Genomic DNA, 285,685 nt, shown 5'->3' on the forward strand with positions numbered 1-285,685 from the left:
TGACCTGCTCCATTTCCAACCTGGGCTGGTTCACCCCTCCTTAGGCAACCTGGTGGTCCCCCGCTCCCGGGAGGTCACCATATTGATGCCGAACTTAGTGCGGACACCCGATCGGCATAGCGCACTGCAGCCCAGAACTCCTGGACTCAAGTGATCCTCCTGCCTCAGCCTCCCGAGTAGCTAGGACTACAGGCGCGCGCCACCGTGCCCGGCAGCCAGGTTCTGAAGACCCAAAATCTCATGTTCTCCCTCATATGCGGACTTCGATCTAAAACAGATGCAGTAATACTACTGGACGCGGGTCACACGCTAAGGGGAGACCACTCACGGGAGGAATAGGGAAAGGGAAGGAAACCTAAAGCCCAGGTGTCTTTTCAGATCGTGTGAGTCTCTCGCCTTTCACCAAGCTGCTTTTTTCTTTTGTTTGTGGTGCTGAGCTTTGAACCCGGGTCTGTGCTTCCCAGGCAGGTGCTCTGCCACCTGAGGCATGCCCTACCACAATGCTTTCATCCGCTGTCTACTCAGCTCTCCACCCGCTTCTGTCTCCACAAGCCCATTCTTTCTAACGGGAGCTGGCGCCTCCTTGTTTGGAGGGACCTCATGCCATTCCTCGGACAGTGGACGACAGCCGTTCCCTCACCTCCATCTTGCCTGGCCACAGGTGTGCTTATGGACATGTGGCCACTCTCATCACCATGAGGTAGACTCAGTGAAGGCTGCCGGGTTCCCATCCCTAAACAGACCCGTTTCTGCCTGTGGGAGAACACCCTCTTCACGGCGTCCTGGCCAGCTGTTACCACTCTCGGTAGTTTTGCAAACGGCCCAGGTATAAAGTGATGTTTCATTGTTACTTAAATTAGTTTTCTCTGAGTTCGAGGAGGATGGTATAGCCTTTGATTTTAGAGAGGCCATTTAGTTCTACTTCTGTAGATTTCTTTGTTATCCTTTAAAAAATTAAGTTGTAGCCAGGCACCAGTGGCTCATGCCTGTAATCCCAGCTACTCAGGAGGCAGAGATCAACAGGATTGTTTGAAGACAGCCCAGGCAAATAGTTCATGAGACCCTATCTCAAAAAACCTATCACAGAAAAGGACTGGTGGAGTGGCTCAAACTGTAGGCCCTGAGTTCAAACCCCAATAATGCAAAAAAAAAAAAAAAATTAAGGGATAGTGTTCCCTGCCCTTCCCATAGCTGCCTCATCTGCAGAAGGAGAACTAGGGTGACATGGACCTCCCAGGAGGGTGGGGACTGGGAGAGTTGAGAAGCTGTGAGGCCTTAAAAAGAAGCAAGGATTTCTTCTACCCTTTCTTTTCCTTTTTGATTTAATTATTTTTTGTGCCTGGTCCTGGAGCTTGAACCCAGGCCCTCACACACATGGTAACCACATGCTCTATCACCAATCCACTTCATGCATTTTCTGTTGTCTGGAATTATTCAAGAAATTTATCTACTCACCTGATTTGTACCCAAGGCACAGAATGCTTGAATCAACTGGTCTTTTTGTTTTTGTTTTTTCTTCAGTTCATGGAAGACCAAATTTTATTGTCTTTTTCCCTGGGCGAGGTTTCACTGACTTATTCCAGTCAATACACTGTGTAGAGAGAGCTTATGACACCCACATCCTTGTCAGGATTAAATATTCAATATTTTTTATTTAAATTTTTCTCTTTTATAGACCTCCAAAATATTACACTTTTTTTTTTTTCCCCGTGGGACTGGGGTTTGAACTCAGGACTTCGTGCTTGCAAAGCAGGCACTTTACCTCTTGAGCCACACCTCCAGTCCATTTTGCTCTGGTTGTTTTGAAGATGGGGGTCCCACAAACTATTTGCCTAGGCTGGCCTTGAACTGAGATCCTCCTGATCTCAGCCTCCCAAGTGGTTGAGAGGCACTGGCACGCAGCTCACTGGGTTTTGTTTTTTAAGTTGATTATCAACTTGGACCCATAAGCGATAGCATATGCCAGGCCGCTGAGGCTGACAAGAGTCTTCCTTCCCTTTATTCAAACTCTGAGTTATTGTCCCGTGTGGGAGCAGATGTGTGCTTCTACAGGGAAGTCACCTACGAGTCCTGGAAGGCTATTCCAGGTAGCTCAGCTTCCTTACGAATTCAGGAACCACCAGGCCAATTCCTTCAAATCTGCTCAGGTTTTTAGTGGAGTCGCATTGAATTTGCAAGAGGTAAACTGACTTTTGATGGGGTGCACAGGCAATCCGGTGAGGAAAATATGACCTTGTACCAAACAGTGGCATAAGCTTTGTGTTTCCATAGGCATAGAGCCCTTCAAACCATACTTTGCATTATATATAAAATTAACTCAAAAAGGATCATAAGATTTACTTATATGCAAAACCTAAAACTCTTAAACTTCTAGAAGAAAACAAAGACCTTCCTGATCGTGGGGGAGGCAAGTGATTCTTCCATACAACCCAACAACCATGGCCCATGACACTAAAATGATTGCTCGAGGCAGAAGTGTGTGGTAGAGGAGGCGGTTCCCCTCATGGTGGCCAGGAAGCAGAGCGAGCGTGGATCGGGTCAGGACCCCAGCCTCCCCTCAAGGACACGCGCCCAGTGACCTCACTTCCTCCGGCTACCCCTGCCTCCCAATGGCTCCACCCCAGGCTGGGGACTTCAGGCACATGGGCCTTTGGGGAGCACTTGCCCCAAACCACAGCAACCCCAAACACGAACCCCGTCCCCATCAGCAGCTCTCCAGCCCCTGCAGTCATGGCTCTGTTGTCTGTCTGGATGGATTGCCTGCTCTGGACACCACGTTTAAACGTGGCCTCTGTGCAGCTTCTTTCACCCAGCACCGTGTTTATAAGAGGTCCGTACGGTGGTGGGCATCAGAACTTTATTCCTTTCCACGGCTGAGTACTGTGGTTGTGTGGGGACCACACCGTGTCTATCCATTTATCCGTCGATTAACGTTTGGGTTGTTTCTTCGTTTTGGCTACTGTCAATAATGCCGCCATGAGACTTTGTACACAATTTTATTGTTTGTGTGCTTTGAGACAGTCTTGCTGCATAGTCCAGGCCGGCCTCAAACTCAGACCCTCCTGCCTCAGCCTCCTGAGTATGGGGATTACAGGCATGTGCCACCATACCCAGCCCTATGCGGTGTTTTTTGAACATCTGTTTTTACTTTTCTTGTGCACGCCCGTAGGAGTGGAGCGTCCTGTCGGTCACGTGGTGACCGTCTAGCTCACCGAGGATTAGATGCTTCATTCCAGCCACACGAGGGCCTCACCTCCTCCACTGTTCACCAACACCCTTCAGACCTTCCCTTGTTCAGAATCAACCATTGTCCTTCTTCCAGCTGGCGGGGAGAGCAGGAGGCCGCGGGGAGATCATGTGCTCGTGCCCCAGGCTTGCCTGACCCAAAGTCAAGACCATAAAGACACCAGGCTCTGGGCCACACCGAGTGGCCGGCATCCTCTGGGCGTCTGTCCTGTGTCAATTCAACCAGAAAGACTTTTCCATCAGTCTTCTACCAAGAGTAGCTCTGACGTGTTCCCTAGGCCGAGAAGCAAAAGTCTGTTAAATAGAAATAAGGCCTCAGCAGGCGATCTTTTAAACACTTGAATTATTTATCAAATGGCACTATTTAAAGCAGTCTGAAAACGAAACCCTTGCTCACCGCGGCCTCTGGCCCCAGAAGTCCTTGCTGGCCTCAGTCTTGTCACCCAGTCCGTGTCCTGTCCTGGGAGCACCAGTGTCTGTGTGCTTCCCCTGCCTCTACCTCACCCCCTTCCTCCAAATCACCCTCCTTTTTTTTTTTTACTGGCTTAAAACAAATTCATTCTCTTATATTTCTAGAAGTCAAAACTCAGGGCGTTCCCAAGGCAGCTCCTTCTGGGGGCCACAGGGAGACCCATCCCTGTCTTTTCCGGCCCCCCAGGTGCCTCCTTCCCAGGCCGAGGCCAAGACTGAGGCCAAGGTCCTTCCTCCCCTGGCCCCTGCTTCCTTCCTCAAGGCTCTGCATCCACCTCCTGCCTCCATCCTGCCAGGCCCTGTGATTGTGAGACCTACCTGATAATCGGGGTCGTGTGCCACCTCAAGCCCCTTCATGCCACCTGGAAAATTCCTCCTGCCCGCGAGGGGAAGGATGGCAGGGGCTGAGTCAGGACTGGACCTCCGGGCCAATCTTCAGCCGGTGACAGCACAGCCAGGCTCCCACACGGACCTGCCTTGCACAGCTGTGCTATTATGACTCAGTGCCCTTGTCCTGGGGGAGCTCAGACCCCAGGCTTGGGGCCGCCTGGTTCCAGCTTTGATTCAGTCATCATCTGAGATGGATAGAGAGGTGAGAGAGAGAGAGAGAGAGAGAGAGAGACAGATGGACAGAGAGTGAGAGAGAGATGGGGCAGAGACTGCTAGTGCAGGGTACACACTGTCACAGATGCCTCTTGATGGGTCCTCCCCGCCCCCATCCCGTCATCACTTTGGTCACTGTCCATTTACGCACCTGGCCCTCACTTCCTAGGCACTCAGCACTCTCTGCTGAGCAGGGCCAGCTTGTCCTCAGCCATGCCAGCGAGCCGACCTCCACTTACCGCAGACACTTGCTGTCCGGCTGGACCTGTGTCCTGGGCAGGGCCACGATGCTCACCCCTTGTCCCCAGCAGGGTTGGCCCGCACTCCAGTGACAGCTCTCCATGGAGCCACGCGAGGGCACCCGCGCTCCACCGTCTGGGATCTGTTCCCCGCTGGTGACAGCAATCCCTGCAGCCTGCCAGCTCCCAGGGTCGTGGCCGGGCCTCCTTGTCAACGCTGCAATGCGGATCTGGAAGCAGTCAGGCAGGAAGGCACCTCCCGAGGAGCCTCGCTCACTTGGGCTAAGAGCTGCGGCCACCTGCGTGGCACCAAAATGGGTTCTTGTCTGTCATGTTTGGTCTTGCAGAAAGAAAAACAGTTGTCCTCTGCTCAGAAGTCCTCACGTGCTCCAAAGTGTGACAGCTCAGGGATGAAGGGCTGTGGCAGTCGTCTGAGTCATCACGAGAGGCTTGGTAGCAGAGGATGCACTTGCAGTGGGTGACCCTGGTGGAATTCTGCACAAAATGAGCTTCCAAAGTCCAGACGCCGCATACACAGTGGGAAAGACTGACAGAAAAAACAGTGCAGGGAGTGCAAATGTTGCATTTCCAGCTGGAGCTGAGGCTGTGCCTCCTGTGCTCAAGTGACTTAGATGCACTTCACATCCAGGCTGGTGGGGACACTAATTATTAAGAATGGAAAGCTGCATCCTGAAATAATTTAACACTCTAAGCCAAAATGAATGGAGCCCGTGGAGGGTCAGTCACAAAAACTGCAAAATAAAACTCAGTGGTACAAGCAGGACTTTGAGGCAGGTCTGGAGGCAGCCGTCCTTTCCTGGCAAGTGTGGGTCCGCCAGTCGCCTGGGCTCAGTTAATGCAGGTGGCTCTCATCTGAGCTGGAAAGATCCACCAGGCTCCCAGGCGGCTTTAAGGCTTCACAGCTTTGGCGAGTGCTGTCGTTTTAGGGTTTCTAAGATCTTAGAGGACATTTATGAGGTCTCAGCATTTGCAATGTGGGAGGGGTGGGATTTTAGAGCAGTCACCGGAGGCAAAGCCGTGTGCGTGTTGCTGGCGGACTTGCTCCCGCACGCTCTCCCCAGATATGGCACATCTGCCTCCTGAGCTTTGATGCACGTGAGTTGGTGAGCTCTTGTCACAGTGCAGGTAAGCCATGACTTGCCAAGAGTGTGCCCCTGGCCAGAGCTGACTGGTGCCAGTGCTGTGGTTAGCAGACCACACGTGGTGTGAAGGTGCAGCACAGGACGCGTCCAGAAGAGAGAGGCAGAGCGGCCTTGGTCCTGTTGGAGCTTAGTGTTGTAGTTTGGGAAACGGTCACACAGCTTGGGAATTCTGATGTTCAATGCTGAGACCACAGAGCACAGCGGAGGAGGCTGTGAGCCTCGGGTGGAGGCTCGGGGGGGGGGTGCACTCACAGGCGGAGGGAGGAGAACTCCAGGGAGAGGGGTCAAGTGTACACAGCCCCTTTGCAGGCCTGGGGAGAGCTGCAGATCGGGGTAAGGCTGGGGAAGGGCGAGCGTGGAAAGTTGCTGGCCACCACAGGGCGATGGTGCCGAGGCTGCCTCTGTTATGACAGAGCCCTGGTCAGGGGGGCAGTGCGGCTTAGTGGTACAGTGCTCCCTAGCACGCATGAGGCCCTGGGTCTGATCCCCAGCACAGCAAAAAGATGAAATAAAAACCCAAACCGAAGCATTTGTCTGAACAGATCACACCCACCTGCTGAGCCAGTCAGGGAAATGGAGGCCCACGTGGTCTTCACCAGGGGGCAGCAGAGCCGGGGTTGGAGGTTCTGCAGTGGAATTCTGGAATGGAGGCTCTGTCCTGCAGCTAGGTCCTAGACACCTATGGAGGCTGGAGACCCCGGCCTCACACTTGTCACTCCCGCACTCACCTTGTCGCCCCTCCAGGATGGCGAGTCTCCAGGGAAGTGCTGCGTCTGGAGCGCCCTGGGCTCAGCTGGAGCAGATGCAGCCCCTTGCGACAGACAGCGATCCCCTCCCGCCCCGCTGCAGGACCCCCAGCCGATGCACAGACAGCTCACCAGATGCTAAAGGTGATTAAGTCCTGAATTAGCCATGAGGCGGGGCGGCGGGGTGATTTGGGGGACAGGTGGCCAAATTTATTGAGTGTGCTGTGGATTCATCCACTCCCCGGACATTGGTGGCTGTGACCGGCTCTGCGATTCTCCCCACTTCCTGCACTCAGAGAAGAGAGCTGGTGGCAGAGGGACAAAAACACTCTCCAGTGAACCAGGAGACGCCAGTGGTCAGTTTTGGAATTGTAAAGGGAGCCATGAGAGTCGGGCCGAGGATCACTTTTTTCTCGTATTTGTTTAGGCAGAGGGTCAGCCAGTGTCCAGAGATGGCCCAGAAGTTCAGTAGGCCGACTGCCACATTAACATCTCTGCTATGTGGGCTCCTGGCACCTGAAAACAACTTTTTTTTTTTTTGGTGGGACTGGGACTTGAACTTAGGGCTTTGCACTTCCAAAGCAGGCACTCTACCACTTGAGCCCATACCGCCAGTCCGTTTTGCTGAGGTTATTTTGGGTCTTGTGAACGATCTGCCCAGGCTGGGCTCGAGCCTCTGTCTTCCCAATGTCTGCCTCTCAAGGATGACAGGTGTGAGCCACCATTGCCTGGCTTGAAAACAGTATTTTTCACACATCGAGTCACTCCACCAGCGATTTTTTGTAATTTTTTTTTTTTTTAAGATGGGGTCTCTGGAGCTATTTGCCTGAACTGGCTTCGAACTGTGATCCTCCTGATCTCTGCCTCCTGAGCTAGGGTTACAGGCGTGAGCCACAGGCACCCGGCAAAAAACAAATCTTGTATCGCCCTCTGCTGGAATTGGAGTGACCAACTGCCACGGACTTTAGCTCCCAGGAGTGGACCAGGTGCCACCAGAAATACCAGCCCTGTCAGCTATCCAAACCCTTTGACTAGGCCCTGCCGAGTGTTCTCTGGGGAATGGCCACTGAGGGTGTTTTGTGCCCTCTCAGTCCGTGGTCCACCTGTGGGAGGCTTGGGGTGGTGGGCAGGTGGCATTTGCCCTGGCTTCCTCTCTGTCCTGAGCACAGGTTCGACCATCTGGTGCCTGGTCAGGTGTAGTGGTCTCACCAAGCAGTGAGGTGTGGCCCATGGGGTGTGAGAAGAAGACGTAAAAATATTTCCCACACCTCACCAGTGTTGCCTTTTCCGTTCCTCTGGCTCCGTGCACGTTGGTAAAGCCACCCAGAGAGTCACATGTTGCAAATGGAGGGAAGGAACTTGGTCCCTAAGTCATCATGAGGGAGGCTGTGGCTCCCTGGGACCCCCTGGGGTCTAAGTGCAGCAGGAACAAGCATCTATGCTACATGGGCGGCAGTGTTTGGGGACTTCTGTGTCACACTGGTCGGGACTGCAGGAATAAGGAGGCCCATCCGACACGGGGAAGTCGTCCATACTGGCCCCTGGGCTCCGGCGTTGGCAGTATGTCCCAAGAGTTCTCCTAGGTCCCTCGTGACGTGAGTCTTCCAAGTGGCGGTCCGTCCCGCTTGGCGGGCGTCTCTGCCGGGAGTCACCCGGCCTCCCGTGGAGTCGGGTTTTATCACTTACGCTCCAGATATGAGGTCGCCCTTGGAGCCTGGCACAGCCCTCAGGACCCTTGCCTGCCAGAGAGTGTTGTGTGGCCAAAGGATGACCGGACTGGCGTGTTTGGACGGCTGTAAATTCGTGAGACATGTCCACGGAGCGCTTGCCACGGGTGTGGCTGCCTGGCCGCTGCGTCACATCTGGCTGGGGAGGTGGGGGTGGCCGGCTTGGCTGAGAACGCACAAAGTACGCGCAGACATTTTTCCCCACTGATATCAAGGGCATTACTCAGGAATCTGGATCACAGCGCTGGGACGACTGACTCTGGCTTTCTTAGGCAAAAAGGGAAGGTTTGAAAGGATGCTGGAGGTCCCAAATGGTGTGAGGCTGGAGCCTCAGGCTTCGTAAACAGAACAGGCTGGACAGCAGCGGGCCCCGCCATGGCCAGGCTGGGAGGACAGATGGCCCGTCGCTCACTGGGGCTTCACAAGGGTGGAAAGCACAGAGCCCAGTCAGAGGCTCACCCGAGGGGCCAAGGTCGGGGAAGGGAGGCTCTGCTTCCTGTCTGCTCCCAGAGTAGGCGCATATGGTAGCGGTGTCCTCTGAGGACACTGGGGCTGAGGCGGGTGCTCTTGGGCAATGGCTGTCCTTCCACAGGGAGTTTCAGGGGTCCAGGCTCTTCTAGCTAGGGATCCATGGAGGCTCAGAGTCTTTTTCCTCCAAGCAGGAAGGTAGGAGCCAGGCTCTTGAGTGTGTGGCACACGCCCCGGCTCAGAGTGGGAAGTGTGGGCAGGTGGGTGACACATGGCCTTTGTTCAGGTGCCCAGCCCTGACAACCGGGGATGCATAGGAAGCAGGAGGTGTTGTGTGTAGGAGCGGAGGGAGGGAGGCTGTCTACCTCTGGGCCAGGTGACAATTGCTCCAGGGCCAGCAGGAATGTGGTGGACTGTGGAAGTGTCTGCTGAGCAGTCTTTCTCAACAGGCATTTTGCAGAAGTGACCTCACAAAACCCCGACCCCACACCGTTCTTTCCATCTCACAAAGGGGAAAGCTCGGCTAGCAGGTGACAGGCTGAGGGGTTTTGGTTTTTTGTTTTCTCACCTATGCAGTAACAGAGCTAGGATTCACACCTGGGTCTTGGCTGTTCCCCCCTCCCTCCCTCCCTCCCTCCTTCCCTTCATCCCTCCCTCACTTCCTCCCTCCCTCCCTCCCTCCTTCCTTTCTCCGTGTGGAGGTGGAATCCAGGCCTCACCCTCAGTGGGCAAGGGTTCACCAGTGAGCCACACTGCACTCTGCAGAAGTCATCTACTCCAAAGCCCTGCCTCGCTGGATTCCAGACTCCAACTTAAGGACCCCTGGATTCCCAAATTCAACTAATCTACAATTTGGATCGGGAGAATCCACAGGGGGTCAAAGTGAGCTGCAGGGGTCCAGGCTGAGTTTCTTGGTGGAGAGCAATTATGGGGAACCCTGAATGGGAGGCGAAGCCAGAGAGGCAGGAGGAGGGAGGAGGGTGGGGAGCAAGCTGACTCTAGTGAGAGAAGTTGTTATCATCAAATATTTCCCTAATTGCAAAAAAATTAAGGGGCTGAGGGATGCCAAGAAAATAAAGTACAAGTGTCCTAGGCGTTGGCTTTTTTGGCAAAGCAAATTTGCCTGTAATCACTTTTAAAAAGATATAAAAGGAATTGCCTCCCAAAATGTGATGGCTTAAGCCTGCCTTTTATCTGTTTCTTCAAAAACATTGCATTTTGAAGGGAGCCATATTAACCAAAGACGGTGAATTTGTCTGGTAATGACTTTCTATTATAAATCTAAGCAACACTTAACACCACCAGGGAATGCAAAATTACCAGGAGAGCAGAACACAGAAATCATTTTCTCTGAGTTGGAAGTTCTGTTTGCCTAGTTGAAAACAAATGTCGCAAGGTTCACAGAACACCATTTTGTAGTCCTTAGTGAGATTTTTGGGGTGATGGCTGTAAAGCCCCCACATCCCCACTGATCAGAAGGTCTTATGAAAAGCACTGACTGACAAACACGGGTTCGGCCATTGTCACCTTTAATAACAGTTGTTTAATACTGAGCGGGCATCGGCGATGGAGCCGTCTCTCTTGCTGTTGGTATTTAAATATCTCTGATGGTCTTTGCTGTGCTGTGGTCTGAGTGTTTATGTCACCTCCAATGTCATGTTGAAATCCTTATCCCCAGGCCATGGTGGCAGGAGGTGGGGGTCTCATGATTGGCATGAGTGCTTTTATTATTTTTTAAAATTATTTTATTTCTGTTGTACTGGGGGTACATAGTGACATTTACAAAAGTTCTTACAATATATCATAATTGAATTCACCCCTCTATCATCCATTAGTGCTCTTACAAAAGAAGCCAGAGAGCTGCCTCAACCTCCCACCACCCCGTGAGGACACAGAAAGCAGGCATCATCTGTAAACAGGAAGCAGCCCTCGATGACACCAAGCGAACTGGCACCTTGACCTTGGACGTCCTCCAGGACTGTGGGCAGTGCATATCAGTCATTCCCACTTTTGTGGTATTTTGTGATTGCAGTCCAAATGGACTAAGATAACTTTTAACCCATTTGGTATTATTTTGTCAAATTCTTTTGTAAATTTTTCAGTATCTTTACAAGGATTGAAAACTGGTAACCCCTAGGCCCAATGTGGTCTGCATACTATTTTTAGAATATTCAGTTGTCAATGTTGCAAAATCAAGAGGTTTTACACAAAATTTGAAATCGCTAGCTTTTCCGCAAAACTCACAGACACAGGAAAAACTTGCAAAATGGAGTCCCCCAGTTCTCCCTGCAGGGACAATACAGTTCCCAGCCCCATCCAGGGATATGCAGTCCCAGAGTGGGTCAGGACCCTCTGTGCCCAGTTCTCTGCAGCAGGAAAGGTTAGTGCAGCACCTGCCCAGTCCCCAGCGACCTCAGAAAGAGGGCAGAAACCTCCAGGACCTCGACAACAGGCAGTCGTTCTGGGCGGGCGTGTGTTACGTGCACAGTGGGGAAACGCGGTGGTTTTCGTTTGCATTTTCCTTAGGACTAACGAGGTTGCTTTCTTGCTTCTTGGCCATTTGTTCTCTTCTTCTATGAGGTGCTTTTGTCCCGAAGTGGCTCCACGCCCTGAGTTTCCCAGTGGCTTCCTGTACCCCTGCAGGGACACAGAACAGCCTCTGTCCTTAGAAGTCTAACTGCAGCTCCCTGGCAACCCAGCCAGGAGCCAGAGGGTAAGAGGTCCTCATTGATCGCACCGGGGGCATCGTCAGCTCTTGCACACAGAGCACACAGAAAGACAAGATCAAGGGTTGTATCTGTTGGCTCAGAGTCTGGAGGGAGGGAAGAGGAGAAGATCCTCCCAGCACCAGGAGCAATCATTCGAGGGGGATAGGGACAGGTGGGGACAGTGTATAAAGGTGGCCCGGGTGTTATCCCACCCAGGTATGACGCCAGGTGTCAGATGCAGCTCTTCCTAGAACTCTGATCCATGAAGCAGACAGGGTATCCACCACCCCCTCTGCTGTTGTGTGGTCCTTCTTCGTGATCTGTACAGAGGACAGAGGCTTCAGGTCCTCTTCTAGTCACATACCTCACTTGTGGCCTCCTCTCTTGTTCATGCGGCTTCATTTTGCAAGCTCAGGAAGACTGTGACATCTCAGGGTCTAAAATCATCCCTGGCGTTGCCATGTCCTTGCCAGCACCAGTGTGGGACCACCACCATCCCGGAGCTCCTTGCTGCCTGATGACTGACTCCAAGTGCCAACTCAGCCAGACAAGGTCCGCCTCGTGGTTTTCAAACACAGGCTAGTTTCCTCCTGAAGGAGGTGGCTGGCGCTTCCCACAGGGCCGAGGATGCTCCTCCAGACACACAGCATCCACAGCGTCGAGGGACCTCCTGCCAAACACCGAGGGGAGTCGAGGCTGCTCAGGGCCTTCCTCCAGCTGCCATCTCCTAACAGGTCGGGAGTGGTCCCTGTCTTCTGTTCTGAGTGGTGGTGAGGTTCCCTGGCGGGCAGTTCGTGTCTCTCTGTGGCTTTCATTCAAATCCTTAAATGTTGAGTTTGGAAAGGCAAAAGATGAGGGAAGACTACGTAATAAAAAGCAGAACTGGAAGCTGCTTTCTTAGCATGAGAGGCCTTATGTGTGCCAAACCTTTATAAAAGGAGCCTAATTTCTCAAGCGTTGGGCGGACACATTTTTGTACAGATGTCAGCGTTGCACACGAGGCTAGAGCTCGCTGGCTCCTGGCCCTCTCTCCGCTCTCCAGGGGAGCACTCCCTTCTGAGTCTACGGCCTGAGCTTCCAGAACCTCCCAGAACCTTCACACGCAGGAATCGCTCGAGTGTGTGCTTTACACCAGTGGCGCCCCACTGTAGCAATGGTTCTCTAGCTCTGCTTCTCGTGCTGCGTGTCTGGGAGATCAACCCACGGCGGTGCCTGGAGGTCTTCTGGCATCGTTCGCCTCACGGCCTATGAGGCACCTGCTTCAGTGACACTCTGAAGGACTGGGGGGACTCCAGGAGCTGTGAACCCACAAAGTTCGACAGCTTGCTTCTACTACCTAGGAAGGAGCGTCTTGGGCCTCTCTGGGATCCCTAGGACCCCGGTGTCCTCTGCACCACTCTGCAGCAAGCCAGGCTCCTCTCTGGGGAAAGAATGTCAGCTTCCTCCCGCAGGGCCCCTTTCTTCTGCATATTCATTTGTTTGAGTCAATGAGTTACTATTCTCTGTCCCACTCCTGGAACACCAAAATGAAAACAGTCCCTTCTCCAGAAGGGATCGGATCAGAACGTGGTCCTGACGACATAATTGCAAAGATTCAGTGAGGGGGCTAAGCCCAGAGGTGACAATGTCTTTCTTCGATGAAGAAAGGATCTGAGAAAAAGGTGGAGCCCAGTGACAGGATGGTACCGGATTCCCTGGACTCAGCCGTGCCTCGTAGTCAGTTCCCACCGGCCTTTCCCTCCGTGGAACAACCTGTCTCCCTTTTGCTTTCATGACACAGGTCAGCCACAGCTAGGGCCACAGCTGGCAGGGCCCATCGCTTGGATCACATCTCTCTCTCTCTCTCTCTCTCTCTCTCTCTCTAGCATCAGCATCCTCTGCTGTTTTCCTGCGCTGCCTCTCTTTACTGTTTACTCCCAGCCTTGCAAGAGGCCAAAGTCCACAGTCTTAACTCACAGCTTGTCCGGCTGCATGGATGCCTCTCTGCGTGCTTGTTAGTAAACACCTGGCCTGGGTAACTCGGCAAAAGTAACCTTAGAGGTGATTTTTCTTCGTGCTGCCATACGTAACCTGTGTGGCCACACATTTTGCCATCGTTTTAACTCAAATGTACAGGAAAAGTGACACACAGAGAAATTCAGCTGCCTCCTCCTACGTTCGTCTTCTTGTCTGTGTTCGCCATCCCTGAGTTCTGCCAAAAGTTCACGACTACCTGTCCCGACCTCACCGTGTCTCCCCCGGTCACTGACTTGTCTCCTCGGTCCACAGGGATGGGAATTCTTTGTAAAGAGCCTCAGAGTTTACATCAGGCAGAGCGAATGTGAGGAGTTCTCTCTCTCTCTCTCTCTCTCTCTCTCTCTCTTTCTCTCTCTCTCTCTCTCGATGGGAGGAGTGCCGCTGGGTGTAATGTCACCAATTTCCACGCATCGTTGTCATGGCTGGTGAGAAGGAACGACTGTTGAGGCCGCACGCAGAGCTGGGACAAGAGGGTTTGTTCCACGGGTTAAAGAAAGAAGTCTTCTCTTAGAAGGACGAGGCCGGGAAGGCGTCCAAAGTCTGAATTGTCGCACAGGAAATAATTATCAAAGCTTAAAATAATCCTCTCGTGAACGCAAGCCCAAGGGCATCTCTGAGACGCTTGTGTGTGTATGTGTGCGTGGGTGCGTGTGCCTACCCATGTGTGCACACGTGTGTGTGCGTGCGTGGTGTGTGTGCACGTGTGTACACGTGTGTGCTGGGGAGGGATTGAGTTAAAGGCGAGCCCAGGCGCCGTGTGTGGCGTTCAAAAGTGAGTGTTTTCACACTATTAGGCCACGAGAGCAGGGAAGTGAAAAGCTTTACAAATGGGCATTTCTTTTTTGGGAAAGCGCTTTTCTTCCTTCTGGGATGTTTGGCGTGGGTTAGAGCTTGGGGTCAGGCTCTCTGGGTGTGGAACTTTACTCCCCACTCGCAAACTCCTCTGGGGACCTTTCTTTACCTTTCCGGGCTTCGGTTTCTGTAAAGAAGGCGTTCGTTAGGAAGAACACGCGCCTCATCAGGATTGCCGTGAGGGATGGAGGAATTGCCGCCTGCGAGCGCTCAGAACACGGTCCCCATGCGGTCACCGCTCTGTCAGCCTTGGCTACAAGGTGGAGGGTGACGCGGGCACCGTGGTCTCCAGTGAGATGAAGATGGTGCCCTTTTCTATCAAGACTCTGCACTGTCTGCTCATCCACCGGGTGGAAGACCCGGTCAAGCTCAGAGACAAAAAATCTAAATATTCTGGCGGTTAACAGTGTCACAAGGGCCACAGCTTCGGGTGCAGGGTGTCGTCTTCCACAGTGAACTGAAACTTCACCTCCCCAGGCGTCCTGAGGGTCATGGGGTTCTCAGATGCTCAGCTCAGCAGGCAAATGGCTCCAAGGTTATTTTCCTCCTGAAGGGAAAACACGATTGGTTACGGACACGGTGCCACAAGCAAGGTTATTTTTCTCACTTATCTACCCGCTGTCCCAATAGGTCTGAACGTGTGCCGCTGGGTGCCAAACCTGCCAGTTTGCTTTTCTGGCTTAGAATCACATGTACAAGGGAAGGAAAGAAATCGATTATTCCTGCTGTTGTAGGAGTAACCCAATAAAGGGACAGAGAACAGGACACGTGAAGGAAACCGTGCCTCCCGCCTATTAATATTAATAACTGCAATTGGCAAATTTAAGGCAACGTGGACGGTCTCCTGCTCAGGATTCAGGGCTCAGGAAATGTGATCACCCGTGATTGCATAAATAGTGTATTTTTCTCTACGACGCAGAATGACTTGGAATTGCTAAGTGCGAGGCAAACAGATGAGGTCAGCTCCCTGGTTCCAAAATTCTTCACATTCTCAGATACGTTCTGCAGTGTGGTTTATAGACATCCAAGAGTTAGGGCAGGGAAATGGACAGCCTTGACCGTGTAGGTGTCTAAATGGAGATTGTGTGAGTCTGGAATACGCAGAGAAAATCAAGCCATCCTCAGGGAAGGCTGTTTCCAAAGTGGACAGCGTGGAACCCCCACCAGCCCAGCATCCCGGGTTCAGCCTCGTTTTTGTTCCCTTTCCAGTGGGGCAGTGCCACTTGTTCCTTTATATTTCAGTACAATGTGACATAACCCGGCTCCTCTGGGATCGTTGAGTGAGTTGTATGACTTTCTGGGAAATGAGGCCAACCAAGAACGAAACCTAACAGCTGGGACTTTCATGAGACTCTCTCCTCCCAATATTGCTCCCGATTTTGGAACCAGACATGCACAGGAATCTCCCTGCGACGTTATCAGCTCAGCGCCAAAGAAGATGGTCTTTTTTTTCCTGTTTGAAAACCAAACAACCCGTGTTCTCCTTTGGGACAGAGCAAGCAGTAGGATGAGCCTGACGGGGTTTCTCCGACAGAAAGGGAGAGCATCTGGAAGCTGCTTTCCTTTCTCCTTCGTCTTATCCACCGGGCAGACGCACCTCCTGCGTTGACAACCACGTGACCTGGCCAAGGACGGGGAGGCTGACATTGGGTCTGATGGGAGGCATAGGAAGGAGACTTTCATCTGGACAGATCAGTGACCAGTGACTGCTGAGAAAGGACGAACAAGGGGAGGGAGCGCCCTCCTTGTTTTCTTAAAGCATCTTTGAAGGAACTGGCCATCCCCGGGTTGCCCTCTGCCCTGCCCCGTCCCAGCTCCACAGACACGTGGGGAGCCCGTGGACACTCAGCAAACACCACACTGAAAACAAACAAATATGGGGCTCCCCAGAATAGGATGCTTGGGGGACATCTGAGGGGAGCCCTCGCTCCCCTCAGATGAGTGGTAGTGGACACCCCCCAGACAGCCACCAAGAACTGGTTGTCCCCACCTCCCGTGAAAGCAAATGGTAAAGGCGTTCTCCCTGTGCTGCTGAGTGGTCCTCATGGGCTGTGTCTTCTCAGGAGCTGCAGGGGGACGGATCAGACCATGGAACCACTGGTACCCACCTCACAGGGTTGTCAGAAACCTTTGCTAAAACTTTGCACGCAAGACACACACAACACGTCTTAGTAGTGAGTGTTGGTGCGTCAGATCAGAACGGGGCCATTCTATCCAAAGTCTGGGAGGGTTCCAAGGTAAGGAGGAGCTGGGCCAGGACACCCCAGAAAGGAGCCCCGTGAACACAGGACCTGTGAGGGGCAGTAACACATGGTGGGCAGTAGCTAAAACACTCAGTTTGGGTGGAAAGCAGGAAAGAGAAGAGGACAAAATAGGGAAAAAACGGGGAGGGACAAGTGAGTAATCATTCTCTCTGTGCGAATAATTTCATGTCACCCAGGACTTAAAGCAGGGAAGGTGTTTTTGCAGCAATTTCTCTGCTTGGCCCAGGTTTTCTTGCTCTGTTTTCTTCTAGTTTCTTATGGTAGGAGCGTAGGTTACTGATCTGAAGCGTTTCCACTCTGCCGTGCTCGGCGTTCAGAGCTCTGCATTGCCCTCTAAGCCCTGCTTCTGCCGACCCCCACGAGACTGCTGTGTGTTTCATTGTCACCTTCACCCGGTTTGCGCTGTTGTCTAACTTCTCTCGAGAGCGACTTCGTTCGGTGGGAGTGTGTTTTCCATGGTCGAGGGATGGGAGATTTTCCCGCGATGGATTCTTAGCCCCATTTCTAAGTGTTGAGAGGGCAAACTGTGTTTGGCTCCACTTCTTTTACGTTGACGAAGCTTTGTTTTAAGGCCTAATTGGCTGACCCGGGTGACTGTTCCCTGCATCGGGGAAGAATGTGTAACCACTGGTGTCGGGTGGGGCATCCCAGGAACGCCGATTAGATCCAAATGGCCGACTGTGTGGCTCTCGTCTTCCAAATCCTCTGCCAATTCTCTCTCCTGGTTCTGTTGTTACTGAGCTAGTTAGGGTTCTTCAGAGACACAGAGACGGTAGGATCTCTGTCTGTCTGTCTGTCTGTCATCTATCTCTCCATCCACTATCTATCAATCATCTATCTATATCTATATCTATCTATCCATCCATCCATCATCTATCCATCTGTCTATCCATCCATGCATCTGTCTATCCATCCATCCATCTATATATCTATGTATCTGTGTCTATATAAATATCTATATCCATCTATCATCTATCTATATCTGTCTATCTATTATCTATCACCCATCTATTTATCTATCCATCCATCCATCCATCATCTATCTATATCTGTCTATCTATTTATCATCCATCCATCTTTACATCATCATCTCTGTATCCTCTATCCTCTCTCTTTCTCTCTTTCTCTCTCTCTCTCTTCCCCCACCCCTTCCTTCTCTCCCATCTCTCTCTTTCTCCACTGATGCAGAATGGCTGATGTGACCCTGGCACAGTACACCACCTGCAAGCTGGAGACCTGAGAAGGCAGGTGGTGACATTCAGCCTGAGCCTGAAGCTCAGCAGCACTGATGTTCAAGGGGAGAACAAGGTGGATGCCCCAGATCAGAGAGAGGGAGGGAGGGGGTGAAGAAGAAAAAGAGGGAGGGATGGAGAGAGGGAGGGAGAAAGAGAGAGGAGAGAGAGAGAGACAAAGAGAGGAGAGAGCACAAGCTGGAGAGAGCACAAGACCCCCCCCGCCCCCGCCCTGCCCTCAGGGACACAGAGGGGGGGGGTCTTTTGACTCAGTCACCAATTCAGACCGTTCATCTGTCGTGATTATTTCTTCCCAAACACCACTCTCCCCTCCTCTGGGACATGAGTGCCATCAACTGTAGACTGTTGTCCCCAGGTCTTTTTCATTCTCTCTGCTGTTCAGATGGCCTCTTTCCATCAGCTGACCCTCATGCACAGTGGTCGTTTTAAGTTGCAGTTGTCACTTTTCAGCTCTAGGACTTCTTCTTGGTTCTCGGTAGTGTTTCTTTTCTACTTTCCACACAAAGAGACTGGAGCCGTCACCCATGAGAACCTGGACCTCCTCCGTCTCCCGAGGCCTTCCCCTGTGTCCCTCCCCACTTGCCTCCCCTCCGGCATCTGTGGCATCTGCTTCATGTCCATTCTTGGCCAGGGATGGACGTTCTCTCTGGTTTAACTGAACTTGAACCTGAGTGATCAGGGCCGACTGGAGGCTGTGTGCACAGATGCACAAGCCCTTCAAGCAAGGTGACTGGGCAGGACGAGGACAATGTGCCGTGTCTTTAGAGCCACACTGCTGTAACAAAGCACCATGGACCAGGTGGCCACAATGGACATGTGCTTCCCACGGCTCAGGAGCCTGGGGTCCAAGGTCAGGTTTCTGCATGGGTGGGCTCTGGCAGGGACTTTGCTCTTCTGCATCCAGAAGTGGCCACCTTGGGCTGGTGGAGTGGCTCAAGCAGTAGAGCGCCTGCCTAGCAAGTGTGAGGCCCTGAGTTCAAACCCCAGAGCTGCCAAAAAAAATTTAACAAAAAGCAAATGTGGCCACCCCACTGTGTCCTCACCTAGGGGAAGGTCATCTCACTTGAGTCCCCTCTGATAGGGACACGAATATCCTTCATGACAAGTCCACCTTTAGGACTAGTTCTCCGCCACGCCTCATTTCCTAAAACCATCACCTTGGGGGCAGGACTGGGTTTCCATTTATGAATGGAGGGGACACACAAGCATCCGTGCACGGCCGTGAGTTGGTGACATTGGAATGGAGGTCACTTGGGTGGTAGGAGGCGGGTGGTTGTGCTGTTGTTAGGGGGTGACTTCACCCATTGGATGGGATGCTCTCAAGGGCTTTTCACCCTAAGTGATGTGACTGAGCGAGATAAGGTCTGCTGGCCGGCAGTGGGGGCAGGAGAGAAGCCGGGAAGCAGGTCAAGAGGCCATGCAGCCCTCCAGATGAACTATGAGGCGGGTTTGAGTGTGCATGTTGGTGGTGGGGATAGAAACAGGCAATTTATTAACTTTTAAAGGCTTAATTTGCAGATATATTTACAAAGGCTGCCCAGAGCAGCGTCACATAAGGCAAGCTCGTCAGAACCCTTGCTTTTTCTTACACAAGAAGCAACTGAGCTGGCAGCCCCAGCCCCAGAAGCCGTGGGTGACTTGTCTGGAGACACTGTTGCGTGGAAACCATTCCCACAACCCCACTGGAATCTTTGCCCTGTGATCAGCTGAGGGGAGGATGAACTAAAAGAAGGTGCAGGGAGGTCTGGGGCCTGGGAGAACCTGATTTATACCCAGCTTCTTTGCTGAAGATAAAATAACTAATTCCAACTGACTTAAGCAAGAAAGGACGTTTATTGGTTTATGTAACTGAAATGTCTAGGAAAATCCAGCTTCAGGCTGGATAGGGGCTCAAACACAATCATCAGACTTTCAGCCAGGTATGGAGGCACAGGTCTGTAATCCCAGCTCCTCGGGAGTAGGATGTATGTTGACTGGGGATTCAAGACAGCCTGGGGCAAAAGCACAAGACCCTATCTGAAAAAGAAACAAAAAGCCAAAGAGTTGGGGGAGTGGCTCAAGTGGTAGAGCATGTGCCTAGCAAGCTTAAGGTCTTGAGTTCAATTCCCAGTACCATCAAAGGAAAAAAATTTCACTCCCTTTCAGAGAGGGGCGGTAGCTGCATGGCTAAAGAGAATGAGATATGGGCTGAAGTGTCTGAGAAAATGTTTCCCAAAGGCAAGCCCCTTGGATCTTTGCTTTTTCTGAAAACTTCTGACCCTGCTGGAGCACGGAAAGGATGAGCCGAGGCGGGAAAAATCCCGCAGGCCCAAGGATGAAAACCACAGCTCCCCCCACCTACCGCCGGGAGTGCAGAGCTAGAAAGAGCATCCAAGAGAAACCCACGGACACACCAAGTCATAACTCTTCTTGGCCCCACTGGAGAGGCAGTTCAGGGAACACCCAGCCTGGAATGCAGGGAAAGTCAGACAGATGTCAGGAGAGAGGGTGGAGAGCAGTGGCTCCCAGGTGCGGGAGCATGGGAGGAGCGAGGCGCCAAGACTTCAGCAAATCTCACAATGATCTTCACAGGGCCTGCATGGACAGGCATGGGGAGACAGAGCCCGCAGCTGCACACAAGGCCTTTGCCCTTTCAGTGCCTTTCCCCAGGATGCTAGCAGGCGCTCAGAACGAAGACTGGGAACAGGCAGCAGACAGAGAGAGCACAGAGCCAGCCCATGGTGGGAGGTGAGAGGCCAGCACCACGGGCAGGGACAGAGCCCTTCCCAGAGCTGTCGCCCCAAGGGGCAAAGCTCCTCCCTGACTGGGGGAGGATGGCTAGCCCTGCAACTCTGGCCCCCGGTAAAAGCTCTGCTATGTAGGGAGAGGTGGCCCTCCAGCCCCAGGGCAGGGCTGGAAGATGTCTGCATCTGGACCCATTGGAACCCACTTCTGCTGGAGAGGGTCAGGGCCCCTGAGAGAACTCACCCAAGACACAGGGCCACCAGTGCCTGCACCTGAGCTCTTCTGCCCCCACTACCAGCCTGGTGGGAGCCAGCAGCCTGGGAGCATAGGAGGGGCCTGACATAGGACGTGCAGTGGGTCACGGAGAGGAACCCTGCTGGCCAGCCCCACCCATGCACAGGACACCCCAGAGAACGTGGGGCTCGTGTGCACTGAGGGTGACCGTGGCGACAGAGCCCAGACCCAGCAGGACACCCAGCTGGGTTGACTTAACGCACACGTGTGCACACACACACATGCATGCACACCATAACACCCACACCTCACTCACACACACACGTACTCCACACCTCACACACACAAGTGTACACACACATGAATACCCGATACGTCATACACACAAAAACACGTGAAGTCTCACAGCACACACATGCCTACCATGCACACATGGTATGTAGGGGTGCCTGCAAACAGGGGCACGGGGCGGGGGTGGGATGCTGATGGCACAGGGTTTCCTCGGGGGTGATGAGAAGCTTCTGTGGTTGTACGAGCCTGTGAGCATCATAGATGCTTCTCAATTTTATACTTTCCTGAAGTGAATTTTGGTCCAGGTACATGCATGTGTGTGCAAAGCTGTCGCGATGAAACCCGTCTGTACAAATGAAGTGTGGTAACTTTTCAAAAGGAGAGGGAAAAAGGGACTTTTATTGTATGTAAATTATGTCTCCAGGCATGTGAGGAGAAATAAAGACGGTTCAAAGAGAAACCGAAGAGTCCGCAGCAGCAGCAGCAGAGCTCGAAGTGCAAGACGTTCTCTTGAGGACGAACGAGGTGACACGAGGCAGGAAGAAGCTTGATCCCCACGGAAGAATGACGAGACCCACAAAACACCTCTTTATTATCATGTCAAGCTATAATGGCGATCGTAAATCCTAAATTGACCCAAAACAGCCGGAGTGAAGGAGAAGGAAGGGGGACAAAGACAGAGGGACTGAGAGAAAATGACCGAGAAGCAGGCAGATTTTTACTACCATTGTGTCAGTCACTGCAGGGCCGCGAATGAGAGATGGGGAGGGGTCCCTAGAGTGGATAAAAGACAGAGCCCTAGCCAGAGTCACTGTCCACAGAAATACTTTGAATACAAACACAGCCAGGTTAATAGTGGAAAAAAAGACACAATGCAAACACTAAACAGAAGAGACGGAGTGGCTGCACAGACAAAAGTGACCTCAGGACCTGGTGTGACATTGGGGCCAAGGAGGGTCATTTCATGAGGACAGAACGGCAAGTTTACTGACTGCACGTAACAATCCCACATGGGTCTGCATCTACGGAAGGAACCAGAGAACAGTGACAAACACGTGTGTGGTGGAGGTGAGTAGACAAATGCAGTCGTGGTTGCAGTCTCGTCCCTCAGGGGCAAACAGAGTCCACAGAGCAGTCAGAAGGACCCGGCTGAGCTGACCAACACCGCCGATCCACCCGACCGGGGACGTTACAGACGTCCCCACCCTACGGCAGACAAGTGCACATGAACGTCCCCAAGTACTCTGCACTCAGCCTCGCGAAAACCTCAGCCCAGGAAGCAGTGAGGTCGCGGGGAGCGAGGGAATGTAAGCTGGGAAGCTGGCTCAAAGGCGTGCTCAAGTGGTGGAGTGCCTGCTTTGTAAGTGCGAAGCCCTGAGTTCAAACTCCAGTCCCACCAAGAAATAAATGAACGAAAATACAGACCAGAGGGTCTGCCCCTGCCCTGCCCATTGGACTGTGGCCAGTCTCTAGCCTCAGACCTCCCCACTCCCCGCCGGTGCCCACTCTTCACCGGAAACCCAATTGCTGCGGTCCCTCAAACACGTGGCCGTGACCAGGACCTCACACAATCGCAAAGGACAGATCCAAGGTCAAACTTGCTTGAGCTCAAACGTGAACTCACCGGTGCTGGTCAGAGCAAAAGGGCTCAGCTGGCGTGGAGCGCCCTCTCACACCGCTCGCAAGGACACGGTACTGGACTTGCCATGGTGGCCCGTTATTTTCTGCCACTGGTGAGTCTTTTCTTTGTGGTGACACACAATGACTTCATTCACTGGGGGAGGCCCAGGTGTCCTGACTCCGAGGTCATCCTAATTGGTCTAGGACGACACTGGTTGGGTCGCAGGTTCACAGCTGGACCGATCACAGAGCCCAAAGTGTGGCAGGTCCTCTACAAGTCCCAGCAGTCCCAATTCAAGTTCGGGGGTTATGGAGGAGCCCTGTCCACAGGGAAAACCAACCAGGGGAGGGCAGGGTCTGGGTGTACGCGCCTCTGTGATCCACACCACAGCGCATCCCGAGCTTAGCTCCGTCCATAGCTTCCTTCTGGAACATTCTTCCTTCCCTTAACCATTAGGACAAAGAATCCCCTAACGCCTTCATGGCACTTCTGCAGTGACCCCATCCCCCAAACTTCCCCACTCCGTCTGTCCTGTTCGAGCCGTGCACCTCTTGGCACACTTCGTGGGAGCCACCAGCCTGCCTGTGACCGGGCGCACACTTGAGGATGGCTCGTGGCTGGAGGCAGGTGCAGCACTTGGGGCGAGGTGACTTAGCACTAGAACCCACTGTCATTCCACCTTGTTCCCATCCTTCCCGGGGTCCCGAGCTGCTGGGATGGAGGAAACGCTCGCTCCACGCCCGCAGGGTAAAATCCAGCCACGCCCATCCTCTCTTGCTCTCCTCTGCAGCATATCTGTAAAAATTTATTGAGTAGAGCTTAATTGCAACGTAAGGCTCATTTAAAATATTTAATTAGCAGCCACTCGATAGAAACCTGATGTGCTCTACCAGCGAGCACAATTTGGTTTCCTCATCCCTGAGGCTAAGTGCAAAAGCACTCATCCAAGAGCAATCCCTCTGAACGTTGAATGTTGAGCGTGGACTAAGAACCAAGCGAGTCCCAGAGCAAACTCCCAGCTCCCGGGGGCGTCCACCCCGGCAGGGAGAGATGGACACCCCCAGAAAAAAGGCTGGAGATAGGAAGTGACCAAAGACGTTTCAAGAACGTTGCAGAAAGAGCTGAAAGCCCCGTGTTATGGCGGCCCTGGAAGCCACCTGCGGGCGGCCACCGTGTGAGGCTCATACGGGATATTTGATTCCAGGTGTGTGAACCTCCCAAGTCTTTAGCAAAAATTATGTCACGCAGAGCGATCCAGACTGACACATAAGACCCCTACTGCGTGATCTTGCTTATATGTGGTGCGTGAGGAGGTCAATTTCATAGGGACAGAGAGGGGTGGGGACCAGTGGCCCCGGTGGGGAAGGGCAGACGGTGGAGAGGGACGAGGCCGGCTGGAGGAATAAGCTGTGCTCAATCCGTACACTGCGTGTTGTGTGTTAATAAGAGTACGCTCTTATTTCAAGTTGCTAAAAGAATAGATTTTTCACGTTCCCAATCACAAAAAGATACAGTGACTGACATATTCATTAACTTCGCTTAGTCTTTCTACAATGTATACGTAGATCAAACTATCACTCGGCACCACTCACAGTCCTGATTCAAATTCACGGGTTGGTTAGGGCGCCATTGTCCCCAGGCCATGAAAACACTCAATCTTTGCCAATTAAAAACTAATCAGCTTCAAAAAAAAAAAAATCTCCAAAGCTTTGGGCAGGTGTGGTGGTGCATGCCTATAATCCCAGCTACTCAGAAGGGGGTAGGTAGGAGGATCTTTGCCCAAAGCTGGCTCTGGGCAAAAACGTAAGACCCTGTTTGAAAACTAACGAAAGCAAAAAGGGCTGGGGGCTTGGCTCAAGTGGTAGAGCGCCTGCCTAGCAACTGGGAGGCCCTGAGTTCCACCCCCGCAGAAAAGCACCCCCCCAAGCCCCCAGAGTTGTGACTGTAACTCAGCACTGGGGAAATGCTGTTTTAAAGGGGAGGGGCTCTTTATCTCAGACCGAGTGAGCATGGAGAAGTGAGGCAGGCTCAGAAGTAGCACCTGCAGGCTGGGCCTGGGACTGTTCTCCAGGGTGAGTCCATGGCTAAGTGTGGACATCTGGGGGCGGGGTGGGGGGGGGCTGGTCCTTTACAGAGAGTTTTTGTTCCTGTCTCTCATTATCTGAGGATAATTTCACGATTGAAAGAATAGCCTTGCCCCTGCATCACCCCACCCCCTGCACACAAAAATAGCCAGGCATGCTGGCGTCTGCTTGTAATCCCAGCACTCAGGAGGCCAAGGCAGGACCATGGAGAGTTTGAGAGACCCTGTCTCAATCCCCTCACCCCAAAATAAAGACACATCTTGGCTTTTCCACTCTAGCAATGGGAAAATGTATCCAGCAATCCGGTTTTGAGTTCAGGCCCAGCTGAGAACCTCTGCAGGCTTCAAGCCCCTCCTTTCTCTCCCCTCCCGCGGGAGGCAGGAGCGGGGACTGGGTTACTGATGAACGTGAAGACGGAGGTTGTAAATTACTTTTTCCCTGGCAATTACGCCTAGGCACCAGGCTAAAGGTCATTATCTCGAGCAGCCTGGAGTCCGGAGTCCACGGCTTTCCTGGCGCTGGCAGGAGGGGGCGTTCGCAGGAACCATCTGGAGCCCGCAGCCAGGCAGGGAGGTTGGTGATCAGATCAGATAATCAGAGTTAAAGCCCTTCTCCCTCCCCCGGGAGCCTGGGAGTAATCTCTTACCCTCTTTAGGAAGCGTGGCCGACTCCGGACGCCGAATTCCCATGTTAAGTCAAGATGATGGAGAAGATACGGGCTCCCAGTGTTCGCTGGGTGTCATTTTCTATCTTGCCCAAGCCCTGAGGGAGGAGTTTTGCGTGTCCTCTCCTTTCCTGTTGCCCCCCTTGTCTCCACTCTGTAGATCAGGAATTCCAATCGGAGTGAGATTCGGACATTTGTCCAAAAGTGCAGCTTGGGAGAGCTTGGCGGTCCGGACAGCTACGTGCTGCGTGGTCACGTCACTGGACAGAGTCGGTGGCGATGGCGATCGTGGGGCACACAGGCATGTGTCTATGTGCAGTTGGGATCAGTTGGATAAAAACTCTCACCTTGGGTAAACTGAGGCATAGCTGGCTAAGGGGATTCTGACTTGGCCAAGGTGGAGTGGGGTGATCCTGCGGGACCCCTTGTTAGTCATCCTGGGTGTCAGTGACGTCAGCAAGGGCTGCAGAGAAAGTGGGGGTCAGCGTTTGCAGGGCACAGGGCACAGTGAGTGCTGAAGATCAGGAATTCCAAACGGAGTGAGATTCGGACAATTGTCCAGGCTGCTCCAGACAATGACCTTTGCTTAAGGTAGACACGGGTCTCTGCGGAGTTCATGGTTTGACCCGCACCTTCTGGTTATTAATATTTCTGGTGACTTTGAGGGGCCCGTGAGACGACATCTGTAAAATGCCTCCCCACACTCACACCTGCCACACCTCGGCCACACCCACACTCACACCCATCCACACCCACTCACGCACACACCCGGTACCCACGCTTCCACACACCTACATTCACACACACCCTGCTCCCCTCAGCGTCCCTTCCGTCTGTCCCTTCTGATCCCAGGCTGAAAGTGTTTGCCATTGTTCCTAACGGGCTGGTGTTAGGACCCAGGAAGGACAGAGCAGGGACAGGATATAAATAGAGAGAGGAGAAGAAAGTTTGAGGAGAGCTGACATCACTGCCTCCCCACCCAAAGCGCTGGGCTGGACGAGGTGTGAAACCCAGAGCAGCCCAGGAGCTCCAGGGAGCAAGCGAGCGAGCGGAGCCCCAGGCAGCTCTGCCATCAAGACAGGCGGGACCGACGTGTCCCCAACCTGGACGGAGGCACAAGCAGCTCCAGAAAGGAAAAGCAAGGCTGGAAGGTGGCCCCTCTCCAGGCAGCAGCAGCAGCAGCACAGCCTTTTGGACCGCTCGCTCACTTGCTCGCTCGCTCACTTTTGGCTTTGTGCATCTGGAGCCAGCCTGGCCTCGCCACGTGACTCTGCCTTCCCGAGCGCTTATCCATCGCGGAAGGCAAGAGGCCCCAGAGCTCGCCTAGGCACCGCGTCACAAACTTTACAGGAACAGACGCTTCAGTCCGGGAACCTGTGAAATGTCCCTGTCCTCAGGCAGTGGAAGGTAGAGGCCAGTGCTCCCGGCACTCTATGACCCTGTCCTGAACCCTGAGGACCATGAGGGAGCTGCCTTCCGTCAGCTGCTGGTGCCTCTGGCTGCTGTTATCTTTCTGCCCTTTCCAGGTAATGTCCCCAAGAGGCTGTGGCTGTCTCTGGGTGGACCTCTGCGGGGGGCGCTCCCCTGAGTCTCACGGTGTGATCCTTCCTTGCAGGTGTGCAGGGCCCAGCCCAGGTCACAAAACCACCCAGGTAAGAGACATGTCTCCTTGCTGTGCTGGCTGTTTTCTCTCGCTGCCTAGCTGGGCATCCGAGACACAGTTTATTAATGGCTAGGTTGTCAACAAGTGGTCCTTTTTTGGCTCCTCTGTACCCAGAAAATGCACTTTGCCCCCTAGTGACTCTGCTGGCCCCCATCCCTGTCCAGCTGGTGTCTCAGGCTGCCTCTTGCCCTGGGTCACATGAAACCTTGTGATTAAGGGCTGAACCCATCTATCTCTCTCTCCACTCATCCTGTGTCCTCAGTGCACGTAGAGCTGTGGTCCACGCGTGCTCTCTGGGGACTCCAGACCCAAGGGTCTGTCTGTTGCATTCCTAGCTGTCGTGGCACGGGCGCCATCGTCCCTCGGGGAAGCCTCACCACGGGAGACGCTGGTCTTTGGCGGTTATAATTCCCCATCTAGAAACTTGAGGGTGAGGTTTGCTTGGAAGGACGGGGCACAGCCAAGTGTGGGGCACAGCCATGGCAGGCGGGGCCAGACGGAAAGTGGTGGGAGGCTTGGGGGGGCGTAGGTTGCTCTGGGCCTGGGGCTCCTGGCTGCCTCTTGGCTGGAGGTCAGGGCCTGACATCTCTGAATTCTAACCCTTTGCCAGGAACCCTGGCCTGCTGGCTGGGGAGCGAGGCCTCTGACTCACAGTCAGGGAAGCGTGGGGTTCCCGCCCTCTGCTAGGGAACCTGACCTCAGGCCCACTGCCAGGTCTCTGAGGCCCTCCTTTGTGGAAGCCCTCAGCAGGGGGCCTGACTCAGATTTCTGGACGTGATGCCACACAATTTGGGGACATTTCAGTCCTCCTTACCACCTCTGCTCCCCCGCTTCAGTGTCCACTTCTCTTTTATCCACATCCTTAAGGCTCTCCTTAAAAATCCTCTGCACAAAATAATGCAGAGCAGGGCCTCCACCTGTCTCCTTGGCTTCCACCCAACTGCTGAAGGACGGAAGGGAAGGCTGAGGCCTATGGATAGGTGTGAAGGACAGGTGTGTGGGCAGGAGACTGCCATGGGGAGAAAGGCTGGTGACCCATGTGAGCCGGTGTCACTGGTTGGAGATAGCATCACATCCAGGAACCAGGGAGGCCAGCTTCCGCATCCAGGCTGTGTCCATGTGTGTCCACACGCATCCACACGCGTCCACCCGTGTCCACACGCGGCCATGCACCTGCTCATTTTCTGGACTTTAAACCTCAAAGAGAGATTCGAATTCACTCCTCTACCTGCGCAAGGGTGGAGCCCTTCCTCTCCTGACCACTGGTCACCTTGGAGGAGTAGATGACAGAAGCACTTCTGGGAAGAAGCCCAGAGCCCCGAGGCCCGAGGTCCCTAGGCGAGGACAGCCTTGAACTCAGCTCCAAGATCCCATTCCACACCCCGGCCACGAGGCTTTCTCTCTGGCCCTCACTCCTGTCTCTAGCAACCCCACTCTCTCCTTTCTCCTCCTGCACACCTCCCCACTTAGAATTTCATTGTACCTTTTCCTTCCTTCCATTTTAGAACAGTGAGGAGGCCTGACCTTCAGGGAACACCTCCGTGTGTCCCCACTCAGCACAACACCAGGCTTCCTTCTGTCTCCTACTCCGCCTTTCTCCCTCTCCTGCCTTCCTCACCTCCTCTTCTGTCTCCTTTCCTAGTCCCATTTCCCTCCCTCCATCCTTCTTCCTTCTCCTTCTCCCCATCTTCTTCCTTTCACCCTTTCTCCCCTACTTCCTTACTTCCTTGCTTCCTGATACCTCTCTCCCCACCTCCAGCCTCCATTGGTCTCTTCCTACATTTTAGTCTCTGTCTACTGCTGCCCACTGAAAGCCCGGCCCTGGTGGTCTGGTTTGTTGGATCTGGAGGCCTCTGCATTTCTACCCCTACCTCTATGGCCTGTGAGGCCTCCTGGGAACCATGGGGGAAAGCCCAGGCCCAGCTGTCTATCTAGAGCCCCCCAGATGGCCATGCGTGTGCCAAGGGCCTGTCCAGATAGGGAGAACCAGAGCAGGCCTGGAGGCCTGTCAGGAAGGGAGTGACCGACTGAAGCAGCTTACTAAGTATCCTCCAAAAAAGTGTGCCGGACGCTTTTGCCAGGGTCATACCGTAGAGTGCAACAGCTCTTCCGATCAGTGCACAAACTCACACTGTGGATGCCAAGCCTGTCCTTCAGAGATGGTGACTTGCTCACAGTCACAGAGCTCATAAGACTCGGCTGAGCCAGGGGACTCACAGCGGGAGGCAGTTGGGGCCCAGCACCTAAGGTAGTGATGGAGAAAGGGTAGTGGCCTAGGGCCAGGCAATTGCGGGAGCTCAGATGTCTCAGTGCATGCTGGGAACTCTGATCACCACAACCACACCCAAGTTCATTTTTAAGGAAAGGTTACGACTGAGCTTTTCCTGTGTGCTCATCCTGGCTCCTAGTCCCAAGCTGTCTGTGTAGCAAGTGCTCAGTAAAGGCGTGCGACCCCTCTTGGCACGGTAGGAAGGTTAGTCATTTGGAAAACCGAATCACACAGAGCCCACCTGTGCCATTTCCACTTCCAAGTACCCACTCTGGTTTGCCTGTCTACACCGCGGCTCAGGTCACCGGATGTCTGGAGGACCTTTATGGTAGAGCTAAGGTAGGCATTTAGTTTTGTATCTGGTTTACAAATGATCTCAAAGCAGCAGGAGATCACTCAGAACCTGGCCTTATCTGTGCTTATCCATGACTATCGGTTGTCATCTTATGGGCTGCTGTGGTTGACAAGAGCTCCAGAGCCGGCTTAGCCCATGCCCGGTTTATAGGAGAGTCAGGGACAGGAGAGGAGACCCAGAGAGGGTGCCAGGCCCGGCAGAGTCACCCCGCAGGCCCGAGCCCTCCCCTCACAGTCCGGGCGCTCGATTCGGCCTCTGTTGCCCAGGATGACTGTGGAAGCTTGCAGGCTGGTTAACTCAGACCCATAAATGGTATCAGTCAGGAGATTGCAGGCCACTTGACAAGTTTATAAACATGCCCTTTTATAGATAATGTTTGTAACAGCAACGGGAACTTGAGAAAAACAGCAGACCATGTCACACCTAGACCCTTCCAATCCCGGGTGGCTGTGAGATGCCAACTCATGCCGGTCCCAGGAGGCCCCAGGAGGCCCGGGCAGCTTGCGTCACCACCCTGCTCAGAGCCCAAAGTAGATAATTACAGTGATTATAATTCCATATATTGACAGAGAGGCCTTTGGTTTATAAAGGATTGTCCCAACCACCAGCTCACAGCAGAAACTTGGGTCTTCATCTTCCTAGCGCAGAAAGAAATGCGCCCACGACGACCTTTTAAAAAGTGTGTTTATGCCCTGTCAAACACGGGGAAATGAGGCGAGCAGAGACTTCTGGGGCGCTGGAGCGCCCGAGGTAATTGCATTCTGTGTTTAGCTTAGGTTCAATTATCTTCTGTGCGAGTCAGGCCTGCATTTCGTCACTCGTTCATCCATGCAGCTGTTATAACGACCGCCATTAAGAGCCGGGGAGGCTTCGAATGCAGGAATCTGACCCGACCTTCACACACAGGCACACGCACATGCACACACACCCAGGCCCTGTTTGACACAGGAGACACAGGACAAAGAAAAGACACAGTCCCGACCTTCACACGGCACAGTCTGACGCAGAACGCAGACAACTGACACATGCCGAGGACCCCCGGCGATGGTGACGGACAGGAGGCACAAACACAGGAGTTGGAAGAGACGTGATTTGGTGGTGACAAGGGCCAGGACCGGCCTGGCCTGTCTGTCGGTGGGAGGCCTGAGTTAGAACCAGGCACTGAGCGAACAGCATTCCAGTTAGTGGGAACAGCAAGTGAAGTCTGATAGGGAAAGGAGCTTTTTGCGTTGAAAGCAGAGAAAGATGGAGGCCAGCAGGGAGCCGGCAACCAGCAGAGACCAGTGGTGCCCTGCGTGGGATTCCAGCTGAGGATGGATCCCCTATGCAGACCCTCTGCACGAGCGCCGGATGGGCACAGGGCCAGTCAGAGGGAAGGGGGACAGGGACGCCTGGAGGAAATCAGAGAGGCGGAATTAACTGATGCCTTACGAACTGTTTTCAGTATTAATACTCATTTTCCTCTCCCCCCTCCCTGTCTCTCTCTTCGTCTTCCTTCCTGTCTTACACTCCAGACTGAATCAGTGAGGCACTAGATCTAAACGAAAATCGAATTCTGAATAAACTGATGTATAATCATGGTGGTCGAACTGGAAAAGCTCTCTTCCCTCTGTCCTTCCCCTCCCTCCCCTCTCCTCCTCTTCCTCGTTCTTCTCTCTCTTTTCCTTCTCTCCTTTCTCTCCCAACCTCCCTCCACTTTCCTTTCTTCTCTGCCCCTCTTCCCCCATTTTTTAAGTCCCCAAATGGCCACGTAACTGCCTGGCTTGCCGTCTTGTGTAAGTAGACATTCCGTCTTGTGACAGTCTTTCTGGTGGCCATACAAGTAACTCGATCACCTCCTGTCACCTTTGTGGTGGTAAACAGCCACAGACCATTTTTGTCACGAAAGAACGAGCTTCCTTGTTCTTATGAGACTTTTAGGACTGGGGGTTATTTTACCCGTTAGCGTACTCAGGGACCTCTGGGTTGAATCTGGCCCATCTCGTTAGAACCGCACAACTTTAATTAAAAAAACTTGGTCCATTAAAATCTGGGGAAAGTTCAAATCTAGACCATCTGGATTTCTAACGTCTTCAAAAGCAGGGGACCTGGCCATTCCTTCCTGTAGAGTGACAGTATGGTCTAGGACAGCTGCCGTCTGTAGTCAGTGCCCGCTGTCCACCCCGCCACCGCCCTGGGACTTGGTCACTTTTGCCCAGCGCCTGTCTGTCAGCTAGGCCATGTTGCCCGCTTGCAATGTCCTGTTCTCGGGACGGGCCTGGGCCTGAGGGTGCTGCGGGCTACAGCCCTCGTCCCTGACTGCCCGGCTGTGGGTTGGTGTGGTGGTCACGCAGACACTCAGCACTGTCTGAGGAGCAGCGGTGACAGCAGGGCCAGCGACCCCATCCTATCCCCTCTTTCCATGGTGAGCACAGGGGGCACTGGAGTTGGTGAGAGGGGACCTGGTGTCCAGGGGTTTGTGAGGCAGAGGATCCTGAAGACAGACGTCCCTTCTTTGTGTAACAAGTGTTATTTCCCGTTCCAATTTTTTTCCCAGATGAATTGAATCAATGAGGGTTTTGAAAACGAATAGCCTAGATTTTAGGGGGGGAGAAACCCAAACCTTGTAGGAGATGAAGAGGCCCTTCTGTCTCACGCCCTCGGCAGGGCAGAGTCCTGGTGGCGTGAGGTGGCGGTGACAGTCCCTTCTCTCATGCCTGTTAGTGAGCAGGCTGTGCTCTTGGCCAATCCCTAAGGGACAGATGCAAATTGAAAACGGGCCCAGTGAACGGACATGTGCAGATGTTTGGACGAGGTGGGGCGGTGCCTCAGCGTCCCTGTGACACTGTGGTGTGGACACTGCCGACGGTCACTGTGACTGTTGAGAGCGGAGCCTCGGTGTTTTCAAAGGAAGGCTCGGAGCTAACAAGATATAAACAGCTTCACACCTCCAGTTGCACAGTTTCCCACCTGGAGGGTTTATTTATTTATTTTTTTGGTGGGACTGGGCTTTGAACTCAGGGCTTTGTACTTGCTAACCAGGTGCTCTGCCACTTAAGCCACACCTCCAGTCCATTTTGCTCTGGTTACTTTAGAGATGGGGTCTCTTGAACTATTTGTCCAGGCTGGCCTTGAATCACCATCCTCCTAATCGCACGCTCGCAAGCAGCTAGGATTACAGGTGTGAGTCTCCGGAGTTTTCTTAGGACGGTATATATAGTACATCTCAAACCTTGGTCCTTCCCATTATGGCTTATACTCTCTCTTCAACAAAATTAGACAAAGGGCAAAATAGTTTCTGCTGGGTATTGAGGGGGTGGGGGGGAGAGGGAGGGGGCGGAGTGGGTGGTAAGGGAGGGGGTGGGGGCAGGGGGGAGAAATGACCCCAGCCTTGTATGCACAGATGAATAATAAAAGAAAAAAAAGAAAGAAATCAGGACATTTCTTCCAATACACGACATAAGCCATCATCCCCCCGTGTGATTTAATTTAACTTTTTTTCTCTACAGAAATTAAAAAGAATACTGCAGTGAAATTTAGAACTTGAGAAGGCTTTTTCGTTTAATTTTTTTAACACTTCAACTTTGATCCACCTAGAAATTGTTACAGCGTACAGAGCAGGGTAAAGATCTCTCTCTTTTTTCTCAAATAGCTAACTGGTTCTGATGCCGTTTGCCGAGTACAGTCTCGCCTGATTTAAAATCCTACCTTTTTTACCATAAGCTAAGTTTCCCCGTGTGCTCCCGAGCTCCCCAGTCTTTCCTTCCGCTGACTGTCGAACCCGTGTGGCACCAAACTCCTCTGCTGCGCTCTGTGACCGTCCTGACGTCTCCACTGCTCGCCCCCCACCCTGTCCTCCTCTGTCGCCTCTCCACATCTTCCTGGTTATTCCTCTTTATTTTTTTAAATGTAAGATCCATTATCTGATTTCCCCCTTTGCATAAAACAAAACAAAACAAAACAAAAAAACCCTGAGCACCCTAATAGCGAATTTCCAGATATCGGCAAGGTTAACGAAAGGTCGGTTGACGATCTCATAGAAGTGAGACTGCCTTTCCAAAAAAATAAGTCGTCCACGTGATCAAGTCTTCTTTAACAGTACTACTTTACTTTGTGCACTTCTTCTTCGTGAGACTCTCGTTCCACTCTTCCTCTTTGTTTCTGAACTGCTTTCTCTTCATTGGCTGCCTTTGTTTTGTTTTGGTTTTTTGCAATTTGGCACTCATTTATCGAGGACACAATGAGTGCGAGGTGCTGGGTTTACACAGCTGAATAACTCCCTGCCTCTGCCCTTACGGACCTCAGTGTCCAGTCCGGGGGCGTCACAGGCACAGCAATCCAAGACCTTCAGAGGGTGTTAAGGACCCTGAGGGAAGGCCACGCGGGATGAAATCAGTTCTGCGGGAGGTGGGGACACGGCTGCCCAAAGGCAGAGGTTCTGGTGCTCCACGGGACAGCCGGAGGACTGTTCTTCACAATAGCCTGTGATTTATCCTGCGTGGATCTGGGTGAGACTCCAAAGCCTCCAAGCCTGAGGGAGTGAGAGGGAGAAGGAAGCACTGGTTACCGTGGTTTGATCAGTGGATGCTGTGTGTTGAAATGTCACCCTGCATCCCGGTCGATATGTACAACCAACTCATGCTAATGAGACAAAAAGCAAACCAAAGAACAGACTAGAAATTCCCAATCAAAGAAAAAAAAAAAAAAAAAGCAGGCACTGGTAATCCTGCAATCCCAGCCACTCAGGAGGCAGAGATCAGGAGGATTAAGGTTCAAAGCCAGCCTGGGGAAATAGTTCCCAAGATCCTATCTTGAAAAACCCTTCACAAAAAAAAAAAAGGGTTGGTGGAGTAGCTCAAGGTGTAGGCCCTGAGTTCAAATCCCAGCACCTCAGATAAGTAAGTAATAAATAAATATTGAGAAAAAAATCCCAATCAAAGTTATATTGCATCTAGTTATCAGGAAGGACATTGTTTGGAGGTGATTTTTATTTCTTTCTATTAAATTTTATTTATTTACTTTTGCAATACTGGGGCTTAAACTCAGGACCTACACCTTGAGCCACTCCACCAGCCTTTTTTTTTTTTGTGATAGGTTTTTTTTTTTTTTTTTTGGAGATAGGGTCTCTCAAACTATTTTCCCAGGCTGGCTTTGAACCACAATCCTCCTGCTCTCCCCTTCCTGAGTAGCTGAGATTACAGGTATGAGCCACTGGCACCCAGCTAAATTTTATTTATTTTTTTACAATAAAATTAAATGGTCTTACTCAATTTTAAAAACATTTTATCAGTATATAACGGTTGTACTGGGGGTCCCATTGTGACATTTCCATGTATGCGTACCACGCACCCCGGTTTGCTTCATCCCTCCATTGTTCTCCCTCTTCCCCGCCCTTTCTTAAAATGGCTTGGACAGGCTTCAGCGTTCCATATTCTACATGTATGGAAAGTACCTCAGCCATATCTGCCCCCCTCACCCTCGTCATCTACCCTTCCCTGGCACGAGAGCCCTCCCTGTGACACGACCGGTTTTGCATTCCTGTAGTTGACGGTTTTTAGGAGTGAGAACTTGCCTCCTGGTTTTATTTTTAGCACTGTTATTGAGATCCAGGAAAGCTATAGGCCTTGTTCATAAATTTGTATAAGTCTCCTTGCTGAATTCTTTTCTCGTTTGCAGTAGGTTTTCACCTTGGCAATCAGGCAGATGGCATTTGGCAATAATGATCAAATCATCTCCATCTTAAATTTGTTGTTTTTTTTTTTTTTTTAACCACAAAAAGCATTAGGATTTGTTAATTTTCACTTCCTTAGGATCTAGCAGATGTTCAGGGCAGCGAGTCACAGTTAGTCCTCTGGACCATGAAGTCTGCTTCTGGGAAGTAATCCTGGAGGACGGATCCATGAGGAGATTGAAATGACAGCTAGCCTGGCGCCTGTGGCTCTCACCTGTAATCCTAGCTACTTGAGAGGTTGAGATCGGGAGGATCACAGTTCAAAGCCAGCCCCGGGCAAATAGTTCTCAAGATTCCGTCTCTAAAACAACCAGAGCAAAATGGACTGGAGGTGTGGTTCACGTCGTAGAGCACCTGCTTTGCAAGTGAGGAGCTCTGAGTTCAACCACCAGTTCCACCAAAGGAAAAGAAAAGGAATGACAGGTTCATGCCAGGGTTTCCTACCAAAGCTTGGTCGTTCACCAGTAAGAGAATGGCTTACTGTGCTGTGGACAGCCCTCTAGGGAGCACTGCCCAGCCTCCTTTGTGAAGTGGAAGGCAGGGAATTCGCTTATTCACATGGACCTGAGAATAGAAATAATATGTCTGTATCAAGAAATGTCTAGCAAAGTCTCACGGGACGTCTGAAGACGGGTCCTCGGTGTGCAGGAAGCACAGGTAGAGCGGGACAGGGACTGGAGCCTCCCAGCTAACGGCTACCTAGCTGACTGACGACTCCTGGTCCTTACAAACAGACAAAGGACACAATTACCTTACAGGTCATTGGGTCATTGTTAGTGTGGAATGGGAGATGTTTGTAAAGTGCCTTCAACAATGCCCGGCATAATATTGGGGGCATTTCCACCTCTTGTAAAGTTATTTTTGACCTTCTTTCTTTCTGCGGTTCAGTGGCATCAGACTTTGCCTCATGAGTGCACTGGGTAGCAGGATGCAGGCGGTCTGGCTTCCCTTCTCCCCCACACGAATGGACCCTTCCCGGCTTTCGGCCACCAAGCCTGGGCTTTGGTTTTTACCAGCTAAGAGGTGCCTACTGCTATCTTTTGTGTTTTGCACAGTTCAAATCCATTGATCTCTAATTTAAGCTTTTTCTAGCGAAGACTCTGTATTGAATTTTGTCAATGCCTTTCCAGCAGGACCCACTGTCACCTGTCACGTGACTCTTTCGCTCCTCTCTCCTGTCAGTTCCCAGCTCTTTGTCCTCAGAAACTTCCTTCCTAATGATGACTTAAGACTTTGATCCTTTCCCCCCAGGGTTCGAGGTCTTGGCTTCTGCTTCCCATTACTGGCCGTTGGAAAGCGTGGACGGGATCCATGAATTTCAGGAAACCACTGGAGGTAGACCTGGGTGGTGAGGATGCCCTCAGGCATGGGGCTGGCGCCTCTCGAGGGCCTGGGGGTGGGGAGGAATGGGGACCAGGATGAGGAAGACCGTGAATATTTTGGGGGGAGTTCCCCCTAGTGATTATTCGGTGTTTTGTCACAACGTTATACATTGTTTTGATCAAAGGGCGGAATTTATGACTCAAGATATGACTAAAATATGCATTTCCCCAAACCTTAATGCCGAACCTTCTGGGGTGGTTCCCCTGCCTGTGAGTCCAGTGCCTGTTTGCAGGCAGACAGAGCTGGCTTGCCATGACAGGCGCTCTTCGATCAACGCCGAGGGTCATGCCGATTGTGACCTACTCTCTGGTTGTGGGGTCACTGTGTCACATGGCAAAGGTGCCCCTTGTCTGCCAACTGCTTCTTCACTGCTCCCTCCCCACCTCTGACAGCTCTTGCTGTAAAGAGGAAATGCCACCAACCCTGAGGGAGAAGGTCAGGGTCTCCTTCACTTAACTCAGGCGATTGCTAGCAGGAGAGGCATAGGAGAGCCCTGAGCACACTTTTCAGTTCTAGTAAGAATTTACATATATATGAATATATATAGAATATGTGTCTGTATGAATATATATGAATATATATATTTGCAGTGCTAAGGATGGAACCCAGCCTTGTACGTGTGAGGCGACTGCTCTGCCACCGAGCCCCTCCAGCCCAAGCAATTCCTTTTTATTTTATTTATTTATTTTTGGTAGGACTGGGCTTCGCGCTTGCAAAGCAGACACTCTTTCCACTCGAGCCACACCTCCAGTCCATTTTGCTCTGGTTATTTTGGAGATGGGGGTCTTGTGAACTATTTGCCCTGGCTGGCCTCAAACCACGATCTTCCCGATCTCAGCCTCCCAAGTTGCTAGGATTACAGGTGTGAGCCACTGGTGCCTAGCTAGAATTTCTTCTTAAAATTTTGAATAATTTGGGGGCAGTCTTACATTTTCGTTTTTAATCACTTGTTGGTCTTGATGATGTCAAGTGGCTGACACACCTGGCAAGGGTGTCACTGTGCACAGAGCTGAGCACAAGCCCCAGTGGTTCCCATACTGGTTCCTGAGCAGTGCATTTTAACACCACCAGGCCTCCTCTTGATGGCCATGCTCTCCCCACCAGCACGCTGGCGTTTCTCTTACTTTTGTGACTTAATGTGCTGTTAGAAACTGCCACAGAAGGCTCTGAAATGATCCCTTAAAATTTTTGGGTCGAGAAGCATCAGAGTCGTCCTAGAGCCAGGTGGTCGAGGAGCATCTCCATGAAGGCTGATGGACGCCATCCTCCTGTGCAGCCCTGTCATCTTTTGTGTGGTTTGCTGGCCAGCCCTTGTCTACACCGATGGCAGTCCCTGATCACCATCCTACACTACAGTCAGCTATTTTCTCCAAATGGTCCATGCCTTGTAGTGAAACACACCCCTGTGCAATTTTTTGATGTGGTTCAAGGTAAAAGCGACCACTTGTCCTTGTCATCATCTATTTTTTCCTTGGGTCTTGATTTTCAAGCCCTTGAGAGGCAATTGCCTTGTCAAGTGGAAAGACATTGTTAAAATAAATAGCTCATTGTTCGAGACCCGGGAACTAAAATTTTAGGAGTTTTTGGAAATAAGAGCCTGAACAATTGTCCGTATATTTCTGTCCTCACTCCCTCCTCCGAGATCACTGTCGTCAATTCAGTCAGTAACTCTTGGTGTTCTAAACACCTTTACCTATGCAGGATTCGAAACACTCACTCAGGTACATTGGAAACGATGCTGAGTTTTGTTTGCTGAATGCATTGGCTTCTGGTAAGACTCTAAATAGATCAGGGTTTGTCCTGAAATCCTAGAATGTGGAAGGTCAAGTGGCACCTTCCCCTTGGACCACTCTGTTTGCCACAGTGCTACCCTGGCATGTTTCAATGTAATGACCAGCTGTCAGGGAGAAGAAGGAAATGGCTAGAACCCTTCAGCACAGCCACTGCTGGGGATGGATGGTGGGATGGCCTTGGAAGTCCCGCCATATACGTGCAGCCTGTTGCCTGTAGCCCAGCCCTTGTCGTTTTGTCTATTTGTCATCATGTCATGCCCTTGCTTTCATGCCATGTTTCTGTCTCATCAGTTATCACCAAATCATAACCATTAATCCTTTTGTGGAGGCTATTTCACAAATAGCCAAGTTCAAGTCCATATCTCTCAACTAAGTAGCCCTGTGGGAGTTGAAGCCTGCAAACCGGAAGCTTTACCTGGTACACGGTAGCCAAGGTTGGCAGCAATGGTGGCCTTGGCTTTGAAACTTATGGAGCCACTGGAGTCGGTCATCGTTTTGGCTAAATAAATCTGAGGCTTCAGGGGTCCAGGGATGGGAGGTCAAAAGAAAGATCCCGGGGATGAAAGGAACCCCTCCCACACTGGGCCAGGTTGAGAGATATGCGCTTCCATTTGTTATTTGTCACTCACGTGTTATGCTTTCTCTTTTGTGTTTCACCCAGTGTTACGAACCCACAAGCTCACTCTGCATCCTTCCCACAATTCTACCTTTGTTTACACCAATGACTCCGCTTACTCCAATTTCTCTTCAACCGTAGGTGAGCTCTCACGCTTGCGTTTGGGGTCGAGTTGGGGCCTATGGTGAATTGATGGGTGCAGCTATTCCTCTTCTGGGGGCCTCCGCTCTCTTGACTAGCAAAGTTGTGGAAAGTGAGCATTAGCAGCAAGCAGACCAGGGAGCCGGGAGGATCCACGCAGGTCTCAGGCTAGGGAAATGTCAGGCTCTCTGTGCCTAGCCGCTGCAGCTGGCCTTCCATGTTCCCAGGCATGTCTGACTCAGTTGCTTGTTTTTGGAGCAAAGCTATCCCGAGATGGTATCTTTTCCCTAACATAGAAATTGTATTTATTTTTGCATTTTTAAAATTGTTTGAGCTGTGATCACATTTTATAATATAATACATGATATTGATTGTCACCAACTCATGACACCTCACCCCACAAAAGAATAAGAGAAGTCATTATCTTCTGTTGACATTTGTGAGCAGTCAGCTTGGATATTTGGGGACGGTTTCCTTAAACTCCTAAATGTCCTTTGGTGTTTTATACACTGTGGGGCTGCAAGCAGGTAGACTTAACAAACAAAAACACAGGACAGTATTATAAACATTAACCGACCTTCTAACATATGGATATGGGGTATCTTTCCATTTTGGGGGTCTTCGTTAATAGTTTGGATTTTAAATGGATTGCATTCCGTGGTGGGGAGAAAACATGCCCTGTCCGTGGAAACTCAAAGTTAATTTGAAAACACCCCATCCAAAAATCTGATCTCTTACAAACGTTTCAGTGTTTCTTTTGCAGCTGGATTGAAGCAACTCATTAGAGACCCCCCACCCCCACCCCCCAAGAGTCATGATGAGATCGCTGTCTGTCCTCCTTATCAGCATCCAGAGCCCATGTGGTCCGTGTTTTCTCTGTGCAGCTCAAATGGAAAGGGACAGCAGTAATTGTGGCATTTGTTTGATGGATGTAGGAAGCTGCTTCGTAGACACAGCCCAGCCTTTTTTTTTTTTTTTTTTTAGCATGTTGACCAATTGCTCTTTCAGCTGTGGAGCTTTTGACTTCCACAATTAACTTTACCAAACAAAAAGTCCAGCTTAGTGGTTCATACAGTCTAACTCAATTATGTAACTGCTCGTTATCCATTTAACGTTGTGAGATACAGATCTCCCTGACAAGGGACACAGTAAGCAAAAATAATGGATAAGCGCTGAGGTCCTCCAGGGGTTGTGCACAGGACAGTGGGATTAAAAAGGCGACTTGGGTGGTGTCGCTTCAAAAGGCTTTGCAGCTCCTGCCTGGGCTCTGGACCCATAGCTACAAGGGCACACACGTCCCCTCCCCAGCCCTCCGTAAGAGCAGAGGTATCAGCACCCTGACCGCAGTGGACAATCCAGGCTCACGACTGTGGCTTTGGTAGTCCTCACTCACCCACACGCTCTCGCCCCGAGACACATTGGCTATGGGAACGGGAACAACAAGATGGCAGGATTTATGGCCACCGGGTCTTGCAGTTGGCAGGCCCTCCTTGAGCTGGCAGAATATAAACTGTGGTGTCCTTGCAGGTCTGAACACGCCGCATAGGATTAGAACTCAGGACGAAAGAGGCTCACTTGTGACTTTACAGTCTCCCGTAACTAAAGGTGCAGAATTCCGAATGAGGGTGAAGCAGGAAGGACCCCTGAAGCATGTGGCACTCTTGTCATTAGGGTGGCCGGGGGACTACCATCATCTCACTCTTGGTGGCGGATATGATAGTTAAATTACATCCCATTATTGTGCACACGATAGGCTAATCTGACAACAGCAGTAAGAATTGATCACCTAACACTTAAACTTATAAATTATTTGTCATTTAATCATGAAGAATTAAATATTGACTAAGGCTGTTAATATTGAAGGCTAACATATGAAACTCTACACGCCGTCTCGCGAAGAGACTGCGCTGAGACGTGAGGTGTTTGTAGTCTGACTTGGGGCTTTGGCTCTCCGGCCTCGAAGGCGACTAATCGTGTCCTTTTCCTTGCTTAGACATCGTGGAAGGGAAGGTGAACAAAGGCATTTACCTCAAGGAGGAGAAGGGAGTGACACTCCTGTACTACGGCAGGTACAAGACGTCCTGTATCAGCAACCCGGCGCAGTGTGGCCCCGAGGGTGAGTGATCGGTGTCACCGCACCAGTGACGCACCGCGTCATCGCTGGGTGGCAGCTGCTGCTCTGGCCGGTGGCAGATGCGAACATGGAGCTCTCATCAATTGTGGAGGGAAAATGTCAAATAGGAGTTCAAGGGAGGTGACGCAGGCAGCAAGAATTCTGACTGGAGACATCCTGGAGACAGAGAGCTACATCATCTTCCAGAGCTGTGGAATCAAAATATGTAATCTCGCACAGGACAGGGAGGACCCGCCTTTAAACGGCCACCGTGCTGTCACCCGGGTTGGGATGGGGCCGTGGCACTGGTGGGAAGAGGAAATTGATGGTGTGGCTGCCACCGTGTTATTTCTGGCTCCGGCATGTTGGCGGCCGGGCTGCAGGGCGTGCCTGTTAACCCCCTACGGCTTTCTCTGTCTGTCTCGCCCATCGGGGACAGCTGGGTCCCCGCCAGTGCTTGCAGGCCTGTGGCTAAGGTGAGGGGTACAAAGCACGCAAGTGTGGAAGGGAAACCCGGAACCCACTCCTCTCTCTGCTCCCCGTCAGAAGCCATCTGCTGTCTGGGCTCCGGCTGCAGACGACACACATCTGGGCTGCATTTGAAACTTTCTGGGACTTTGTCCCCGGCTGGCCACAGCAGCTGGGGCCTTCAAGTATTTTCTTGTAGACATGACGAAAATGTTTATTTCTAAGGGGAGAAAAGTTTAACGTGTGAGGCTCTGAGGCCTCTTGAGCGTCAGGTGGCCTCCCTCACGCGACAGGTGAATCGCGCGTGGTTGCAGAAGACAGGCTCCATCCCCGGGGGAATGAATGAACGAGGGAGGTTGCCTTTAGGACTTTGCAGGGCCCAGAAGTTGTGGAACAGTTTTAAGGTCAGCACCCACAGCCCGAGAGGCCCCGAGTTCAAACAGCCCTCAAAACAAACCAGACTTGGTCATTTCTCCGAGCTCAAAACAACCCTGGGCTCAGCAAAGTGGCCAGGAGACAGATAGCCTCGGTCCTGGGAAGGCAGGACATCTCCCCGACTTCCTCTGGCTTCCAGGGAAGAGGGCTGCTCTGGGGAGAAGGGTGTCCCTGCAGCTCGTGCCATGCTGGGGTTTGTCTCCATTGGGGCTGGGAATGACCAGGCCCTGGGGGTCTGACAAATGGGACTATCCCAGGTGACCAACCCAGAAAGGAGCCCATGACAGGACCCGAGGGAAGCATGGCCATTGGAGGTCAAATTTTCTAGACAGGTTCTCCTGGGCCCCAAAGTCTCAAGCTGGAAGCCTGTGTGTGGACCCTGGCTGTGACCGTGTTTGGTCTGGGCAGGATTGGGGTTGAAATTTTAAAGTAGCTACCATCATTGAAAACCAGGAAAATTTCAAGTAGTTTATATTACATCGTGCCTTCTGTCTTCTCCCTGTCACAGCCCACAATGCACTCTGAGTCTTCTTAGCATCTTGCAAGGTGACCCCAGAGAGTGTTATGGATATGGATTAGGCCAGGACACTTGGGTCCCAGCCTGGTTGTCTCTGTGGGGACCCTAGGCATGGCTTTGAGTAGTGGTCCTCATCTGTAAAATAGGTCAGTCAAAGTACCTTTCTTGTGGGGTGTGTGAAGACTGAAGGGCCGGTAGCTTCCTGGCTCCATGGGGAGCCCTCTTCCTCCCTCCCTTTCTCTCCCTTCCCCTCGCCTCAGCAGTACTAGGGTTTGAACTCAGGGCCTTGTTCTAGCTAGGTAGGAGCTCTATGCTTGAGTCATTCCACCAGCCCTTTCTGTGTTGGTCACTGTTGAGGTAGAGTTTCATTTTATACCCAGGGTGGTCCTCCAATTTGTGCTTCTCCAGATAGCTGGCAAGACAGGCATGTGTCACCGCGCCTAGACCCCAAACTTCTCTTTATTCACTAGGATATTTTTTCTAATGAGGAAGCAATTTGCCTGCTTTGGGGTGACTCTCTGATGGCTTGAACCAGTCACAGTAATGGAGACAGCAATTAATCTGTTACTCTGTGTCAGTCATTGTCCAATCTGGATAAATGAATTAACTCATTTCACCCTCACAGACATGAGACAGACAGGAGCAAGGAGAGGTAGATGGAGCTGTGAACTTGGCTTCTGGCCCCACTCCATTAACAATTCCTTGCATCTGGCAGCTCCTGGATGACGTGGTGTGGGGCTTAATGCCAGCACTGGGGAGGCTAGGTGTCAGCTTTGCAGAGTGGTGGGCGCCGGTCGTGATGAGGACCACCACCTACTCCCCCACTTTTGTGCACTGTGTCCTTTGCTTGGGTGGATTTTCCCAGGGCCTCCACGAGTTTGCACTTCTGAGTCCAAGAGGAACAAGATCCAAACAGGGAGATGTGCCCAGCATTTTCCAAATTCACATGCTCAGAGTCGGGAGGTGTGTGAAGTGCCGTCAGGTGGCAGCTGGAGCAAATACAACCAGAAATCAAAGGTTATGGGTTTTTTGAGGAACTGGAATTTGAACTCAGAGTCTTCACCTAGAGCCTCTCCACCAGCCCAATTTTTTGTGATTGGGTTTTTTTGAGACAGGGTCTCATGAGCTATTTGCCTGGGCTGGCTTTGAACTGTGATCCTCCTGATCTCTGCTTTAAAAATAGGTTGATTTAACAAAAATACTTTATAACAGTTCAGGTTGCAGTCGGGTATGACACAAGGTGTGAGTGATTAAGATTTGGAAGACACCTTGGCTATTTAAGATATGTTAAGCTGCCCTTCTTTACATTTTTGGCCGGGCACAAACTGATAAATTATTCTTTTAATAAAACCAACATTTAAGTAGAAAGAAATGCTTCCCCCGCCCCAACAGGTCCATTGCTCTTACGTCTTATTTCAACTGATTTTCTAAAAGAAAGTTTTGGACGGAAGGTTGACGTGTGAGCTTTCCAAAGGAGCGAGCGCCTGAGAAACCCAGCTGTCCCCTCCCTTCTCACATGGAGATGGCGCCTGTCCTGTGCTACTGTCCCCATCCAAGCTCTGCCACCTGAGTCTGCTTCTCCTCCTACATGGCCTGCTTCCCTCTCCCTGAGAGCCTGCAGTGGGGCTGTCTTTTGGCCGACGGTGCCCTCTGGGGAGGTTTGTCAAAGGCTGGGTGGGGGCAGCCTTTGAGGACCTTCTGAGAGAAGAGACACTCGGACACTGACCGCTCCGGGAACGGTCTGTCAGCCACTGGCTCCTCCCTACCAGAGAGCACACAGGGAGGTAGGAGGGGCCTCCCTGCGATGCTGTGTTCACCTGCAGACTTCGGCTCAGCTCCACCCTGGCAAGGATGAGCTCCAGCCAGATGAGCGCCTCTGTCCCAGGTGCTCAGGTCCCGCTGCAGTTCCCGCCTAGGACTTGCTTGCAGAGTTGATGGTGGCCCTGCTGGTCACGACTCCTTACTTGCCTCTGGCTCTGTGAGGACTGTCTTGGCCACCACTGACTCTCCAGGGTCCGAACGGTGCTCGGCACATGGTGGACGCTTCCGTGCAGGTACCGAACAGCCAGTCCTCCTCCTGGCTGGTCTCCTCCAGGGCCTCCCCACCAAGGGGCTGCCAGGCGGTTGTGTGAACCAGGCTCTTCTCCTGCCCACGGTCCTGATGGTCTACTAGAGACCAGCCTTGGAGGGTGGATCTCATGGGAAAGGTTTTGCCACATAAAATAAAATAAAGTAACTGAAATGAAATCCCACAAAAATCCATTAAAGGTCACTCCCAGCACCGGGGTACAAATTGCTCAGATTACTTCTTGCTTCATTTCATCTCAACTTCTGATTTATTGCTGCATTAGTTAAGGTAATGCTTTTCAATAAAGCAACCAGAGGAATCTGCTGAGGCCCAGCAGCTGCTGGGAGGACATCTCACCATGCCACCCCCTCCCCTCAGCTTTGCTTAGACATTTCCCCTTTGTGATGGTGTAGAGGCTCAGCCCTCAGGCCAGTGTGCAGAAGCCACAGTGGACAGAAATCCCACTCTCCAGTCAGGAGGTTCCCTGGACCTCGCCTGTCCATTGCAAAGTGGAGAAACTGAGGCACTGCTCTCCCCCGAAAACTGTCCAAAGTCTACGCTTAAGACTACGGTAACACTGGACGTTGAACCAGCCAGGACAGATGGAAGTCCCTCTGACTTGCAGTCTTGTTCCTTTCTTAAAATATTTCCAAAATCTTTCCATTTTGAGATGACTGTCACTATGCCGATGGTTGTAAAAAAAACAGTGAGGACCTCATGTACTCTTGACCCGTTTTCCCCAGTGTAGCTTCATATGCAACCAAAGTACAGCATCCAAAGCAGGACTCTTTCAACAATCCACACGGCCCACTGACCTAACTCAGCTTCACATGCACTCAAGTGTCGTCTTGGGCCCATGCTTGCACGCGTGTATACGAGCATTGTGCAAGCGTACACAGGTGTACACGAGTCTGCACATGTGTTGCATACGGACACACGCGAGCACACATGCACACGCACGGATCCATGTGTATAGATGCATCTTATGTGCAATCGTGCGTGCACGTGCACACTTACACATACGTGTTTGTGTGCACGCGTGCACCTGTGTGCATGTGTGTGTGCCTGTATTCTATCTACATGCAAGTAAGCATGCATGTGTGCACTGTGCACACATGGGGGATTTATGTGTGTCCAAGGTAGAAGACCACAGACCAAGAAGATTGCAAGGTCGTTGGAAGTGTCCAACTTGGCAGGATTCTGGTGTCTTTAGAAAAGATTGTCATTCTTTCTTCACCCAAACACTTGGACTTCTGAGCTCTGGGCGGTGTCCCTTTGGCTGTTTCAGCCTAGGTCTCGGAACTCTCCGAGTGGACTCTGGTGCGTGTGTCGGGGGTGGGGGGTCCCAGATCTTCACTCCGACCGTCTTCTGTGAGACGTGCTGGTGTTCCCCAGGGCTCCGTGGTTTTGGTTTCAATGAGGGGCCACTGGCCTCGCTAGCAGTGAGTGGTTCTTGTGCCTCTGAGGTGCAGGGTCCAGGTGACAGTTGGTCCCTGACCCTCTCCTGTCCCTCTGCTGGGTTTGTGTGTGTGTCTCACACCTGACAGGGCCAAGTGCTGATAGGTGGACCCTGCCCCTCTGGCACAGGGAGCAGCTCCAGTCCAAGCATGTCCTCTGGTGCCCATGTGGACCTCTGATCAGTGGCAGGCCAGCTCCTCTATCGGCAGAGCAGAGGCTGGGGCAGGCTGACTCGTGTCTCCCCCAAAGAGGACCAGGTCCTGGACCCCCAAACCATGACTGCAGGTTTTGTTAGGAGGAGAAGTGTTAATACGTGTGAAGGTCTTGAAAGGGTCCACCTGTTCAGGGTAAGTTCTCACTGGGGGCGAGAAATGACACTTTTTTTTTTTTTTTTCTAAAATGCCCTCTAGACAGCAAGGGACTTCATTCCTTATCTGTTCACTGTGTTAGCAGCATTTTTGTCATCCGCCTTTGGTTTCATGGTGATAAAATCTTCAGCCTCACAGAATGCTGTAATACTGAGGTACATCAGCTTGTCAGTGATTTCTTGTGACTTTTGGGTTTTTTCTGCCTTCTGGGGAAAGACTCTCCTCGCCTTCGTTTCTGCTCAGAGCAATGCTTGGAATCGATTTGCCATGGTTGCCTTACCTTCGCCTGAGATTCTTCCTCTCTGTACCAACGACCCGAGTTCATGGCTGGCGGAGTGCTCACGTGGAAGAGTGCCTGCCTGCCTTGCAAGAATGAGGCCCTGAGTTCAAACCCATTACCGCCCCTAGAAAAAGCAACGATCCAAGTTCGTGAGTCCGAGCTCTGCACAAACCATCCTTGAGTGTCCTCCGCCTTCAGACACAGACTGGCTTTAAATGTGGCCCCACCTCAGAGAGGTGTGTTTTTATCACTTACCCTGTACCTAACGCTGTGTTGATGTTTTTTTTCTTTTTCTTTTTCTTCCTGGGAAGAGAGACATTTGGCCAAGGCAGGATCAGTTTGAACTGAGTGAAAGGAATTTTTAAAAGCAGCAGTTTTTGGAAACAATTGACTTTTGTGTGAACACTGGTGGGAATACCGTTTCACAACAAGAAGTTTTCACAAGGCGCCGTGTGCGCGTCTCTCTGTGACACTGGTCGTCTCTGAGCGTGGAGAGGCAGGTGGGAAGGCTGGGTTCCCTCTGACCACCGGAACACCCGAGGCCAGGGCAGCCAGGAGGGGAAGGAAGAGGTCTGGCCCTGTGTCCCTTCCTCCCTCAGCACTGAGGGCAGTGGCTCCTGAACACTACAGCCTGCTGCGCTCTAGTCTCTGTGCCACCTCCCTCTGTCCATCCTGTCACCGTGGCAGCCTGTCACACGGCACCTGAGGGCCCTGCTTTCCTTGGCAGCCCACTGGACACCGGTATTCTTATATTCTACCCTGGAGCCTCCCAGAGGTCCAGGTACCTCCCAGTATTTTGAGGTGCTTCTGTCTTTAAAATCCAGGCTTTATTTTTAATTGACTCAGACCAGCTGTGCGGACTCACAGGGTTCGGTGTGTCCTTCCAGCACGTGAAAATCATGCGTGCCGACCAGATCAGAGTCATTGGCACGTCTGTCATACCGAACATTCATTACTTCTTTCTGTTGTGTTGGAAACACTTAAAATCTTGAGGTTCCTCTGATATATGGCAGTAAAGTGAGGACATTTCAAGCCAGGGTTGTAAGAATGGCGCCATGTTTTCCATGCTTATGTCAATCACTTTAGGCTTCGACGCCACAAAGGTCAAATGCGGTATGTGTGTCACAGGGCACTCAAAGGACTTCAAACAGCTATATGGTCCTGAGGTGGCCGGCAATGGGACACCAGTTTTCGTAGTCGTGCAGTTACCTTCTTTGGGGTCAGCCATCTTCTAAGACTGTGTCTGTAACCTCATTTGAAGATGAGAGCTAAAGTTGCCTTGGTGCCATTCATGTAAATAAGTCCCAGGGCACCTGTCACCCCAACTTCTGTCCCTCTTACCCACTCCTGGCCAGTTTGGACCAACTCTGGGCAAAGCCATCTTGGAGTCCTCTCGCCAAGGCCCAGGGGGAAGGGCCAGGCACCTCACTTAGTTCCGTCTCTCACACACCGATTCCTTCAGGTGACTGGCTTAATGAGCACGCACGCACACTTTACTTACACGCAAGGAAAGGGAGCCGGGCAGAGCCTATTGTGTCTGGGGAAGTGACTACAGGTGATCGGAGCCACGTAGGGCTGTCCGTAATCCAACAGGTCTGAGTCACTGTGGCTCTGAGCGAGGAGCCAGGTCCAGACTGGCCAGTGTGCGTGCAAGACAGTCTTTGCTCTTGAGAGTGAAGCTGGTCTTTGTGCTCCCTCCATGCCTGTGACACAGGGGCGCATCCATTGTGATGCAGCTCATTACCGACCACACCAGAGACCACTCAGGCCATTTAACACCTGCTCACTCAACATGGGGCCTGGAGCCTGGATCTACAGCAACCTGCAGCTGGCGTTTGCAGAAACACTGGCTGCCGGCACCTCCACGCCTTGTGCATTTCCTTGTGGGAAATGAAAGCCTAAGACATCAAAAACTTTAGATGTGTGGGCTTTCCCTTTGACAAGAACCACTCTCCTGGGATTTTATTCTAAAAGCACATCATTTGAGATGTGCAAAAAAAAAAAAATTAGCTTCAGGTTCTATTTGCAGTCTTCCTTCAAAAATTTGAAGAAAACCTTACAACTTGGCAATAGGGAGTTGTTTTAAAAAAAAAAACCTGTGGCCCATTAGGATGTAACACTGTGCAGACATAAAAAGGACAGTGTAAAAGTGTGTTTAGACATGGGAGGAAGCTCACACGGCTTTTAAAAATGGTTTTAAAATGCTGCCTATAAACCAGTATGCCCGAGACGGTTCCTTTCTTGATAAAATGCATTTACTGAGAGATTTTTTGGCAGGATGAGGAGGAGGAAGGAGGCTGTGGTGAAGGTGTTTACATTTGCACGCCTGGGGGTGAGGGGCAGGAGCCCACTTGTGTCTGCATCTGACCTCGGTCAGTCTCTAGACCGGTGGCCTCCGGCAGGCTGACCTCAGTTTCTTCTTCTGTGTCACGTAGCATTATTCAAAAGGAGGGAAACTCATGCCAAGCTCTGAGAAAAGTTCCAGGCACCAAGTGAACCCTAGCAAACCTTACTCGACATTGCTGTGTGTGTTTTCTGCACCTGAGCAGTGTGTCTGTCTGTCCCCCATGCTTCCACCAGCCGACTTGCTTGTTTCTCTCCTCAGGGGTCACATTTTCCTTCTTCTGGAAGACACAAGGAGAGCAGTCCAGACCAGTTCCTTCTGCTTACGGGGGACAGGTCATCTCTGATGGCTTCAAAGTCTGCTCCAGTGGTGGCAAAGGCTCCGTGGAGCTGTACACGAGGGACAACTCAATGACATGGGAGGCCACCTTCAGCCCGCCAGGTGAGGCCTGGGTCGCCAACTCTGCTCCTCTCAGGGACTATGGGACACTGTGTGAGTCTGGGTGACACATGAGCAAGCGAGCACCGTTCTATCAGGAGCTTGCTTGGCAATGTGTCCTGGGGAGGGTACAAATGTGCTTTTGACAAGGTGGCTTCATACTAATGTCAGAGCTTGGCCAGGCCACTTGGCTGAAATGTGAGCCTCAGTTTCTGCATCAGTGGGATGGAGGGGACTTTGCAAATGCTCCCCTTGTGGCAGGGATGGAGCAGAAGTTACACACAGGGGGCAGATGGTAGTTAAGTTCCTCCTGCTTCCTCTCCCCTTCCTCCTCTTCTTCCTCCTTGTTCTCCCCCCTTCCTCCTTCTCCTTCCTCTTTCTCCTTCTTCTCTTCCTCCTGTCCACCCTTCATTCCTTGCACCCAATGGTATAGACTTGAAGTTGGGCAAAACTGTGGGGAAGCGAGGTGCAGATCGGGGAGCAGGCAGGGGAGGCTGCAGGCTGCTGGGGTCTTGCTGGGAGAGGGTGCTTGGTGTCTAGGAAGGGGCTGGTGCAGAGGGGTTGAGTCTGTTCTGGGGTTGGATGCTTTCCATGTCTCTGTGGCTTGGAGTTCATCTGCTGGGCCCGGCATGTGGACAGGAAGCCAGGGGAGGCTAAGGAAGGTCTGAGGTAGACCCCGGAGAAGGGGAGAGGTGATCAGGGCTTGGGCAAGGAGAGCCCCGATGGGGACCAGAAAGGGCAGGGCAGAGGTGGAGGGCCTCCCAGAGGACACAATATCTTAGACGTATTTAAGGGAATCCATTTCTGGCCCATTTGAGGGAGACTGAGGAGCTCACTCATTAAGTAGCCTGGGCTCTGTGCCTCAGCAGCGCGGACCGGGGTTTCCTGCCTCATCACCGTACACCTCAGTTTCTCATTCGTAATTCAAGGATAAGAGCATCCCTGTGTGGGGAGACTGAGAGCTGACTGCGTGAATAGAACTAAGAGCTGTGTGGACACGGAGGGTCCAGGTGCCTGCCGTGCTCTGCGGGGGCTGCACTTGCACGGCCTGAGCTTGCCTCCACCTCCATAAACCGGGAAAAGGGAGCGAGCACACACTTGGAATTTGCCCGCCTGGATCCCAAGTCCCACACAGCGCTCTCTGTGGTCCTCACCAGGTTCTGCTTGCTGTCATCCCGATGCACCTTGACGTGACGACACAGATGTCACCTAGCAGGTTCCTTGCACTTGAACACGGGTTAAGATAAACTCATTTGTTTGTCCACCCAGGGAAAGGGGGAAATTTGTAAACATCTGTGCCGGGAATTATGCTCTTCCCTTGTACATCGAAGGGACTTGTTATTGTCACTTTCAAAGTCAGGCCTGTTTAGCATCCCAAGTGTTCCCCAGAGACTCAAAATTATTGGAACATCGCACAGTCGTGAGCAAGAAGCCCTGATGTAATTGTTGGGCGACTGGTGAGGCACTGCACGTCCTTCAGAAGGGCTGCCCCGTTCCTTGGCTTGCAAGCCCATCAGAACGTCCTAACAGAGCCCACAAAACAAAGGGGACCCTGGATGTGGCCGGCTGCCACGGTGTGCTGCGGGCTGTTCTGGTCGATGGCATGGTTTTCAGGCCAGCAGAGGTTCCTGACGGAGGAGGAGGCTGGCCACGCTTAACCACGTCACTCCGTGCTGGCTCATGTCACACGTGCTGTGTCAGAGCTGAGGATGACTGCGATGGCCGTGGGCTGGGTCGGGCACTCAGATGCTTTCATGGTCCTGCCCCATGACCGCCCAGGCCACGTCGGAAGAATATTCTGAATGACTCATGACCATTAGTTTTGATCTCATTTTTAAAACGAAGAATTCCCATCTTCTCTTGGAAATAAGAAAGTAAGCAGGGGTTTAATCTCCAGTGTGAACGGTGGTTAGGGTGAGGGTGTCTGTCCCCTACACGGGGCAACCGCCCTTTGGTGCACCAGTCAGCAGAGGCCTGGTCCTCGTGGAAGGCAGGTCTCAGCTCTCACCTCATCCCTGGCCTCGGCAGCCTGGGTTTGTCAGCATGGCTGGACGACCACTTTGTTGTTGTTCTTAAAAGATGTCAGGTTTTTTTTAATGGTTGTTATCATTATTATCATTATTTTTTTTATTCACATGTGCATACAATGTTTGTATCATTTTCCCCCTTTCCCCGCCCCCTCCCTCTCCCCCCCACCCCCTCGATACCCAGCAGAAACTATTTTGCCCTTATTTCTAATTTTGTTGTAGAGAGAGTATAAGCAATAATAGGAAGGAACAAGGGGTTTTGCTGGTTGAGATAAGGATAGCTATACAGGGCATTGACTCACATTGATTTCCTGTGCGTGGGTGTTACCTTCTAGGTTAATTCTTTTTGATCTCACCTTTTCTCTAGTTCCTGGTCTCCTTCTCCTATTGGCCTCAGTTGCTTTTAAGGTATCTGCTTTAGTTTCTCTGCGTTAAGGGCAACAAATGATAGCTAGTGTTTTAGGTGTCTTACCTATCCTCACCCCTCCCTTGTGTGCGCTCGCTTTTATCTTGTGATCAAAGTCCAATCTCCTTGTTGTGTTTGCCCTTGATCTAATGTCCACATATGAGGGAGAACATATGATTTTTGGTCTTTTGGGCCAGGCTAACCTCACTCAGAATGACGTTCTCCAATTCCATCCATTTACCAGCGAATGATAACATTTCGTTCTTCTTCATGGCTGCATAAAATTCCATTGTGTATAGATACCACATTTTCTTGATCCATTCGTCAGTGGTGGGGCATCTTGGCTGTTTCCATAACTTGGCTATTGTGAATAGTGCCACAATAAACATGGATGTGCAGGTGCCTCTGGAGTAACAGTCTTTTGGGTATATCCCCAAGAGTGGTATTGCTGGATCAAATGGTAGATCGATGTCTAGCTTTTTAAGTAGCCTCCATATTTTTTTCCAGAGTGGTTGTACTAGTCTACATTCCCACCAGCAGTGTAAGAGGGTTCCTTTTTCCCCGCATCCTCGTCAACACCTGTTGTTGGTGGTGGTGTTGATGATGGCTATTCTAACAGGGGTGAGGTGGAATCTTAGCGTGGTTTTAATTTGCATTTCCTTTTTTGCTAGAGACGGTGAGCATTTTTTCATGTGTTTTCTGGCCATTTGGATTTCTTCTTTTGAGAAAGTTCTGTTTAGTTCACATGCCCATTTCTTTATTGGTTCATTAGTTTTGGGAGAATTTAGTTTTTTAAGTTCCCTGTATATTCTGGTTATCAGTCCTTTGTCTGATGTATAGTTGGCAAATATTTTCTCCCACTCTGTGGGTGTTCTCTTCAGTTTAGAGACCATTTCTTTTGATGAACAGAAGCTTTTTAGTTTTATGAGGTCCCATTTATCTATGCTATCTCTTAGTTGCTGTGCTGCTGGGGTTTCATTGAGAAAGTTCTTACCTATACCTACTAACTCCAGAGTATTTCCTACTCTTTCTTGTATCAACTTAAGAGTTTGGGGTCTGATATTAAGATCCTTGATCCATTTTGAGTTAATATTGGTATAGGGTGATATACATGGATCTAGTTTCAGTTTTTTGCAGACTGCTAACCAGTTTTCCCAGCAGTTTTTGTTGAAGAGGCTGAAAGACATCAGTTTTTATGACTTTTAGATCCACGGCAAAATGAACTGCAAAGAACAGAGAGTTCCCACGAGCCTCTCACCTCGGCCTTTGCCCACCTGCTCCTACTCTCAACATCTTTTCCCAAAAGAGGCACTTGTTCCAAGCATAGTCCATGTGGGGTCCACTTTCTATGGGTTGGCCAGATGTCTGTTGAGATCTTTTGCTCATTTTTAAGTGGGTTGTTGTTGAGCTTGAAGAGTTCTCTGTAGATTTTGGATAACGGTGCTCATTATTTTGTCTTTTGTAAACATTTTCTCGCAGGCCATGGCTGTTCATCTCTTTCTCAGGACTGCCTCTTTCACAGAGCAGAGGTTTTAGTTTTAATGAAGTCAAACTTATCACTTGTTTTTTTCACGGATTGTGCCTTTGGTATTGTAGCTAAAAAGTCACCCATGAACCCTGGGCCATCCAGATTTTCTCCTTTACTTCTAGAAGTTTTATAGACCTATCACCAACTTGGAATTGCTTTTTGTGAGTATGAGGTCTAGCTCTAGATTTATTTATTTTTATTTTTTGCAAATTCGAGTTTCCAGATGTTCTCGACCATTGATTGAAAAGATGACCATTGCCCTGTCGTTTCCCTTCACTCCTTTGTCCGGTGTCAGTAGACCATATTGTGTTGCTCTCTCTCTGGGCTGTCTGTCCTGTTCCACTGACCTGTTCATCTTCCCCACCATGCCCCATGGTACCACTCCACCTTAATAAAAATCAAGCTTTTTATTAAGTCTTGAGGGTAGGTAGTGTCAGTCTTCAACTCTGTTTTTCTCCTTTAATTCTGTATGGCTTTTCATGGTAGTTGCTTTTCCATAACTTTAAAATTCAGAATCTTTAGAATCAGTTTGTGACTGTCCATGAAATAACTTACTGGGATTTTGCTTGACGATATTGCTTTGACTGTAAAGGTCAATTTAAGATGAAACTTGACACTATTAAGTCTTCCTCTCCATGAACATGGGATATCTTGGCATTTATTTAGTTCTCCTTTAATCTCTCTCATCAATTTTGTGGTTTTCCTCAATCTTGCACATTTTGTTACAATTATTCCTGAGTGTGTAGCTTATTCTTTCTTTCTTTTTCTATGACAATGTGTTTTTTTGTTTCAAATTCCAACTGTTCATTGCTGGTATATAGGAAGGCAATGGAGTTTTGTATGCTAGCCTTATGTTCTTCAATCTTGCTATAATCACTTATTATAGGAGTTTTGGGTTTTTTTTGTTTTTTTTTTTGATAGTGTTTGCCACGTAGCCTAGGCTAGTCTTGAACTGGTGATCCTACTGTCTCCAACTGCAGGGATGGAGGCAGCAGGATATGTAAATCAGTTTTTTAAATTATTGTTCATTTGGGGTTTCCACATAGACAATCATGTTATCAGCAAACAAATATCATTTCATTGTGTCCTTCCTGAGCTATGTGCATTTTTTTCTCTTTTTCACCTTCTTGTATTAGAGAGGACGGCCAGTGTGACATTGAAAGGACTTGTGAGAGGAGGACTTCCCTGCTTTGTTCCTGACCATATTGATTTTTTCAACTGGGCTCGGGGTCAGATTGGTCGATGCTTGTGTCCTGCCTTTTAAAAAAAATTTTACCACTTTCGTTTGTAGGCATTTGAATTTGTTACTGGAAGGTAAAAATCATAGGGGTCTTTTGGACCAACTTTTGGAATTTGGGGAGATGGAAGCAAAAAAGGCAATTTCTGTGCTCCAAAGGACAGGTGAAAGTCAGGTTTAGATTATGGGCTGTATTAGGCTCCCCAAAGTCAACAGTCACCGATCATCAGGAAGAGAGATGTGCGGAGAAACCAGGAACACAAGGGGAGCGTTTGTTCCTGGTGTGCTCAGAATGGCTGCCACTGCTCTCTTCCAGGTCCCTACTGGACTCACATCCTGTTCACCTGGAAATCCAAGGAGGGTCTGAAAGTGTATGTGAACGGAACCCTGAGTACCTCTGACCCCAGCGGGAAAGTGTCTCATGCCTACGGGGAGCCCCACGTCAACCTGGTGATAGGATCCGAGCAGGACCACACCAAGCGCTACGAGAATGGAGCTTTTGACGAGTTCATCGTCTGGGAGCGGGCGCTGACTCCGGACGAGGTTGAGATGTACTTCACGGCTGCCATTGGTCAGTGAGGGTGAAGGCTTTGGGCTGGACGGGGTCTGTTTCTGGAGGCCCCTTCCTCTGTCAGTGTCCTGTCATGGCAGTCAACACCGCAGGTGTGAGATGGACCCTAATGAGCCGGATAAATACATTTTTCAGAACACCTGTTCCCTGAGATAAACGAGTTAACCATTCACCAGTGACACTGAGATTAATATCCTCCTTCTGAGTCTCACGGGCTTTGCGGCGTCTATGATGGATGGTTATAGAAGGTTTTGGATGCAGACACTCCACATCCATTAGCATATTTGATCAACAAATGCCTTCCACATACCAGATTCTCGGATGGACCCATCCAGCCCCCTCTGTGAATGACACAGAGCAGTCATTCACCTGTGGGCAGGTGGCCTGGGGTGCAAATCTTCACGCCACCATGTTAAACCCTAGTACTTTAAAAAACATCGAGGTAAAATTCATATGACAACTTAACCACTTCAAAGTGAGCAATTTAGTGTCGTTTAGTAAATTTACAGGGTGACGACTATTTCTATTTTGAAAACATTTCATTTTCCTGAGGGAAGCTCTAGACCTCTTGAGTAAGCACCCACCATTTTCCCCTCCCGACAGCCTCTGGCAACCACGGAGCTGCTTGCTGTCTCTGTGGGCCTGCCCTTTCCGTCTAGTCCACACAAATGGAATCACGTACCGTATGACTTCCCCTGCCTTTATCTCAAATCACTGCTTTCTCCCCTAAAAGTGGTGAAAATTGTCCTGCCCCCTCTCCTGGGGGTGTTGTGAAGAGAAAACCTGACACGGTGTGCACGCCCATTAGCACACGCCTGGCCGTGAACCTTAGCTCTTTCCAAAATTAATATCCCCTTTCCCTCGCAATTCCATTTTCATTTTGCCCACGAGTGAATGCACCGCTTCTTTACTTCCACAAAGAATAAGCTGCCGAGCAACGACAGACACCATGAGGACACTTCACAAACACCCAGAGCAGCAGGGGGGTCAGCGCGAGGAGACAAAGAGTGTGGGTCCCAAGAGCCTGGCCCACCCTTCTCCAGGTCCCAGCCTAAGTCCCTCGGTTGTCAGGACACCATTGACTGTGTGAAAGAAGACCCAACTCAAAGCTTCTTCAGCCAAGAGGGAGAATTTGCTTTAGAACTGGTTTGACCTAGGTCCCAATTGATGTCACCAGGTACCAGTGTGGACACTGCCTTCCTTCTGGGCCACACCCTCTCCCCTCAGTGACCTCAGCAGAAAAGAGGGAGACTGTCTTTTTTGTCACCTTATTGTCCCCATTAGTTGCTGTGGTTAGACTGTAGGTGATGCTGGGTGGCTGTTCCTGGGTCAGAGTCCACCCTTGACAGGGCGAGGAGGTCAGCCTCATCCAAAAGACTGGAGGACAGGGGCTCCCCAAGCATAATCAAGGTGCCAGCCTTAGAAGAGGGAGCAGAGGCCACGCAGACAAGCCGTCCATGTCCAGTGAGGACTTGGACACTGCAGTCTTCCAGGAAAGTAGAACTCCCTCACTTTCACAGAAGTGACAAAAGGGACAGTGTGTTCAGGAGGAGGAACAATGACATCAATCTACTCCTTTTTATTGCCTGGGACTCAGAGTTATCACTTTGAGACCAAGGTGTTGTTTATCTCAAAAACCAATCTGCTTTCCTGACAGCTTGCTGTTCTAGTGACATTGGCAAAAGATGCAATGGTTCTGGTTCAGAGTTGTCACAGAAAACCCCACACATGGTCTCTCTGGGCTCAGATCCTCTCTGGCTCTTCACACTTGTGGAAGGTGAGGTCTGGTTCTTTTGGGAGGGGGGATCCAGGAGAGTGGCTCTGTTCACACTTACATGTCCTGTTCAGTCCTGAGCCAGACCTGGGGCCATCAGGATCCCATCAGTATGGCCTGATGTGCCCTTGCTGAGCTGCCCCTATACAGCTGGGCCAGGGCAGCTGTGCACAGACTGATGGTTGGAGCTAAAATCCAACCTGGTGGCCCTGAGGCCACAGGAACAGGTGGAACCTATCCTTCAGCAGCTATGCTGGGGCTGCCGGGGAAGAGAGGGCGTTTCTCCAAGTTCCCTATCCAGAGGGGGGCACCCTATTCCAATTCTGGTAGCTGGAGCAGGTAATTTGCTGACATCTGTCCAGATGGGGTGGTCTTTATAGAAAGGCAGAGTGTTGGTGGTCTGTCACCCCATCCAGGTTTCCACCCCGCCACTGGAATGGGTAGCATTTCCCCTTCAGAGAGGCAGAAGTAGCTGTACTCAGAGCCACGCGATTTGAAAGCAAGCATCTATGCTTGCCAGGCACACACTCCATCTGCCAGATGCTCACATGGTAAGGTCCCATGGGGCAGAGCCAGACTCAGGACACGCTGAGTCCCAGTTCCCCTCTTTGCCTCACGCAGTCACCACGTACAGGGGTGATTTTAATTACCCTGTATTTTGTGACCTCACATGAATTAATGTGAGTTTGACATGACTGCTGTGTAACTCCTTTGCTCTCTAGGAAGGAATGTCACTCTGACTTGTAGAACAAGGTGGTTTTGGGGTCCACCTCTCCCATCAGTGTCTACATCAACAGCCACCCAGCCCCACCCAAAGCCCAGGGGCCAGTCACTGTTGAGCCAGCGAGGGTGACGATGTCACATTCTCAGATCAGCCAAAGCAACCTTGAGATATTTCCCAAAAATGAAGTCGGGTACCCAGTGCACCCCAGGCTCCACGAAGAGATAGTAGAATTAGTTGGTGGGGAACAGGCAGAGAGCACCAAATTCATGGTTTCCTCTTTGGTCTTAAACATCTTCAATATCTGAAATCACTCAGAAATAACCATATGGAGTCTTCAGTAGAAAGGGTACCTGGACTCCTGGGGATGGAAGGGGCTCAGAGGTGGTCTCCTTCGTTGCTTTTTTTGGGATCCAGTCTTGTTGCATCTCTTTCAGAGGAAGGGCCTGTCCCAGCCGGGGCAGTAACCACACTCTGTATGCTATCTCTAACCGAACTAGAATAAAACTGATGCCTCCTTTTCACTACTTATTTAAAATCGGCAATAGCTTGCATAAAATCATCATTTTACATGACGGGTGTTCTAAAACAATTCAGAACAGAAATGGAAAAGTAATTTAAGCCGGGAAAATCCACACAATCTTCCTATTAATGTGATTTGTTAGCTGTTCGTCTTTCCAGTGGCCTGCCTACTCAAAGCGCTTGAAGCCTCAGAGCCTCTGTTAGACATGTCTCGAGCTAGTAAACTTTGACTAAGGACAGACCTTCCTCGGGTGGCACAGGTGACCAGCGGTGAGCCTGTACTGAAGTCTTGTTTATTTGTTCCAGGGAAAAATGTTTTGTTGTCTTCAACACCGCCAAGCTTCTTCACGACACCCACGGCAAGCGCCATGGTGAGCAGGTGTATTTTCTTTTGGCCTCACGGGTTAGTCACGATTCGTTAAGGGAGGACGGAAGGAAGGACGCATTTGGCTCACAGTGTCAGGGATTTGAGTCTACGGTGAGCTGGTTCCATTGCTGTGAGCCTGAGGTAAGGCTAAAACATCATGGTGGAGGAAAGCTGTTCTCCCCTCGGTAGCTGGGAAGCAAAGAGTGAGAGAAGAGAGAGAGAGAGAGGAGAGAGAGAGAGAGAGAGAGAGATTACAGGGACACACTTCCTCCAGCCAGGCTCCCAAAAAACTTGTTCATGAAATCAACCAATGATGACATTCAATCACCCCTCAGTGCCACCAGCTGGGGACCGAGCCATCAACACATGAGATCTGGGGGAACACTTTGTATCCAAACCATAACAACCCTCTCTCGTTGCTGTCTCTGCTTGGGCTGTGTGCCAGGAGGCCTGAACTCCATTAGACAGTCTGGGCTCTGTCCGATTGGCACTGTAATGTCTGGGAAGAAATTAGAGATGGAGGGGATACCAACTTCAAGAGTAATTCGTGGTGCCAAGAACGCCTGGAGAAAGAACACACCTGGCTTCTGTCGCCAGTAACTCCAGATGCATTCAAGTGAGGGAGGGTCTTAGGAGAAAAGGGCCACTGATGTTGCCGCGATGCTCAGCCCTCCCATTCACACTAGCTTGAGATCTTCCGAGGTGAGCGCGTGGACTCTGGAGTGTCTGCCTGGGTTCAAGCCCCGGTTCTACCATTACCTCGCCCCGCTTTGCTTCATCTCTCAAATGGGCCCTTCTTTCATAAGGTGGCCGTACAGATGAAATGCTATTCTATGCAAACTGTTAATTGAAGTGCTATATCATAAATATTACCATGGGATAAAAAGCCTCTAACCCAGAGTAGGACACACTGAGCTGTAGAATGTCCTGGCTTTACTTCTCACGGGGAAGTCATGTGGCCACTGTCTTTCAGACGCCAACAGATGCCTACCATCCCATCATCACGAACCTGACAGAAGAGAGAAAAAACTTCCAAAGGCCCAGGACCGTTCTGCGTTACCTTCAAAACGTGCCCCTCAGCCTGCCCAATAAATCCCTCTCGGAGGAAACAGCCCTGAATCTCACCGAGGTAAAGCCCTTGTGTGCCTGGGGCTGACGGACGAGGGCCGGTGCAAGGTTAGACCACAGCCTACGGAGTTAAAAATCCCAGGAGCCTTGGATAAAAGTGTAGATTCCAGGCTTCTCCGGAACGAGCAGGTGGAGTGCCACTGGGAGCAGCTCTACGAGGCTGGATGGCGCCTCCCGGAGCTGGGAATTCAGTGCTCACTTGATCTTCCCAACGTCTGGCTTGCCCGGTCCATTCTCGTGCCTGCTGGAGGCATTTGGGTTTGCGATTCCCGGTCTCACCTCTGCTGCATCTTGGATGACACATGGAGTGGTCTTTGACAGGTTTAGACAGAGGTCACAGACCACGGTCTTCACAAAGAGCTCCGAGAGAGTGATTACAGGGACATACTTCATTAGTATTGAGAGGTTTCTTTTCTACTCCTCAGAATTCTTTCCAGCAGGAACAAGAGGTGGGGATTCTGGGGTCTTGTGGGCTGGACAAGACTAGGCTAGGGCTAGGGCTCTTGGCTGGTGTCAAGGGAGAGAAGATGTGTTTCAGTGCCAGCTCCCTTTGAAAGTACAGACTAGGCTTAAGAGCAGGGCTATGGAGTTCAAGCATGGGGTTGACCTTTGCTCTGCTGGGTACCGACATTGTGCCCTTCGTCAGGGAATGGTGAGGCAGAGGCCTCACCCGGCTGGTCTGAGGTGACATCAGTGCCCACCTGCTGGTGACTGAATGTTTCCTTGTGCATACAACAGTGTCTGGTTCATGGCAAGCACTTTTCAAAGTTTTTGAAGGTTTCTTCGCTGAAGACACACCCAAGGAGACACACGACAGCCCACAGGCTTGGGGAACAGAGGGAGACACCGTGGGGTGGAGGAGGCTTCCATTTGCTTTCCTGAGCAAGTCAGACGCCTAGGGTTTCACGCACTCTCAGAACACATAGCTTGTGAGGGTTCGCATCACCAAGAACCATGCTGGCTTTAAGAGGCTCGCGGCTGAGGGGTCATAGGGAAAAGTCCTATTGAGGGGTGAGCGCTGGGGGCTGAACGCTGGACTCTGGAGAGGGACCAGCCTGGTCCCATTTTCCCCAGGGCATGGAGAGATCGGGCCACCCGTCCTCAGCTGCTGCCTATGCTGTGGTATCAGGGCTTATGCCAGCAGCAGGGGGACCACGGTGCCCATGTGCTTGGCTGGTGGGGACAGCTGCCAGGTGAGCTGGGCGGGAGGGCCGCCTTGTCCACTGGTCTTGTAACGTTGACTGTGCTGTGTCCCACAACCTAGCCATTCCCAGAGACCATCTCCTGGAGTCCAGGATGAGAGGACAAGTAGCTCCTCTTTATAAGGCAGAAGCCTTATAAATGATGCCACAATCACACAATCTGATTGGTCAGAACTGGGTCACGTGACCACACCTAGACCAATCACGGGTCAAGGGGAGCAGAATTGGCATGAAGGTCTAACTAATGGGAAAGGAGCTCTTGGGTGGGCGGGGCTGCCAGTGCCACCTGGGTCCCACAAGATGGATGGGTGGGGTTAGGTGGAAAAAAATCTCCAAATTCTGGCAACCTCTAGGTTTCTATTCACATCAGTGGGGGATCGTGTGTGAAGCACCGGGACAGGGTGTGGTATACAGTAAGTGCTTCATAAGAACTACTGAGCTAGTCTCCAAGGTGACAGCTGGTGCGTTGTATGCAGTGGTGCATAATAAACACCCACTCTGAGTACTAATGCCCTGCCCTCTTAGCAGTGGGTACTGTGAAGTCTCTCCAGATGCATGCAGGAGGCGCTTAGTTGGGTGTCAAGGGAAGGAGGGAGGTTAGGTTGATCAGTCACTTAATTAGAAATACATGTGTTGAATGCCTGTCTGTGGGTGGCTGAGCTCTCTGTGAGATGGATGGTCTAACGGGCCCCGCAGAGTACTCACAAGTGGGCTCTCTGATTAGTGAGCACCTTTGTGCCGCTGCCCCGTGTCCAGCGCTGGGATGCATGACGGGTGAGCCTGGCCTTGCCTCTGCCCTCACATGGTGCCTGAGTGTGTCTCTGAGACGCTGTCTGTGGAGTGCTGGCTCCAGAAGTCTGTGTCCTGCCCAGGGCAGATCTGGGATACATGGTGAGACCCCTGACCCTCAGCCCACTCATGGCATAGCCCTGCGACCCTTGGTCCTCAGGTGGAAGGTGCCCTGGTGTGGGCAGGTAGATGTGTGACTGTGGCAGGTGCAACCATGGCTTCCGAGAGCTGTGCACGGTGGGGAGCCACTGAAGGGCTGCAGAGCTGCAGGAAGAGCTGCTGTGTGGAGCGACATGGGACAGCAGAGCAAGCGGGGACAAAGGCCAGGCCACACAGTCATCACTCTGGACAAGACTGTGGGGCTGCTCTGCTGAGCCCAGTGGCGCTGCAGGACGTGTAGTGAGGACAGAGTGTGTGCTGTGAGGCACAGACAGATCCATTCCCTCCAAGGGATGTGTGACGGGAGCAGAGATCGGATGTAGATCTGCACAGGGAGCACTTCCTCCTTAAGCTTGGCGACTTCCTCTCTGCTCACTGGGCCCCTTCGTCCCTTGGCTAAACCTCAGTGTCAGAGACTGAGAACCCAGATGCCTCTAGAGGCCAGACAAGAAAAGTAGGTGGGGACTGGGGCTGGGGGACCGATGGCTCACAGCTCAGCAGCAGAGTAGAGCGAGCTCTCAAAGTCACCTCATCCTAACTTTACGCTCATCTCCTCCAGGTTTGCAAAGGAAGCCTCACGCCTGGGTTTTTTTGTTTTTTTGTGGCACTGGGGATTGAACTCAGGGCCTCATGCTTGCTGGGCAGGTGCTCTACCACTTGAGCCACTCCACCAGCCCGAGCCTGCGTGGTCCTTTAAGAAACAGCTCCGCTCCACCCTGTGACGGCAGAGGTCATTGCCTGTCACTAGTTCTTCAGGTCTTGCATTTTAGGGTCTTTAAAAAGCGAGGAGCGTGGTGAAGTGTTGTGTGAATATTTCGTGTCTGGAAGGGAGGAAGGGTGTGACTTGTGTGGACATGGAAGTTTGCGGGATGTACAGATTTTGACGAAGGTCTCTTTAGCTCCGGTGAACATGTAGAAATGAGTAACATGGACAAGTGGGGCAGTAGAGAGAGGTGGGGACCAGGGCGAACTGGGGAACCGTGTTCAGTTTTGTGGTCACGTGGGAGTGTGGGCTGAGAAGTGTCTGAACTTCTGCTGTTTTCAAAAGAAACAGGAGATCTGTATTTTTTCACTTAAGTCTCTCAGTGTTGGAGACTCGTTTTACTTTTGGAACAATTACTGAGCCAAAGCAAACGTGTTTTAAGGTGACTGGCCGAGGGGCTCGGGAAACTTCTGCTTTACAGAGATGCAATTTCCAGCTAACATGAGTGAGTTGACGCAGGCCTGGCTTCTCACTCCAAGCACATTTCACAGGCCACGGGTTTTCACCTCCATCCCTCCATTCAGCAGGCATTGGCTGAGAGCCCGTTGTGTCCCCAGGGACTGGGCGAGGGCTCCTGCCACAGCTGAGCAGGGTTCACTCTGATGGCCACATGCTGGCCGCTCGCTTTTCAGAGCTGTCCTGGGCCACAGGTGAGAAGGACACCCGTAAGACACTGACGATTGTCACTGTTTCCCACTGGGTGCAAACCCAGCCATTGGGGTCGCATTGGGAGATACGGGGAGCAGCAGGGTTTGGAGCCGAGGCTAGAGGAGGCGCACATGCTAACCAGTGTCATTTCGTCCACCTTCAGACCTTCTTAAGAACCGTGGCCAAGGTTCTTCTCCTGCCCAGCTGGACCCACGTGTCGGAGGTAAGAGAAGAGCACATTTCGATCCTGCCGGGGAACCCACACCTATCTGAGAGACCAGGCGTCGCTTAGCCGGTTCTGACATCCGCTTTGCCTGCCATCAGTTGGCGTGGAGTTCTGTGTGTTCCGCTGGTGCAGGGACCCTGTGAGCAGCTATCACGCGTCCTGTGCTCTGAGAGGAAGCGGCCGGTTTCCTCACAAGCGTTGACCTTTGTCTGCCATGTTGCATAATGGTGCTTTTTACTTTTTGCCAAGGCATCATTCCTGAGTACTGATAAGAAGCATGCTTGGTGTTTAAGATAACCAGAGAGAAGCACGAAGCTAGAGCACAGCGCGCCTCGTGACTGGGGACTGAAACACGAAAAGCATGGCTCATGGATTTATAGTCTAGTTTTCCACTCCCGTGGATTTATGTATATTCTACAAACACTGCACAACTGACCCTGTTTTCCTTAATTCTTTTTTTTTTTTAAATGATACCAGGGTTTGAACTCAGGGCCTTACACTTGCTAGGCAGGTGCTCTACCACTTAAGCCACTCCACCAGCCCCTTTTATGCTGGATATTTTTGAGATAGGTTCTCTCAAGCTCTTTGCCCAGGGCTGGCCTCAAACTACAATCCTCCTGATCTCTGCCTCCTGAATAGCTAGGAGTATGGGTATGAGCTATGGGCACCTGGCTTGTTCTCCTTATTTCTGTCCAGAACACTCCTGGAGGTATTGCTTGTTCTTCTGCACACCGTGTTAGTCAGGCCAGGCTTGGCTATGCTGCAGTAACGACAGGGCCCCACATCGCTGGCTAGAGTCTGGTGTGGGTCAGAGGAGCCTCCTGTCCACACAGTGACCCTGGCTCTGTCCATCTGCAGCTGCCTGGATGGCACGTGGCTTCTGGGTTGCCGGCAAGGGTGGAGGTGGCGAGGGCTCCCAGGAGCCATGGCCGTGTAGGGCCCAGCCCAGCAGCGTGTCGGTGTTTTGCAGCCCGAGAGGCAGAGACACACTCATTCCCTTCCTATTAACAAGGCCGTGGCAGCTTTTGATTTGCACAATTTCAAATAAAGTAAGACTGTTGGATCCTGGCAAAGGGAATGAGAAGGGCCTAGAATGTAAGAAAACACAGTCCTACCCAGAAACAGATTCTTTTTCAGAAAGCACAGCCCTCCAGGGTTTGTGATTTCAAAGGGACATGCGTCGTGTACAAGGCTGCAGCCTGGGGAATGGTGGGAGAGCAGCCGGTGGGGGACTCGAGGCAGATGGGTTTTCTGCACCAATTTAAATTAACTTCTTTTTGGCTGCAAAGTATGAATAATCACAAAACCGTTTGGTCTTCAGCCAGCTCTAATGTGCAACAGAAGTGTATGCCAGAGACACAGATCCTCATGTGTGTAACTGGGTTCAGTTGACTGAAATCAGGCCATGAGCCTAAAAGACGATGTCTAAAATTGGCCTCTGTGTTCTATTTCCAGCTCATTAGGCTCTCCTGGAGCGTGGACTTATGAGAGAATGCTGAGGGCTCAGAGGCAGACGTCTAGAGAGGCGGGAGGAGAGAGGAGAGGGAAGACAGGCCAAGGCTCAGAGTTGGGGAGGCTGAGGCAGGCCCTCATCCTCTCCTGTGACCGAGAGGTGACCTGGATGGTCAGCCCTGAGCTGACAGCAGAAACACATGTGACCAAAAGGGACCAGGCAGCATTGTGTGTGTGTCTGGGGGGTCCTTTCTGCTCTGGGGATGCAGAGGAGATGAAGAGGGTCCTCGGAGGGGGCATCAAGGAGGCCAGATGGGATTTGGGGTGCTGGTTCCTCCAAAGCAGCCTCCCCTTCACAAAGAACTGCTGGTGTCTTCACGTTGGGAGGACTCAGGGTCATCAGCCCCCTTGCTTGTGAAACAGAGGGACAGGCCCCAGACTTACCAGGCTCCCTCGGAGGGTTCAGAGTTGGGCAAGGACCAGGTCTGGCCTGTCTGTCCCTCAAGTCAGCTCTGACCTGTGTCCCCGCTCCATGAACTCGTCAGGCCCTTGGCCATCTCCCAAACTGTAAAGTGGGGTGTGGTGACTTTCCTCTTGTGGCTGTGGTCGGGAAGTGTGATTTGGGGTGCTCTGTGTGCCCTTCCCACGCAATCACGGAGCACGGCCATCACAGCTCTTTCATGTCTGTGTTGCTTGCAGGACAGCGCCGTGGTGCCAGGCCTGATGGACACCATCGACACTGTCATGGGTCACATATCTTCCAACCTGCACCCCAGAGAGCCCTGGGTCACCCTCGAGGGCTCCTCTTCCATGGCAGGTAGCTGTCACTGGCTGGCAAGGCTGCACATGTGGAGCAGGGAGGGTGCAGGGCGCTGGCTCGTGGTGGTTCTCCCCACGTGAGCTGAGGTGGACCGTGCTGCCTTTGCAAGGGAAATGCGTGCTCGGATCCAGGCAGAGGCATTTGGTCGTGATGTGCGTGAAGGTTGTCACGGCGCTGTGTCTTGTCATGGTCGCCTAGGTTTAGGAGAGGGTGGGGAAGCTGCTCCCGCCAGTGTCTGAATGAATGACAAAACCAGGTGCCCCAGAGTCAGCAGATCAGCTTCCCAGGGACGCATGCCAGGTCCTACACAGGCAGATGACACAATCCACGTTCTGACTCTGTAAGATTTATGGTGCCCACGGGAGCACACGGGAGCCGGCCTCAGCACCGAAGCTCACCAGCCCACAAGGGCGTCTTCAGCCAGGATGTCCACCTCTACCCATGGGACATCTGCCTGCTACTTAAAGACAGACTCTGGCATTTCCATTTGCCATGTCCCGTGGGTCCCTCGAGCTTGGACAGCAGCAGCCACCCAGCACATGGGGTCTTCACATAGTGCACCCTTGCCACAGACACAGCTGAGAGCTGTGGGGCAGGTGACGGGTCCTTCCAGCCAAGAGCTGCCTTTAGCGTGTGGTTGGAGGCCTGGGCCCTGCAGTAATGACCGATAGGCTTGTGTGTTTTTGTGCACACACGCACACACACACGTTTCAGGCCACCCTCCCTCCCCAGAGTGCTTGCTTGGTCAGAGAAGCAGAGGAAGATGGGGTTTCGGCTCCCTTCCTGCAGCCCACGAGCCTCTGACCCAGTCCCTCTGTTGATTCCTCCCACAGACTTCTCTGTGGCCAAGGTCCTGTCCCGGACGCTAAGCGCGCCTCACTACCGCTTCCCTGCCCACGGGCAGAGCTACATCGAGATTCCTCGTGAGGCTCTTCACAGCCAAGGTGAGTGCGAGTGGGGGCCCTGGGTGAGTGGGGGCCCTGGGCGAGTGGTGGTCCTGGGCAACTGGGCTTTCTGAAAGAGTCCCTGGGAGGCTGCTGTGGGTTTAGGCCCCTGAAACTCTGCAGGATGGCTAAGCAGTTGTTCTCAAAGTCCACGCTTGGGCCGTGAGGTGTCCCTCACAAAGCTTGCTCCATAGTGTCCTGCAGATTGAACTGGAATTTGGGATGGGGTTGCTGGAACTCTGCATTCAAGTGAGTCTGGCCCCTTGGCCACTGTGTGGGACATCAGGTGTCCCCAACTCTGTTCGGCTCCTGGTTAGCTAAATGTGAATAGATGGCCCTCTCCCCTACTTGCTCAGGGTGGAGGTGGCTAGGCGAGGGACCTGGGTGCTAAACCTGTGTAGGCCCAGGTCAAGTCTTGGGATGACTAAGTGGTCAGGCCGCTTTGATGACTCTGTCCTAGAGCACATGGGGCCCAGGTCCATTCTGGTGCCTGGAGAGGCCTCTGCTCCCACAGGCTCTCCCTTCTGAGCCAGGGATCCTCACCCCAGACACCCTGACAGAGGCCTGGCTCTGCCCTAGGGGTGGAGACCAGGCCAGCCAGGGCACTCAGCCCCTTCCTGAGCAACCCCTCTGGTCTCACTGCCTGAGCCTGTGAGAAGATGCCCTCTGGTCTCCACCTCACCTGGCCAGGACACAGGTTGTGTCCTGCTCCCGGAGACCTTGCTAAGGTCTTTGTCCTCCACACCTGGCTGTAGGAAGTGTCAGAGATGCCCAGTTTTGCAAAACCAGCAGAGCCCGTGCTTTCCACACATGGGAACTTCTTGTGCTTGGCAGCAGGGCTTATTGGTGACGAGCCCTGGCTCTGTGGCTGGAATCCGGGCCCTGCTGCTGCTGGCTGTAGGGCCTGGGCAAGTGACTGAACTCGTCTGTGCCTGGTTCAACAGTAGTGCTGCCTCCTGATGTGGCTATGGGACTTACAGGCAGAGTGTGCGTAACAAGGTCTGGTGCGTGGTGCGTGGACAGGAGTTGCAGAATACATTCCTAAAGTGCTAGCGCACTTAGCTAACACCTCAAAGAGCTCACAAAGTCAGTCAAAGTCTCGCTTCTCTGAGTGCTGCTTGAGTGAAAGAACAAGGGAACACATGCTTCCTGTTTCAAAGTTGTAATAAAGCAGAGAGGTGGGACCAGGTGGCAGCAGGCAGCCTTTTAGGGTGTCTGCCACTTCTTGTGAGCCTCCACTTGTTGCCTCCCTTCAGTATCAAGGTCACCAGAAGCACCGTGTGCAGAGGGCACTCCCTGCCTCGCGGTTGATGGCTAGCACCACCTGGTGCTGCCCATGAGGGGCCTGAAGGCCACAGACCTGGGCAGGTCTGGCTCTTCCCAGAGCTCAGCATCTGTGTGTCTGGAGTTGGTGCAGGGAGTCGTTGTCACAGTTGAGCACTCAGTGAAATAGCTGTGGCATTGATGCTGCTGCAATTTCTGGCTTTGCTGCCCTTCGTTTTCTATCCTCCCCACTCCAAGAGGCACCCTGGCCCTGGGCACGAGAGGCTGTGCTGGGCAGGGGACTCTGCGTGTCTCTTGCTTGTCCCTGCAGCGTTGACCTCTGCTTTGTCCCCAGCCTGGACCACCATCGTGGGCCTCCTGTACCACTCCGTGCACTGCTACTTAAATAATATCCCGCCAGCCAGCACAAAGTGAGTTGCTCAGGGTGACACAGAGGAGGGGAGGGATGTGCTTCTTCCTGGGTGGCCGATCATGGTGATGTCCCCCCCCCCGCCCCCGAACACACACCCTGTCAGAGAGCCCCGAGTGCAGCACCTCAGGCCTTGCTGTTGGAGGAGACTCTGGGCCCCAAGACCCGTCAACACCACTTGGGCCTAACCATGTGACCCTGGTCCAGTGACCAAGCCTCAGTTTCCACCTCTATAGAACAGGAAGCCTGCAGGGTCCAGAAGTGGCTGGGTGACCACTGTCCATTCTAGCATAGTTCCTGGACATGCACATCCCCGAGACAGAGTGTCGTCCGTTACCTGTGGCACACCGGCAGGGCTGGGGTGGGGTGAGGTGCACAGGAGCCTTGGCGTGCCCCAGGGGTCATTTAAGCGCCACACTTCTCTTCCTCTTCCCCGGGACGGGCCCCCTTCTCAGTCAGACTCTCCCTTCATGGGAGATTCTAAGCCAGGGACCTCATCCTTCAGGGCTGGTGTCCAGCAGAGACTCCAGCCTCTGTCACCACGTCCTCCACGGGAACCTTGTTGCATCTCTTGGATGCTCTTGGGCCCTGTGCTCGTCTCTGAGAGGTCACCCTAGGCTGAGGAATATGGCGTGCTGCTGGTTCAGACCAGGATGAAGGGCTTGTTCCTGAGGCAGGGACGGAGTCAGCTCCAAGTTCAGGGGCTAAAAAGGAGAGGGGCCGTCACTTGCAGGGAAACTGAGGCACCTTTCTAAGGAAAGGAAGGAGTGGATACTGGGAGGTGACGCGGCAGACCGTGACAATTCACAGTCAGGGAAGCTAAGTTCAGAGAGGTGAGAGGGCTGCCCAGGTCACATGGAGAGCTGAGATTCAAGGTCTGTGACTGTGAGTCCTTCCACGCTCCCTGGCTATTCTGACACCGGGGCCCTGTCACCTCCTGATACTGGTGTTGGACCTCAAAAAGAGCAGTGCTGAAGGTAGAATTCAGCTGACAGATTAAAAGAGGAGAGAGACAAGCCCCGGAGAGCAGCACCGCTGGAAGACAGAACCCCGTGCTCCTCCTGAAGAGGAGGACCCAGCATGGCGTGCTAGCTGCCCCTTCCCTCTCTATTTTCCATCTTGTAACAATTTCCATTTCTTCCAAGGATCACAGAGGCAGTGTATTACAGAGACTGCCCACTGTCTGCTGCTAGCCGCCTGATTTCTCTCGAGGTGACCCCGCTTCCCACCCTCTCCCAGAATCTGTCTGCTTCTCCCCTGGTCACCGTCCATCTCAGGCACAAACTGGTGAGTAAGTGACTTCTGCTTCCTCCCGGTCTCGGATCTGGTCCGCATCGGGGCATCTTCGGCCGCCTGTGTGATTGCCGAAAGAACGGCTTGTGGGTTTGGCACTGGCGAAATGGGCTGATTCCTCTTCCCAGAGTCCTTGTGACTTTGCCTCTGGACTGTGGCAGGTCCCCGTCGATGGCACTTGGGGTCAGTCGCACGGGTTGACATTGGGCGAGGAGGCCTCTGAGGCCTGAGTGCGTCTGAGATGTGCACGGCACTCGTGTGTACGTCTCTGATTTGTGGCGAGTGTCCTGTTGCCTCAGTTGTCACATGAACTGTGCTCTGTCTGAGGGAATCGCTCTTACGAGCTTAGGAGAAACACCGTTATTCGTGAGACTTCCAGCGGTGAGCTGTCCATCCTGGGCCATGGTCACCGTGGCTCCCTCTGTCTTTAAGTTATCTGTCAATGGGTGAGCATGGCTGAGGTGCAGGGCGTCTGATGGGCCACTGTCCCTTACGGTGCCACCGTGCACACTCACAGGCAAGCACACAGCCTTCCCAGGCAGCTCAGCAGCTCCCGCAGGCCGAGTCGAGCGCCCGGCGCCCAGGTGTTGAAGTGAGTTACACACAGGGGGGTCCCAGTCTGTCTGAAGGACCCCAGCCTTCAGGTGAAGTCTCTCATGGAGGGCAGCCTGTGGGTGACAGCAGCAGTCCCAAGGCCGGGCAGAGGGACAGTGAAGAGCACAGTGAGGATCAGACCCCTAAAGGCAGGCAGGAGCACTGAGGGGGGAGGACCGGCCGGCTGGCTCAGAGCCACATGCCAGAGCACACGAGCACACACTCGTCCTTGTCCCATCAGGCCCGTGTGAACTGCGGAACCGGAAAGTGGTGCCCCACACCAAGCTCCTTCCTCTTCTTATCCTCCTGTCCTTCTGCCATTTCCTCTATCCCCTTCCTTCTCTTGGAAAGGGTGGGCACTGAAGAAACTCTTCTGCCCTCCATGGTCTCTGTCCTGGAGCCACCCCAGGTCAGCCGGAAGAGATTCCTCCGTTTTCTCTGCAGCATCGTGGTCCCCCATGCGGGTTTGTTCGGACCTCTCCTCTGGTTGGTATTTAGCTCTTTTCTAGTACTTAGGTTGTCCCCTGCATTTCTGAACGGGGGAACGGCTTGTTGCTGTGAACGGCCCGTACATCTGCAGCAGGCTCCACTCTGTGCTCTGCAAAGTTTTGCAAAGGGATCCCCCTTCCCCGTCTTCCTTTCTGCTCCCTTTATTTTGACCCTCTGGCTGTGTCATAACAAAGTGACAGAGAGCAGACCCATGGGGACAACAGAATGACAGCCTCCAGCCAGGCTCCCCCATCTCTCCTGAGACCTGTCTATAAACATGCACCACTGTGAGCTGTCCAGGATGAGTGAAAGACAGATGGAGTCCTAAAGACTGTTCTGCTAGGCATCTCATCCAGACGATCCCAGCAGCGCTTTGGGGAGTGGCAAAGCCTTGAACTCTCCACCCAGAAGTGCATCCCGTCCCAGAGCAGCCCAGCTGAGAAGTGTGGGCACAGGAAGCAGGTGCAGGTGGCCGCAGCTCTGTAGGACACCCAGGTAGAGCCAGTGGAAGGGCCGGGGGCCTTGCCTGGGCATGATGGCCCCCTTGGTAGCAGGTTGGGTCTTGGTGGAAGACCAAGATGGCTTTAGTGGGACATGGAGCCATAGGACTTCTGTGGAGGTGGCAAAGAGCTGTGGAACCGAGGGCCACTGTGTGTTTGGAAAACAACTGTCCAGACAGAGAAGCTAGGAGTGTTCTGGGCTGTGGCAGGGCTTGCTGGACCCTTGTCCTCAGACTCCCCGTCCTAGCCATGACCAGAGGACACAGCGAGCCCCCGAGGGAGCCGGCCGCCTCTTGCTTCCCCTGCAGCCGAATCGCAGGTCCTGCCGGCTTTGGTGCAGTTGGTGGAAGTCTCGTGGAGACCACATTTTTCTCTTCTGTGAAGTGAGAAGGGGCCAATTTACAAACCAGAGAAAAAGGGTGGACAAAATGCAGTCCCTGTTTAATGGCTGGTTACTGTAGTTATTTTTAACAAAGAAAGCTTTGAATAAGGAGTTTGTCTAAAAAAAGAGGCAGAGAGGAATTTTTATCATACCAGAAAAGGATGGTAATTAAAGCATGTCTTAGCCAAGTGTCCTCAAGGGCTTTGGGGTTTTCCTTTTGAAGGTGGCTCTGTATTTCTGAGGATGTTTTGTGCCCTGCTGTCTCCGATGGCAGCCTTTCCCATGGAGCCCTTGCTGACGGCCTGTGGGAATGGATGGAGGGTGCTCAGAAGGCTGGGCTGTCTCCCCCTCGTTGATGTGGAGGGCAGCGCGTTTCTTCTGACGCGGCGAGTGGGTCAAGGTCATAGCCAAGGTCAAGGAAACTTCCTTTTCCTGGCATGGTCCAGGCTGCCCAGGGTCTTGAGGTGCTAGGGCACCTCAGGAGGACTCTACTGGGCCCTCCTGAGTGGGGCCTCCTCCTGACCCCAGCGTGTGCCATGGCAAACTCCCAGAGGCCCTGGGACATAGGACTGCATTGCTCTGCCCAGGCTGTCTCTGAACCTGTAAAGTCTGTCCACTACTCTGGGCCTTGAGGCTGCCGAGGACAAATGGCCCAGGAGGTTGGTGAGCCTGGCTGGGGTTCTGACCTGGCTCTGGAGCTGCCCTCTGCAGAGAGGGTGGGGGGCGCAGGGCGCACCCAGGCCCCGTGTGGCCTCCGGGGTGTTGGACGGTGCTCGTCTTGGCTCGTTCAGTGCTGCCCCTTTCCCTGTGCCTCCCGAGGGCTGGCTGCTTTGCTGTGTGGTCGCGTCTGAGAACTGCAGAAGTCCGTGTCCTCTTAAGTAACACTTGGGTGTCTTGGGAGTCCTTTGTCTCTGAAGTCAGCACACACGTGTCCAGTCTCCTGGACACTGGAATAGATGTGCACGAATCCCAGGCTTCATAAACATGCCGGCAGTCCCTGCGTTCATGTCTCCACCGTGCAGAAGAATGCGTCTGTCATCTACTGCAGACATGCAGTGCAATCCCTAGACACTGACCTCTGAGCTTTGCCTGTCTCAGGTGGCCCCTGACCCCCCAGCTGAAGCATCTCTGGCTTATTAGTGAGACTCAGATCAGGTCAGAGCACTGTCTTTAGGGGACTGGGCTGAGCACAGCAGGGTACCCAACAGCATCCTTGGTCTCTACCCACTGGATGTAGGAGCACCCAGCTGTGACAACCACATATGTCTCTGAGCAGGGACAAAACCCCCGAGAGATTCCCAGCCCAGAATCACTAGCAGTGGTCATAGCTGGGCATTTTCATGGCTGTGTAATATTCCACCATATGAATATCCCATATCTTATTCACTTGTGTATAATTTGGTTATCTCCAGTTTGGGACTATTAAACACAGCCATGTTTTTATGCTTCTTAAATAGTCAAATTCCGAGCCAGATTAAGGGAGGTGCAGCGGGAGGGCTGGTTTCTCTCAGGTAGGGCTTGTGGCTTGTAGATGGTATTTCTCCAGGATTTGCAGTGAATGAGGAAAAAAAAAAGTCATATTGAGAATGAAGTTTTCTTCTCTTTCTGGGGTCATTCTTCACTGCACAAGGGACCTGGGTGGCCCTGCCCTGCAGACTTGTGCCCAGACACGGCTGTTCAAACACACACATAGCTAAACAAGATTTGAGATCCACTGTTCAGAGGAAATGGGCGTGGACCTGTGACGGGCTCCTTCAGGTGTGTCTGTGGGTCTGTGAGTGCACACAGAGCTGGGTCACAGGTTCTGCCAGCTGTGCCGCTTTCGGCTTCCAGTGTTTGGGTTAGCATGTCTGCATTTCTATGCTGATAGTTGTGAACTCTGATCATTTTCCTGGCTGCATTGTAGTCCTTTGTGTAGCAGCCTCTGTCACTATGTAACTGGCTTCCATCAGGCTTTCATTATAAACAGTGCCGTAAGGAACCTTGTGTGCCCCTGCTCGATTCTGTCTTTAGGATGACGTCTTAGAATTGTTTGGCTGAATGTCCACACTTTTTTTTTTTTCTCATTTTGAAATGCGTTTTGTTACTCACAGAGGGAGGGAGGCAAACCCCCCACGCTGCTATTTTAGGAGCAGATGAATCACAGCAGGACGACACCCCTGCAGAAGTGTGTGCGAGGGCTGCCGTCTTCAGGGTGGACCCCCCCCCCAGTGAGGTCACCCCAGATCGAGCAGCAGGGCATGGCCAGCATCCAGAATGCCCATTCCAGACACGGCCCCTCCACCAGCCTGGGCTGGGACTGAGTGCACCCTGGACGGTTCCAGGACCTGACTTTGAGTCCTGTGGGGTATCTGCCCGGGGGTGGAGGTGCGGGGTTCTGGGGAAGGCGTGTGTCCAGACCAAGTTTTCCCAAGTGATCCTGGTTCATGGGTGGACCAGCCAGGTTCCTGGGTTTGGGAAGTGCCCATCTTTTCCAGGCCAGCCGTTTGGGAAGTTAATGTCACTTAATTTTGGTTTTCATTTGCTTTTCCCAAGATGTTAATGACCTTTTATCACATCTATTGCACATTCCGATACATTTTCCCTTTTTTTTTTTTGTGGCAATACTAGGATTTGAACTCAGGGACTTTAGGCTTCTTAGGCAGGTGCTTCTACCACTTCAGCGTGTCCCCAGTCCTTTTTGCTCTAGTTTATTTTGGGAAGAGGGTCCCACACTTTTTACCAGGGCCAGTCTCTGACCTAGGTCGTCCCACCTCTGCCTCTCTCTTAGCTGGGATTACAGGTGTACATGACCACGCCTGGCTCTGTGATACCCTTTTTTTAAAAAAAGACAGAAAACTGTGCTATCTTATTTTTCTGTCGGGTTGTCGGCTGTTCTCTTCTGACTGATTTTTAGTTCTTCGTGTGTCTTGGATGCGTCATTTGTTGGATGTGTGTTTTGCAAACTTCTTTCTCCACTGGGTCTTGCCTTTTTGCTCTTACGGTGTCTGCTGAGGAATGTAGGCTTTAAATTTTAATGTAGCTCAATTTATCAAACTCTGCTCTTCTGCTCAGCGCTTTTTGTGTCCTGGTCAAGGAATCTCGTCTGCTTCAAGGTCATGGAGAGTCTCCCATATTCCCTAAAACATTTATTGCTACCTTTCCTTTTGAGAGCTACAGTCCTGGTCTAATTGAGCCTGTATGGGTTCTGAAGCAGGGTCAAGATTTATTTTTTCCCCATGTGGCTATCCAATTTACCTGGCTCCACTTGTTGGCGAGTTAAACCTTCCCTCCCCTTGGCCACAAATCAAGTGACCTTTCGATGAGGTTGGCTTTCTGGACGCCGCTCGGCTACCATTTCTTACTGTGCCGCAGTAATGTCGCTGGCTTTATGCCACGACCCGAGACCTGCCCGCCCCACCCTCCAGGCTCGCCCTTCTGGGCTGCTTTTGGCAGAACACACATTTTAAAGTTGGAAGCCCCTGGTAAAAGCTGCCTTTGGAGAGATGCTAGGAGTTGATGGCACCACCAGCGGGGCTCGTTCGGACCCATTTCCCACACCCTTGCCACTTCTGGGGGTTGTCCTGCTTTCGCACACCTTCGATGGCTGGCGAGGCTGAACACCCCTCCCCAAGAGACTTCTCTTTCTAATGGCGTTTCTTTTTCCACTGGCGTCCCCGATTTGAGCTTTTGGATGCGGTGTTTGCTTTGCAACTGGCTTGCAACCCCCCCACCTCTATTTTGACCTCTTTTGTCTTCTGCAAGTTAAACATTTATATTTTGTCAAATGTATCCACTGTTTTCCCTAGAAGAAGGGTGAGTTAGCTTCTTACGGTTACTGTAACAAATTTCCATGAGCGCCCTAACTGGAAATAACCCCGTCCTGTTATCTTAGAGTCCTGGAGGCAGAGCCAGTGTCACTCAGCTCAAATCCAGATGCCCAAGGCTCAGAAGGGAATCTGTTTCCTTGTCTTCCCAGCTGCATGCTGGGTTCCTATCTTCTGTCTTCAAGTCAATCAGTCAGTCAGTCAGTTAGTTGATCTCTCTCTCCCCTTTCCTTTGGTCTGACCCTCCTGCCTTCATCTCATAAGGAGCCCCAATGACATTGGGTCACCTGTGTAACTACGTTGGAAAAGCTCCTTTGCTATGAGAAGTCTGTGACTGACCTTGGCAGGGTTGGGGACACAAGGCTGTGTCTGCACAGAGGATAAGAGGACACACAAAGAAGCCACTCCCCGACCGAGGTCACTGCCCTTCTCAGAGAAGTGGCCACTGTGCCGGCTCTTCCTCCCTCATTACCCTGTTAGGTTACACGGGTTTTCCGTGTCCAGAATGGTGCGGGGTCAGATCGGTGTCACCAAGCATCGCTCTTCCGAGAGAGAGAGAGAGAGAGAGAGAGAGAGAGAGAGAGAGAGAGAGAGAGAGAGGGACCCAGTGTGAGGCTTCCTCAGGTGCGCATCAGGGCTGCCGAGGGATGGCACCAGCCCCCTCCTCTGACGCAGTCCCGGTCCTAAGTCAGCCGTCAGCTGCTTCCTCCAGGGCAGCCGTCTTTCTGCTTCTTTTCTCTGCCATTGGGGTTTTCTAGACCTGCCCGGCCACCCCACAAGCTCCGAAACGCTGAGTCTACGGCAGGGCCTGGTGTCATCTCTCTGCCTCCCTGGAGCCTCAGGAAATGACCAGCCTCCTTCCAGGGGCCAACTCTGGGCACCCAGCCACTGGGCAGCTTTTGCCAACATCCAGGGAACCCCAAGGGCCACCCACGCTGCTGGCCCTTCCATGGGTGCCGTCAGGGGCCTCTCCGGACTGCGCGGGGGCAGGAAGACCCAGGGGTGTGGCGCTCCCGTCCATCCTGTCGCGTCCTGACGTCGACTCCGAAAACCCCACGGGGTGGTGGCTTTCACAGCTCGCTTTGGTGTCACAGAAGTGCCTCGGTCAAGCTTTCGCTGCTCGGGTCACTCATCAGCGTTTTCTGGGGAAGGGCACCCGAGTGCGTGTCGCCTTGGCCCGCTGGGGAGTGTGGTGGGTGACATGTGTGCCCCGAGACCCTGTATTTCTGCTGCCCGATGCTGTGCTGAGGACCTGAGGTGTCCCCCAAGGCCTGTGCCTGGAAGGTTTGCTACTCAGAGCGGTGCTATTGAAGGTGGTGGAGCCTTTCCAGGGTGGGCCCTAGTGTGAGGTCTTTTGGTTATCCAGGTGTGTCCTTGAAGGACAGTGTAGGAGCCCCAGGCCCGTCCTCTCTCTCTGTCACTTCCTGGCAGTGAGGCGAGCAGAGGTGCTTCCCACCATCGCCTCCAGCACCCCACCAGAGGCCTAAAAGCAATGGAACCCTCTGACCATGGCCTGGGAACTCTGAAACTAGGAGGAGCCAAAGTAGACCCTTCCTCTTTGTAAGCTGGTGGTCACAGGTGTCTGTTAGGGTGACTAGAGCTGACTAACACCTCTGGGGGACAGCAGGGAGCAGGATGGTGACTTAGCCATGGCAACGGTTCCAGTTGGAGCTCCTCCCGGCCTCCCGGCCCTCCTCCGCCCTGGAACAGGAGGCAGTTATGGGTACTGGAGGGAAACAGAGACTCACAGGACCCCTGGACTGGACGCCACCTCATTTGTCTGGTCATTGTCCTTTACACCTGAATCAAGAGGTCACCAACACCTGTGGGCTTGTACCTGCTCAGCGCAATGTGACAAGGCTCATGTGCCACCTGACCCCCAGGAGCCATGCCACGCTGCTCCAGGCTTCTGTTGGCAGAGTGGGCTGTTGAGTGGCCCCTGTGGTCACGTCTGTGTGTCCTGCCTGTTGTCCTCTGTTGCTGGAGTCTGTAAGGAAGCCAAGGTTCTGGAAGCTGCACCCCCTGGCAGCTGTCACGACGTGAGACTGACTTCTGCTCAGCTGTGGGCAGTGACACTTAGTGCCACATCTGCACTCACATTGTCACAGGCTCTGAGGACACAGGGTGAGCAAGGCAGACCTGTGCACAAGTGGCTTTCTCTTCTCCTTGCAGGTGACAGGTGTGCTGTGTGGGATCATTTGGAGTTAGGTCTGGACTCAGGATTCTTGTCCCCTGCTGGGCATCTGGACAGCAGCTCTTAGATCAAGCCTGTGTCCCTCCTGGCTGAGCTGAGGGTCGAGGGGGCCGCTGTGAGCTGGGTGACCGCAGGGAGTAATCACAGGGCGGGGACGTAGTGCTCACCAGGACCTCAGACTGGGTGTGTCCAGCCAGGGCTGTGCAGCTGTGACCTCCCCAAGGCTGTTCCCATGGCTGCTGTGCCCGCCAGGGACCCAAGTGAGGTGGAGGAAGCTGGGGACGGTGCAGCTGGGTGTCAGTGTGCACACGCACACTGTGCCTTCCAGGCAGGACAGTCCACCTTCCCACAGCCCTACTGCATGGGTGACACTGACCCAACCTCCAGCTCAGGTCCAGTCCCGGGTCCCCATCTTCACTGGCCTCACCCTGGCTGCTGCCCTCTCCCATCCAGGACAGCCACAGCCTCCCAGCTGCCTCCCACTTCCAGGCTCACTCCACTCCACATGCAGCTCCCAGATTAATAAGGAAATGTCACCCCTGTGCGTGCGTTCTGTGTCCCCCGGCCTCATCCCAAGCCGCCTCGCCCACTTACCACACTCCAGCCACAGCCTCCTCCTCCAGCCACTCCTTCTGAATGGAATGCCCTTCCTCCAGGACCTTACATGGCTGTCACCTTCCCAGATTCTGCCCTGCAGCCTGGTCATCCTCCATGAGCCAGCCCCGTCCCACCACACCAGCCACCTTTATTCCTTTCATGAAAGCTGGGACAATCTTAGTTATATACCTGCTTTTTCTTGTCTGTTTTCTCTGCGGAAAGTAACCTGTGTGAGAGACAGAGACAGAGAGACAGAAAGAGGTGGATAGAGACAGAAGAAAAACAGGCAGAGATGGAGAGGGCTGGGGAAGAGGGACTGTCTTGTCCATCAGTATATCCTCAGAGTCTGGAATACAGCCTGGTGTATGCAGGGTCTCCAAGAATGTTTGTTGAATGGCTGCATGAATAAAGAGCTAAAATGCAGCTTGGTGAGCCTGGGACACAGCCCCAGTGGCCAGCTGGTCAGGGCAGGCCTGCTGTGCCTCCTGAGCTCCAAGGACAATGGCTCTGTTTAAGGCTCTTCCTTCATCAACCTGGCCCTGCCACCTCCCCCTGAGTCCCCATCTTCAGGCCTCTGTCCTCACTGAATGCAGAGCCTCCTGATAGCTGTGGCTCCTGCAGCTGCCCCTGCCCTGCCTCTTCCCCTGGCAGAGTGAGCATCCTTTCAGAGAGTCCAGCCGGGTGGTCTCCCTCCTCTCAATGAATCCCCCAGCTCCCCTGACTCTCAGCTGAGGACAGACCCTCCCTGTGGTCCACACCAGCATGGACAGCCCTCGTCCTGCCCCACTCTCCTCCTCCACCCCTGCCCTGGCCACAGGGCCTTTGCACCTGTCATTTCCTTTGCCGAGAGCATGCTCCCTTCTCCTTTCTGAGTCTCCTCCTGTCTTCTGTGACTTTCTTGTCTCTCCCAGGGCCTCCCTGGTCCTCACCCCCAACAGGCAGGGCTCCCCATGGCAGTTCCGTTCCTCGGGGACACCTGCACTCTGTCTTTTCATGTACGTTTGTCCTTCCCACTGGATGCTGGCATTTTCGCAGCACACAACAGGGGCTTTTGATAAGGAGAAAACTGGGCTGGGAAGCAAAATGCTCGGTTCCAGGTCCCCCTGTTGGCTGGGAGTCCTGCCTGGGCACTGGCTCCAGCCTGGGAGGTCCCAGAGCTTCCAGGGCTGCTGCCCATGCTCTCCACCACGAGCTCACACTGCAGCCGGAAGCTCCAGGACCTGGCTTTTCTGTGCTGAGCCTACAGCACTGTGTTAATAGCTGGCCCCAGACGGAATGCCATGCCGCCTTGTTTTAAGACTGGGCAACAGAACGCCGCAGGAGCCTTGGCTTAGACAGTGTGACATTGCTGTTATTTCTTGAAGAAACTATTCTACAAAAGCACAATTGCAGGTGGAAACGGAAGGTGACAAGCCTGCCACTTCCCTAAATGTGGATGGAGCAATGGCAGCACAGATGGTGGGACTACAAGGCGGGTGCCACCTGAATCCTCCCGGTTAGTCATTTTCAACAGATCTGTAAAAGGAAAGGTAGTCGCTTGGAGGTTTATCCACATCAAAACAGCACAGAGCGACTTTCAGCCGCTGTTAAGGACCTGCCATTCTCCTTCCTGTTTGTCTGCTTTAAAAAAAAAAAAAAAAAAAAAAGCAAAAGTGTATTTGGGTTTTAAAAAGTGAATTAACTTTGGTGGAGCACGAGCTGCCCTCCTGGAGCGTGGATCACCAGCACTCACTGTTCCCAAGTCACACCCTGGCCGAGGACCTTGTTAACCCCATCTGTGGGCACTTTGACTCCTTCCTGCCATGTGTCTGCCCCAAGTGTCACAACGTGTGGGGACAAGTTATAGAGCCCCTGATGGCTCAAGCAACTAGTTGCCTAGATGTCTCCTGACTTCCCCAGCACATTGACAAGCAGTCCGTGGGCACCGCAGCGGGCAGGCCAGGCTTGCTGTATGGGGTTTTCCTCCCACTGCCCAGCACTGCTCCTTGTCTTCCCTTCACGCTGCTAATGCTGACTTCTGCATGTGACACACACGCAAGACTAGGCACTGAGGTGCATGCCTGTAATCCCAGTGCTCTGGAGATGGAGGCAAGCTAAAGGTCAGCCTGGCCTACATGGTGAGACCCCATCAGAAACAAAAAGAACAGGGCTTAGGCTGACCCCCGAGGGTGTGAGCACCAGACTGGCCTAGGAAGGAGGACACCTAGTAGCGTCCACGACACTCTGTAGGCAAAGTGCAGAAGCCCCATGCATGGATGTAAGACATAGGGAAACCACTGACGTGACCAGGCTGTCCTGCGAAGTGGCCTGCAACCTAGGCCCAGACCTGCTTCCCCAGTGGGTCCCCCAGGAGGGGCAGCTGGAGCTGGTACACAGAAGTCTTTCTCAGGTACCTCTGCTCCCCACCGTGGGAGACAGTGAGGAGGGTCCCGCACCTGACGGGTCTTCTGCCCCCAGGCTCCGTTCTACCTGATCCTCGTAGGAAATAACACCAGCCCAGGGAAGTGGGAGGGACGTGACTCAGCTTCAGAGCAAGGCTTTTGTGAAAATCGGATTCTGACCTTGACTGTCTTTGGCCATCAACTGGCAGGTTGCAAAAAGCCACTCAGGACTAACGTTGAGCTCGCGGTGGCTTGTGCCAAAGGAGGAAAAAAGGAAAGCAAAGCCAGGACTAGTGAGTTTTGTGCCCAGCAGAAGGCTGACCACTTTTCTAATGCGGGAATCACTTGCTTCTGGAAGCTTCTCCCAGTGTTTTGCTGTTCCAAACCCAGAGGCAGCAATTCAGGTCCACTGGACACGTGGAGCAGCCCAGCTGTGCAGTGGCCACGGAGAGGCCGCTCGCTGGCGCACGCCTCTGTCCCACAGGCCACAGGCCGTTTTCTGTCCCAGAGCAGAGGTCCAGCTGTGACCGAGGCCTGGGGAGGACTTTCTGCAGATCCAGCCCAGGGTCTTATGCACACCAGGCCTTACGCGCGCTATCGCTGAGCTACATCTCCAGCCGTCCTTCCAACCGAAAAATCTGGGTTTTCATCGTTCCTTGGAAACAGAGGCTCTGAGAAGGGACAGTGTCCATATGTGTGTCCTGACTGGCTGTGCCATGGTTCCTGGCCATCGAGTGTTGAAAGCCCAGCTCGGTGGACACCTCCAGGCCTGTAGGAGCCTGAGTTTGAGTAGGGCAGTGACTCTTGCAGAGTTTAATCCTGGTTGTTCTCCCAATAGTCTGGAAGAGGCATGTGGGACAGTATTAGGAGAGCAGGGATCTAGAGCATTGTCACAGGACAGTTGTCATCTTTTCCTCCCCTTCTTCCCCGCCTTCTTCTTACTGCCTTCCCCAGTCTTCCTCATCCCCCGCCTCCTCTTCTTCTTCTTTTCCTCCTCCTCCTCTTCCTCTTCTCCTTCTTCTTCTACTCCTCCTCTTCCTCCATCTCCCCTTCCTCCTCCTCTTCCTCTTCCTCTTCTTCTTCTTCTTTTTCTCCTCCTCCTCCATCTCCTCCTCCTCTCCATCTTCTCCTCCTCCTCCTCCATCTTCTCCTCCTCCTCCTCCATCTTCTCCTCCTCCTCCTCCATCTTCCCTTCCTCCTCCTCCTCCATCTCCCCTTCCTCCTCCTCCTCCATCTCCCCTTCCTCCTCCTCCTCCTCCTCTTCCTCTTTCTCTTCCTCTTCTTCTTTTTTTCCTCCTCCTCCATCTTCTCCTCTTCCTCCATCTCCCCTTCCTCCTCCATCTCCCCTTCCTCCTCCATCTCCCATTCCTCCTCCTCCTCCTCCTCTTCTTCTTCTTCTTCTTCTTCTTCTTCTTCTTCTTCTTCTTCTTCTTCTTCTCCTCCTCCTCCTCCTCCTCCTCCTCCTCCTCCTCCTCCTCCTTCTCCTCCTCCTCCATCTGCTCCTACTCCTCCTCCATCTCCCCTTCCTCCTCCATCTCCCATTCCTTCTCCTCCTCTTCCTCCTCCTCTTCCTCTTCCTCTTCCTCCTCCTCCTCCTCTTCTTCTTCTCCTCCTCCTCCTCCTCCATCTCCATCTCCATCTCTGCCTCCTCCTCCTCCTCCTCCTCCTCCATCTCCTCATCTTCCTCCATCTCCTCCTCCTCCATCTGCTCCTCCTCCTCCTCCATCTCCTTCCTCATTTGGAGGGAGTGGACCTTCACTCACAGAAAGGAAAATGATGTGAGTCATGGTTTGGGTGTGGCTGTGTGTCTTAGATTGCAAATTAAGTTAAACTTATTCCTTAAGATCAGGCAAAGCATGAAGCAGTGGTGGCCATGAATTCACCTGCCTGGTCAGCATCTTTCAAGTCTGCACTGAAACACATGCTTAGCTGTTGAGTAGAGAGACCCCGAGAGTGTGGGCTCACACTCGTGGGACCTGAAGCCATCTGTGACTACCCTGCGTAAGGGGGGTGGGTGGCCTGGCCCTGGAAGCCAGTGTCGTGAAGGAACTCACACAAAGCCCCAGATGCACAGCTGGACCAGCTTCATGGATTTGGGTAGATCACCACTGTCGCAGGCTGTCTGGTTCTCAAACAGGAGCAGTGGCATTTGATCTGTTCCAGCTTCGTAGAGTTGTTGGCAGGGACTGGAGAACCTTGCTGGCTTGGATTGGAGCTAGCTGTGTGGCAGCTCTAGGACCATGTGTAGCCTGCAGGTGACCTAGAGAGTACCAGTTTTGAAATAGATGCCAGTGTTCAGAATCCGAGGGATTTTTACCTTCTCGTCTTAATTTCTATTTCTGTCCAGAGACCTGAATTTCTTGCTGTGCAAGGCTGGTGTCTGCAGAGCTGATGGAGCAGGGTGGTGGGCACTTCCCGGAAGTTTGTCATCCTCCCTCCCAGATGGTCCCAGGGGACTTTTAAGTCCTGACCTCTAGTGTTGGTGAAGTGTTTCTTGGATGCCCTGGCCAGTCCTAGGTGACTGTCTCACTGTGTCACCAAAAAACTGGTAGGGATGTCACTGAGCAGAGGTTGGGTGCTGCCTTTGGGGATGAGGGCGAGAAGGGCTGAGGATTGACAAGAAGCCATCTTTAGACGACTCCAGGGTCAACATTCTTGAGCAGTGGGTTGCGGGAGAGGGCAGATACAGGATGCCAGGACTATAGGAAGCCACTTCTGCACACGCCTGGGACAGGATCTGCAAGAGAGCAGACGAGCTCATGGGAACAGAGTTTTAGCCCACCAGACAACTCCTTTGTCCTAATGGAACCCTCCTGTCCTGAAGCAGCTACCTCCTCAGGAAGGAGGATGTGACTTGGGGTCACGCCATGACCTCACAGGAAGGGGAGGCTTGCAGAGGCTGGGACAGCATGAGCTGAGTGAAGGAAGTACAAAAGCAAATACCTGGTTACCTGGAGAGGCAGGTGTGCAGATGGATGAGGCTCCTGCAAAGACCTGGAGCCCCCACAGCGGCGTGCCAGGACTCCAGGGGCTGGAGCACACATTGCCATGCATGAATCAGGGAGGACACACACACACCTGAGTGTGCACACACATGCTTCTGCATGGGGACCTTTGCACCTGTTGGCCTCCCACCTAGGAAACACATCTTATTCATGTCAGATCTCTGCTCACATGTCACATTCCTGTCCCACCAGCACCCCGAGACCTCGTATCGCCTTGGGCGGGTCCTGGGGTGGGCCTGTCCGGGGACCTAGGTGAGCAGGAGGAAGAGCGGCATCTGTCCACAGCACTCTTGTGGTTTCTGAATTGCACACACTTGGATGGTGCTTCATTCTCTGAGGTCCAGGGGAGCAGCATCCAAGCCAGGATTGATTTAAGTCCTAGATTAACCACTTGATCCTGCTGGCAGCAGCTGGAGCTCTGTTGATTTTTACACACAGTCTGGATTGGGAACATTCAGAAATTGGCCAAGCCATCTGCGTTCCATGGGGCTGTTACGCCTGGTTGTCTGCAATGCTGTCCCCTCCCCTGCCTGCTGCCATCCCTGCTTGGACCCCATGGGCAAGTGGGTGGCTCTTCACGTTCTAAGCTGGAACCTGCATGTCTCCTATGCACCAGCCCAGAGCTAGGCAGAGGGAGTGTGTGGGACAGGCAGAGGTGGGGCCAGGGAGGACAGGCAGGTCAGGAGATAGGGTGACACCCTAGGAGCAGCTGGATCCCTGCAGTGTTCCCTCTGCATCTGTGCAGAGCACCCCCATCTGGGTTGCCAGCTTCCCTCTTGCAGATCTGTGAGGATTGAGGGGAGAGCTGTGAGGACCTCCCGGTAGATAAAGAATTGAATTGGTCCAACTCTGTGGGTCCAGCCCTGACCAGGAACTGCACAAGCAGGAGTAGAAGCCAGGCTTGGGGCCTCTGGAAAAGCACTGGGAAACAGCTGCAGGCTGTGTGCGTATTGAAGCCATGCCGCCTCGCCCACCATGGGTATGCGGTCCTGGTCAAGCACAGCCCAGCATCGGTGTGTGATTGTGTGTCCCTCTGCCTTGGCACCACCAAGTGTGGGCAGGAGGTCTCACTCCTGTCACTGTCCTGTCCTTCCCAGAGCTCAGAGCCGTGATGCTGGGCAGCTGAACCCAGCTGTATGTGCTGGCCACGCAAGCTCCATCTCAGTAAGGGAGCCATGATATCCATTTGGCCACAGGCACATAGTGAGTAGGAATGGGCCATGGGACAGACCTGATGGCAACCAGGGACCCCCTAGTTCCCTCGGAAGATGGGGTTTGCTTCTCTGAATAGAGGTACACAACTGAAACCATCACCCAAGAGAAGCAAGAAGTGCACCAGGCCTCCACAACTAGGGGTTTGTTGGGGGCTTTACCTGCAGGAGCAGGGTGGGCATTTGAGGCCCCCCTCAAGTCCCCCAGCAGCCCCTCTGAAGGAGGCTCTTGGGGTCTCCGCACTCCCCTGACCTCCCTCCAGGCCGAGTGTGGTGACTAATGGTGTCCAGCTGCAGGGAGAAGACACAGTCCTTAGTGGAGGTTCTCAAAAGCTCATTTATGCTGGACAGGAGAGGACAGATGTCCACGTGTTCCCCGGGCACACAGGGCTGGTGCCGAACAGAGCACACCTATGGAGGACCAGTCTGCATGGACAGCACAGATGGTGAAGAGGCCGGATCACCTCTGCGCAGTCCTCCTCCCCTGAGAGTGCGTTCCTCCCAGCCCACGTGCAGCTGCCAGGGGCTCGCCCGGTGTCTTCCGGCACCCTCAGCGCTGCAGCCGTAATGTGATCCAGATGTGCAGAGGAGTTTGCCCACCTCCCTGGGTTTGAACCCATGACCTTTGGGAGGATTTGGGTCGGGGGCGCGGTGATATAGGGCTCCCTGGATGTGCCAGGGAGCGACAGCCAACCAGGTACCATCCCAGCTGAGGTCCAGAGCCACCGTTTCTTCCACGATGATCACAGGTTGTCGGTCCAGCAGTTTTTTTTTTTTTTGTAGTGTCTATAAAAGGCTCTGTGTTCTGAGGGGCCGGTCCCTGTTTGTGGGAAGGCAGGATTGTTTGCAGATGCTGGTGGGGCCCCGTGGACGCCCTGAGTCTGGAACCAGGGCCATGGTGCAGGCCCCGGCACAGAGCCTCCCCTCTGCCCACTTGGAGATGACAGCAGGACAGCCTTCTCTTCTAAGTCTCTCTCCTGAATGTGAGCAGGCTGACATTCTGAGTGCTAGTTTCTGGACAGCCCTCAGCTTTTCCTAAAACTCAGGGCAAGAGGGGGTGGGGAAGAAAAAAGAGAGGGGAGGAGGAGAACCAGAACAGGCATAAGAGATGAGTAAGAGGACACAGTGGCACCTGAGTGTACTCAAGTGACCAACCCTTCACACACTTTCTATCACCCGACGATGGCCAAGTCCCTTGGTCTCTGGCCTCCCTCTTTATCAGGTGCTGTCTGAGTCCAGGGCCATATGAGGACCACACGGAGTCCCTGCGGCATCCCCTGCCATGTGTCCAGCTCTCCTAAGGGAGCAGGTTGTGGGCCCAGCGCTGCCACAGCAGCTCTGACATCTGTTCTGAGCTCCACTCACGTCATCATGCCCTCACCTTGATAAACTTCCAACCTCAGCTGCACCCCACTCACCCTTGGCAATCCTTACCAGGCATTCTGGGAACGAAGTACTGGTGTCATCTTCAAGTCTTCACTGAGATGCGTTTCTCGTTAACACAGTGTTCATCCATAAACCACACCACCAATAACCTTGTATACCAGAAGTGACACGGAAACTGTCTCCTGGTGAGCACCAGTTACCGAGGTTGGTGGCCTTTCTGGCTAACCCACACAGCACAATCATAATCACTGTCAGCATGCCAAATGCATGCTGCTGGCCTGGGGCTGACAGCAGGGCCACCAGGGTGACTGCAGGAGAGCCTGGAGCCCACCCTTTGGCGGATGGCTTTGGATGGACAGGAAAAAGACAATGTGCCAAACCACTGAGCAGACGTGGTCTTGCTGTTGCTGGGGTGACTGGGAGACCCCAAAAACACCCAAAGCCAGGTGTCCAGCTGGAGGATGGAGGGGGAGAGATGTCAGGAGGTCTGAACGGAGTGCTCAGAGCGTGGATGAGTAGGACAGCTGCTCTGAGCCTCCCTGTGTGGTCTGGGAAGCTGTCTTTGCTTCCGCTGGGTCTGATCCCCGCGGAACATGGCGGGGTGCTTCCAGGCTGCAGGAATTTTCTCAGGAAGCTGGGAAACTCCCTGCCCACTGGTGGAAACACGGCAGTTTCCCTGTCTTTGCGGCATAACTCATCGTTACTGTTGTCATAGGTGCAATGCTGTCAGGCTATCTTGGTGGCACCCATAGCTAGCAGAAACAATTAGTGGGGTGGGCCAAGGATTCAGGACCTGCTTGAACTTAAGTTTGGCTCATGTTGATGAACCTAGGCTCACGTCCAGGGTGCTCGCAGGCTTTTCTGTCTCCACTCCTTGCTTTGATGTGTGTTGCAGACTCCTCATGTCTGTCCCTGATACCCCAGCCTCCTTTCCATCTGCGTGCTTAGGCTTAGGGGATGCAGTCAGCCACACAGTAGCAAGGGGCTCTGAGTCCTCTGCCCCAAGCTCAGTGCTGACCAGGGCCTGTGTCCTGAGGCCGGCGTCCTGCTGTTTCACAGTGGTGCTGCTGCTGGTGTGGTCACTGCACACCCCCTCCTCTTGTCTCCTCCTCTGCACAGCTTCTGCTGGGTACGGCACCATCTCCCGAGGGCAGTTTCCGCTTCTGCTGGGGCAGAGAGGATTAAAGGAAGACTCCCAGGGCCCAGGTAGGAGCTTCCTGACGGTGGGAGGATCCAGTTCTTTGATCAGCTCAGACCGCTGTGCTTGTGCAGCTTTCTTGCACAGGGACACCAGAGCCATACTACTGTGAACTTGAACGTGGATTAAAGTGGACAGAAATGGGAGTAGATTCTACAGTGAAAGCAATTGCAAACCAGGGCACTGCCCTCTCCTGAGGGTTTCACAGGATTGACCTGAGGGCCAGGAATGGTGGAACCTGGCCTCAGGATGGAGGTTTGTGTCTCCCGGACACATTTGAGCCGGGAAGCTGTGAAGCTGAAGACCTGGAGAGGGTGCTGGGTCCCTGAAGCACCTCGGCCCTGGTGTCAGTGCAAACCACACCTGTGGGACTCCCTGGCCCCAGAGGACATGACGTCACTGTATGGAGCAGGAGGTCACAGTCCTCTCCCGGGGGCTGCTCTGTGTCTTACATGGGCACAGATTTCCAAGTCACCACGGACACTCCTGTTCTGATCTCCAATGCTTTGTCATTTCCTGTCCTCTGACTGCCTCAGGATAGCACCTGCACTGCCACCAAGGGGACACTGGCATTGACCAAGCCCAGGGCCTCCCACAGCTCCCACCCCTCTGCTGTCCTGTGCCAAACACAAGCTGCCTGTCCTCCATCGGGGCTACCGCATGGATAAGTGTTTCATTTTTTTCCTGGAAGCCTTTCTTTGTTCAAAGCTGCTTAATTCCGCTGAACTGCTCTGCTGAGTGAGGAAAATGTGTATTTTTTTGAGTAAAAGCTTTTCCATGCAAGCACAGGCTTGGCAGAAGGACCAAAGTGGTTTTTTGTGGCCCGGAAATGACAGGTGATCATCTCAGAAGCAATTGGCCATCACCCCACAACAACCTCATAAACAGGGCTGTTTTTCCGAATTTTAGACTCATAGCAACAGTTAAAGTGAATGCAGAGAGCGTCACTCTGTCACTAGGGACCAGATGAAACCCAAGCTCCAAAGCAGGAGGTGGTATGTTTGTGATACCCTGAGATGGGGTGCTGTCACCCTACTGGTGGCTATGTATTTAGCTTCATTTGGGAGTTGGGGGAAAGAAAACTTCAGTTTTGCTGGCTTTGCCACACTGCCTGCACATCACCGCTAGCTGCTCGCCAGTGTCGCCAGACTTGGAAGTTTGAGGTCCGATTCTGCGCGAGGTTGACGTTTTCGTGCATTTGTCACTCATCCCCATCACCGTCTCCCTTTGGCTCCTGTGCCCCTTCACCCACAGAGCCCCGCTCTGTGCAGGCCCCAGGCCCAGGGCTGCTTCACCTGTAAACAAGCAAACACAGAACCAAAAACTGGTTTATTGAGGTGCAATTGCCTATATTTAAGTGTGCAGTGCACGGCCCCACAAAGCATCACGAGGTGAGGCTCGTGAACATGTGTGCCACCCTGAGTTTCCTGGTCCCTATTACCACCTCTCCACTCCTCCCTTCCCCTTCATCCCGTGGTGACTGCTGTGTAGGTCAATTTACATTTTCTAGGACTTTATATGAGTGGAATTGCTGGGTTTTGCACTCATTGTTGTTTTGTTAAACTACTTGCTGTCCAGACAGTCATTTTGTCCATCTGGTAAGACAACGCCCTTCCTTGCTCTGCGTAAGTTTGAGGTTTTCCATTCCAGCTGCCATGCCTTGGGCAGTTCTGCCCCGTGTACACTCTGGTATGGTCTCCTGTAATCCTTCGGGCAATTCCTTCCGTGCCCACGTAGCTTTCTCACTGTAGGATCTGACCAAGAACCTGCAGAGGCTCGACAGGACCCTCTGCGGAGTTTCAGGGCTCTCCCTCAGGGCACCTTTCCTCTCTGGGCACCTTTTCAATTTTAGGGACCAGGGACTTTGTCAGATTCTACCTGGGTCTCACGCCCAAGCTCCCCTCAGGGTTCCCCCCCATCCGTCAGGTGTGGCTCTCCGTCACCCGATGTCTTGGTTACAGAAGTGCCTTGCCCCAGGTGCTGGTTGGTTCTGGTGGGCCAGTTAGCATGGCCTTGGTATGAGTCTCAGCTGCCCACTTTGCCTGTGTTTCCATCCCATTTCTGATGCAGGAAGACTTCATTTAATTTTTGAACCTGGCTACGTCTTTTGTTTGGGAAGTTAGATTTTTGTGGAGGGGGAAAAAAATCTGTGCAAGACTTTGAAACAGACCAGAAGGAGTGCTGATGCCTTCAGCCGGGCATCACTTGGGGTTATCTGAATCCTCGGGCTCTGTTCTCTGCCGCTGCCTCACAGCTCTGTAACTCACGGAATGCTGATGAGGGTTCAGACAATTCTCTCCACTGAAATGTAAATTTAATCTGGCAGAGGCTCAGTCGATTCCTGTGGATATTGACCAGTTTGTATCTATTAGGCAAATTTATTTCAGCATTCAAGATGGGCTCATTTACGCGTTTCTTTGACTTTTCCTTTGAAGAGAAAGCAATACCTTCCCACTCACCTTGTTAGCTAATGAGTTAAATAATGTCTTCTGTACATGCTCACTTTACATCTGTGTGACAGTCACGACTTACCTTCCCCAAAATTATCCTTTAATACCGGGGAAGATCTCTAGTGACAAGCTGTGTGTCTTCTTTATTGACTTAAGGTTTGAGCGTGTGTGTTTGGAGGCTCAGGGAATTGGAGTAAACGCTTTTATTTATGAACATATAAAAAAAGAGGAGCAGACAGGAACAGCAGACCAGCAGGAAGAGCACAGGTAGGAACCACGAGGACCCTGGCGAGAGCCATGGTGGGGCGCGGCACGGCCCTCCTCAGGCAATTCCAGAGTGCAAATTTTCCAGTTTCTCTTCTAAGCAAGGCAGCTCCTCTCCCGTGGGAAATGGCATCACTCTGACATGGCCCCACGCACGAGGTGCTGTTATCAACGGCTGCGTCCTCTTTGGAATCTATGCCATGATTTCTGCAGAAATGAAAGTACCGCACTTCCTGGGAGGTTTTGCTCCCTCTCCCTCGGGCGTAACTATCATTGCAATGTCCTGATTGCCTGCAATTCCTCCAGCCTGAAAAAATGGTGTCGAGAATTCCGTGTTGGGCAGGGTGTCGCGAAGACAGTGCGTTCTTCCCCTCGGCTCAGGGTCGTGGGCAGACGGAAGGCCGTAGCATCAGACGAACACTTGCGACACGGTTAGGTTGTAGTGCGGTTTGCAACCCAGGATGAAGGTTTTCTGGCTCAGGGACAGAATTCTGAGCCCTGGCTTTAGGAACAAGAATAACTCGAATGATGGATTCAGAACCCACAGCCTGTTCCCCTTGCAAGAAAGACCATCTTCGAGAGCCTCAGACCCAGCCACGTGGAAACCCAGACCCAGCAGAATTCCGGGGCAGGAAGCGTGTGGAGGACTCCTGGAAGAGACTGAGCAGATTAGTGCTCACTTCTTCTCCTTGTGTCACAGCCCCATGACGTCAGAAGGAAGTTCGTGTGGGGAGCACTTCAGGCAAATTCTAACCAGGTGTCCAGAAAAAACTAATTTTAAACACAAATATTCCATGAGCAATTCAGGGGCCCTGACAAGGGCGGGGTGAGGCTGACGGAGCAGAAGGCAGAGACAGGGTAGGAGTCCCAGGGCTCAGTCCCTTCCCGTGAGCCTGGCCTGGGTCACACAAGATGGTTGACTGCAAAGTGAAGCAAGGTGCACCTCGGCGTGCAGACAGGGATGGTGGTACAGCTCCAGGCAGAGCAGAGGGAAGTCACAGCCCCTGCGGACATGGAGTCACTGCATCGACAGCCAGGGTGGCACTTTGATTGGGTCTGGGGCTCCCCACGCCGCTGTGGACAGAGCTGGGGTTAGACATGCAGGGAAAGGTTATCACTAAGTCTGTGGTGGTTGAGTGACAGGTGATCCAGGGACAACCTGGCAGCCACACCGGTGTGGGTTGGAAGTGCAGGAAGCAGCTGCAGGCGGTGGGCACACTGCACCGCTGTGGGGAGCAGGCCTGACACCTCAAGCAGCTCTGCTCGCAGCCCCCTGACAATTTTCTAAGGCTTCCGTGAAGCTGGTCTGGTCCACATCACCGGGTTCTACCGTGATGGATGTTAGACCTTCCTCCAGGTTGAGCAGGGTGGCATGGGACTGGCGGGGAAATGGTGGCGAGCAGGGTCTACCTGGCACTGAGGACTATGTTCTGGAGCTGAGGTGACAGGTGACCACTTGCAGGTGACTTGAAACAGCAGAGATGTATTCTTTTTCTAGTCTGGAGGTCAAACTCAAGGGCTGGTTTGGGCTGATTGTGTCTTGGAGGTGCTGGCAACGACAACCTCTGAAGTCATCAAATTGTACGATATAGGTGCTCACCATCTATTCCTCTTAATACCTTTCATTTCCTCATAAAGACACAAAGGCTGAAATGACAGACGCCGGTTGTCCATGGTGCACAGAGAAGCAAAAACAGATGAACAAGAGTGAAGAAAGCTGGGCATTAGTGGCTCATGCCTGTAATCCTGTCTACTCAGGAGGCAGAAATCAGGAGGGTTGTGGTTCGAAGCCAGGCCCCAGGGAAACAGTTTGTGAGACCCTATCTTGAAAATACCCAACAACAAAAAAAGGGCTGGCGGAGTGACTCAAGTGGTAGAGCGCCTGCCTAGCAAGTGTGAGGCCCTGAGTTCAAACCCCAGTACTGTAAGGAGAGAGGGGAGGGAAGAGAGGGAAGGAAAGGAGGGAGGGAGGGAAGGAAGGAAGAAGAGAGAGAGAGAAAGAGAGAGAGAGAGAGAGAAAGAAAGGAAGAAAAGAGAAAACAAGTTGGGAATTAATTGTAGCCATCCAGGGAGACAGGAAGTGATGAAGGCAAAAATTCAGCCATCTTGTTTTACATAACTGTGCCATTGTGGAGGGCAAACCATGTCCCACACAATTCATGTCCACTCAGAACCTCAAAACATGACCTCCTTTAGACATGGGGCCTGTAGATGTACTCAACATGAGGTTCCAGAAGAAATGACCTGGGTCAGGACGAGCCTTGAATCCAGAGTCCTCCCAGGAGGTGAAAGGGGATGCAGACAAGAGGAGGTCTGAAGAAAGACTGGAGCGAGCTGCTGCCAGCACCTCCATGAGACGGGAGGAGTTTTCTGGGGGAGCTCAGGCCCTGGTCCCAACACAACTCATCTTCTGGGACTCTGTAACTTGATGGATTACAGGAGAGTGGCAGAAGTCAGAGGAGTTGCCCCAGGACGTAGAGCCCAGCCCAGGCGCCGCCCAGCCGTGGCAGGGGTCCCGCCCATGTAGACTGTTGGGCAGCTGCTGGGCCGTTGCTGCAGAGGAAGTGACAGCTGTGCACATTGGCAGGGCAGGACCCACTGGTTTGCTCTTTATGTTTCAAGGTTCCTTCTTTGATTTCCTTTCTAAGAAATGTACTTGCAATCATTACCGCAGGTCTGCAGTGTCAAATTCTCTCTCTTTTTCTTTGTCTAATGACACCCTTACTTCGTCTGCGTCATCAAGATGTAATCCCTGGGCACGGAATTCAAGGTTGAGCCAGGCATGCTGGTCCACATCTGTAATTCCAACACGCAGGAGGCAGAGGCAGGAAGATCGTGAGTTTGAGGACAGCCTGGGACACGTAGCGAAAGAATCAGCCTTGAAAGTTCCTTTCCTCCAGCACTCGCAAAGTGTGCGCCCCCTCCGTCCTGCTGACTCCTGATGATCCACTGACACCTGAATTGCTCCACTCACGGGTTAAGTGCCACTTCTCCCTAGCTGATTTTTCCAGAAGTGTTTCCTTTGTTGTTACTTTTTAGAAGTCACTTACGGTATGAACGGTTTTATTGGAGGTTTGCGCTGCTTCTCGAAACCATGGGTTTATGTGGTTTGCCAAATTTAAAAAATTCCAGTCACTATTTCTCGGAATATTCTCTCAGCCTTTGGGACTCTGGTGACTCAGTGGTTAGTCCTTTTGTTACTGTCCCAAGGTCTCTGAGGGACTCTCTTCCTTTTCTCTCTATTATTCAACTTGTGTAACTTCTGTAGTTCTCTTCTGCTTCCAACTTCTCTCTCCTCTGATTTCTCTATGTTGATAGAGAAAGTTAAACTTTAGCTATTGTGGTTTTTACTTCCAAAATTTATACTTGGGTTCTCCTTCGTATCTTTTATTTTGGGGGGAGGTAGTGGGATTTGAACTCAGGGCTTTGCGCTTGCTAGGCAGGTGTGCGACCACTTGAGCCACATCTCCAGCCCTTTTTGCTCTGGTTATTTTGGAGATGCGGGTCTCACCTGCTGCCTAAGCTGGCCTGGGCTGCAAACCTCCTGTTTTCCTGGGATGACAGGTACATGCTGCCGTGTCCAGCTCTTTTGTTCTGTTCTATTCCTGGTTGAGATGGGAATCTCACAATCTTTTCTGGCTGGTCTGGTCTCAAGCCAGCATTCTCCTGATCTCAGCCTCCCAGAAGCTAGGATTACAGGAGTGAGCCACAGTCCCTCTGCTTAGATTTTCTACTTCTTTGCCCAGACTTTCTTTTTTTTTATTTTGAATTTGAAATGCATTTTTTTTTATTTTTAAAATTTTTTTAGTTATTTTTTTAAATTGTTTTATTATTCATATGTGCATACAAGGCTTGGGTCACTTCTCCCCCTGCCCCACCCCCTCCCTTACCCCCCACTCCGCCCCCTCCCTCTCCCCCCCACCCCCTCAATACCCAGCAGAAACTATTTTGCCCTTATCTCTAATTTTGTTGTAGAGAGAGTATAAGCAATAATAGGAAGGAACAAGGGGTTTTGCTGGTTGAGATAAGGACAGCTATACAGGGCATTGACTCACATTGATTTCCTGTGCGTGGGTGTTACCTTCTAGGTTAATTCTTTTTGATCTCACCTTTTCTCTAGTTCCTGGTCCCCTTCTCCTATTGGCCTCAGTTGCTTTTAAGGTATCTGCTTTAGTTTCTCTGCATTAAGGGCAACAAATGCTAGCTAGTTTTTTAGGTGTCTTACCTATCCTCACCCCTCCCTTGTGTGCTCTCGCTTTTATCATGTGCTCAAAGTCCAATCCCCTTGTTGTGTTTGCCCTTGATCTAATGTCCACATATGAGGGAGAACATACGATTTTTGGTCTTTTGGGCCAGGCTAACCTCACTCAGAATGATGTTCTCCAATTCCATCCATTTACCAGCGAATGATAACATTTCGTTCTTCTTCATGGCTGCATAAAATTCCATTGTGTATAGATACCACATTTTCTTAATCCATTCATCAGTGGTGGGGCATCTTGGCTGTTTCCATAACTTGTTTGCCCAGACCTTCTGATTCCATTTGCTCCAAGTGTGTTTGTGGTTGTTTGTGGGAGCATTTTTATGATGGTTGCTTTAAAAATCTTTGTCAGAATTCCCATCTGTGTCACTCAGTGTGGATGTCCATTAATTTTGTTCTCACAGCAGTGGAGCATCTGGTGGAGTGTGGTCACTGTTCAGTCCGTGTAGATTCTGACTGCACACAGCTAGCTGGGCCAGGCCATACAAAAGCCAGCTGAGGTCACTTCTGGATGGCAGTGCCCATCGCAGAGGCTGGTGGGAGCAGGCCCTTTTGGGTCCTTCAGCATCCATGGCCACTAAGCCAGCACAGCTGGGATTTGGTGCTTATTCTATTTCTAATAAACTCAGAGTCAGTGGCCCCTGCCTGTGAAACATGGTGCTTCCTGGAAAAAATTGTTCCTTCTCCGATGAAGGTCTTATGAAGAGCTACTCTTCGTTTCTTGTAATCGAAAACTTTGGAATGCAGGATGCAAACTCACAATGATCTTGCACCACGGTGCTCAGTGCCCTTCCTGTCTGAGCCTTGGGCTGAGCTCACTAGGACGCAGCATTCTGGCCTCGCAGAGGCTCAGTATTCATGTTAACTGGATGAGGCTGGAGTGGGATGGCGTCCTGGAGCCCCCTCCTCCTGGGATGCATTGTAGGTAATTCAGCTTCTCCCACGAGCATTCAGTGTGCAGACCTGGAAGGACTGTCCCTGCGAGATTCAGCTATGTGAATGGGCTGAGAGGCGTCCGTTTCTCTTTCCTTCTGGCGTTACCGGGAGTTGAACTCAGGGCTTTGCACTTGCTAGGCAGCTGCTCTGCCACCTGAGCCACTCCACCAGCTCCAGAATCATCTGGTTAATTACCCTTCCTTCCTCCTCACTGCGGACTTTGGAACCAGTGAGGCTTATGACACCAGAACCTGTCATCGTCAGGAAGCCCCCAGCCCCTGGGTGGTGCCCATGGTCCCCGAGAGCCCCCTCTCCTGCTAGGATTACATCCTGCGGGAGGATGAGGAGGGTTACACCGTGCCCAGCCTGGTCCCTTGGGAACTTTGGACAACCTGTTACCTTCTGCCCCTTAACTAGCTGAACCAATTCCAAGTTCCTGGGCAGAAGTCAGAAAATCAAGAGGAGGCTTTGCTAATAAAATCTTTGGCTCAATAGTAGGGGACTTTATCCTTTGTCTGAGCTGTGTTTCCTTCCGTGAGAAACCTGGCCAGGTCACAGGTGACTCAATACTGCTTTAACTCTTTTTGCAACCTTTATTTTGGAAAACTGACAGATTCCCAGTTTGGGGAGTGAGGTCCAGAGGTGTCCATTGCCCATGTCAGGAAGGGAAGGCTGTGAGCAGCATGGGGAAGATGCGAGTTCAGCCTTTGAAATTTAGGGAATTCCCAAACTTGGACTGCAGATAGAGTTTTCGAGTTTCTCAGCTGGGCATGTTCCACCCTGAGAAAAACTGGTTCTGTTAGTAAGAAGAGCTGGAAAATGACTCTGGTTAGACAGCATCCATTCTGCCGGGGTCCCCTGAGGAGGTTAAGTCTGGCCTGCAGGGCCTCCCGGGACCCCTCTTGATTTGATTTCTGAGCAGAGGCCGCTGAGGCCACCCTCCTGATTGAGACCCAAGTGGGCCTCCCCATCCTCTACTCAGTATTCCTTTTTGGTGGTGCTGGGGATCTCACCCAGGGCTCACCCATGAGCCACTGAGGCACACTCCAGTCCCCACCCTTCTACTTCAGGTCCCTGAGCATGTGTCCATCCAGAGGGAGATTTCAGGGAGGCTCAGCCATGCCCTGGATACTGTAGCCACACCCCTGAGGCCACCAGATCAGTGTGCCACACCCAGGCTGGTTCTGGAAACCCACAAATCTCTGAGCTGCTGGTGCCGATGGGGCTGAGGGGCTCTGGACACACTGGGGTCCGCTCGGCTCCTGAAGCTGTTTGCTGAGGTTCACAGTCCTGCACACAGAGGACAATCATATCCTAGCGGTCAGTGTTTAGACTGCAACCTGGGAGTGGGTGTCCTCCCCACCTCAGGGTCTGTCTGGCCTGTTGTGAAACAGCTCCAGTTACTGCATCAGGAATGAGAGGACTTTGATCTTGCCCACCAAGCACAGGCAAAGAGGGAGGGTGGGTTGACCAGATTCTGGTCACCCTTGGTCTGCTACGAGGCCTTGAGGCTCTGTACCCACTTGTGGCAAGACTTCACGCAAAGGCCTCTTGGAACACTACGGTGTATCTATTTCTCTTAAAATTTAAAGTCACTCTGGCGTTAGTAACACTTTCCACTTGTTTCTGTAAATTGTCCCAAGTGCTTCTGGGATAGAGGCCAGTGATCGCCAAATAAATAAAGCAATTGGGTCTTTAGACTTAAACACTTTGGGTATCTTCATAGAATAAGAACAGAGGGAAGAAAAGCAGCACTGTTAACCCCAGGGGAGATTTCAAGCAGCCCAGCTCAGAAGCGCATTGAAAAGCTGCCGCTCCACGGCGGGCGTCGACAGGTGCTGCTTTCCTTCTGACGCCAGGCTGAGGTGAAGAGGACACCCTCAGCGGGCAGCCTGGCCATGCAGGGACGGTGCCACATGGCTTTTCGACTTTGCCACTTTCTTTGCTCCTGGAACACGTCACTGGATGGAGTTGGATGCATGGGTGCTGTGGCCTCTGTGTTCTGGGAGGTGGGCGTCTTCCCACCTGGTCGTGCAGCTGACAGAGCCACGGGTGCCCAGAAGCCTCCCTGTCTCTGAAGTTACAGGGTCTGAGTGACATTGAGTCCCTGAGGTACGAGGTGGGGAAGCAGGGTCCTTTGTAGGAAAACTCAGTCTCCAAGCAAGAGACAGAAGGACAAAGCCAGATGCGGCTCTCCCTGGTGGAGCACCTGGCAGGTCTTAGCTGGCTCTGGAATCAGGCTGGGGGCTGTGAATCCTGAATTGGCCACTTGCTAGTGTGTCACCTGGGGCAAGTCCCTCTTTTCACGATGTGGCCTCAGGGCCTCATCTGCACATGGGGCAGCCATGGCCAATGCTCTGAGGGTGCAATAGGTTTTGAACAGCTTCATTCAGGTAAATCACTCAGAACAGGTGCTAGAAAAGTTGACTGTCACCACTATGCAGTCACCGGGGAGCTCAGCATAGGCGCTGGCAGTCGGAGCCCAGGACTGGGGGTTTGGATGTCAGTCACAGACACCAGCTTTGTTCTCCTCAGCAGGAGGTGATTTACTGGACATATAAGTAGAGCACAGGTGAGGGCATGGGAACAAGAGAAAAATGAGGTCTTTAAGAATGCAATGTATTATTTTAGTACTCACCACAAAAAGGGGAGCTCAAAAGTAAGCCCCAATGTCACAATAAAGTGCAAACATTCTGAGTGGGCTGATGAGTGGGACTCATTTAAGATGTGACACTCAGAACTGTGCCATGAATTTAGTGAGCAGAGGCTTCTGTTGCCAACTTCATCACCAGAGTTCCTCACTTTCCAACAGTCACGGGCAGAAAGACAACTCAGTGTCATTCATCCCTTCCAGAGGACTGGGAGTTCCCATCTCGCAGAGTGTAGCCAGCCACAGCAGAGACCCAAGGTGTGCACCTGCCGGGCTGTTCTACAGGATGGAGACTACCCCGCAGAGAAGACAGTTCTGTGAGAAGAGCCTTCCAGGTTTCTTTTTCTGGCCCTGGAGTGGGTCTGGGCCGTGACACCACTGAGCATCGGGGCTCGTCTTACACGGAGAGGTTTGCTGCTGGTGGGACAAGATGCTTATGACCTGACTGGGTGCCAGACTGGTGCACTGCAGGGTGGACGCCATGCAGAGACAGCAGCAGACAGACACAGACAGCCCCTTAGCAGGAAGTCAGTGCTGGAGGTAGCAGAGAGACTACTCATGACCTGGAAGTCAGCAGCAGAGGCCAAGCAGAATCTGTCCCTGACTCAGAAGTCAGTGTTAGAGGCCAGGCAGAGGTGACCCGAACCTGGAAGTCAGCACCTCCTGCACTGGGGGGCTGCCTGGAAGGTTGTTTCTGAGTCTTCAGTTAACTCGGCTGTGGAATAGGTGAGGCCAGCAGCTCCACAAGGAAGGGGCTTTTCCCTCTCCTAGTTCCTGGGAAATCTCAGTAACAAGACAGACATAGAAAGAATCTTGCTAACAGCTTTGCCAGACCCAGGGCTGACTCACTCTTTTGAAAGTGGACCTACAACAGAATGGACGGGACAAGCACTGGTGACCCAGTGCTATCAGGACGTGGGGTGGCCACTTGTGCAAGAAATGATAGGTCTGGCTTGTTCAAGACAGTGGAGGGTTCATTCTAGGCTGGGGGAGGACAGGGCTTATGGCCCGTCCAAGAACACACCCTCACTGGGGCCGTGCTGTCCCCTGGGCAGTCCTGCCTAGCCTTCAGCCCAATACCACCCAGCCTCCATGCTTCTCCTGGATTCTGTCCATCTCTGCAGGTTCTCCAGACATCACAGCTGCTGAAGGCTGTGTGTGGTCAGGGTCTCTCTTATGTCACTTCCTGCTGAGCATCTCATAGCTGGGTGGTACTGGTACAAGGAGTGATTTTAAGACACTTCCTGTTCCATTTAGAGGGAAGCTGTTCCAATTGCAGAGGCTCAGGTAACCTCACAGAGTTCTCTTTTTCTGTGTATTTTGAAACGTCAAAGCAATTTCCCCTTTCTGTCTCTCACTTGGCTCAGGTTCACTTGCTGTTTATGAGTTGAGATAAGAATGGAGAGTCTGGGATGCCACAGAGGCACACAGTTTAGAATTTACACTGGGGGTGGGTCTGTCCTTAGACCACAGGGCCCATCCATGTTGACAATGAACAGATGAATTTTATTTATTTTATTTTTGGCAGCAGTAGGGTTTGAACTCAGGGCTTCACGCACTCTACCACTTGAGCCACTCTGCCAGCTCTGACAATGAACAGATGAGCTCTGGTTCCCATTTGTGTAAACACTAAGTGTCCTGGGGCCTCTGGATCAGAGGCAGTGTGTCTCTTGATCCTAGTGTGTCCCTGTTGGCTGTGGCCTGTGATGTCCCACACAGCCCTGTGTGTCCTCCATCCAGTGTCTCATGACCATGGACAACGGCACCTGAAGAGGGAAGAGGCAGGTCAGGAGGTGGGGAGGCCACCCTCCAAGACTGAGACTACGCTGTAATCTGAAGCTACACGAGCACATGTCTGCACCATATGGGGAGCTGTGTGTGCACACTGTGGTTGAGTCACCTCCCATGGACGGGAGAGGGCCTTCAGCCCAAAGCGGATTCTACTGGCTCACGGGCCTGGGAGGCTGGGGAAGGGAACATTCAGCAGCATTTTGACAGGGTGGAAGGGTATGGGGTGCCACATTCCAGGGCTCTGGAACTGTCCTTGAATGATCACACACTCGAGAAGGAGCTTGTGGTCCCAGAAGCAGCCTGGCTGAGTGGGGGATCCCCAGGCATTGCCTGCCTTTCCCCAGAGCCAGGATGGGGTGGGAGAGTCAAGTCTATCTGAATGTAGACAGTGCAGCTGGGGGGTGTGCAGAGCAGCAGAGCCAGGTCCTGGGGTCTCACCTGACCTAGGCTTTCACCTCCGGCACTCAGGAGGCTCAGTTCATTAGGCTGTTGGGGTCTGCTCACCTGCCACCTCCCCTGGTCAGTGCTGGATGGTGCCCCTGACCGTGCTACCTTGGGTCTGTTGGGCTAGGCTGGGGTTACCTCTGCCTTGCTGGTAACTTATGACTCACTGAGACCAAGAAAGGTCAGAATCACTGAAGGACTGAGACTGGCTCTAGCTTCCTTGACCCCTCCCATTCCTTCTTGCTTTCCCTAAAGGTGGGAGCCATCACCCATTCTGGTCCGTAGATAATTGAAGGGCAGCCAGGGTAGTTCCCAACCTTCTACTGAGATCAGCCTGAGTCTGGACCCCTGCAGAGGGAATGAGGCCTCTTGACCCCTTACATTGTTTTATTGAGGATCAGAATTAAGGGCCATGGTGCCAACTGTCATCTGCTTGGGACAGTGATGGACAAGTGTCTCCCCAACTTCTTTATAGGTGAAAACTATATACTTAAAAACAACACAGACTTCGAAACAAGGAATATCCGAGGAGATCCTCAGACATTATGTTTTCTCCCCCTTCCTATGCAGAAGGCTGTGCTTTCTATAAATAGTGGATAATCAACCACCAGGTGACAAACCCCATTTGGTTCATGGTGGCTGAGGAAGCCTCTGGCACTGCAGGACACACGCCTGCCCTCCCCTGGACACACACCCAGCAGCTGGTGAACCACCAGGTTGTGTGGGACAGGGCCAGCTCTCTGCTGGCGCCTGCACTTCTCAGGACAGCAGGGTCCCTGGGTGTGGGGCTCAGGTACCAGCAGCTGCTCCCTCCATCCTTGATGAAGACTATGCAAGGGAGGGGCACCCCATCCCTGCAGCCCAGTCCCCAGGCTGGCTGATGGAAGTGATTTCCGTCCCTCACCCAGACACTGGGAGGTGCGTGGGCTGCTCGAGCGCCCCACATTTCTCTGTGGAAGGAAATATGGGCCCCACAAGATGACTCACCTCCTTTTCTCCGGCACGGCTGCACCCCCATATGTTAAAAATATGCCTACTCCCATCCCACCTGGGAATCTTGAGGCCTCCTTTTTTGGAGACTTGCTGAAGGCTTTTCTCCAGACACAGACCCAGGCATCTCCTCTTCCCAGACCCGGAGCTGAGCCGGCGATGGAACCTCTGAGACCTGCCCGGGGCAGGGAGGGCCCGTTCTGAGCGGTGATTTTGGCCCTAGACCCAAGTGAACGCTGTCTGCCCTCCCTCCAGACCACACACGCTCTGCTTGCTGTGCGCTGGCCGGGTATGAATTTCCTTTGAAAAAGTGATTCAGCTCTGGCCTCCGCAGGGCAGGAGCTCAGAGGCCTGCCAGAGAAATGTGACTAGGCCACTCGCTCTCCCTGGAGCCGAATCACACCGCAGGAAATGAAGAGCGTCGGGTCTTCCTGGGGGTTCTGGGGCTGGTCCTGGCTTCCTCCAGTCATCAGCTTGCTTTATATACTTCTTTTAAGTGACCCAAGTGACATATACCAATGTGCCTCCTTGTTCAATGTTGATGGAGGGCATTTGTCTTGGGAGGCTGGGGTCTGAGCCCTGAGAGTTGGGGACAATTGCTCCAGGCTTTAGAAACCAGCAACTTCTGGCTCTGGATGCTCAGGTTGCAGGCTCGTTGCTCTGGGCTTTAACCTCCAGTGACCTGGGCATTTGGAGGCTATTGCAATCCTGGCCTTCCAGCAGCAGTGGGCGGCAGCAGGCAGCACCTGCAGTGTTACAACTGACCACAGGTGTTGGGACCCTCAGCTCCTGCCAGTGTCTGGTGTTACAGCTCTCAGGACTAGAGTGTCAGGCTCAGTGCTTGACAGCCAGCTCTTGGGTGTCTGGGACCCCTGGCCCTCAAAGCTTGGAAGCTTCCTGGAACTCTTCCAGCAACTGGGGTCTGCAGTTTCTCAACTTCAGCTCTTCACAGCCTTTGCTGTTTCTTCCACCTCTTTTACCCACCTTTGCCAGTGCCACTGCTCCAACGCCACTTCTGCGGTTTCCTGTAGCGTCACCAGCTCAGTCTATTCTACTGATGATAAAGATCAAGAGCAGGCAAGAAAAGGCCGCTGGAGAGAAGCCCGTAGTATCTGCCTTAGGTTGCAACACCAGGAGGTCATCACAAGACAGTGCCTCCTGGCAACTGAGAAAGTGAGCCAAACAATCTGCTTATATACCCAGAAAGGGGGCGTGGCAAGGGTGCACCAATCACAGCAGACCTTCATACAATGAAGGACTGTGTTTGCACCAATCACAGCAGACCTTCATACACTGAAGGACTGTGTTTGCACCAATCACAGCAGACCTTCATGCAAATGAAGGGCCATGTTTGCACCAATCACAGCAGATCTTCATGCAAATGAAGGACTGTGTTTGCACCAGTCACAGCAGTCCCTTATGCAAATGAAGGACTGTATTTGCACCAATCACAGCAGACCTTCATGCAAATGAAGGGCCATGTTGGCACCAATCGCAGCCCTTCCTTCCTCTGGTCCACCAGGGGAGGGGCGCCCCCTCTGGCCTGGGTGGAAATGGCTGCAGGTCCTCCAGAGCTCCCCGAGGCTGGGATGACAAAACGTCTGGCACAAGCTGTGTGCCAGTCATGGCTGGACGGGGCCTTCGGGAGCCAGAGCTGGGCCTCAGCAGCCAGCAGCTGTGGTGGCCGTGCAGCTTCCTCAGACGTCCATGGAGTGTTCAGAGCAGCAGGGCTGCCATGAGGACCGTCCAGCCGGCTGTGAGACGGACAGTCCTGTGCTCAAGGCAGCTGGCACCAGGGGAGGTGTGACAGCTGTCAATCAGAGTCAATCACCCAGGCCCCAGTGTGTTAGCCTGTTTAGAGGAAAAATAAGCGTTAAAGGGTGCCTGGGATGAGGCCTGTCACTAGCGTTAACAGTGAGTTACCAGGATTTGACAGTGCTCTATTCTTAGTCCAATACCCCTGGGCAGAGGTGGGTCACTTTTTCTGTCTCAGAGGCACCAGGTGGTTCCCCAAGGTGACATTCAAGTGGGGTCCCGCACATTGGCCACAGCCGGGAAAACCGCATGGTCAAGGAAGACTTGACCCTTGGAGGTTCCCGTTGACTGTCTGGAGCCTGAGGTTGCATGGCTCGGGCCCCCAGTTTCTCAGGGGGGTCTGCGCGTCAGTGGCACCCATTTTCCTGAGCACTGGGCTGCTTTCTCTGGAAGCAGCGTGTGCTGGGGAGGACACAGCTCTCCTCCTTCCCCATCCTGCATCCTCTGCAGCCCTCTTCTTTCTGACTCCTACGCTCTCTGCCGTGCTTCTGTCTGCCCGTGAACTTGCATTTCCACGGTAGTTGATGCAGTGAGGATTGCTGTGCATGCCACTTGTGCTGGGTGCAGAGGGGACAGACAGGGTCCCTGTGCTGTGGCGCTTTGTTCTGGAGGTGGGGGGGGTATAGCTACAGACTTATGGACAGTGATGACAAGTTCCTTTAACAGCGTTGATGCTATGGAAAAATGAACAGGCCATGGGACAGGAGGAATTACCACACACCTCTGGATTAAAGGAGGTGTGGACGGGCCTCTGGCTATGCAGTGGGTTCAGAGCCACCTGCTGTAGGCACCCGTCTGTCCTCCTGTGGGCACTTCCGGCTGCCACCAGGTTAGAAGAGTGGAAGCCAGCAAAGCCCCCCATGCTGTGACCACATGAGAAGTGGCTCCCAGTGTCCCTACAAGGTGGAGAGGGCCTCGCTGAGCAGTGACGCAGAGAATGGAGTTGATGCCAGGCAGCTAAGTAAGAGGTGCCCGGCTCGATCGGGAACGAACCAGACGCCAGGCCACGTACCCCAGCAGCCAGACCACCCGCGAGGGGTCCTGGCTCCTCCATGGAGTTGGGTTTCACTGGCTCCTGGCCGCAGTCCCTCAGTTGCCAGCATCTTGTCAGGGCCAAGGCACTGCCGTAGACCACCAGAGCTGACCTCCACAGAGGTCCAGGAGGGGACAAGAGCCCCCAAACAAGGTGAGCCCTCCATCTGTCGCTTACTCCTTCCTGTGTCCATTCACACAGCAAATATTCAGTAAGCGCCTGCTGTGTGCCAGACACTCCAGGCACTGAGACACAGGCAGGCAGGACACAGACAGGGGCTCTGTCCTCACTGGGGAAGACAGCAATAAATATGGGACTCGCCACGTGGTGACCAATTCTATGAGAAATGAATGAGAGGAATGGGGACAGGGAAGACAGGGTGGCGTTGCTTGAGGCGAGGCCTGACAGGAAGGAGGGAGCCCTGTGATGGAAGAGCATTCTATAGGGAGGTGCAAAGGCCCTGGGGTGGGGAGTGCTGGCTGTGGGCTGGTGTGGGCAGGGGAGAGAGTGGTGTGAGATGGAGCTGTGACATGGTCCTCTCTGACCACGACAGGGATCAGTTGAGGTAGAATGTCAGTGGCCTCATCATAAGGCACGTCCATTTTCTGTCATTTCAGACTCATAAGCAGTACATTGATGCCACCAATGACAGTAACCGCTTCTTCCTGTACTGTGCCTTCCTGGACTTCAGGTAGGTGTGGGAGGCTCCAAAGTGGAGGGAGGACGGGAAGAGGGGAGAGAGGGCAGTGGGGGAGACCAGAGAAGGATGTGGTGCCAGATGACACGAGGCGTCAGGCCAGGCCAGTCACACACCGTCCAGGGTAGGAGCCAGGTCACCCGTTTAGAAGTCAGCACTCTTGTTGCACGATCGCAGGTCCCGGAAACACTCAGGATGCAAGTAGGACCCCTCCGGGATGCAACTGGCCGTTGGTGTGGAGTTTTCAGGACAAGGTCTTGTGAAGTCCAGGTGACCTCAAGACCAGCTCATGAGAGGCACCACGTGGGCAGATGGAGGATGCTAATTGTCCTCATCAGGAGGGTCCTGAGGGAGGGGTGCCGGGGAGAAGGGCTTAGGGAATGGGTTCCGTTAGCCGAGAAGTCAGAATTTTAGCGTTTCATGTTCAGAGTTGAGGTTCATGTCTAGAATACCGTAACTGAACTCAAACAAACCCAAGAGCAAAAAACCCCAAATAGCCTGGTGAGGGCAAGAGACCTAAGCAGACAGTTCCCAAAAGGAGATGTACAAAAACCCAGCGAGACACCACTCACCCCAAGAAGGAGCAGTGCGGACTCTGGCTGACGAGACGGAGCTCTCGCTTCCTCCCTCAGTTTTACGAGTTTTTCTTCAACGTGTCTTGAAGGTCTGTAGCCAGGAGCGCATGCACTTCAGGCTGTTAGGTCTTGGAAAATCAACCTTTATCTCTGTGTGACGTCCCGGGAGATGTGTCAGATTCTCACGTTGTTTCCTGTCGTTGAGACCCGGCTGCTCTGGCTTTTGTGACTGGTGTTGCTGCCTTCCCTTCCTGTGACAGGGCGTCTTCACCCACATTGGTTTTTTTTTTTTTTATCCCATTTATTTATTTATACTTGAATTGGTGAGGTCTTCTTTTTTTAATGCAATCTTAAAATTTTTGTTTTTAATTGGTGCGTTGAGACAATTTATATTTAACATAATTATCCAGGTGGTTGCTAGGTGTTTTTCTAATTGTACCATCTTTACTTCTTGTCTTTTCTTTTCCTGACTTCGTTTGGATTTGGGAGGGCCTCCTTTACGGTGGTATTTTATTTCACTATTGATTTTTTTTTTTGGCGGTCCTGGGATTTGAACTCAGGGCCTCACGCTTGCTAGGCAGGTGCTCCGCCCACTTGAGCCACTCCGCCCGTCGGCCCTCGCTATTGACTTAATCTCTACGTCTTTCTTAGTTTTGTTTCCCTCAGCTTAGAGCGTGTTTGATGCATGGCGTCTGCCTTCGATTCTCACTGCACCACCTCCCGTGCATTCCGCACTGTTACAATGGCGTTTGTGCAGCTCCTCCTGCCACTCCTGGTGCTGCTGTTGACGCCAGTTGTATCTTCACAGCTGCCACACACGCACCATGGCGTTGCTGGTACTCTGTGCCGTAGACAGTCAGTTATCTGGTAGAGCAGTTCAAAATGAGACCAGGACAATGGCACGTGTACCTCCGCAAACCCCATTTCCAGCTATTTTATGTGAGGCTCCCCATTTCGGCCCGGTGTCATAGTTCTTTGACCTTTCTTGTAGGGCGAGAAAATAAATCCAGTTATTGTTTCACTGGGCTTAGAATTCTGGACCACTTTTTTTCTAGACTTATCCTCTAAGAAATTATGCAACAAATACCTCAATACATCATTCTTTAAAAAAAAAAAAAAAACCTTATTTAAAAAAAAAAGTCACTGTCCCCTTTGTCCCTTACATCTTATTCTGATCTGCTCCCCTCCCCTCTCTCCTGGTGGTGGCCACTGGAGGCAGTTTTTGAGTGTGTCTTTCTCAAAAAACTTGCTTATCACTTGCGTTTATGCTCATAGGAAATAATTGGTATTGTTCAGTTGACATTTCTTGCCTCGTTTTGGTTTTGTTCTGCTTTGTTGGTACGTGTTTCTGTTGTTGCATTTCCTTATCACTTTTTATTTATGCCTCTGAGTGGCCGTTTTCCTGCCTGGATGCAGACCTCCCAGGTCACAGGGCTCTGCACATTTTTAACGCTATCTGACGTAGCTCGGCTGACTTCCATGCTGGTTTCTTTCTGCACAGCCAGGGACCTGTCTTCGCTGAGGAAGTGAATTGTCACTCTCCCCCACACACGAGGAGATGCCACTCAGGGCTCAGCTCCCTGGCTAACTAAGGCAGTGTTGCACCTTAGCTGCTTGGGAATGGGACTGTCACGGTTCCCAGTGCACCTTTTGTCTGAACAGAACCATGTCCCATCTCCTTCAAGGCCAGCTAATTCTCTGCTCACCTCAAATCCAAGCGTGGCATTTGAGCATTGAGTAGGAGACGCAGGAGCTGTGTAGCGCACTGCAGCATGTGCGATGAGTCCTCTCCGGGGCCTGGGAAAATTAGACCCAAAGTGGAATGGGGCAGGGGCACACCACCTCTCTTCAGTACCCTTCCCCTGAAGTCATTGGTGGGTGGGGCTCAGCATTGCTCTGTTGGTGCCTCCTGCCTCCCCAGGAGAGGGGCTTATTAATTATGAAAACTGCTGTCCCTTGTCCAGTCTCAATGCCCATCTCTGATTGCCCTTGGAATGACCTTCCCACCCTCTCAGGTCCTGCTAGGGCAGGGTGACAATTGCAGTGATCACAAACCTCCTTGGGATATAAAATTCCCCCATCCATGGGGGAAGTGGCTGGGGGGGTAGAGGACAGAGGTTGTAGGCTACCCCACCTGGATGGCCACGTGTTTTCCGCTTCATCTACGGTGACATCGTAGTTACAACTGAATACAAAGCAAAGACAACCCAGAGCCGTTCTATCTCATTTTTATGAACACCTCTGCCAGGGGCTCCTGCCTGTGGCTGAAGCAAAGATGTGTCTTTGCTGATTGCTCAGTGCTGCACTTCTGGGGAGAATCATTTCAGACACCTTTTTGGAATTTGAAAATACGGAGAAGTGCAGACAAGGAAACCAAAATTGACGATTTCTCACTGTGTCTGTCACCAGCAAAACTTGTTTGCTTGAAGTCACTCGTGTCTAGGTTTCTACTTGAAAAAACTACACAAGTCGTATGCCAATCGGAAACTAAAACAAAGCAAATTTCTCTCTCGACCTTCACATCTAATCCAGACCCCTTCCCCTCTCTGTCTGGAGGTAGCAATGATCAGGAGTTTCCTCAGTAATTTATGCTTTTTTCTTTTTGTCTTGTTGGTGGGACTGGAGTTTGAACTCAGAATTTCACATTTGCAAAGCAAGTTCTCTACCACTTGATTCATGTCTCCATTCCTTTTCAATAATTTATATTTGCATCACAGGAAGAGTGTGATGTTACGCACAGTGTTTTACCTGAACACATAGGTTAGCGATGTTCTTTTTAACTGCTGCCAGTTTTTCATATTTATATAAGCTGTGTTTATTTATAGATTCTGCATCTTATCATTTTGTCATATTTGTATAGACCACATTTTATCTTTTTAAACCATATTTATGTATACTGCATTTTATCTGTTTTTATCATAGATGTATACTGGATTTTATTTATAGTTTCATATTTCTATATACCACATTTCACTTATCTGTTTTTGTCACACTTCTATATACTGCATTTTATTTATGTTATCCCCAGATGGACACTTAAGCTCCCGTAACGTATCTTCTCAAATCACTCATGATTTGCCACGTGTACTCAGCCATGTACAAAGCATTCAGTGTCACCTGAGCTGGGCTGTGGCCACACACACTTCCTCCATGCTGGGTGTGGTTGGGGGCTTTCCAGAATGGTGGTGCCAGGGCAGCTCTTCCCCTCCCTGTTCCAGTGGAGGCCTTCTGACTTCATCAACACCAGCACTGCCCAGTTCTGCTAGCCCAACGGGGAGAACCTGCTGCGGGGCTGTTCTGTTTAATGAGTTTGTGGGTCTGTGGAGTTGAGGGGTGCAGATCTCTCTGGCCCTGGCCAAGGCTCAGTGCCACTTCCTCTGATCATGTCTGCTGTGTCCTCAGCTCCGGGGAAGGCGTCTGGTCAAGCCAGGGCTGTGCGCTCGTGGAGGGAAACCTCACCTACTCTGTCTGCCGTTGTACACACCTCACCAACTTTGCCATACTCATGCAGGTGGTCCCTCTGGAGGTAAGCCCCTGGGGACTGGGAAAACATGGGCAGGAGCAGTGTCTTCCTTCCTGGTGGTCGCCAGGTCCTGCTGAACTGAGGGGCCCGGTCTACAAAGTTCTATCCATGACTTGAGAAATAGCCAGATCCATTGTTACCAAATTTGAAGGGTGAGTTGGGGAGCTCACAAGCACATGAAAACCCCACCTTGGTTAGGGAAGCTGGAGGGGACATGAAGAGAGAGGTCACTCTCCAGGAAGCGAGGTCAGTGGGAAGTGTGTGAGCTGCCCTGGGACAGTGGGAATGAGCTACAGCCTTCAGCAACTGCCAGTCAAGAGCCAGCACAGCAGGTGTTCTAGCTGGTGGCTATTGTCTTTGGAGGGCGCCTTCTTGAATGGGCAGCCCTGCAAGTGGGCACAAGGGTCACTGGCCACAATGAGCCTTTTGTTGAACACTGCCTGGGAACCCAGTTTGGCCACCAATCACCTACAATGAAGGTACAGTGGGTAGTGGGCTGTGTCCCAGGGGCTTGGGCTTCCTTCACTTTCATGTGGGAAGGAGGGACTGTCATGGTAGCCGTCACAGGCAGGGGTGTTGGGGACATCCCTCAGGTCAGAGTCCTTTCCTCTGGGTCCTCCATTCTCTGGGTCACCTTCTCTGTGACCCTGGTTGGTGGGAGTGGAGGAGCAATCCACAAAGTAAAAACAATAAAAAACGGGATTCCAGAAGCATTTCTGATTATAACTCTGTCACCACTCAGTATTGGTGACACTGGATTTAGACAGTCTGTGGGTGTCATCGTGGGAGTGGATCACATCTATTCATTGCCAGAAAAAGTTGATTGAAAATGGTTTAAAATTATCCCTGCCAAAAATGAACGTTCTCACGAACGTTTAAAGAAATTAAAGCTGATTTCATAAGTGATACGGAATCTGAGGCACATTTATAGAACTCACAAAGCAGTATAAATGACCTCATTACCTTGACGCCGGGTCTGCTTCTTCCTCAGAGCTCTGATCTTGTCCTCTGGGCCTGTGAGTTTGTGGCCCAGGTCTGTCCTCTGGACTCTCGGCCCATCACGTCACCTCTCTCTCTCTCTCTCTCTCTCTCTCTCTCTCTCTCTCTCTAAGGCTCTCTCCTGGCTCTGCTTCTCACCGGTTGCTTTCCTGGGACTCATTTCTGGAGGAGTCTTTTGCGTCCTGACTGAGCTGAGCTCTCTGTGCAATCCTGGTAGACAAAGGGGGGCACCTGAGTGGTGTCTTAGATGGGTGGGCTGTGGCTAGGAGCAGTGTTCCTGGGCTGCTGTCCAGGGGGCAGGTCCCAGGGGGTTGATTCAGGAAACTCCAGGGTGACAGTCTGTGACACCCCATGGTGAAGGTTTAGGAAACCCCAGAACAAACATGCAGGAGACCCCAGGGTGATGATTCAGAATACCCCAGGGGAAGGGTCCAGGAGACCTCAGTTGATGACTCAGGAGGCCACAAAGAGTGGTCCGGGCTCCTTGTTGAACAGGCTACCCCTACACATGCCCAGTGGGTCTGACTCCCGTCCATAACACAGCAGAGGTGCACAGGTGGGAGCTGGAGTTTTTGTCTTGCTAAGGACTGGCCAGCAGGGGTGTAGGGTCAAGGACCCAGGGACACTGTCTGTGGCTGCTGCTGTGGGCTGGCCCCTCCAAGGTCCAGAGGAAGGGCTCAGGTGTGTGCCACCCAGTGCCCTCGTACAAAACAGCACTACCACTACAGTCAACTTAGGGAAGGAGCTATGGGAAGGCTGTGAAGAATGGGGACCATCGGGATCCAGAGGCTGCTGGTTGGAGGGATGTGACAATTGGAAGCCACTGGGCCCACGCCAGGGAACTCAGCCCACCTGCCTTTGTCCTGTGTTGCCACCCAAAGTCCCCATGCTGGGGTGGGAAATTCCTCATGTGGACAAAAGGGGGAGGCAGGCACCCATGGAGAATGTGGTGGGCACGCAAGGCCCCGAGCCAGCAGAGCCCAGAGGCCAGCACAGCGTGCTTTAGTTCTCCCCAAGGTGCAGTCCTTCACTGTTTATTGCCCTGGGCTCCTCCTGCAGCTTCCAGGGAGCCAGGTGGTCACAGCCCAGTGCGAGTACAGGAGCCCTGGGCTAGGATGTCAGAGAGTGCTATCCGGGAAGCCCTTCGAGAGGCCTGGCCCCACAGGCCAGGGAAGAGCCATCCTAGGATATCCACGAACTCTGGTCTGAAGGCCAACTTTGGCCAGTGGACAGGTTTCATTCAGCCCATAGAGGTTTCCATTTGGAAAAAAAAAAATGGTTGTCAGTATTTCAAAACCAGATATATTATCTAAAACTTTGGATTTCTGGTTTTCAAAAACCCAGAAGACTGGCCTCTCCGAGCTTCTGCTCCTTACTGGAAACAAGGGCTGGATTCACAGATGCTGCCCCTGCGGGGGCACGGGCCCAGTGTGCCACACCCACCTCTCGATCGCCTGAACCATGTCATCGCCAGCTGCCACCCATGTTGAGCGTGTGCTGGAGAACAGTAGCATGTGTCTTGCTCTTGTCTGGAGAGGGAAAACATGTCTACCTAGAGGGGCTTTGGTTAAAGAAAGGATGATAAGACGTGCTTTGGACAGAGCAGTCTCATCTGAGGCGAACTCCAGCCGGCCTCCTGAACTCATCCCGTGAGCCTCTGGAGTCATCTGAGTTTGTGGTCTCTGACTCAGAGCCATCCATGTCCCAAAGCAAACCCCAGGCTTTTCTAGGCATTTCTAAATCTGGCGGCGGGTTGGAAAGGAAGGGCACAGTCAGGGCATGCCACCCCTTCCTGACGCAGAAACCGTGTGTGCTGTGACGATTGCCATCAGAGGTCCTCAGATAATCAGGACCCCGTCTGCACCCTGGACCTTAGGTGGCAGAGGCCACCTGAGCTGAAGCTCAGTGGTCTGCAGTCCTGAGACACCCAGGCAGTTCTGGATTGGGGCAGGTGGGTGGCCTGGACGCAGGCCTGGTAGAAAGGCGGTGCTAGGGCTGGTGAGAGCCTTCTGTGAGTCACCTTTTGTGGTCCCAGGGTGGAGCACAGGGAGGGTCGTGTGGCGTCTCCCTGAGGCTGGTGGAGTGTACAACTGGCCATCTGAAAACAGGCTGTGTCTATGGAGCTCTCACATGTGTGCCAGTCACGTGACCTGCAGAGTGCCTGACCTGGAGATGGGGTCAGCCGCAGCCCCTCTCCTATCTGCAGACACTGGCTGCCTTATCTCCTGCTCCCCCCAGTGTGTGCTGCCGAGTGCATGTGGCAGAGGCCAGCTGAGCCTCAGCCTCCCTGTCCACAGCGTGGGTGGGGCCTTGCTGTAGTGGGGATCAGAGAGGAGTGGGTACCACTCAGCCCAAGTACCCAGCCCCATCCTTGAGAACCTAGCTCTGAGCACTCAGCCTGAACACCTGGCCCTGCGCTGTGTGGCTGACACAGAGTGGGGACCTGTGTCAGCCTGGAGAAGGGAGTGAGGTGGGGTAAAGCAAGCCTGACGCTCTCTCGGGACTACAGACCTCCCGTGTTAAAACATCAGGGTTCGTGGCCATGCAAGGGTGCTGGAGTCCTGGGGCTACAGGACCTGCTACCGGGCAGGGTGGTCTCTCACCTGTTGATGGGGATGAAGGAACCCATGGAGGATGGAGGGGCTCAGAAGAGACCCCCCTTCCCTCCTGCCCTCACAGCTTCTCCTCTTGCTCCTCTTGCTGCCTTCCCCCGCCTGTGCCCATGGTTCCTCCTACCTCCATAGCCTCTGTCTTGCCCCTCACAGTCTCCCTCCATCCCCTGGGCTTTTTCTTCAGGGTGGGGTATTGGAAAGCCTTGGGAAAAGGTCCCCTCCATCCCCAGGCTCTAGAGAGGTCCCACCTGAGATGTCAGGACAAGGGCTGAGGAGGGGAGACCAGAGGTTATTGTGTGAACCATTTCCAGGAGGGGAGGCTGCTAGGTGCCCTTAGAAGCTCAGCCCTTGGCCCCCAGCCTGGGTGGCTCCACACCAGCTCTTCCTGCTGGATATTCCGTCCTCCCCTCCTCCCACCACACAAAGGCTGCAGCTGTTGGAGGACGAGCAGAGCAGCCGATGCTTGGTTTCTTCCAGAATCTTCAGGATGAAGTATCTTCTCTGGAGCCGTGGGGAAGCTGGAACCCTCTGCAGACGGAAGCTGTTGGCAGCCTGTAGAGATTATCCCGTTTTGGGAGGGGGCTGCCCTCAGAATCGAAGTCTCCTCTGTGGGGCTGGAGGGGGCCTGGTGGTCAGGCTCAGGGACAGGCTGAGCTGGGCAGCAGTGACCCCATCCTGGAGGGCCAGGGGCTGGACATCAGCAGGGTGTGTGGCTCTGGCTGGAAGGCTGAGGTGAGGGTTGAAGGGGCCATGGGTCAAGGGGTGATAAATTTCTTACGCCTTGCTGCGGAAGCCAGACAGGGACAGACAGGGACAGTGGGCCACCTTTGAGAAGCCACCACCCTCCCGTGTCAGGAGCACCAGGGCACGCAGGAGCTGATGACACAGATGGAACTGGAAGTGGAGGAATTCTTTGGGGGTTTTGTAAAGATAGCCATGTGGGGGAAATCGTCCAACACGCAGAGGCAGAGTGAAATCCAGCCCCTGAGCCCACCCGTCCTGTGCCCCAGCCGGGACGCAGCCACTCTCACAAGGCACTAGATTTTCTGTCATTTTAGACCTGCCCTTGGAGCCGGCAGCCCCTCTTTGTTCTCTGAACAAAGGGCGAAGATTGCTCCCTTCTTAAAAACGTACCCACGTTTCTTGGAAATTGTTCTGTCTCTGTGTGCATAGACCTGCTTTGTTCACATGGCTCCCCGGGACTCAGCGTCTCCATGGTGGTGGTGTCTCCAGCCACCAAATACAGGGTCATCCATGCATGTACACACATCGTCCCCTCCCTTTGTGAGTGCCGCAGGGTAGGTCCCCCAGCGGGCCTGCGGGGCTGAACAGCGTGCGATTTTAAACTCTTGTAGCTGTTTAAAGCTGCCTTAGCCATACTTCCAGGCAGCAGAGAGGGTGGGGTGGGGTGGGGTGTGGTGGGGAGCTTCAGGTGGGGCCTCCCAGCACAAAGTGGTTGCACCTGCCCTGTAATCTCTGCTTCTGCCAGTGCCATGAGACTGTTGCCTCTCGGCTAGGAGGCATCCTGAGCACCCAAGTCATGTCTGGACCTTTGGCTCTCAGATCCACCCTGCCCCCGCCTGGCTGTGCACTCAGGCTGACCGCTGATGGACTGCTGGTGGGTCCCTGGTCCCTGCTGGCCAGGGCTGGGGATGGTGGAAGAGGCTGATGGCTCCACTCCTTGTGCTACAGGTGTGGAGTTCAGGGCTACAGCTACATCTCTGTTGAGGCTCTACTTCATGCTGGATCACTGTCCCATCCAGGGGAACTTGGGGACTTGATCTCTGTCCCTCAGCTGGGGAGGGGGCCCCCCAGCTAGTCAGTTCATCAGCCCTGCTGAGGCTAAGGCCTTCCCATCCTTTGGATGCAGGTCCTGAGCGGGGTGGTGTGTGCTCTCAGCTCCTAGACTGACTGCAGCTGGGCGGCTGACATGATGGAGAAAACCCACTCCTGGTGGGAGACAAAGGGATGGAGTGGCTCCATCTTTGGACTCCTCATTGCCCCTGCAGTGAGGCAACTGAGTTTGAGGACAAGTCGCTGATGCCTGGCTAGCCACGAGAGAGAGAGACACAGTGTCCCCCAGCAGCTGGGTGACTTATTTTCACCTGTCTCCAAACTGCCGATCTATTGCCATTACAGGACATGAAATGCCCGGCAGTCTGTACTCAGCCTGCCACCAGTAGACACTACAGCTGGGGAGGAACAGGGTCACGAAGTCAGCGCTGCCCAGGAACCTTGACCTGCCCTGTCCAGGTCAAGGGCAGGAGTGTGTCGGAGGGCTACGTAGAGAGAAACCAGCCAGCAGCCAGAACCAGATTCCAGTGCTAAGAAAGCAGGAGGGAGGGAATCTTGCCAAGAGGGGTTGGGTGTCGGGCCCTGAAGCAGCCTGGCAGGACAGGAGCGGGCTGACCCTGGAGCATTGATGGGCAGCGTTGGTCTGCTCTCTGACCGTCCTCTCCCTCAGCATCACCTGTGCTCTGTGCTCAGGGTCCCTGGACACCTGGCTTCCTGCCAAGCCCAGCCAGTGCGAGATGGACGCTGAGGTGTGGGAGGAAGTGACGACCTTTCCTGTGTGTCGGGACCACTCTGTCCCTCTGTGGTCCCAGCTCCTGCTGTGCAGCTCTGGCATTGAGCCCAGCCTCACTGGGGCAGCCTGTCTGGTCCCAGCTGCTGCCTGTGGTCCCCTTAGCCGGCCATCTCCTCCCCATCCTCCCTGCTGACACCACCCCCGGTGCTGCTCTGTCTTCTCTTTGCTCTACCAAAGCTTCCCAAACCTCTGTCATCAGTTTGCAATCCAAAGCCCCGCTCTAAACGTTGCCGTCAGTTTCCTGTGATGAGGGGAGGGCGTGGAGACCTGTAAGCAAGTCTGGATCCCTCTGGGCCTCAGAGGCCTGGGAGGAATGTGAGTTCTATTCTGAGAGCCCCAGGCACCCCTGGGGACAGACCCCAGGTGACATGCAACAAGGCCTCTCTGCTGAGTGTGGGAGGGGAGGTGTCCATGGACGATGGCTGCCGGGGAGACCAGCAAAGAGATCCAGGCCAAGAGGAGATTAAGACAGAGGCTCTGGGAACCGGGCAGAGAGGAAGTGGGATGTGTGCGGTGTGGGTTGGCAGAGGATCCAGCAGGACCTGGTCCTGGGACTCCCAGGGGAGGGAAAGACCCTAAATGACCTATGGCTGTGCAAGGGTGGCCATGCCCACCTTGCCCTTCTCTTCCTCCATCTCACGTCCTGTGCATTCCCTTTATAGCCTCATCGAAGCACGAAGCTGGCGACCTTATTCATTCACTCACTGTTCTTTTTTTCAGACAGGCTCTTGCTATATAGCCCAGGCTGGCCTTGAACTCTCAACCCTCCTGCCTCATCTTCCTGAGCGCTGGATTACAGGCGTGGCCACCATATCTGGCCCATTAACTAGCCTATCTCCCTAGCTGTACGGTGCTAGGCATTTGCAGATGCTGCCTCAGTTTACTCACCTGTAAGTGAGAGCCATGATGCCTCCTTGCAGACTAGCTCTGAGGATTCAAGATCTGCGTGCAGCAGGCGCCCAATAAAGGGAGTCGCTGCTTCCCGCCTTCACTGTCCACTCTCTTGTGCATGTTCCACTGCCCTAGACTGGGGTCCTTTTATTGAGCACCTGGAGTTCACTGGCTCCTTGGTCAGACACCGGGGATCCAGCTGGTCTCCGGGAACTGACTGCCCAGAACTCCCACTGCTCTGGTCATCCTGTCCATATGCCTACGGTTGAACATGAAGAACACCCTCCTCCTGGGCAGAGGCTCCTGCTACCCTGAGCGTCCCACGCCCTGCGTGCTGCCCCCACACCGAGCTGGACTCTAGGATTTGGCATGGACACGTGGTCTCTGCCTGAGACCCCACAGTCCCAGGGAGGAGGCCACCCATGAGGGCTAATGCCTATTTGCAGGAGACGGCACATCCCCTGTCAGGAAGTCCAGCAAGCATGGCCATGACCTTCTGGGCATGGCCACTGGGCTGGAGGAGTGTGGAGGTGTTGGATAGGAGATGCAGAAGGAAGGAAAGAAAGGTTTTATCCAGAAGCGGCATGGCAGGTCTACTTTCTCCTGATGGTGGCCATTCTCCCTCAGAGCCGGGACACACTTCTCCCCCAAAAGTCCCCCCTTCCTGTTCCCTGGGCACCTTTGGGTTATACTGTTGGGTGTGTGGTGGTGTCTTTGTTTACGCTACCTTTTGTCTGAAAGGTGACAGGAAACAACCTGCATCAGGTGACAGGTGGAGGTGACATATGAGGAAGAAGTTCTCAAGGGCTCATAAAGTGGGAATCAGAGCGGGTGCTGGCGCTCCCTGCCCCCGGCAGGGGTCACAGCAAACTCTGGGACAGTCAGGCAGCCCTGGGTAGGGGATGGAGGGATCTGGGCAGTTGGTAAAGCCACTTGGAGCCTCCGAAATGCCAAGAACGATGTCCCAGCCATGGGACTGACCCTCTGCTGGTGACAACAGCAGACGTTGGGGTGGAAGGCAGGACCTGGTGCTCAGCATCTGATTTATGGCAGGGCTCGGCTGGGCATCTGCCTGAGACTCGCCCGGCCTCAGGCTGGGGGCACTGGCCTGCCACCCACACCCCTCTCTGCCCTCACAGCTCCCGCACGGACACCAGGTGGCGCTGTCGTCCATCAGTTACATCGGCTGCTCGCTGTCCGTGCTCTGCCTGGCCGCCACGCTGGTCACCTTTGCTGTGCTGTCGTGAGTCACCCTCTCTCCTCTGTGTAGTGGGGGGGTTTGACAGCTGGACCTCCCATGGGCACATCCTGGCTTTGCTCGGGGTCTGAACATGTGGGCTCTGGCTGCAAAGATCAGGAGGATCAAGGTTTGAAGCCAGCCTGGGCAAATATTTCTCAGAAAAGCCCATCACAAACACACACACACACACAAACACACACCACACACACACAAAGGGACTGGCAGAGTGGCTCAAGTGGTAGAGCACCTGCCTAGCAAGTATGAGGCCCCAAGTTCAATACCCAGTACCGCCAAAAAAAAGTCTGGACCCCAGGCCCAGTCACGTGAAGAGTTCTGTGGATTCCAAGACAGGCAAAGACAGACAGAAATTCCTTGACTGTCTCATGAAACAGGCTTTGAGGACCTGACTGTGACAAGACAGACACAAATAGATGGGGTGTGGGGGACCCTGTCGGTAACCAAGGAACCAAAGCATAAACATTTCACACGGCAATCACACCATGCATAACAGCACCTGTGCAGGTGAGCGACCTAGAGCAGGCGGTCAGAAAAGTCTATCTATATCTGGGATCTGAATCATCTGCCAGGAGAAGGTTGAAGAATGGCAGGTGCAAAGGCCCTGGGACTAGGGTGAGAGAAACAGAAGAGGGCAGAATGAGTAGGAAAGGAAAGGGCCAGTGGAGTGTCAGGCAGGGATCACGCTACTCTGGCTGTTCGGGCTGTGAAGGGAGCTGGGATCCTTTCTGAGAGCAGTAGGGAGCCACTGAAGGGCCAAGCAGGGAGTGACAGCATTGGGTTGGGTTCTGTAAGGAGTCCTCTGGCTGCTCTTGGAGGAATGGGCTTGGGGGCCACTGTGGGGACATGGAACCCCTCTTGGGGACCAAGCAGTGGAGGCTGAGTGGGCACTCGGCCTCTGGGCTTCATGTTCTACTCCCTGCCCTCAGTTCTGTCAGCACCATCAGGAACCAGCGTTACCACATCCATGCCAATCTCTCCTTTGCTGTCCTGGTGGCCCAGGTCCTCCTGCTCATCAGCTTCCGCATGCAGCCGGGCACGGTGAGTAGGCCCAGGTCCTTGTCCTCCCTCCTTCCCTCCCTCCCTCCCTCCCTCCCTGATGCCTCCCTCTGACATCACCAGGCGACCCCTTCTCCTGCGAGGTATCTTTAGCTCTGAGTCCTGATCAGCCCTCAGCAGCCAGGCTGTGGTTCTGCAGGAGAAACAGGGGTGGTGGTTTACAATGTCCCCTTCGGTTCCTGAACCCTTACTGTGCTGGGAGGGGCAGGGGTTGGCAGTTGCTGACCCTGAGTGACAGGATACAGCCAATCTACTTGGACTGACAAATGGGAACCCTGACGCGCCAGGAAGAAAGTGAAGCACATGACCAGACGTTGCCCAGGAAACTCATGCCGGGTGGCCAACACAACAGCACAGCCTGCCGCACACCCAGGAGAGAAGGTGTCTCATCCCGTATCTCTGCTTGGGTCACAGGTCCCCTGCCAGGTGCTCGCCACACTCCTGCACTACTTCTTCCTGAGTGCCTTTGCATGGATGCTGGTGGAGGGGCTGCATCTCTACAGCATGGTGATCAAGGTCTTCGGGTCAGAGGACAGCAAGCATCTCTTCTACTATGGGATCGGATGGGGTAGGTGAGACGTGGGGCTTGGTGGGTTGGGTAAGTGGGGGATCCATGGAACTTGATGGAGATGGGGATACAGTGGGTGGGAAGGGCTGGAGTCTGATGGTTGGGTAGGTGGGATCCGTGGGACTTAGTGGGGATGGGTTGGGGTGGGTTGGAGTTGGATGGTTGAATAGGTAGAACCCCTAGGGTGTGGTGGAGATAGGCTGGGGTAGGTGGGATGGGGGGAGCGCCAGGCCTGCTTTCATTCGATCATCCTTCCTGGTGCCTTCTGGGGAGAATGAGAACCCCATTGGTCAATCAAAAGCAAACATTCCACTTCATTTGGAAACACTTCCAACACTCCTGACTTGATTGGTCAATTTGGTGATTTTTTTTTTCAAAAAACATACCTTTGGTTTTACTGACTTTATTGTTTCCTTATTATCTATGTATTAATTTCTGTCTTAATCTTCATTATCTCCTTCCTTCTGCTTGCGTTAGCTTTGGTCTTCTCTTCCTCTGTTTTAATTAAGGTGAAAGTGTAAATGATCAGATTGACAGTCTTCCTTTCGAATACAGGCAGATAGGGTGTGCATTTTCCTCTGTGATGGCCAAGCCCTCTGTTTCCCATTGGTCTTTTTTGTCCAGTTGTCTGTCCATTACTGAAAGTGAGGTGTTGAGGTGTGTGTTTCTCCGGACAGTTGCTGTTTGTCTCGTGTCTTCTGTGGTCCTGTTGTTGGGTGCACGTATGTTGACATTTGTGTCTCCATGATGAGTCGGCTCCATGGCTTTAAGGAATCTCGCCACCTCCAGTACCCTTCCTCATCTTGAAGTCTGCCTGGCTTGAGGTTAGCAGGGTTTATCTTTTCATCCTTTCAATTTCTACTTATTGGAATCTTTGGATCTAAACTGTCTCTTACAGGCAGGTTATAGTTGGGTCTTGGTATTTTGGGTCTTTTTGGTCTAGTCTGACAATTTCTGCCTTTGATTGAATTGTTTAGTCCTTTTGCACTTAATATTTTGATTTAGGTATTTACAGCTGTTGTTTTCTCAGATCTGTTTTGTTGCTCTATTCCTCCTTTACTGCCTCCTTCTAAATTAAGTGAATATTGTCTGCGGTAACACTTTAATTCCCTTAATGAATTTTTCAACATGGCTTTTGCTATTTTCTTAGTGGTTGCTGTAGTGCCTACTCTATGCATCTTAACCCATTAAAACCTATTTCACATGCATGCTAGCCTGCAAAGAGACATTAGGAAGGTCGCTCTTACGTAGCGACCATTCCCCTTTCCACCATGATTGTTACACCCATTAAACCCATGTATGGTGCAGCTCAACGGTGCGTCCTCGTAACTATCACTTTACTCAATCTTACGTCTCCTGAGGAAGCTGAGGTGAGGAGACCGAGGTCACATTTACAGTGCGGTGTATTAACCTTCTTATTTATCACTCTGGTGATAAATCTCGTCGTGGTTCTCTGCAAATCTGAGTTACCATCTGGCGTTTTTACCGTGCTGCAATAAAGCTTTGCTCCCCACCTCCTTTGCACTGTTAGTGGGGAACTTATTTCTTTTTGTTATAAGCCTGATAATACAACTACGTAAATACCATTTTATACTCAATCGAGAGAAAAGAGAACATGCATTTAGACTGCCTCATCTATTCCATGATTTTCTTTATTGGTGTTATGTGTGTGTGTGTCTGTCTGTCTGTATGTGTATGTGTGTTTGTGTCTGTATCTGTGTCTATATGTGGATGTGTCTGTTTGTGTGTGTGTCTATGTGTTTGTGTGTCTCTGTGTGTCTGTCCTTTTGTGCATGTGTGCCTATGTGTGTGTGTCTTTGCGTCTGTGTGTGTCTGAGTCTCTGTGTGTCTGTATGTGGATTTGTCTGTTTCTCTGTGTATCCATGTGTTTGTCTATGGGTGCATGGTGTCTATGTGTGTCTGTCTCTGTGTGTTGTGTCTATATGTAGATATGGATGTTTCTCTGTGTATCTATATGTTTGACTGTGGGTGCACGTGTGTGTCTATGAGTTTGTGCGTCTGTGGCTCTGTGTGCGTGTGTCTGTGGTGCCTATGTGTCTGTATGTGGAGTGTCACTGTGTTGGTGTGTTAATGGCGTCACATTTCTCTGGGGAGTACGAATTGCTTCATTCCCTCTCTGTCCTTCATCCCATGTGGTCTCTGTCAGTCCATTCTCGAGTCCACTCTTCCTCTGCTGTTCGTCTCTTCTTGGCCCCTCCAGTGGATTTTTCATTTCATCTGTTGTACTTTTCAAATCCAGAGTTTCCACTTTTTCTTTTTTTAAAGACTCCATCTCCCAGTTGGAACTCTCTGCCTGACAGGGCGCTGTCATCATGCACCCCTTTGGTCTCGGCAGGGAGATTCCACTCAGTTCCTCAAACATATTGTAGTGGCCACGCTGACGTCGCCCATGAAGTCTGACACTCCAGCCTCTGGCAGGCAGTGTCTGCTTCTCCCAGTGTATGGGCCACACTTCCTGCTTTCTGTGCATATCTCATTTTTTTTTGAAGACTCACTGTTTTAGATGAGGTACTGTGGTGACTCTGAATCCTGAAACCCTCCCCCCCCTTCATGGCTTCTTGTTTGCTGGTTTATTGTTTTGTGATTTGGACGACTTAGTTAAGTCTGCTTTCCTCAGTGTGAGTCTGTCACGGCCCCCCGGGGTGCAGCCTTAGTGTCAGGGTGGCCTCGGACCCCAGACCTCATCTCTGCCCTGTGAGCACCTGAGGTGGGGCAGGAAGGCCCAGCTAGCTCTGCCAGCTACACCTGTGTAGACCATGCACCGTGAGCTGGAGTCGAAGGAGGGAGGGGAGCCCAGCCACCAGCTGCTCCTCCCGGAGTAGAGCTCTGGTGCCCAGAGCTGGGATGAGACCTGCAGGCCTGGGCCAGAACTGGGCCAGAGGAGCCCATGGTGGGGTGGTGAAGCTGCCCTCACACAGAGCTGGGCAGGGAAGCAAGTGTTGTTCAAGCCACCTGACCCTCCCCATTCTCATAAGACTTGCTGTGCCCCCTAGGAAAGCTTACAGAAACTTTGAAAGTTGGTTTAAAGTCGTCTGTCAGTTCTGGTTGTTGCACTGGGTGTGGGTCTGTGTGGCGTCCCAGGCCCTGGGTCTGGAAGGCCTCTCCCATGGACGTGGCTCTGGTTGGATTTACTCTTGCCCACCCTGGGGGTCCCAGCCGGCATAGTGGGCCCCGTTTCCACCACAGTGTTTTGCTGCAGGTTGGCACCTGGCATTCTTGCGATTGTTATACAACATCAGCCGGACATGCCCACTTCTGGTTTGCTCCAAATAGGTTTAATTTTCACAGCCTTCATTATGCAAGAGGTAGACTAGACATGTTTATTTTGTGGTTTGAGTTATCGAATATAATTGATTTGAGGATGAGGTGGAAGCAAATTATACTTCTCTCCTGAGGAGACTGGAGCAAGGGACAGGGACGGCCACCTCCTGACAGCTGTGGCCATGTGGGGACACCCTGCCATCGCAGGAGTCCTGCACTTACATCCCTGACCTGCTCGTGCTGGATCGTCACAGGCGATTCCACACACACTGGACACAGGGCTGGATGTCTACTGCCATCCACCAACTCAGGGAGCCCAGTGCAACTGTCCCTTAGACCTCTGGCTCCCCAGAAGCGGGGCTGCCCCCTCCAGTGACCTCTGTCCTCACTTGGGAAGGATTTAGGAGAGGATATAGCATGCCACCTGTGGCTCACTGGTCTATCTGGATACTGGCATGCAGTTTAGGGGGTCTGTGTAAAGGTGTCACTAGTGAGAGAGGGAGCTGTGAGTGGAGTTGTCTGTGCTCCTCTTTAATGTGTGTGTGTGTGTGTGTCTGTGTGCGTGTGCGTGTGAGAGAGAGAGAGAGAGAGATATTGGATGGATGTTTGATTTGATCTGCACATGTTGAAAAATGAAAAATGAGTTATATGCCAGTATTTTAAAAACCAAGGACATTATTTAAAATTGCAAAGCTCTTTTGGAAAATGAGGACAGCTGGTGGAGTGGCTCAAGTGGTGAAAACCGAGGGGGACCAGGCACCCCAGCTTCACAGCTTAGCTGGAGCTGTGAGGCTCCCGACATGGACACCTGTGGTCCCTGTAGGTCTGTGTCCTGCACAAGCTCTCTGCAAACAGAGTGCCTGGCAGTGCTGTCAGCCCCGCAGCCTCCATCCATCTTCCTGTCAGCTTTCTCTTAATTAATTTCATCAGGAGCCCACGAATGGCGTCCTTCATCCCAACTGGGCTGGCTTGGCGTTGGGCCTAAGTAAAGACAGTGTGCAGGCAGCAGAGCTCTCTCGACCTCAGCCATTAATTGAGAAGGGGCTGGAGGCTGACCCGAGCAATGAGGCCACACTGCAGGCCTCATTGGAGATGAGCCTCCACCCCTCTGGCTTCACCCTCAGGCAATCCCACACAGTTCAGAAGCTGAGGTGGCGAGGTCAGGTGAGAAGTCAACAGCTCCTTGAGGGTTATGGGCAGCCAGGCCCTGTGTGGGGGGACCGTGAGGGACGTGGAGATGGGTGGAACAGAGTCTGTCCCCGGGGAGATAAGGTAAGGGACGACAGGTGGCAGTTTGCACTGCGATGCAGCTGAGAGGGATCGGATCACCGGCTTCAGAGGAGAAGAAACATCACTTGTTTTATTTTTTTTTCTATTGCAACTTAATTTCTTTCGTGAGTCCACGCTCGCCTGCAGGTAGCTCCAGGCCCGCCCTTCTCTGAAGCTGTGTTTTCATTCCAGGCGATTGCTTAGCGCCACGATGGCGGGGACTGTCTCACTCGGGGCTGGCTGATCACCCTGCGGTATCAGGCAGCTTCCCACTGTCATCTGTGGGAAATGCCAAGTGTTCACTTCCTGTTTACAAGACATGTGTGCAATGAGCCAGGGGTGGTGGAGGTCAGAGCCCAGGGTGACGGAGAAGTCAAGCCTGGAGCCATTTCTAGAAATTAAACGCCTAGCCCAGGTGAGGCTCTTCTGCTCGCAGTCATTGTTCAGAAGGAGTCTGGGGGGGGTCGGGGTTTCCCAAGAGCCCCAAGGGTCAGGAGTGCACACATCCCAAGTATGCAGCCTTTGCACGTGTGGGGCAGGTGGCCCCGGTGATTTCCACAGGAGCCTCCCAGGTCTCTGCTGTCTGTCCTGCTTAACACCTCATGGTACATTCTCCCTGAAGACACACATTGTACTCCCGTCATGGAGCCCACGAAGAGGTGGCTGCCCTGAGTCAGGGGGCACTGCACAGGGAAGCCAGAGAGTGACAGTGACAGGGCGGCTCCCTGGGCCTGGCTGCCCCTCCAGTGTGCTATGTGTCTGACTTTACACCCAGACGTTCTCCAATGCATTTAAACTATTTTGATATTTGTCAACCGCGTAAACATTTTTGCAAAGAGTTTCAGAGGCAAGACTGTCTGGGAGACTTCTTCCCAAGGTAATTAATTTCAAAACAAATCCCCAGTTCCTGATGTGCAGCCCTCCGCCTCCAAGGGGCGCTGGAGAGCTGCAGTGTGGAGGTGCTGGGGGGGACAACCTGCCTTCCTGTCTCCCCCGGGGCTAAACCGCCCCCCCCCCCCCCCGCCACCACCAGCACCAAGAGCCACATGTTCCCAATGTGCTTCCAGCCTGTCGTTAGTCCAGGAATCTGAGAAATGTGGGTTTTGCCTCAAGGAGCACTTCTCTTGAACACCTTCTTTGGGGGAGACTCGGGGTGGCGGGGGGTGGGGGGAGGGTGGCGGAGGAAGGTCTGTTCCTCTCCTGTCTCTCTGCCTCGGCCCCCACAGAAGGGCTGGGGACACCAGACGCAGATGCTGTGCTTTCTGAGTGTCCAGAAATGTGTGGTTTGCAAAACAAATTAGATTCATGAAGGATCTGCTTCCAAGTTCAGGTGTGTGGGTGGAAATGGACGGCCAGTTTTCAACACAGATCCCAGGGATGGCCAGGCTTGGGGAGTAGGGCGATTCAGCTTCCTTTTGTAGATTCATAGCTGCACTCACGTTTAAATCCTCTGTGGAGCTTCAAGGTGAAATTAAAAGCCAGCTCACTGTAGGTCAGGCCAGAGTCTCCAAAAGCAGTTTGACTCCAGAACCCTTTCTTCTCAGTAAGACGGAAGCTCTGGCAACTGCTGCTCCAGAGGCTTTTCCACCTTGTTCTTAGGCCTCCCTTCTACCACCCCCTCCCCAGAAGTCTCTCACAGCTCTGATTAAATACGTTTAGATAGCCACCCCCAGTTTTATATCAGAAATCTGACTCAAACTGGCTTAAGCAGAAAGGGAATTCAACAAACCGTGTGACAGAATAGGTCCAGGGTGATGGAGGTCAGGTACGGCTTGATTCTGGAGCTTACACAACACAGTCAAGCTTGGCTTTCCTTGATTTCTTCACTCTCCATGTCCCTGGTTTTCTATCCTGCCCACCACGGTGCCAAGATGGCTGTATGGACTCTCCTCTAACCCTGACATCTTCATCTTCCCCAGGAGGCAGGTGAAGCGAGAGCCTTCTTCCTTGGCAATCCCAAAGGAAGTCCCTGAATCTTGTTGATCCATCCAGGTCACATGCCCGTCCAGCTGTGGCCAGCGGGATTGACGTTCCAGTTAGTTAGACTTGGGTCACATGCCTCTAGAGCCAGGAAGGAACCAGCCCCTGGGACCCATGGATGACAGAGCAGGACGGCTACCCGAGGACTCACAGGTTCAAACACGGCAGCGTGTGCACTGTGGACGGGGCAGTGCAGCCTGGCCCTCCAGCATCTTCCCCGCCCCCTGTAGCTGTGGAGTGACTACCTCCATTGGCGCTGGCTGGGTAATTCTCACCGTGAGGCTGCAGAATCCCTGACCTCTACCTACCAGATGCTCATGGCACAAAAACGCCCTCAGTCATTGGCACGTGGGCTCTGTAGAAGGCCACCTTGGCCTGACTGAGAACCATGGTCCAAGCAGACCACACTGGGCTTCCCTTCCTGTCACTGCAGGGCTGGCTGTGCCTCACCCAAGCCCTTCCCCATGACACAGGTGCTGGCATATCCTCATCCAGAACATGGGTGACTGAGTGTGAGCGAACGTGTGTGATCTCTGGTCTAGACTAAGCTCCTTGACCCAGGGGCTCTTCTGTTAGCCATGGTTCTCAGACATGAGGTATGAAATGAATGAATGGCCTGAACAGACTGGAGACTGACACCCTCTGCCTCTCCACAGGGGTCCCCCTCCTCATCTGCATTGTCTCCATGTCATCAGCCATGGATAGCTACGGGAGAGTCAACAAGTAAGTGAGCCCGTCACTCAGAGAGCCGTGTTTGCAGGCCTTCCATGGGGAAGGGCACTGGGAGGTGTCCCAGGGCCACAGCCCTTGTCTGTCCATGTGCGTCTGGGTGTGGTACCCCAAGCCCTGGCAGTGAGAAAGGCCAGGGAGAAACAACTCCAGCTGTATCCCTGGCATTAGCAATGTGGGCTTCACAGTGCCCTAGATGTGCAGCCGTGTCTGGCAGAATTTCTGATTGGAAATTTTTCATCCATCTGGTCTGCTCAGGCGCACTGATCTAGCCACCAGGACTGGTCATTAGGTGCCCAGTATGCAGGAAGTGCCCAATAAGTTGCAGCTGAGTGAATACACAAATGTACGAGTGAATGTGGACTTAGGATCCCTTGCTTGGTTAAAAGGGAGGGAAACTGTGGCCCAAGACCCATGTCACCATCTTGCCACTGCTGCTGGTGGGACCGTGGCTGAGTCAGAAGGAGGAAGGAGGCCTAGTGTGCAGGAGTCAGAAAGATGACACATGCTTGAAGCCCTGGGCTCTGGACAGTGCCCCAAAGTCTGGTAGAACGTGAACCATAAGGGAACCGGCTATCTTGCCATATCTCAGTGGCCAGGAGGACCCCACATCCCAGGATGCTACAGCAAGTGCCCAGATTAGCTGCACCTTTCTTTTGGGTTGGGGGCTCTGACTGGCAGCCCCCAGGCAGATGGGCAGGATCAGTGCCTCATCACACCATGGCCAGTCCATTTTCTGACTCCCCATCAATGGCACCTGCTGCTCAGTGTTGTACATGCTTGCAAGGATGCTGTTCCAGGCGGAGCCTGTGCTTCTTTTGGTACGGGAATGAAAACCAACTCTGGTTTTGGCCAGACATTTTGGAGGTTGCTGACCCGTCTGTAATTCTGGGAAATCCTGTCCACGAGACATGAACCCGTCAAGGGCAGAAAGGATTTATGAGGAGGAAGAATGATGGTCTGATGAAGCTTTTCTCTCAGCTGGAGGCTCTGCTGTTGTGACAGTGTCCTGGGGAGCATAGATGAGGACCACCCTGGATGGAGAGGCCACACCCAGGGTGGTAGGTCAGGCTGCTGAAGTAAACACTCTGCTTCTTTCCACAGCTGCTGGCTGTCGCTGGGGAGTGGCGCCATCTGGGCCTTCGTGGGCCCTGCCCTACTGGTCATTGTGGTAAGTCCCCAGGGGCCCAGAGTGGGTGGGATGAGGGCGGGGTTATGCCGATGGTTCTGGGTTCCCTGGGACATGTCCCAGGGGTGCAGTGCCACACTGTCACCAGTCCTTTGTCCTTACAGCTGCTCTTGGAGGGTGATGACTCTGCGCCTGGTTTCCCACAGTGTCTGGAGGGTCGAGTCTGGAGTGGGCCCACAGAGGCTCTCGGGGTGCATGGGCTTAGCGCAGAGGCACAGGCGCTCCTCCCCCTCTCCACGAGCCCTAGCCCCCCAGGTCGTGGGGTAAAGGGGGTTAATAGTGAAATGAGAGCTTTGGAGCCAGGACCCAAACTCCTGAGATTCCACATGCCACCTGCCCCTAAACGCCAAATAAAGAGGCCCGGTGAGCCAGGCATCAGTGCCTCACCCCTGTAACCCCAGCTACTCAGGAGGCAGAGATCAGGAGGATCGAGGTTCAAAGCCACCTGGGCAAACAGTTCACGAGACCCTGTCTCGAAAGTACCAGCATAAAAAAGGGCTGGTGGAGTGGCTCAAGGTGAAGGCCCTGAGTTCAAGCCCCAGTACCACAAAAAAAAAAAGAGGCCCGTTGAAAGCAGAGAAAGGAAGTTTATTACACAGCTCAGGACATGCCGTGGGAAGGGGCAAAATCACTCAGCCCATCCTCAGCCATCTTTGGGGTACAGGCATGAGCTATAGGTTTAAGTAAACCTATAGGGACAGGGGACAAAGGTGTGCATAGTTAAACAGTCCAGTCACAGGTGTGGTCTAGCTGGGTGGAGCAGTTTTGGTCAGTGGTCTGGTCCAGTTCTGGGAAGTTTCAGTCCCTTGTCATAAAGACATTATCAGTCCTGTCCTTTCTGGAATCCAAAGTGATTGCAAACCGACTGTAAAGAGAGTGGCTTAGAGCAAAGGCAGATACAAAATGGAGGCAGGGATGCCTCCATTTTAGTTAATTCATGGGCCCAAGTAAGGAGCAGTGCTTTTCAGCAAAAGCGGTCTGAGCGTCTCTTACAATAGTAGCACCGCCCCAAAGGCCACCAACAGGATTCCTCTGTTCAAAAGTGTCAGCGATGCCAGCAAGAGCTTCGCCAGGACAGGCTCCGGAGCAGGGGGTCTGCCCTGTGTGCCTGGGCCCTCTGCTCCCAGGCCCCATCCTCCGGCTGGAGGGCAGCCGGGCCTGCAGAGAATTCTAGTGACAACTGCCATGGGAGGGTTTGTCTTGCTGAAGCTGTCGCTGTTGTACTGACATTTCCCACAATTCTTGGGATTGACTTCCATCCATTCTGATGGCCCATCATGGACCCCTCACTGAGGCTGGAGGAGAGGCATGCTCTGATTGGCCAGCCCTGACTGAGGCCATAGGAAAGGGGTGCTGTGATTGGTGAGCCCTCACCGTGGCCAGAGGACAGGGATGTTCTAATTGGTCAGCATCCCCATGGCCAGAGAGGCAGAATGCTCTGGTTGACCCTATATGGGCACAACTGTAATCCCGGAATTAGAGTTGGGGGTCCTGGTGGACTGATGTGGGGGAGGCAGCTCCCCGAGAAGATCTGGCCTCTGATAGCAGGGAAGGGCAGTGTGCCCTTGTCAGGAAGGCATCACATCTCTTAGGCTTGTGTAAGATGGCGGGTGGAGACCTGTGCGACAATGTGTATCATTGCCGGAGTGACCTTACTTGTTCTGTTCAGGACCACCAAGGGCTCAGCCTCAGGGCCAGATCTGAAATGCAGTGTAGAGGCTGCAGCTGGAGCCCTGCGGGGTGAGGGGTGGTGACCTCCTGGCAATCCACAAGTTGGTCCTTTGAGGGGGAGGTCACTTTGGGTCTGGGCTGGCGTCGCACTGGACAGCACGGGAGAGAGGGGCGCACTGAGCCCCATGGGAGCCTCGTCGTGTTGAACTGGCGCTGACCAAGGCGTTTCCCGCCGATCCCTGTGGTTATCCGGGGCAGGTTATGAGGTCCTTGCACACGGGCCCGGGTGACACTGGGAGAACCGAGGCTGACGGTCAGAGAGCCTCTTCCTCCCGAAGATGAGGGGACGGGGTGCCTCTTCACCACCTGCCTGTCTCACTGGCCTGAGGCAATGGCGCGTCAGTCTGTTTTCTGCTGCTACAGGACAGCGAGGTACAGAGACCAGGTCATTTATAATGAGCAGAAACTCATTTCCTCACAATTGTGGAAAGCCCAAGGTCAAGGCGCCTTTGTGCTGTGCTATCACACGGCAGAAGGGGCCGACCACCCCTTTTATAGCAGCCACGATCCCACCCAGGTGGACAGAGTGACGATTAAATCTCGGCATGCGTCTGGGAGGAGGCAAACATTTAGACTGTGCTGACGGCACCGTGTTTCACGAGGACGGAGCGGGGCGGAATGAGGAGTGCTGCCCCGTGCTGCTGCCCCCTCTGCCTGTCCCGGCTGGGCCTCGGGCTGGCGGCTTGCTGCGCTTGCTGTGAGGGAAGGTGTTTGTAGCACAGTCTGTACTCCAGGGTCGCCAAGTTCACATCTCTGCGCACATGGGATTCCAAACAAAGGGGCCCCAGGGCACAGAGTGGCCTTCCGACCGTCCTCCTCAGACCTGCCTGGGGCTAGTCCAGAGCAGATTGTAGGGCTCTGGGGGGGTCACTCGTTGGACCTGAATGTCCTTTGTGGTGGGGCTGGTGTCCTTGTCCACTCCGCCTGCTGTCCCCAGTACCCTGTGTAGTGGACGAGTGTCCTTGTCCACTCCGCCTGCTGTCCAGGTGCCCTCATTGTAGAGCTGGTATTGTCCACTTCCTCCCCCTGCGCCATCCCACACACATATTTTGTAGTCACTGGGACCTGGGACTTCTGAGCTGGGGGTCTCAGAGGTGAGAGGGCAGGGGTTTCTCTGTGCTGTCCCTTGACCCAAGCGTCCCTTACACACTGTGCAGGGGTACCAGACCCACTCCCCAGTGACTCTAAACTCAGGGAAGAGGGAGAGTCCCTGAGAACAGCCTCCCTAGCCTTTCCATGATAAACTCTTGAGGGGTCCGCGGGTGCCAGAATCCCAGCCTGGGGTTCATGGAAGTCCTGTCCTTTGCCCTTTGATCCTCCGAAGAGGGTCAGGCTCAGGAAACCAAGGCTGATTGATGCATTCAGTGTTCCCATTCATCACCTCCCCAATGGGGTGTACCCTCGCCCGCCCTGCTAGCAGCTATGCTCTGTCCTCCCAGCCCTGATGGCAACACCAAACTTTATGCCTCCCCACATGAAGGCCATCTGGGAACGTTCGAGAGAGGAGTATGTTGGATGGCATCTGAGATCTATCTCCTATCCTTTCCCTCCACACATGTACTCCACAAATGTCACGAGCCTGTTTTCTGTCACCTCTCCTGCTTCTTTACCCAACTATCGTTTCCCCTGCTCACGTGACTGTCCCCATTTGGTGGCACTGACTGAGGCTGTGGCCCTGATGGTTAATTCGGAATGACTCCGAGGGAGACACTGAAAGGCTTGGTTTATCCTTCTTCGTTGAAATTCTGCTCTGGTGCCCCTTGCACCACACAAGTGCCACAGTCTTCTTGTCTGAAGGGTTTCCAAAGGGACAGAGATGAGGGAGGTCATCACGGCTGCCATCGTCACTGCTGCTGTGTGAGATGGAGAGACTGGGGTGGTGTCAGCCCATGCGTGTGACTCCCACCGTCCCCCTGCATTCACTGGGCTGGGTTCTGAGGCAACTCAGCCTGAATCCTTCTCCACCACCTGTCCCAGAGTCAGGAACCCCACGTCCCTGTGTCTCACTGCCTCATGGAGTTCTGATTGTCACTCTTGAGGGGACACAACCCCCCGCCCCCACCACGTCCGTCACTACCAACCCTCAAAGACAGAAGTCGTCAAACATTTAATGAAACTGACGTGCCCAGGGAGACTTAAAGATACCCCTACTTGAATTTCACCTCCAGAGGTGTGGGGTTCAGTGACCTGGATGTCATGGTCTTTAAAATGGTCCAGGTCACTCCAGCTGCTGAAAGTGCAGGGCAGGCAGCCTTAAGTAATCCCATGGTCAAGGGCAAGGTCAGCCAACCACACCCAGCGGCCACGCCTGCCTTAGAGGGCGGGATTTCCTGGCCCACAGCCACATCCTCTGAGGTACAGTCTGTGCACAGCTGCTCTCAGACTGCAGCCCCAGAACCCACTGCAGCAGAGTGTGGTCTGCAAGGCTGAAAATACGTGGTCCTTCGTGGAGCAAGCATGTCAGTCTCCGGTGCTTCGTGCTGGCTCATAGGTGGGGACGGGGTAGCACGTTGTGCCTCCGTCTCTTCAGAGGACAGAGTGGCTTGTGCCCTCCCGAGTCATGTCCTACTTTACCCAGGAGTCCTCTGCCTTTCTTCCAAATGAAGAAAGCAGGTCTCGGGATGTCAAGCGTGGCCTGACCCCATTTGGGTAAAAGCTCTCTGTGGGCGTGCGTTCTGATGTGAGTGCGTAATGGACAAGAAAATGTAGGGGTGGGGGGAGGTGTGGGCTTGGGGAATGCAGGCTTCAGCACCATAAACGCCTAAAAACGCCCCATGTTGACTGTGTAATTTTAAATTAAAGCCATTTTAGGAAGTGGTATACTCACATTGGGACGTGTGACTTCCCTATGCCTGATGAGGCCCTTCCTGAAGGGGCAGGAATTTGGAGGACAGTAAAGGGCCATTGTGGGCCTTCTGCCGAGGACAGGGTAGAATAGAGCCCCTCCAGTAACAGCTCCCACCTCATTTTAGTATCGCCACCTCTGTGAAGAGCCCACCTCCAAACCCAGTCACATTCTGAGGTTTTTGGGAGCAGGGCCTTAACGTAGAAGGGGTTCAGTCCAGCCCACGGCACCTCATTCAACCAATGCTGCAGAGCGTGGACACCCTCTATCCTCAGAGCAGGGGAGGCCTCCGATTGCAAGGGCACCTCGGTCTGTGCCCTACTGTGGCTTGTTCTGTGCCAGCCCCACCTAGGAGAGGAGGGACAGTGTCTCCAGGTCTGGGGAAGAGAGGGATCTCTGTGACGCTCCCTTGAGGAGAGGTCAGGAGATGCATAGACTCATAGACACAGGTACAGATGGATACACAAATACACAGATACAGATACACAGGCGCACAGAAGTGTAGACTCAGAGAAACAGCTGCAGTTCACAGATACAGATGTAAATACAGATATGGATACGTATGGACAGAGATAAAGACCCACAGACAGGGATATGTCTGCACAGAGGTGCAGACACACAGGTATAAAGGCACAGGTAGCTACAGACACATAGGCACAGATACTAGCTACAGTTACACTCTTATATATAGACTGAGAGAGAGGGAGAGAGAGAAAGAGAGAGAGATCAACATAGACAGAAACATAGACCCAGCTACATGGATACATAAATGCGATTACAGATACAGATGTAGACGGGAACATAGAAGCACACAGATACAGTGTAAGTTTCTGAGTTGCAGAAACAGACTCAGGGAGACGCGGACACAGAGAGCCAGACATAGACAGAAGCACAGCTCATGTACACAGATACAGGAACAGAGGTGCAGAGCCACAGATCCACGGACGCAGATAAGGAGATACAGACACAGATGCATGCTATTGCAGACACTGTGTGTATAAGCCTTTTCCTGGTGAAATTCTGGTACGTATTCCAGTGGTTTTTTTCACAAGGTCCCAGGTGACGCTGAGCATGTTGTCCTTACTGGTAATCACCATCTGTGTTCTGCTTTGCGATTTGGCTACCTATTTCTTCTGAAATGCAGCCCGTGAGCTATTTCTCTGATGCCTGCCATCAGCAGCTTGTGGCTTTCTAATAGGGGATGCTAATTGAGAGTCATATCACACAGCCCCACCCCAAGGCCTTTATGATTCTATTAGACATGGACACACCACATGCCAGGTGCAGCCCAGGGTGAGGATGGGGTGAAGGGGCCAGACCTGCTCGGCTAGTATTTCCATGAAGTCTCAGAATTCTGGTTCCCAGTTAGCTGCACCGGAAGACCATGGGGAAACTGCCACTCCTGTTCTGATGTTACCACCGACAGGACTGTCCTGACTCGGTGGAGGACCTATGCCTGTAACTGAAACCAGACGGATCCAGGCTGAGAGGGGCGGGGTTGGGGAGGAGAGAGAAAGAAAAATAAAACCCAAGGAAATCTCTGCAGAAAGAGGAACAGTGATGAATGGGAAGAGCTCACAACAGGAGCAATTCACTGCTCTGAGACACCGTGTGGCTCTTAAATAGAGCAGCCGAGAAATGACAAGTGGCCCGGCGTCTAGAATTAATCCCTGGCAGCATTTTTATGTCTGCGAAACGCTTTGCCCCAAGTTTATCATTCTTTCGGTATCTCAGAAGTTTGGGAATAGTGGCCTGTGTATCCTTCATCTTTACATCTGAGAAGTCCGGGGCAAAATTGATTGTATAGTGCTCAGAAGTGAGGATGACGCCCTGAGCCTCTCCCCACAACGGCCAGCCATCTCTCCCCCAGTCCTTGGATTTCTGGTGTCTTTGTTCCCATCCCTGAGTCACTAGAATACTGCCTGGTTAAATCCCCAAGGACGCTGTTCAGATGTGCACAGGAAATGGGGGGCAAGTTATCTTCCTTTCAATTTGTACTTGTTTAAAATTAAATTTTAGTTGGGTAATTGAATTTTGGGCAGCACTGGGCTTTGAACTCAGGGTCTCACGATTGTTAGGCAGGTGCTCTACCACTTGAGCCATGCCCAAGTAATTTGATTTTTGAATTTATAACACACATGGTTCAAAAATTTAAAAGAAAAGGTTAAGGATATGTGAAACACATTCTTTCGATTTTGTAGGTTTTTTTTTTTTTTTTGGCAGTAATGGTATTTTGAACTCAGGACTTTGCACTTGCAAAGCAGGGGCGCTACAACTTAAGCCACACCTCCAGTCCATTTTGCTCTTTCTGGAGATGGGGCCTCGTGAACTACTTGCCCAAGATGGCCTCAAACTATGATCCTCCCAATCCCAGCCTTCCAAGTATCTAGGATTACAAGCATGAGCCACCAGCACCCAGCTTGAAACACAGTGGATTTTTTCTTTTCTGGTGCTGGGTTTGAACTCAGGGCCTCATGCTTGCCAGGCAGGCGCTCTACCACTTGAGCCACTCCGCCAGTCTGCAACGCATTCTTAAGCTGTGAAGTCTCTGTCAACCTGTTTCTCAGTACCCTGTTTTCTGTTGCTCCCCGGAGGCAACCCCAGCCTGGGGTTTTTGCAGACCTGCCTCTCCCAGGGCACACAGGCTTCTGGTTTGTGGTGTAGGAAGAGCAGCCTCATCTGTGTCACCCCACAGTGTCCCACGGTGCAGATGTGCACAGAAAACCCCAACCTGAAGTCTGTAGGTATATATTTGGGTTGTCTGGAATTTCTGTCGATGCAAAGACAGTTCCAGATTTTATCAGTGTGAGTTATCCAAGATATAATTCCAAGTGAACAGGAGCAGGACTTGCAGAAAGGCAGCATGAGGCCCTAGGCAAATCTCCCCCAAACAAGGGAACAGTTAGAAAAATTGCTTTTTAAAAAATTCAGAATTCTGAAACTTAGCCAAAGGTGTACAAACCAGAAAGCATTTATTTCCCCAAGAAAAACTACGGAATCTCACTGAGGACAGCAGGGTCTGTGGCCTTTGACCTGGAGCTGTTCCCTCTCCACCCTGCCCTCTGTGACATGGCAGCCCGTCATAGCAGCACCCTGATTAAAGAGAGCTAGCTATCCTCAGGCTTCAGTGGCCGCCTGTGGGATGACGTCTCTACTCCTTGAAGCAATAGACTATATGTTGCTTGTACTCCTTTTTGTCCCTGTCCAGCTGGGTGGAATGAAACTATGCTTGAAAGCCAGTAACATGTCACTCCCACTGCCCCGCCTTGATTAGGTCCAATGTGGCTTTCCTGTCATTGTGACAGTCAGCTGTGGGGCAGGTTGAAGGGCAGCGCGTTACTGGGAGTTTTTGTGTGACCCCGTGCTGGGTGGCTAAATGTGTTAACATCTTTCATCCTCCCCAGCCTCGGCCTTGGGAGACTTCTGTTATTATCCTCATTGTACAGATGATGAAGTAAGGGCAAATAAGGTGAGTGTGACAGTAGGAAGATGAGTGGGGGAGTGCCCGAGCCAGCCAGGGAAGACAGGGCACCAAGGCAAGGTGACAGTTAAACCTTTGTTCACTTCCTGCCTAGGATAAGCAAGAGGCTAGACAGGACAAGGAGTGGGCACCCACGGACTCGAATTCCCCCCAGGAGCAGTCGGTGAAGGTCGCCTCGGTGCAGCCTGGGAATTGTCTGCTTCAGAGCGTTCTCAACAAAAGACTGCTGATTTGTGGGAGCCAGGAGAAGGGGGGTGGGGGGCTGGCGTGGAAAAACACTGGGCCCTGAGTCAGACAGGAAGAAGCATCCTGATAAGGCAGTCGTGGCAGAGGAGTCTCAGGAAGGCCAGGAATACAGCTGCCTGTGCTGGTGCGGCACATGCAAGCAGGGAAATACATGGCTAGTGTGCGTGGGGGGACTTTCCTGGGACCCCCGCTCTGCTGCGCACCTAGCTGCATGGGCCAGCAGCCTCCTGTGAGGCCTGCCAGGAGGAATCTCTGCCCTTGCTAAGGCTTGAAATTGTTCTTACGATTGTGTCTGTGACCTTGCAACCTCTCAAACTCAAGGGTTGAGACCTCTGGCCCCAACCCAGCCCCCACACCAAGCTGTGGCCCCCATAGCAGAGATTTTGGGGGGCTTTCTCCTTAACTTTGCTGCCCCTTGCCTTGCACCTCCTATTCAGGACCCCAGAGAGTTGCCCACACAAGAGACAGATTGTGCTAGAGCCTCTTCCAGGGACCCTGAAGTCCCAAGGAGAGCTACCCAGCAAGTCCCCACCCAGGAGGGGCACTGGGCAGAGATGAGGCCTACTTGTGGGGCTCCTAAGCATCACACAGCTGTGGAGCAGGACGTGGGAACCAGGCACAGGTTAGGTCCCTGGCAAGTAGGATTTCTCACCTTTCCCTGATCAGTCTGCACTGCCCCAAGGGACCCAGGTAGATTGCCAGGGTCACACAGAGTGAACCAGTGCGAGACAAGCTCTGAGCTGGCTTATCTGATCCTTCCTCCTGCACTGGGCATTCCCGGAATGAGAACCTGTCTCTGTCACCTGTCTTCTGCAGCACATGGGCTCACGGAGACAGGGTTGTGTGTTGTTCATGCTGGGACCTGGGTTGAATCTGTCCCAGTAGCGTTGCCTGGCCTAGGAGGCCTTGGGCATCCTGCAGCTGCAGGGTGGACTCCTCACTCACCACCTATCTCCTGTTGCTTGTCCCGGGCAGGTGAACATTTGCATTCTCATCGCTGTGACCAGAGTCATTTCCCAGATCAGCGCTGACAACTACAAGACACATGGGGACCCCAGCGCCTTCAAGTAAGTTGACTTCACTGTCCACATAAGTTGGTTCCACTGGGGCTGCTCAGAGACCACGGAAGGGGCAGCCACTCTGGCTTCCCGTGGCCATCACCAACTGACTGGCTCAGCGTCCTTGTGATGTCACAGGCCGCTCTGATTCACAGCCTTTCTTTGCTCTACATTCATTCCCACAACAAAGCCCTAAGCCAGCATGGGCCCATGTGAGAAGAGTGGGGTCGAGCAGGTGAGGGGCAGCAGGGGCAAGGGAGAGGCCAGCCAGGAAGCCCCAGCTTCTGCTGGACCCCACAGGGACTGAGTGGTCCAGGCTCACCACGGAATGGGGATAGCAGACCTGCTCATGGGGCTGCTGGGTGAAGGATGGTACAATCTCCTGATGTGCACAGGGTCGGCCTTCTGGAGAAAGAGGAGTCTCTGGGAGGCCCTCAGGAGTGTCCCTGTACACAACCTCTGACTCCTGGTGTGTACTGTTAGGGTCTGCCGAAGGCAAGTGCCAGAAAACCCCACCCCAGTCAGCTTAGGTGGAAGGGGTTTGTACACATAGGTGACCTTGAGGTCCCCAGCTTAGATCCTGGCCTTTACAGTCACTCTGCAGTGACACTGTCTTCAGGATACAGTTCCTCCTGTGTGCCTTTCCTCCTTCACATTGGTTGCAATCAGATTCACGCCGCCCTCCTGGTGACAGAATGGCTGCAGCTGGCATTCAGTCCACTGGAAGAGTCCCTGTCCTCCTGTGCAGGCCACCCTGCATCTACTGGGGACCACAGGGCTCCGGCCAGCCTCAGGCCCTCCCTGAACCCAACGGGGAGTGATACATCTGCAGACCTTATGGCCCAAGTCTCACGATCCTCTCTGGTCCTGGGGTGCCTTCAGTACCCCAGACTCAGGGCTGAAGGTGGCAGAAACAGCCTCCACAGGAAATGTGGGGGCTTTTCTAAAAACAGGCCATGGCCATTAGACTGCTGATACTCTGGGAGTGACTTTGGCTACAGTATATCTTTTCTGATGGGAAAGCAAAGGCGATAAACAAGCCAGCAGCAAATCGATGAGATAATTATTCCGTAACAAGTCCAAACACTGTAAATTAACCTGACAAGTGACTGCGGCTCTCTGGGGCTTTTTCAGACCCTGGAACCTTCCAGGCTGTGCCCAGGGAGGAGACATGCTCACGGGTCAGGAGTCACTTCCTTTCCTCTTCCACTGGCGGGAGACAGGGCTACCCTGAGACAGCCTGGTCCCTGCCCACTGTGGCCAGGCCAGGAGAGCCCTGTCCCTTCCTCACTCCACCCTCAGCCCCCAAAGCCCCTGGGTGTTCAAGGCCGGCCAGTCTGTCCCCGGCTCTTGTCTTAGAAGAAGCTGTTGTACCTGTCCCAGCCTGGCACCGGCAGGACCACAGCCCTCACTGTCCAGAGCACACCTGCGTACCCACCACCCCGTTCTGCCCACTGTCCCTCCCTTGCGTCCCTCCCCAGGAGACGGCCTCCTCCATTCCCCCACCCCTCTCCATGGACTCGGCTCTGTGAGTACCAGGTCTGCCCCTGGGATGTTCTCACCCCTCGCAGCATCAGTGGGTGTCATTGGGTACCACTCCCCTCCCAGGGCTGGTGAAGCAGAGCAGCCAGGGGAGGGAGCAGCTGTGACATCCTAGGAAACTCCTGGCTGCTTCTATTTCCCTGTTGTGGGTGTGACCTGGGGGTTTTCCTTCTGCAGCAGGGGTACTCAGTGAGCAACAAGGCGAGATGCTGCCTTAGGACCCATAACCTGGCTGGCTGTCACTTAAAAAAAGTCCCTGCTTATTGATGGCCATTTCAAACTCTCAGAGAGAAGCAGAGAACACTCACAGTGTGCAAGTGAGACCCTGGACCCCGGGGGTGGGAGCAAGGGTGAGAACCTCACCCTGCATTCACGGCAGGTGGATATGGGGGCTGAGACTCACCAGGCCTGAGCCCCCATCACAGGCCGGGCTTGGGGGTACACCTGGGCTGCATCCCACCTGCCCACAGCCTCCTCCAGGCCAGGCCCCCTCCTTCTCATGTGGTGAGGTGACGCTGGTGGCCCTGGCTGTGCTAGCAAGTGTTCTCAGGTAGCTCCAGCTAGACGGGCTCCCCAAGATCTTCTGTTACTGTTCTAGTCTCAAGAAACAGCAAAACGTCACTGTGGGATTCACACATTTGAGAACACTTTCCAGCGACTGTTTCTTTCAAACAAACACGGTTTTTCCGGAATCTGAAGACTGCAGCCAGACAACGCATGGTGGCGTTTCCCTGAGACAGGTGTTTTAGTTTTATGATATCAACGTTATGAGGACAGGGCTGCAGTTTCCTGAGATCCGACACGTTGGAACAGTCCTTGGTTTATGGGTATCCGTTGCCAGGAGCTGTTGGTGCTGGGATTCTGGGTTTATGACTAGGGAGGTCACTACAGCCGCATCTCGCTGCCTCCCGGGAGACGCTGTGTCCCAGGTGCCCCACTTCTGTACACACGTCCATTTGCTCCTCAGTGACAATCAGCACACACATCCGTTTGCTCCTCAGTGACAATCAGTGGTCCTTTCCATAGTGCCTTTGAGCCCTGGTACTGTGCTGCATGTTGAAGTGCCAGAGATGAAAAGACAAAGTCAGCCTTTACACACCTTGTAGTCTAGATAGGGAAACTGACTCAGACCCTGTGCCAAATGTCTGGGGTAAACTGAGGCATGAGGCAGTTGATGAGGTGGGCTCATTGCTCCCTAGCTTTTCTCCAAAGCTCAAATGTAGCGAGACTCTGCTGTGGAAAACCCAGCTGTTTCAGAAATCAGGACAGGCTGGACATTAATGTAGCATGATTTCATGGCATACCAAAAACAACCCTGAGCCGGACAGCCCGGGCACTGGCACCTTCTCTCACTGATGTTCACTGAGACCTGACTCTGGGCAAGCTCTGTTCTGGGCTCTGCAGACACTGCGGGGACAAAGACCCCAGGTCTCTGGAACTTACATTCTGAGGCTGATGCTTCCAGCCTCCCAAGGCTGGGCATGTCTCCAGAGCCTCTCAGCTCCTTGGCCCTGCTCTCTCCCTCTTCCACGGTACCTGGGATTGGCTTTTCCATTGACTAGATTAGGGTGGCTTGACTGCCAAGGCCAGATGCCATAGTGCAGCAGCAGTGCATGGAGCTGGCCCTGTGGGAGCCTGTCTCTTACATCCGGGTGCTCAGCACCTCAGCCTCCGGTGTCTGTCAGACCCTTCCCTTCATGGGGAGGGGGCTGCTTGTTGGGCCTGCTCCCTATCCTGTCTCTAAGTAAGAGGAACCCTGGGAGACTGGGAAGACTGGGAAGAGCCCAGAGTCACCACCAAAGCGGAAGGAGCAAGTTGCGAGAAAGCCACAGACGAGGCAGCTGGAAAGGCCTGAGAGGAAGGAAGTCCAGATGGCTTTGTAGGTACTGACCCAGGCAGGAGCCTGGACCAGCGGTGGTCCAGAGGCTTGCTCTGATTGGTTGGTCTGAGTCACATGGCCCCACCTGATTGGCTGAGACTGCAGCCAATAAGGAAAGGGCAGGGCAGGGCAGACCAGGGCAACCTGGAGCACAGGAGGGGAGGAAACCCAGCATGGGAAACACAGGGCAGGGCTGAGAGCTGAGAGCTGCTTATCAGGTGGCCCTGGGGTCACGAACAGAGTGGGCAGAGTCGGGGGCACTGGCGCTGGCCTGAAGTGTTGACGTGCCCTCTGTCTCTGCCGTTGATGAAGCTGGTGTTATCCTGACTACCACTGGCAGCTGGGAGCTTCCATTTTCCTGTCTGCAAGGTGGGCCAATATACATGCTGCCTTACCTGTGCCAAGGTGCCTGTGGAGGCAGGAACACAAGCTGGTGTGGACAGTGTGCAGGAGAGGACAGGGCTGCCAGTCAGCAGGGAGGTTTGGCAAGCATCGGTTCAGTTTCTGCTGTGAGCCATGTCCAGAGACTGTGAAGGTGGCCAGCCAGTGCCCACTCTCTGAGAGCTCGCTGTCAGTGTTACAGAAGTGCTGGCATGCACAGGACTTGGGCTGGTCAGCAGGGGAGCACCATGGCTGCAGCCCAGGAAAGCCTGGAGAAATTACCAGGCAGACTTGAGTTCTCATGGACTATGTCAAGAAGCCACAGGGCCTTCTCATGGCCCCTAGAAGTTCTGGGCTATGAATGGTAAAGGGATCTCCACTGCTCCAGTCCCCAAGAACCCCACCCATCCCACCTGGTTCCTTTTCTGATTTGTAAACAGTCCACACACAGTCCCTGGTCCTGGATAGGTTTTTCCTTGTGTCCTTGGTGACTCTTGGTGGTGATGCTCAGTGCCAAGTGAGCCTGTGTGCCTTTCCAGCTGCCCATCAGCTTTGAGGGGGCGGGGTTAGTGATGTTCCCATGTGTCCATCCTGGCCAGGTAAAAACACTGGAGGTCACACAAGTCACATACCTCCTCTGAGCTTACCTGCAGAGAGGACCCCAGGTCTCACTCTTAATAGAACCTGGCACCTGGAGGCCAGTCTAAACTGCCCGCTTTTCCTGCCCAATCACTTCCAGGTTTCTCTTCCAGGTTGACAGCAAAAGCTGTGGCCGTGCTGCTTCCCATCCTGGGGACCTCATGGGTGTTTGGGGTTCTTGCTGTCAATGACCGGGCTCTGGTCTTCCAATACATGTTTGCCATACTCAACTCCCTGCAGGTAAGAGCCCGATGGGACTGTCACTTGGGCAGTGTCTCTTGCAAGCAGTGTGTGGGGAGCAAGTTGCCACAGGGGCAGCAGGGAGGGCCCAACCTCTGTTCCCTCCACACACCTATCTATTGAGTCCACAGCATGGGGCATCTCTGAGGTCTGAGGACAGAGCCACCCAGCAGGAGCGCCAAGCAAGGGCTCTGAGAAACAGGGCTGGTGGCATTGTGAGATATTAATGGTGGGGCTTCCTTGTGCCTGTGGCCAGCATCTGTGGGTGACACATCCAACCTGAAAGGGAAGTCAGTCATTCTTCAGTAGCTTCTGAGAGGGCACCAGGCAGGGAGAGTGGTGATGGCTACCCCAAGTTCTGTCTTTTGTGGAGGGGCAGACAAGGGGCACAGAGACTTGGGGGACCCTAAGTCCCAAATACCCACAAAAGAAAGGTGGAGTGGTGTCCCATCACTGTCCACAGACCACCAGCCACACCGGAGACAATGTCCCCACTCTGCCATGTTGCTGAGTCTGTGTCTATAGGGCCAGTGACAACTGGTGTCAGGCTTCCTCTTTGCAGTGAGTCATCGTGCCTGGTTTTCCTTGAGTGGTTTACCGTGAAATGTGGCATTTTTTTCCTGCTGGGCTCTTATGCACTCTAGGTTCTCATTCATCTTCTGGTCGTTCCCTCCAGTTTCCTTCTCCACGGAACGAGGTACTAGCAGGACCCTCCTGGTGGGCTGCTTTCAGCACTGACTGAGATTTATCATGCGAAGGGTTTGCTGGTGCCTGGTTAGCAGTCCCTAGATGTTTGGGTGGCATCCTCACTCTTGTGTCTGTCATCACTGTTGTCATAACCCTGGTCTACAGACGAGAACACTGAGGCTTGGCGTGTCCATCTGACATCCATCCCCAAGACGTTTGCCTCTTCCTCAGCCAAACCTTTCTGGGAACTCACTTGTGTCTGTGCCCTTGTCCATGTAGGACAGTGTCTCTGAACTCTGTCACAGCAGTGGCCTGAAGCTGGGGTTAGGATTCAGGGTGGGATCTGGGATGTCCCTCCATCCTCATGGACTACAGGCTAAGGTCCAGGTCACAGCAAACCCCTCACAATAAGCCACACAAATGCCACTCTCTAGCCTGTTTGAGGAAGGACCCTTCAGAAGGCATTTGTGACAAAACACAAATGGCTCTAACTCTGTGTTTCTCTCCCCTTCCTTCCAGGGTCTTTTCATCTTCCTCTTCCATTGTCTCCTGAATTCAGAGGTACGTCCACCCTACCCTTGACAATATAGTGGGTTTCTTTTTTCTTTTCATTTCTGAAAGGGCAGAGAGCACTGTTGCCCTGGGCCAGCCTTGTCATTGGTGGCAGGCTCAGGTTGGGGACCGCCAACTCTGGATCTGGTATTTCCCAGTCGTGTCCTCTGCCTTGCACTGTGGGTCCTGGGTTCACATCAGACAAGTGCCTAAAGATGTTTGAGGTTGTTTGCTACCCCAGCATCTGAAGTCCCTCTAACGGCCCTTTCCTTCTCCCGTCAAAGGTGAGAGCTGCCTTCAAGCACAAAACTAAGGTCTGGTCCCTCACCAGCAGCTCCACCCGCAACGCCAACGTGAAACCCTTCAATTCTGACATCGTAAGTGCAGCGCGGTATTTTGAGTCTCTTTCTGCTTCATTGCCTGTTCCCAGTACCCTGCACCTTCACCTCCCTGACCCCAGGGCTCTGGTTGATGTGGTCATTACCTGGAATGCCAGTGCTGGTCAGCACTGACCACAGAGGCTGCCTTCCAGTTTCCACCTCCCCAAGTGTGTGTGGTGCTGCTGACTGGTCACTAAATCCCGAGTCCCCCAGATGGTCCTCTCCTTCCCTGAGCTCTGTCCACATCGCTCTGTCCTCCACATCCCCAGCAGGGCCCAGGCAGCCTGGGCAGAAGCTGTGTGAGTGATGTGTTCCTCTTACCTAACGCCTAGGTCCTTGCTTGGTTGTCTCCTTCCTGGTGTCCCCTCCCCATTGTCCTGCTCCTCTCAGTGCCAGAGATTGTTCGCTTCGTCCATTTGCTTTTAATGACATTGTCTGTCCACTCCCCCACCCCCTTCCCTGCTGGTAAGGATCCAGCTGGCTTTGTCAGTCACTCTGATCCCGTACCACCAGCAGTGCTCAGCACAGGGTGTGCTTATGCTGACGGTGAGAAGAGGGTATGAGTACACAGACAGACGTACAGACAATGGGTAAATGAATGCACACCAGGCCCTGGACGTGATGGGCAGGGAACCCGTGCAGGATGCTCTGGTCTGGACCCACTGGGTGTTAGGGCCCTTGTGTCCCAGGGGAGCAGTAGGGCTTTGGGGTCTTTGCCCCGACAGGCAGGACCCTCACGCAGCTTTACACACTCTCCCTCTGCACCCCTCACTCCTTTGTGGTTTGCAGATGAACGGGACCCAGCCAGGCACAGCCTCCACTAAGCTCAGCCCTTGGGACAAGAGCAGCCATTCTGCCCAGCGTGTGGACTGGTCCGCCGTGTGAGCAGAGGCCGCCAACCAGGACGGCCTGCCACTCGGAAGAAATGCGCTCCTCCAAGTAGAGCAAAAGGAACACTGTGCCTCTACTCACGGGACCCTCTCCTCCCTGCTGTCTGGACACGTGGTCACAGCCCTACCTGTGACTCTGTGGCAGAGTTCCCTGTCTAATCCTAGCAGTCTGACACACAAGACAGAGTGACCAGTGATGACCGTGTGCCTGAGGGCTGGCTGTTCTCTGTGGACATTGTAGGATCCTCCCTTGTCACTGCGTGCACAGACCCAGCAAGACTGTGGCACGTTGTGTGCAGGCCACAGCTCCAGGAGTGGAGCAACCTCTGCCTCGATGGGTACTTGGAACCCAGGGGACCCTGCAGGGGGAGTGAAGATCCCCACCCTGCCTGGAGGGTCAGCAGAGGCAGCTGGGGTGTGTGGGGAGGACGGTGAGGGATTCTCAGTCTGCCAGCTTCACCCAACAGCAAGGTCCCAGAGCCAGCAGCAACTGCTCCATGCGCCTTTCTATAGGGCGATGCCAACCTGGACACCTCCCGTCCTTGTCGTGTGGTCAGATCCGGCCTTCTGCCCACGCTAGGGCTTTGGGCTGGAGTCACTGGCCATCCTGCTGAATTCTGGCTCTATCAGGTGCCTCACTCTTGTGAAAGCCACAGCCCAGAAGCTTCTGAGCATGTGACTTCGAGGCCCCCTAAAGTCTCCATTGTTTTGGGGGAGCCTCTCAGCCCGTTCCCTGTGAGCTTTGCCTCTCTGGACCCAAGTCCAGCCCCTTCCCTAGCACAAGCTTTCTCTACCGCGTGCAGGTCCCACCAGGGCCGGCTGCTCTCTGCCACGTGTCCCCACCTCTCTCAGTCTGCTGAGGCATGGCTACCCCTGGGGGCTTCTTCCTCATCACTTAGAAATGCCACCTGCCTATGTGACCAAGCATGGTTCCAAGCAGCAGCGACACCGTCCCGTGGTCATGTCAAGGCCGACCATGTGGTCCAGAGGCCGTCTGCTGCCTGTGGTGACCTGGCGCAGCTCCGATTGACGGGAAGGGTGGTCGCCGCCGTCTTCTCTGTTGGTCGTAATTGACAGACCCAGGCGCTGCCCCCCAGGAAGGGAATCACTGTGAGAAGCCTGTGTAGACGAGCCCTGTGCCACAGAGAGCAGCATCAGGGTGCGAGTCCAACGTCTGGACAGGGGCTATGTCTAGAGCCAGCTGTGGAGGGCTGGCTGTGATGGGAGCCTGACACGTGTGTGACATGTGTGGCTCAGACAGACAAACCTGGTTCTGATACTGGAAACTTTCACTTCAAACTGTGACCAAAGGATGCATCGACTTCCTTCCCACTCTCTCGCCCACTCTGGTTCAGAGTAAGTTTCTGTTGTTCTGCGGACCTTTTCCGCCTTCATCTGGTCGCTTTTGGTTTTTTTTTTCTTTAAGCAACGTTACTTTTTTGTGTGTGTATGGGGAGGGTGCTGGGATGGAGCCCAGAGCCTGGCACACACTAAAGCAAGCACTTGGCACTCCAGCCCTATGTGGGCTGTCAGTGACAGCCACAGAACGGCATGGCTGAAGGGTCACCCTGGCTCTTGTGTTCAGGCCGGGTCCCAAATGCGGCAGCCGACTGAGCTCTTGTGGCTGTGTCCTCCGCCCTCCCTGCAACCCCTGTGGCCACATTGGAGACCTACAGACACAGGCTAAAGCCGCAGTGAGTGGGCAGCCCCTGCTCAGATTTTTCCAGCTGTCTAAAGCCAGAGCACTGGTGACCCGGCGTCCCACCCCTGGCATGTCCTAAGCGCCCAGAAGTGAGACACTGTACCATCAGGTGTCCCCTTGCTTGGACTGCTTCTTTCTTAGTTTCTGCGGAAGCAAATCCGTAAGGGACTGTCTTAATTTTAGGTGGAATTCTTTGTGTCTGGCTTTACGCACACTCGCTCCACACAGCTGACATATTGGGACCAGTGACGAGAAAAGCCTCTCTCACTCTCTGGTCTCCAGTGAGTGAAAGTGTGCACTTTATTTATACCCTAGGTATTTTGGCTTCTGTAGCAGTTTATTATCCATACTTAGGAAATGGAAAAGAATGGTGTGTTTAAAATACCTGAGAGCACGGGAAATGAATACCGCTGAGTAGTGAAAATACATGGTGATTTCTATGAAATAAAATCTTACCGTCGTTAAATAAAGTGTGGTCTTCACAATCCGTTGCAAGTGGGAAGTCGGCAGGACTGGCGTCTCCACAGAGATCTCAGAAGCTCACGGGAGTGAAACCCAAGGTTGGGATCGTTCGGCACACAGCCATTAGGCACCCACTGTATACTCAAGGACATTCCAGCTCTTGGGGTGCTCTCTTGATGGCTGTGTCCCAGAGGCTGGGTATGAATACCCCAGGTAACACAGCAGGCTTGGGAAGGACCCATCCAGCCTGGGTCCACCCAGGCTTCTGGGTGCAGTCACCAGTGGCCTCCCCCCCCCCCCCCGCTCAAAGGCATTTGCAGGTTTGCTTCAGCTCGATGCTCCTCCATCCTATGCACAGGAGGTGTGAGACACCTGTCCTGCACCACCTCTGCCACGTGGCTTCCGAACCTGCTGTGCTCCCAAACCATTTCCCATACCACCACACTCTGCTCACAACCATGATGTCTGCAAAACGTCCATAACAGACGCTGTCTTATAATTTATTTCTGCATTTATTATACATCAACATTATATACTCGGCAGTGCATAAATATACTTTTCATTTCTACATTAATATATGGATTACATGTAAAATATTTTATTTGTACATATTTTAATATCTCTTACATCTATCTACCTGTATCAGATAAGAGGTAGAGGAGAGATGGATGCATGGCTGATGTCGTGTGTGTGTGTGTGTTTGGCTTTTTTCCTTATCTTGATTACTTTCTGGGTTGGGACACAACAACTGAGTTTTTGTATCAGGTGAAGTAAAGAATTCTATAAATCCTGAAACTTTTTGCCAAATTGTTTACCAAAGTGGTTCCTGGGTGGATTTTTCACTTCCAACGAGACTGATTTCTCAAAAATCCTACTAGCAGAGAGAGTTATGGGGTTACTAGTTTACTGCATGTGACATGGTCACAGTTTGTGTTTCTCTGCTTAAGGCTGAGCTTTTTGTGTGGGGTGGTGGGAAGTTCTGAACACACAGGTGTGAATTTCACTCCCTGTTGTGCTTTCTTACTCATCATCCTGAGCCCGCCTGGGTCACCTTCTTCTTGGTTGGTAGGAGGTGGACTGTGGTGGGTATCGGGATGGTGTCCCAGGTTTGCACATGGTAATGCTGGTGATTCGTGGCCTCGTGCTTCCAGACCTTCAGCACACCTGTGCCCACACAAGCCGTGCTCCTCACAGTGCCTTGGCATCCTGTCCCTACCCCCCTCTCACCCTTCAGCCCGGCCTGACCTTCCCTGCAAGGGGCCATGACAGGCTGCTCCAAACATGGATGCCCTGCACTGAACTTGGTTCCTACCCCACCTTCATGCACCTTCTTATGTCTCTCCTTCAGGACCCTCAGAAACTGGAGCCACACACGGGGGTGGGGGGTCTCCTGTTCTCCTTACTCCAGAGAGCCTGTAGAAATATCTCCCCACTGTATTCTGGGAGTTTGGGTGTGACATGGGTACCATTTATTGTTGGCTGAATCCTTGCTTTCTGCTCACTTGGATTTGGCTTGTTTTCACTTGCTGTCTGTTTTTTGGCCTTCATGATGAAATTATGGTTTAGATATGAAATGTTCCCCCAAAAGACTCATGTGCTGAAGGCTTGACCTCCCCAGCTGGTGGATTCCATCATTGAGAGGTGATTAGATGTCAGGCGCTCTAATCTCGTCAATGGATTGATCCTCATAGTCGGGTGGGCCGTTAGGAGGCGGGGGCCTTTGCAGGCATAGTTTGCCTTGGTCCCTTCCTCCCTCTCTCTGCTTCTGGGCTGCTGTGAGGGGACAGCTTTGTTACACCACTGATGCTCTGCCTTCACCATGGCCTAAAAGCAATGGAGACAGCCAACATGGACTGAAACTTCCGAAACCGTGAGCCCAAATAAATCCTCCTTTTAAGTGGATTTGCTCTGGTGTTTTGTCACAGTGATAGAAGTGACTAACGCAGCCAGTTTGTGCTAGGATGTCCCCTTCTAAAGGATGTGTCACTAAATGAATTTTCAAATTCAGTCTAAGGGCTTCTGCCATAACTGGGACCTGAGGTCTTTACACTGTTGAAATGCATTTGTGACATTGTGGCCTTTGTCACTCCACTCCTATTCTCTCTAATTTCCCCTTTGCTTTGCCTTTAGGTGCCTGGGTTGCCATCTTTCACAATAATTTGTTCTTGAGTGATTTTGGCTTTCCTCATTCTGTCACCTTATCTTCAATAGTGCCATCATAAGGACCTATCTACATTAGTGTTTTCTGACACTCACTGAGGACAACCTGCTTCTATAAGTATTTGAAGAGTTTGCACATTGTTACTTTCTTGTCTTAAAAATTACCTTAGTACAGTAGCCTCACCTCCCACCCCATCCAAAGTTTCAGTTACCTAAAGTCAACCACCATCCAAAAGGATTATAGGGGAAATCCCAGAGATAAACAATTCCTAAGTTTGAAGTTATGCACTGTTTGGAACCACGTGGCGAAACCTCAGGCTGCCAGGCCTGGGGCGTCATCCCCACATCCAGTGTCTGCACACATGGTGTGCACTGCGTGTCCTCAGCCTTTCAGCCTATTTCGTGGAGTGCTGCTCCTCACCACGCTTGTCGTGCTTTGCACCGCAGTTCTCTACTTCCTGAGTCAGCAAAGGCGCTATTTGGTCAGCTGTGGTTTTCTACTTTTCACAGCACATGCCATCCACATAGGCTCCCCTTTGGGTCATGCAACCTGCCCCTTATTGAAGAAAGAAGATGGCCACACTGAATTGCACTTGCTTCCATTGGCAGTCTTCTCCGGGGAACCGTTTCTTGTGTTGATGCTGGTGCATTTGTGTGCGTGTGTATGTGCGTGTGTGACCACGTGTGCACATGTGTGCATCTGTATGCGTGCGTGTGCATCTCTATGTGTGCACATGTGTGTATGCGCGTGTGTGCATCTGTGTGTACATGTGTGCATCTCTGTGTGTACACATCTGTGTATGCGCGTGTGTGCATCTGTGTGTACATGTGTGCATGTCTGTGTGTGCACATCTGTGTATGCGCGTGTGTGCATCTGTGTGTACACGTGTGTGTCTCTGTGTTGCACATCTGTGTATGCGCGTGTGTGCATCTGTGTGTACATGTGTGCATGTCTGTGTGTGCACATCTGTGTATGCGCGTGTGTGCATCTGTGTGTACACGTGTGTGTCTCTGTGTTGCACATCTGTGTATGTGCGTGTGTGCATCTGTGTGTACATGTGTGCATGTCTGTGTGTGCACATCTGTGTATGCGCGTGTGTGCATCTGTGTGTACACGTGTGTGTCTCTGTGTTGCACATCTGTGTATGTGCGTGTGTGCATCTGTGTGTACATGTGTGCGTGTCTGTGTGCACATCTGTGTATGCGCGTGTGTGCATCTGTGTGTACATGTGTGCGTGTCTGTGTGCACATCTGTGTATGCGCGTGTGTGCATCTGTGTGTACATGTGTGCGTGTCTGTGAGTGCATGCATGTGTATGCGCGTGTGTGCATCTGTGTGTACATGTGTGCGTGTCTGTGAGTGCATGCATGTGTATGCGCGTGTGTGCATCTGTGTGTACATGTGTGCGTGTCTGTGAGTGCATGCATGTGTATGCGCGTGTGTGCATCTGTGTGTACATGTGTGCGTGTCTGTGAGTGCAAGCATGTGTATGCACGTGTGTGCATCTGTGTGTACATGTGTGCGTGTCTGTGAGTGCATGCATGTGTATGCGCGTGTGTGCATCTGTGTGTACACGTGTGCGTGTCTGTGTGCACATCTGTGTATGTGCGTGTGTGCATCTGTGTGTACACGTGTGCGTGTCTGTGTGCACATCTGTGTATGCGCGTGTGTGCATCTGTGTGTACATGTGTGCGTGTCTGTGAGTGCATGCATGTGTATGCGCGTGTGTGCATCTGTGTGTACACGTGTGCGTGTCTGTGAGTGCATGCATGTGTACGCGTGTGCACATCTCCTACACTGCTGAGAACTGACTTTTTATTCGTGACTCTGCTCTGTTGGTAGAGATGATAACCAGTGTCCTGATCCTCAAGGATCTCCCGCGGCCAGGGTGGTTATAGGTCCCTTTCTGGATGTGGAGATGGAACTATGGACCTCCCCTCCCTCCCTCTTCCCACAGCTGGCCTTACCCTTCATGACCCCTGTGCATGTGTGGGCTGGGGGGGGGTGTGGAAGGCTATGAATTCCAGTCTAAAAAAAAATCTTTATTCCATTCACCTTCAGAGAAGAATTTTGCTGGAATTATGAAAATTTTGTATTGGTGTGTTTTCTTCTTCCAATAATGAGAATATTTTGCTCCACAGTCTTCCACCTGCAAGGGTGATAAAAGGTACTGTAATAATTTTTTCTTTTGGTGGTACTGGGAGTTGAACTCAGGGCTTCCCAACTGCTAGGCAGGTGCTCTGCCACTTGAGCCAGGCTCCAGCCGTTCTTGCTTTAGTTATTTTTCAGATAGGGCCTCTCACTTTTCACTGGGCAGGTCTTAGAGGGTGATCCTCCTACCTCTGCCTCCTGAGAAGCTGGGAGCACAGGTGTGCACCACCGCACCTGGCTCAACTGTGATTCTTATTCTTGCTGCTTTATTGAACAGTTTTCTTTTGGGTTTGCACAATTCTAATATGACCCAGCTAGACTGTCTTCTTTTGTTGTGTTCACCCTGCTTGCTGTTCTCTGAACTCCCTGGATCTGTGGTTTGGCACCTTTTTTTGTTGTTGTTGATCTTGGAAGGTTTTCAGCTATCTTGCACCCATTCTCTCTTTTCTTTGATATTCCAATTATACACACAGGGCTTCTTTCCTACTTGGCCCACAAGTCTCAGGTGCTCTGTTTTATTTATTTTTTTACAATCTGTCTTCACTAAGGCTAGGAACATAACTCAAGCAGTAGAACACCTGCCTGGCAAGCTCTGAGTTCAAACCCCCCTACTGCAAAAGAAGGGGAAGGGATTAAACCAAACCTGTCTTCAAGCTACTGATTCCTCCTGGGCTGACCCTCGCCCACTGATGGTCCACCAAAGGCGTTCCTTCTTCATTGCTGTGAGGACTTTCATTTCTACCATTTCGTTCTGATTCTCTGCTAGCTTTCACATCTTTCTGCGTACCTGGCACATCTGTTCTTGCACATTGTGTATACACTCCATTCTGGCTCCTAAGATACTAATCACAGTAACTGTAAATTCCCTGTGCAATAATTCCAACAGCCACATCGATCTGGTTTGGGTTTTTTCTTTTTTCTTGTCTTGGGTCTGCCTTGAAGATTGTTGTTATCTTTTAAAGCTGACGTATTTGTTCTGGGCATTAGGGACTGCCATTCATGGGACATTGGCACAAGGACTCCAGGAGGGGACATCCTGTTTGGTCTAAGGTGGCTTATGTCCTGAACTCTCCTTTCCGGGGATTGGCTTAGACAAACTCGTGGGCAGTGCCTCAGCTCCTGAACCCGGAAGGGCAGGGACTCCCTGGGACTGGGGCGTCAAAGCTTAGAGCCCTCCTGTGACATGGGATGGCTGTCTGGCTATAGCTAGCCACCAAGGATGGCTTCTGAGAGGACGGAGCTGGGGTCACTAACTGGGGGCAGAGCTGCCCACACGCAAGACTCCTTTAGAGCCTTCATGAGGAAAGAACAGTCTGGGAGAGGAGTAACCCTTCCCAGCATGGCCCCTGGACATGGCAGGAATGGCCCCACCTCATGGGCCAAGTGCCTCTAGGTCAGGCTGAGAGAGGGCTCCAGGGCCACCACCTGCCGCGCTGCCTCTCCCCTGGACCCATGAGTGATTTCTCGTCCCTGGGGACGGCCGTGCTTAGAGGAGATTTGATCAGCAAAGAGTAATGGGCCTAATGGCGTCTGTCCAGGGAACGAGCTCAAGGCCTCGCTCGGGCTCAGCTGCTCCCATAATTGGCCGCTCTGGCGCCTCCTCTCCGTCTATCAGGTTAACAAGCCGCGCTCGTCAGCCACGCACACCCATCTCCCGCTCTGCTCCTGGGCTGCCATAGATTCAGCCTGAGTGGCGTGACGGCCTCTCCTCTCCCCCTGGGTGCGACAGATGGACACTGGTCAGCTCTTTCCAGGTGTGGATGGGCGCCCAGTGTCCTCCCTCGCGCCTGACCCTGCTGGGAGCCCAGGCCGGAGCTGCTGTGGCTCGTGGGACGCTGTCCCCTGAGGTCGAAGGAGGCTGGAGAAGGCCAGGAGAGTAGTCAGGCAAAGATGGTGGCCTTCCTGTCCCGGCTGATGGAATGTAGGGGCTGGAGCTCCAGCAGCCATGCTGGAACATAAGAGGGGCGCAAATACTGAGGACATCGTGGTGACAAGAGAGAGCTGCCTCCTTCCCTCACGGTGGTGAGCCATGAGGACAGCTCTGGACTCCACTTCTCCACTGTGTTTGTGAGAGTCACAAGTTTCTGTCCTGCTTCAGCTCCTGTGGGGGCTGACCGGAGAGGGCAGCCCCCTCCGGCTGGAGCTCAGTCCCCTGCTCCTCAGCGTGCAGTGTGACCACGAGCCCCTGGTGGCTCTGGCCCTGGCTGGACTGCAGATGCTGATCCCCGGGTCGGTTCTGGAGACTCCTGGGGGGCGGCTGCAGTGCTGCAGGGCCCAGAACACCTGGGGCAGCAGGGCTTAGAACTCACCTGCCTTCTGGCCAGGTGTTCTGGCCCTCCCACCCAGGACACCCGTCCAGCCCCTGGCTGCAGGAGCAGCCTCTGAGAAAGGCCACCATCAAGGGATTTCAGTGTGGAGCCTGGGGGATTGAGGGGCTCTATGGGGACTGTGTCCGGGGGCTGCCCCATCGCTCTCCAGCCTCGGGGGACAATGTGTTACCTATTCTCACCTGGCTGCCTGTAAGCTTCCTCCCAAGACAGAAAATTAGGGCCTCATGATGACATCAGAAGCCCCACAAGAGTCGGAGGATCAGTTAATAGTTTCTTTTCTCAACGTGTGAAGGTTTTATCAGTTGTGTGCTGGGTTTTGAGAGTGGTTTCCCTTCTATCTTGAAGACTGATGGGAAGTTGGAGGCCACAGCCAGTAGCCCTGACCTCTTAGCTTCCCGTAAGACGCAGATCTGGCAGAAACAGACCCTCATCCCCCCCCTCACACACAAACTCAGACTGCAGGAAGGTGCAGGTCTGGCTGACAGGCCAGGCTCGAAGCACTGTCACCTCGGCCTCTCTTTAGGGACAAGTTATCCTCAGCGTCCCCTTAGGTAGGACAATCTTGCTAGGAGCCAGCCTGATCATCACCCAGTCCTAGGAAGAACGCTCAGTCCTTCCCCAGTCCTCAGAGTCTCCAGCCTCTCAAGGACTTCTGCAGATCCACTCATTGGCTTTATTTTTATTGGACAGTCAAATTTTAGATTTGTTGCAGGTGTTCATCTATTTATTAAAGTGTACATGTATAATTTTTGAAAAGCAGTTTCCTGAGCAGCTTTGCTTTATTGGTTGAGATGGGGGGGGTCTCCCTTTTTCCCAGGCTGGCCTCAAACTGAGATCCTCCTGATCTCTGCCTCTGAGTAGCTCAGATTTCAGGTGTGAGCCACCCTGATGGTGTGATTTTTAAATGTCACTCTTTTTACATTACAAAGACATAATTATTGCAGAAAATGTGTTTGTGATAACCAGAAAGAAGGAAAAGATGCCCCTGTAATTGGGCCACTGGGAGAAGTGTGGTGAACATTTCATGACTTTCCAGGTTCCGTGTGTGAGAGATGGTGTGTGCACACAAGCATGTGTTCTGTCTCCATGGAAACGGGTTTGTGCCACACATCATTGTAACTGGCCTCTTAGCTTTGTTGAGATATATAATTGAGCAACAGGAATTGTAAATGCCGAAGGTGTGCAATTTGATACTATTTATACATCAGAAATGATCAGAACTCAGTTAACAAACCCATCACCTCAATTACACTCGCTCGCTCCGCACCTCCCCCCCGTCTTGTGAGAACTCTTACGACCCACTCTCTTACCACTTAAGTGGACAATGCAGCATTGTTAACTAAAGTCACTCTGGCTTGTCCTAAAAATACGCGAGAAACAGAAGAGCTGCATGATCCAGCAATCTGTGCCCAGGAAAGAGAATCTGGATGTAAGGACACCTGCACAGCCTGCTCACTGCGACACCATTCCCAATGGCCAAGATACAGAGACAGCCTCAATGTCCACCAGAAGGTAAGTGGGTAAAGAAAAATGTGGTGCGTGTGTGTGTGTACACACGCATGCTGGAATATTACCCAGCCTTTTAAAGGGGAAAGATGTCCTGTCATTTGTGACAACATGGATGGATCTGTGAGATACAGTACTGAGTGAAATAAGGAAGAGAAAAGAAGAAAAATATATACAATGTCTCTTTCGTGTGCAATCTAAAATAGACTGAGAGCAGCAGAGGGGAAGGGTGGTTGTCAGATGGGAGGGAGGGGGACGGGGAGATGTCAGAAAAGTGCACAGAATGTCAGGTTTCTTTCTTAGTAGCACCGTGTATCAATGGAGAGTGATTTTACTTTTACTGGCCCGAGTCCTTCAGCATGAGTTGCTCCGAGGAGCTCGAGGAGTCAGTTGTACAGCTCCCGGCTGCCATGGTGCCAAATCCCACAGATGCCGAGCTCTTAATCAAAGCCATGGTCTCAGGTCTTCCTCTGCTGTGTTCCCACGGGGCACAGCTGCCACTGTAAGTGTGTATTGGTCATCAGTACCGATATACCTGTCATCGGTCTATCTTTGCACACATTGGGCTTCGTGAGTACATCCTGGGAACTGGGTCCCTTACCACATCAGGCTGTGTGGATGGCCACTCCTTGCATGAAGGACAGACAGGACAGTGCACACTGCTCACTGAGGAATGGCACTGGCCCACAGTCCAGCTGGCACTGTGTGTCTCGGTGTCACAGATTTGGGCAGGTGTCACTCACCCATCAGGTCCATTCTGCACGGCCACCGTGGGCTGAGCTCCTCCAGGTGAATGGGCTCTCATAGGACAAGCTGTGGCCAGAGCTATGAGGAACCTGCAGTGGGGGCTGACCTGGCCTGAGTGGGGCTGTAGGAAGGACAGTGCATGGGGTGGGGACCGTGGTCACCTAATGTACCCTCAGAGGGGTGAGGTGGGCTGTGAGCTGGGGCCGTGTTCACCGATGGCATGGAAACCCTCTATTCCAAACATCAGCTCCCTGAACCTTGTATGATCCCCCCACTCTGTATAATTTTCTGTCCCAATGTCCACTGTACCTTGCAATCTGTGTTTCTACAGTGCTTACTCCTTTTCTCTCTCTCTAGACCATGAGCAGGAGGGCAGAGGACAAGTCGACTAGGCTGATTTGTATTTGTATCTTCAGTACTGAGGACAGAGTCTAGCTCTTCAGGAGATGTGTGCTGAAAGAAGAATGAACAGAGCGTGCTGGCCACTCTGGGGCCACTTCTACACTGGGAAAATGTCACCCGACTGTGGCTGACACCCCAGAGGTTCCAGGGCTGTCGTGTATGGCAGGTGGTTCAAGGCAGTCAGTCATTTCCGACTGGTCCTCAGGGCTGAAGCGGGGCCCAGAGACACCCATCACCCCGCAGTGGACGGCCCAGATGCTTGATTCGTGACTGCAGGGTGCTGGTCCTGGGGCACACTCAGCACCTGAGCCTGTGACAGAGCTCCGGCAAGGCCGTGCTGGGTGCGTGGACCACATCACACACCCTGGGGCTGCAGCAAATGAGCTGTGACCACAATAATTATCCTTAAAGGGAGTCTGTGTCCTTTTTCCTTCAAAACACATTTGTGCATTATGGCTTGTAATTAAGACTGAGGCGGGTGTCACTCTGCACCGGATATGCATAAGAAATGAGGGATGGAGCCGGTGCTGAAAGGGTCTGGGTGTTTATGATGCAGTGCAGCTCGGCTCCATGACACACGCTCTGTTCTTGGAACCTAAACTTGACTTTGATGTCTCTGAGAGCCTCGATGCCATCTTCATTCCCACGGAGCCCCTTTCTCAGTTCTTTGTGCTCCCAGAGAGCCCTGGGGACAGGTGAGACAGGTGACATGCTGGAGGGGAGCTGCTGTAATGGGATGGTCCAGCTCCCAAGCCCATCCCCCACTGGGCAGCAATGAGGGTGTCTGGAGTCCACTGCAAAGCGTGGGGTGCCAGTCCTGTCATAGTGGAGCTTGGGCAGTAGGGGTTTTTAGGGGGCTTCCCCTGGAGATGGGGGTCCACAGGCCACCATCTCTGCTAGGGATGAGTCCTGGTTCCCGGAGCCCAAACTACAGACCCAGACTCTGGCCAGTTCACTGAAGGACCCCATCCTGTCTCTGTTCACTCATCCTTACAGCCACCTGAGGAGGCAAGCGTGGTCATCGCTACACTATAGACGAGTGACTTGACCACAGTTGTGTCCACAGGAAGCCATATCTACCTCAATCAGCCAAACAGCCGAAGACCTGGAAACCCTCTGAAATGTACTGCCCTCCTGCTGAACTTGCTCTCCTGTCCCTTCTGGGATGCCCTGTGCATGCTATATGGTGGACAGGGACAGGAAGGACCTGCATCAGAGTAGCTAGCTGCGCAGGGAAGCACCTGGGACACAGCGACTTCTCCTATCTTGGCAGAAGGCTCCGCTCTCAGGGAGCAGCCTTGGCGAGGGTTGAAGTGAACATCCAACTAAATGCTGCGACAACACGCCCAGGTCGCCTCACAGGTGACATCCAAAACTGCTCCCAGGATAGAAGGCTGGGGGCAGTGTCTCTCCTAACAAGATTCCCACGAGGGTCCTTAAGTGGAGGCAGGGGGCAGAGAGAACCCTCACCTAACCCTGCCACGCTGGAGGGTCCTGCAGCCTCTGAGCATCTGGGGTCTCTCACATCTCCACTCAGCAGTTACAACACCCCAGTGAGGTCGCTTAGTGAAGGAGAAGGGTGCTGGGCAGCAGGATGTGACCGGCAAGATTTATGCAGCCCATCACTGAGAAACATCTGTGTAAGCTTTTTTTGTTTAAATCTAAGAACTAAAGGCTTCAGCGCAAAGTATTTACTGCACCAGTGATGCTGGAAAAGAAGTCAACTCGGGGGGTTATCTTATCAGGCAGCTGTGCTCCTCTCCGCCGAAGGTGGAGGGATGATGTGCTGTGTGAAGGAGGGGTCAGAGCCCCACGCTGCTCCTCCTCCCAGGCGTGAGTCCATGGCTGCAGTGTGTGGAACCTGGGGTGGGTGTCCTGTGGACAGTGTCTGAGGCACCTGTGTGAGCAGCCTGCGACTTACCTGCCTGGTTCCTGTGTGAAGTGTACATGATGGAAATCGTGGGCTGCCAGTGTGTGTCACCTGGGTATGTCCCACGTGCCTAAGGCAGTGTGTCACCTGTGTGGGCTATTTCCTTGTATTCTAAGTGTTACTGCCTACGCTTGCAGTGGGCACAGTCTCTCTGAGTTTTGTCACACACTGTTGTCTGGATGTTGTCTTTCAATAGTGACCCCCATGTGTGTCACCGGAATACTTGTGTCACGGATGTGTGTGTCTCTGTATGTGTACCATCCACTGCACTGATTACAGGACCCCGTGTGCTATACGTGTACAGCAGCCACACGGCACCTGTGTGCAGCCTACCCACGGTCACCCAAGTGGCAGGTAGGCTGTTCACGTGGGTTACTGTTGCAGTGTGGGCTGCTCAGGTGATGACTGCAGACCGGTGTCAAGCTGCCTCAGCGTCCCCTGGGTGTGTCACCATCTCTGTGCCTTGTGCACATCACTTGTGTGTGTTGAGGTTCATCTGTGTTGTCCTGTGTCTTTGTATCCCACCCATGTGTCACCTGAACAAGATGCTGCTGGTGTGTGCTTTGTCTGTGCACGTCCTGTATATGGTCTGCATGTGCCACCGCCTGGTACCTGTGTCTTCTGTGGCAGGTGATCAGTTCATGGCCTCTGATGTTTGTACCGCTCACGTGAGTGGCTGTGGGTCACTTGTGTGTACCATGTGTGGGTGCTCTGTGGCAGGGCCCCTGTGTGATGTCTGTATCACCCCGTGTATTCTGCGTGTGCCTTACCTGTGGTGACAGGGGTGTCACTTGTGTGTTGTCACACTTATTGCCTCTCCATGTTATCTTGCTTCCACCCAGGTGTGTCACCCCCATGAATGCCATCCATGAATTGCTCTCCCTTCCTTTCTGGTGTGTGTGTGTAGGTGGCGCACAGGTGAAGACTGGCCCTGGGGACTGTCATCAGCTTTCCCCACAGCCTCTGGGTGACTGGAAGAGGTGGCCATTGTCACATCTCCTCATCTTCCTGAAACCCCTCTCTTCAGCTGCAGGGGAGGCCTCAGAAGTGAGGCTGGGCTCTGAGGCTAAGCTCACTGTCACTCACAGGTTGACTCTAGAAGTCAGTGTGTGTGGTGAGGCACTCTGAGGACAGGCCATGGGTGGCAGTGTCCCCTGCTGAGATGATGGCAGACCTCCTGGGCTCCCCGTCCAGTGGTGGGCAGACCCTCTCCTGCCCTGCTCCATAGGTCTGTCTGGTGGGGATGGATGCAGAGATGGCTGATGGAGATCCCAGTCTTGGCTCTTGGTCCAGGGGACAGCGTTCTGTGGGGACATCGAGGCTTCAGGACAGTGAGCCTCAATGCTTCCTCAGGTGGGGAAGAGCAGAAGGAAAGCATCCATCTAGGACACACGCTTCTCTGCACACCTGGTCCTCAAGACAGCCCCACTCAGGGGACACTTTGTCTCCTCTTACAGAAGGGAAAACTGAGGCCCAGAGGGCCAGGGTTCAGGATGGCACACTCCAGAGTCTGGGTTCTGATCTGGCTCTGTACTCAGGACTCCTCAAGGGCAAGGGACGGAAGCCCGCCTCAAATCTGCTCGAGAAAACAAGAGCGAGGGGGGCTTGGCTCCTGGACCTGAAAACTGCAGCAAGGCCCCGCTTCTGACATGTGGTCAGGGCTCCACTGACGTCACCAGAACTGAGTTCAGCTTTTCCATTCAAATCTTCCGGCCTCTACTGGCCTGGCTTCATGATCAGGCTCCAAGCGGCAGATGTGACTTCCTCAGGCCCTCTGCCACGCTGACAAGATGGCAGCCGTTTCTTCTTCTCCGATGCGCTCTCCTGTTAGCCCTTGGGTAGGTCCTGACTCTCACTCTGAACAAGCTGAGGCCATGTGACCATCCCTGAGCCAATCACTGGAGTCAGGGCAGGGGCAGTAGAAAGCGTAAAAGCATCTCCCATTGGCCCTGAGACAAACTGATATTCACTCTGATTGGACCGACTGAGTCATGTGACTACCTCTTCACCAATCAGAGCCCAGGAGGTTCAGTGGACTAGGCTCAGGTCACAGGCCCCATTCTGGACTAGGGATGCCCACTAGGTCACAGGATCTAAGAGGCTGGGCTCCTCCTAGAAGAAGGGGACATGTCTGCCACAGAATTTGGAATCTGTGCCCCAACATCCTGGTAGCTTCACTTTGGGAACTATGGCTGGCAGAAAAGGACAGGGCCTGAGTGCATCTTCTCATTTCCAGGACTGCCTCTTCTAGGACCAGTGCCTCTTCTAGGACCAGTGCCTCTTCTAGGACCAGTACCTCTTCAAAAGCCACTGGCCGCCTTCTGGCGGTCTACGTGGTCCCACCCAGAGCTTGGCCACCTATTGGTGCTCTGTCCCTTGCCTTGTCCTGCAGAGCTGCCAGGCTCCCTTCAACCCCACCCGGTGCCCACGCCCTCCTGGTAACCACCTGGTGAGGGGCGCAGTGACACTTCCTGGAGGCGGGATGCTGTGCCCCTAGAGCTCCTTCCTGAGGCCGGGGCTGGGTGGTCCTCCAAGCATGGACCGTTCTGGTCCTTACAGAGTCTCAAGGCTCTGAGTGATTTTGAATTCGAATCCTAAATGCTTATACTTGGTCTTAGAAGCTGACAGATCATGCACAGGCGTTCCAGGATATCAGAGAGCTGCAGACTGGGCACCTGTGCACTGGCATGAAACTGCAGTCCTGGGATTTTCTGCTTCATTTGGGAACCAGAAACACAGCCTAATGACGTTAAAGCTTTGAGATATCTGCAGAAAATGATGGGCTTTCTCTGCGGAACCGTCTCCCAGAAGCAAGGCACAAAGTGGGGTAACAACAGCCCACAGTTCTGTCCAGAGGAGGGGAGCACTGGCCCCGTGGGGACATATGAGTCCTTAGGTGAAGAGGGAGCCCAGACTCCTGGCAGCTTACCCTCAGTGTTGGGGACCAACCACATCAGCATTTAATTAGCAGGCCCCCCAAAAGCAAAGAGTGAGCCTTCCACAGCACACAGGTCTCTGTGAACCTCCAGGAATCTTGGCTTTGGCTTTCCTCTTCTCTTTCTTACAAGGCTCCCCCTGCTTCAGCCCCCCACTGCTCCTGCCTCTGTGTCCCCTTAGTCAAGGCATTATGGCTGGAGGGTTTATTTCATTCCATGTCTTAGTCATCCCATGTGGGATAACATCTGGAAAGATGCGACATCTAGGCTCCCCGGTGGCTTCCATTCTGGTACACCTGACTTCCATGGTGAGCTCCTCCACAGCCCTCCTCCTCAGCCGTGGAGATGATACAGCAGCTCGGTCCTGCAGTGCTGGGAAGGTGACATGGGTAAGAGCTGGACAGTGACTGCCTAAGCCAAAGAGATTTGGAAATTGTTATGGCCACCGATGTTTCTTTCTTATGTTATTCTTGTAATGAAACAGGAGTCGTGGACAACAGGAAAGAGATGTGCTCGCTTACGGTCACCTTTGGCTCTGCCGCTGCTCAGGGTCAATTGTCACCCATTGACTTGCATCCCAGGGCTCAGAGCTAGAACACACATGTCTGGCAGCAGCCTCTTCTGCAAGGGCTAGACTTTCTTTATCTTTTGCATTTGGTGCATCAATTCCATTAGTTTTGTTGTATTTATCATTTCCAATCATTCTTTTAATGTTTTATGTGTATTTTATTTCTGGAGAAATCCAGGAAGGCTTCAGAGGAGGGGGCTCTTCACAAAGGGAGGTTCACCATTTTGGAAAGGCAGACAGGACATCCCAGGGGTAGGAACCAGTGAGGGCCGAGGCTCAGCAGGTGAACACAATGGGGAGAGAAGGCTGGAGAGGAACCTCGAGGGGCTCTGCCTCTCTCAGGATGACATGAGTGGCGACCAGATTAGATTTGATCAGGAGGCTGGTGCAGGAGGCACTGGGTGGTTTGGTAAATAACAACTTTCCCAGGACACAGACTGGGAGGAACTTTGAGTGTTTGCTTAGGTTAGGCAAACCTCATCTCTAATTCAGATGAATTAGTGCTCAATGCTTAAAACTTGAGAGGCTTTGGATGGCTTCTTTGGTTTTCCTGGACAGCCTGTTCTGTGTAACCCCAGGCAAGCAGAGGACACCGAGGGGCACCGCTCACCAGCTCAGCCAGCCCCTGCTCCATCCTATCCTGGAACCCCAGACCAACGGCATTCTGAGGACCCCCCTGGGCATCGACCCTTGTTCACTGAATGGACCTTTGCAAACTGAGACTGCTCTTGACCTTGGGAAGGCCTCACTTCTGCATCAGATGAGGTGGACAGACAGGCACGTCAACAGGTCACAGGACAGCGTATCCTGTGGGGAATGGAGTAGGGAGAAGCTTAACTCGAGTCCATGACAGTGTGATTGGCAGAGCAATAGTCCCCAGAGATGTCCACCACAATCCCTGGAGCTGTGACTATGTTACCTTGCCTGGGGAACGGGCTTTGTGATTAAGGCGGAGGACCTCGAGCCAGGGAGGGAGCCTGGAGGATCAGGGGGCCCTGTGTCATCATGAGTCCTTAAAATTGGGTAACCTGCCCCAGCTGGACCAGAGAGCTGAGCCAGGAGAGAGTGGGAATTTGTGAGGGACACAACCTCTTGCTGGCTTTGAGGACAGGAGTGGGAGTGACCAAGGTCAGCACATGGTCTCAGGGAGTTGAAAGGCCCCGGCAGCGGCCAGCAGGAAAGATGGATCTCAGTTCTGCAACTCCAAGGAACCGATCCAGCCAGCCGAGTGAGCGGGCAGTGGTCCTCCCTCGTCTCCAGAGAGGAGTGCGGGCTGCTGACACCTTGACTTTAGCCCGGTGTCACCTGCGTCTGACTTCTGGGTAAGAAAATACAGTGCACTGAGTGACCGTGGTGGGAGCAGGAGACGGAGGGGGAGGGCTGCCCAGGAGAGGACGGCGCAGTGACCACTCTCTGAACAGGAAGAGCAGGCGAGGCAGCCCGAGCCGCCACGGAGCTGGAGTCCTGGGAGTTGGTTCCACCTGCCGGGGGTGACACTGCCACTGGCTGAGCACGCTTGGCGAGGACCAGCCATGGACCTCTCGGCACGGGGCAGACGTGAGAGCTGCCAGTGCTTTCGTTTCCTGCCAGGATGGCCATGTTTGTGCTTTCTGGGTCCTGACTGTGAGGGCGCCGCTGCTAAGGTTGGTTTTGTTAAGAAGACTGCTTTTTACGGTCTGCCATTTTCACATGTCCCACAGGCTCTCGGGGAGCGCTGTGGTCATTTTCCCCCTTCACCAGCAGGTCTGAGCCACACACCACCATTTACGGAGGGAATTTCTCCCTGTCATCACCAGCATGCCAGCTCAGGTATGAGTCCTGGAACGTTTCTGTGACCTGTGGTGGACACAGCGAGTTCTATGGTAACTTTGACCTGTGTCCACGTCTCTGTCCACCAAAAGGCCTTGGTTGGCTGGACCTGGGACCTCAGCTCCCACCCACCCTTCCCCGACACACTGCTCCTTACAACTGATCTCTGCTGGCCGCACTGGGGTCGAGCCTGTTCTGGTGCTGGGTGTGGGCAGCAGAGGAAAGGTCACTTTCTGTAGTCACCCCCCCCACCCCGCCCCGGCCCCCACACACAGTGTCACAGATTCAGGAAGGCAGAGACAAGGAGACAGTGAAGAGATGGCCTCTGCTTAGTGCAAATCCCAGTGCAGCTTAGCTTCACTTCACCCCTAATATTTTGAATTAGATTTCCAGATAATTGTCTTGCACCCACGTGATGCTCCTCAGCTGTGTCCCACAGTGTCCAGCCTCACACTTGGGTTCTTCCCAAGGCTTGGAGCCAGCCTCAGGTGAAGCTGCCTGTCCCCTGAGGCTGGAGGAGCCGGCCTTCCTGAGGGAGCAGCTGGGGGGCAGGAGGCAGGTGTGAGGTCTGCCTGGAGAGGGGAGGGCATGCCTAGGTATCGGGTGTCCACAGGGACACTTCACTGTTTGAGGGGTCAGCGAAGTAACCTTTGTGTGAGGGAGTGTGGGAAAGAGAAGGGAAAGGAGGGGTTCACACTCTCGGTGACAGAGGGAACAGCCAGGCCAAAATGAAGAAGGAATCTGGTCTCCACACAGCCTTGAAAGCCAGTTAGACCTGGCAGATGGCAGACACCACCACGCCCAGAGAACACACTTCCCACTAAGAGCACGAGGAACCTCTCCAGGGTAGACCTGTGCCACTCCACAAAACAAGTCTCAGTAAGTTAAAAAGATTAAATTCACACAAAAGTCTCTTCTCTGACCACTACGGAAAGAAAACCAGATATCGATGTAACAGAAAGAAAACCAGGATTTCATAAGGACACGGAAATGGAGCCGTCACGCTCCTCAACAGCCAGTGGAAGATGAGTCCCAAGGGAATAAAAAGCAGATGAAAACTTCTGGCCCGCGGTGAAAGCAGCTCTCACAGGCAAATTGATAGCAGTGAAGAGCAATGCTAAAATAGAAGAAAGAAGTCAAGTCTGTAATCTGACTTCACACCCTAAAGTACTAGAAAAAGAAGAATAAAGTAATCCTACAACCATGGGCGGGAGAGGAGCCGAAGACAGACAGAGAAAGAATGAAAAAATAGTAAACTAACAACACAAAATGTTGGCTCTTTAAAGATATCAATAATTACCGTTGGCTAGATTGAGGAATGAAGAGAAAACTCAACTGAATCAGAAAAGAAGGCAGAGCTGTTACCACTGATGTTACAGAAATGAAGAGGATTATAAAATAAAACTAAGCAGTTGTCTGCCCCCAATTTTTTATTTTTTTTATCATTTTTACATTTCCTTGCATGTGTATACATTATTTGCCCCCACTCCCGTATCTGGACAGAACTGGTTCCACCCTCTTATTCTCCAATTTTGTTGAGCCAAAAATTTTAGATAGCCAAGATTAACTACTCCTAGAAACACAGAAGTTACCAAGATGGACAGGAGAAGACACACGGAATCTGAACAGACCAGGAACTGGGGAAGACATTCATTCAGTCATCAGTCCCCCAACAAAGAGATGCCTGAGGTCAAATAGCCTTACAAGGGAGTTCTATCAAATATTTAAGGAAGAATGAACACCAATTCTTCTCAAACTCTCCTGAGTAGATGGGGAACACTTCCAAGTTCACTTTGAGCCTACTATTACTGTGATGGGAAATCTAGACGAACCCCAGCAGAGAAAAAGAAAACCGCATCGCTTATGAACATAAATGCAAAAATCCTTTACAACCCAAATCCAAAGCATAGTAAAAAGATTCTGCACCATGACCAAGTGTGACTCATCCCAAAGCTTCGTGGAGCTTTGACATAGAAAGTTTGACATGTCACATTAAATAGAATGAGGGGGGAACCAGGTATCATCTCCATTGATCAGAGAAAGCACTGGAGAAAATCCCACACTCTCATGATAAAAAACACTCAGAAAAATAGGAGTGGGCAGGAATGGGAATGTCCTTTGCGTGATAAAGGGGATTTATGACATCCCCCTCCACACACACACCAGCAAAAAATACATTCAGCAAAGAAAGACCTAAAGATTTTCTCTGAGATCAGGAACAAGCCAGGTCAGCTCGCCTTCACCCTCACTCTTCAGCATCATCTTGGAAGTTCTGCCAAAGCAATCAGGCAAGAGAGAAGAGCTAAAGACACCCAGATGAGAAAGGGTGAGGTCAAGGTGTCCTGAACCATAGATGATATGATGATATCTATTAAAAATCCCAAAGAATACACAGGCACACACACACTACTAGCAGCAATAATCACATTCTTCAAAGTCGCAAGGAGTGAGATCTGCACAAAGCCCGTCTGTGTTCATATACATCAGGAAAGAATAAGCAAAGGAGAAACTGTCACACAATTCCAATTCTAGTAGCATCTGAAGGAATCAAATGCTCATATGCTGAAAGCTTTGTATACTGACAGCTGCAAACATTGCTGGAAAAAAAAAACATTCTGAATGCAGTAAATACCATTGAATGGTTCCCTTTAAAATGGTTCGTTTTATGTTATTTGAATTTTACCTTCAAAAATAAAATGGTGGTAAAAGGACGACAGTGGTGGCCAAAGAAGCCTGAGGGGAAACGGAAAGTCTTAAGTTTGAGCAATTTCAGTCTTCTGTCAGGTATAAATTAAAAATAACCCAAAGTGAACTGACTACAAACTCGGGGAGCCTCTCCGAGATAGGAAGGGAAATGGTTGCTCTGACTGCTGTGCGTGAAAGACAGGACTTATGGAGCCAGAATATCAATTGCAATGTTAAAAAATAATAAATAGTTGCTCCAGCTCCTCTGATTCTTCTAAGATGGAGTTTAAATATGAGAACCAAACCAATAAGAAAGATGGCTTTAGAAACCAAAATAAGCACTAGCATAAATAATGATTTGAGTCCAGGGCCCTATTTATGACAAATGGGAAAATATTTGATAAGAGACTCCAAATCCAGTGCCCCAAAACACAGCTCGATGGGTTTCAATCTTTGGTGTAACGTCCATCTGTCCCTAAAAAGTCAGTAACCCAGCACTTACCAAGCACCGACTGTGTGCGGGATTTGATGGACTCCTGTATGTAACCCTCACCTGATGAGCTACTTTGGGAAGGAGGAGACTGAGTCACCGACAGGTTACATGGCCGGTCACTTGTCCAGTGGGTCTAGGGGTCCCACACCAGTCAGCTCCACTCTGAGCCGGGACCTTAACCACTGGGATGAGGCAAGATTTGCTAAGCAAGATAAGCGGTAGGCACAACGGCAATGCAATATCGTGCAGGCTTTGGGGTTTAAATCCAGTTGCTTTAAAATAACTGGAATTGCTCCCTGCCACCCCCCAGTTCCTGGCACCTGGCCCCTTTAACCATCTCCAGCTGGTGGTCAGATAGGCGGTGCATGTGGCAGTCCTTGGCCCCCTCCAGGTGTCCGCAGTGCCCCTTAGTCCCCAGGTGTCCCTTTATCCAGTGCCCTTCGTACCTGGTCCACCCATTGCACACAAAGGGAACGGGGCTTTCTAAACCCCTCGCCACGTCCTGCTGAAGCAGCAGTGTCCTTCCTGAGAGAAACCAGCCAGCGTCTCCAGATCAGGTGGAGGTGACACCGAGCAAGTCTGAGGATCCTCTGACAGCACTTTCACCCAGCTGGATGTCTCCTCCATCTTCCTTCCCTGAACCGTGCAGCTCAGGGCTCCAGCGCGGGGATAAGTTTTGCTTCAAGGACACAGAAGAGTGTCACTCACTCTGCTGCTGCAGGCAGGCAGGCAGGCGGGACCCAGTCCTGGGATTCCGCCATTGGCATGGCCTCCAGCATCTGCACTGGTGGAGACACAGACTTCATGAAGGAGCCAAGTGTGTGAAAGTCAGCATTGTTCCTTGACGGAGTCTGCAGCCATGGAGTCAAGGTCATGGGGAGCACAGCACACAGAACAGAGGGAGCTTTCCCACCTGCCTGCTGAAGGAGCGGTGGGCAAGGTCCACAGTGGCCACACACACAGCCATGTGTCAGAGGTGTCAGGCTAAACACCAGGACAGGCCTTGGGGGTGGTGGTGGGGAGGCTGTGTCTGTTGGGAGCATCAGGAGCCAGGAGCTGTGGGGCTCACACCTGAGAAGCTGAGTCAGAAGATTTAGTGAGACTTCCTGGAAGGGGGGCGGTAGAGGTGGGCCACCTGCGGTCTCAATTCATGGCCTCACATCTGGGGAATGCCCTGCAGGGAGGGCTCTCTGCAGGGTGGTCAACAAAGTCTCTGAAGAAGTGAATTGGGCGAGGCCTGGATGGAGATGTGGGAGACTGAACTGGACCTGAGGTAGAGGTAGGCCGGGTGTGGGGGACAGAGGACAGAGGCAGGGCAGGAGGGAGGAGTGACCTGTGCATCACGCCCATCTTGCTGAGGCTCCAACAGTTCTTGTGGATTCCCGTCCCGCATGGACATTTCAGGATCTCACTGTCCTGAGAAGGAAACCAGCCTCCATTTCCCAGCTTCCCTTGCAGCCAGGCCCCTCATGAGACCTGAACCCTATCATGTGACCCAGGCCCTGTCACATGACCCAGATCCAACCAGTCAGAAGCCTCCCATGAGCCTCTGCTTAGGAAGAGGGTCTGGGAGGAAGATGGTGCTGAGGTGGGCAGGGTTCCCAGGTGGGCGGGCTCCCTCTGGGAGTGACAGGGCTAGAGGAGACCCTGGTATCAGGAAGACGTGAAGGAGTGGTGGTGTCCAGTTCCCAGGGCCAGCAGGGTGAGCTGTAGGTCGGGCCAGGTGACCTTCTCAGAGCAGCCCCTAGCATAGGCTGAGCACTGTGTGCCCCACAAAGGATCCTGGAGCTCCGTGGAGTCCGCGTGGCTGTCCAGGATGGGATCCCCTGGATCCTGTTGGAAATGCACAGACTGAGTCCCTGGCCCAGACTCGCTGAGTCGGAGCCGCACTTGAGCTAGACCTGGTGAAGAGTACATTAGAGTTGGGGACCATGGCTGTACCGTGTCCTTCCTCTTGTCCTTCACTCAGTCCAACTGGGTTTTGCTGTCAAAACTGAGATCCCAGGAGCAGAAGCTGTGGGAGGGATTTGACCCAAGATCAGGATGGCCTGGTTTATCCTTTAAATATCTGTCCTGCTGCACGGCTCTAGAGGGTGGGAGGAGGGAAGAGGTCAGGCACATCGTCCACAGAAGCACACGCACACCCAGAAAAGACCCAGACACAGGAGCAGGGGCACGGACACACCCGGACATGCTCCAAGTACAGTACACAGCAACACAACCAGACACACGGAAAGGAGGGAGACATGGCCCCAGAGCTTCCCTGCCCCCATGTCCCTAGAGGGACAGGAAGGAGCCAGGGCTCCACTGCCCGCCTTCCGCAAGACCAGAGCAGAGTATCCATGGGCTGTGGCAGTAGTTCTGGAGAAGGGAGCCCGTGATGACAGTGACACCAGGCCAGATGAGGCACATGTGGGCAGCCTGGGTCTGGAGGGTCCAGGGCTCAGCTCCCCAGGGCTGTGTGTCAATGAATACCAATCGCAGATGGCTTTTAGACAGGTTGCCAGTGACCAGCATGGAACCCCAGGGAATGCGGTGTTTGGATGGTGTGTGCCTGAGACACAGGCCCCACGAGCCGAGGCGTGTACCTGAGGCAAGTCTGCGAACCAGGAAGGACCACACACATAATATCTACGTGGACCTTCAGTGACCTCGAAATCAGGTGTCATTATAGCTATGTAATTAACAAAGCCGAATCAGCCCTGGGTGGAGTTGACTTGAACTTTTCACGCTGAGGTAGCAGCATTCACACACGAAGCTCCAGTGCCCGGGCTGTGGGAGATCCGTCCAGAGATCCGTGCACCCTTCCCCTTCCCCAGCGGTGACATCTGCCAGAACGAAGGCTCAAAGTCACAGCCAGGGAACTGACCCTGGGCTCTCCGGGGGATGTGGCAGCAATCCTGACCGGGGCCAGCAGCTGGTCTCCACTGTGCTCCAACTGTGATCGTTTGACTGCGAGCATGTGTCAGGGGGGTTCACCCCAAGGGCACTGAGGGGATGTGTTCACGTGGACGCACAGTGACCGTTAATTCCCCAAGATGGCAGACCAGGCCTGTGACCTTGCATCACTGCGCAATCAAATCAATATCCAAAATGGAAGTAAAACAAAATAAAGAAAACTGTTCATTTATCTGAAGGAATACCTCCCATGTATTGTGATGTTTTTAATATAAATCTAGTGTGATATTTTTCAGATAATTTTAATTCACATCTCTAATGGATCACGAGATAATATTCCAGCCCAATGAGGTCAAGAGCCTCTTCATAATTCAGCTCTGTGTAATTGCAGCATTGTATTGATGATGTAAACGGCACGTACTCAGTCTATAAATAGTCCCTCTCCCTGCCCGTAGCAGAACACGCCCTTCCCGTAACTGGTAAGTCTTGTCCTTGGTGGTAGAAAGGAGGTACTGTCCCCAGAGAGTGGTTACTTCCCAAGATCCTGGGAGTGCAGGCAGGGAAGGCTGCTGTCTGTCCACGGAGGGTGAGAGTCCAGGACACTCTCTACAGGAAAGAGGGATGAGACAGATAGGCATCGCTTCCCATGCACAGCCCCTGCTCAAGGATCTGCACTGGCTCCCTATTGATGCATTAGCAATGGAAGAACCACAGGCAGAGGGGAAGGCAGGCCCTGGAGACACTCGCGTGTCAGTGCTGACAAGTGTGCTACCCATCACCTGACACAGTGGTCATGACGATCCTGTAGCACATGCATGATAACTGTCCCCATGTCACAGAGGTGGAAGTGGGGCTCAGTCACTCTAGGGAGGCTGAATCCACACTTGTGTGCTTTAACCAAACCTGCACTCCAAGGCACTGCCCCAGGTGGCCTTGGAACCACATTGGTTCAGGATCGTGAGCAGTTCCCTGAGTTCTTGGATAGTTTTGTGGTCTCTAAGCCCATGCCCATTTTCTGTGGTCTCAGAGAAATGAAAGAGCAATCATGTCAGTAGGATGGGAATGGAGTTGAGGAGGAGAAATGGGTACAAACTCTTCTCTCTGACCCATGGCCATCTGTCACCATCACCATTACCATCACCACCACCCTTGTCATAATCTTCATATTATTCATTTTCACCACTAATTCTTCATCATCAATGTCACCATCATCATTACCATCATCTTTAGCACTATCTTTGTTGGGGTCGTTGTTGTATTGTCATTATCTTCACCAGCATATTTTTATCTTCATCACCATTATCCCCTAATCCTCAAAATCATTACTACATCACTGTCACCATCACAACCATCAAAGACGCCACCACCCTCCTTGTCATGACCTCCTGGTCATGATAATCAGCATTGTCACCATAATGTGTCATTATTGCTTTCCTCTTCATTTTCATCGTTAATTCTTGTAATCAACAAGACAATCCACAACAGTATTATCATTATAGCCACCATTGCCACAGTCATTGCGGTCATCAATATTATTGTCAATATCCTCATCGTGCTCTTCATCAACATCACCATCGTCCTCACCTTCTTCACCATAGACAGCTTCACCATTACCACTCTCACCATCATAACCATCACCACCATCGTTGTCATCATCCACGTCATTGCCATCATCATTGTCATTATCTTCTCAATTTTCATAGTTAATTCTTTATCATCAACATTAGAACCCCGATCAGCACTATTCCTGTCGTTGTCACTGTTGCAGATACCGTCATCGTTATGTATCAACACCGCCATCATTTTTACCATGCTGACCATCACATTGGAAATTGTCATTGCCTTATCATCATTCTATTTTTCACCATCATCCTCACCGTCCTTACCATCATCACCATGACCTCATCCTCATGGCCCGGGTCACTGACATCACCTTCAAGTTCCTGTTGGCATAACCGCCATCATCACCATATCACTGCCATCATCTCCACCATCATCACCATCATCTCCATCATCACCATCATTGCTGCCATGGCCACCAGCATCTCCACCATAGTCACCATCACCACTGCCATCATTGAATATGGCGCTCACCACGTCCTAGTACCTGCTTTAGATTATTTTCATCTGTCGTTTCTCTGTTGTCATCACTGGTCCATAGGATAGGTGTCATTGCTACCCCAATTTTAACGATGAGGAAACAGAGGCACAGAAGATCAAGAGACTCCCTCGTGATGTTCAGATCTTGAGCTCAGCAGCTCGGCCTCAACACTCGTGTTGCAGAGCACGTTCCTGAGCTCCCTGGGCAAGCTTTGCCTCTCATCACGACTCTGCGTCTTCACCTCGGCTGTCCCTGAGTGCCACACCTCCCCCTGCAGCCTGTGTCAAGAGTGACCATCCTGGCTGTGTCAGGTCCAGCACTGCAGGACGCCCTCTTCCTGGCAGCTTCTCTTCCCAGATCTAGAAGAGAACAGCATTGATGCTGCTCCTGGCTGGTGCCAACCCCACGCACAGTCCCGAGTGACCCCACCCCACGCACAGTCCCGAGTGACCCCACCCCACGCACAGTCCCGAGTGACCCAGGAGGCTGTCTTCTTTCCTGGCAGGTCACCTCACTAGTGTCCTGAGGATCTCCCAGGAGGTCATCCTTCTCCCTGTTGGGTCACCCTGCTGGTGCTCCAAGCACCTCCAAGGGGTTGTCTTCCCCCCTAGAGGGCCATCCCACTAGTGTCCCATGAACCCCCCTGGTGCTCTAGAGACAGCTTTTCTGTTACCAAGGCCGTGGCTCTAATGATTCATGACACACACAAAGGCAGGGAGAAGGAGGGGGTGTTTGTCACCTGAAATGCTTGGTATCTCATGTCCTGACATCGCAGCCACCGTGTGGCTGTGAAGTCACCGTGGTTGTGACATGCCTCTACCACTCCTCTCTAGTCCAGGCTCTGAATGTGAACGTGTGATGCGTGGTGACCGAGGGATATTGACTTTGAGCGAAATAAAATTGAAGCAGAGTGAACCCGTCCTCCCTGCAACTGGGCTGACACCTGTGAACAAAGGACTCACTCTTGATTTGATCTACCTGCTGGCGACACTTTGTCTTTTCTCATAGAAAATCTATTCTCTCAAAACCGCAATTTTCCTGCTGAAGTGAGATCAGGACAGGGAGTCAGAACAGCTTGTTTAATAGTCAGTCTGGGCTTCCCCAGTGACACCGGAAACAGCAGATCCAGGCTCCTGGGAAGCACTTCCCCTCCTTGGGCATTCTGTCAGTGATGACCTCTGCCATGGTCCCTGGAGACCCCGTACCTCGCTGGCCAACGTGTAGGCAAGAAGAACCAGTGTGATGGTGCTCACTCAGTCCTCACCCTAAGAGGGGGGTTGTCCTGTATTCAGTGTGGAGATGGAGAAACTGAGGCACAGAGGGCTCATTCACTTATCCAAGGACACAAGCTAGGTTGTGTGGGATTAGAGATATCCCCTCAGTGTTCTTCTCTTCTACTCTTAATCGCTGTCATCACTGTCAGTATTGTGAGCATCAACCTTGTCACCACTGGTATCATCATCATCACCGTAATACCACCACACCTATAGGTGCCATCAACATCACCACCATCCCTCCATCACCGCCATCCCCCATCCCCACCATCTCCACCATCCCCCATCCCCACAATCCCCCCATCACCGCCATCACTGCCATCCACCATCCCCTCATCACCAGCATCCCCCATCACCTTCATCAATTCTCATTGTCATCTTCATGGCCACTCCTTCCTCCTTCCCTTTTTAAATGACTGTCTTTCTTATTGAATGTCATTGATTGTTGTTTGATGAAGCGGAGTCATTTTTCTTTGAGTTTTGCTTAACTTGTTTCACTATAAAAAAAAAACTATTCATGCACTCTTCAGATACTTACAAAGACAGTCTATTTAGGTCCTGTGAAATTAAAATGAAATAACTGTGGAATAAGAGGATGAAAGACTGGTCATTTTCTCTCACTTGTAATATTTTGACAGCACTCTTTCCGGTGGCATTTTGTGCAAAATTATGCAGGTTGTCACCAAACACAAGATAGCACCGCACAGAGTCCTTCACAACCATTACTGTGAAATATGTGTGGTTTCTGCCACCACAAATATCGCCCTTCACTGGACACAGGTCACAACACTCTCTGCCGTTGCTGTTCTTCTACACGTGCTCAGTATGGTGGAGCCCACACAGGTGACTCCAGCCAGCGTCCCTGTCACCTGCACTCACAAGCCTCTGTCCCCAATCTCCCTCTTGATGTATTTATTGGTCATCAGCACCTGGCCTGCATCCTCTAGGGTCACCTCCTCCCTGTCTTCTCTTGGGTCCTCTTCCTCACATAGTTTAAGCCTGTAAATTAACCCAGTCACCTCTTTGTCACACATTTCCTGAAGGCCTACCTTCTCCAGACCCTGGGCTAGGTATTGGGGACCAGGACAGCCACAGCTGTCATTTCTTTAGCACTAACAGGCAGTTTACTAACCTCCTTAATCCTGCACAGCCTGTGAGGCACATCCTGTATGTCCCTCCTGTATGGGACAGGAAGTGAGACAGAAGGTGCACAGGAAGCAAGGGAGAAGCTGGAGTTCACCCCAAATCTCAACCCAGAGCTGAGCTCCTAACTCATACCACCCCGTGGTCCCTGCTGTGAGGAAGTCACCCTGCATTAGAGGACACTTCACCTGTCCCTGCCCGTGTCCCAAGGGAGGCCAGACAAGGCCCTCTGTGCTCTGTGCCACTAGAACTCGGTTGGTTGCACGTGACAGCAAACCCAGCTCTAGCCAGCACTGGACAAAGCTGTGGGTTTCTATGGCTAGAGCTGCTTCTCCAAGGCTGGATTCCTGCTCAATAATGCTCCCAAGGCCCTGTTTCTTTCTCAATGTCACTTTCTCAGTTCTTCTCCCAGCATGGCTCCGTTCTCGGTCAGGCTCCACCTTCGTGGAGTGAAAAGTCTGCTGTATGTCCAAACTTAGCACTGACTCAACCTCAGGTCTGCTGGGGGCTCACCTGCCTTGGCCCCTGCATTCCCAGCAAGCATCTTAGTGAATCTCATTGGGTCGGATGGGGTCACGTGTGCAGCCCTGGACCAATCGCCGTTGCCTTGTGGTCAGGACCCACCCAGGTTGGCTTGAGCATGCCACATGTCTTGTCTGGATAGTAATGGAGCCTTCCCAAAAAAGCAGGACGGGTTAGTTCGCCAGCGACGGAGTGGGGTTAGCTTGCCTGAGAGACGGAGGAAGCGATGCTGTGTGCGGCGGACTGCACTGCTGCTCACAAAGTCCACTGCCTCTCTGTGGGGAAGGCATTTCCCCTGTGACCATGTGGCCTCATTGGCCCAGGAAAACATGAGAGGAAGGGGTGGACGGCCACCCCCGGAAACACATAGGACTCAGTGTCATTTGTCACATTCTGTCCTCTCCCTGTGCCACGATGAGAAGCATAAAGATGACAAGGAGTGACATTAGAACTGTGTGACAATGGACAAAAAGCTTGAGCCCACCAAGGCCTGGGGACTGCTTGTTATGCGGCTCAGTGCCTCCTGACTGAGGTTCACACACACAGCCTTCTGCCCGGGTCAGGATCTGATCGCTGTCCTGTCTGCAGAACTGGGTCCAGGGGGAGCTGACACCCAACTCTGTTGACCAGGGGTGCCATCTCCCTCCCCTCCTTCCTCTGCATACCTGGCCCCTGGTGACTCCTTTTCCTGCAGTCTGTTGGAGCCTGTCCTGCTTGCTCCCACCCCCAGCGTCCTCGAGGACCCAGCAGTTGGCCGGGGCTGGCGCCAGCTCTGCTCACGCTCTGAGTGAAAATGAGCCTGGCGTCGATCGATATTTCAGGTCGCTGCACTTGGGGGTATGACGAGTGTCGCCGTGGATGGAATAGCAGGACAGGAGAGCTTGCCTGAGGCGGCCCATGGAGAAAACAAATGTCTTTGACTGTAGTTCAAGTTTGTTTTCCTCCACCTTCAGGAAATATTAGTGCACTGGCTGCCAGAAAGTTCCCAGTCAGAATGGCCAGGGCTCCTGCTCACAATTGTTCACCTGCAGACATTAAAACCAGGCTACTCCAGGGCAGTGTCTCCCCACAGACTGTCATCCCAGAGACAGTCACCCCCACAGTTATCACCAGAGACAGTCACCCCCACAGATACCACCAGAGATAGTCACTGCCACAGACAGACACCACCAGAGACCATCATCCTCACAGTCACCACCAGAGACCATCATCCTCACAGTCACCAACAGAGACATACACCACCACAGTCATCACCAGAGACATACACCACCATAGACAGACACCATTAGAGACCATCTTCCTACAGTCACCACCAGAGACAGTCACCCCCACAGTCACCACCAGAGATAGTCACTGCCAGAGACAGACACCACCAGAGACCATCATCCTCACAGTCACCACCAGAGAGTCACCCCCACAGTCACCAACAGAGACATACACCACCACAGTCATCACCAGAGACATACACCACCATAGACAGACACCATTAGACACCATCATCCTCACAGTCACCACCAGAGACAGTCAGTCCCAGAGACTGTTTGCCCCAGAGACAGCAGTCTTCCCCACCTTCAGTGACTCCTTAGTCCCCCGACAGTCACTGCCACAGTCACCCTTATAATCACCCTTACATACAATAACCCTCACAGTCAGTCCCAGTTATTCCCACAGTCACCTCCACAGTCATCCCGAGTCAGTCCCAGAGAGAGTCTCCCCAGAGATAGTCTCCCCAGAGACAATCTCCCCCACATTCAGTCACCCCTTAACTCCCCAGTCACCTCCCGTCACCTTCACAGTCACCCCCCCATACCCATCGTCAACCCCACAGTCTCTCTCACAAACAGTCATCCCACAGCCACCCAGCAGACATTACCTCTCACACATGCGCTGTGAGCTCACCATCTTTAGCAGAAGGGTACCATGTCACCAGAGGGCATCCTGAGGCTGAGACATGCTGGAAGAGCCCAGACATCTTCGAGCCACACCTTTCCCCCTCCATCCTTCCTCCTATTGAGGTTGGTAGGCTCTGGGGAGGGACCCAGGTGTTCACAAACTCGTGAACATGAAACCCTGCTGGGACCCTTGGTCTGTTCAGATATTCTTGTCCTAATACACAAATCCCCTGGAAACACCTGTCGCCCAGGCTGGCTCCCAAAGTGAGCCTAGGTATAGACACAGTGACCAGGACTGTCTGGAGGCGCTGTCTTCATCATTCGCCATTGCCAATTGCCCAGCCTTCCTCATCCCACTGCTACACTGTGTAGGGGATGTTTGTCCTGTGTGGACATCTGTTCTTGGGGTCCCATTTTGGTGCCTTGGTGGGTATTATGGTTAGGTATGAAGTGCTCCCCAAAAGTCTCGTATGGTGAAGGCTTGGTCCCCAGCTGGTGGATCTAATCATTGTAGCTGATTGAATCGTGTGGGCTTTGCCCTAATCAGTCAATTAATCTATTGTTGGGTACATTATTTGATGGCATTTTTGGGAAGTGGTGGACACTAAGAGGGAGGTCTGGTTGGAGGAAGTAGGACATAAGGGAATATCATTGAAGGGTAGGTCTTGTCTGTAGTGCCTTCCTTTCTTTCTGCTTCCTGCTTACCATGGCGTGAGCAGACCTCCTTTGCCACACATTCCTGCCGCCATGATGTTCTGCCTCACCACAGCCCATACCAATGGGACCGTCATGGACTGAAACCTCTGAAGCTGTGAGCCCAGATAGATCTCTCCTCCTTTAAGTTACTCTGTCAGGAATTGTCACAGCAATGCAAAACTCCCTCACACAGGGCTCGCTCCCCTTTCTTATCGTCCTGTGCGGGTCTTCCCTAGGAGGTTCTCAGGGAAGGAGGACCAGCTGGAAGGCCATTTTCAGATCAGCAGCCAGGCCTGAAGCAGGGTGTTTGGGGACTTGCCCTGAGACCCTGCTGCCTGGTTTTGGGGCTCTGTTTTCTCCTCCACATCTATAGCCACCAGGAATCAGCAGCTCAGATTTTAGTCTTGTCCATTTCTCTTCTAAATTGCTTAAGGCTGGCCTCTGAGGTCACTGATGGTACCCCCAAACACAGGTGGGAGCCATTTGCTTGTGCACAGTATGAGTGTGACCCGGGAGGGGGGCGAGCAGCCAGTCTAAGCCTGTTAGATGAGGGTGCTGACCCCCTGCTGTGGAAGGGGCCACTTTTGGGGATCAATGACAGTGAGGGATGATTTTGGCTGATACAGCTTTCAGTCTCAGTGGTGATGCTGAGCTGCTCTGCAGTTTTGCTGTCTATGTAAATTAACTAAGCTATAAATCATGCTTGTCATCACCAGTCCCCACTGGTTCAGTGGCTCCGTCGATAATTCCTGTGTTGTAATTTCTGTGGGTGCCATGAGAGGTTCCACGAGGAAGGCCAGCAGGTGTGACAACTCCCAGTTACCGACTGTATTCCCAAGGCCATGAGTTTTACTGTCATTTTACTGAAACAGTCTTTCACCTTGTCAGCCAGGAGAGGAGGTGGGATCCACTATGGGGATGGAAGGAGCCAATCAGGCAGGAGGATGGTGATGTCACAGCAATGTCACTGCCCAAGTCCACTGCTGTCTCAGGTGGACGCTCTGCAGTCCAGCTCAGTCCATACTTCTCCCAACCCAGGGCAGGTGCTATTTACCCACACTCAGGCCAAGATGCGACCAGCTCAGCAGGCCTTGTGTCCCTGTGGTACCTGGGCAGGGTCCTTTCTGAACCACATCTTGTTGGCTCTACACCAACTTCAGGGCCTCTGTGCTGTCCAAAGCCCAGGACATCTGACCCCACCTTTCCTTCTCCAGGAGATATAAAAAATATATGAAAAAAGACATGCAAGAGCCCCACCGAAGGACACAGCAGGCCCCAGCAGCAGGAGCCGGCCCTGTGTCCTGCCTTCTCCCCACCAATGTCCTACCCTCTCCCGAGTGTCCACCAACGCCTTCCTCCTGGCCTCATCCTCCCCTTCAAATGCACCATCTTGAAGGACATGTCACCCTGTCTTTTCACCAAGTCTGTGCTCCATCTTCCTCCAGTTCACAGCTAAAATTTGATGACTTGAAGGTCTTAAATTTATTCTAACTTGGAAGAATTAATGGCCTCTGCACCCGTGACTGTCTTCTGGGAACCTTCCAGACATAGTCTATACACGCACAGAAACACAGCGCCGTGTTTAGAAGCGAGGCACCTGCACTACCGCCTTCTCGAGACCCTCCGCATCCTTCCAGAACCTTCTCATCCTCCTCCCCACTGGCTTCAGGACAAGCTCTGGCCTCTCTTGTGCTGTTCATTCGTGTGCACTTAGTTCATCGCACCTTAAATTAACTGGGTAATCCTAATCTGTGTCCCCGGCTGCCGGGCTATTGCATGCAGCTCCAGCGCGGCTTTATTTGAAATCCCTTCTCATGGGCAGCAGTGATGAGCACTGCACCCGCGCCACTTCTGTCCCCGCCGCGACCCAGCGCGTGTCAACGGTGCTTCTCGGTCACTGTCTTCTGCTTCGGGTTTGTCCTCTGGAAATTCTGGCAGTGAGGAGTTAATTTCTCATTTTCCCCAGATGTTTACAACTGTCCTGGGAGTCCGGCTCAGCCTCCCTGTGACACATCTGCCCCGGTTTCTCTGTTTCCTGCGGGACCGTCTGCGGCCACATCGGGCTGGCCATGCATAGATCTGGAGTCTCCTCAGAGGTCTCCTGTGGTCGCGCGTGGGAGAGCCCGTGTCCTCTCTGCGGCCCCTGGGAAGTCCTGGTCCCTCCCCGCGTGTGCACGGACCCTGCAGGGCCGCGTAGACCTGGCTCTTGGCCTCATCTTCGCCCCTGCCATCCCCTGCCTGTCGCCCTGCGTTGAGGCTGTGAGTGGCTCTGGCAGCAGCAGGATGGGGGATGCTGAGCCCCAGGATCCCCAAGCTCAGCCCTGGCTCCTCCTGTCCCCGTGAGGAGGGTCCTGGAGGCGGCTGGGAGCCATGCTCTGCTGTGTCCTGGAAGGGCCGGCTGTGGGCTGCTGGCGTCTTCTGCGCTCAGTGGTGACTGCAGCTCTTCACGAGCCCGGCGGAGAGCTGTGTGTCTCTCCTGCAGTGTGGACATACGTCTTTGATGAGGAAAGACCACCCTCCATGTCCTCCCCCTCGGGGACGCGCCTGGCCACATCTCCCCCACAGGGGTGCACCTGGCCACGGCCTCCCTCACAGGGGTGCACCTGGCCAAGGTCTCCCCCACACAGAAATGCACCTGGCCACGGCCACCCCCACAGGGGTGCACCTGCCATGCCCTCCCCCACACAGGGATGCACCTGGCCATGTCCTCCCTCCTCAGGATACATCAGGCACTCACTCACAATGGTGACCAGATCACAGTGAACTCTTACACTCAGAACACAGGGCACATCTGGAACCGTGCCGGAGGAGCGGCCTGCTTAGGGTGAGATGTGACACATCTCACGTGGGGACATGTCCCTTTCCTGTGAAGAAGCTTCAGATCTCCTGAGCAGCCGAGCTTAGAGGCTGGGCCCGAGTGGCATACATTGTGGTGTGTTGTGAGCAGTGACAAAATGCTCTGCTTGTCCTGGTCATCGTGGGAGGTCTGGGCAGCAGTCATCACGTGGCACTGGACTAAGCCCTCCTGCCACTGTCCTGGTAGTAGCCCCTAGTACTCACACCATTGTCTCCCTGCCCAAGTGCCACCCTGACCAGGGAACTTGGAAAAAGGAGCACAACTTTAGACAATGGATTGGTGAGTGACAATTTCTGCCTGTCCTGTTGCTGAGGGACTCAGGCATCTCACACCCACCCCGAGTCTGAGCAGAAATTGCCCCCTCACCTGGTATCTTGCTTTTCCCCACAGCCCTATTCAAGCCTTGGGAATTATGTTATATATTACCTATATATATATAATAATAATATATATATATATTATAATAATAATAATATATATATATAATAATATATATTACCTATATATATATATATATATATATATAATCCCTTGGGGATTACCTTATATATTATAAGGCCCCCTCCTATAGGTGCGTGTCCGAGGAAGACTCAAATATTAGGGAAAAAAATGAAGAACTCAGCTCATCCCTGCCTGTGTCACTGGCTCCTGCTCTCTCTGTGTTCACACTGAAACTCTCGGCCCAGACAAGTCCACCCTGACCTCACACTGAGCCCCCAGCACACAGGCCAGGTTCTGGGCTCTGGAGTCTGAGCAGGTCCTCAATCCCAACTTTTCCATTGAGACACAGGGACATGTGACACACATACCTGGGGACAGTGCCGCTTCAGAGGAAAACATCAGATGGCTAGGGGGCCTGAGGATCCCTGACCACACAGTTAGAGCAGAGCCATGAGTCCAAGGCACTGCCTGAGTGCAGGGCGGGACTCCATTTCCCAACATCCCTTGCAGCTGGCTAGTCACATGACCTCAAAGATGGCCACCTCTCCCAGAACTAGAACCTAAACTTGCCAGGTGATCCACCATACCCTTCTCCATGGCCCTGCTGACTGCGGTGTTGACCCCTGGTGGCCCTAGGAAATAGGGGTGGTTGGTGGAGGGAGCCATCTGCCTGGCCGAGGCACTACATGGGTAGGGCCTTCCTGTGGACTTGAATGTGGCCCCGACCCTATGAGAGGGCAGTGTGTGTCTTCTTCAGCCTCACTGCACCCTGGCGTCCAGCTGTCCCTGCATCTTCAGCCCGCACAGTACACGGGGGAGGGCTGGCTGTCCCCAGTAGAGGGAGCAGAGAAGACAGAGGTGGAGCCAGGGTGTGGGACAGGGACCTGGAGGGAGGGGGTGTTGCTGGTGGTTTTGGAAAGGCCGCTGAGTCCTCAGAGCTTGGGTCTGCAAGTCCTGCAGGACAAGGTGCTCTGTCCCCCACAGAGGAGGAAACACCTAGATTGCAGGTGCCTTTTGCCTTCAGGCTCCTGTGCTGAGAAGTAGCTTCAGCCCCATCTGTCCTGTGTCCCCCTCCTCTCCTTTTGTCTTCCCTGAGGGCTATGATGGTGGTGATGGCACCTGCTGTCATCACTTAAGCAGGAGTAGGGGACAGACATGTGGCTTAGCTGCCATACTTAGAGACACTGCAGTCATGGTAGGCAGATTGGAAAAGCCATCTGAAGTCACTGGGCCTGAGCAGTGGACACACAGAAAGCTCTCTCCACCTGGGGTCCTGGCCAAGACCCTCTCTGTGGACTCTGCTACAGAATCAGGTCCTCGTGGGGGATGTTGTCTGGATATTTAGGGATAAAGGCAGATTACACTTCAATGACAACCCGGCCCACAGGTTCCTGGCTGGCTGCAGAGGCTTTCATTTCAGAATTCACGGTCAGTTGTGTTAGAAGTGATTACTTTCATATAACCTGACGTATCCCCACCTTGGCCCAATATCTGGGTTCAGGCGGGAACATAATTCAGTCAATTCTAAGAAAACTCACTCAAGTTCAGTGTAACAAGGGAAGCAGTGTGAGGGAAGGGGATTTGCAGATGGAACAGGAGGGGAGTGACCCTGGCGAGCAACAGGCAAGGGGATATTCCTTTCTTGCTTATTATCCAGGCACTCTATCACCTGAGCCGCACCCCAGCTATTTTTTGCTTTATTTTTCAGCTACAGTCTCACATTTTTTTTTTTTCTGCTCAAGGCCAGCCTCAGACCATAGTCCTCCTATTCATGCCCTCCAGTATCTGATATTATAGACATTAGCTGCTATGCCCAGGTTGTTTGTTGAAATGGAGTGTCAGTAACTTTTTGCCAGGGCTGATCTCAAACTGAAATCCTCCCAATCGCCACCTCCTGAGTATCTGGAATTACAGGCATAAGGCAGATTGCCTGGCCTTTGATAGTTTTAAATGGGTAAAAAAAGACTTAGGGTGCAACCTGATCATTCAGCTGGGGGGCAGGCAGCATGCTATCGTGGACAGAGGGAGTCTGGATGTCTGTCTGCAGAGTGAGTGAGATGCAGCCTCCCCAGTGGTGGGGACCTAGGGAGCCAGGGCAGTGGGCACAGTGACCACGAGGGATCAGGAGTGGTCTTCTCAGTGGCCAGCCCTCCCGCCCTCGAGCTTCTCCCCATGATGCCCGACGCCTCCTTTCCCCGGCATCCCGGGAGTCTGGTTTCTTCCACCCCCTCGTCCAGGACCCGGTCAGTCCCAGCTTGTCCCTGGATCCTCGCTCTGGAAGGTCCCCATGTCCCCGAAGGACCCCTCCCTCCTGAATGAGCAGGTCTCCCAGCGCTGCTGACGGCCAAATGCCCCCACGCAGGGCTGCAGCCGGCCCTCCCTTCCTTTCAAACAGTTTCCACGTATTTCCTTATTCTAAGAACCGTGCAGGAGATTTAGAGAAAAGAACAATGTCCCTGTCACCACGGCCACCCGTCGCTGAGCGGGGCACAAGCACAGACGAGCGATTGTTTTTCTTCTTTAACAAGAAAGCGATCACACTGTCCTGGTTATTCGTAAACCCAGCGTTGTCACCCTGGGAACTTTGGTAAATGTTTCCTCAGAACAAGAAAATATCCCGACTGGACGCCCATGTTAGCGGCTTCGGTGTCCTGAGTGACGTCCCACGCTGAGTCCATCGCCTCCTCATTTGTCAGGAGGTGGCAGTCACCAGCACGGGGTCAGGAGGTGGAAGTGACCCACAGGGACGAGGGCTCTGGGACAAGGATGGGAGGTTGGGTGCATGCACGGCTGCTGTGGGGCTGCCCGGCCAGGGGAAGAGCCGCGGGCAGAGCTGCTCTGCAAGCCGAGGGCCCCGTGCCTGGGGTCGGGGTCAGTCTACTGAGCAGGTGGACTCTGCACAGAGGTGGTGACGCGGCCAGGAGGGCCTCGCCTCGAAGGCCACCAGGCCAGTCGGGACTGGCCTGGCTCCTTCGCTCTGCTCCTCCCCAGATGGGGAGAACTCCCCTACTGGCCTTCCTGGGCGCTGTCATTTCTGCTGCTGAGCTCGTCTTTGCTTGGCCACTGGAGATGTCCCAGTCGAGGGACACAGGTGAAGACGTCACTGGGAGCTGTGCCACCTGCAGCCAGCAGTGAGGAAGCAGACTGAGAGCAGAGAAGCTCCTGACTGTGTCACCCGAGCACCTGGATCCTGCCACACCCGAAGCAATGGCTCTTGTGATTCTCGGTACAATGAGCCAATTGCCCCCCGTTTTCCAGAAGCCAGTTTGAAATAGGTTCTGTCCCTGACAATAGCATCGAGTGGGTCACCCTTCTCTGTCCCTCTACTCCAAATTCAGTCCACTGAGCCTGGGGAAATGCATGACAGAGAACGATGGGCTGCAGAGAGTGAGATTCTGAGGGCTGTGGTCATCGCAGCCCCTCCCACTACTCCAGGGATGGACGCTCAGACAACACCATGTCCCTGAACCCTTAGGAACATCCTGGTGGCCACTCCATCACTCATGACCTGAAGACCCTTCCCCAGGACTTCGGCTCCCCTCCCACGAGCCACAGACCTACTGACCTCCCCCTCTCCGTCCATCCTGACCTGCGTCTTCCCCTGACCCACCCAGCCCCATCCAGGCTGCAGCCTGGCTCAGCCAACTCCACCTCTGCTGGAACCCCGACACCTGCCCTCCCCACCTGTCCTTGACCCCAACGTGGAGCCCCTAATGTCCGTAGCTCTGTGGTTCCTGGCAGAGCCCCAGGGTCCCCATGTGTGTTTGGCAGCCATGGCCACCTGGTAACTCGTCTTTCACCATCACAAACACGGCTTCCTGCTGAGTTACAAAGTGTGTGCCACATTGAATTACAAAGCGGGTGCCACAACCATATGAGAGAGAAGAGATTTGGAATTGCTGTTCCCTCAGTTATGGTGTGGGATTCGTTACTGTGTTGAGATAATTAGGTTTATATTTCAAGCAAAGGCTGTGCTTCAAAACACAGCATTAAAGGAATTCTGCCATGGGAGGAAGAGAAGGGTTTTTCACGCAGAATCCCTACCGCTGTCCCTTGCGGGTGGGAACCCAGGGCTGGCAGAGCCCGTTTCTAGCTGAAGAAGCCCCAAGAAGAACGGTTGAGAGAAATGACATTTTCCTCTTCCTGTGCCTAAGGGGCTCTGTCCCTTCCAAATGTTTGGGCTCTCTGAGCATCCCAACCTGCGGGCTGGGATTGGAGGTGGGCTGGAGGGGACAGGGTGTGACGCAGGTCATGTGGCCTGGGCCGCAGAACCCACCTGGTGGGAGCAGAGCCTGGTGGGTGGGGACCAGCTCAGCCCTGCTGTCCGCAAGCCTGAGGCGCCTGCATCTGGACACATTTGGGATCCCCCCCCCCTTTGCTGAGACCAGCAGAGTCCAGGAATGGAAGGCAGAGGTTGACCCATTATAGACACCAGAAATGCCCAGAAGGCTCTACCCTGTCTTCACTCAGAATTCAGATCCCCACCCAGCCACACACGGGGTCCACACCAGAACAGAATCCTCCATGGCAAACACTCCAGAAATACCCACCAGAAACCAAGCTTCGCCTATTTTGTTAATGAGTTTAACTGCAGCTCTGGCTGATTCTAGGCTGGAGCCGAGGTGACACTGCTGATAATTTAGTCCACAGCCCTTAGCAGCCAGTCCCTGATTCCCACTGTGCGTTTTAAACTGGATTTATTTTTATAGCAACCACAAATATTTGTTTTCCTGGGGGACTGTGATGATTCGGTTAGTTAATTACTGTAATTAACACCCCCCCGCTCACAGATTTCTTAGAAGCAGCTCATCAGGTGAGCACAAAAACTACCACTGCTTTCATTTTGGTCATTTTTTGAAAGTGAAGGACAAGTGTTCACAGGCGTCTTTCCTAACATGGATGACTCTCGGGAGAAAGTATTTGAGATCACGAAATCCAAACTTGAACTTTAGCAAGTAGAAAGGCGACACTCGCTGCTCACCTTGGCTGGGGCTCTGAGCTCTTAGGGAGCTTTATCCGATTCCTGTTGGGTGAACGACGTTTGCTTTTTCTGCCAGGTCTGAGGCTCCAGCTCTTGAATCAGGCTAGGACAAGTCCCCTGAGAGACAGTAAAGTACTGTGATCTCCTCTGGCCCAGGGGACCCCATTTCCAGGGCTGTAGGATCTGGGCAGCCCACTTCCCTGCAGAGCCTCAGGGGAAGCCCAGCTCGGCCAGCAGTAGCCACAGTGGCCTGGGTTCTGGTCTGTGTGGACTCCCCAAGTCTGAAGTGTCAGGACATCCGAGAGGGAGGTGGGCCTGGGGAGACATTGCACATTGTCCCTGCAGTGAGCCAAGTTGGAGCAGCCCAGGCCAGGTCGGGGGCAGCTCTGTCCACACAAGGGTGGACGTTTGCCATCCTGGCCTGCCTGGGTCTCAGTGGACTCTGGGTCCCTAGAGATCTCCTCTGATCCCTGTCCCAAGGAGGGCCCCAATGTGACTCTCGGACTATCACATTGGGAGTCCTCACTGGCTCATGCTGGACAGTCACACGAGCTGATCTCTGAGGCTCGGACCCATGACACATGGGACGTAAGCAAAACATGAGGACCAGGCCTGGGGCTGGGGGTGCTGGCACAGGACCCCAGGAGGGCATCTCCCGGGGTGGGATCAGCCAGAGGGGAAGCAGAGGTAAGACAGCTGGACCGGGGTGAAGCCTTCTGCCCACTCTGCATCTGAGTCACAGACACCTGCAGGGTGGCTAGAGTTCCTCACCCAAACTTCGCATGGGGACCAAGCCCCCTCTTTCCCTAAAACCAGTCCGAGTTGTTTATGTCTCGTGAAACTGAATGACTTCTGACCGATGCAGCCCTACCCAACTGTGCTTCACTCAGGCTGGCTCTCAGGATGACACAGGATAAATAAATGAGGTGATATGAAGATTAAAAATGATGAACTTTAAAATGCCAAACGCAGGAATGAAGACAGAACCAGGAGGTGAAACTGGAAACTCAGAGCAGCAAGCTCTGAGTCCTCCCATCACCTCTCCTTCTAGATGTTGAGACATTAACAGAACAGGGATGCAGAGCGCAGGCAGGTCGCCTTCTTTTAGATGTGAAGAAGCTGCAAACTCTTCAGATGGGTAGAGAGAGAATTAAAGGGATGCCCACAATGGAAGTCCTGAGACTCACACCAGTGGTCCCCATGTTTTGGGTAAGCCTGACGACATCCCTGTGTTTTGGAAATAATAACAAGACCCTACTTGGCCATATTTGGGTAAGGGACCCACCCCGAATCCATTGTCTCTGAGGATTAGGGGTTTCCAGATGACATGGCCACGTGCAGTCCCCTAGCTCAGAGAGTATAAAGACCTGGACGAGAACGACCATTGAGTCTTCTTCACTCCCAGTCCCTGCGCGGGACGTGCAAGAGATGACTCCGCCTCGCTGTCCTAGTTCCCCCTCCTTTGTCCTGTTTTCCTAAAATAAATGCTTGCTAAACTCTCACCTTGTGTCTCCTGTTTGTGAGAATTCTTGAAATGCTTTTTTTTTGCAAATCTCATTCTCTCATGATTTGTATGGAAACTGGGAAGCTGAGGGACGCCCCACCCCACCTCATCCCTTCCCTTCTCTGGTTTGAGGACAGGCGTGTCCACCCCTCACGGCCCTGGTCTCCTCTGTGTGGACATCACACTGCTCAGATATCCTTGAAGGCCAACAGTGCAGCACACCCCAGATGAACTCTGGCCCTGAGGCCCATGTCAAGGTCTGTGAGTTTGGGGTCAACTCTCAAGACAAGTACAGCCAGGTGCTGGCAGGGCCGGACGGTCAGGCCCCGCTCCTGGGATCTGGGAGAGAACTCACTGGTCAACTCCAGTGAGAAATCCACGCACTGGGATGCCCGGCTGGGCCCTTGAGCTTGACTGGCAAGGTGGACCCAGGGGACAAAGTTTCAACTATGTTTTTCAGTCATTTCCCTCATTCACTCATTCACTCATTCACTCAGTCATTCACTCATTCATTCATTCACTCACTCACTTATTTACACATTCATTCACTTATTCACTCATTCGTTCACTCACTCATTCATTCAATCGCTCACTCATTCCCTCACTCATTCAGTCATACATTCATTCCCTCACTCATCATCCATTCAGTTGAAGCTTCTGGCAGAAATCCTGGTTCGATGACCTCAGAGGAACTGACAAAAGTGTAGACTGTTCCCAGCAGAACCTGAGTCCAACCTACACTGGTGGGACCCTCCTCCCCTCTTGCCAACTGTCTCACCTTGAGCAGGTTCCTTAACATCTCTGAGTCCCCATCTACAATGACAACAGTCACACACAAGGTCAGGCTGACACAGTCCTGCATGAAAGCTCAGAGTAGGTCTAGTTCCAGTGAACAGCATGGACATGGCCTTCTGTGTGAGTGGCAGGTGACAGAGGTGACTCTTGGCCCAAGACATCTGCAGGGAAGTGGCCACAATGGACTGGACAGGGCCTGGCTGAGTGGACAGGGCTCAGAAAGGTTAGGAAATACAACCCAGAGGCCTTGGCAGGAGCCCATCATCCCACAACACAGAGGACATGGATTCAGTGGCACAGCTCCCTGTGACAGCCGTGACAGTGAGAAGACTGGCCTTTAATCGGAGTGTTCCCCAACTCTTAACTCAAGTCTGCCTGCGTGGACTGTGCCACATTTTCCAAACTCCAAAAGTGCTTCCAGTTTGAGATGAAATGAAAACAAAATGAGAAATGCAGAAAAAAATTGCTGACACCTCTGGTCTGGCTTGGCCGCCATCTGTCACTTTCGCCATTCCCTCAGGTGACACTGGCACACCACATGAATGCCCTGACTCTCAGCCAAGCTCCCTCTGCACCTGTCAGCGCTGAGGAGGCTGCTGGGGACCCCATCCCTGCGGGTCCCCCTGAGGGAGGCGCTGCCCCTCCCATCAGGGGGTGGGGCTCGGGCACCAGGTCCAGGCCTGTGCAGCCCCAGGGCTCTGGACTCACTGGACTCCACCCCAGCAGAAGGAGCCTGGTAACTCATGCCCCTGCAGGTGCACTGCATGCTGGAGCAGTGGGGTCAGGTGGGAGGGAGGCGGGGCCCGCAGTGGGGTGTGGTCACAGGAAGGGCTTATCCAGCCATGCAGTCGGGCCATGCAGAGGGTGTGACGCATCAGAGTGGTTGTCCCACCTTGTCCCCAGTAAGGGAGAGAGGACATGCGTCCTCACCCTCTGTCTGGGCTCCCAGGGCCTCAGAGACCCTGCTTCACTGCTCTGTCTTCTTACCATCTTCCTGTGGCTCCTCCAGAGCCATGGGCTGAGCTAACCAGACCGCTGAGCACCACGGTCAGTCTGCGTCCTTCGTCCTGGCTGCATCGCCATGGCTTTATTTCTCATTGCCTCCCCCCCTTCCCCTTCCCCTTCCCACTGTGAGGGACCTGGGAAGTGGCGTTTACGACCATGGTTCTGAGTTCTGCTGAATTTTGATCTGTTTATGTGAGTGAGTATTGAAGACCAGTCCTAAGAGTCCCTTCCTGGTGGACCATGGACTGTGCTCAGTGACTCTTGCTGTGACTGGCTTGCAGAGTGTCCCTTGCTGTTTGCAGGCTTATGCACCAATGGTATTAGTCTCCTTAATTAACGTCATTAATTTCATTCTGCTCATTACCTTTCTGTTTATACCAAAGTGCTCCTGTTTTACAGGTGTGCTCTTTGTTAAGTAGACAGCAGCGCCCGGGTTCTCACTGCCTTCTGTCCTCCCCGGGCACCCGCTCAGCAGTGTCCCCACCCAGTCACCACAGCCCTACTCACAGAGCACCTGCACTCTTGTCCCTGTGGCCTGGGTCAGCATTTCCCTGGGGTACCTGAGGGGGGGAACATGTGGCTGTCCCACTGGTCCTCACACCTGAGAACACAGGTGTCCTCTTGTCCCCATCTCCTGCCCACAACTGGCTGCAGCAGCTTTGGAGTCACGGCCAGGAGCACAGGGATGTGACATGGTCATCTCAGTTTGCTTCTGATATCAACAACGCTGGTCAACTGGCAGAGGATCCTGGAGAGGTGAGAGGAGGAAGAGGCTGTTCTCATGGCAACCGGGAGGCCAAGTCAGAGATGACTTCCTCCAGGCTCCAAAGCTGGGGACCAAGCATTCAGGGGACACTTAAGAACCAACCATAACATCAGCCTTTTTATAAAACAGACACACGCATGCTCTGTGAATGTGGAGGTGAAACCCGCAGGGCTTCCCAACTCTGTCTGTAGATTGGTGCCATCCCAGCCAGCCCTGCGGCTCTCCTGTAGACCTCATCAGTCCCCACAGCTTTCCTGCAGACTCAGTCAGGTGAACTAATGTCCCCGCAGAAGGCGGAGGAGGAGCTGGGGAGGAGAGGCCACACCAGCCCCAGGCCTGACTGTGAACCCAGCAAAGTGGTGTGGAGGCAGGAAGGATGGACAGAGAAGCCAGGGGCTGAACCAGGAGCTGAGACAGAGCTCCATGGGCAGCTGGTCTCGGAAATGCAGCCCAGCAGGTTCTGGAAATGCTTTTGTCCCGTGGCCATAACTGAGCTTGAGGGAAGTGACTCAGGAGACCCCTGCCCCCCACAGGACAAAGTTGGCCAGAAATATACACTTTCTTAGGGTCCCAAAGGTGACATTTGCATCTTTGCAGGCTGCACCATGCTTGTCCAAACTGTTAAAATCGGCCATCTTGTGAATGCAGCTGGACAGGCTGGAGAGGCTGAGTTGATCCCCCCAGAGTGGAGGGCGCTGTCACGGCCCCAGATGCCACCTGGCTTCTCCTCCACCTCCTCATGTCCCTGGCAAATGAAGCCATCAGCCACGGATCACACGCTGAGTCTGTGGACAGACACCTCAGTTCCTGACTTGCCTCTCCCTCAGTCTTGCTCTCTGACCTGGTGCATACCATCCCTCCGGTGGGCCTCAGTTTCCCCACCTGTGCAAAGGAGATGTCGGAAGGCTCCCATTTCCAAGATCAGAGCTCACACCGCCTTCCATGCTGCACAGGTTTGCATGGAAAACATGATACTCATGTTTTCCCTGATTCACTTCACATTTAATGCGGCTAAATTCTCCCCAGGAGGAAATGTCGATTCACCACCGTAAACAGAAAGTCATTCCCACCTGCCGTAGACAGAAGGGAGCCAAACCTTAAACCAAGCAGAGCGACTTCACCAAAAACTTGAGGGAGCCTGTGTCTGCAAAGGCGCTGAGCCCTGAACCCAGGTGAGGGGTGCACTGGGCTCCCCAGGGTCCAGGAGGGAGCAGATAGAGCCGCGGGTTTACTGCACACCGAGGCAGGGATGGAGAAACCCAGCAGCTCTTTCTTTGCTGCATCGCCTTCCTCAGGCCTCACGAAGCCACCAGAGGCCACTGCTGTCACCTTCCCCACTTCCAAGTGGGAAAACCAAGGGTCAGAGGACAAAGTGACCTGCTCCGATGTAGCCAGAGTGATGAAGCCACAACCAGAGCTCAGGCTTATTGAACCTAACTTCCCGTAGCCATGTGAAAATCTCCCTCCCGGGTCAGGTCTTCAGCACCCTCTGGTCTGCTTCGATTCCCCTTCTTTGTGCAGTGGAAACCTTCCTCTTCCCCGAGGGTCTGTTCTAAGGGGGACCCACCTCCCTGTGAGGAGGCACAGCCTGGCCAGGCCTTCGCATGGGCACCAGGGCATCCTGGGGACTGTGGCCACAGGGAGTGGAGTCATGCCTGACAGGGAGCCACTGCCCAAGGCCACTGCCTGCAGGAAGGTCGCCACTGCCCATTGACTGTGCTGCCTGAGAACCCTGAAGGGGTCTGCAGAGGGCGGATTTTAGCTTTACCCCCTTGTGTCCTGGGCGCCCACAGCAGGTGGAGCCCCCAGCCAGGACTGGGTAGATAGGAGCAGATAAATGCCCACTGCCGGCCCGCCCTTCAGCACTGCGGGTTCTGATCCAGTGCTGGGCCAGGTGGGGCCCTGGCTCTCCCTGTGCAGGAGTGGAGGGCAGAGCTCAGCTGGGCCTCCTTGGTCTCTGGGGTCTGATCTCCCCGGGGCTCATGTGGACACAAGTTTCAGGGTTTTCATGAGTGGTCATGTCAGGTCCCTCTGACAGACAACCTGTCACTTCATCAGGTGCCAGTGAGCCCTCCTGATGGAGCCACCACCTGTGCTCCTAGTTCCTAAATGACGTTTTCTTGGCTGCCTTTCTCAGGAGTTAGCAGATGAAGGATGCACTCCTGTGTCGCAATCCCCCTCTCCCCTGTGAGATCAGAGCAGGAGTGCGGGGGGCGGCCGGGCGGAGATGGGGCTCGTCTATTAAAAGCTGCAGTTGGTGCTCGGGTGACCCTTACTGGGGACCAGCCACTCAGCTTCAGCGAGCAGCCGCCCTGCTGTGGGTGGGAACTCTCTCAGATGAGCAGAATCAACGCTTGACAGCCGGGCTCTGTGACAGATGCGTCCCCTCAGTCCCCTTGTGATGATGAGACCCTGTGACTCTGGAGCTCTGCATGGGGACGCGTGGGGCCGTTTCCCCCGGGGCTGGAATTGATTCCAGAACCTTCCAGCTCAGCCCTGTGCCCACTGGTGCAGCTGAGGGAGGACCCGGCCAGGGCCACACGGACAGAGTAGGGGCTGGGCCTTGCTGGAGCCCTGGCCACAGCCCATGAGGAACTTGAAGTGTGGGTTTACATCAGGGCAGTGTGGATGGTTTGTGCCACGGGAGAGATAGCGTCAGGAAGACAGGCACAGACCAGGCATGGGGACAACAGCCCTCCAGGAGCACCTGCCACATGCCTGTCCTTCCCTGCAGTTAGTGACCCAGGTCTGATGCTACCTGCCTGTCCCTCCTCTTCCCCAGGTCCCCTTCCCTCCAGCAGGTCCCAGCTTAATCCCTTTCAGTGTTAATGAGTCCTAGCCACGCCTGCCTGAGGCCAAAATTAATGCCTCCAGCCTGACAAGTGGCAGCATTCATCTTTGGTTCCTCTAATCCCCAGGACGCCCCCAGGGATGAGACAGCCCTTATTTGTCATAGTCTGCTAGGTATTTAAGGGGCATCCCAGAATGGGCACTTCCATGTCACAGACACACTGAAGCAGTCCCCAGGCCAGCTGGGTAGGGTTCGGGGCTGCTTCTGGGGGTCACCTGCACTGCAGGGGCTGCAGCCATGGTGGCCTGTCACTGTCACCGCAGGTCACCTCAGGTCCTGTATACTTTGCCTGTCTCACAGTCATTCCCTCTCCTTCCAGCAGCAAAGCCTGAGTTTGCTTTGCACAGCCCCGTCCTCCTACCTCAGCATGTGGAACCCCTTTGGAATTGTGCCCTTCTGGACCCCAGCATTTTCCACAGAGCTGAGCCACCTGGACCCCTACCTCCCTGGAGAAGGGGGAAGGGAGCCATCTGAGAGACCCATGCTTCCAAAATCTGAGCAGCCAGCCCGGGTGATAGATCACCTGAGTCTCTGTGTTGGACCACGTGGGACAAGGAAAAATAACTAAGTACGCCAATTCCCAGAAGCTCAATTTCTGAGCTTCCTCAGGACCAGTCACAGGGGACATAATTGTCCCTCTGGGCTGTCTTTCCTCTCAGGTACAAGCCAAGCAGCTCCAGAGCTCCAGGGTCCCCATCTGCTGTCTCTGGGCTGCTGTCACTCTCTGAGGACCCTCTCTGATCTGGGTCTGGGGCTCCCTTCCTGCTCTGCAGAGACAGCTGAAACTATCCTCACTGCGGGTGACAGTGGCGTGGAGGTGCCCAGCAGGCTCCGAGGTCAACCCACCCACAGGCACATCTCTGCAGCTACAAAGTCCTCATGGGAGAGGCCAGGGAAAGGGACAAGTGGACAGAGGCACTAGTGGCCCAGTGTGGGAGACTCTGCAAGTGGCCTCCTGGGGACCTAATCCAGTGCTGTGTGCACAGTCCGTTCTTGCTGACCCTCCTGTCTCCCGGGGATCCCAGCAGAGCCGACATGGCCACCACAGGGTGTGACCGGTTTTGCTCTCAGAGTGGATGTGTCCTGCTCCCCTTCATCTTCTTTGTCACTTCCTTTCCAGCACACAGCATTGAAAAGAGAAGGAATGTCCTCATCTTTTCCTAGTTCGCATGCTGTGAACTATGTGCTCTGTGAGCGAGGGAGAGCGAGCATCACAGACCAGACGTTTTGCAAAGTCCCACTACCAGTCCTAACCACTGCTCATCCATGGGTCCCACACTCACTCTGCCTGCATCCCACCCACACTCAGCCCCAGCACTCAGGAGGCTGTGGGGCCCCAGGCTGGTTGTGTCCCAGGGCCACACCAGGCAGGAGCCTGTTCCGCTCAGTGAGTCGTTCTTGCTGAGCAGAACATTCAAGCGCAATGCAGCCTGCGGCAGGAACCATAAAGCAAGTTGATAAACAGCAAAACCACTTCATCTCCACCTCCCATCCAGCACAGGCTCCCCTGGGCTCCTAGTTCCCGACCTGCTTTGCATATACTCAGCGCCACTCAGTCACTGAGGGTAAACGATGACATTCATGAGTGTTCCGCACAGCATAGGCACCCAGACGCCGTCCACACCTCATCACACCCTATTCTCTGTGTCCTCTTTATGATGGCTGTGAAATGTCCTCAGGCAACCTCCCCTCTGTTTGCCTTTTATTCTGTTTTCATTAAGTCTTCTCTTCAGGACTCCCTCTCCCAAGGGAGTTGACACAGAAAGATGTGTCCTTGTCCAGGTGCTCGTAAACCTTGTCACAACTGAAGGACAATTCATCTCTGCTCTCTTCCATTTCAGCCCCACCTAGACCCTGCAGGTTTCACAGATGCCACTCTGTCATGGGCTCCGTGCAGCCACATCAGCCCTCCTGACAGTCCTCTCTATGAACTTGATCAGAGCCCTGTCTCCCTCCACCAGGCAGGTGGCCCTGGGGACGCCACTCAGTCTCTCACCTTCAGCTCCTTCTCTGTGGACTTGGAAGTGCTGTAGGGTACCTCACTGAGCAATGGGGTGGGGCAGGGATGTGCAAGCTTTAACCTCACACCTGCTGGTCATGAGTGCTCAGTAAATGTCAGTGAATGTTGTTACCAGCCATCGTTGTAATGACCGAATGTTTTTGTGGGATTTGTGTTTCCTTCCTCCCCTAGAAGGTTTTTATGTTGGTTCCTGTTTGTTCATAAATGTCGTCAGACCAAAACAGACACCACAATAGGGGAGTCCCTGCTGAAAAACAATAGTCACCATAGCTCAGACACCTACCTATCGCAAGGGACAATTGTGATCCGTCATTTACTTCTTGTAGATTGGAACCCTGATTTTCTCCATTTTACAAACCAAGGGAATGAGGCTCTTTGACATTGTCACTTGCCCCACACCCACCGTAAGTAGCAGAGCCACAGCCATGTCAAAGGTGGGCTCTTAAGTCCTTGCCCTTTTACCCCATGGGATGACTCCTTCCAGCAATTCCTATGTATTTGAAACCAAACTCCCTGTTCTCTCTAGCACAGCACAAAAGTAACAGAAAATCTACTTACTCATTGATTTAGCACTTCCCGAGCCCTCCCAGGAAGAGGGGGACTTTTTTTGTTTTAAACATATTGACTCTTTTTGCTTCAGCTGTTTTAGGTCTAAAGACCCATGGTCATGTCTTCTAATGTTGGAAAAAAATCTCTGGATGAACGAATGAGACTCAGAAGTCAGGCAGCAAGGCAAACAGTTTTACTTCTGCAGAAGGGGTATGCCACCGACACATAGGCAAGCACACTGAGAGGGAAGTCCGCTGGGGTTTTTATCCCTGACACCACACTGCCCCTTCTCCTTGTGGCAGGAGTCGGGGTTCCGTCTTTCTCGATTGACTGCAGGTGAGGTAAAGTCAAGGTTATCATTTAACATTCCTGGAAGCCGTGGGTTATGCAAGCATAACGAGCTGCTGCTTTAAAGTGGATTTACCTGGCTTGAGTGTAGAATTCTATTTCTTTGAAGGAAAAGACCAGTTATCCCCCACTCTAATCCCTCCTCTCCATTGTGTCACGTTCACGGAGAGGTCTATGGAAAGCGGTCTGCACCTGTCACTTTGATTTTCTCTGCATCTGCATTGGATCTTCCCTTCCAGTTGCCTTCTCTCTGCTGAAATTTCCCATATGCACACACATTTCCTCTCGGTGGTGGCATTATTGTGTTATCAGTGATTGTGTGTTCACTGTAAACCCTCTGCACCACACCTGAGTCTGGTTGTATTTACTATTTTTTCTCTTGATTTTTCCCTTCCCTTTTCCTGTGTGTTGTAATCTTTGGTTGAAAGTTCAACGTGGGGCAGACCATAGAAATTGAGGTGATCATATTTATACTCTGACATGTCACACCTTTTTTTTCTTCTAGGCCTCCATCTAGGATGGGTGGTGACACTGGACAGGGCTGAGCTGTGCCTCATCCCACCCTGTCTCTGTGTCCCCATCATGGTGTCTTGTCTCCTGGCTTATGTTCTCAGGTAGCCTCCCTCTGTTTGCCTTTTATTCTGTTTTTATTAAGTCGTCTCTTCAGGTCTTCCCTTTCCCATGGGAGCAGACACAGAAAGATGTGTCTCTGTCCAGATACTCGTAAACTTTGTCACAACTGAAAGACGTTTTGTCTCTGCTGTCCTCTGTTTCAGCCCAGGGTGGCCCCCACAGGACTTCCCAGACTGTCACTCTGTCATGGGCTCGTGCAGCCATGTCAGCCCTCCTGACAGTTCATGCCATGAACTTGAACAGAGGCCTGTCTCCCTCCACTCAGTCTCTCACCTTCTCCTCCTCCTTTGTGAACTTAGGGTCATCGTAGGACACAGCACAGAGCAGATGGGACCAGGCAGTGTGAGGGTAAGCTTTAACCTCACTCCTGATGACCCATAGTGAGTGCTGAGTAAATTCTAATCACTGTCATTTGTACAGCTTCTGAACTTTCTTTTTTGTGTTGTATACTTCTTTCCTCCCCAGTTGGCACTGATTCATAGAAATGTTGTATAGTATATCCTGGTTATTTATTTTTTGGTGGCACAGGGGCTTGAGCTCAGGGCCCTGGGCTTGTCAGGTTACCACTTAAGCCCTGAGCCAGTCTTTTTGCCTTTGTTGTTTTTCAAATAGGGTCTCCCTTCATGCTTAGGCAGGTCTTGACCATAAACCTTCTTTTTATGCTTCTCGCCAGCCTGGCATGACCTGTATGCATCACTGTGCCCAGCCTTTTTATCTTGAGAAGGGGTCCCTTGAACATTTTCCCCCCGGGGTTGGCCTCAAACTGTGATCTTCCTTCTCTGTCTCCAGTGTAGGTAAGATTACATACAGGTTGTTTATAAAGTTTTGTGAGACCTAAAACAAACAGAGACAGGGAGTTCTAAAACTGCAATGGTTTCCATAGTTCATACACCATGCTCTGCAGAGCAATTCTAATTTGCAAGTTCACTGTCACAACATTCCAGTGAGACAGGTGCTCTGATTTTCTACTTTAAAAATAAGTAAATTGAGGTTCAGAGAGGTCAAGTCACTTGTCCAAGGCCCCAAATCAGGGAATGGCAAAGCCTAAACTGGTATCAAAAATGGGCTGACTCTGATGATGAGAGAAACTTCCAGAAAGAATTACCCAGGTTCCTCCAGTGCCTAGCTAGGACCTGCACACCTCCTCCCCAAAGGCTGTAGGATGCCCAAGCTGGTCATGCACTGTCCACAACAGGAGGGCTCGATGGCCATAGCTGTAGCCCCAGGGCGATGAACAAGGCCTGAAAGAGTAAGTGCTGAGAACATGCATCAGAATGAGGTTAGGGACCAGTGCTACTGGGGACAAAACAAACTTGCTTCCCTGAGTCTATGGCTTGATCTGAAATGTCCCCCAGAAGCCCTTGTGTTGAAGGTTTGGTCCTCAGCCTGCAGTGCTATTGGGAGGAGGTGGAACCTTCAGGAAGTGGGGCCTAGTAGAAGGAAGGTAGGTCATGGGGGTGTGTACTTTGCTGCTTGGCTGATATGAAGTAAGCAATTTCCTACCCCATGTGCTCCCACCATGATACACTGCACCATCACAGGCTCAATAGCAATGGGTCTGAGTGAGGATGGACGAACACTCAGAAACCAAGAGCCAAGAGCAACCCATCTCCTTGTAAGTTGATTGTCTCAGGTACTTTGTGTGTGATGGAAAACTGATAAACATTGTGAGGTAGTAGTCACCTGTGATGAGGGAGCAGGGTGAGGGGTGATAGGGACAGTGAATCTAAAGCTTCATGAATGTGACAGGGGCATCAGGACATGGATTCAGCTGCAGGAACAGGGATCTGAGTGACAGTAGCTTAAACAGAATGGGGGCTTCTGGCTGTCATCACCAGGCTAGGCATGAGCCGAACAGTTGTGTGATGACGCCTGGATGGCACGTCCCCAGGCTTTCTGCATCATTGCTCCACCTGCTCTGTCAGATCGTCCATCCTCCTTACCACCCAATATGGTGCACAGACATCCACTTCCCTCCAAGAAGAGGGACAGGAAAAGCATGCAGGCTTAGGGGCATGACCCAGAAGTACTGCCTGCCACTTCCCCACATATCAGCCTGAACAAGGTCATGTGGCCATGCCTTGCTTAAGGAGCCTGGGATTGTGTCTTTCTTAAAGGAGCAGGTGTCCAGCTAAATGCAGGAGGCCCAGTTGCTATGGTAGAGCCATGACTTCGGAGGACCACAGTCACTGCTCCAAGGACAGGCCCACTGGTGTTTCTGTAGCACTGAGGGCCCTTCCATTTATAACTGTAAATCATCCTAACTGATGAGCAGAACTCAAGAGACGGTGGCTGCTAGGCATAGTTGGTCACCAAGAAGCCTGGGAAGAAGTCAGAGACTTCAAACAAGCTGGAATTTTCAATTCATGAGACTTGTTTCCTAGAAGTAATTGGATGTCACAAATTCCAAAGTGACAGACAGACAACTGCTCCATGTGGAAGGCCATGGAAATGTTCCTTAAAACATTAGTGCCCCAGAGGCCAGAGGGGCTGCTCTGCCTGCCTCATGCTGTTTTGTGATTCTGCAGCGGGCCTCTCTCTCATGGTCTCTCATCTTAGTATTTGTCACTGTGACAGGCCATGTCACACATTCTGCAGGATCCAGGTGGCCACTGTCCTCCTTTGCAGTGTAATTTCACACACCAGGCTCCCAAAGCCCTTCCTTCCCTGGTCTCTGACTCCACCCGGGGCAGCTCACAGAGTAAGAGGGGCAGACGGTGCTCCGTCCATCCACCCGGGGTCTGGCCAGCGGGCCAGGCAGCAGCCCTTCTTGATGCAAACACCAGTGCACACGCCGTTCAGGGAGGTGGCCAGCTGCAGGGAGGAGGGGTGACAGTCAGTCACCTCTTGTTCTGCCGAGGCACTGAAAATGCAGTTTCCACATCCACGTGTGGGAAGTCAATGCCCACAGCTGCAGAGAGCAGGTCTTTCTCTCCATAATGAGCGATTGTTTTGCACAATGGCCGTGCATCTCATGTCAGATACAGACAGAATTGTCTCAAAGATGCAGAAGTAACGCCATCATGTCTCCAGCATGGAGGCGTCCTCTTCCAGTTCCCGATCCTGGGTCATCTTCACCTGGGTCTGTCCTCGGAGGCAGCCCCTTAAAGAGCCCTAGGGAGCCAAACACACGGGCTCCTGTGCCCGAATCGGGGTGACAATTGGGCAGTAAATGCCCAGGTCTGCCTGTAAGGAAGCATTCAGGATGGCCTCCCACTGGTCCATCACTCCTCCGTGCGGAGGGAGGAGAGACTTTGCAGTGAGGGTCAGCCAGGTCCATCTGGCCTTCTAGCTCAGGGTTGTCAGAGGAGGGCAGTGAGGAGCCGACTCACACATGAATGCACCAGGCACTAGGTCCCCTCCAAAGGCAGATGGGCCTGCAGCTGTGGTGTCCAGGATGGAGGGGTTCGGAGTGGACCCCACAATATATCTGGACACAGAGCTCAGCGAGGCCCAGCGGTCTCAGGGACCACCAGACCGGGCAGAGTAGCTCAGCTGGTGGTTTCTGGTCTCTACAGTGATGGACTCTAGTCACCTCCATGTGAAGATCCCCGAATTCATAGCCATGTTGCTCATGACAGCTGCTGTGTCACAGAAGGCAGAGTTCCAGGGATGATGTAAGCCATGGCTGACCTGGTGACTCTGCAGCATTGTGACATGGCTCACTGTGTCTTCCAGCAGATGCAGGGTCCCCCATGGTCAGGAGTCACAGCACCAAGGTGTCCTGAGCCCGTTTGTTCCTGAGTTTCCTGGCGTGACACTCTTTCCCGTGATACTCTTCCTCTATGACTCTTTCAGGTCACAGACAGAGTGACCTGAGTGTTTGCCAAAGATGATATTGTCGCATGTCCCTGCGTGTCTTTGATGACGGCTGGCACTTTCTGGCTCACTTCTGTGTGGTTCTCTGGTCCATGGTGCCTGCTGGAGGACTTCAGAGGGGTCAGGAGCTTGTGGGGGAGGTTATGACCCCGACAGCTACATGAGGACCCTGCACTTCAGAGTCAGCTGGTACCCAGGGCCATCTGCCCAGTGCCCCTCCTACCTGGTCCACTTGCCCCCCTCTGCTCAGAGAATCCAGGGTTGTTCTGGGACAGTCAGTTTCCACCATGGGACCTCAGTCCTCCATGAAGAGGCTGCTGCACCCATGTCCTCACACTGTCCAGTCCAGGACAGGATCTGGTCCCAGGAAAGGAGCATCTTGCATCACACCCCATCTTGAGACCCTCCCCTGTCCAGGACAAGGTTCAAGCGAGGCCAACGGCCTCCTCCCGAGAGCAGCCTCTGACACCATGGCCTCTGTGCAGCCCAGGGATGCTGGGGACGAGGGAGGCTCAGCAGCAGCCACCTGTTCCCATCGCGTGCCCTGGTGCTGCCACTCCATTCCTGCATTGCAGGACAAGGATGAGGGATCAGTTTGCTCCCCCGCAAGCTAACAGACCAGGGTCCCTTAGCATAGGTGACAGCAAGTTTGGGGACAATGGGACGGGTATGTCAGGTGCAGGCAGAAGGGGGCAAGTAAAGATGGGGATCCCATAGCAGCTACAATGCCCCCAACATCAGGGAGGCCTTGCTGGGCCTGCTCCTTCCTTTGGCTCTGTCTGGACTGGTCACGTGACCCTCACTGCACCTGCTGTGTGCTGGCTCTCCTCTGTCCTCAGTCGTTTGCTGGGCTGGTCACCAGGACAAGTCTCTCCACCTCAGCCCCTCTGACATTTTTGGGCTCCTCCTCGTCTCTCGGCAGAAGTTTTGCTGACAGAGTCACCTCTGGCATGTCGCTGGAGGCTGTGCTCCTGGAGGTCAATCTCTCGCCATGCCACGTGTTCCCTCGACGTGGTCTGAATGGCGTCTTTCACTTCCCGGAGCAGGTGTCCATCGGCCTATCAGAGAAAGGACATAAATTTGTGTCACAGACACAATGTGGCACTCAATCCTGCTGCTGAGCACCGAGACTTCGCCTTTGGCGTCCTGAGCCCGACCAGTGCTTCTCAGATTCTGATGTCTGCGTCTGTCCATTGGAGAAGTTGCCCCTCAGGTAAGTCCACAGGGGCCACGCACACTCAGACTCAAAGACACTCCCACACCCATGCACACATCCACGTCCTGCCACTCTCTCACACACACGTCAACATTTGCATATTCCTACCCACTGACGCACACACGCCCCATCCTCACATCCACGTCCACACAGCCCACTCCCACCCATCACATGTACACACATTCACACACTCATAGCCCTCCTCCACCGATCACACACTCACGTACACACTCACGAAAGGTGACAAGGGCTGATGCACCTGGAAGCTAAACCCAGGAATGACTCAGTCATCCATTTCAGGAGAGCTGACCCCCCAGTCACCAGCATGTCACCCTGAGATTGAAAGTGAGCTGAGAGGGATCGGCTGGGTGGTCTTTAGCCTCTTTGTCCTCTTCGACTCAGTCAGAGGTGTGGGAGATGGAGGTGTTGTATTCATTAGTGATGCTGGTGGTGACCTGGGTCCCTTGTTGGGAGCTGAACTTGTGATGTGAGGATGCAAGGAAGGGACCAGCATGAGGTCACCCAGCTTTTTGAGGGATTTCCAGGGGACCTTTCAAGTCAGATCTGAGGCCAGGTCTCCTTCTCGGGTCGTGGCTGTGCTGGGTCGACCTTCATCGATGACACCTCTTCAGGATGACACCTCTTAGGTCAAGAATGCCTTTCAGTATGAGATGTCAGAGTCTGGATGAGATTAGGATGGGGCTGCAGACTTTAGATGTCTAAGTGCTGCTTAACTGGTGACATAATGGGCACAGGTCATGAAATCCTCATGAGGCTTTATCTCTCACCAGCCCCCTTCCCTCACCTTTTGCACAAGCAACCCTTGTGCTCTTGGGATATGTTTTTTGCTCTTCCCAACCATGTGGTTCTAGGGGGACACCATGCTCATATGTGGCCCCTCCCCACAGTCATCATCCTCTGGACTGTGGGCAGTTTCCTGACCCAGTACAGCGTGGACAGAGAAGGAAGGAGAGCCTGTCTTCATGGGACTCTGAGGATAACTTACACAGGCGTCATCCTCCCTTCGATTCCTTAAGACAATAAATGTTTCCACTGCTCCTAGTAAGTCCGAGCTGTGCTTTTTCTTTCTTTTTTTTTCTACAACTTCTAGTTCTATGACTGGCTCTCATAGGATAAGATGTTTCTCAGGTTGGTAACTAAATAAGTACAGGGTCTTGTGAAGCTCAAAAATGTTGTTGGATGATTAGATAAAAAGGCATGAAAGAGCTCTTCAGAGTCTCTTTCCATCATCCATCCATCCATCCATCCACCTATCCATCCATCAGTCCATCCATCCTCCCATCCACCCACCCACCTACCTATCCATCCATCCATCCATCCATCCATCCACCCATCCACCCACCTACCTATCCATCCATCAGTCCATCCATCCTCCCATCCACCCACCCACCTACCTATCCATCCATCCACCCACCCACCCACCTACCTATCCATCCACCCACCCACCCACCTACCTATCCATCCATCCACCTATCCACCCATCCATCCACCCATCCACCCATCCATCTATCCATCCTCTATCCATTCATCCATCTCTCCAAGATGTGTTGTCTGGGCTTAGTTGTGCTTGGCAGCAGAACTTCTCTTTCATGACTTTTTACAAAAGCAGCTGCCTAACAGTGCCTGAGAGTGAGCATCACTCAGTTCAATGAAAGGATGGACGGATAGCTTGCTTGATAAATGGATGGATGTGTAGGTGAATGGAGGGTGGATAGGTGAGTAAATGGATAGATTAAAGATGGATGAATGAGTGGTGAATGGATGATGAATGGTTGATGGCTGGCTGGATGGATGATGGATGGGTTAAGGATGAAAGGGTGAATAGGTATACAGGTAGATCGGATGGGTGGGTAATTGTGTGGATGTGGGGTAGACAGTGGGTTTATGGATGAGTGGATAAATGGGAGGATGGATGGATGGTTATAGGTATAGATGTGGATAAATAGGTGTATAAATGGTTGGTTTTATGGATGGATGGATGAATGGATGGATGGGTGCATGGATGAATGATAGAGGGATGTATGGATCAGTGGAAGGGTGTATGGATGGATGAACGATAGATAGGTAGATAAGTAGACAGATGGATAGAGGCTGGTGACTGCTTCTGTGCTATCAGGGAACCAGACACTTCTCTAAGAGAATGAAGAGGGCTAGGGCTAAGGCTTCAGAAAGGCAGTGTCTCACCATCTATGACCTTTAGGGTCCATTCCCCCTGCCCCCAGCAGCAACTTTCCCCGGCAAGGCCTCATTTAACAATCACAGCAGCACAGCAGCCAGCTGTGCTGGGGCTTCTGTCCGGGTGATCACCCTGTGCTTCCAAACACCCCCTTGAGTTGACTTCTCCGGGACCTCATGTTCCACATCATGCTCCCTTTTGTACGTTGATGAATGCTGGTCTCTCCCAGCTTGAGGACAGGCTCCTGGAGGCCTCAGGACATCTCAGCTGGACAGTTACAGTCCAGGAGGAGGTGAGGTGTTGAATGTGTACTGGGTGGGGAATGAACGGACCTGGGAATGAAAGAGAGAAGAGCCCTACACACTGGACTCAAACTCAGGTGTCTGTCAGGCTCTGGCTCTGACCCCATTGTGGGGACATTTGGAGCAGGCATCTCCAATGGCCTGTCACCTTTCAAGGACAGAATTTTTTTTCATTGTTGTGCTGGGTGAGGGTACATGGTGGCATTTACAAAGGTCTTGTAATATATCAAATATATCATAGCTGAATCCAACCCCTCCACCATTCTCCTTTATCCCCTCGTCCCCCATTCCTGGAATACTTTCAGCGGGTCTCATTTTTCCATGCATATATATGTGAACACAGTATTTGCACTGTATTCACCTCCTCCACCCTTTCCTCACCTCCTCCCCACTCCCCAGGTAGGGTACCAACCCCCCAGGTAGGACCTGTTAAAAAAATGACATTTTTGTGTGTTTGAGGTCTCTTCATAGGGAGTTTCCTGGTGACATTTCCATGTAGATATGTGTGCATTATAACCCAAATTGCTTCATCTCCTCTCTTTTTCTTTCTTCTACCTTTGTCCCTTTCTTGTGGTTTCAACTGATTTAAAAATTCTATGTTCATTCTTGTGTAGGAACGCACATCACCCACATTCACCTTCTTAACTTCCTTCTTTTATCCTCCCTCTCCTGTTAGTGACCTCCCCTTAGCATGGCCTGTTTTCCATAATATTGCTTGTATTTGTGTTAGGTCTATATTCCACACATGTGAGAAAATATGCAGGTTTTGTCCTTCTGAACCAGGACAGATTATTTTTGTTCCTTCTCCCTCTTTGGGTACGGTAGCTCAAGTCTGTAGGCCGAGTCATCAGTTTAAGATTTATTCTTTTTTTTATCATCCACACTGGTTCCCCATCCACTGACCAGGCAGGGGCACCACCCGGAGAATATTCAGGGAAGCCCCATACATTCACTAATCCCAAAGCCTCATAATATGTGGGGCTATGTCTCTGAAATTAGCCAATCCCAGACTTCAGCACTGAGGACCTTCACCAAGAATTCCTTGGGTCAGGAATTCAGACATCAACCAGGCCCGCGCTCTGGATGTCACCTGTTAACCCCATCATTCCCCAGGCTAGACTTCTGGATATTTGGACAGCTGACTGGGGAGAATGAGCCCAGCTGGCCAGGCCATGCAGCTCCTGAAGCCACAGAGTTGGGTGCCTGAGCTTGCTGGACACGCATCCCTGGGAGCTGGGAGATGAGCTATAAGAGGATGCAGCTTCAGGTAAGAGACAGGAGAAACACCAAGAGCCATGGACAGTGGCTAATCCTCGAGGAAGTTTGCAACTCTGTCCAACAGGGAGTTATAGATCATCCTCCAGACAAGGCCAGCCCTTCAGGGTGCTGGAGGCACTGCCCAATCCTCCCAGGAAGTTCTGTCAACAGAGTGATGGTGTTTTCTGTGGAAGCCACTCCAGGCCTCACACAGCACATGGCCTGGCTGCACGTCCCTGCACAAGGTCATCAGGGCGGCCAGCTCCGGCCCCTCTAGCCCAGGCTCTCGGTGGTGGTTTGTTCTGCAGAGGAGAAGGAGGCTTTGACCCCTCTAGCTCAGACTCTCAGCTGTGGGAGGCTGCACTCTGCTTATTTACTGGACGCCTGCCTGGCCGGCTCTCCCTCTAGGCAGCAACCAATATGGTTTGAGCGCATTACAGAACTCACAGAGCTTGGCCCATGAATGAATCCAAGATCCACAGACATTTGACTCCTCTGTGTGAGGACAGGTGACCAAGCAGGCCATTCCCCTAAATTCTGATCCTTAGGCCACATCTTCTTCCATGCTTGCCACTGGACTGAGAGCTGCCCCAGGCAGGGAGATGAGGAGTCGTGCCCGTGTGCTCATGGAAAGAATGAGTCAGGGCCCCTCCACATGCAGCAGAAAGAATCCCTTGTTCAAATGGATTGGAGAAGGTTGGAGATTCATGGACTTACTGAAACAGAAGGAAAGCATCAGGAAGAGCTGGATCCAGGACCTCAGATGACAATGTCTAGGTCAGGGTGTAGTCCATTTTCCCTGTGTTTGTTTATGTGATAACAGCCTGTGTTCATTTATGTAACAGCAGCCCCTCCCTGCAGGTGGCTTTTGAGTTAGTTTTTGTAATGACAGCCCCTGGGTTAGTTTATATAATTTCAGCCTCGCATTGTAGAAGTGCGAGCTTCCCCTGCAGGTGCCTGCTCCATCCCCAGTGTGTGCAGAGCTGCTGATTTTGTGACCACCCCACACACCTCCCAGGACCCTGACTGGACAGACACAGGCCACGGACTGACACAGCATAAACCAACCACTGTCCAGGTGTTAGGTGAGGCCAAGTGCCTGGGGAGAGGCCAGGAGATGGGATCAGAAGCTTGCTTCCCGCCTGTCTTGTTAGCTCCTGTAGTCTCTGGTCAGAGACTCCCAATTCTTTGTGGCTGCCATGGAAGCATCGAGGCAGCACACATGGATGGTAAGGGTGGCAGTAGAGTTTATTAAAGGTTACAAACAGCCATGGTGGGCCAGGTATGCGGAGGAGGAAGGGCGTTTCCTGTTGCCAGGTGCTTTAAAAACCTGCACTAACCTATGGGAGGGGAAAACCTGGGCGATTCTTCATCACCAATAATTGATGAGTCGCGGGGGGTGGGTTGGGTGGTTCCTGGGCCAGGGTGTGAATAATCTACACACATTTGCAATTGAAAAGAGAAGGAGAAGAATGTTCAGTCTGAAATACAATATTAAGTCATGTGTTCTAAGAGTCCTAAACTTTCACTGTCTTAACGGGCCCCACCTGGGCAGGTCTGGAAGCACTCCCAGAAGCCTCCCACCTGCTCCTTCACCTGCCACCACTTGCCCCAGGTGACCCACGGGAACTTGAAGCTCCAGCATTGGGATGGTTGGAGCTACAAGAAGGTAGTCACTCATGTTCCCAGAAGCTCACGGTGCCCAAATTCCATTCCTTCCCCCACCCTTGTGGTGCTCAGCTCTATGAGGGGGTTAGGGCATTCCCGTGGCCACCCCAGGTGAGATCAGAGGCCAGCCACCTGCCTGGGGTCATGTCCTGTCAAGGGGAGTGAGTGTCCGACTGTGTTTCACCAGCCTTAGGAGGAGGCCACACAGCGCTTACCTCACACGAGGAAAAGGCTTTGCTGGTCAAGATGGGCCCCAGGAATCCTATGACACCTTTGGGTTCCTCATATCTGTTGTGAAGAGGCTCACTGTGCACAGTTGAGATCCCAGGGAACAACTTCCCTCTGGAGGCCAGCAAGGGCCATCTCTGCCCAGCCACCAGAGTGGGAGTCCAAACATTTCTGCCCACTGCATCTTGGGCTGTAGTTTCTACCACTGTATGCAGTGAGACAGAAGCTCCCACAGCAACTTGAGCAAAACAATTTTATCCATCCTGACAGGCAGCAGAGGACAGAAGCCTGGGATCTGCAGAGAGCCGGTCCCCAGGGCTCAAACGCTGCTCGGGGCAAGTGGAATCCCGTCTGCTGGTGCTTCGTGTTGCACTTTGCTAAGGGACTCTGACCAGCACCTGGTCCTGGGCGTCATGCCCAGGGACCCACTAGATAGCACTGCCTCATCTAGGAGGGCAGTGCAGAGACTGGGCAGCTCTAGACAACTCCTCCCTGTCTTGGATGTCACATCCTCAGCACCTTGTAGCTATTTGAGAAATACAAGCAAGAGGGGCCAGGCATACCTGTCCCACACGGGCCAGGCTGGGCACAGGCCCTCTCTTCCAGCCCTGCCTGCTGTCCTTTGGTGGGAAACAGTCACATCTGTCAGGTGCAGTCCATCTGGGCCATAGGCAGACCTCCTGCTGCTGCGTGATGGCCCTCTTGGTTTGCATTCCCCAGCGTTTCTGAAACTTCACTGCACGTTAGGATCACCTGGGAGTTTCACACCCCCACCTCAGGCCAGTTAGCTCCGGATTTCTGGTGGAGGGAAGCAGGCATCCGTTCAAAGTCCCCGGAGCTCAGATGCACAGCAGGTGTGAGAACCGAACACTCCCAGAGGCATTTCTCAAGGCAATGAGCACATGGATTCTGGGGCTCATTAAATGCAGTTCTGACTGGGTCGCTCAGGAGGGAACGGGCCCACACCTCTAAGCAGCTACAGGTGATGCAGATGTGCAGACCTTCAACCACCTTGAGCAGTGAGGTCGAGGGGTCCCCCCAAAGCCCATGGGGGTGCACAGCTCATTGAGGGATCATTTTAGGGGGGAAGTATTTGGGATTCACTTGTGAAAACCAATTAGCTTTAAAGAGCAGTAACAAACCTACCGCTGAGACCCCAGCTCCAGTCCCTACAGTGGTCATGCCGTTTTGCAAGAAAGGGGTAAAGGGACTGCTGGGGCCATCACAGGTACAAACAGGCACCATGGAGTCTCCCTGGCACCTCAGGACACCCTCCTGGGGCCACAAGAAGAAGGAGCAGGTCCAGATGTCCATCAGACCAGGCTCTTTTTTGGAGACCACAAACCAAGGGCCTGCAGAGCTGGCTTTTCCTGGACTGGTCTTGGTTCCTGAGCCATCATGGGAGATGGAGCTGCCATGATAGGGCTGGGGGAGTGGTGGTGGGCCTTGCACCTGGCTCTGACCCAAAGGCCCAGGGTCTCCTGTCTACACCTAGGCAGGGGACAGGTGAGGAGATCATGGCTCAGGGGGACCCAGGTGCAGTAACTATCTGGGATTGTGTCTGCACCACAGACAGCTCCCTCTTCTCCAAACCATTCCTCAGTTTCCCTGGGGAGCAGCCCTCACTCAGGGGTCATGGGTAGCTATTTTGGAGTGTGCTGACTCATGCACTCTTTCCCAGTTTCCTTGCCAGTCCCCACACTGACCCACGGGGCAGAGAGCTGTTCTGCAGTTTCCTGTGGTTGCAGTCCCTGGAGCACAATTGTCACTTAGTGAATGTTCTTCAATGAGCGAATGAGTGAGTGGAGTGTTGAAGACAGGCTCACTCTGTTTGGGCAGACACTGTGACATCCTGTCGGCTCTCTGCTGGCCAGTGGTACCTGTGGGCTGGACTGTCCTGGAAGGCTCCACTGCTATCTCTGTTCTGGTTCCGGACTCGATCTTACCCTACAGCTGACCAGAGCCTCTCCCTGTGGCCATGGGGCTCTCTAGACAGCTCCAGCCTAGCTAGTATTCCCAGGGGACAGTTGATCTTTGGGGGCACATGTGTCCTGCTCACCATGGGAGCCTCCAGTTCAGACAGGCCACCGTTGTGTTCCATCCTTCATCACTGCAGTAGCTGTTCCATAGTCAGAACACCTCAGGTATGAGTGTCACCATAAAACCCAGACGCTTGTCCAGCCCCCCTCTACACCTCTGGGCCTCCAGGACATGGACGCTATTGTCCCAGCTGCTCCCAGGAAAAAGTGGAGTGGGCACTTCTCCCAGCACCCAATCTTGAGGGGCCCTATCACCTGGTGGGATGCACACCCTATTTCAGCTTCTACAATTGTGTCACTTCCCAGTGACAGGTAGCAGATCTGTGAGCTTCCCTCCTGACCAGTCTTTAGCAATCAAACCTGTCCAACCTGACCATAGTGGACAGGTCAATGCCCTCTACTCAGAGTGGGAGGACAGCATAGGCCGCAGACAGCAGACATGCAAAGGCCTGGTTCTGTGAAGGAATTCCAAGCTCAGTCCCATCCCTGAGTGCTGGGTGCTGACGGTGGCCAGGCTAAGTCTCCCAGAGAACCAACTTCAATGGTTACCTGGCCCCGGGCCCGTGCCCCCAACCCCTGGATCGATCCTGCTTTTCAGGAAATCCAGTCCATCAAGCCCAGAACAGTTGGTCGGCTCATGGCCTGTGAATTAAGAGTTTATCTTGGCAGGAAAAATTGCACAAAATAGCAGCACTGTGAAAGCCCATTAGAGGGGATTAAAGGAAGGAACAAGCTGGACTGCCTCCTTGCTAAGCTCTCGGCACACCCTGAGCTCTGTCCCCAGGCCTAGCAGTGGCATAGCTCTATGGACTTGTTCTCGGTTGGCGTCACCAGCAATGACTCAAGTTGGCAGCACAAGAGGGAATTTCTCACCTCATGACAGTGAGCAATCTGGCAATTTAAGGAGTAAATGTCCTTAATTTCTGCTGCATGGCTTCTGCCTCCAAATTCTCTTGTTGAACTATGTTGTTTGGGGGCACTGCAGGCTTTGTCCTGTGAGGACCCCTCTCCATGGGCATCCACGTTTGACCTGGGGACACAGGGTGAGGAGAAGGGATGAGGCTAAACTGGCAAAAATCCAAGCTCTAGACTCCAGACTCAGAGGGAAGAGATGCCTCCATTGTGGGAGATCCCACCAACACCCCAGATCGAGCCTCCTGTCTTGGCACGTCCTGCCCATCTTCAACCAGCCAGGTGCCCAGGGCCTGAGGCTGATATAGACCAGGCCTGGTACATGGGCCACTGGAGCTGGGTGGAGGATGGATTGGCTCCATGTATACCAAAGAGCACAGGGACATATGGGCCTCCAGGGAAGTGAGGAACCATACCCAGAGGTGGAGAGGACATATGGCAGGACCAGGCCAGTTGGGTCAGCCACTCAAGGCCAGGCCTTGAGTGCAGAGCCCCAGGTCAGGAGGAGGAGGAGGGATGATCCTGCCAGAGTCCACTGTGGGCCTCCTCCAGGGAGCCCTTCTTCTCTCCTGTCCCCATCTTAAAATCTGAAAGAACACCTGCCCAGGACAAGGGAGCTGATGAACCCAGATGGCTGTGGGAACCTGCATCAGTCAGGGTAGGCAATGGACTTAACACAGACTGCGCCCTGAAGGTGACATCACCCAGTATTGGTGTGACAGTCTCTGCAGCATGTTCCAAAGCACACACTGGGCTCCTGCCACCCCTTTCCCTGCTGTGCAAAGAGTCTGCAATGTCCCCAAGATCCCGGAGTCCTTCCTGTGCATCTCACTCAGGAGGGAGGGAAAGGCAAGAACCGAGGACCTGCTGGGAACTCTGGGAAGAGCTGTGCAGTGGACGGTGACTGAGCACAGCTGATGCCGAGAGCCAAAATGGCCTTGAATGTGCCCAAGGAGAAGGGGGTGTGGGCCCTAGGGCAATGCAGGCTTGGCTCCTTCACGATCCCTCTTGTGGACAACCAGGTTTTCTCTGGGGACACAGGGTCAGGCAGAGGGAGGTGGCTGACCAGGGATCATTCCAGACATCACCCAGTGAGCCCAGGAGCGGCCAAGCAGACAGAGGGGCTGGAGAGGGTGGGGCACACTGGGGTCCCCTCTCCGCACCAGCTCTGCACCTGATCTCAGCCTCAGACCATCTGTGCCCAGACTCATTCTGCTGGCATCAGGATGAGGAAGGATCAGAGCTCAGAGAGCTCATCGCGAGGCGAGAAATCAGACTGACTCCTCTCCAGGGACATCTCGTTAAGATGGTCACACCTGCGAGCCGAGGCCCCATGACCTCGTGGACACGCACAGCTGAGCGGATCTGTCTGCAGCCAACCCAGGACCTGGGGCCAGGCTCCCCCTCTGCATCCTATGGTCAGTGTCCCTACAGGTCACCGGCAGTAGGGCCAGGGGGGTTCAATGGAAGCCCTGCCCTAAGGACACAGCACTCCCTTGCTGGGCTCCTGCTGCAGGGGCCTCTCAGGCCTGGGGTCCCTTGGGATGGTCTCTTGAGGGTGATGCTGTGTCTGTATATAATTCCATCCCTGAGTCTCCTGAAGACCTGGGGAGCAGAGCTCCCTGGTGCTCTTAGCACCAAGCAGAGGCCAGCCTGGACCTGACTCCAGCCCTGGCTCTCACTGGCTGCCCTGTTCACTTACTGGGACACTCTTCTGCCCTCTGGACCGGTCAAGTCCAGCTGCTGGAAACGGGTGTGCCCGTACTGCTCTTTTCAAACAGGAAGCCCAGAGAGGGCACTTGCTCATTTGAACAGGATTCATTCACAGGTGCTGGACTACAGATTGTCCATCACAACCCCCTGAGGCCCGACCTCACCCATGGCCAGACTTGACCTCTTGACTCAAGGATTCTGGAGTGACTGAGAGGTTCCTGTAAGGACCCTGGGACCTTCCACCCTTGCCATGATAACCCACACCATGTCTCTGTCTGGCTCTGCTCAGCCTGCCCTCTTCCCCATCTCCTCTTCTGTGCCCTCCACCTGCTCTCTTTGCTGTGCTTTGACCTCTGAGCTTCCTGCTGTTCCTGGACACACCAAGCTCTCTGCCACCCCAGGGCCTTTGCACTTGTTGCTCCACCTGCCTGAAGAGTTTCTACTCACTTTATCCTGCAGGCCCCACTCCGATGTCACCTCCTCAGAGAGCCTTCCCTGAGCTCCTGTGTAATGCAGCTGCCTCACCCATGGGCCACACCCCATCACCCTCTCTGAGTTTCTTCATGAACTTGTTGGTGATTAATTCATTTGGCGGGTGTAGAGTGCAGTTTCTGAGTCCACTGATTCTGGGACAGTATGCCTGCTCCAGATCGCAGCATTGCCACTTCCTGTGTGACCTTGGGACAGTGGGCTGTCCTCTCTGTTCCTCAGGTTTCCATTTGGCCAATGTAAGTGCTGTGTAAGATTTGCTCAGTTGCAACTGCAACCCTGCTTTATCAAATGCTAATTTTTGCTGACCATCATCTTTTTATCACCACTGTCATTACAATTGTCACCATCACCTTCCCACCATCATCACCACAGCCATCACCACAATCCCCATCTTCACCCTCCAAACTATCACTCAGCTCCTCTGAGCAAAGATCTGGGCTGTGTCCACTCAGCCCTGGCCCTGTGTCTGCACACGGCACACAGGTATGTGTTTTCGGATGCTCGCTGGACTTTCTGAATGAATATGTGTTAAATACTGGGCTGTGATGGAATTCTGCCTCAGTGCCAGCATTACACACGACACACAGCTCACTGCTGGAGCCCGAATGTTGCAGGACCAAAAATAAAAACCACGCTCTGCCCACTCTGGATGCACTTCCTGCCTGGCCTCCTCTCCTGGCGCCCTCTCAGCCTCACGGCACTCCACGCGGCCTCATTGATTAAATGCCCAGGTCCATTAAATGATGAATTTAGCATCAATTCCTGCTGCCCTGGGAGCAGGCCCGGGCACGGGAGCTCTCTAAATAAAGACATCTGATGACGGGTGTGTGACCTGGGTGGAGGGAGGCAGGGGAGGGAGATTCTGCTTCATTAGCCAGGGCCAGGGGGGCCGAGGGAGAGGAGGTGCGAGGCTGCGGCCGGCACCAGGCTCTGAGGCAGACAAGCCTGGCTGATGGCTGCCGGCCACTGCTGGGCAGAGGCTGTGAGGGCCGCCCAGGTGAAGAGTCCTGAGGCACCCACACTTCAAAGATGGCAGGAAGCTCAGTCCTCAACCTTCCAGCTCATCTGCCTGGAGATCCCAAGGGAAAAGGGGCTGGGGACAGCTTTGGGGCAGCCACTGGACAGTGCTGGCATAGGGGAGCAAGCAGGCTATTTCATCTCCATGGGTTCACTGGGCTGATCGGGGAGAGTGTGGTGCCGTCTACACTGCTGACCAGATCAAGAAAGGAAAAGAACTGTGCGTGACTCACTCATGCTTGCGATAAAAATGCTGTGTAGGAGTTTTCTCTAGACATTTGTTAACTGCTGATTATCTGCACCGTGCCCCACCTGGAACCTGCATCCCAGGTGTTATATAGCACCCTGTCCAGTTCCTTCCTGCACCCGCTGACCTGCCCTGGGCCGGGGCAGGTGTTGGAGGGAGAGACAGTGACCTGGCTGCTGTGGCCATCAGCAGGGTTTGCAGTGACCCCTCTAGAGTGGCTCAGTAAATTCTTTGGGAAAAGTCGTGGCTCATCCCTCTTCTGTCACTGTCATGAACAGCCCATGGTGTGTGTGTGTGTGTGGACTTCCCCGAGGTCACCCAGCCTGTTCCTACAGCTGCAGGACTCCTAGCCTGGCCCCTCCCTCCCCATCACCCCTTCCCATCTCCTTGCAGCTGGCCAGCGTGGCAGAGCTATCAGGGTGGCCCCTTTTGAAGGTGCATGAGAGACCACACACCCTTTCTTCCTTCCACACTCAGCTCTGCCTCCGTTCCTTCACTTGGGCCATCCAAACCTGTGGCCTCCGGTTGGTACTGGGATAATTGAGTCGATTGTTTTGCTTTTCGCCTGGAAGGACCCATGGTATCACGTGATAAGTCTTGGACAAGTTTTTTTTTTTTTAAGTCATTCAAATGAGGTGAAGCTGGCCAATCAGGACAGTGGACAGAGCAGGCTGGAGAGGAGGAGGAGAGAGAGGCCCTGTAGGCTGAGCCTGCAGGGTTTAAACAGGCTGGAGGGTCCCAGAGTCAGGGAACTGGCCCTCTCCCCTGGGGGACCCCAGATCTGACCCACAGCTGAAATCAGATGCCACACCTCACAACGTACCCCACCCTCTGTTCGTACCCACTCTCCACACGTCAGCCTCTGTGCCTTGACCCCACAGGAGCACCGATGTGAGAATGGAGAGTGTAGGAGGGACTCTGATGCCTGACGGTGAGGACTACTCTCCAAGTGACAGTCATTTACACAGGATCACTCTCCATGTGTGGTCAGTCTCTCTTCCTTCTCGCCCCTCTGCCCTGCTCCCTGGCCTGGAACACTGAGCCCGTGGACAGCCCCTTCAGATCCTATCACAGCCTCCACTGAGTTTGGTTAATGAGGCCCCAGTACGATGAGGGGCTGGGATGGAGGATGAGGCTAGTGGCTTTGCTGGCCACACCCGCTGGCTGGGTTCCCACAGTCCTGTGATCCTGCAGAACCACTGCCCTCCCTGGGCTTCATGTCCCCACACCCTCAGGCCGAGGAAGGGGATGCCTGTGAACCTTTGAGCTCCAACTTCCTGTGGGCTCCCTAGACCTGCCCACAGCCCTGCTAATTATGTCCTTTAACCAACTCTGTGGGCTCCTCAAGTAGATTCTGCCACCCACAGACCCCTGACGAGTGCCTGGAAGGAATAATGAACTACCTTGTGTCAGAATCCTTGGGGTCTCCCTAACCCTGGAGTGGAGATTAAGCAGGAATCCACTGAGTCTCCCACCTCTGGGGTAGACACTGGTGAAATTCACTGGGTTTGCATAGCCATGGGGTCAACACAGGGCAGGAATCCACCGGGTCTCCCACCTCTGGGGTGGACACTGGTGGAATGCATGGGATCTCCCAGTCCTGGAGTGTACACTGGGCAGGAATCCACTGGGTCTCCCACCTCTGGGGTGGACACTGATAGGAATTGCACTGATGAGCAGACAGGACACCATGTCTTGTTTTTTGCACAGCTCACAATGGCCTGCGTCACTCCTTCCCCATCACACCATCTCCTGTCTGCCCAAAGCTGCCCCATCTCCTCCCCTAGAAGGCAATGCAGAGTTGCCTGGGTTCCCAGAGATGAAGCTGAGAGCAACAGGCTCTCCCAAGGGAAAAGTGACTCAGCTCATGGACAGAGAGTGGCCATGGGAAGGTCTGCAGAGACAGCTGCCCCATGTCCCTGCATCTTCCCTGGCTGACTGCCCTGGGTCAGAGGCCCCCAGAGCATCAATACGTGGATCATTGTGGCATGTCCACACCAGCTTCTCAGCGCCTATCTCTAGAAAGGGCTATGAACAAAACTTATGGGCGCAAAAGTCCATGCTGTAACGCCAGGTGGTGTGCCTGGACCTCACCAGGGTCCCAAACTGGGCAGTCCTGGGTCTCTCTGTCCTAGAATAGGGGAAAGATGTCAGGCAGGGCACTCTCCATGGCAGCCACTTGTCCCCAGGTCCTTGTGAGGAGGAGGCTGTGTCCTCTGGAATGAACACTAGGTCTTTAGACGAGAGAAAGTTCTTCTCCAAGAAAAAGATAGTATCTCCTGGGCCATTTTTCTCTCCCGTCCTTGTAAGGATGTCCTGGTTTTCACCCAATTTAAACACTTTGCAGAAAGCTTTTGAAAACACGTGCGTGTTTTTGTGCACAAATACATGAACTGTGTCATGTGCACACTGCTTGCAGACACCTGTGTGTGGAGCCACTAACGGCACTCAAGTTTTATGAGGAAAATGATGGAGACCTGTAGGTGGCAGGGACAGCTATCGTCACAGGTAATTTTCCTCTCACCATCATGTTAGCTCGGAGCGCTAAATAGCCTTGTAAAAGTCACAGCTGTCGTTAGGAAGGACAATGTCCTTACCTGCGTGTGTGCTTTGGAAGTCGCAGTCTGAGCCTCCCCACTGTCACTAAATTACCTGGCCAGACAGCAAGTCTGTGCATTGAGTTATTAAATGCAGAAGTGCTGTCCCCATTAAGTGGACGTCCTGTAAATCTAGATGGGGAAAAAAGGTCACAAAGGAAACCGTGTGCACAGATGAAAGGAAACCTGCACAGAGACTCGAGTGACCAGGTGCCACAGGACAAGGCAGCCACAGAAGCAAACTTGTCCCCTGTGCCAAGGACAGTCAAGGGCAGTGCAGGTTCACATAGCCACACAGTAATTAGCACAGGCCAATCCTCAGTGCTCAGATTGACCCCTGAGCAAGAATCCCAAACTGACTTTGTCTACACTTGAGCTATGGAAAGGATCCCACAGCTCGTTACCTGGTTCCTAGGTCTATCTACCATCCCGGTGTGGTAGTTTACTGATCATGACATCAAAATGCAGATCGACCCACGTAGGACCTGTGGGCTCTTCCGATTTGAGCTCTCTATCCTGGGTTCATATTTTGGACACTGAACAGGAGCCCAGGTATCAGTCATTGACCTAGCTCTTTCCCACTTTGAACCGGAAGTTTCTTTCCCTAGGAAGTGTGGCCCAGACCCCTGCCGCCTGCCTCAGCTTGTCCAGCACACTCGGCTTCTGACTGCACTCTGGGCCTTGCCCAGGGTGTGAGGCTCTGTGCACACGTGCACAAAACTGTCCTCACTGTCTCAGGTCCTCTGTCCAAGGGAGCCTTGCTCTCCATGAATAAGGTAAAGTGAGATACCAGTGTGCACACAGACAAGCCACGAGCTCCTTGATGGGATGCGATTCTGCTGCGGAGAAGAGCACTTCTTCCTGAAGCTAATCTGCACCTCCGTGGTGAGAGGGTCACTGCCAGAGCCGGGGAGCTCTGGACCCAAGCTCCAACTGAGGAGTGAGATGGGTCCAAGGTCACCGCAAAAGCCCTGCTTGAGTCTGACCCCTCTCTGCATCTCTGGCCACAGTCAGGTGGGGTCTGGTCTGCTTCCACAGTCCCAACTTCTGAACACTCCCAAGGAGGACCTGGTGATCAGCCCTCAGGGGCCTGAGCCAGGGACCCCACAGGTGTAGATCACCTGGGGATGGCACCTGGGCAGGGGGGCCAATGCTCCCTACTGGCTCCTCATCCTGTTCCCTCTGCCTGGGAAGGACCTGACAGGTCTACAGTGCTCAGAGCTGGAGCCTGGTACAGCATCTACAGTCAGAGGTCACCCATGTTCCCCCAGTGCCCGTCATCTGCACTGGTGAGCTCAGCTGACCACAGGGCAGGAGGCCACACTGTCCTGGTTACACCTGTGGTTGGGCACCAGGTGAGCGGCCCTGCAGCACACCAGCTCTGAGTGTACCCTGGTCTCTCAACTGCAGCAGAGCCGTGACCTTGAGCACAGTCCAAGGACAGACCAGTGTCTCCTCTGCTCGGTGGCTGTAATTGCAGGTCTGCGTTGCAGAAGGAGGCATTTGAACATCAGGAGGGATAATTGGCTCCTTTGTAGAGCGCCTCAGAGGTTTGTAGAATGCAAAGCTGGCCTCAGGCCTCAGAGCTCACCCTGAGGTTGGAGTAACACAGCCTGGGTTCCTGGGCCCCAGCCCCAGGGCTCAGATTCCCAGCTGTGGGGGAGGACTGGTCCTTTCCTGTATCATCAGCATGGATGTGGCAATGAGTGGCAGGACACCTCAGTGAGTGCCAGAGCCTCTGTCTACCTCAAATGGTCCCTGCAAGACATCAGGAGGGCTGCTGACACCTGCTGCAGGGGTGATGGGGTGTCTGCTCATCCCCACCACCCCAGGGTGAAGCAGGAAATGGGGGAATTCTGTGAAGACCAGCAGCTGGAGCCAGAGAACCCAGCATTGTGGCTCCTCCAGTTCAAGCCCCTTGCTATCCACCTCTCAGTGTCCACCCAAGCTGGCATGTCCACGTTTCTTCGGAGGGAGGAGTAGGGAGAGCGTGGCCACTGTATCTTGCGGAAACCCAGGGCTGGTCTGGTGTTAGTGCTTTGTTGGGCTGTGCTTCCTTCTTGGGCAGGAACGTCAAGATCACCTGGACCTCCCTGAGACTGGCCATGTGGAGGAAATCCTACTTGCCCTCCCCTATCGTGAAGCCTGCTGCCCTGAAATCTTGGGTTCCGTGGCTCCCGAGTGATAAGGACCATAACGTGGAGGTTACCTTGCATTTCCATCTGAGGGCTGGTATCAGCGTCCAGCTTACAGATGGTCTCTGGCTACTGACCCTTCACACCACCCAGGGAGGTCCCCGTCAGACAGCATGCTGGAAACAGCAGGCATAACATTCAGATTCTGCTTGTGGTCCCTGTGATGGGGACACACGGGCAGACCAAGTCCTGCATAAGCCACTTCTGGTCATGTGCAAGTCCTGCAGACAGCACGGTCCATGATGGATGGATCCAAAGTTTGGCCCTAACAGGGCCCACCAGCTTCCTCAGGCCCGAGTGTGTGGAGAGGAAGGCCCCCCCCCAGGGCCAGGTCTTCTTTACCTTCTGAGCTGTGGCTGCTCCCACAGCTCTATTTCCAGCCCTGGTGCACATGGGGTGAGCAGCTTCCTCCAGGGCTGCAGCTCAGCTCAGACACACACTGGGGACACCCCAAGAAAATGGCTTCACTGCAGCCCACGGGGTTAGTGAGACCACAAGGCCCCCGGGCACGGGAGAGTCAGAGGAAGGCGTCAGGCTCTGCTGGCCAGGCCAGGTGTGCTCCTGAGCACAGTCCAGGCCCATTGAGGGTGGGAGTGGGTCTGTGACATGAAGCTTGGAGCCCCTTGGAGCCAGGCAGGCAGGGACCTGGGAACCTCGGGTCCTTTGGAGCCTGGCACCTATGGCTTAGTTCTCCTGGGGAAAAGCCCCCCTTCTGCTCTGCCTGTTGCCCAGTGTCACCCTCAGGAGCCTCTGCCTGGGGTGGAGGTGACCGCACTTGCAAGCTGCAGACAGTACTACCTCCATCCAGGGCAGTACTCCGACCCCATTAGCAATCCAGATTTGGCTCCAAAACACCTCTCCTGGTACTTCAGTGAAACCCCCAAGGCTCCACACCCCTTTTTCTGGTACCTGGGCACAAATCCATGAGATGCTACCCTGGGAACCATCAGTGAGAAAAAAGGGCCCACCATGTCCTATGATAGCCTTGGGGACTTTTGTCATTTACTGAGTCTCCCTGAAATTTGCTTTAAAATGTCCATTGTGTCGAGTTTATTGAACTCACATCAGAGCAATTCATCCAGGGCTTTGCAAAACATTTGGTCATGATAAAAAGTAAGGATGCTGGAACTGGTGCCATTTTGACTATTTCTTAACATCTGAGTTTACCTAATTTAAATAATACAGTAGGTAGCCTTAGAGAAAAAAAAACCTGGAGACATTTCTGCCTAAGGAAAACTCATTCAAAGACTTATGTGTTATTTATTTCTTTAATTTGCCCCTGAAATGTAGCTGTAAATCCCTGTTATATGATTTTAATGAATATTCATTTTTAAAATGAAATATGCACTGTTCTGGTTTTCTAATGAAAGACCAAGAGAGGCTGAGGCTTACCAGCACTGTGGTCCCTGATTTTAGGGTGACCGAGGGACCCATGGGGCAGTGGTGCAGGAGACTTGACCTGCAACACATCTTCAGGGGGCTCTAGAAAAAAGTACTAGTGTGCACAGCACTCACAGTGTGTCTGCCTGGGCTGGATGCAAGGAGTCAGCTCTCAGCCCTCCTCTCCCTCCAGCCTCCTGTCCCTCAGACACCTGGAAAGTGGGCCCAGCATTATGGGTCCTGCTCTACAAGAAGGGCCCATCCCATGGGCTTAGGGACGGGGACTTTGTGCTTAACTCTGCAGGCCACATGGCCCAAGGCCCCCAAACAATGTTACCCAGTGAGGTATCAGGGAGCACCTTGAGGTCAGTGCCTGTCTGGGGTCATCTCAGTTCTCCTTCTCTGTCTCCTTTGTTGTCATCATGTCTCTTCCCTCCCCACAGCTGCACCATGGTCCTATCCAGAGGCAGACGCCGTGGAGCAGAAAATTGGTTTGGGAACAGATTTCATCCAGGCACCTTTCAATGTGACAGTGGTGTCAGATGCCTGTGGTAGGAGTGGAGGTTTCTTGAGATGTTTTCTTGATCTTCCTGGTGCTGACAGCTGTCTCCTCACCAGGGCTGTGGCCTGGGTGACACACAAGTGCCAGCAGAGTTCCTGTGGCACCCGTTCCCTTTGATATCAGGTATAAGAACGGGGAGGAAGTAAGGCAGCTGACCATGGCTCATGAGGTCCCCAAGCTGTTGGGTCCTCGAGATCTGTGACCCCTGACAGGGATCACACACTGGCACCAGAAAAAGGTGACATGGCCCTGGGCTGGGCACTTTATAAGTGGGAACACATGGCAGAGATCTTTAGGGGATACACAGGGACCAGCCTGCTCTGGGGTATAGGGTATGGTTGATTTGCTCATGTCCACCTCAACCCCACTCCTTCTGGCACCTGATCCCAGGCATGGAGCGTGGGATCTTCCCTCCCCCTGAAGTGGACTGGTCACTGCATGGGTGGAGGCAGCAGCTGTCACAGGGCAGGAGAGGGGTCTGGTGAAGGCCAGGCCTCAGGGTCCAGAGACCAGGAATGGGACAGGAAGCCCAGGAGGTGGGGAGGCTGCAATGGGGGGACAGAGAGAGCAGAGGCTCCAAGCCCTCAGCACAAACCCCATCAAACTTCACTCACTAAACAAGTTTAAAGGTAAAATTACCAAGAACTTCAAGGAGTCATCCACAGACTTCAACACCCAACCCAGAGCCTTTGTGCGTGAAGGGGGCCACTGGCAGAGCAGACACCTAGCCCTGACTCCCTGAGTGGGGGACAGAGCAGTGGTGCCCAGCTGCATCACCCTCACCAGGACACTGCTGCCGCCCCTGTGTTATGGAGGGGGAAACTGAGGCACAGAGGGTGAGGAGATTCCTGGGGCTCTTGGGAGATGATGGACAGCAGAGCTTAGCCCGGACTACTTGGACTGCTAAGCTCGCTGGAGCACATAGTCACAGGCCCAGCAATTGCAGGTGTCACCATCATCACCCTGGACATCACCAGCAAGGCACTGAGTGTCCCCAGCCTCAAGCTTCATGGAGAGTTGTCTTCAGCCTCAGCCTCTCACTCCTGGGAAGCTACCTGGAAGTGACTTAGGGGTCTGGAAGGAGGGGAGCAGCTGCGATTGTGATGTCACTATTTGCAGGTTGTGGCTGGCTCAGTGATTCTCAATGACATCAAGTGCCTGTGTTTCCAGACTCAGGGCCACCTGTACCCTGCAGTTGAGGACTCTGCCTGGCGTGAGTCACCTGGGCCCTGCAGCACCCAGGCAGAGCCAAGTGTGGTCAGCTCGGCCTGCTCCTTCCAGGAGGCATAGACGTCCCTGCTGCTGAGTCAGTCCAGGTCCCCAGCTCTGGGCCTGACATGAGAGACAGAATGGTGGCCACCCTGTGGTGGGGAATAAGCACTTTGCTCCCAGGCTGGGCTGCCAACTGTTGACCCTGTTTCACCTCTATTTGAGGAAAGGCTTAAGGCATTTTGACACCAATGACTTTCTCTTCGGTGCTTCCAACCACATTGGCACTGATTTTCCTGTGCTCAAGTGGAAGGTCTGGAGTCTGAAACAGGTGCAGAAGTCTGGGCAGAGCTGGCCTGGCCCACAGTGCAGGAGAGAAGCATGTGGTGCCCAGGAAGGGAGGATGGCACCAGACATGCAGCTCCCCACCCTGCTTCTGCCCTGGTGATGGGCACATTCCCATCTGGGAACCCGCAGATGGATAGGGGTCTCTACTAGGAGTGTGGTGGGCATCCATCCTGCCTAGAGCTGGCCATAGGCACTTTTTCTGCCCTTTCTCAGTCCAGCCCAACCTGTCCACAGAGCAGAGAGGCTGTGGGGGTGTCAGAAGCACAGTGTGGCCTAGTGTGGGAGCCAGAGGCAGGACTACGTGGTCAGTGGGATGGGGTGACAGGATGGAGATGTCCTAACCAAGAGCTGTCAGCAGATGACCAGTGACCAGAGGATTCTCAGTGCCCAGTACTGAGTGAGACCTCAGGTGCCCAAGGGGACACCTGAGATGGCACCTGCAAGTCCTGAAGGAGGACACTGGTGACAGACAAGCATGTTTGTCACTCAGTTCCACAATTGTCCACCCAGTGGAATCCTGACACCCACCAGGAGTCTGGACCCCAATGACAGCACCCAGCTGCCCAGCTTGGATGACCTGGGACACAGTTCTGGCCAGTAGTGGACAAGAAGTCATGAGGTGAACTCCCCTTCCCATGAGAGGAGGAGCCATGAGGACAGGCGGTGGCCCTGCTCTCTCCTGCTGGACATGTACAGTCCTGTGGCTGAGCCCCATCTGTGTCCTGGGGTGTGAGGGCCTTGGGGACAGGGAGCAGGATGACAGAGTTCTGCTGAGACACCATGGAACAAAAAATGACAACACACCACACCATGTCACACACCACACATTAATAAGCACACAACGCCATACAAAACCACATCACCACACAACACCACAATACGAACAACTACACACCACCACACAACAGCCACACACACCCTCCGGTGATTCTGTCACTCTGGAAGCCTCACTCACACGGCTGGGAACAGAGATGACACCAGGTCACAGAACAAAAGGATGCGCCCTTTGTCTGGGCTGACCTCTCCCTCCACATGCAGCTCTCCCCTGGTCACCTCCTGGGGGCAGGCCGGCCACTCTGTCTCCCTTTGCCTGACCTGGCTGTGTTTGTCCAGGGCCCCGGGGTCTTGGGACACTCAAGATGGGACTTGTGGCCTCATGGCCTAGGGGACTTTGCATCTCCCCAGCTGTGGACTCCTTGGTCCTTTAAAAGCAGAGCAGGTCTCCTGGGGAGACTCAGCATTTTCCTGTTCTGCGGCCAGGTGCAGCTTGGGCTCACAGGTCCCCAAGCCAGCAGGTGTCTCAGAGGGAGCAGAGGCTCCATGTGCCTGGCTGCCCACAGGGAGGAAGTGGCAGGTTTCCTGAGCAAACCAGGTGCCTGGGCCCAGGCAGTGGGACATCCCTGCTAGAGGCTCCTTTCATCCTTCCAGGTGACAGCGTCCAGGTGAGCAGGATTCAGGCCTCCTGCTCCCATACCCAACTTTGAGTGTCCTCTTCCTGTCCCCTCTCCACCTTTGCCTGGCACCCAGTGTCTTCGGGCTCCACACAGGATCCTGAGAGGTCAGGTTCTAGGCACAGGACCCTGAGGCAGGGTATGCAGCGGTCATCCCTGTCTCTCCCTGGTCACTCAGGTGAGGACCTGACCACATCACATCACAGGCCAGGCACAGGGCCAGCTGTGCCAGGCAGGGTGGCATCACTCTGCAGTGGCCTCATTACTGGGGTCTGGCACGCCCACCCGGGCCTGGTTCCAAGGACAGGGAGGGCTGTTTGCCGAGATTGAATAGGTTTTCTGCGACATCCCTTTGATCATGAATAAATATTTCCTAATTAGGCTAATTTCAAGCTCTATTGAAAGTGCAGTGAGAGAACACAGCTTCCTCGCTCCCACACAGAAAGTGACGGGGACAACCAACCAGTGTCTCGGCTCCTTTCCAGACAGGACGAGTCCTGATGGAGGGGACCCTCCAAAATGATGGCTGTAGGGTTTGACCAACAGTGGAGTGGCCACCACCGCCCTGGGCAGCCTCACAGCGTCCCAATGCCTCTGCAGCCACCCTGCCAGCATCTCAGCCCTGAGGCCCCGTGGACACCTGTGGCTCATCTGCCGGGTGATGGCGTCCAGGTGAGCAGGTCCAGGTCTCTGGTGGATGCCCCAGAAATGGACACGGGCGGACGGAAGCAGAAGTTAACGTGGACAGGACATCAGTAAGGATGAGCCCTCTAGTACCCAGGTCTCCTGAGGCCGCCTCATCCCCTAGGTCACCGTGTCACCGTCACCATCCAAGGGTGCCACAGGTGCCAGCCCTCACATTCATGTTGTGACCAGCAGGGCAGAGGAGGGGCCGGCACAGGGTCCCCTATTAAAGACACTTCCTGAAGACCCCACTGTCCTGTTAGACACTTCCCACGTGGCTCTCCACCCCAGACTTGGTGACAGCCACATGTGTCTTCCAGGGTCTCTGAGGACAATTGTCTTCCTCTCCCCGCCTCAGTTGTCCCATCCCGTGAGTTGACCTCCATCGCAGGCCATTCTCTTCGTGCTGTGGCGTCTCCCACTCGCGTGCTCTCCAGAAAGAGCACAGGACTTCCCCAACAGCGCCCGCACCAGTCCTGCTGCCACCTGGTTTGGGTCACCTTCGGTGGGCCAGAAAGTTCTTGGTGTGGTTGTAGGAAGAACTCAAGGATAGACACCAAGGAGAGGAAGTGAGCAGGTTTATTAATGTAAAGCAAGCGACAGCAAAGCAGAGGTGCCCCCTCCAGACAGGAGGGCGGCCAGGCTCAAGACCGAACTGCACAGAGGGGGCCCCAAGACCTCAGGCTTTTATTGGGGTCTGTGGACATGGGGACCAGGTCATGTGTCGTTCACTTCTGGAGACTGGGTTATGTGTCATCAACTCCTCCCACGTGTCAGTCAGGAGAGTTCCTGGCCTTGGATGGTCAGACCAGGCTGTCCACTTTCCCCTGGTTCTCGGGGACTGCAGGTCAGCCTGGAGGCTCTGTGGCACCTGTGGCTCGTCCACTGGGTGATGGCGTCCAGGTGAGCAGGGTCAGGTCTTTAGTGAAAGCACCAGAAATGGACACTGGCTGGCAGAGGCAGAGGTTAATTCAGGCCGGATGTCGGGGAGGACCCGGGCCTCCCTGCCACACGTCCCCTCATTCTGTCAGTGTCAGCCCAGGACTCTGGGCTCAGAGTAATGACCCGGGCAGTGACTCAACTCCTGACAAACCTCCCCGACCGGCTCCATCACTCAGGGCCCGAGTCCCCGGAGTCTCAGACGTGACGGCCCTTATTTCTCCTGCAGTTTGCTGCAATTCGTGGCCAGGATTGATGCTGAGGCTCTTTTCACCCTGTGTTTTAGAGCGAGGCGAGGGAGGCCAAGAGGGAATGTGTTCACGACACTGCACGCGGCTTTGCTCCCAGGACCACAGCTGCTGCCCTGGACTGGGCCTGCGTCTGGGGAGAGGAAGGAAGAGCCCTGTGGCCGGGCCTGGGGACCGGCGGCCACCTCCTCTGGGTGCTGGCGTGTCAGGGAGAGGCCTGGGGAGGCCTGTCTTGGGCAGCCGGATGGGAAGGACTCAGAGGTGCACAGGCCTGAGCTGTGTGGCTCAGACTCAGCTGACCCTCCTGAAGTACAAGCAAGGTCACAGTCTCACGACTGCATGGTAGGAGTGAGTGTGGTGGCTCTGTGCAGGTGGCCATGGTGACATTTCCCTAACTCAATGTATGTGGGTAACAACTGTGTTGTCAGTGGTGCTCACAGCACTGCTGTTCTCTGTGAGGTCACCGGGATGTCCCCTTCTGCTTCCACCCCATCCCACCTGTGCCACCTCGAGGCACTGAGAGACAGACTCAGGCTGAGGCTGGGGAGGCTGAGGAGTGGATCCTGCTGCCTGGTCAGCTCGAAGACAGTGTCCAGGACACCCACGTGCCCTCTCGTCCACCTGCCTTGTTCTCGGCACACCGAAAAAGCCCAGACTCAGCCTCTCCTATCGTTTCCTCCCTCATGTTGGCCTCCCTAGTCCCTCCCTGGCCTCCCCCTGCTCTGGGCTCAACCCCGTCCTCCAGGTCTCTCTACCTCTCCCCCCATACTGGCCTCTGTGTCCTCCACACCCAACACCATCCACCTGTCACCCCAGCCTGAGCCCTAACCAGCTGGGCTGTCTGTGTCCCCCCACCCTGAGGATCTGCCCCTCCAGGGAGCTGCTAGCCTGCAGCTCTTGCAGTCATATGTGTCCCCTCCCTGTTCTCCCCTTTCCTGGCTGCATCTCTCAGCAGCAGCTTCTCCTGTCAGGACCTTTAACCCACCCAGAACCACACCAGTGCCCCTCCAAGAGTCTATCTGGTCAACAGGGCCACCCTGGGGTCCAGCTGGGCCCCTGTTCCATGGGAGAGCCACAGCCCTCACCACCCCACACACTTGCTGGTCTGGTACATGTGACAAGGCTGAGCCTGGCCTCTTAGGGGGCAACTCTTGGTCCTAAGCAGCTCTTAATCTGAGCAAGCAACATGGTGGCCTGCTCACACCTGTGTCTTCTGCTCGGACTCCTCCTCTCTGTCCCTGGGCACTAGGCCATGGAGGCGGCAATGACCACAGATGAAGGTGGGGGCTGATCAGGGTGCATCTGTCCCACTTAAGGACTTCTGTCCTCTCTGCAGCACTCATGGACTGTTTCTCAGTCCTGGACAGTCAGCCCTGGGCTCAAAGTGGCTTAGACCTTGACTCTCCAGGGCAAGTGTATTGCTAAATTAGCCTGAACTCAGGAATTCCACCTACACCAGACTGAATTGTTTGTGTGTTGCTAGGGCACCTGTCCCCATGGCCTGTGGGTGCCAGGGCCTCCTAAGTGACTGTGTGGTGTGCCTCACTCCTCCCCACAGAGGCTCATTTGCTGATTTAGTAACACAGCGTCCTGCACAGGGCAGCTCCATCACCTGACCAAAGAACTTGGCCAGCTCTGCTGTTTGCCATTCAGTCCAGCCCAGTTGTAACTATGGGTGGTCAATGGCAGAGAATGGCAGAGCAGGGGACACCCAGGACCAGAAGTTTCTGCAAGGTGATCATGAATGCTTGCATAATTTAGTGGACACAAATTGTAATTTCACAAGAGTTAGCATGGCAAACAGCTGCGGCAGGGGCCGTGTAGCTCATGGGTGCACTTCCCCCCATGCCGGGTTCTGGAGAGGGGAGAGGAAAGGCACCGGGTCTCCACCCTCTTGGCCTGCCAGGGAAAAGTGAGCGTGTGGAAGGTGCCGCCAGGCTGCAAAGGAGGCTGACCGGGGTAGGATGTACAGGGGTTGAACTCCTTTGGGGGCATTTCAGTCTCCTCCCCAGATTCTGAGCAGGTGCAAAACAGTCACAGGGACCCTCTGTACTCTCTCCTCTCCAGGGTGGCAGGTGGTGAACAGGGCAGAAGACAGCAGCTGTCACCTCTTCCTCCTTGCCCATCTCCTCAGGCCTCCTTCCAGCCAGAGGAGGAAGGGATGAAGTTCAATGATTAAGACAACAGTCCCCAGCAGTACTAGGGCACTTAGGAGATACACCCAGCACCTTGGGTCAGGGAGACTCACACAAGATGGGGCCCCACCGAGCAAGCGAAAGGGAGAAAAACACACACACACACGAGCCAGGCATAGCACACCAATCCTTATTTCATGAGGTAAGGCTTCAGGGCACTCAATTTTAGAATCAGGTAATATTCCCAATTAGGCCTTTTAGAATGTCCAATTGATTTTTTGCTGAGCTGTCATATCTGTCATCAATTCGTGTTCCCTGGTTATCAATTAGTCACCTCGTCTGTGCCATGGACCTGGGCCGGGTCTGCAGTAGTTCTCCTTTGCTGAGAGTCATGTCAGACATCCTCAGCAGAGACGGGGAGGACCCTTGCAGGAGGGGTCAGGCCCTGGTCTGGGAGCAGTCCCAGCCGGTGCCAGCAGCGAAAGGGGCTTCCCCAGGGTGCAGCCTCTGGACAAGTCTTTCCTACCTTCTGCAGAGTTCTTTTGATAGTCAATTGCCCATTACGCCAGTCCTCCAAGATAATCAGCAAACCTCTAAATAGATTTCCCTGTGGGAATTACAGCGGTGCTTCTCTCACCTGAGGGAAACCAGAGGACGCTCTCTAATGTCTGCCCATCACACACGAAGACAGTGAGCACAGCCGATCGCCTGCCGATCCAGCCAAAGAGACACAGCACAGGCAAACGAGAGAGCTCCGTGCAGACGCCGTTGGGTATTTTCACTTCCACTAACACAGCACCGTCATGTTGCCCCCATTAGCCTAGGGAAGGAGGAAATTGCTCACAGGAATTTGCTCCTTCAGCGATGAAGCGCACAGCTTTGCCTAACTGGAAAGTGCTCTCGAATGGTGGAAGAATATATCCTTGCTTCTTGTGCTATTCAGAGCGCTTAGCTACAGACACCCGGGTCGGACCTAAATCTCCTTTCTTAATATTCTTCTTCACATTTTCGGGTCTGGAAAATCAGTGCCGTAATAAATCAGTCCAGCCTTACAGTGTGTGCTGTCGAGTGATTTCCATGGTTCAAGCTATTAACGTGATGGACACACGAGGGCCGAGGTGAGGATCAGAAAGCGATGGCAAAGACACTTTGCGGTGTTTATTGCCTTTGGCCTCAGTACAGCTTATTTAATTGCAAGTTTGCATGATTTAATTTATATTAACACTGCTCCTGTTTAATAACCAGTGGGGAAAATTCCTGAGGCTTGAACAGTTGGCTCTCAGGAGCCAGCAGAAGTCGGTCCCCGCTCCGGCCCAGAGTGAGAGTCCGAGACCACAGGTATTGATCTGCTCTTGGTGAACACAGCTGCCCACCTGGACCACAGTGTTTAAAATCACTCTTCTGCCAATTCGACCCTTGAAGCTGAAGCCAGGACATCACCGGTGAGTCAGGAGCAGCATCTGTGGACCAGAAAGCAATGAGGGGGACACCGACAGCCCTGATTAGGGTCTGAGATCCAGGGGTTTGAGGGGAGGAGTCAGCCATTCACCATTTGCCTCCCTCAGGCTCCTCTGTAAAGTAACTCCTGGCTCCAGCAGAAGGGACATGGATGTGACATTTGGGCAGACACTTGGATTGTGGCCTTTCTTGCAGAGGAACAGTGTGTTCAAAGGCCCTGAGGTGGGGAAAAGCTGCTAGTGCTGCAGGAAGAGCCAGGGGCATCTGGTTGGACAGGGGTGAGACAGGGAAAAGTAAATTCAGGGACATTAGAGAGACCATACCACAGAGCGCCTTTGTAGAACTTGGCACCAGGCTCCAACCTGGATTTTGTTCTCAGTAGAGTGGAAGCCAGCAAGTGGGAGGAGACAGGGACTGGAAGCCAGTTGGAGGGAGGGGACAGGCATTGCTGACCTTGAACACAGCCACTTTCTAGCCACCTCTAGGCATGAGGAACGCAGCATGGTGGTTTGGGCAGCGTGAAGAAGGAGTTTCTGCAGGATGTTCAGCTTCTGATTGCAAGTTGCTCCTGCAGACTGGATTGACAAAGGGAGCTATTTCTGTCCCAACTCTCAAAGTGACTCTGATTACCAGAGGCGTCCCCATAGCTGTGCAGTGGGGAGATATCTGCCACCTCCAGGCTGTGTCTGGTGTCTAAGCAATAATCCCCTGATGAGTTTCTGAACACTCAGGGCAGTGGAGACCCAGATGGGCAGGTCCATCAGGCCTGCTGACAAGGAAGAGTGTGGCATCTTTTGGCCTGGTCAGCTCTGTCAGGCCTCGATCAGCCTCCAACAGTGGCCACTTACTTCACACAGGACAGGACCCTGGGGTCCTGTGAGGCCAGGGGCTCCAGGTGGAACTTCTGTAGCAGTTACTTCTCAAGCATCTAGAGGGGCCCAGTGCAGAGAAGTGGTCAGCACCAATGAAACGCCTTCTTGAGGGGTTCGGTGTGGCTGGGGTCATGCAGCCCACAGAGCTGAAACTCCAGGTGCGTCAGAGCCCAGAGAACCTGGGGACCTTCCCAGGCCATCAGACACAGCCTCTGCTCTGGGATTCCCACCTGGCTTTTCTCTTTATAAACACACGTGTAAAATAGTGTTCATAGGATTAAGTTGTTGTCTGTGTGAACCAGAGCACTGCTGACGTGTGCACACTGTACGGTGTGACTGAATCTCTATCGATTCTGGGGTCCTTCTTCCACCTTCTTCCTGTCCTCTCAGGGTTTCAGCTCTCACCAGGGTCCCCTCATGTGACAGCCACCAAAAGCCCAGAACTCCTGTCCTGCACCTGAGCATCCCATGAGGATGTGCCCAGGCAGGGCCACCAGCCTGAGCCTGCTGTCTCAGGGTTGCTCGGTTGGGGTCTGGCACATGGCCCTTCATGTCATGTCCATTCAGCAGTGACGGGCTTGCTGTGTCTGGGCTGCTGGTAGAGGCATGGCTAGCACTGAGCATCTGGACTGTGATGGCTACCAGGCAGATGAACCAGTGACCTGCCCCATGAAACCTGGGGCTGAGTGTCTGGGAGCCTCCTTGTTTACACCTGTCACACGCGGACCCCCAGCTCACCTGGAGGAACGTCATCCTGTATGCTGCAGGAAGAGACTATGAAGGCTTCTACCTAGCATCCTCTGTCCTCTTCTGGTCACCCAGCTCTTGGCTTTGCTCAATCCCTCCTTTGTCCTTCCAGCCTTGAGAGGCAGTAGTTTTCTGCTGTGGCAAACTGTCACCTCCCCATCCCTGCTTTTCTCCTGCAGCTCGTCCTTCACCTGGTAACATGACCCACTGATGGAGTCCCCATCGAGCTCCTGATTAGGGTGGCCTAGTGTCAGCTCCAGCCCACGAACTCTTTAGAGCATCACACTCCAGAGCACAGAGGGACACAGGCCCAGCTGCAACCAGGGGATCCACAGCCCTGGCCAGAGCCCGTGTCCCCTGCACTCTGGCCAGTCTGTTCATCTCTGTGAAGATGACGTCAGACTCCTCCTGAGTGCACAGCGTCACGTCCTTCACACACGGAACATCAGTGTGACTTCTCACCTCCACCTCCACAAGCGGGAGACAGATGCTCAGTGAGGACGTGATTGCTGCCAACGCCACCTCAGTGTGAGCACCAGGCACTGCAGACAGGCAGATGGACAGACAGACTGGGTAGAGTTCCAGATGCGTGTCCCTGAGCAGCTCAGCCTCAAATAAAGAGGAGGGTGAGAGAATCAGAGACAGGGAGAGCAGGGCAGGACTGTCGTCAGCACCCCGGAGTCCTGCCCCACAGCTTGGACCAGTGTGACCAGCACACTGCCTTGAGCTCAGCCAGTTTGAGAGAAATTTTCAGTAATTCAGGGGTCGGCATTCACCCCTTGCACACGCAGAGCTCTTAGAATCAACCTGGACAGAGGTGACAGGCCCCCAAGCTCAGCGCCCTTTGCAGGGCAGGGTCTCCTTCAGCAGAGAAGCAAGAGTGAGCAGAGCCAGTCGGTGAGGACGGACATCAGGCCTGGCAGGGATCCCAAGACCACTTCTCTGTCTCTCCTTCCAGTGTGCTCGGTTCTGGGAGAGAAATTGCAGTTCAGAAGGTTAATGTGTCCCCAGGTGTCCCATGGTGACCTGAGTCACAGCGGGCAGTGAAGCCGTGAAGCAGGCAGAGCCTCTAACCTGAGCCACACCGTCCCGTGTTGGAGCCCAGGAGGACCAGGGCTGGTCACTGCAGGACACTGCTGGACTCCCAGTGGACAGTCCATGTGGTCCCATGTGGCGTTGCTCTGACCTGACCCTGGAAGGCCCAGAACAGCCGGTTCCCAGGGAGGCCCACACTCCAGGGACTGGGCCGGTGGCCGGTGGTGACCTCAGTTTTGCAATCTTAAACCTGGAAGATCAACTGCTGCTCTTAGGAGGTCCACGAAGCCCCAGGTCACGTGGAGAAGCCATGTTAGGGGAGTCAACCGAGAAATGGAAGGGGGGCTACTCCCCCTAATTTGAAAACAGCCGCCCTGCTCCTAACTCACCTGGCTCCTCGAAAACTAAACCTCAAACTCAAGACATTCCGTGTTACAACATCAAAGCTCTTCAGAGCAGGAATTGTGACTCGTGGCCCTGGGGACCTGTGCGCTGTTCAAGTATTTACGCTGTGACCTCGCTTGCATCCAGGGCTGCACTTGGTGACATGATTGACACTTGCCCTGTGCCCAGAGGCAGCTTCTCATGAGTGCAGGGATCGGGCCAGGTACCCTGACCGTGGCCTCCACCTGGACCTGAGTCCTGTGGGGCAGGACATGAATCAGGGACCCCCAAGTGACACCAGACAGACCAGAGAGGCAGCAGGAGAGACACTCATCACTCACTCTCACTCACTCGTCCCTGAAGTTATTCACCCTCTCACTCAGGGGTTCGTGGAGCCCCTGTTTTGTGCACAAGAAACTCAACCTTGTATAAGACAGATGCAGCTCCTCACTTTCATGCAGGTTGTGCTCATGTGTGTGGGGGCGACATTCAAAAAATAAAACATGTCACCTCAGCTGGTGATCAGAGCCCTGAGGGGAAATGAGAGAGCAGGAAGGGGCAGAGGAAGGAGACAGGGCTGCCAGGTGCGGTTGTCCAGGTTGCACACTTCTCACCTGTGGCTGTGTGGTTCCTATGGAAGTATTCAGGTCTATATTACCGGACAGGGGTCCAGCAGATGGCAGTACTGTGTCGGAGGAAGGGCTGACCCCTTGTTGACTGTCCGTCTCACGGGCTCATGGCTATGGGTGGAGAGATGTCCTATGAGGATGACACAGAGTGGGACCCTCACTTCCTCCAGCCAAGTGTTGCCCAGAGGTCAGTTGTGGGAGGGAACAAGGAGGAGGAGCTCCTGGGAGCAAGTCCTGTCTCCTAACATCCATCCCTTCATTTTAGGGAGCAGGACCAAGGTAGGACCGGCCAGGAGAAGGGTGAGCAGGGTGAGGGGGTCAGAGCCACTCAAAGCCCTGTCCCCAGTACCAGAGCTAAGAGAGACCTCAGGGGAGGTCCCATCTCTACCCTCATGGAGAAACTGACCGTTAGGGTCACCCACCCAAGGTCATAGGGCAGAGCAGGGCTAGAGTCTGGAGACTCCAAGCTGCTTAAGTCCCTCAATACCCATCATCTCCCATGAGTCCTGGCTGTCACTATTTCTCTTTGTATGAAGAATTAAATACACAGAGACAGAAGACACTGGCCTATGGACACACAGCTGGGAGGCAGACCAGGACAGCTGCCCTGGCCCCATGGCCAACTCCCAACACGGCACCCTCAAAACTTGGTCCCCAAATCCACTCAATAGAGCCATAGGCTCAAATGTCCCCAGCACCCAGATGGAGAGGTGGAGAGGGCAGGGGCCCAGAGGGGAGCAATAAGGAAAGGTGGGGACAGCGGGGACCTGAAAAGGTGGGTCCCTCCTGAGGATGGGACTTCACGGATGCACAACCTACCATGATGCCAGCCATGCCCACCCCAGGGGAGCTGCAGCCTCAAGAAGAGAGCAGCCCTGGTAAAGGTGGGGTCATTTGAGGTTACAGCGACCACGCAGCCTGGATTTTGCTCTATAAAGTGAGGTTGTCTCAGCTTTAAAACTGTCTCAGTGGACAAAGTTGGATGCATGGTGGACTCAGGCACAAGGTATTTGAAGGACCCCCTCTTCCAGCAGCTGGTGGTCAGAGGTCCAAGTGAAACAAGGTCCCATACGAGCCCAGCAGAGAGCCAGGCCTGACGTGGGCTGGAGTTCACACCTTAGGATGAAAGGCCCATCCAGTGGCCAGTTTGCAGCCTCTGATGGTCCCAGGACAGACCATAAGAACCTCGCTGGCACAGGGGCATCTCTCCAGACATCATGGGATGGTGGAGATGTGAAACAAAGAACAGAGCTCAGAAAAGAGCCTCTTGTGTCTTTGCACCCGGCCTCATGTCCTGGCCTTACAGAGCTGCACTTGGAATCAGCAGAATTAAAACAGATGTCAGGACATGGGGTGGGGACAGTGCTGCCCCTAAGTCTGCAGGGCTCTCTCATTCCATCCTCCTGGAACCAGTTGCAGATGCTGTCTGTGAGACCAGGAGGCTGCACAGTCCCATTTCTTGGCTTTGCTTAAAGGCAAATCAGCTTGACACACTGAAATCAATCTCCTGCTGTATTTGCAGCATGAAAGTCCATCAGCTCTGCTTTCTGGATTCACCATGCAAATTGATAGCTGAGCCTCCCACCTCTGCTCACCCTGGTTCAGAGCTGGGTGTTGTCTTCACAGACCCCATCCACCCCAGACTTCGATGGCCCTGAGTCATCCATCCATCCTTCCATCCATCCATCCATTTATTCTTCCATCCACCTATTCATCCACCTTTTTATGTATCTACTCATACACCCATCCATCCATCTGTCCATCCACCTATCCATGCATCCATCCATCCATCCATCCTTCCATCCATCCATCCATCCATCCATCCAACCAACATGAATGCCAAAACCTCTTATATGCTTAGAACTGCTCTAGGCTCTGTGATCCATCAGCAAACGAAGCAACACCCCTGCCATCCTGGAGCTCTGCCTGGGATGGCTAGGAAGACACCAAGTAAGTAAAAACATGAAGATGTGAGCGCTGGGATCCGGAGAGGGGAAACAGGTGAGCACAAGTGTCAGCTACAGGAAGGAGGATGTCACTGTCCAGTGGTCTGGAGTCCCCTCTGTGCAGAGCCCTGCCCAGCATGGAGCAGCCCTGACCACAGCCAGGAAAACAGCAGAGTGCAGGATGACACAGGCAGAGGCCCCAGGGGGGGTGGAGACTCCATGCTTCCAGGAGCAGGAGGCCAGTGTGGTGGGAGAGATGGACAGCATGACGGCACAATGGGCAAGAGAAGCACCTGCCCTGCCCTGCCCTACAGCCCTGAGGACTTTGCTGGACCTGCACTTGGCAGCTGCTCACTCAAGGGTTAAGGCAGTGGTTGGGGCAGAAATGGTCTCACATCACGCTTGTCCTTAAATCCACCCAAGGCTGGGATGCAGCACCAGCCAATTACACTAATGGAGGCCAACTTCATCTGACAGCCACCAGATGCCTAGCGCCTACATGGCGTCCCTGCTGTGGAGAGGCAGCCAGGAATCCCAGTCCCCCGCCAGGGCCCCATCAGCAGCCAAGAGAGGCACGTGCCATGGAGCTTGGACGTCCGCCCTGAATAAAGGCAATGGTCTCCCAGTCGTAATCACAAATCATACAGTGGGTGCTCACACCTGGGTGATCATAGGAGATTCTACAGTGCCATCTCCCCAACTATGGCAGGGTGTTAAGTCCATCCCACATCCGTGACAGGCTTCAGGATGCTCAGCTTTAGTGCTGGGCGCTGTGCTGAAAGGTAGGGGGTGGCTGCAAATTGCTGGGTGGCCCCCACACATACAGGGCCAGGCTGCCCCCTCTCGACTCACCGGCCTGCCATCTCTCCCCTGCTCCTTCTTGAATGATAGGTTTTCTTTTCTGAAGGAATCAAGCCTGGGCACCCACAGGACCACCCACTGACCCCTGGCCAGTGCCAAGGTCCCTCACGATCGTCAGTGACAGCTTCTGGGTGAAACCAGGGGCAGGGCTGGCTCTGTCCTGGTTTGAGGACAGTAAGTTTTTGTCTCAAAGGTGTGGGAGCTGAACATTTCTAAAGATTGCAATTTTGTTTTTAGTAAATTCTTTGAAAATTTATGAGCCTGAGAAATCCATTCGTTTTCTGCGGGGATGAACTGAGGTGTAAATTTTTCAAGTCTCTTTTCTAATTCATCAGCGTCATGTGCATCAGTCCTCGGCTTGTCACAATGTTTTTATCAGGAATTTGTTTTTAGAACGAGTGTGATTGGCAGGGAGGTGGGGAGGGCGGACCCCCTGAGAGGAGGGCTGGTGACTACTCCAGGTGTACTTGAGCAGTTGTCCTGCAGACAGGGGCCTGCCCAGCACGGAGGGCAGGGCAGGGAGTTGCTGGCTATGCTCACCTGGGTCCTCAGACCCGTGTTCAGGGCTTCCCCTGGCTCACAGGGCCTTGGGAACAGGTGTCCATGACAGGGGTCTGGCAGGAGCCCCAGGGGCCTCTCCAACCTCCTACAGGTCTCCCTGACTGGGGGCTGCAGCCCTGGGTCCCCTGGAGGCCTCAGCAGGAGTAGGAAATGGAGAGGCCCTGAGATGCCCCAGCCGCCCAACCCCCCAGGTGCCAAAAGCTCCACCAGCCCCATCCCCAGGCACCTCGGCATCACTGAGGGACTCAAAGGGACACAGCTTTTTCCCAGTTCCCCATATGTGGCCAGTCAGTGGTCTCAGGGAAGTGAGGTTTCCAGAGACACAAGTCCAGGATGTATCAGGTCCCACCGAGAGTTTGTACAGGGCTGGGTGTGGTGTGTCTTGGGCTGCAGCCAAGGAGGACGAGAGGGACCAGGGCAGGGTGCATCGTGAAGCCCTGCTACTCCAGGCAAGAGGTGGTTATGGGGGCTTTGTCTGTCTTCCTGGTCTCTCTCCACTCACCATGGCTTTCTTTATTTGCCATTTAATGAAGTTTTAAGTAATACAAATGACAATGCTATGTAATTAGCATGAATTTAGGATTGGTGTTTATCTTTTCCAATGACAGCTTAAATGCAGATATGAGAGTTTTGACTCCCATGAAAATCACCAGTGACCCCTAATACTCTGTGGCTCCCCTGGAGGGTGCCTGGAGGTGGCCAGAAGAACCCCGACTAGGAACTGGGAGCTCACAGGGTGCTGGCAGGGTGAGCACAGCCTCATGCAGACGGGGCTGCACACGGCCACAATGGCCACAGCCTCTGTCTCCTCTCCGTGAACGCCAGGATCCACGTCCTCACCCACCTCTAGCTCCTGACAGCTGCTCAGTGGGGTGACTAATGAGCAAGTGGCAGAGCCGCGCCTGCCACAGGTCCTCACAAACGCTCTGCCTGCGTGGCCATCACTGGCTGCACAGGGTCTTCTGACTCAATGGGGGGTGGTGTCCCAGGCAGGGGAGGAAAGCAGGAGGTCGGGGGGTGCTGTCTCGAGCCACAAGAGACCAAGGGAGCCTCCACGGGGGCCCATGAGTGCAGTGGCTGCTCCTCCAGACCTGGCCCAGCTTCAGTGGCTCAGGGGACACTCAGGACAGTGAGGACCTTCGGGGAGATGGCTGCGCTCTGGGCCCCCACTCAACTCAGCTCAACCCTCCTAGCAGCCAGTTGCCCTGTGGTCTCTTCAGGAGCCTCTGCCCACGTGCCCCCTCCCACCTGTGGTCCACATGGAGCTGAACTCCAAAGGGGGTGGTGAGGGGCCACTTCTCCCCCAACTCTGCACAGGTCAGCACAGCCAACGACGCTCCAGCTTAAAGCCATCTCAAGGAACGTGTTGACATGGGGTGAGATGGAAATGGTTTGCTTAGACTGGGCTCTGCTTTTGCAAACCCTCACCCAGAACCAAGTTAGTGAAAAGTCCCCACTGCCTGCGGGGTGAGCAGCCTGGAGACGCAGCTGAGAAAATGAACTGCAAACGCTGCAGGAAGAAAAGCACTTCCTCTACCCTCTTAGGTTCAGTCCCCAGGGGCCTGTGAATTAAACTGCTAACAACAGAATAACAGGTGAAAAAGCACACACCGTTTTAATGTTCAACTTTACACACACAGGGCCATCGCAGAAATAAGGAGACACCCAGAGGCTTAGTGGGACTTCCCAGCTTAGGGAGCATAGGATTTGGGGTGTGGAACGTCAAGGACACAGGTGGAAACACGAGTGACTTTATAGAAGGTCTGTGGCCTCAGGAGATCAGATGGAGCCAGGGCGGTTGAAGACGACATCTGTACAGCTCAGCGTTGCTGCCTTCTCACCTAGAAGAGAAGGTTCAGAGCTGCCCGGGACTCGAGGAGAGCTGAGTTGTTTTGAAGGCTCTGGTTTTTTTAGAAAGAAGAGGGATTTCAGGAACCCAAGAGCCTTTAGCTGAGAGTGATGCTGGCCCCGGGGGCAAGCTTGGGTTGGCAGTGCCGATCCCTGTGGAGCCTTCCCGTTAAGTGTGGACTTGGCCAGGGCAATGCCTGAGGAGGCTCCTGAGGGGGATGACAGCAGGAGATGACCTGGGAGAAAAAGTGGAAAGCATCAGAACAGGCGTTTCAGGGAAGGGGACGTCAAGGTCATTTAGACACAAGAAAAGGTGTCCCACCTCGCTACCAGCCAGCCAGGCACCCCACACAGCAGGTCGGTGGCATTTCTGCCTGCCCAGTCATGCCAGTGAACTCGGGTGAAGACACCGCTGGGGACACTGGCCCCACCTCTGTCAGCAGAGCTCTGCAGCCTCCCCTGGGAAACTTCCTGTGAGGGGCACAGAAAGCGGCTTTGTTAGCCAGGACACCCAGTGTCCGCCATGGGTGTTCATTCAGTCCAGTGCTGCGCAAGTGCCAGTGACCAAGGCCTCTATAGGGACACAGGCCATTGTGTCATGGTCCTTCCCAGGATGCTGCACAAGGAGGCCTCTGGGGTACAGGGTCAGGGAGGTCACCTGTGACCCGTCCTGGCCCCTGCAGAAGCTCAGTGAGGGGCTCTGAAGGGGAGTGAGCTTCAGCCTCATGAAGAGGGAGCTCAGAATGGGAGCCATGGCTGCTGGGGTGGGGGTTTCCTACATGTACCCGTGATGTGAGGTACAGAAATGACAATAATAAGTACATTTATACAGCACTTAGCGTGGGCCCAGCCCAGCTCTGAGCCCCATCATGATCTCACCAAGCCTCCTTCTGGGGTGAGGCACCATCCCCATCACCACCACCATCACCACCACCATTACAATCTTCACCATCACCAGCACCCTCTCCACCATCACCACCACCATCACCATCACCACTACCCTCTCCATCACCACCACCCTCACCACCATCACCGCCACCATCACCACCACATCACCACCACCATCCTCACCACCATCACCACCACCCTCTCCAAAATCACCATCACCATCACCATCACCACTACCACCACCATTACAATCTTCACCATCACCAGCACCCTCACCACCATCACCACCACCATCACCACCACCATCCTCACCACCATCACCATCACCACCACCATCACCACCACATCACCACCACCATCCTCACCACCATCACCATCACCACTAACCTCTCCATCACCACCACCCTCACCACCATCACCATCATCACCACCACCATCACACCATCACACCATCACCACCATCACCACCACATCACCACCACCACCACCACCATCACCACCACCCTCATCACCATCACCACCACCATTACAATCTTCACCATCACCAGCACCCTCTCCACCATCACCACCACCATCACCATCACCACTACCCTCTCCATCACCACCATCCTCACCACCATCACCACCACCATCACCATCACCACCATCACCACCACCCTCACCACCATCACCACCACCCTCACCACCACCATCCTCACCACCATTATCACCACCACCACTGTTACTACCTTCACCACCACCACCACCACCATCAGCACTACCACCATCACCACCACTATCCTCACCACCATTACCACCACCTCCACCACCATTACTACCTTCACCACCCTCACCGCCATCACCACCACATCACCATCACCACCACCACCACCACCATCACCACCACCACCATCATCCTGCTGACATCACCATCATCACCATCTCTATTGTCCCAGCATGATCTTCATTGCCACCACCACCACCATCACCACCATCACCACCACCACCACCACCACCACCATGACCACCATCACCATCACCATCACCACCACCACCACCATCATCACCATTGTCATTGTTCCTATTTCACACCATGGAAGTTCAAACCTCTTGCCCATGTGACAAAAGATTAAATTCAAAAGTCAGAACTCAGCGCCTGGATGGCTCTGACTGCAAAGCCCACAGACCCCTTATCCTGGTTGGTGAGCAATGGTGACCACACTGGATGGGCCTCATTCATCCAGAGATGTGGGGAGGGGTCACCCTGTCAGGGAAGGACCAGGAAGTGGCTCCATAGACTGTACTCCCAGTGCCTTGCCCTGAAATGGGCCATTTGGTCACATGAGCCATGATGAAGGCTGGAGATGGAGTCTTTACTCTGGGCACCAGGTGCCTGGTCCACTCAGGGCTGTAAACATAGAAGGACCAAGGTGAAGGAAGCAGGCGGGGGAGTCTGCATTTGTCACAGCTCAATCTGCATAGCAAGCTTTAGGGACTCCAGCACCCCAGCTGTAAGAGGCTTCTGTGCAAGGGACAGGAGAGGGCCACAGTTTTCCCTATCCTCACCATCACTCATTGTTCTGTGTGGAGGCCCTGGCTGACCACCAATATCCGAGGACACACTTGTGGCATGTCTCAACTAATCACTGCACCATTTCTTATGATGGCTTGACCCCAGAGCATGTCACCAGGTCACCTGACACCTGTGTCAGCCCCTCACCCCACTGGGGGCTGAGCTGTCTGAAGACACTGAAGTCTCTGGGCCCTGCCCAATGGCAGCTCTCTCTGACTCAACTGTCTACACTGTGGTCAACCCCAAGCTGGACAGACGGCCTCCCTGGGCTCAGTCTCCCTGAGCACAGCCTTCCTCCAGCCAGAGCACAAAGCCTTTCCTTAATCACCAGCAAAGGCTGAACCAAGCACCAGCAGGGGTCTCCAGTCCTGGCCAGGTGAGCCGTTACTTTTTTGGTTCCCCCTGGTTTCACCTGTCTCCTCTGAGTGACATTTAATGTTCTTTTCCCTCCAGTTTCCACCACCTCAGCAGCATCACAGTGGATGCCTCTTTGCCATGCACAGCTCTTCTCCAGGGGTCCAGACGTGGACCTGGCGCCCCCGTATCTGCAGATTCTTCAGACTGACTGCCAGAGAAGCCTCACTCTCGTGTCCTCACGCAGTGGGGACGGACTGTGAGCACATGCTTGCTTATTCTTGATAGTTCATTTTCCTCAATTTTGTCGATCGGTTTGTGAAAACTGTCGTGTTTTGTGTTTTTCCACCATTCCTACTGAGGGGAGCATTTTTCACGAGCTTGTTGGCAGTTTGTAATCGCGCTCCTCTGAATGGCTGCTTTACATCCCTGGCCTCGCGCCAGCTGTTTACCTCTTTCTCATGATTATACAGAGGTGTTTACATATTCGTAATGAATCTCTTGTTATATATTGTAAATGTTTTCTGCAAGTTCTTGTCTACGCTCTTAGCAGTAATTTTAGTCCTACAGAAAAATAAAAGTTTTTTTTTCAACACCTGACCAGGTGAGAATTTAAATTTTGATGTAGTCAAGCTTGTGTGTCCTTTATTTCAGCTTTCTGTGTTTATTTTATCTTTTGTTAAAGTCTTGTATATCTCTAGATTATATTTTTATCCAAGGTTTTATAGTTTTGTCTTGTATTTAGTGCTTAAGTCCATCTGAAAGTAGTTTTGGGGAACAGTGTGGGGTAGGAGCTTAATTTTACATCTTCTGCAGAATAGACCTGTGAGTGACCACCATGTGTAACCGCCCATTCCTACAGATTCCAGGAAGCTCCTCACGGTGTGTTACACTCACTGTGCAAATGGCTGCTTCTGGCCCTTCCGTCTGTCCTGCCGATCTACTTGCTCTACTCGTGTCAACTCCGTCCCTTCATGTTCTTCTCATCTGTTACACTCTGAAATCTGGGGTCACCGCTTTCACTTCCTTTTCTTCCTCCATTCCTCCTTTCTTTCCTCCTCCCCCTTCTTTACTGTTCTTACACTTTGTCTTCAAGGTGGATTTTGTGACCCACTTGTCAGTGTCTCTAAACACTTGTGTTGAGACTTCGGTCTATGGGCACTGAGTGCAGAGTCAAAACGAGGAACACGGATAGCTCTCGGTCGTCTTTCTCCTGGGAAGTGAGCTAACCCGAGTCTTCAGAGAGGACGTCTGAGCTCCCACAGCCCAGTGGCTCCCAGTCACCTCTGAGGGGCAGAAACTGCAACGCAAATCACTTTCTGTGCCCCAGGAAGCCAGCAGGAGCAGGGTTTAAGATGTCACACTGGCACCAGGGCTGTGGTGTCTTAGATGGCAGGTGGAGTTTGGATCCCTCCTGGAGTAGAATCCAACCCCGACAGCTGTGCGTGAGTCATGGACAGGTGTTCTCCCTTCTCCACGTCCCCCCTAATGACCAGGTGTCCCTGGTCTGCTTACCATCCCCATCCCAGAAGCCACAGTGGGTTTCAGCACCCTGGACAGGGCCAGTGCTCACCTGGTCTGTGGAGCTGCTCAGTCCTGGAGTTGCTGCAAGGTAGATGCCCCTGGGAGGAGGAGAAGGAAGAGGAAGAGAAGGAATCCCCTGGGGCTGATGGACTGGGAAGAGAGAGTAAAGGGCAGTGCGGTTGCTGGGAAGGGGTGGTGTAGAGGTCACCTCGTGTGGAGACCTGTGTTGCTGTCCCATGTCTGTAGCAGCACAGCTCATCCTTTGTCATCCAGAGGGACAACCTGGCAGATGTCACAGATCCATCCACACCTGGACCACTGGACCATGCCTAGTGACCATCTCACAGATGTGGCCCACAGGACCCAGGGTGTGGGAACTCAGGAGCCACTGAGACCTGTGTTGCTCTGAGGAAAGTCAGGCTCTGTAGTAAAGGAAGGAGGAGATAGAATAAAACAATGGGTCCAAACCAGAGGCTGAAAAGGATCCCTGAAACAGAGACCTGCTGCCAGGAGACTCTAGACCCATGTCCCCTCCACCTCCTTCCAGGGCCTCAGCAGCAACGTCAGCCCAGGTCCCCTCTGTCCTCGGAGCTCTGGCCCTGCTCCCTGGCTCTGCATGGTCCATGCTGGCTCACTGTGCTGGTTGCATTCTCTTCCCTGGATGGACGTATGTCACACACGTACTTATCAATCTATTCATTTACATTTGTTTGGTGATCCACCTGCAGTCTGTCTAAATTAGAAAGCCAGGCTGGGTCCAAGCATAATAAACCCGCATTCTGTTTTGACTACTTTTGAAAAGAAAAACCACACAAATCCCCATAGCTGCCAGGATTTTCATAACAGCAGCAGCAGTGAAATCCCTCAGTGCGGCCACCCACCTCAGCAGGAGGGAGGAGAGGACCCATTTCTGGTTCTCTGTGGGTTCAGCATCTGAGAGGAGCCCAGTGTCTTTCTGGAAGAGGCAGAGACCTGGCTGGCTGGCATGGCCAGGGCTGCACTGCAGGGCCTTGTAGCCCAGTCTCTGGCCTCCTGCTGCCCATTTCTGCTTCACTCTGTTGTCCCCAGCGATGACCAAATGCTCAGCACCACAGTGGGTCAATGTCACTCTGCCCTGCCTGAGCTGTGCCCCAGGCTGAACTCCTTAAGGAGAGATGTGACTGAGGGTGCCTGTCACTCTCTTCCTCTCATCCCTGTGTGGACGCATCAGTCATGGGTGGTTACAAGTGTCAGGATCGTCTTCACCGTGGGTCTGTTTACTGCAGAACAGAAGGTTCGTAAATCAGGACTTCATCCCCAATCCGAGTCATCACAACGCAGGGTTAGATTCACTTGCATTCAATTAAACTCACAATGACACCTCGCCTAGGGTCACTCAGGCTCCTCTTGCTGAGCCTCCGTGGCTGCCTGTGTCATCACTGGCACCTCCCTGAACACTTCCATCCGGGGAAGAATTGTCAGGTTTCTCTCCACTGTAGATGAAGAACCCAGGGTCATTGTCACATGCTTCCCAGTCCATATTGGAGCCATGACCTCAGCTGATCCACCCTGGTGCTGGACATCTGCCCCTGCACTGGGCTCCTGTCCCCAGCCCTGAACTCCTGCAGCTGTCCTGCTGGATACTCAGCAGAAGATTTGATTTCCCCTGAAACCCAGCTCAGCCACCTCCATGAAAAGGCCATCTCCTTTCTTCCAGTGAATTAAGCCCAACTTAGGACTCCATGCCACCTTTTAGAAAGCCCTGGTAGTCCTTCCTACTGCCCTGTCCTGCCTGAGATTCCCAGCAGGACCCCAGCACCCTCCTCAGGATCCCACAGGTGTCCCTCTGGTTGCTGCCTGCACCAGGCCCTGCAGTCAGCTCCCAGTGGACACCTCCCCCTCAGTCCATGGGGATCCCGCAGGTCTTGCTGACAGGCAGGTTCAGGGGTTAGGGTGACAACTTGTACCCAACAAGCTTCCTTGTGAGACAGCTGGTGTCTGACCAGGATCTGAGCAGGGAGGTCCAGGGCACGGGGCCCCGATCTTAGGTGCCCTTGAAAAACTCCTGGAGACATCGAGCTCAGAGGCCTGGGTCCAGCTCCCCAGACTCGGATGGAATTCATGTGGGTGCAGCCTGGGCTCTGGAGCATCTAAAAGCTGCCAGGGATTCTCGTGGGCCCTGATGGGGTGACAGTTCTCCTGCATTCCTCGGGCTCAGCTCACGCAGAGGATGCCAAGGGCCTGATCAGTCAAAGCAAGATGGATGCTAACTAAACTCAGCAGGGAGGGCCCAGAGGGCCAGGCTCCAGGAGGGACACTGGGCTTGCTGGTGGTTCCCAGACCAGGAGCCCACAGGCCCCCGAGCCCATCAGGAGATGGCCCTAAGGTAGGAAGCAGCCCTAGGTACTCATTGTGCTGCGATGACGACTGTGTCCAGGTCTCAGATGTGGGAGGACCAGGCCCCTTTGAGCTGGGCCTCAAGAAGGGAGGGGGAGCTGAGGGGAGGAGAGGAGCACTAAGATCTCCATGCAAATTATATGCAAATGGGCGGCACATGTTGGGTCTCCATGGTGTTTTCTTCCTGGCCTCGTTCCCAGTGGGCAGTGAACCTGCCCTCACTTCCATCACTCATTCCCAGTTTCAGGGAAAAGCATCTTTAGCCGTAGGCTAAAGTTTCAACAGAGCGAGGCTGCGAGACCCCACCTGTGCCCTGGGGATGGAGAATCTGCCCCTCACCCCCCCATCACAGGTTGTGCCCCACCCCCATGTGGCCCCCTCCTCCAGGAAGCCTTACCTGACTTAAACCTCAAGGGGAATGGGCTGGCTGATCTACAGGAATGTAGGAGGAAGCCGGTTTCAGGTCTGGGTGCATTCAGGTACCATGAATGCACCAGCATGGTCTCGGTCCATCCCTGGGCAGTGCTTGACCCCAATCTCAGGAAGGCTCTCTTCCCTGCTCCCCATATAGCTGTCCTGGGTCCACGTCCACCTCAGGTCATACCCAATGGGAACAGCCAGAGGGGCTCTCCCAGAGTCTCCTTGCATCTGATTGGCCTGTGCCTGAGCCAATCATGTCCCAGGGAGGACAGTGTGCTAATTACCTGTGACCTGGCCACACCCTAGGTCCCACTGGACCCAGGAGGGTCTGAGACCCTATGGACTGGGTAGGCTGCACGGGCACTGGGGTGAAGGGTGCTGGCTGAGTGGTTCCCTGACAAATGGCCAATTCTGCTCCTGTGCAGTGGAGGGAACCACAGCTGAGCAGCGAGGGACCTCCCAGGGCCACACCAGGATGTGGACTCACCTATGAGGCCTGGGCTCTGACCACTGGCTGGACTGTCCTCTGCACGTGTCTGGTCCTGAGTCTTAAGTCAGCTTAGGACACCCCTGAAGGACATGTCCATGGACGTTCCCTTCTACCAGAGCCCAACAAGGAGCTGAATACACCCAGGGAGCATCAGACAGTGCGGTAAAAGTGTCCCCAGATGATAAACTGAAACACAGAGTCATAAAGTCTCCAGGAATTACACATCGTATTGCATCTAAAGTGATGTCCTCCACTCAGTCTCAGGGATGAGACACAGAAGGACCAGTGAGGGGTACTCATCTTTTACAATAGGTGTCAACTGACTATTAAAAATTAATTCACCCCAAGTTACACTGTCAGCTTCTGGGGCCATTCCTAAATCATCCCTGTCTGTAAGAATCAGTTAGTCCTATTCTCCACCCCAGATCAGCAGCGGACAGTCACCTGCAGCTGCCTGAGGTCCCTGGGCTGTGACACAGATAGACAGATCCAGAGCAGCCCAGGTTCCTGCCCCTCTGTGCACCACAGGTGTGTCAGCTGAGTGAGCTCTTGTGCAGGCAGAAGTGGGCTTGAGCTTGGATCCTCGAGGTATCTGTGTCTCCAGACCCACTGCCTGGGGTGGAGGGACAAGAAGGTGGCCTGGGGAGTGTGGCAGCAGGACGGATCCTCAGCTGGACACAGAACTCCACCTGGGCCTTTGGCAGTGTCCACTGTGATTGCCATGCTCCATGCTGAATGGACTAAGCTCCCTTCTGTGTGTTCCGTGCTCCATCCTATACGTAAATCCCATGCCCCGTCCTGATCAGCCTGTGCTTTGCTCTGATTGGTTCGCTCTCCATGGACACTGGTGCAGCAAGAGCCCCAGGCCTCCATAGCCCCTGCAGGCTCCCTGCCAGGGCGACTCTCAGACCTCAGTAGGTCAGCTGCCCTGGGGACAGGAGACTCCAGGCCCCTTCTCTCCTCTGCAGCCTGCACTGTGCCTCAAACTCCAAAGTTGCAGCCTCTCCTCTTGGTGACACTGTTAGAAAGTGAAAACCCACAGGGGAAGGGGTTCACCGTCAACCCCAGTCTGTTGGACCTGGCATCCTTACATCTGCTTCTTATGGTGTCCCAATGTCTTCTCTCTCCTCTTCTGCCGACTGTGCACCGAGTTCCCCCAGAAACTGCAGGTCATGTGGCCGCCCCAGCTCCAGAGTTCAACACGGACCAGGCCTGGCCAATCAGGGTTCCTTCACCCCTGGCCAAGACACCTGGATCTGAGGGACACAGCTGCAGCCAGTGCAAGCCAGACGGACCCAGATCTGGGGTTCATGAGAAGGGCTGGGGAAGAGATGGGTCTACCTGAGATGGTTAACCTTGACTGGATTGAAAAGTGCCTAGGAGGTTTGTAAAACAGACCTCAGCTGTGTTTGTGAGGGCTTAAATGGGAGTTTTCTACCTCACCACATGCTCCCCACCACCATGGACTGACACCTCTCAAAACTTGAGTCAAAACAAATTTTTCTCCTCTGAGTTGTTTTTTTTTTGGTCAGGTATTTTGTTACAGCCATGAAAAGTCTGACTAACACAGAAAATCAGTACCAGAGAATTGGGGTTCTTGCTGTGACTTTAACAGGTGATGTGGTTTGGAAGCCTTTGAAATTGGTTTGTGGAAATAATTTGGAGATGTGTGCCACAGAAAGTCTAGACCCCACAGGCAGAGATACGTGGGTGGCTGTGGGGGAAGCTTAGGAGGCTACAGTACTGATAGGAAGGAGGTTGTGAGGACTGTGCTTACGAGGTTTCCCATGGGAAAGGGGCTCTACTGGGAATTAAACCGCAAGCCAGGAGTGTTACATGGTAGCAAACAGCTGTCTACATTTTGTCCACGCCCTGAGATTTTTACACAGTGCTGACTTTACAGGTAACAGACTAGTGAATCTGGTGGAGGAAATTTCAAAGCAGCTCAGCTGTGGCTTGATGATTCCGGGACAATTTTAGCCAAGTCTACAACGAGAATTGCGAGGAAAAAAAGCAGATTGAAAAGATTTGAAAATATTTGCAGTTTTCCCATAAAAGAAGCTCGTGTAATGTTGGGGCCAAGGAAAATAAGGCAGCAGAAGAGATTGGGGTGTTAAAACAAAGCCAAGTACTTTTCACTGAGAGACTAGGAAAGATGACTTGAGGGTGTCTCAAGAATTAGCCAGGCTCAATGGTGTAAAGGTTTTAACTCTTTGGAACAAATCTGCTTTGAGAAGAGAGCTCCAGGGCTCCCTGTTTGCACAGGGACACCTGGGGAAGTGTTTTCCTGCATTTAATCGCTCAGGCACTCAGAGGCCACTGCAGCCATGGTCCAGGGGAGCCCAGCTGCGGTTCGAGCTTCCCGCAGACCTTGGCAGTGTCCATGTGATGCTGGTTTTGCAGGCACACAGAGTGCAAGAGCTAAGGGGTCATGGAGGCTTTCACTCATATTTCAAGGTACAGTCTGGGAGGCCAGGCAATGTGTGGCAGAGCCAGGATCCCTGAAGGCAGCCCCCGAAAGGGCGATGTGTCAAACTGTGAGGGTGAAGCTGAAGAGCCAGTGGAGACCTCAGGAAGTTAGAGATGTCCGGGACGTGGAATACGTGTCAAAGAAAGCTGCAGGTAGTGGGCAGAGCCTGGCCAGGAGAGAGGTCACTTGGACTGCACGGCGTGAGGCCACAGGGTTGGGCTGCCAAACCCTGCTATGGATGGGCACACGGAGCCATAGGAATTGATGTTTGCTCTGGTGTGTTTCAGTCTTGCTTTGGGCCCATCCTGCCTTTCTATGCTCCCATTTTTCCTTTTGGGAATGGTAATATTCACTCTGTGCTATTGTATCTTGAGCTTACAGAACTTGTTTTTTGATTTTTACAGGGATCACAGCTAAGAGTTGGCCTTGAGTCTCACATGAAATCTCATGCTGAACTTTTGTGAGACCTTGGGGAAGGAAATAGGGGACTTTTGGTTGTATGCAGGATAATTATGTTAGTCAGAGTTACGACTTCATTTTTGTCTCTGTTGAGAGATTAAGTATTGTTTAAGGTGATGTGTTTAGGTGTGAAGTTGACAAGGGGTGTGAACTTGTGATGGTAAGTCTTGACTGTCAACTTGACTGTGTTGAGAGAAGCCTAAGAGATTAGTAAAGCCCACCTCTGCCTGTGACTGTGAGGGCATTTCCAAGGGGATTGACTAAGGGGGAAGTCCCACCCTGTATGTGGGTGGCACCATCCCATAGGCTGGGGGCCCAGATTGAATAAAGTGGGATAAAAGAAGACAGCCACCCAGCACAGGCATGCTTCCTGGTCACCATGATTTGAGCTGCTCTGCGCTATGTCCTCCACACCACGATGGACTGAAGCCTCTGCAACTGTGAGCAAAATAAAAGCTTCCTCCTTTAAGTTGCTTGTCTGTGTCACAGCAACAAAAAAAATCTGACTTACATAAATTTCCAAATTGGTCAGGACATGGGCCTGGCACTGGGGGTGTTGGTGTGGGTACCACGTGGAGAGTTTTCCCAGGAGTGGAGACAGACAGTGGGCAGAGAAAGAAGGGCAGGGTGACACTGTTGGTGCCACTCTGAGGCCGTAGCTACTCTGGACTCTTTTTTGGAAGTTGAGTTCTCTGATTTACCCACGAGTTTGCTTTGTGTTTCCTGTTGCTTCAACCAAAAGGGTCCTAAGTGTGGGAGTGGGGAACACCCTGACAACCTTGGTTTACAACGAGCCTTTCCAGCCTCTCGTTTGCTCTCAGCATCCCCGCAGAGGTGTGTGTGGGGTGCCTGTGCGGGATGCTCAGCAGCTGAGAGATGCTTCCAGAAGGCTCTACCCCCCAGCTCACCCTCTTTTGTCACCCCATCTGGAGACTTCACCCTCCAGGGCTGGGGCACTTCACCCAGACCTGAGCAAGAGACTCCTGCAGGTGAGATGGGGACAGCAAGGAACTGAGTGAGGTCAGGGACCGGAATGATGACCCAGGAGTGGTCATCACTCATCTTGACCATTCCTTAGGGATACCATAGACAGGGAACAGACTGATGTCCCCAGCCAGTCAGCAAGAGTGAAGTCTCCTCATTGCAGCTTCCTCTGTTCAGCCTGTCCTGTCTCCACCCCTCACCTGTCCGTGCACCTGAACCCAGAGAGGACTCCCTCCCCGCAACTCCCTCAGGCTGAGATCTGCCCAGCATTAAGAGGCACAAATCTGTCTTCACCTCACTTAGAATCACAGGGACTGGTGCTGCAGCAGGTGGAACCTGCTAATAGTCTGGGCAGGGCTTGTGGACTGGTGGTCCATGGGCTGAGGCAAGTTTCCAATGGATTCCAACTTTGGCCTCCTTTGGCCTTGGAAACTGTGAAGACTTCCTAGCCCTCAGTCTATTTTGACACTAAAGCATCTGGGGGTAGAGAGAGCATTTGTTATTTTGGGCAGTACTAGGATTTGAACTCGGGGCCTCATGATTGCTAGGCAGGTGCTCTACCACTTGAGCCACTCCACCAGCCCTTTTGTGTGACAGAACATGTTTTCTTTCTTTCTTTTTTTTAGCATGCTGATTCTTTTAAAAACAGCTTTATTGAGGCAAAATCAATGTACAGAACTTCACGTAATTAATGTGGCAGTTTTTGGACATATGCATTCAAGGTAATAGACTTCTCTATCGTCACTTCCAACCTTTCCTTCAACCTTTGGAACGGACACTGTCACTTACAGGTCCAGCAGAACTCTGGTTCTTACCTTGCAAGGTGCAAACTTCTTTAAAGTAGTATTTGTGTTACCATCACCTAAAAGCTGTTAAAATGGCTGCCAACAGGTGATCAATTTTGTAAATCTTGGAGCATCCATGCCACCGGGGACAAAGGGAAAAGGGAAAAAGCAGTCTATGGACTGCTCACCAGGATCCATCCGTTCAGTGTAAAATGCAAGATGCAGCACCTGGTGTGGGGCGTGGCACTATTTTTAACGGTAATGGAGTCAGATAGCAGACTGTGGCATAGGCTGTCTTTGGAAGGACACATAAGAAGAGGGAAATAAACAGCCCCAAGGACAGACCCTTGGCACCGAATGTGGAATCCCTGTGATCAAGGGTCTTGCCACCTGGACATCCATAAGGGGCCCAACTGCCAGCCCCACCTGTGCACACAGAGCTTCCCCTGAAGCCACCGGTGACCACCAGGGATGCAAGGGAAGTCGCTCTCTGAGAGGCAGAGGCCAAACCACGCAGAGGAGGCAGAAGTGCAGAGATGGACCAGGTGGACAGCAGCAGCAAAGGCCTGTGTCTGTGCTCCCTGTGGAGCCCAGGTGTGTGCAGCTATGGCCGTCTCCTCCCTCTGGAACTTTTTAATTTGCCTGTATTTATCATTTTTATTGTTGTTGTTTTTCTAAGTTTTCTGTTTATTTGCATCCCCTGCAGTTTTCTCTGTGCCCATGGTAAAATCTTTGTAAGGGTCCAAGACCATGGTAGTTTTCTCTCTCTCTCTCTCTCTCTCTCTCTGCTCTGTCCTCCCCATGGAGTGGAACCTCTGAAACAATGAGACAAAATAAAAATTCCTTTTGTCAGGTAAATTGTCACAGTGACACAAAGGTAACTAATACACTGCCCCTCACTGAGGCTTAGGCAGCTCCCTGGTGCCTGATGTGTGAGGGTCCCTGGCCATCAGGTCACACTGCCTTGCTAGAGACAGCATCACATTGTCGACAGAGCAGACTCTAGACTGCCTGGTGTGACGTGTGGCCCTGTGCTGTGCTGTGTGACCTTGGGGTAAGTCCTGTACCTCTCTGAGCCTCATGGTTTCCACACTAAAGTTCTGTTGTGGGGTCAGCCCAGAGCTCGCCACCCTGACCCATGGGATGGTGGCAGGAAGCCCCGTGATCATGGCCGGCATAGGGGACAAGCTGGAGTGAGCTGCTCGCTCCTACCATCTCTCATTTGCTGAGCAGCAGAACACGGTGTCTGTTTACCAGAAACAGTGACCAGTGTCACAGCTCTGTCCCAGTCCAGCTGCTCTGGAGGAAAGGTGACCATTTGCATACGTGGTAATTTTGAGAACTAATTTTGACTTGTAATTTTGGGGCAGTCAAGTCCACGTGACACCTCAGGTGACTTCTTAGTTCTCATTTTCTCTTCCCAGCTGCCCATGCTCGTGTCTCAGTCCCACGGTGACCTATGCAAACACTCAGGGACGAAGGCATCATGACACGAGTCAGCGGTGGCCGGTCCAGCACCTCTAACACGGCACTGGCCATGAACTCTCCCAAGCCAAGAGGGGGACAGACTAAGGCAGCTGCTTGGACAGTTGGGATAAAACACAGCTCCCCTTGAGGACCCAGATGACTCAGGATACTGAACGCTGTCCCCAGTCCTTCCGTGGGCCCCTCCCCCTGTCCCCATCAGGTGCTGCACCTGCTGAGGGCCATCCTGAGCCAGCCTCGCCCAGCACAGACAGCGTGAGAGTCACTGCCCTCGCCCAGGGAGCAGCGGGGCTTCCTCCAACACAAACCTGCTCGTCCCTTGCACACACACAGCTTCCTTCTACTGGCTTCGATTTGCATCTTAGGTACGCTCAGTAGCTCTGCAGAGAAAGAGGAAGTTCATTTGTGTCATGAAATGCCACTTTCATCCACTCTTTGCCTGAGAAACCTAATCACAGCTCCCCAGGGAGCCATGGAGTGACTCAGCTCCCCCAGGCCACCAGCCGGAGCTCGGGCATCGGAGCAGAGGTGAGCTGAGAACAGCTGTCAGCCTCACAGCTGGGGAGGGAGGAACTGCTCAAACCAGAGACCTGGACAGACCTTGGCTGGGCCAGGACCTTTTTAGCAACCAGGTCACCGAGGATCAGTGGCCACCAATCCTGCAGCCGGAACCCCAAGAAGCCTGGAAAATGCTCGTGCCTGAACACCATCTGAGAGACGTGAGTGGGCTCCAGGTGACAGCCATGTGCAGCGGGCTGACAATGCCTTCCTGGGGCCACCTGCCTTTCCCCACTGCATTCCAGACGCACAGAGGTCAACGACTGCACCCAGAGGGCGAGAATTCCTCACCTGTGTGCTGACGTTAAGGACCATAGAGCCCCATCCAGTCTCCAGTCTGCCTTCACTCCTTCCACAAGTGTTTTAGTTACTACTGTGTCTCTGTGACAGGACTCCTGACACCATTGAAGAGAGGGAGGATTTATTTTTGCTCATGGTTTCAGTCCATTGTGTTCAGAGGGCCTGGTGAAGCAACACAGCTCACATCATGGTAGCCAAGACGTAGAAAGAGAGAAGGGACAGGGTAACAAGTAGAACTTTCTAAATCACACCCCTAGTGACCCAATCCTCCAGCAAGTCCCCATATCTTAAAGTATCTACCAACTCCCAAATAGTGCCACCAGCTGGGGACCAAGTATTCAACTTGTGAATCTGTGGGGAACATTTGATATTCATGCCATGATATTCTCCCCTGACCTTCAAAGGTTCATGGCCCTCTCATAATACAAAATACATTTCATTCATCTCCAAGTGCCCAAATCTTAACAATTCCAATATTCTTTACAAGTTCAAGTCCAGCCAGGTGACAGTGGCTCACATCTGTAATCCCAGCTACTCAGAAAACAGAAATCAAGAGGATGTCAGTTCATAGCCAGCCCAGGCAAATAGTTCACAAGACCTATCGCAGAAAAACCCATCTCAAAAAAGGGCTGGTGGGGTGCTTAAGGTGTAGGCCCTGAGTTCAAGCCCAAGTACTGAAAAATAAATAAATAAAAGTTCAAGTCCAATGTCTCTTCTGAGATTCCAGACAATGTCTCAGCTGTTAGCTTCTGTAAACTCACAAAGTTATGTAAGTCCAAGCAACAGTGGAACAGAGCAAATCTTCCAATTCCATAAGTGGCTCAGAGGGGAACGGCAAGGGAGGATCAGACCAAAGCAAGATGGAAACCCAGTTGGGCAAACACCAAATCCTGTAGCTCCAGCACTCAGGATATGTGGTCTTCTGATGTGGGCTCCAATGGGCTTGGGCAGGTCCACCCCATGGCCTTGCAGGCTGCGGTCCACATGGCCTTTTCTCTGGGACTGAGTCTGCTTGACGCCGGGAGCGGTCCTCAGTAGACATTCCACATCCCTGGAGTCTCCAACACTCTGAGGTCTCCACCGCAGCTTAGGCTTCACACACGACTGTGTCAGGGACAGCCCACAAGGACTTCAACCCTGCTGTGCTACACTCCACTCCCAGTCCTTCCTTTGAAATCTGGGTGGAAGCCTCCATGACCCTATAATTCTTGCTTGCTGTATGCCTCCAAACCAATATCATGTGGACGACACCAAGGTCTGCTCTGAGCTTGAGCAGGTGGCAGGTCCCCTTGGACCACAGCCACATGGACTTCTGAGGGCCTCACAGCCAAGCATGGTGGAATGAATCCTGGGGAGACCACATTCCTAGGTGACCTGTTAGAGCAGGGCCTCCAGATGCCCCCAGAGCTCTCTCTTCTCCAGGAAAAGTCTTCCCAGTGCATTTAGCCCTCGTGCTCTTGAACCTGGGACGATATGGGTCTAGACAATCCCTGAGGTGCCCTCAGGCCTCTTTCCTATTTTCTGTGAGAACCACGTGGCTTCTTTTCAATGGCTCCAATCCCTTCAGAAACCTTCCCTTCCTTGGCCCAGCTTTACTGGGATTTCTGACCCAACTGACAGTTTTCAAATCTTCTCTGCTCTTTGCTCCTGATTCTCACGTAAAACCTGACTGGATTAAGTGTGCAATCACTGTGCCCCAGGCTGAGTGCGATGCTGTCTTGAGTTTTCTTCTGCCAGATTAATCGGCCAGCCACATTTAAATTCAGCCTCTCGCAAAGTCTCAAGATAGGCTCAAAATTTAGAGACTGTAACACAAATGGCCTCTATTCAAATTCCCAATGGAGCCCTGCTCCCGTCTGAAACCTCAGGAGCACCGTCCTCTCTGTCCATATCTGGTCTTCTGAGACCCACTAGAATGCTTTTCAGCTCTGCCGTTGACATTGTAGGTTTTCTGTAGCCCACTTCTGCAAACTTTTCCAAATTCCTCCCACAAACCTGTTCCAAAGGCTGCCAAACCATGGAGTCTGGTACAGTCACAGTAAGTTCTTCGCTTCTCTGGTTCCGATTTTCTGTATTAGTTACCTGTGCATCGCTGTAACAAAATGTCTGACACAAACAACTTAAGGGAGGAAGGACTTATTTTTGCTTTTGGGTTTCAGAGGTTTCAGTCCATCGTGGTGGCAAGGGTGTGACAGAGCAGAGAAGTTCACATCATGGTGTCTGGGAAGCAAAAAGGGAGAAGGGACCAGGGACCAGGTATAACCTTCAAAGTCACAACCCAGTGACCTACTTCCTCCAGCTAGCTCTCTTCCCCTAAAGTTTCTACCACCCCCCAGAATACTGCTGCCAGCTGGGGACCAAGCTGTCACCACGCTAGCCTGTGGGGGACATTTCGATTCAAACCATAACAAGAAGTGTGTGCTGACTGGAGCTAATTTCTGAGTTACCCATCACAGCGTGAAATGCATTTGCCTGCCAAGGCGAGTGAAGGGAGAAGGACACCGTGCTTTCAACACATGGCCTTGTACAAGTTGATCCTCCATGCACAAAACGGCGACCTCAATTCCTACCCCAGACCTTACATAAAAGCTGTCTCAAATGTAGCAAGGACAGAATGCAAAATAAAAGTTTACAATCTTTCAGAAACATAAAGGAGAGACAGTTTTGTGACCTTGGGGTGGGCAAGAGTTAAAGCATGATCTGTAGAGGAAAATATAATGAATTTCATCACAGTTAGAATTTTCTGCTTTGCAGAAGACACTATTAAGAGAAAGATAAGACCAGCCACAGACAGGCAGGACTTGTCTGCAATCTGTATATCTGACAATGGACTGGTTTCCAGAATATATAAATACCCCTTAACACTCAATAAAAACAAAACGAAGAACCCAAGTTGTAAAACTTGGAAAAGTTTCACATAGACTTTTTAACAAATGTGCAGACATAGTGGTGTCTGTCTGCAATCCCAGCACTTCAGAGTCTGAGGCAGGAGAATCATTGAGTTCAAAGGCAGGCTGGGCTACAAAGTGAGACCCTATCTCAAAAAAAGAAAAAATGTAAAAGTGTCAAATAAACACAGAAAAATGCTTAGTGTCAGGAGTTATTAGGAAAATGCCAGCTAAAGTCCGAATGTGATGCCAGCACACAGCTATTACAGTGTCTAGGAGGAAAAGTCAGTGCCAGGTCCAGCTGGGCTATGGAGCAGCAGAGCTCTGCCATCCCACGGGGAGCAGCTGCCTGGGCTCCTGACCGCTTCTGAGACTTAAACACACCACAAGTCACAGCCCCCCTCCCAGTTCGCTTTCTACAGAGAGCCTTACACAGATGTGCAAGGCAGCTCGAGGAGGAACTGCAGACGCTGAAGTCACCCATGTCCCTCAGCTGCTAACGCCCTGTGGCTCAGCCCCTCAGCCCCCACTGCTCAGCAGAGCAGAGGCTGGCAGTAGGTGTGACCAAGGCATGGACGACGCCAGTGTGTGTTGCCAGACAAAGTCATCCACAGCCCAGGGCTCCACACAGCACAATCCCATGTCCCTGACATTCTGGAAATTGAGGGACAGAATGCAGAGCTCAGGCACGAGGGCTGCGGGGAGGTGGGGTCCCAGGACAAGCAGACAGACTCAGGGTCACGCAGCTGTGCTGGGTGGGCTTCCCACACCACCCACAGGGGCGCCCACCGTGTCCCATCCAAGGACTTATTTGCAGGGCAGCAAATAAGGCTGCAACGCCAGGCCACAGAAAAGACCACGCACAGGGCGAGATGGGGTGGCCGTGTTTGCTGACAGGAAACGCCTTCCAAAACGCGTCATTCCAGGACAAAGCAGGATGTGCAAGAGCCTCGTCCCACCCGACCCCCGTGTGAGAATCAGATCCAGCTGCCAACCCCCCAGCACGATGACACTGGAGGGAGGTGAGGCTGAGGGACGGGGGACCTGCTTGTCAGGAGTGACCTTTGCACTGCTGGAGTCCACAGAGGGAAAATGACGTCACAGCGATGTCCTCCAGGCTGGAGTTGAGTGACTGAGTCACGTCCTCCTGACAAACCTGTGGGATTCAGGGAAGGCTGTGGGCTCAGTTTGGGGGCCTGTGAAGGCCAAGGTCCTCTGAGACCTCCCAGGAGCCACGTCCAAGGGACAGGTAGTATGGAGGACAGAAGGCCAGATGGACAGAGGTGGACAGTGTCCTCAGTGGGTGTGGAGCCTCCAAGGATGGGGCAGCCAGGGAGCGGCCAGCTTCAGCATATAAAGGTTGAGTTTGAGTTTGGGCGACATTTTTCCCAGCTGGTGTCCCCAGTGCCATTCCTCTTCCCAACACTAGGGGCAGCGCTGCGCAGGGCAGGGCGTCCAGCTTCAAGCCTGGGCCTCCTGGCCAGCCCACAGTGCAGGACTCCAAACAGAGGCAGCGCCCACTCCTACATCAGCTCTGATGCGCTTTACCCGGCTGCTGCTTCTGCCTGTGGGACAGTGGCCAGAGAGGACACTGGGCTGGGCTGGCTTCCCCTTGATGATCAGGACCCTTAATCTCCCCCAGTTTGTCCCTTTGTTTGTAAGACCGCCCCTGGAGGGGGTCAGGTGAGGACCACCCAGGATGCCCAGCAGGGACCACAGCTGTGGGAATTAATGAGGGCTGAGGACCCCAGACAGAGCCTCTTAGGACCAGAGAAAATCCAGAATTGGGACTCCAAGACCAAGGCCTTCCTTGGGCCACCATCTAGAAGAGGCCTGAGAACTGGGGTCCCTTTCTCCAGCCTCTTCTCTGGCCACAGTGGTGTCCGTGCTCAGGGGTAGCCTGGTCCTTCCCTCAGTCTCTCAACAGCAGAGGGAAGAGGATGCTCGCAGCCTCCTCTTTCCCATCAGATTGGAGGAGGAGGAGGTGAACTGAGGGCAAGCAGGTCTTCATAATGAAGGGAGGTGTGGACCTGTCCAAGGAGGGAAAGGCAGGGTGTGGGCTGCCCCTCTGGGTAGACCTTATGGGTGGCAGGTCCCACATCCAAGCAAACCGTGGCTTGGTGCTGTCCAGGGTGCCATCAGCACAAATCTGGAACCCAGTCAGGCACCCAGAGCCCTGCTCAGAGTAGCCAGGTCATCGCCCAGCATTTCTGGAGGCAGAGGACTAGACAGAAGCTCCAACACCTGCCCTGTCCCTTCCCACGTGAAGCAGTGTCCACCTGGAAGGCCCTGGCAGGACCCAGAGGACACAGATTCACTTCCTCTCCAGAGACTTGTGAAGCTGACATTGTCCCTGGTCCCTACCAAGTCTAACGATTTCCAGCACCAGAAGAAAACTCAGAATCAGACACATCTTGGTTCCAAGGCTTTCGTTAGCTCCAAATGTAATCTAACCCCCTACGATTTGAAAGCCCATTAGCAGTGTGGAGTTTGTTTTAATGGCTGACTGCAGGAATCAGCGGGAGCCCTGTTTCTGGGTCTCCTCTCAGCTCAGAGAGGAGCAGTCACTCAGAAAACAAGCCCAGGGTGACGTGTGACAAAAATGGACTGCAGCCTGGGACAGGGCAGACCACATCCTGGCCACGTGGAAGTAGGGTGCAGCCTGTTGTCCTCCCGTGTGGGTTGTCAGGGGCCTGGCTCTCTGGCTCTGCCTCAGGACAGAAAGCTAAGAGGGCGTCTTGGGCACTGGGAGGGGGAGCCCGATCCTGCCCAAGGACCTCACAGACCCAGAGCGAGGCTCCCAGGGTCCTACAGGGACAGCCGAGGGAGGAGCTTTGTCCCTTTCAGGTAGAGCACCTGGGTGACCTGCAGTTCCACCTCCCCACTCTGTCCCTGTGGCCTGGTAGGGCTGACCCTGCCCAGCCAGTGCTGTCATGTGACTCGGGCCTGTGGTGACTTGGGACTTTCCATTCCTGTGGCCAGGGACATTTTGGTGGTGGGGGGGCACAGTTGGACTCAGCCTGAGGAGATGCTGGCCTGAGGGCCATGGACACAGGAAAACCTGTGCTGAGAATAGAGAGGCCAGGCCTGAGGCCCCGAGTCTGAGCTTCAGGGTCCCTTGATGCCTGTAGTTGGTCCGTCCTGTGTGTGTCACTACATCTGCCCTGTGCCTGCACTGGTTTGGGGTTCCTCTGACTCCCAGAGTCCTGACAATTGAGCCCAACCTGCAGCCTTGCAGAAGAGTCTGGATGTGGGTGTTTGTGCATCCGGGGGCAGAGCAGCCTGGGTCACACTGAGACGCAGTGATCGGGCACGGATTCTGCTGGTTCTTTAGGCTACTTGTGTGCCATGAGCCTGAGCTGAGGTCTCACCTCCCCATGGGTCACTTTGCTGCAGACAGAGACTTTGTGCCAGCTGCATCCTCACGCTGACCGCTGAGGAACATGGCAGTGGGAGGACGGACGAGCTCAATGGTTGTCATGGTGACACAGGAAGGCCCAGTCTCAGTGGGGGCAAGGTCAGCAAGTCCACCTGCCCCTCCTACTGTCCGCACCTTCCCGTGGCGGGGCTCCCCGGTCAGCTCGTGAGCCACCAGAGCAGGAGGCCATGGTGGGCTGTGAGATAAGGGCCTCCCACCATGCTGCCCCTCCTGAGACCTGGGGAGCTGGGCTGTCCTCGTCCTGTGTCCCCCCCTCCTGGGTATTTTACACAGTGGTTTCCAGATCCTGAGGTCAGCAGCTGAGGCAGGGTACCCCACCCGAGGTCCCCCGAGTCCCCAAGCTTCACCCTCTTCACCAGGACCTAGAAGAACCACCTGAACCTCTCATCAAAGCCACAAGCAAGGACTTAGTGTGAGACACAGTCCCCAGAGCACGGCCTGCCTCCCTTGCCCTTCTCCTCCTCTGTGACTCCTGGGAGGAGGAGGGAGAACATTTGCTGCTACACTGACCCTGGGGGACAGTGCAGGACCTGGGGCTCAGGGGACCTGGAGCTGGCCTCAGCATTTGCACAGGGGCCCACTCACTTATCCTCGTTATCCTGACCAGGCTCACCTGCATGCTTTGCCCTGCCATTTTACAGAGAGGGAAACTGAGGCCCAGAGAGGCTGAGTGGATCTGCTGCTCCCCAGCTGCAGATGGAGGGGATTTGAAGACAGGCCAGGGGGCAGAAGCTGCTGATGGTCCTGGATGCACGTCCTCTCCAGGGCCAGCCGGTGTCCACTGCATCCCCAAAGCCAGGACCTTTGACCAGCACTTTCCAGCCTGGGTGGCACTCGGGGCCCACAGCTGCCTGCAGCAGGTGTCATTGTCATCGTCACCCTGTGCACTCACAGGGCCAGTCCTTGCTGAGTGTGGACCCTGCTCAGCCTGCACTGGGCATTAGGTTCAGAGCGCAGTGTCCTGCCCAGTCTGTGGGAGGCTGCTGGTCTCAGCTGGGTGACAGAGGGGGGTGGGAGACTGAAGCCTGGGGAAGGAAGTCAGAGGGGCAAGACCAAGGGGTGAACCCCAGAAAAGGAGGGGTGTGGACACCCTGCACAGCAATGGGGAGCCATGGGAGGTGGTGGAGGAAAGTCATTCTGCCCCCAGGGTCTCTAAGGGGAGCCTGTTGGCCAGTGCTGAAGCCTCAGTCATGTCCCCTCTCACAGCTGGGCCCTCCCCACTTCCCATGCCGAGAACAGGGCCCTTTGGCCTTAGTGGGGTCACAGCTGCAGGGCAAATGCCTCATGCTGAAACAGCCTCATTCAATGTTCCCAGCTGCCAGTGGGCTGGAGCTAGAAATAGATCCCACCATGACCCCCACACCAGCCCCAAAAGCCACTATCTGACCTGGGTCTAGGCCACCAGGTCCTGCTCTGTGGGGGGAAACCCCGAGTTCAGAGGAGGCTGTTTCCAAACAAGGCAGCCTTGTGTGCCTCTCTGAGGGCCTTTCACATTCCCCTCCTCCATGATGGCCCAGCTGCAGCCCCATCCGCTCCACTGGCCCCAGTCCCTTGGCCTGTGCAGATGGGAGGGGGAGCAGGGGCCCAGACCCCACCAGCCCCACCCCAGGTCCTTGTGGAGACCACCTTTTTGCATTTGCAAAAAGTCATTTGCATTAAGTCTGAGCAGTCCTCCTCTCAGCACACATGTCCTCTGTGCTAGCTTCAACAGCTGATCAATTGATGGATGAGCTGACTTGTCCATGGCTGTCGATAGCGCTGAGTCTGGCCTGGGTTACAGATGTCCCCTCAACTCCCTCTGACACCTGCCAAGCTCTGACACCAGCAGCAGCCACTTTGTCTCCTCCTCTCTGGAGGTTCTGGGTCACTCCACGGAGCTCTTGATCGAACTGTGACCCTTTCCACGGCTGGAAATCCTCCAGTTCTGAGAAAGCAGGTGCCTGAGTGTGTGCACACATGTCTGTGTGTGCACCCTTGTCTCTGGGTGCATGATGCATGTGTGTCGTGTGTACCTGTGCGTGTCTACCTGCATGTACGTCTGTGCTCGTGCACATGGGCTGAGCTGGCTCTGTGCATCCCTTGAAGGTCAGCAGAGCAGCACAGTTGATCCGGGAAGCATTTTGCTCATTTCCACACACTTGGCTTTGCCCAGCTGAGTGCACCACCCCACTTAGCTGACTACTGTCACGTGTCCCCATCATCTCTTGGACCTGGAATCTCTGACCTCCTTCTTTGGCACACAGCAGCCCCAGCAAACCAGGCCTGCCCTGAGATGACAGAGCAGAGAGAGGTGAAGAGTCAAACATCCCATTTGCTGGTGTGCACATCCTGCAGAGTCACTGAGCTAGCACTGCTGAGCCCTCACCAGGAGCAGTGAGTGACACCTCCTTCTGCTGCTGTCAGCAGGGATCCTCCTGAAGGTGCTTGTGGTTTCTTGTTTGCTCTTCAACATCTTCTGAGCAGAGAGGTGGCCTTGGGGGTTCCAGAAGAAAGAGACGTGAGTGGTGCCCTCACCGGGTCCTCTCGGGATTGCTGAGTGCAGAGAGGCGAGGAGAAGGAGCCAGGTGGTCTTGGAGGTGGGCCCTGGACAAGGCAGACGGGCGTCTTACCCCTCACTTTGCACGTACGCTCGTCTTAGAACAGTGTTCTCCTGCAAGGGGCTGCCTGTGGGGACCACCTGACAGCAAATCAGACATTCTCAGGACAGCACCAGAGGCCAGTGCTCATGGAAAGGCCCCACTGAGAGGACAGAGTGACCTGGGTCGAGGGACCCCGTCCCACAAGAGATCACGTCTGTCCTCACCCTGGGTCGCACTTGAGGTTCTCTGTGTAAGTCCATGGAAATGCATTTTCCTATAACAAGATCCCTTTCGTCTTTTAGCAAAGACACCTCCTTTTTTGCATTCATGTTTTCATGGTCTTTTTATTATGGACAACTTTAAACATGCAGAAAAGCCAGGAGGACAGCAGAGAGGGGGCCACTAACTGCTGCCCAGGTGTCACCTTCACTAATATCTTACTGCTTTTGTGTCCCTTCTGTTTTCTGAAATAACTTGAAGGACACTGCAGGGCCCTGGCACTTCAAGCCCACATTCAACACACTGCCTCGTTAACAGAGGCTGTGGCCGGGCGACCCTCAGGTACTTCACACCCTGCACAGAAGTCGAGGCCAGCCAGGCAAGAGGTCAAGGGTCCGTTGAAGCTGTGCTCTGTATGTGGACCTCTCTGAAAGCCACACACAAACGGCAGAGACCCAACTCAACATCCGCTCACAGACTGAGGCAAAAAAAGGCAGCACGTCTCTCACCTCCCCAACCTTCCCAGCAAGGCCAGCAGGTACTGGAGGAGGGGTCATTGCTGACCTTCAGAACTGCCTTGTCTGTCACTGGTCTCTGCTCTCCCCTGGCTTACTCTCACTTCGGTAGCTCACCTGATGAGGAGGCAACAGAGCAAAAGAATCTCTAGGCTTAGATCCTAGAAGATCCATGGAGGGCTGGCTCCTCTGTAGCAATTCCTGGAGAATGTAATTCTGCCCCTACCAACCGTAGAGACAGCTCAGGTAACTCTCCTGCCCCTGCCACCTGCAGGATGACTCACCTGTCCAAACAGCTATGCTGCCACTTGGATAGGCAACAGCTCAAACTGCAGAGAGAAAGAGATGGGAGTGGGTCCCAGCTGGACTGAGTGATCAGCAGGTGGCCCACCAGCACCAAGTCCAGTTGGTCCCCTCCCTCAACCCTGCAGCCTCGGTCCCTTCTCACTCCTGCTGCAAGCAGGTGGAGATCAAACAGCAAGAATGAACTGCCCAGTGAAGATGGTGGTGTGCATAACTGGCTGGAAGAGGAGGTGATTTACAACTAGTTCCCTCCACTTGACCTCCACTCTCAAGTCTGAGCCTCACAGGGTCAGGGCTGAAATCCCCAACGTCAACTTTAGAAAACTCTGCTTCCTGCTGCACTGGCTCCATCCACTTGAAGTTTCAATGGCTCTGAGACCGGCTTTGCAGAGCTCAGAGTAGGAGTGTCCACAGTTCATGGAGGTGAGAAAATCCAACCTTGAAACTCTTGGGGGACAGAGCCCCTCCACCTCCTCTCCACCCCACCCTTGTAGCTGTCCATTATGCTGTGTGGGTTGTCTTGGTGACAGGCGAAAGGAACAAATTCTAAACAGTTTGGAGAAGATGTTTTATAAGCTAGGAGTTTGGGTTACAGGTAATGGAAGCTGGCTTAAGCGAAAAGGGGGTTCGTTGTTAGTTTTGCTTCATGGCTCGGAGGTCACGGGTTACACTCCCCTGGAATGGTACCACTGAGGCCAAGCAGGATCACCAGGCCCACAGGCTCTTCATGATGTGACCCCATCTTCTGCCTGGCGGCTGTTGTTGATGGAATTCCCCTAAAAGCCCGCAGCTCGGGTTATCCTTAATGCACCAACAGGCCCAGACTCTAAGCAGTACTCCTGACAGCCACGACAGCACCCAAAGGCAAAGTGCTACAAAGAGGAGTTGGATGAAGTCTGTGGGGTAGGGAGGGGGTCCCTGAGAAAGAGTCAGTCTGAAGCCTAAAGAAGAAAAGTAGACTGAACCAAGAAGGGGTGCAGGAAGAGTGTGGCAGGTGTGGGGTTCTGGGTCTGGTGGGCTCCCGACCACAAGAACAGTTGACTCAATGCCTGGCAGAGAACAGGCCTGATGAGCAGGGGTCGTCTTGGTGTCTACCACTGTGGAGTCATTGTCAACAGGACCAGGAGCCAGCTTGAGCCAGGGAAAGGTTAATGCAACCTGGAAGAGCTACAGCGGATTGGAAGACACTGGGCACGTGAAGAGCCATAAGAGTTGGGAAAGGACACGGGACATCCCCAGCCACCTTCCAGAATCAAGGACTGCGAGGCAACCCATGAAGGGCTGAATGCAAACAACTTCGGCACCCTCGACAGACGGAGCGGTTCCTAGAAATACACATGCCGCTGAAACTGACTGGGGAAGAAATGGAAAATCCTAGCAGACTTAAAATGAGAGAAAACCTCCCAACAGAAGGGCCACAGCAACAGGGCTTCCATGGGACTACCACAAACACCCGAGAGAGAGAACAGAAAATTCTAAAACATCCCGAAAAACTAGAACAGGAGGAAGTTCTTCCTAGCTGATTCCCTGAGTTGGTCACTCTGACTCCAAAGACAAAGCCATCCCATCAGGAAAGCCTGGCTCACTATCCCTTGATAATTCTTCTGCAGAAAGAAAGAAGGAACTAGTACAAAGCCTGGTAATAATTATACCCCATGACCAAGTGGGAGATAACCCAGGAACACAAGGGTGATTAAACACACAAAAATGTTCAATATAACCCACAAAATAATAGAAGAAAGAGAGTGAAAATCCCAAGCAATGCAGAGAAAAACACAGCCAAGACCACAAACCTCCTGCGATTTAAAAAAACAAACCCCACAACGCAACAAACTGACAGTGGAAAAGAAGTTCTCCAACAGGGTCAGTGAGAAGCCTTCAGCTCACACTGTACCCAGTGGGGACTCAACGTGCCCTAGCTAAATTCAAAACAAAACAGGGAATTCATTTTTCCCACTTTATTCCACACTGCACCAAAATTCCTAACCACAACAGTTAGTCAAGGAAAAGAAAGACCATACTGATTAGAAGTGAAGAAGCAAAACTATCTCTACTCAAAGGAAAATCCTAAAGAATCTGCAGAAAAATTTACTAGACCTTAAAAAAAAAAATCAAGGCAGATACAGGGTGTAAGATCAACACACAAAAGACACTTGTATTTGCACACACATTGAAAGAGAAAAATTCCATTTACTATAACATCAGGAAGAACAAAATACTCAGTAATCATCCAAGGAAGACTTGTACACTGAGAAGTATAAAATACTAAGAAAGGAAAAACAAACCCCACAGGGGTTTGTGCCAATGCATTGAGGCATTTAATATTGTTAAGATACCAGAATTCTCCCAAAGTAGTCCATAAATTCGTTGCTGTCCCTGTCAGAATTTCTGTAACCATTTGTTTTTTTTGCAGAAATGGTAAATCAAATCCTAAAATTCATATGGAGTTGCAAGTTTCACGAAACAGCCAAAGCAATGGCTAAAATGAACAAACTTGGAGGACTCCCGTCCCTATGTCAAAACCTGTTAAACTGCTCCAGTGCTCAGAATAGTGTGATACTGACATAAAACAGGCTTATAGACCAGGACTGAATCCAGAAATAGCTCCACATGTTCACAGCCAGATGGTTAAGGTGATTCAACAGGAAAAACAGGAATGAGATTGACCCTATCTCACCCCATATGCAAAATTAATTCAAAATGGATCAAAGACCTCAAAGAAAGAACTAAAAGTATAAAACTATAAGGAAAAAATTTAGAGGCAAGTCCCAGTGACCTTGGATTCGATAGTGAGTTTTAAACTCATTTGTGCCATAGCACAAAACAAAGAATAAAAAACTAGACCTTATCGGAACTTCATGTTTTGTTCATCAGACAATGAACAGGAAACAACAAGACAACTACAGAACAAATGAAAATATTTCCAAGTTATGCATTTACTAAAAGGCTAGAGTCCAGAACACATAAAGAACTCTTACAACTTAACAAAAGACATACAATCTGATTTTTTAAAAATAGGCAAAGGATGTGAATAAATATTTCTCCAAAGAAGATAAACAGTGCTCACCGTCAACAGTCACCGGGGAATGCAGATCAAAGCCACAAGGAGGTAGCAGTTCTCACCCCAGCAAGGTGGCACTCGTAGTAACAGCAACCACAGTAATGGTTGATGACAGGCTGCACAGGACATTGGTGATGACAGACTTTATGGGGGGTTGGGCAGAATGTGGAGGAAGTGGACCCTCAGTCCACTTGCACGGGCAAGGTGAACGCAAAATGCCTCCGCTCTTCTGCTCCTCAAAAGGTTAGACAAAGAGTCATGTTATGACCCAACAATTTCACCTCTAAGATTTAAAATCAGACATCCACACAGATAATTTCACATAAATGTTCATAGCAGCTCTGTGCATAACAACCCAAAGTGACGACCACCCAAATGTCCACCAACCAGTGCCGGATAAACAAGGAGCAGCACGTCCACCCTGTTGCGGGATTCTCATACAGAGAGACGGGACACCGAGGCAGTTCAGCAGGAAGCAACGTTTTATTGTGCTGCACAGACTTAGCGGACTCGTCTGACAAAGGGGCTTTTCCTTACATTCTTTTGCAAGCAGGTTACAGAAGCAAGAAGCAACACCTATCCCACATATGGCTACACACTAAATTTCATTGGCTCACTTTTTTCTCAGGGATATGTGACCTTCTTCACGTTTAGATTCTTTAAGTTTTATCTCCCTGCTATGCCATCCCCTCCTCCCTGCTACATTATCAGAACACAGACTTGCTTCCTTCTTTTTTGGCCCTCCTCCCTGCTACACCATTCCCCGCTTCGATGCTCGGACCCACCTAGGGTCACAGAAGAGCATCCTGACCTAGGGGTTTATATTTCTATAGCATCATTATATGGGCAGCCGTTTTTCTTTCCATAGTGGCCTCCATAATAGTCCTGATAGGCCGCAATACCAGGGGAACCAGGCAGGGTAATATTGGACAAGACCCCATCACCCCATCAGGGTTTTGCATCTGTGCAAGGCAGAGAACCATCCTCCAAACAGGTCTTTGGGATTCCATCCTCTCCAAGTCTGGATGGGGACATAAGCAATCTTCCTCATTCTGGCTGTGATTTCTTCCATGACCTTTTCTTCATCATCAATTTGTAAGCAGCAGTTGCTCAGGTTAAATTTTCCACAAACTCCCCCCTCAGAAGCAAGCAGATAGTCTAGAGCTAAGCGGTTTTGGTAGATAGCATTGCACATTTTAGTGCGTTGTTTTGCCAGTAAATTGAGGGCTCTTATGGTTTCATTAGTTATAATTTCAACAACAGCCTGTAGCCTGATGATGTGGTTGAACATATAAATTGGGGTGCGATAGCCCCAGGATCTATCTTCTGCCCAAATGGCAGGACCATAATACTGGATGATTCGCTCGGGAGGCCATTCGTCATCTTTTTAATCGCCAATTTGCAAGGCACCCCGGTTTTGTCTACTGAATTTGTCTACTTAAAACAGGGGACACACAGTTTTTCACCTTGTCTAAGCAGAAGCAAGAAGAAGGATGGCCTGATTTTGTCCAATACGCAAGACCCAAACCAGCTGCTGGGTAGCATCATATAAGCTTGCTTCCCACAGATCCAATATACACCCTAGGCACCCACCAACCTATGTTTGCGGTGAGATTGCTCTAAGCTTTTCAGAGAGGAGAGAAGTTGGCCAATGGGTGGGGCTGGGGTTCTGTTTGGTTTGGAGCTCCCCACCATTGGGTCCTTCGTGTGGTGTCATTGTAAAACTTTTGTCCTAAGCAGGTTAAATCCCTCACCGGGGTGAAGAACTGACCTTTTGGTGGGAAATACAATAATTTCCATTGAGGAAGTTTTTAGGAGCCAAGTGCTTTTCCTGTGGCTGAGGAAGCCTTCATTAAAGGGCTCCCACAAGTTTAACTCCTTAGCTTCCCATGGCCAATGGTCTCCCGGGTTGGTGCCTCCACAAACATAGCACAAGGTGACATCGCGAGGCTGGGCTATAGACTCAGCAAGTGAGAGGAACAGGTTTCTGGCCTTGATAGAGATAGAAAATTCACTCCTCATTTCCTCATAAAAGGAGAGGAAAACTTGGTGTGAGGAGCTCTCATGGGTAAAAGTTACTAATTTGAGGCGCCTCACAGTCCCGGGGTCAAGGCCCTTTTTATCCATCCTTATGCCATCTACACGTCCCTGTGTCCAATCAGATGACTTAGGAACAGTAAAATTTACAGGGCTACAGGGGACAGGGGTACAGTCAGGAGCAGGTATCCCCTGTGTGAAGGAGGGCTGTGTGTTTTGTCTTTTGCCAGGTAGCTCATGAAACACAACCCCAATAAGGGCAGTAATAAGAACCCACAGCATCACGTGGCCAAGAGGTGTCTCCGGGCACATAGACTTATCATTTGACATAGAGGCCCTTTCCCAAGCTAGGCCCCCACAGCCACAGCCTATCCCTCCACATCCGCCTTGGTCTATGGCTGCACATGCATCAAAGAACACTGACACTGGTTTATCAGGGTTAAACACCTGGGTACGGCTAACAAGGTTCCCGGTGTGCGGATGCTCCAGACCTGTAACCAAGGGTGGTAGGTGGTGTTGAAGCAGATATGCCGATCACCATGGGAGCACTCTAGATAGGTGGTATGGTTGTTGGTGCATGCCCCATTGATAGTGCCCGCACAGGAATAGTAAGTATGGAAAAGCAAAGTCCTGGTGACAAACACTTCCTGCCTGGGCAGTGTGCATATACAGGTCACAGTTTGAGGTTTGGGGATCCCCAAGCAGAAAACTAAGTTTCACGAAAGGAAAATATGGAAGAGACTCATCCTTGAAGGGAGGAGATGATTCCTCAACCTTCTGTGTGCGTGGACTAGTCAGCTTCCAGAGTGACTGGAGCAGGGCTGTCATCCCATTGTCCATGGTCCTCTGCTGTTTCCCGAGAAGCAGAATTCTGCCAAGGGAGGGCACAGGCATTCTGGAAGGTGATCTTGCATGGTGAGGCTGGGTCGGGGATGCACTTCCACTCGAGAGAGGCTGGCTTCCCTCGGCTGTGGTGGATCCAGGGAACAATCTCTGCTACCTTAACTGCAGTGGGGTTAACAAAATAACAACAAAAGGGTCCCTCCAATGGGGTTTTAATGGTTGGGCATTCCATTCCTCTACCCAGATACCATCCCCTGGCCTGTAAGGGTGTGTGGGAGTTGTCAGGCTAATGGGAAGTCTCTCCCGGACCCAGTCATTGATCTTTGAGAGAGTCAACCCTAGGGCCTGCATCTGCTGTCTCAAGGTGATGTCCCCTATTTCTTTGAGGTCATCCAGTATGCCTTGATTAAGGGGGTGATGGGTGTCCATAAAGGACTTTAAAAGGCAAAAGTCTGTCCACTTCATGGGACTAGACCTTATCCTCAGTAATGCTATGGGTAGTAATTGATCCCAGTACAGATAGGTCTCCTGACATAGTTTTTTTTTAACTGTAATTTGAGGGTTTTATTTATATGTTTCACTTTTTTTTTAACTTGGGGGTAGTAGGCTGTAGATAACTTTTAGGTAATTCCTAAGCCATTAGCCATCAGCTATACTATTTCTGTCACAAAGACTAGCCCATGATCCAACCCAATAGACACGGGTATTCCAACCCAAAGGATGATTTCTTTTAACAGACATCTGGTCACCTCTTGGGCCTTTTCAGTCCTTGTGGGCAAGGACCATCCTGAGATGGTACAGATGAACACCAATAGATGCTTGCATCCTCGAGCTCATGGCATTTCAGTGAAGTCCATGATCAGCTTTTCAAGAGGAGTTCCACAGTGCAGCATCCGTGGCCCTTGCCAGGGATTGTTTTTGGCACACAGCCTACATCTTTCACATACTTATGCTGGAGAGTTTGGGGACATAACAGTGCTGGGCCAGGGTGGTCTTGAGGGCTGTTCACCCAGAATGGGTTCCTTTGTGGAACTGCTTGACAAATGTAGGAGCCAGTGACTCAGGTATGGCAATGCAGCCTTTGGTGAACTTCCATCATCCCTCTGGTAGAAAATTTCCCTACTCAGTCTTAAACCAGACCTGTTCTTGTGGTGTGTACCTTGGGTCCCATTCAGTTAAGGGACATGGGAACAAGGCCATGGTCAGGCCAGTTGGGGCTGGTCCCCTCGTGAGTGCTGCTTCTTTGTCCTCCCTGTCAGCTTTCCGGTTTTCCTGAGCAATTGTATCTCCCTTTTGGTGCCCTTGGCAGTGTATAACTGCTACCTGTTTAGGGACCCATACAGCGTATAGCAGTTTGATATTTTTTCCTCCTGAGCTAATGAGGCCCCTCTCCTTATATAGGGGCCCATGGACATGGATGGTTGTGAAGGCATATTTAGAGTCAGTTTAGATGTTTACCCGTACTCCTGCAGTGAGCTGGATGCTCACATGAGAGATGACAAGATCAGCCTTTGTGCAGAAGTTCCAACCGACAGCAGGCAGGCCTCATTGACTGAGTCCAGAGTTACGATTGTAACTCACCAACAAAGTGCATGCCATCCTGGACAAAACTGCTTCCATTTGTGAAGTATTCAACAAGGTGGCCAGTAGGCTAATCGGTTAGATCTGGCCGGCTTGAGAAAACCTCACCCATAACCTCTAAGCAATCATCCTCCAGGGGGCCTGAATCAACAGGCAATAGGGAGGGCAGGTTTAGAGTCTTAACAACCATCATCTGGATGTGTGGGTTTTCACTTAGCACACTCTGGTATTTGACCATCTGAGAGTCGGTCAGCCAATAATTTCCCTTATACTCCATGAAAGTCAGGGCAGAGTGGGGAACTCGGACAGTGAGTTCTTGCCCTAGGGTAAGCTTGCCTGCTTCTGTCACCAAGATGGTGGTGGCTGCTAGGGCATGCAAGAAAGGCAGTCAGCCTCAGGCAACTGCATCGAGCTGTTTGGACAAGTAAGCCACTGGATGATGCCAGGAGCCTAGTAGCTGAGTCAGGACACCAACAGCTGTCCCCTTTTGCTCATGGACATTCAGGAAAAAGGGCTTCATCACATCTGGCAGGACTAGGGCAGGGGCATTTGTGAGTGCCCTCTTGATTTCTCTAAAGGCTTTCTCTGGTTCCTTTTCCCATACTAAAGGTTCCCATTCTCCCCACTTTGTGGCTTCATAGAGGGGTTTGGCCAAGGAGGGGATAGTTAGGGATCCCGATTTGCCAGAAACTTGTGGCTCCTCAAAACTCCCTAATTTGCTGGTGGGTCTTGGAGGCTGGAATGGAACAGACAGCCTGTTTCCTCTTGAGGCCAAGCCTGGGCTGTCCCTGCAACAGGTGAAAGCCAAGGTATTTGATAATGTTTTCACAAATTTGAGACTTTTTCCAAGAGACTTTGTATCGTGCCTCCCATAAAAGAGAAAATGTGTTGAGTCCCCTCCAAACAGTCCTCTCAAGTTGTTCCAGCCAGCAGGAGGTCATCTATGTACTGGAGGAGTATGCAGCCATGCTGGTTGGCTGAGAAAGCTTAGAGGTTGGATGGCAAGGCCATTCCGAAGATAGTGGGGGAGTTTTTGAAACCTTGTGACAACAGAGTCCAGGTCAGTTGCCTCTTTTCACCATTATTGGGATTTTCCACTGGAAGGCAAAAATAGGCTGGCTGTGTGGGGCCAGGTGGATGTAGAAAAATGCATCCTTAAGATCTAGGCAGGTAAAAAACTTTGCCTCAGCTGGGACAAGGCCTAAAAGTGTATAAGGATTCAGGACTACAGTGTGCAAAGTGACAATTGCTGAATTTACTGCCCAGAGGTCCTACACTGACCTGAAATCCTCAGTTCCCATTTTCTGGACTGCTAATAAGGGGGTGTTCCGGGATGACTGGCATGGTTGGAGGGTCCCATATTTTAGGAGACTGTCAAGGTGTTTTTGAATTCCAACCTGGGCTTTGCAGGCAATGAAGTACTGTTTTTGGCTGACTGCTTGTGGCTTTAGTTCCACCACTACTGGGGCACGTTCTGGGCCAGGCCTGGGAAGTTATCTTCAGCCCATACACCTGAAATCCTGAAGAGAAGATCAGGAATCTCAGGAGGCCTTCCCTCAGAGATGTAGAGCCACCATTCCTTCTCTCGTGCAACCATGAGGATTAAAGTCTTTGCCTTGGGTCCTCTCAACTTTAAGGCTGCTATGCCATCTGAATTAAAAGTTATCTGTGCCCTTAGTTTGCATAGAAAGCCCCTGCCCATCAGGACCACGGGGAGATAGAGGAATTCATACCTTACTTCATGACTCCCAAGATTCCATCATCTAGCCATTAAGAAGGGCAGTGGACCCAGTCCCCCATAGCCCCAATAATAGTTGTATGCTTTTGTGAAAGGGGGTCCATTGGTTGGTCACAACTGAATGTTCTTCACCCACGTCCACCATGAGGTCAATGGGATGGCCCTTATTTTCATTCAGACCATAGGCTCCTGGGGGCCCAGTGGGATGGAGCCCATTCTGTCCTAGTCTTCCTCAGAGCCTTCCAGGGATGCCTCTGCCTGGATTAGCTCTCTTGGGCCTGCCTGACTGTCCAGCAAGGACTGCTCCAAGGAGGTCCACTTTCCTTTTCATCTTCCTGTCAGCCTCCCATTTAGCCTCCTGATCTCGATTGACAAAAACCTTTGTGGCCACCTCCAGGAGCTGGCTAGCATTCATTCCAGTGAATCCTTCTAGTTTCTATAATTTTCACCTTATGTCCCCCTGGGCCTGGCCAACAAAGCAGCATTTATCATCTGCTGGTTTTCAATGGCTTTCAGATCAAAGGGGGTGTACAAATGGAAGACCTCACACAGGTGCTCATAAAACTGGCTGGGACTTTCATCTGGCCCTTGGAGGACCTCTGATAATTTGCTTGTGTTCATCGCCTTTTTCCCTCCTTCCTTTGTGCCCCCTAATAGTTCTTCCTGATACTGTTTAAGCTGCTGGTAGCCTCAGTCATCATTAGGGTCCCAGTGGGGGTCCTCCTCAGGGAATTGAGCTTCAGCATATGCTTGCACATTTAGAGTGCCCTCAGGGGATGATCTTCCAACCATTTTAGAGCTGCCAATGTTATACGGCATTGCTCTTCAGTATTAAATGCAGTCTGAAGAAGCTGTCAACAGTTTGTCCAGGGGGGTCTGTGAGTCTGGATGACAGACTGCCTCAGATCAATTGGAGTCTGATGGCTTTCTATGAAGGAGGGGTATGGTGCTTCCAGTTTAGGAGGTCTGTGGTGATAAAGGGCTGGTAGATGAATGTTTGCCCTCCACCTTGTGTTTGACCATCCTCGTCATATTACATTGGGCCTTGGACTTTCCTCAGGGGCATCTGCAAGGCAGTGGGAGTCTGAGGAGAGGAGGGGTCCTCACAGAGACTGGTTGGATGCCCCTGATTGAATAGGGGGTATGGGGTGAGAACTGGTGGACTTGGAGTGGGCTTAGGATCCATAGGACCCGGGGAAGTGGGGTGGGGGGCTGAGGTCCCCGAGGCATTCGGGCCAGATTTTACAGGTGTGACCGTCCCTCAGTCTTCCCCATCTGATGTTGAAGGTGAGAGTGTGGAAATGGGTGCCGGTGGCAGAGGTGGATAAAGTGGCACAAAGGGTGATGGCATTTCATTGGGTTCCTTGGCCAGCATAGGCCCCTTTGTTTTCTCCCTACACTTGGAAGTTGCAGCCACCATAGCTACCATAATCCTACAGGCCTCTTCCAGGTAGGGCCTTAGCCATGTGGGCCAGCTAAGAACTACATACTGCCAGCAATCAATGTAGGGGGACTGATCTGGGTGACCAGGCTTCCCTACAATTACCCTATAAATGTTACTAAACACAGTTTTGTCTAGTGACCCTTCTGAGGGCCACCCTACACCAAAAGCAGGCCAGTCTACTTTACAGAGGGCTCTAAGCTTGTTAGGAGTTAACTTAACTCTATAGTCTCCATTGAATCCCTTTTTTGCAGTGTTTTTACTCTGCAGAGGGTGTTTTTACTCTGATTTCCACCCATTTCCTCCCATTACCAGACATGAAGACAGACATGGAGGAGAAGAGGTTTTGGAGAAGAGGTAAAGGGTCCTCCTCTCTGACACATAGGGAAGAGAAATATGTCCCTTAGTTCGTTTGTCTCCAGACATGTCTCCCATGGGAACTTTAGATGCCTGTTAGCCATAGTGAGTCCATATAAACTCCAGACTGGAGGACCTGTTAGGACTCATCCTAGATCATATGAGTTTGCCATGGACTGTGGATTGAGACTCCACATTTGCTTCATAACCAGACCACATCTCAGACTCACACACACACACACACACACACACACACACACAATTTTCCCCACTTCCTGGATAAGGCTACTCGGGCGTCTCTGTGAGGTGATCAGACTCCCCTTCTGCCTCCTAAAGGCAGGCCTATTATTTGAATCCAAGTTTTTACCAGTCTGATGGTCGGTGCTCCCCTCATTGATTCCTGTGCCTCTCTGGATTCTATTGTGTGTCTGAAGCCTTCCCCCCAACTCATCTGGAGGGCAAATCCCTCCTCTGGATCAAACCGTCCATTGCCACCTGGTGGGATCACTTCTCCCAGCAGTCCAGGGAATGCACCCTAGTTTCAAGGGGAAAAACACTGTCTCCAAATCCTGGACGAGTTCCCAGAAATGTTGTGGGATAAACAGAGAGACAGGACACTGAGGCAGATGAGCAGGAAGCAACATTTTATTGTGCTGCACAGACTTAGTGGACTCCTGTCCAAAGGTTGAACCCTGAGAATAAAGGGTCTCACCTTATATACCCTCGCAAGCAGGTTACAGAAGCAAGAAGCAAGGTTTAACCCATATATGGTTGCATGGGACTCTCTTGGCTACTTCACCCCCAGTGCTACGTGACCTTCTTCACATTTAGATTCTTTATGTTTTATCTCTCTGTTATGCTGTCCCCTCCTCCCTGCTACAACACTCTGGAATGCTATTCATCTATAACACAAAACAAAGCAGCACCGTGTGCTACAATGTGGATGAATCTCCACAGCCTTGCTAAGTGAGAGAAGTGAGAAACAGAAGACCCCACATCAGGGGGTTCCAACCATATTAAATATGCAGAATGGTTAATTTTACAGACAGAAGGCAGATTGGTGGGTGACATGGGCTGGCTGGTGGGAGAAAGGTGATGATGGAAGTGTCCTGGAATGAGAGAGAGTGGGGATTTGAACAACTCTGCATGTACTAAATTCCAAGGAATTGTACACTTCATTCATTTTTTTTTCCTGTGGCAGCACTGGGGTTTGAACTCAGGGTCTCACACTTGCTAAGCAGGCACTCTACTACTTGAGCCACTCTGCCAGCCCTGGATTGAACACTTTAAAATGGTCAATTTTACACTGTATGAAATTTGCTTCAGTTTTTTTTTAAAAAAAAGGTATGAGTAAAGTAATTTATGTGGTAAGCGGTAGAGAGAAAAAACTGTCTACCACAAAACTCACCCAGTTCTGAAGGCCTCTAAATCACTCACTCATTACTCTGTAAATTGAGAAGCAAAGGAGAAAATTAAGCATTTATCCTGCCTTCTTGTATGAATTGCATTTCTGCACAAATCCAGAGTCCTGGAGGACATCTAAATAGAAGAACCCAAGCAGTATAACTTCAGAAAGAATCTGAAAATCACAAGTTTCAACACCGGATTTTAAAATTGGCTTCCTGACGTTGATGAGCCATTGAACTCTGCAGAGGGAGATGGAGAAAGAAATCCATGTGGTCGGGATCAGAGCCTGGTCATCGAGGCCCAGGGATACCAGTTGGCATCAGGGTAAGCCTCACAGGATCCAGGTGCCCTTGGATGCAAGGAAGCAAGAACACCCAGCTAGTGTCCACAGCCCAGGAGCCCTGGCTCTCATCAGCCTCTGGACTCAGTGTCCAGCCTGAGAAGTTGAGGGTGGACGAGATGATGGACAGCACCTGCGGGAGCCATCAGCTGAACCCCCAAGGTGATCCTTTGGCAGGACCTCTGACCGATGCCTCAGCAAGACACCAAGAGGACTAGGGAGGGAAGGACCTTGCTCTAGATGGAAAGACATGTGGTTCAAACACACACATAGGCTGTCTGGATGGAATGAAGCAACTATTAAAATTCAGCATTTAGATAACCAGAGGGGTTGAATATGGCCTGGGTGTTTGGCTCAGCCCATCTAAGCTGCTGTAGAAAATTCCTACAGATGTAGGATAAGCAGACATAGTGATAAACAGCAGACGTGTATCACTGTCGGTCCTGAAGGCTGACGTCCATGATCAAGGTACCAGCAGACTTGACATCAGCTGAGGGCTGCTTCCTGGTTTGTAGATGGCACCTTCTCACTGCGTCCTCATGTGGTGGTGGGAGGGTCAGGCAGCTTTCAGTCCCTTTTATAACAGCACTGGATCATGATTCTCCATTAGCATGACCTAGTCTCTTCCTAAGGCCCCGCCTCCTGACCCATCAACATTGGCCACCAGTTGTCAATCTTGGGGGATAGTAAATTGAAGAGTCACTGTATGGTCGCTGGGGCTAGGAGGCTCCTTATCAGGATTCCCACAGTGGTGTCAGGACACAGGACAACACCTGCAGTGTACTGCTGGTGCTCAGTGGCTGCATGTCTCCCTCTTCCCCAAGGCTCCCTCCATCCTCTCTTGCAGCTCTGGGCAGGAGGCTGACTGAGTGTCCTCTAGTGAGTGTCCTTGGGTTCCTCCTGGGGGTAAAGGGAGGTGTCCAGTGCATTTGCTCCCTGTTCCTCTCAAGCCACAGCTTGGTGCTGGTCTTCCCCCTTCTCTCCCGGCCACAGCTCCTGCCAGGCAGCTCTCCCTGCTGCTGGATGGGTAATAGCCTCCAGCCTGGATGGTGTTCTGGCTGCCCCCAACCAATCCCCAGCCCTGTAGCTCCTTATGCTCCCACACTGACGTCCTCCCCCTGTTCCCACACACACACCCTGCATCAGTTCCCCGCTGTTTTTTCGAGGATCCTTGGTCACCTGTGGGGCTCTGGCCCTGGGAGGAGCACAGTGTCTGCAGTGGTGGGTGATGGGTGGAGGGAGCGAGAGGGTTTCGTGTACTCTTCTTCCTTTGTGTGTGTTTACAATTTCTTCCTATGCAGACAGCAGATATAAACACACACCTGCATATACGCTCTGGGCTTCTTTTATTAACACTGTAAGCTGGCAACAAATGTGTGCGATGTTTTAGGATACATACAACTTCAACCACGGTTGCCTCTGAGAAATTGGATAAGGAGATAACCACGCAGGACGGCAAAGAGGAGGGAAGAGACCTTTTATTTCACTCCCTTTCTTTTTACCACCTCTCAGCTCCTCCCCACGATTAAAACTATGGCTCTGTGCGCTCCACACCTGCCCATCACAGACCCTCTTTGGTGCTGTCCAACATTCACAGAAGGCTCTGCCCTGTTCCTACTGCCCTCCCCTGTGGACACCACCACTTTCCACACAGTGAACTTCCACTCATTTAAAATCACAATTCACATATTACTCCTGTCAGGTATGGTGGTGCTCACCTGTAATTCCAGCACACCTGAAATCCCAGCACACCACCAGTGGAGGCAGGAGGACCTTGAGTTCAAGACCAGCCTGGGCTACATAGTGAAACTCTGTCTCAAAACAAATAAATAAGCAAAATAATTACTCCCTGTGGGGAAGGGGTGACCAGGGAGTATCGTGGGCAGTACTGGTTTGTAGACAACCACTACCCCATGTACAATGTCTTCACAAAACTATCTTCCAAATACTTTACATTTCTTTCTGCAAGTTTGTCCAATCTGAGGGAGTGATTTTACATTTGTCTCTGGGATATTTCTGAATTCCCATTGTCAGCACTTAATCTGTGTGAAAGCTTGTGGAGCCTTCCAGATATATGCTCCAAGGAATGTAATAAATGTTTCATTATATTTTCAGCACTGAGCACAGTGCCTAGAAAATGGTAAGTTAGGTCCTCAAAAATACATGCTTTGTTTGAGCTGAGGATGGTGGTGATGCCTGTAATCTCAGCACTCTGGAGGCTGAGGCAAGAGAATCTTGAGTTCAAGGCCAGTCCAGGCTACAAAGTGAGACCCTGTCTCCAAAAACAGAAACAAAGAAGGACGGGCCTCATGAAATTCTTTGAAATTCTTACTAGAATATTCATTTTTTTGTCATTTTAAATAAATTGATTTGAAAATCTATATCCATTTTGGAGGAGAATGCAATCTTGAAGGCAAGGAAGAACATTTTTAGCATAATGTCATTGAAAAGGTCATCACAACATAGACTTAAAGTTTCTGAATATAAATAAGGACAGCATGCTTGTGTCTTCCTCTCTCTCCCTCTCTTTGCCCCACTGGACTCTGTCCCACCACAGGGTCAGCCAGGACCGCAAGGCTGGGACCCCACGAAATGGGGCACATGTCACGTTTTGGTGGCCTCCTCCCCACCCCCAGCCTGCTATCTATCCTTCCTTATTCCTCACTTTTCAATGTGTCTGTCCTCTGCCAATGGGCTGCACAGCACATGTAGAAGTCACAACGCCCTTCCCTCTGCAGCTCTGGTCCCATTAGGCCCCGTAATAAAGAGGAAAGGCAAAAGTAAATCTGCCAGCAGAAATCTAATAAGAAGCAGGGCCTGGGGCCTTTGGCACAAAGAGAAGAGAAACGCCAAATATAATTTCTTCCCATTAACATTATATCCACAGGCTCTTGTCAAGGCAATACCTGATCAGACCCCAAAATGAGCAATTATGAGTGATTGCCGTCTGAGCAGAAGGCCTCTGGCAGAGGAATTTAATTCTGGAAATATCAAGACTTAGGCCTGGCCGGCTTCCCAGGGGCAGGAAGCCAGCCCCACCAGGGACAAGGTGTCAGGGGAAGAACCATGGCAGAGGGGACCCCAGGACAGGCAGACAGTCCAAGTGTCCCCAGGAGTGCTGCTCCCAGCCCTATGCACAGAGCTCGCAAATTCCTCTCAGACCCAAGAGCTCACTCCTGCCTCATGTCACAAATGGGACGATGAACCTTAAGTGCCAAACCCTCTTGGGGCATGAGGAGGCTGTCAATGGTGAAGGGACCCACTGTGTCAGGTCCCCAATGTCTGACATACAGCATTCCTGACATGCAGACAACCTCCCAGTGCACAGTGAGGAGGAGGTGACACTAGCTCAGCCCAAATGACAGAAGATGTAATGTGGGGATGGGGGGAGGGTGGAGGAGACGGGGTCACCAGTCAGGGGGGGTGCCTCTGGCATAGCTGATGGGGTGATCATGAGATGAGATTGCAACCCGTGTTGCCCAGCACTGGCTACTGCTGCCGCAGCCAGGAAATTCACACTTCTTCCTACAGGGAGGACCAGCTGGACACCGATTCCACGGAGGTCCAAGGCTGGCTGTGAGGTCCTGCATCACAGGGCTCCATGGAGCTACCGTGTTGACAAAAAGCACATCCATGTGGGAGACTTTCTGCCCTCTAGTCCAGCACTGCACCAAAAGGAGCCTGAGACAGACTGAAGCCTTCAGGGGCCAGAAGCCAGGCGCCTGTCCACCCCCAACCACGGCGCCCACACCAGACCCCTAGCACCAACGTGGTGCTACCATCTGGCTCTGCCAAGTCCGAGTGACGTCCACCCCTCCCAGTCCTAGGGCATTGCCTCACTCCCTCTCAGCTGGCCGCAGATGACTGCTGGCACCAAAAGAGGCCCAGGGAACTGCAGGGCCCCTGCTGTGTGCAGGTGAGGGGTCCACTGGTCCTGCTTTCTCCTTCACCCTTTCTGTCCTGGGCCTTCCAGCCCTGCAAGAAGGGACCTCCGAGACTGCTGAGGTGGTGTGGTGAGGGAGCCGCTGGACCAGCAGCCTCTGCTCTCCTGATCAGATCTCCACGTGGATGGCAGGTGTCTGTCTTTGCTCTCCCTGTGAATAGCCCCAACTCCTTGCAGAGGTCAGGCTCCCAGGACCCCAACACCTGTGCTCACAAGGACCCCCAGGTGTCTGCAAATACCCTGTCTCCACCTGTGGTTGCCATGGGACCCCTTGCTTGGTTCATCCTCCCCTTTTACCCTCGTCCCTGACTCTGTACTCAGGAAGACATGCTGGGGCGGGGGCTGGGGCTGGAACTGGAATCACACCATCCCCTTCTCGAAGGCCTGCCCTCAGCAAAGCTGGGCTGTACCCCCTCTCCAATGGCACTAACTTGCAGGTCAAAAAACAAAAATAAGCTGTGTGCTGGTGGCTCATACCTGTAATCCTAGCTACTCAGGAGGCAGAGAGCAGGAGGATCATGGGTTCGAAGCCAGCCCCGGGCAAATAGTTCATGAAACCTTATCTTGAAAAATCCTTCACATACAAAAAAGAAAAAAATAGGATTGGTGGAGTGTTCAAGGTGTAGGCCTTGAGTTCAAACCCCAGTACCACAAAGAAAAGAAAAAAATGACACTACACCTGGGCTCTGGTGGCTCATGCCTGTAATCCTACTACTTAGAAGTCTGAAATTGGGAGGGTCAAAGTTCAGGCCAGCGTAGACCAAATATGTACATATATATGACAAAAGTGTAAAATAGGAAGATAGTGGTCCAGGCTGGTCTGAACAAAATGTGAGACCCTATCTCCAAAATAACCAGAACACAAAGGGCTGGAGGGGTCAAATGGCAAAGTCCTTGCCTCACAAGTTCTAGCCCCCGAATTCAAATCCCAAGATGGAAAAAAAAAAGACACTACAAACAAGCCACAAGGTCATTTTCTGCACAGAGGAATAAGCCTGGGCCGTGCCCATGTGATTACTGTTCCTCTGCTGCGGGCCTCTCTCTCTGAGCCCCTGTCCAGGAAGCCGTGTGCAGCCCTCAGACTGCAGGGTGACCAGACACTCAGCCCTGGTCCCACCCAGGCCAGGTGTGCTAGCAGATCCAACCTCAGGTTCCAAGCATAAAGATAAGTAGGTTTGGGAAATTTTTTCAGAGATGCCTAAACAGCTGTATGGGACACGCAGCCCTTGAGAGCGGTCCCACGGGGAGCGTTTCTATCATTTGCTCAACGGCCTACTTTGTTTAATCCTCTCCCAAGCCTTCAGGTCTGACGCTTCCATGGGGAGAGGAGTCAAGTGCCATTTTTCTAGTCCCTGCCCCTCCATGACCATCCACTTGTCCCGAGTATACCAGGCAAAAAGTCAGCAGGAACCAAAATCTAATTCACACCTAATTCACACGGATGCTGTGTAGAGCAGTCCTCCAAACCACCTGTGGCCAGTGGAGGGTGACCAGGAATGTCCAGGACAAGAGAAGGCAGGATGGAGCCAAGCTGCCTCACTTAAGGCGAGGAGAGAGTCTGAACTCTCAGATGCAGGTAGGTGTCAGGTCATGCTTGACCCTGAGCGAGACGCATCCCAAAGAAACAGTGCTACGATGGGGGCCTCCTGACCCTGATTAGAGTCTCACACCCCCTGCCACCCTGGGTCCCAGAAGTAGATGCTGAAGGATGAGGACACTCAGTGGTGCCCTGGGAAAGGTAAACCCGCCAAGCCTCTTCGGGGCCAACAAACCCCACCCTGAAGTCCTGGGTGGGAGGTGTGTTATTCTGGCTGGGCCAGGCCACCATTGATGGGATGGCAGTCTTGGGTCACACTGTAGATTAATGACCTGGAGTTCGGTGTCCATGCTGGGCACACAACCCACATTGTGGTTAGCCAGCTGGGGCAGGAGGGCACACATAACTTCCCTGCATCTTCATCATCTGCGCCAGACTTTTTCTTTTTCAGTTTTTCTTTAATAATTAAGTGAATGCAATCTTCTGTGCGTGTTAGTAAAACATGAGTTGAGGGATTTTAGCAATGCTCACAGTTACATCTCCTTTTTGTCATTTTTTATCAGCATGTATTTGTGATACAAAGGGGTTTCATTGTTTTGTGTGGATTTACTGAACTGCACACGGATGGACTCTGAGTTAGTTACCCCGACCTCTTCCCAGCTTTCAAACACAGAGTGACAGAAGTGTCCTCTTCATGCTTCTGCTAAGAAGCTCTTCCCACCCCCAGTCACTTAGCTGGACGCTCCAGCCTTGCCCAGAACCACAGACATACCCTGAGGTGGTGGCTCCATACAGAGAATGTTGTCTGTTTTAAAGGAATGACATCAGCACGTGGGGTGACATCATGACTAACAGTCCCACTGCCCCTAACTATACCTGACGCACTGCACAAGGACAGCGCATCTCAGTGGGCATCACAGACTCTTTTCCTTAGCTGTGAACCAGTACCTGTCTGTCCCGCTGAGCACCAGGGAGGAGGTGCCTTGCAGGAAGGTGTGGGTCTTTTCATGCCACAAACACACCAGGCAGGTGGGCAACTCACAGGGCCTCAGGCTGTCAGGGCTCCTTTCTGCACTGCACGCTCACTCAGGGCCTGCACCAGCATTTACTTACTTTATGACCAAAGTCCATGTTCTGTGACAAGACATCTCCCTGTGGGTCCCCCTCCCTGGCCTCTCCAACTGTTCTCTGACAGACACTGTACGTCCTGCAGGCTGGTTGTCCAAGACGAACACAGGGAAGCAGCATCAAATTCCCGGGGTGCTGTGGATGAAAGAGATTGGGCTCCCACGAGGGATGATCCTACATGCAAGAAGTTACCCACACTCAGTGACCACCGCTTCCTTGTCACGGTCATGGCTGCTAGGTCCCTGTGGTGTTTAGGTCACCTAGGGTTGGAGAAGGGAACAGGAAGTCATTGCACGTGCAGAGCAAACCTGGCCTGGTGCTGAGAGGCTCTGCCTCACCTGTGCATTTTCCTGTGAGTGCTGGCTTAGCAGCTCCAGTGTGTTGCTGTGGCCAAACCTCCTGGCTGAATAGAACAAATATCATTCCAGTCAAGTCCAAAGACAGAACTGACTCAAGCCAGTTCAAACGCAGAAACAATTCAGGGACTCAGCACGGAAGAACTCAGAACCCATGGAGGCAGCACTTTGCTACCTTGGGTTGGAGTGAGGAGGGGGCAGTCTGAGCTGGGGTTTAAGTAAAACAAAGACCCCAAGAGAAACTGGATGTGCTCAAGGCAGTCGGGCACCAGGGAAGGTGTGACAGCTGTCAAGCAGAGTCAATCACCCAGGCCCCAGTGTGTTAGCCTGTTTAGAGGAAAAATAAGCATTAAAGGTCTACCTACAATAGAGGCCGGTCATAAACGTTAGCGGTGATTTAACAGTATTTAACGGAGCTCTACTCTCAGCCCAATACCCTGGGAAGAGGTGGATCACTGTATCTGCCACAGGTTCAGTGGGGTTATGGACATCACCTCCATCATCCACAGAACTCTTTCATCTTCCTGAGCTGAAGCTGTCCCATTAAACATGGAGTCCCCAGCCCCTGGCACCCCCCTCTACCGACTGTCTCCATGGATTTGACTTGTGTTAGTGATCGTGCGGTGTTTTGCACATGGCTTTCTTCACCAGACACCATGTCCTCGAGGTCCATCCCTGGGTGGCACATGTCAGAACGTCCTTCTGAGGTAGAAGAATAGGGAAGTACGGCTTGGCCAAGAGGGGGTGAAGACTGACCAGATAAAATGTCAAAAAAAGTCCCACATAGGACATGCCCCAAGTCCCGTGTATCCTCCTTGAGGATACATTTGGTGGGAAAGTCCTTGCAATGCCTTTTGTGGGTAACTCAACAACCACTGCTTTACAATAAAAGAAGATATTTGTGCAGAAGTGAAAGTCCCGGAGCCAGGGCATACACTGAGGGCTGGGATCCCGTTCTCACATGACCTTTGCAGACCCCCCCCCACTTCAAACTTCATACATGTGGACTACATTTCATGAATGTAATGAGAACACAATGCATTATGGGTAGGGATGTGCACAGTCAAAAATAAGTCATAGAACATCCTCCTGTCAATCAAACCTGTCAATCACCCTTAGCCCCTCCTGCAAAGACCACCCAGATTTTCCCCACCTGTTGCCATTAGAACATATAAAGTCCCCTTTGAACAAAGATCAGGACTCTTGTGTTATCTGGCCAGAGCTCACCACTCTGTCTGTGGTTTCTTTTCTCTTTCAATAAAACCTTACTGCTCCTTTGCCATCAGTGTGTCTCTGTGCAATTCTTTGTTCAGGACACCAGGACCTGAGGTCTTCTTGACCGCCCACAGTCATGTTTCCTTTATAAGTCTGACTAAGAAGAGGTGCACTTTTGTCATTTGGGGATTTGTTTTCATGCCTTCGAGCTCTTCTGTCCCTCAATTTCTGCATTATCCAACTTAACTTCAACAGCACACAAGAACTTGGCTCCTTCACATCCATCCTTCCATGCCTTCCTTTTCTTCATGTCACAAAATCACATCTTCATGCATTATTTGTCCCAAAACAAATAATTTCCAAATGCATTAGTCTCTTTAGTTAGGTAGGAAGCAAAATGTGGAGACACAAACCAAGGCTATGACAGCGCGGGCGTTCGGATATCTTCTGTAGAGGAATGTCATTCTGAGACGCCTGCTTCACTTCCTGTTGGGCTGTACTTGCCATTAATTTACAGACATCATGTATATATATACATAATCTGAATTTAAGTCCTTTGCCAGTTACTTGGGCTGTAAATGACTTCTCCCACTGTGTGGCTTATGTTTTTACTCTCTTGAATGTTCTGAATGATCAGAACTTCCTAGTTTTAATTCAATCCAACGAGCTATACACCCTTTATATTTTTGTATCCTAGTTAAGCTTTCCCCTGCCTCCAAGCCATGATGCTCTCCCATTATCCATCTAAAAGTTCCTTCACATTTAGAGCAGAGCTTTACCTGCAGTGACGTGGGGTGGGGCGGTAAGGCACATTCTAAGACTCACTTACTTTCTTAAGAATATGGAAAGAATCCATGATGGAAAAGACCCCATCACCACCCCCCCCTACCGGGGCACCTTCCTCATGAACAGTGTGTGTGCGCACAAGTGTGTGACTGTCTCTGGACTGCTTAGCTCCCCGGCTGAGTGACCAAGGTCACATTGCCTTAATTGCTGCATGACTTTGTTTCAGCAGAGTCCTTTCACCTTGTCGCCCGGCTCGTCCTGGTTAGCCTTGCCTCTGTGCATCGCCGTCTGCATTTTAGAATTAGTTCATCAACATTTACAAAAATAACCTGCTAGAGTTTTGGTGAACTTGCACTGAATGTACAGGAGCACTTCATCTGCACCGCATTGACTCTTTCAAACTAAGGGTGGTTTTAGAAAACACACGCACCACTGTCCCTCGGTATCCATAGGGGATTGGGTCCAGGACCCCTCATGCATACCAAAATCTGTGCACTCTAAGTTACTTATACAAAATGGTATTGCATTTGCATATAGCCTACACAAGTCCTCTCAAATTTCTAAATCATCTCTAGATTACTTATAATACCTAGTGCTATGTAGAGAGTTTTATCCTGATGACAAACAAGCCTGTACACATTTAATACAGGTGCAATTTTTTTCTCCCAAAACTTTTGACCCATGGTTGGTTGAATCCATGGTAAATATTGTTTAAAAACAAACTCAAAAACATATATATATATATGTAAATATATATATGTAAATATATATATATACATGTTCTGTTAGATACTGCTAAACATTTCTTCTAGAGATATATTCACTCAGATACACAAGGATAGGTATACATGGAAATTAATTGTACCTTTGTTTGACGAGACTAGAAATGATATAAATTCCATTTATGAGGCACTTGATAAGTAACTATGACACATCTTTGTAACAGAATACGGAGGCATGAAGAAGAATGAGGTTGATCCAGGTTCAGTGCATATGGTTGTGGACCAATGTGTTGTTAAGAGAAAAAAGAAGAACTAAGAAAAAGAAAGGGGGTAGGGGGACAGACAGGTGAGAGGGAGGAGGCAGGCCCAGTATAGTGTCAAATGTGGATTGTAAGTGCATGTGTGTGTGTGTGTAAGAGATGTACATGATTCGGTGTCTTCTAAAGGACACCCGAGGACTGGAGGTGTGGCTCAAGCAGTACAGCACCTGTGTTGCAAGCACAAAGCCCACTCCCACCAAAAAAAGTGATTTAAGGAACATTCAATATCTAGTAAGAGGGGTTGCCTCCAAGAACAAAAGCCAGCTAGAGGTGAGGGCTGGGAAGATATGGTAAAAGATCCTGGCAGCTCCACACATTTGGTCACCTGTCAAGACCACATGGCTCTGCACACAGCAAGTGGTCAGCAGCTCTCTCTGAGCACACTCAGGCCACAGGGTCAATCCTTACACATCCTCCTCTCTGAGGTGTCCAGCCAGACACCCTCCCTTCACCAGTGACCCTTCACCATAGTCAAGTGTGAACTTCACAAAACTATCTCTGTGCTGCAGAGCAAATGTACTCTGCAGACCTCTGTCTCACTCAGGGTCACCTTGTTTCCTTAAGGCACAGGTCCCCAGCACCACTCCCGGCTCAGCCTCTGTGTGCAGGGTCCTGAGTCGCATTTCAACAGTTCCCCAGGGGATTCACTCTCTGGTGTTTCAATCATATCAGAGCAGTGCTTCCAACCTGCCTGGTACACTGGGGACCCAAGAGCTGCCATCCTTAGAGACACGGATTCAGGAGCCTGACTCAGGGACCAAGAAACTGTCAGTCAAACACACTTGTGCATCCTTGTGCAAAATATTTGGGAAGGTGCTATAGAAAGTGGTCCTCACATGGTGCCAACCCTCTTCAATTTAACGCAGAGCACATGGAGTCCTCCATCACAGCAGGTCCACGTGTGCTGGGGCAGGCCAGAGAGACAGCTATGTTCACTTGTGTGCTACCTCCTGAGCAGTATGCGAGGGGTTCTGCATCCTGCTAACACCCTTCGGGGCATTGGCGGGCACCCAGTCACTGGGGATCAGAGAGGGGCTGGCAGGAGCCAGGCACACTTGACCAATGCTCTTTCTGAAGGTTTCCTTTCTACCTCCACTGAGCAGCTATTCTTAGCAGTTGGATCCGGTCTTGAACTTGGCACCCCAGTGGACACGGGGGCCTGACCTGTCTCAGCAGAGTGCATATAGACCACTCCCCACTTCCCTTCTATTCTGTTTTCAGTTTTTTTCTCCTCTTAAAAGAAATAGGTTGTGCAAAAGTTGAGGAATGCCAAGAGAAATGAAAGGCATCCTCAAATCCTGTCTTTCAAAAAGCAAACTAATTAATCCATGTCAAGCATTTTAGAACAGTGCCTGTCTCAGTAAGTGCTCGTTAAGTGATAAATATTGTTTTTATTACTTTGAGCAGGCTCCTGATAAATACCTAGAAATACAATTTTTTGCTGCCAAACCAAAACCAAAACCAAGATGGCAGCCCACCAATCTTACTGCGTGAGGTTGGACTCTTTCCCATCCCAAATCATCTATAAATCTTTGCCAGGCAGAGAACTTTTATGAATCTCCAGCCCCCAGCCCTTACACTGTAAAACCCACATGTTGGCTGCTTTATGAAGAATGGGTTGAAGAAAAATATCAAGAGGCTCCCACAGATGTGTAAGTGAGGCGATGGTGGCTTGGGTCAGGGAGCGAGGTGGGATGTTAGGAAAGGAGATTTGAAGTGACAGATG

The 285,685-nt window shown here is 52.7% G+C and overlaps 1 protein-coding gene and 1 long non-coding RNA gene across 3 annotated transcripts in view; one reads left to right on the top strand and one right to left on the bottom strand.

Moving 5' to 3' along the window:
• Nucleotides 1-5,215, bottom strand: part of LOC141418838 (uncharacterized) — a 5,221-nt gene extending 6 nt beyond the window's left edge. Inside the window, exons 1-3 of the long non-coding RNA XR_012443474.1 lie at nt 4,560-5,215; nt 4,036-4,292; nt 1-3,520 (exon numbers count right to left, since the gene is read on the bottom strand). The exon at nt 1-3,520 is cut by the window's left edge and continues 6 nt beyond it. This is a non-coding gene — a long non-coding RNA (uncharacterized lncRNA). The remainder of the gene's footprint in view (nt 3,521-4,035; nt 4,293-4,559) is intronic.
• A 21,127-nt stretch (nt 5,216-26,342) lies between these two features.
• Nucleotides 26,343-146,821, top strand: Adgrd1 (adhesion G protein-coupled receptor D1). 2 transcript variants are annotated; one of them, XM_074060662.1, is made up of 26 exons: nt 26,343-26,900; nt 26,990-27,026; nt 36,623-36,706; nt 39,209-39,304; nt 41,298-41,420; nt 49,617-49,796; nt 55,308-55,562; nt 58,886-58,950; nt 59,920-60,075; nt 63,799-63,858; nt 66,013-66,130; nt 66,967-67,077; nt 68,696-68,771; nt 69,916-70,057; nt 105,058-105,131; nt 109,115-109,238; nt 117,464-117,567; nt 118,509-118,620; nt 119,053-119,206; nt 126,394-126,460; nt 127,571-127,637; nt 136,934-137,025; nt 141,571-141,697; nt 142,904-142,945; nt 143,221-143,313; nt 144,106-146,821. In XM_074060662.1, exons 1-26 carry the CDS (start codon nt 26,835-26,837, stop codon nt 144,199-144,201), a joined length of 2,721 nt encoding a protein of 906 aa, XP_073916763.1. In that variant the 5' UTR covers nt 26,343-26,834; the 3' UTR covers nt 144,202-146,821. The 2 variants fall into 2 exon arrangements, with proteins under 2 accessions (XP_073916763.1, XP_073916764.1); XM_074060663.1 differs by lacking the exon at nt 39,209-39,304.
• Nucleotides 146,822-285,685: the final 138,864 nt, after the last annotated feature.

This window comes from Castor canadensis, chromosome 18 (assembly GCF_047511655.1).
Source record: "Castor canadensis chromosome 18, mCasCan1.hap1v2, whole genome shotgun sequence".
NCBI lineage: Eukaryota > Metazoa > Chordata > Mammalia > Rodentia > Castoridae > Castor > Castor canadensis.

Coding starts and splice junctions, on each gene's coding strand:
- Adgrd1 (XM_074060662.1), top strand. CDS start 26,835: ATGAGGGAGCTGCCTTCCGTCAGCTGCTGGTGCCTCTGGCTGCTGTTA. Junction 68,772..69,915: donor ATCCCGCCAGCCAGCACAAA/GTGAGTTGCTCA, acceptor ATTTCTTCCAAG/GATCACAGAGGCAGTGTATT. Junction 119,207..126,393: donor CTACTATGGGATCGGATGGG/GTAGGTGAGACG, acceptor GCCTCTCCACAG/GGGTCCCCCTCCTCATCTGC.